The 288,358-nt window shown below is 37.9% G+C and overlaps 1 protein-coding gene across 9 annotated transcripts; it reads left to right on the top strand.

The window, feature by feature from the left end:
• The first annotated feature begins 109,493 nt into the window (after nucleotides 1-109,493).
• Nucleotides 109,494-247,293, top strand: LOC149219736 (SPX domain-containing membrane protein At4g22990-like). 9 transcript variants are annotated; one of them, XR_016249253.1, is made up of 13 exons: nucleotides 109,494-110,072; nucleotides 110,495-110,660; nucleotides 114,225-114,290; nucleotides 155,023-155,143; nucleotides 180,995-181,306; nucleotides 181,569-181,679; nucleotides 181,836-182,290; nucleotides 196,546-196,847; nucleotides 215,753-215,943; nucleotides 244,369-244,559; nucleotides 245,594-245,727; nucleotides 246,606-246,894; nucleotides 247,135-247,293. XR_016249253.1 is itself a non-coding variant. In XM_089384480.1 (13 exons), exons 4-13 carry the CDS (start codon nucleotides 114,238-114,240, stop codon nucleotides 246,842-246,844), a joined length of 2,109 nt encoding a protein of 702 aa, XP_089240606.1. In that variant the 5' UTR covers nucleotides 109,494-110,072; nucleotides 110,495-110,660; nucleotides 110,862-110,949; nucleotides 114,225-114,237; the 3' UTR covers nucleotides 246,845-247,293. The 9 variants fall into 9 exon arrangements, 8 of the variants coding, with proteins under 8 accessions (XP_089240606.1, XP_089240605.1, XP_089240601.1 ...); XM_089384480.1 differs by adding an exon at nucleotides 110,862-110,949 and having other exon boundaries at nucleotides 246,606-247,293; XM_089384478.1 differs by having other exon boundaries at nucleotides 109,497-109,659; nucleotides 109,776-110,072; nucleotides 246,606-247,293.
• The last annotated feature ends 41,065 nt before the right edge of the window (nucleotides 247,294-288,358 follow it).

The raw sequence follows: 288,358 nt of genomic DNA, 5'->3' as shown, positions 1-288,358 counted from the left end.
TCCTATGTCCTTCTTTGACTTCGTGGTGGTGTTTTTTCCTTGCATCTTCGAAGGGTTGTCTTGGATCACCCCGCCTTGGCTTTGTCCTTTGTTCTTCGGATTCGCAGATCCAAAGTCTCGCTTCTTTTGTTTAAATTTTTGCTCGATCTTAACAGAGTATCTGTACGTCATTCCAAGTGAGGAGATGTCCAGTAACTCCATCTCATCCTAGATGTGCCTGTGTAGGAAGTCATGGTTTTTGAGTACCAAATGTCGCTCATAATCCTTGATACCCAAATTTGTGTGAGGGGTATTAAAAATATTGGTAAACTCTGGTACCTCTTAGTCTCTTCCCTACCGCAGCGTGGTCCACTTTATTTGTTTATCCTCATAGCTTCTGACAGGGTATTACTTCTCCTTGAAGGCATACCAGAATGAATTCCAAGTGGGTATGGCTGAAAACAGTGAGGCTCTACTTTCATCCTTCTTCTCGTAGTAGGTTTCCTACTAGTCCTTGACATGGGGGGCGGCTTTAAGAAGTGAAAAAGTGATCTTTTCCCGGCTAGAAAATTCATGAACAGAAAATTATCCTTCTAGCAGATTTAACCATTTATCTATAGCATCCGCATCTATCTGACCCTCAAATATGGGAATGTCAAAGTTAACTTGTACCTTAAAGTGTGTGGTGCTTCTAGAGTAGTCGCTGGAAGTAGATGCGTTGCCCCTGGGTAGTCGTTGAAGGACCTGGGAAAAGTTGTCCATCATCACGTTCCTTTGTCGCTCAAGGGCTTCTTCAAGCAAGATTTTGATAGGATCTCTTACCACCTCGTCTTTCCTTCCATCCGCCATGGGACGCCATCAGGATTTATGAGGCTGGTCTTGCAAAGGTTTGAACAGTTCAAGCCCTAACACTTTATATCCCGACCTCGTTGGGGACATGCAAAGAAAAAAAGATAAAGAGCATACCGCTCTAATACCACTGATCTAGATTTAAGTAGGAACGCAACAACTTACAGATATAATCATAAACATAGAGATGCAGCAGAAAAACACTTCATTTCATTAATAGAAAAATATTGAACTATGCTTACAAATAGAATGGAAATAAGATAGCTCGGACGATGGTAGCTTATCTCTAAGAAGAGATGTGGCGGCTACATGCCTCTAAACTGCATTACAATGAGGCTCAAGGGATTTTTTATTATTAAACAATAAGATAAAACCCTAAACAACCAAAACCCTAACCCGAGGAGATGTAACACCAAGAGTTTATGGGCCCCATTGGAGTTAGTTGGGCAGCCAACTTCCCGGGGTCGTAACTTGGTCATATTACCTTTGTTTGACGCAAATGATACCTCGTTGGAAATATCTCTCTAAGGACTACAGCTGCTAACGCGATTGCCATAGAAATCGGCGATTTCTATGGCAATCGAATCAACAGTTGTAGTCATTGGATAGATCTTTCCAACAAGGTATCATACGCATCAAACGGAGATAATATGAACAAGTTACGACCTCGGGAAGTTGGTTGCCCAACCAACCCCAACAGGACCCATAAACTCTTGGTGTTGCATCTCCTCGGGTTAGGGTTTTGGTTGTTTAGGGTTTTTCTCTTATTGTTCAATAATAAAAATACCCTTGAGCCTCATTGTCACGTAGTTCAGAGGCATGTAGACGCCACATCTCTTTTCAGAGATAAGCTACCATCACCCGATCTATCTTATTTCCATTATGTTTGTAAGCATAGTCAAATATTTTTCTATTAATGAAATGAAGTTTTTTTCTGATGTATCTCTGTGTTTATGATTATATCTGTAAGTTGTTGCATTCCTGTTTAAATCCAGATCAATTATTCGTCTGGTTTCCCATCGGGAAAACCAGGAGCACAAAGAACTCTCTTATGTATCGCTTCTTCTAAGTAATTAATTGTTGAGTTTTAAATAAAATAATAATAATAATAATAATAAAAGTTAATATATATATTTTTAAAAGCCCTCAAGGGCAACTCAACTAGTGATGGTCGTGTAAATGAAGTATTATGTGTGAGGAAGTTTGGTATTCAAATCCCTTAACTTACTTTTGTGTGCATAAGGGGCATACATATGCAGCTAGATTTTATAGTGGTAGCAGTTGGAATCAACCCCATGTCACGATAGTACGAGACTAGCCCAATTCTCTCTCTCTCTCTCTCTCTCTCTCTCTCTCTCTCTCTCTATATATATATATATATATATATATATATATATATATATATATATATATATATATAATATTTTTTATTCATGTTTATAATTGTTTAAAAAAATTATTAATTTGGTTATTTTAATCATTTAATTTGTTAATTTGTTATTTATCTTTTGCCTAAAACTTCCGGAGAAAATTGTGTAGATGTTTACCTTGTCCGGCGTTTTAGGTGGACACTGCCCCCATCACCAAGTACTAGAAATAAAACAAATAGTAGGCATGAGAGTTGATTAGACCTATAAATAATGGGTCATCACGAAAGCTTTGGAAATTGAAAAGCACCCCAATAATCTTAATAGGGAAGATGGATATAAACTTAGCCACAAAGCCTTTAATCCATCTTTTTTCTTCTCAATACCCTCCCTGTTATTGTCCCCCTCCGTCGCCCCTTCCTTTTTCCTATATTTTGTTCCATCTCTCTTTCTATCATAGCTTTTAAATTTTATATATATATATTCATTCTTATTCTTATTCTTATTCTCATTGATATTTTATCCATTACATTTTAAAATATCATAACATTAACACCAAATAAGTTATTTTATTAACCACATCATATCCTTCTCCTAAATAAATAAATAATTAAATATAAAAAGAATATACCTTTTTATCTAAACCCATCCCCCTCTCTTTGATTCCCTATCTTTTGGTTTGTTAGTAATATTATTAATATGGATATAATAGATAAATTTTATGTTCAAGAACTTAGAGTTATTAATCAAATATTAATAAGAAATAATAATGTTCTTACATTTATAATTAACAATGAAATTTAAATTAATAATTAAATATAGTTAAATATCTTATTTCATCTTACTAGTCTTATCCTATTATTTTCATGAATAAATCAATAAATTTGTATATATTTATAAAATAAATATAAAAATAATATAATTTAAAATATAACCCCTTCCCTCCCTATGAACAATTTAATAGATGTACTAATAACTAAATATTATTTATATATTCTAAACTATTATCCAAATATTAAGAATTATTTTATATTTATAAATTAATTAAATTTAGCAACTAAGTTAACAATTTAATTATAGAGTAACAATTATATATAGATAGATAGATAGATAGATAAACAACATAGATTTTGATTAAAAATTATAAATGCTTGATCTATTATTTATTTATTTATATATATATATATATATATATATATATATTATATATATATATATATATATATTACATTCTCAATTGTAATTTTATCTTATCAAATCCTTTTACCAATTTCTTTTATTATAATTTTTTTTTCTTATCTTTGGATCGTTTATACTTTTCTTTTAATATATTTTTATCCTTATAACCATTATTCCAATGCCCATCCTCTCATTATTTATAGATCTAATCAGCCCTCATGCTTACTATTCGTTTATTTTTGGGTCCCTAATGATGGGTGGAGTGTCCACTTGAAACGTCGGACACGGTAAACATCTACACAATTTTTTCCAGAAACTTCAATCAATATGAATAACTGTGGAAATCTGCACTCTCAAATCATTATTTAATTATTTTTATTTTTTATTTTTTATTTTTATTTATTAAATCTTTAATATTTTAAAATTATATCTTTTTGTTTTTTTTAATAAAATATGTTCATTTCATAATCATATTTTAAATTTTGTTTTTTTATTTAGATAATTTTTTAGATTACATTTTCTCTGTTTTTATTTTTTATTGACAATTTGTTCTTTCTTTCTTTTTTTTTCTTTTTTTTTTTTTTTTTTTTGGCTCTTTTATGGTTTTTTTTGTTTTTCATTAAATTTTTATAATTGATTTTTTTGTTTTATATTTTATATTTTATATTTTATTCTTTATTTATCTATGTTTTAGATATTTTTTAATTTTATTGAATGTTTTGTTTTTTTCCCTGTTTTAATTTTTTTTTTTTTCCTTGTTTTAATTTTACTATTTTTTTTTTGCCTTTTTTTTTTTCATTTTCTCAATTTTTATTTTGTATTAATAATTTGTTTCTTGTTTTATTTTTTATTATTATTTTTTTTATGTTTATTTTTCTCTTTTATGGTTTTTTTTTGTTTTTCATTAACTTGTTATAGTTGAATTTTTTTTGGTTTTCTATTATATTTTATTCTTTATTTATCTATGTTTTTGGATATTTTTTAATTTTATTGAATTTTTGTTTTTTCCGGTATTTTAATTTTTTTTTTTTTTTAAACATTTTGTTTTTTTTCTTGTTTTAATTTTATTATTTTCGTTTTTGTTTTTTTTTCTTTGTTTTTTCATTTTTCTTTATTTGTTTATTTTTTTATTTTTTTATTTTTTTTTGTTGTTGTGGGGTTGTATTGATGCTCAATTAAAAACTAGACCCCACTATGTGTCTATTTGACAGTTGATTTTTAAGTTTTTATTACAATAGATCAAGTTTTCACTACAATGGGTCAAGTTCACTGCCACTGTGTCAAATTGATGGTTGATTCTTAAATTTTCAATGCAATGTCTCAAGTTTTCTTAGGCTAAGATTTTAAAAGATTTATAATTTTAGTATTTAAAAAATAATCTTGGTATAATCACTATTCAATTTAGGTATTCATATTTAAGGCTTTTTATACTCATGATATTTGGTTTTAATTCCATGGCTAAAATATGTTGGAATTTTAAGGTTTCTCAAATAGTGTGTGATTTTCTTGGACACCTCAACAAAATCACAAAGTATTCTAGAAACCTTAAAATTTCGACATTTTTCAACCATGGAATTAAAACCAGAGATCATGAGTATAAAAAACCTTAATTTTTCAACATATTTCAATCATAGCATTATAGTCAATAAAATCACACAGTATTCCAAAAGCTCTCAACATAATATTGTTAACAATAAAAAAATGTATGCTAAAACTTTAAGGTTTTTCAGAGTCGTGATATTTTATCTTTAACGCCATATTTGAAAAATATAAAAAATTTAAGGTTTTTCAGAGTTATGATATTTCTTTTTAATGCAAGAGTTGAAAATTGTTGGTATCTTTAGGTTTATTGGAGTTATGATATTTTATCTTTAACGTTATCATAAAAAACTATTGAAATTTTAAGGGTTTTTGGAGTCATTATATTTATTTTATTCATTGCTAAAAAATGTTGGAATTTTAACCAAAAAAACACAACGATGATGCAACAACAACACTTTTGGATTTCAAGATTTTTTCATGTTTTTGCATGAAAAAAATAGTTTTTAATGCCTTTGTTAAAAAATAACTGAAATTAACTTGGAAAAAAGAAAGGTGTTGATATAGCATCAACACTTTTTGTATTTGGGGTGCTTTTTCATGTTTATTGCACAAAAAAATTACTTTTAAATGTTGTTACTAAAAAAAATTGGAATTTTAATCCAAAAAAAGAATATTGATGTAGCCTCAACACTTTTCATTTTTGGGGTGTTTTTTCATGTTTTTTGCGCAAAAATAGGAGTTTTCTGGGCTAGAGTTCTCATATTGAAATCTTGTTAAGTTGGTAACTTTGTTTTTTGTGAACATATTAATCTTTAATCTTGACTTGATGGTATCCATACCTCAAACCTATTTTGGAAAACACTACAACCCCTCTCATCTAGTCAAATAAGTCATCAGTTATGGGCAGTAGGTACTTGTTCTTCATTGTACCCTTTTTTAGCTACCAATAGCCCATACATGGTTGTAGTGTACCATCCTTCTTTCTAAAAAACAACGTTGGGGCTCCCCAGTGTGATACACTGGGTTGAATCTATCCCTTATTCATCATCTCTTTTAACTGCAACTTTAATTCTATGAGTTTAGGCATACTCATATGATATGGTGCCTTTCTTACTAGCATTATTCTAGGAATTAATTCAATTGTAAAATCAATGTCTCTTCTAGGTGGTAGTCCCAAAAATTCTTCTGGGAATACGTCACTAAATTGTTTTAACATAGGGTGACTTTAAAATCAATCCATGCTTCCTGCTAATTCCTCAGTCATGTGTATTTTTTACAGTGCGCAACATTTTTTTCTACATCACTTCACTTGAACCGTAGTTACTTTCCTCAACATGATCGTTCTCTTTATCCCCTATAGAATTGTCTTCTCCTATATTTGTTGACGCATCCCAATGGTTTTTTGTCAAAGTCAACCTTGGTTTTATGGGCTGCCAACTAGTCCATGTCGATTAAAACATCATAAGATCCCAATGGTAATAAATTAAGAGCATTTTTGGTGATCATGCCACTAATCTCCACAGGCATGACTCCATTGTGTCTATCACTAACCATGATTATTCATTAGTTTTATTTGGCAATTTACATTACTTTGCGGTCTCCAGGATAATATAGCTAAAATTAGAACATGCGTCAATTAAAATTGAAATAGGTTGATTTTGACCATACCTTCCATTTGGATTATTGTTGCTTTCTAGTCAGCATGCTTATTGTCTAGTGTAGCATAAATTCAGGGTATGTTCTAAGCCACATCGTTCATTATTGTTGCTTCTTGTACATTATACAACTTTGTGCCAGTCCATTTTTCTTCAGGACCGTTCCTCTACATATGGTTTTCTCCACAAGTCCAACACTATATAGGCCCCTTCTTGGACCCTTTGGCCTCTTCTTTTGTTGATTTTGAGGGTCCGTTTATGTTGTTCATTGTGGGATTTTGTTGATATTCATTCTTGGCAGAAGCAGTGAACTTCCCATGCTTCCATCCTGTATTATATCCTAAATACTTGGCCCGTTTCCTTTGAAATTTTCCTTATCTTTATTCTCCCAATCTATTTGGAGTTTAGTCTTGTGTTTGGACTATTCATAGCAATACCTCCTCTTTCAAAGGGTATTCTCCAAGGTTTTTGGCTCATCAAACTCTATTATGTATCGGTAAAATTGTGGTAATCCACTGAGATACCTCTAGATCTTTATCCTCTCATCCTTGATGAGGCATATAACTTATCATCTCCAAGAATATGTTTGTATACTCATCAACTGTTAATTTCCCTAATTTGTGCTCATAGAATTTTTTGACTTTGTTTTCATATTACTTTTCAAATAAGTAATTTTCTTGGAAATATTTCTCAAATCCTCCAGGAAAACTCCTTTTCTCTAATTCTCTTGACATTCCTCAAGTCTTCCCACTAGATATCATCCTTTCCCTTCAAGCTAAAAAATATTATTATTGCCTTCATATTCTTGGAGTAATTATGCACCCTAAAATAATTCTTCATTCCCAATAACCATGCTTCTACTTTGTCGACCTTCTTCACTTCTCCATCAAATGTAGGAGGCTTTTCCTTCTTAAATTATTCTAGTATCCAATATTTCTCTTTCCTATTTTAATGATGATGGTATCTATTAACTACAGTATCTAATAATTAGGCACAAGTACAAACCTTGTATGTCATAGTTCCAAAGGAAAAGGTTTGATACCAATAAGGCAGGAGGAAGGTGTCATCTGGTCCCATGGTAAAGAAGAGTTGGAACTGTTTTTCCTCCATCTTAACAATCAATCTAGTTCTATAAATTTCACCATGGAATTTGAATGTAATGGTAGTCTTCCCTTCCTTGACATCCTCCTCTCAATGAATGATAATGGCTCTTTTTCTCATCAGGTATTTCATAAGAAAACTCATACGAAACAATATCTTCATGCTAATTCTCATCATTTAATAGCTCAAAATCTTGGTGTTCTCAACACCTTAGCGACTAGAGCTTTAAGATTTTATGATGACAACCATCTCAATGAAGAGAAAGCACATCTCCTAAGTGTTTTATTTAATAATGGGTATAGTAGACACCAATGTACGAAGGCTTTCCTCAGAGCTGAAAAAGGTCCTAGTGCTAAGAAAGATTCCAAGGATCAATTTTATGGTGTTCATCTTCCTTTTATCCAAGGGACCACTGACAAGATTTCGAGGATCGTAAGGAAGCATAAGGTGGCTTCAACCTTTAGGCCTTTAAATACCATCCAAAGCTCCCTTAGATCTGTAAATGACCCAGTGGACCCCAAGAATATGAAGGGTGTTTATCTTATCCCATGCTTTTGTGGGACTCCCTACATTGGTGAGACTGGTCACTCAATTAATCAAAGGATTCGTGAGCATGACACTGACATCAAACATGGCAGGACCCACTCCTATGCTTTGGTAGAGCATGCAGATAAATCTAAGCATCACATCTGCATTGAGGAGGCCCAGTTTGTTGCTAGGGTTAGTCATTTCCATCATCGTAAATTGAGGGAGGCCCTAGAAATTGAAAAAATACCCAATAATTTGAATAGAGATGATGATTGGAATATTAGTAGAAGTTGGGCCCCTATCCTGTCCTCCTAGTTTTTTAGTCTTCTTTTTGGGATTTATTTTGTTTGTTTGTTTATCTATGTATGTATTGGTGTACTTTCTATAGTATTTGTTGTTGATTTACTCTTCATTAGAGTTTATTTTCTTGATCCTTCGTGTTTTTTATGTATTTTATCATCCTATTTGTTCTTAACTCCTTTTAGTATTTTTGTTATTTGTTTAATGGGTCTCAGCGCCATATTTTATTGTTGACCCCGTTTTCTTTATTGATTACTTTTATTAAATGATCTTGTCTCAATCAGGGTCTTGACTCCTATTTATAATTTTTGACTTCCCTCCTTGTTTAGAGTTTGACTTCTTCTTCTTCTTCTTCTTTTTTAAATATTTTTTTCAATAACTAGTTGTTTAATATAACAGTTACTTATTAATATTTGGTTTTTAATAAATTAATAAACTAATATCTCAATTTAAATATTATTTTTCAAAATCTAGTAATATTTGGTTTTAACAAATTAATTTAAATATTATTTTTCAAAAACTAGTCGTTTAATATAGCCATTACCTATTAATATTTTTTAATAAATTAATAAACTAATATCATTATTTAAATATTATTTTTCAAAAACTAGTCGTTTAATATAGCCGTTACTTAATAATATATTTTTTAATATATTAATAGATTAATATCATAATTTAAATATTATTGTTCAAATATAGTCGTTACTTGAAATTATGTCTCTACATTGCTCTCTATTTAAGCCTTTTTTATCGTCTTCCTCTTCATCTGGTCCTGATGATGAACCACACTTGTTGACTTGAAACGCGTCAGCTAAAAATTTCTCTTTTGTGATTTCTACCAAAAGACTTTGCTTAAATCTCATAATCAGTCAGGGTTGCTTTACTCCCTTTTCGAAGTACTCAGTATAATTTTGCCTTCATCTCCATGCATATGTCTCTTATGTGATTTCTTCCTCCTGCCTTATTGGTATCAAACCTTTTCCTTTGAAACTATGGCATGCAAGGTTTGCACTTGTGCCTATCTAGGTAGCTAGCACTGATCTCTTGTTATTTATGCCTTTGTAAGTCTAATAGGCTCTAACATATCATAACATTTACCTTTTCTTGTTTTTCTCGTTATCTAACAATATCTTCATTATCTACTTTGTTGCTTCTTAATTCAGCTTTTAGGCTTCTAAGGTGTCAATCCAATCAGGAGACTCTTCTTATTTCCTATTCCCAATGGAATCTTATTCTTGATCATGTCAAGATCTATTTGTGCCTTATTGCTCCATCTTGCTGCTTATCCTTTTTCTCTCTTGTTGTTCCTTAGTGTTTTCTTATGTGTTGTTACACACACATAGGTATTACCCAACCAAAAATGAAAATAAACACAATTACCCATCATCTGGGCTTATTTGCAATAAGGATGTTCATCCGAAACCATATAAAACATCAAATATCAGTTAATATGTAGAATTAAAGATAAAATAGCCAAGTAGAAATTATGTCAAACCAAGCATCATATCAGTTGTAACTTAAAATCAGCATACATCTATAAATAGAAAGGAAACTAGTAGATTAAATATTCATCCTAGGTGTGTGCACGTGAGCCTCTTTAGGTTCAACATTGAAACTTCACTCTAATACCACTTTGTAACACACCCTCCCACCCCCTTGGTCTATTCTTGAGTTGTGGAAGGTGTTACTTTCAAATTAACCCAACCTCCAAGTTCTATTATGAAGATGGGATCACAAAAATATTCTTTTCCCAACCTATTTGAAACTAAAAACTAGTTCCACCATTGTGCTTAGCTCATTGAGAGATTTTTGGGGATATAATTTTTATCTCAATCCAACTTTTGGATGGAAATCTATGCCCATTTTAATTTTGGGCCCTTTAATCCCTGCCACATCAACATGCATCACCATGTGGTGTTTCAAGTGGCATATGTGGCTTCACCATGTCATTTATAGGCCAATGTGTCTCCCACCACACCATTTTTCCATCGCTAGAACTGATCAGTTTTCCAAACTAGAGCGGCAAGACGTAAAAAATTACGTTAATTGCTGAAGAGAATCACATCTAGCGCTTCCCATTAGTTTATGCAATGGTTAAACATCATGAAGATCAAAGCCTTGGTGCAACCATTTATATCATATCAATGACTTATATTCATTAGGGAGCCTCTATGACTTTTTTATAGTTAATGAAGGGGGATCCACAATTTGTCTCGTATGCGACTAAACTCTGTGCATATCCCCCTACTCTATTTTGTTTCATGTAGCCTCCTCAGTAGATGGATGACCTTTGTTAATTGTGGGGCCCCACTTCCTTCTCGATAATTACCAAAAGGGGAGGCCCATAATTTACCTGTTGTTTTATGACTGCGAACATAAAATTCTTCATCTAGCATTCTCTATTAACTGTGCCCACACCCTAGAGGTGTTATAGACAATCATAGTGCTAGATGTGAGGTGAAAATGGAAGCTTTCTATTTCCTTAATGCCAGAAACTGGCATCACACCTCCTCTCACCTCTAACATGGAATGATCCATGGTTACACCTTGTGGCCATGGCATCCAGTGCCATGTCACCTATCTCCACTTCTCCTTGTTGACATCATACTGACATCAGGGTGATCTCACCCTACCATGTGGAATCCTCTAATGGTGACACTTGTCATCTAAAACTTAACTCTTTGGCTATCCAACAAGGCTTTCTACCTGCAATGTATTACACCACATAGGCACCATGTCAGAAATATTCCACATCACCATCCACATGGTATCCACGTAGACTTTCTTGACCTATGTGACACCGAAAACCTCTATTTGGGTTGTGGGTCATACCAAGTCAAGTCCTTCGTGTGAAATTATGATTTCACATTATATCCAATCCATGGAGAAATCCAAGTTGTAACCACCCCAGACCCCGAAATTCCCAGATCACTCTCCATCTCTCTCTAGATCTAGACCCAGTCCCACATTCAATCCAACCAAGATACATTATATGGAATTTGACCTCACACAATGTTTTACCCTGTGAAACCCATCCTAGGCCTAAGCTTCACATTCATGATATCTGGCTCCATAGATATCTGGAATCTTTGTCTTCTCTCACCACACATAAATTCACAGATCTCCCAGATCCTAGATTCTCTCTCCAAAATTTAAAATCCAGCTCCATCTGAAGTGGGGCCCTCATTGAATATCACCGTATGTTTCCATCAACATCTATCCAATGTGAATATTCACATCAAGTAATGGGAATAATCTTTTCATACACCTTCTTTCAACAATTCCCATTCCATTACATACCACTTGCTGAGGCATAGTGTGACATAAATATTTGCAGCAAATAATAAGGAAATCTCCATTCGTGCTCTCTCCCTATAGTGCTTGTTCTAAAGTGATCCGAGATATACCACTTGAAGAGGGAGGCGTAATGCGACATGAACTTTCATATCGAATGACGAGAATATATGTGTCCCACGTCCACTAATCTTCGATAAAATCCAAAATATATATATATATATATATAAATATATTAATATCACAGGCCTATTCAACTAGAATACTAGCTTTTCACTTTCAATACACAGGCGTAGAGACTTTGAGGAGTCTTGTGACTCTGTTATGATCTCCTTGGTTTTGAATGTAGCCCGGAGTGTGCCACAATGAGAATGAAACATTAATCATTTATATACATTTGTGTGTGTGTGTGTGTGACTAATATCATACATAGCACACACAGTGCTTTATTGTAGTGTCAAGCAAAAAAAAGATCCTTATGATCCATAAGCATGCCAACCATCAAACTTTTGGTAATAGAAATTAATTGCATGTCTTCATGCAACCAGTGACATTTTCACATACATTATTGTAGTTTAAGAAACATTTATCACATTCTTATAATGATGGTATTCCAACTTAACTATAAAAACATATAGAATAACTTCTCCTCAAGGACATGCAACAATTACAGTAGTCATTAAAGAGTAATGTTAAGTCATACATCAACCAATGACATATCAAAGAATTCATTCACATTCAAATATATATACACAAGACATTAACTTATTTGAATATCTATACATGGTTGGAAACCGAAGGTGGGACTTCAACTCCCCACCCAACCACAAGTCAGTTGCACCATAATATTTCTTGCAGTTAACCACCCCCAAGCTAGATCCACAATCCAAAGGATTGCCTTCTTAGGGATTCCAGCTAGGTTCAGCTAGGGTCTTTCTTAGTTTTCCATTAGCATGGGCTTTAGAGAAATTTTGAGGTCTAAAATGGGCCTCCTAAGGAATACTATAAAATAATAGTTGAAATAATAAAATAAGATTAGATTACCTCATCAAGTTTTGGAGGCAAAAAAGAAAAAACTACTTTTTCAACTTATCTCCCTATGATTTTACTCAAATTTTGAGCGAGAGCACTCATTGGATGCAGAATTTAATTTTGCATCCAAGGAGTACCCATGTTGCATACTTTTGATGGACCCTACTACATGAAAAATGTGAAATACATGAAAAAATGTGTTGCAATCATGTTTTTCCATGTATTTCACATTTTTTGTGTAGTAGGGTTCATCGAAAGTATGCAACATGGGTACTCCTTGGATGAAAAATTAAATTCTACATCCAATGGGTGCTCCCGCTCAAAATTTGAGTAAAACCATAGGGAGATAAGTTGAATTTTTTTTTTTTTTTTTTTTTGTATCTTTTTACTCCAAAAATGGTGAATCACCCCCCCATGGTTGACATCATAATATTGAAGCCTAATGGTTCTTATAAAGTTGATTTTTGTTGTACATTTTTTTTAGGCCCATTTCTTACCTCAAAATTTCTCTAATGTTTTATTTATAGGTGGTTTATCAGTTGTGTTTTCAAGGTAAGCACTGTAAGAACCTATAGCACACTTTCTTGGTGATTTATCAACTTACTTAGGAAGCATTAAGTGGTTTATTATAACACCCCTATGTTAACCCCTAATTTTGTAATGGTAAATAATGATTGTGGCTGTAAATAAATTTTAATATTCTAATTGGCCAGAATATTAGGGTTGATGGATACACAATCTGAAAGAAGGGGCGCAAGTGGTGCTTGGATTTCATAACTAAATGCACCACCACCTATAGCTCGCAAGGAAATGCGCACATTTCTCACGGCCCATTACGTGGGAAAATGGAAGTGAACAACCATGTGGAAAGCAAGGATCCTGAAGAAAAAAGGGAAAATGGCAAGCAAAATAGGATATTCAAATAGTAGAATGCAAGACTGACCATGCAAGAGAATGTTAGAGAAGGAAAAAAACTTGCAGCGCAAGAGAAATAATGTTGTACATTGCACAAAGCCTACAGAAGCTAATGGGATGTGATTCCTTATGTTGAAACATCAAAGTTGTTGGATTGTGGTGTCCAAACTTAGAAATATTAGTGGAAGGCTTTGAGGAGAAATTGGGTAATGGGTGTTTATTGTATGGTTGATAAACCACTAGGCAGGGTATAAATTCATTGGGATCCTTACTGAAAGGGTTAATAAACCACCAAGTTCTTTCAAAGAAGGTTAATAAACCACTTAGTTCTTGTCAAGTAAGTTGATAAACCACCCAGACTGTGAGTTATAGGTTCCTGCAATGCTTGCGTTATGTACACATCTAATAAAGCACCTAAGATGTGATCTCATATGTCTCATACCCTTGGATCTGAGCATTATTCTAGTTGAGTCTAATTGAAAATCCTTCATATTATGGATCTAGCTCAGAGGTGGACAACTACAAGAAAGATTATGGTGTATCTAGCCTATGGTTGGGTGGAGAATTGAAGTCCCACCTTCAATTTCCAATCATTTGTAGCCTTTCAGATAAGTGCCATGGCTTGTGTATAATTTAATTACATTAATTACCATGACTGATATGATAATGAATAAAGTATAGCTTTGTGTTATTTCTCAATGGCCATCATAAATTGTTGCATGTCCCTAATAGGAAATATGCCTTAGATATTCTTTTGACTAATTTGGAATACTGCTTTATGTGGATATTATGAATATTCTTGAATATGAATATGTATATCCATTTGTGACTGATTGCATGAGGAAATGTAGATACATTTTGACAACATTTCTTTGATGGTTGGCATGCTTATAAATTGTAGAGGTGCGCTCTTTTTGCTTAATGATTTTATGCACTTTTTATGTATAGGTTGTACATGTATTGTATATAAGAATCTTGTAAGAGTTATAGAACTCTGTGAAAAATAGATGCAAATAGTTGTATCTTTAACTCTACAGACATTCATCATTATATTGCATGATCTCTCTTTATATTTGATGTCCCTACCTGGTGCTTACTCCTATGTTTGAGTATGGTGCTGCTACATGGAAGTTACAGAGCACGACTAGTTATGGTTTAGCCGAGTGTTGATACCTCATGGTAGGCATGCTATTGAATTTGTGTGATGCATTTATAGCTTGAATTAATGTTTTAAGTGTTGGAACTAGAATGAAGCTTTCATTCCTATGGAAACAATCCTTTGAGAAACACCGCGCACAGATGAAATTATGGGCTAAGTCCCTAAAACTAAAATTTTTCCAAGTTCTTATAACAATAATAAATATGATTGTATCTAGATCAAATAAAAAGTGAGCTTGGCAGATGTATCCGAGAGTGCATATATCCAAGTTGAATGCCCCTATGCAAATTCACAAAAGCACTAGATTTAAAGCTTATCCATATTTCAATGGAGGGTAGTGTATCCATGGTGGACCCAAACTGATAAAATCATTGGTGTGAGCCTGGATTGGAATGGATTTGATTTTGAATGAAATATGGGGGCGGCTCCATCTTGGGTGGAGGAATTTATTCATTTAGGTGAAATAAAATTATAGTCTAGACATCTAGGACAACATGCTTGTGCACTCTAGCAAAGGCCTCAGATGTGGGCCAAACCTAGATTTTTCCCCGGGATCGGATACAAACGAAATTGTGGTTTGTACAAAGGGGACTAGGCCTTGTGGGACCCATAAAATGAGTTGAGGTAGCAGATGCCACATATTCTAGGAAAGGCTACATGGATGCTCCATGGAAGTTGATGTGGAAATAATGTTGATGTTGTGCCTTCATGGTGTGATAAGTGGTAGGAAGAATCATCCTTATTAGATGACCAAAGAGCCCATTTTTTGGATGAAACATGGAACCATCAAAGGATGCCACTTGGTAGGGTGACATTACCCTAACATTGTCATGACATCAACAAGAGGGGTAGGAAAGATCAGTGATGTGGCTCTGGATGACATGGTTTCCAAGTGGTGCCAGAAGTCATGTCGTGTAAGAGTAACAGTAGGATAAACATCAAATCATTTTTGCGATATGGGAAAATTATTGTTAAGTGATATCTTTCATGCCTTTTGTCTAACACCCGATGTTCATCTCCTTGAATTCATTCTATGGCGTGTTCGCAATAGGAACTGTTGATGGAGAGCACCAGATGGAAAAATCCTCGAAAATTGATGGTAAAATCTATGTATCACCATGTCAAATTCGTAAGGGAGTCCACTCCTTGCCTTGGTGAAATGAAATTGGGAATGTTGGCATGGAGGAAACCACATGGTCTTGAGGGTAACATAGAATCGCCACATATGCCACTTGGCAACACCACGTGGGTTGCATGCTAATGTGGTGTGCAATTAATGAGAAAATTGTTAATTGAGATAAGATTTATATCACTGGAAATTTATCAACGAGATGAAGGCAATAATGGCATTTGTTTTGAGCTTCAAGCAAGTTAGAAAAGGAGGATTTTTGTGGCCTCATCTTCATAACAGACCTTGAAGGTTGGGTTAAATTTAGTGTAACATCTTTAACTACCTTTGAATAACCCAAGGGGGGTGGTAGGGTGTGTTATAAAGTGGTATCAAAGAATGTTTCAATACTAGACCTAAAGAGGCTCACATGCACATAACTAGGATGAGTATCTAATCTGTTAGTTTCCTTCCTATTCATAGATGTGTGTTGATTTTAAGTTACAATTGATAATGTTTGATTTGAAATAAGTTTTTATTAGTTGTCTTATCTTTAAATATACATACTAACTGATATTTTAAGTTTTGGATGGTCTCACATCAACAAGCTTATTCAAAATAAGCCAAGATGATAAGTAATTGTGTTTATTTGCATTTTGGGTTGGCTAACAATTGTGTGTGTGTAATAACGAATAAGAAGACATCAAGGAATGACAAGAGAGAAAAAGAATAAGTAGCAGGATGGGGAAGTATGGCACAAATAGATCTCAACATGATCAAGAAGACTATTAAGTAGGGAAAAGGAAAGAACAAGACTCTCCTGATTAGATGGACACTCGTGGAAGCCTAAGAGCTTAATTGAGAAGTTACAAAGTAGATAATGAAAATATTTACAGAGCACAAGAAAGGAAAGCAAAGATAAATTTTGTGATATTTCATATCCTATTATACCTACAAAGATATAAACAATAAAATTGCAGTGCCAATTATATGGACAGGCACAAATTCAACCCAACTTGTTAGAGGTCTAAAGGAAAAGGTCAAATACTAAGAGGGCAAGAGGAAGAAATTCAAGGAAGATATATAAGCATTTAGATGACCACATAGTTCTACTCATTACTCTAGAAAGAGAGTCAAGTAGCCCTGGCTAATCATCGAATATTGCATTTAAGAAAAACCATCATCAGAGAAGAAGCAAGAAGAGTTTGATGCCAAAGGAGTTCAAGAAAGTAAAGCCCCATATTTTTGATGGAGAGGTAAAGAAGGTTGAAGAGGCAGAATATTGGTTTTTGGGGATGAAGAATAACTTCAAGGTGCATGACTACTCTGACAACATGAAGACTAGAGTGGTTATTTTCAATTTGAAAGGAAAAGATGATATATGGTGGGAAGATTTGAATAACATTAAATACATCAGGGAGGAAGAATTGCCATGGAAAATTTTCGATAAATATTTCCGAGAGAAGTACCTATCTAAAAAGTACTATAAAAACAAGGCCAAATAATTTTATGACCACAAATTGGGGCCATTGACAAGTAGTGAGTACACACGTAAATTCTTGGAGTTGTTGATGTATGTGCCTTACATCAAGGATGAGAAGGCAAAGATCTAGGGTATCTCAAAGGATTACCACATGTTTGTAGGTACATAATAGAGTTTTATGAGACAAAGACCCTAAAGGATTCCATTTTAAAGATGAGGTGTTGTTATGAACAATCCAAACAAATTGGAAGAAGAAATATAGGGAAAATTTCAAAGGAAAAGTGTCGAAGTCTTAAGGATATAAGTAAGGAGGGAATAATTGGAAGTTCACTACTTCTAACATGAATGAATATCATAAAAATTCCTCAATGATTAGTAGAAAAAAACCCCCAAATTCAGTAAATGAAGAGGTTGATGGGTCTAGGAAAGGGCCTGTAAAATGTTGGAATTGTGGAGAAAATCATCCACATAGGAGTTTTCCTCAGTGAAAGTAGATTGAATGAAGTTATACAATGTAAATGAAGCAACAACATTGAATGAAGTGGATTAGAAAATACCACGAATTTATGCTACACTGTACAACAGGAGGGAAGATCAACAAGTTGTAGTAATCCAAAAGGAAGTTACAATCATCAACCAACATGTTTCAATTTTAGTTGACCCAGGTTCTAAATTCAACTATATCAACCTGAATATTGTAGAGAAATGTGAATTCCCAAAGAAAACTCATAAATAATCATGGTTGGTTCAATTGTCCATGGGAGCAAAAGGTGGGTGACAGACATAGGACATAGTGGAGTCATTCCCTGTGGAGATTGGTGGTATGACCACCTCGGTTGCTCCCAACTTATTACCATTAGGATCTTATGATGTCTTAATTGGCATGCACTTGTTGGAAACCCATAAAACTAAGATTGAGTGTTGAGATACTAGTGAGAAGGTAACACTTCAGGGGATAAAGAGACCAATTATGCTTAGGAAATAATTGTGTTTCAAGTGAAACGATGTTGTAGAAAGGTCTATTTATTGTACGCAATTCATGTGACTAGAGGATTAGAAGGAAGTGTGGATTGATTTGATGTGAAAGTCACTCGGTGTTAAAATAATTCACTAACATGTTCCCAGAAGAATTGTTTGGACTACCATCTAGATGAGGTATTGACTTTACTATTGAGTTAATTCTGGGAACTATGCGTACACCAAAGACTCCATATCACATGCATACACTTGAACTCATGGAATTTAAGATACAACTGAAGGAGATGCTGGAAAAATGATATATTCATCCCAATTTATTACCCTGGGGAGCTCCAGTGTTGTTAGTTAGAAACAAGGATATCATGTTGCGACTATGTATAGACTACCAACAGTTAAACAAGGCCTTTATGAATAACAAGTACCCACTGCCCAGAATTGATGATTTATTCGACCATATTAGCGAGGATATGATGTTTTCCAAAATATATTTGAAGTTTGGATACCATCAGGTCATGATTCAATATGAAGGCATTCACAAAATAGCCTTCATAACTAGATATGACCACTACAAATTTGTAGTGGTGTCGTTTGGGCTTACAAATTCCCTAGATACATTCGTGTGCTTGATGAATAATGTTGTCAGACCTTATTTGGATAATTTTTTATTGATATTTGTAGATGATATCCTAGTATAGTCAAAAACCAAAGAAGATCATGAAGACCACTTGAGAGTTGTATTACAATTATTGAGGGAGCATAAATTGTATGCAAAGCTCAACAAGTTTGAATTCTTCCAAACCCAAGTTCACTACCTGGGGCATGTTATTTCAAAAGATGTGGTTGTGGATCTGAAATAGATCAAGGCTATAATGGAGTGGCCCACTCCCCGAAATGTCACAGAGATCAAATATTTCATGGCATTAGCTCGATATTACCAAAGGTCCATTCGAAACTTCTCAAAAATTAGGCATCCAATCATTTCTTTACAAATGAAAGGAGTCAAATTTCAATGGACACCAAAATATGTAGCCAGTTTTGAGCAGCTTAAGAAGTTACTCACATGTGCACCTATCTTAAGAATAATAGATCTGGAGAAGGACTTTGTAGTATGCACATATGCTTCTAAATAAGGACTTATTGGAGTCATGATGCAAGAAGGATATGTGGTTTATATAAATCAAGAAAGTTAAATGAACATGAGGAAAAAAATGTTATCCATGATTTAGAGCTTGCAGTAATAGTGCATGCTTTAAAAATGTGAAGGAATTATTTATTGGGAAGAAAATTTGTGTTGATGATAGACCATGAGGGACTAAGATATTTATTTGACCAACCTAAGTTAAATTCTAGACAAGAAAGATGTTTGATTTTGATCATCAAAATTGATTTTGAGATAAAACAAATCAAGGGAAAAGAAAATAAGGTGGTATATGCACTTATTGGAGTATACAAGAGGCCCATTTGGCATCAATGAGTAATATTTCAATTGACATCACAAAAAGGATTAACGAGATGTTGTCTCATGATGAACTCTACCAACATGTAAAGAAATTTTGGCATAAGTAGCCAAAGGGATATGTGAGCAAGAGCTACCAACTCACTAATGATGGTATGTTAATGTTAAAAAATAGAAAGCATGTGCATGATGTAGCTAATTTGAGGAGGCCCATCATGGATGAGTTTGACAAAAGACCTTACTCAGGTCATCCTAGTTATAAGAAGATGATAACAACCATAAATAAAATATATTATTTGCTAGGATTGAAGAAGTATTTGTTTAGTAATTGTCAAGTGTTTGGAATGCCAACACGTAAAGGTAGAATATCGGCATCCAACAAGATTGTTGTGACCAATCCCAATGCTTGAGTGGAAATGAGAAGTCATATCTATGGACTTCATTAGGATATTGTTGAAATATCCAAATAACATGATGCCATTATTGTGGTGATGGATAAGTTGAGTAAGGTATCTCATTCATAGTTTTCAAGTCCACTCACAAAGCTATTGACATAGCCCAAATATTCATGAAGGAAATTTTCAGACTGCATGGTGTGCCTAAGAAGATTATATCATATCGAGATGCTAAGTTCACTTCTAATTTTTGGAAGTCTTTGTTTGTTGGTTTTGGAACCCATGTGGCTTTTAGCATTGCTTTTCATCTTTAGACAAATGGCCATATGGAAAGAGTGAATATAATTTTCGAGGACATATTGAGGATGTATGTCATGCATCAACCAAAGAAGTGAGAATATTTATTTCCATTTGTGGAGTTTACATACAACAATGGATATCAAGAGTCACTGGGGATGAGTCCTTTTGAGGCATTGTATGGCCAAAAATGTAACACTAATATCAACTAGGATCACCCATTAAACAGAGTAGTTCTTGGACCTAATATGCTTGTAATACCACATAATAATAATAATAATAAAATGAAATAATATTAATATATAAATAAATAAAATAACAAATAATGAAGAAAATATAATAATAAATAAAATAACCAATAATGGAGAAAAGATAATAATAAATAAAATAACAACTAACGAAGAAAATATAATAATAAACTAAAATTATAAATAGATGTAAAAAATAAACTATAAATAGTAAGAATAGGTAAAGTCATATATATATATATATATATATATATATAAGTTGGCATGATGACACATGGATTGTGCACATGCAAGTCCCTTTCCAATTCCCTCTCCAAGTCCCTTTCCAATTCCCTCTCCATTTTTAGAATATGTGGTTCTATTTAATGGATAAAAATGGAGATGAGAAGCATTCATTCTTTTAGGAAGGGAATGTTGGGAGACAAAGGAGTCACTAGTAATAATAGTTGATTGAGGGATCAGGGGTGGCCAGATGTAGAGATATTGTGTATAGCTAAGCCTATGGTTGAGCGATGAGTCATCCCGAAATTTTTTTTGCATTCAACAAGATTCAAATAGCACCATAGCTTCAGAATCACCAGTAATATCCATCTTCGCTCTACAAGTAAGTTTTCTCTGCTCGTGTTTTTTTTAATCCTATGTTAATCAGTTGAGTATTTTTGCTGATTATTAATAGCATGGCTTCATGTAATTAGTTGTATGTTTTAAATTCTAGGTCATTACATATGGTATTAGAGCAAGGTTTCAACCCTTGAGGCCTATGAGACTTAGTGTACATGTATTATTTCATTTATTATATAGATCGGATTGTTAAATTTTATTCTTAAATAAATTCATTTACATGTCTAATTCTGTAATAATACCATGTACTATTACTTAGTCTCTTTTGGGTAAAAAAAATTGTATTTGTGATTGGAAATAAATTCCCCAATGTAAGTTTATGGAAATTAGTATTTAACCATCATTTTTTTGAAAATCAAGACTTAAATTTTCCTATATTTTTTTTAAAGTTGGGCCATCTAATTACCCCTTTTGTGGAATTCCGAGTTTACAGACCTCTAAGAGAGTGTTGCATCTTATTGTATCATTTTTCAATCCTGTTAAGCAGGGAAGTGTTGTTACTTTAATTATGACAGTCGAGATTGAACTCTCAACCACCAGTTAACACTCCATTTCGACACTCATCCTAGATACGAGACAATGAGTTTAAAACCCAAGAAGATACCCACAATAGTGGACATAGATTTTGAGCAGTAGGGATTCCAACGACTTCTATTTCTTCCTCATCACTTATCCACGCAAATAAACCATGGTAGAGAAGTCATGAAGTACTTCTCCCGACATCCAATTCTTAATTTCCGAGCTAGGGATTTGAACTCAGACTTTTTCATTGTGACGTTGTGTATAAGTGAACTTATGTTTTTTTGGACATGTAATTATATTTATTTTCATCATACTAGGAAGTCATTTTCAATGATAGCCCCATGAATTTTTTGTTTCATGATCAACACACTTGGGTCGATACTCTTTGAACTCAAGCGGTGGCATATGTTATCAATGCAACGACTTTGGAATTCGATTTGAGTTGCGATGACTCAGAGTATGAGAGTATAGAGCATACGGGCCACATCTCTACCCATTGGCCATTTTATTAAAAAAAAATCCACGTGATTAGGATTTGTAGTAGATTTCGAAACAACTCTAGGTGAGCCATATTGTGTGGTTGTAATCCTTTAGCGAGAAGCCACAACTAATCACAACTCCTCCATGCCTCATTACAGTGCATACCTTAAATATCTCTAACTTATGTTGGAATCATGGTTATTTTGTACGATCCCTTGCATAAGCAATTTGGTGTAGGATTTAGTTCAAATCCCTTAACAAAATTTTAATTCCATGGCTTTGGATTTTTATGGAGAACTCCTCTTTCGCTTAGTTTTGGGCATAGCATTTCAAGTATCTCAGATTTGATTGGTTCTTCACTTCAGAATTTTTTTGGTTGTATCACTCAGTCGGATCTTGGATTTCATTGGATCTCGATTTTGGTTTTACGATGGGACAAGTTTATCTTGAATTTTTTTTCTTTAGAGGTAGGTTTAACTTAGCTAGGGTAGCATAGATGTTGAATGGAAAAGTAATTTGTAATAATTTTCTCAACATTGTTATTATACCACCACGAGGTACCTAGATATATGTTTTGGCTCTACCTGAGATTCAAACCTAGCTATATGATGTGGCTAGTTGCTATACCAACCTGGATCCATCTTAACCTTAGATCTATTAAGCGTCGAGAAGGATCAAATCTCTTGAGGTGAAAACCTCTTTTTTGAGTGCAAAACTTGAGGGAAGGTTTGCATCTCGAGAGATTTTATCCCTCTCAACGCTTGATAAATCTGGGGTTAAGATAGATTAGGTTGGTTTCAATCATGTGCGGTCATACAAAATTTGTTGAACATATAATTATTTTGATCATTTTAAATATGCTAAATATGTTTGAGATTAATTTGGTCAATTTAATTTTAAATTTGCTTAGTTACCTCAGTTTGTTGAGATGAGAGAGACCGATAGTAAATTGAATGATATAAAATGATGAAATAAAAATTTTGAGTGCAAAGTGACAATGTAACAATGTTGAATGATAGAAAATGTGAATAATAAGATTATATTCAATTACAAACAATATTCGTTGCAATCAATATGAAACTATTTTCTTCTACTGTTCTTATTGTCACAGCTATTAGTTTTTCCATTTTCTCATATCAATCACATGAAAAGGGCAGTTGAAATGATAAACCATTCAAATATTTAACTGGAGCTATTGTAGTAAACATCAAACCTTGTATCTATTGCTTTCCAATATTAATAGTATTTTTCTCCAAAGTCAATCATTGTGACTTATGGAGTGTTAAAGCCAAAAAAAATCCAATGGTGGTTATTTTATATTGTCGTGTTTGAATGCAAAGTGATTAACAATTTTGAATGATGGAAAATGGGAATAATAAGAATGTAGCCAATTAAAAATAGTTTATAGTTTCAGGAAGCAAACATTTCAGGTAAGTGAGCATCTTATTTAGGAGGAAAATTCAAGTATTGTATTTATGGTTGGATTACTGTAACACAGAAGTCAATGCAAGTCATGAATAATTTTTATGTGCTTACATTGAGAGAGAGTGTGTATGTTTTTGGGGTGAGAATGAGATACAAGGGGAGATAGAGATATAGATGGAGAGGGGGAGAGAGGGAAGAAGAGAGAGGCAAAGGCAGGAAGGGAGTAAGAGATATAGATATGGAGAGAGAAGTGTTAGAGACAAATATAAGAGGAAGAGAGAGGGAGGGAGGGGAAAATGGAGGGGGAGAGAGATAGATAGATAGATATGGAGAGAGAGTTTGTATGTTTGGCAGGTGAGATAGAGAGATAAAGAAGGAGAGACAATGGGAGATAGAGATATAGATGAAGGGGGCAGAGATGTGCTTACACTGAAATCAATGCACATTATTAATCTAATTACTTTGAAATTAAAGTACATCATACATCCAGTTGCTTCAAATCATAAATAAACATCTACACTGAAATCAATGCATCTAGTGCAAAAAATCAAATAGGATTAGAAATCAACATCTACACTGAAATCAATGCAACTAGTGCTTAGAAATCAATATCTACACTAATACCAATGCATCCAGTGCAAGAAATAAAATATAAGTATAAATCAACATCTACACTGAAATTAATGCATCTAGTGTAGGGTATTAAATAGGATTCAAAATCACATCTACACTAAAATCAATGCATATAGTATAAGGTATTAAATGGGATTAGAAATCGACATCTACACTAAAATCAATGCATATAGTATAAGGTATTAAATGGGATTAGAAATCGACATCTACACTAAAATCAATGCATCTAATGCAAGTGATCAAATAGGATTATAAATCAATATCTACACTGAAACTAATGCATCCAGTGCAAACAATCAAATAGGAGTAGAAATCAACATCTACATTGAAATCAATGCATCTATTGTAAGGTATTTGTAAAAATTCCTTGTACATTCAAACTGATAATTATAATTTACTAAAACAATAGACTTGAATCTACTCTACTCATCAGCAGAAATAATTAAATGATCGCAAAATCACGAAGCATACAAGAGAAAGAATTCAGTCAACACCTTACACAATGATTTCATGGGTCAATACATAGCTAAAAACCCCTTATATCCGTATATTCCATTAGACAGAAAATATGAGAAGACTACAATGATTTACTCAAGCTTGAGCAACCTCTGCACTATCTCTATCTATCTCACAGCTTCCTAGTCAAGCCGAGGCCAATACTTAACCAATTTTCTGCATTCCCAAGTCCCTATTTCCTTTCATTGTTTCCTTGGGAACTAGCCCCTATTAATTAGGGAAATTCCTCAATTGGAATTGTGCAATCCTCATAGGCCTTCCTCTGACTACGTGCATGAGCTGTACAATTTGGATGATTATACAACTGATACTACACTGTCCCTAAACTCCAATCTCAACTGGGTTACTCTTAGATCTGAAATGCATGATTTATTTATAGTGAATCATTAGTTAATGGTTGATCACTGCAGGTAGCATCACACTACTAGACCTCCCACTAGTTCCTCCAACAATTGGAACTAGTTTAACTAACTTTAACTCAATTAAACTGAATTAATCAATTACAACTCAAAATAAACTCAACTAGGGCTCCTATAAAGTAGGATACATTATACATGACTCAAGCTAGACCCTCAAATTGAATTAACTGAGCCAACTAAGTCAATTCAACTTAGTTAACTAATACAAGTTGTCATGTGATGTGGAATTTTTTGACGGTGTTAGAACCACCAACATTCAAGGGGATCTCCCCAGTAAGAAGTCCCAACTAGACCTCAGATCATTTGGAGAAGGAGTCCCAATAGTGGGTGGTAATGTAGTGCCTTGACCGTGGTAGCACAAGAGATAAGTATGATGACTTTGGTCAAAAGAAACTGTGTGACCTTGCAGTGAGTCAAGTGAGATGCATGGGGGTTCTAATACATGGATGGGAAAAGAAGTGTGTCCCTTAGAAGCATGTAATAGTACACATCCTTAAAGGAACACACAAGCAGAATGACATCACAAGCTGCAATGCGGAATAGTCCACAAAACAAAGTGACATGTTAATCCAACAACCATTAGGGGAATTTTGAGGTCTAAAATGGGCCTCCTAAGAAAAATGTACAACCAAACTAAACTTTATAAGAACCAATAGGATTCAAGATGATGATGTCAACCATGGCGGATGATTCACCATTTTTGGAGTAAAAAAGTAAAAGGATTAAAAAATAATAAAATATAGAACTACTTTTTCAACTCATATTTTCAACTTATCTCCCTAAGGTTTTACTCAAATTTTGAGTAGGATTACTTGTTGGATGCAAAATTTAATTCCTCATCCAAGGAATACCCATGTTGCATACTTTCGATGGACCCTGCTATTCGAAAAATGAGAAATACATGAAAAAACATGTTTGCATTCACGTTTTCATGTATTTCTCATTTTTCGTGTAGCAGGGTCCATCGAAAGTATGCAACATGGGTACTCCTTAGATGAGGAATCCAATTCTACATCCAATGAGTGTTTCCACTCGAAATTTGAGTAAACCCATAGGGAGATAAGTTGAAAATATGAATTGAAAAAATAGTTTTTTCTTTTTTCCCTCCAAAATTTGATGATGTAATCTAATCTTATTTTATTATTTCCACTATTATTTTATAATTTCCTTAAGAGGCCCATTTTAGACCTCAAAACTCCCCTAATGACACCTTCAACCAGATTCATACAATTTCATACAAAATAGTTCATAAGCAAATTTGTAATTTAAACAACATACATTGCTAAAGCAACCTAAATAGTCCAACTATAATAACAACATATGCATGAAATGTGTTGGCTCAATTATTATTATTATTATAACTGAGAGTTCCATCCCTGCGTACACCATTGACAGCCACTAGCCCCAATAATGGAACATTGCAGTCAAGAACACCTTCTCCTCCAAAGAAGTATACTCACTGTACGTTGTAGAGAAGCTCAGCCTCATCACAATACTCCCAAGCCTTCTCTAAGCCTAAGCCTAACCAAAAGCTGGGCTCCCTAAAAGTTTGTTCTATGAGTTATGAGGTTCTATATAAAACAAAGGGTGGGGTGACCCTTGACATTCCCCTTTGACTCTTTGACTACCCTCATGACTCTTCAACTTCTTTACATATAACTCATTACATTACATAGTGATTATTCATATTCCACTAATGACACTTGGAATTTCACTTACAACATATTTACAAATAATATACATTTTCCACATGTACCCATGTGAGACAAAATAGGTTAAAAATAGCCTAATAAGACAAAACACTATGACTCAGAAGTTTGGGGAAAGACCAACCGGGCAATGTCCACTTGATGACTCTCGATGATGTACTGATACCAAGCTTGGTATTGTGCTATGGTGTCCCCATACTGCTTGATAGTGTCTTTCTGATAGTGGACTCTTACATCCATAGCTTCTGGGTATATGGTCTTCAAACCCTTGTCCAACTCATCCTGAAGCATGTGCAACATGTTCTTAACTATAGCAAAACCACCAATGTACTTTTGCATGTTTTCCGCGCTCATCTCCAAGTCATCGGTTGTGGCCTCTCGCCTTAGTTGCTCCATGTATCTGTCAATCTCTAATCGTACTTGGTTCTTCTCCTTAGCTATGGTGAGGGAACTGATTGACATCATATTGTGCGTTCTCACCATGACATCCAAACTCTTAAACAACCGTGCATATGAAGCATGTATGCTACTGACGAACGGGGCGAGTTTCTCATAGTTATCGATCTGCATCTAGATCTTTGCTTTTTCTAGATTTGCCTGTGGCTTCATCATTTTGGGCAAGTGAAGTGGGGCTCCCTTATACCTCATTGTCCATTCTTGCACATGGACAATAGCAGTGTGTATGTCTCTAAGAGTTTGGACAATATTTTTGCTCCGTCATTGGAAAGCAAATATATGGACAACCGCCTTATGCACGGTGGCAAATCCATCATAGATTTTCCACATGGTGACCTCAAGAGTTGATATTTCAGCAAGTATTGCTTTCCTCATTTCTTCCATTGTGGATTTTTCTACCTTCTACCTAGCCGCTTGCAAGTTCTTGGTCATCTGTTCATTCTCTACTAACAAGAACTTGACATTTGAGCTCGTGGCTCGTGCAAAAGTCATAGTGGCATCGGACATGGCGAATGGATGCTTCCTAGCATGTGGAATTATCACCCTTTCCTTGGTAAATGCAGGTGACGCATGATCATCCGGGAAATTCTTTCTCCATGCCTATAAAATCTTCTACTACAACTCATCAAATGACATATTGTACACATCCATCATTGAATCATCATCAAGGAGAAGAACCTCTCCTTTCTCGCTCGGGACTGGTTTTGATACTTAAGGTGGTGAAGACTGTAGAGTGACCTCAGATGCTCTTTGCATGAGGTAAGTATCTTGGCCTTGTGGCTCCTGTCCCAACTCCATGTCCATTGCTTCAACCATTTGCTCAATCTATTGAGCAAATTCCCAATCTTGCATCTTCTCACCCTCTTCTTCATCTGCTAGTTGTTCTGATTCCTCAACCTGTATGGGCACAGTTTGCTATATCATCACACCTTGCCCTTCTTCTTGTTCATGTTTCCTCTTCTCTTCCCTCTCTGTCCTTCATAGCTCATGTTCTTCCTTCAACTTCTTCTTTGTTTCCTACAACTTCCTTTCTCCTTCCTCCAACCTTTGCTTCTCTCTCTTCCTATGCTTTTCTCTCTTTATGTGTTGTTGTCTATTTGCCTTCATTGCCAAAGTTGCTTTCTCAATGAGAGGATCTTCTTTGAACTTGTGGCTTTTGTCAGCCTTTGGGTTCTCAGTAATATTCCTCTTACCCTTATCCTACACCGGTTTACTTCGTATTGTTGTTGTCGTTGCTTCTTCATGTGGTGTTGCTACTTGTGAAGCATCTTTCCAAGCTATGGCTATACTGACTGGTTCATTGATTTTGGAGTAGTTGTAACAATATCTCCAAGGGTCCTCCTCTTCCTAATGACATGCCCCATGGATCCATGGATAATACACCCTCGCACAGTGGTTCTTGTAAATCTCGTGGGGATCATACGGATTGTAATATCTGGTGCCGAACTCAAATTGCGTTATCTCCTTAACTTCGACATCCACATTTTTCAAGCTCTTAATCTTGTACAATACAATCCACAAAGGAAGAGCAGGCCATGGTGCCTTCTTCCTCCTATGCAGCCCTGCTGATAACCCTGTGGAGATGTGATATGTGACCTCTTGCATGACCAACTTGTCTATGGCATACCTTGGTAGAACATGCGGAGGCTTCTCTCCACCAAACATCCTGATGAAGGTGCCATCGAGTGAGGCATACCAACCTACAATGTTAACTATTGTCTTCATCACTTCTTGGGACATGCAAGGTGGATCCTGCTCAAAGATCAACTTGAACACGGGGATGAATAAATGGTCAGCTAGCCTTGCCATAACTCCTCGGTAGTTGCACTCGGAAAGTAACTTGTAATAAATGTTGATGGCATTCTCCTGTGGTGTCCATGTCCAACCCATTCCAGGAAACTTATGATGAGCACAGATTGCATCAAGTAAATATACAAACATGTAGAATCTCACTTTCTCATCCTTAGGTGGATTTCAAGCGTTAGTCACATGGAATTTTAACTAATGAGCCAAGAGATCTAACCAGTTGAATGGTTTTCCATAATTCACCAACTTGTCCAACACAAGCACCCAATTCTGCGGAAAGGTCTTCATGCTCTCTTGACTATATAATCGGTATGCAAAGGTGATCAAGAATTGGTAGGCCTTTCTAAGTTGCTTTGTCTTGTAAACATGATTGGGTGTTGATTTGATCTTCGATGGCTCTTTCACTCAGCACTTTATAATATATCTGGTGTTTACAAATCTATGGGTGGCATAGAAAAGTGTGTCCATGTGGTTCACAACTAAGGTAAGTAATACATTCGATGATATTTCTTCATCCTAAAGGTAGCAAGTTGTATCCCACTAACACTTCTGAATGTCATAGTCTTGGGATCTGTGTGTGAGATAATCCAATGGATGATGTTCGCAAAAGGGAAGGTGAGGTACCTACATGCAACCTTATGTAATCCTGACCAGTGGATATTGACATACACCTGTCGATCCTCTAGATCTTCCTTGAAGTCCCCTGCAAAGATATCCTTGATTTCCTTCCATGTTAACTGCATGCCCTTCTCAATGAATAGTTGAGTGTCTACATAAACTAGAAAATTCACTGACACTTGCTCAACTTCTTCCCCGGTGCTACTTTCAATAGTCTCATTTGATGTAGCTCTCTTGGAAGCCATGTTACCTGTAACTATTAGAGGTTTTCTCAACAACTCAAAAAATTTGTGTGCCTGGAGACAGAGAGGACACTCATGGCATGTAAATATTAGCTTGAAACTAAAAGTACTTCAAGAATAGACCAAACACAAACTAGGCAATTGTTGGGAAGAATTGTGCAATAATGGCTCTCAGAGCTGACTTACTTTTAGATAGTTTTGTGCATTGCATAGTCCCAGCTGCTAGTGGGGAGGTCTTGCTGACTGGAACTACGCAATGTGCAGTTCATTTAGGCTTAGGCCAACTAGGACTACGTCTTACGCAATCCCAATGACCAAGCGCAATGCGCAGTTGGAGCCAGGCCTTGGTAGCCTCTGTGCAATTCCTGGAGCCAAGGTAGAGCCTTGAGATCTAGAAATGCGTAGTGCATGCCTGGGAGGAGCAAGATTCGACCCAAGGAAGCCCAGATCTGCCCAATCGGAACATGAAAATGAGAAAATTTATAAGGTGGAAGTGAAGGTGAGTGCATATATGAGTAAATGATGATGCATGCAAAAAAAATGAGTGCAGGAATCAATCAAATTGAAGAACAATGAAGCATGTGGAGAGAGTCACTGCAATGATGACCATTAGTGTGAAAACTGGGTCATGCATGCAACACTTGGGAAAGGTAGTGAAAAGCTTAAAAAAACACTTCTATAAGCTTAAACAAATCAAAATTCTAGTGGTTGTTTAATAAAATGGGTAAAACAACACTCTCACAAGCCAAGCAAACAAAAACGACAAAAAAAACAGTAAAAGACTAGAAAAGCAAGACTTACCCGGAAAAGTTGTGATGACTGTGCCGAAGGTTCCTAGATCTCCTCAGGGATACTAGAGCTCCAAGATTGAATGTGAAAATGAGTTATGGGAGCATCCATTAAATATATTTGGTAGATTTAGGGTTTATGATGCAAAGGCCAAAAATCTAGGAAGAAGAGACACTTGGCGGCAATTTCCAAAAATAATTCAAGTGCCACTCTGACTACTAAAAATAGATCCCTATTTTTTAGGGATGCTTTTTCATTTTTTTCTTTTTTTCTTTTTCGAGAAAAAACTGCCATGCATTCCTGGAGAGATTGTGCAGTTTTGGGGAGAACTGGGAAACTCCTTGGCTCATGCATCGGGCAGCTACAGAGGTAAAGCTTCTATGCAATTTCTGCATTGAGTGCCCCATGCTGCCTCTCATGCTCTGTATAGTTTCCTAGCTAAAGGTTGGCTATCAGCTACCTTTGCCCAATTTTGGAGCTGAAGACTCACTGCTGGCTTGGACTGCGCAATTCCCAAGGGAAACGCTGGTTGCCCTCAAGGATTGCGCATTTCACTAAGGCAATCCTAGAACCGATTTGAAACCAAGTCAAGAGATCGGCTTATGGGTTAGACAATAAACTAAGTAAGAAAACACAAGCCAAAAAGAAAACGATAAAGCTCAATTAAAACACAACTACCTAGATCAATCCAAAATATGTTGTTATGATTTTAAGAGGGAGGCTCCAAAATGAAGCATAAGAAAAATTTTGGAGGGTGGTTGTAGTTGCTAAAATATTGGCAACACTCTAGTAGAACTCCATCTCTTTGTATGGACCTTTTCTGGCGTAAAGGAATTCTAACTCTTCCGGAAGTATTTTTCGATTCTTCAATTGTCATGGCTTCTTCACTAGCTTGAGTTAAAGATGTAGTCCCTACCATTCTCTTTATCAGCAACACGCATACCAAGCCAATTCAACTAAGTTGTTTCGATTGGGGATGATTGGTATATTGATGCACAAGTAATATAGATTGTCAGAGTCTTAGTTTTATCTCTGGTGTTGCTCTACTGCCAACAGGCCTGGACAGTACCTCGATGGAGTCACTTCAGGAACACAAGCATTGCTCCGCTGCCAGCGAGCCTGGACAGTACCCCAACGGACTTACTTGCTTCACCTCTTTGCACAAAAATCCTTTCTCTTCTTTTGCCTTAATTTTTTTTTTCATTTTTCATTTTTCACAGAACTATGTATAGGCACTTATTTATTTCATGAGGTGAAAGGGGGATCCCAACTTATTGAGAGCAGAAGAGGTTGTCCCTTTAGATAAGGATGTTTATATATACCTATGACATACTTGTTAAGGTTTTCCCCCTCACCTTACTCTACTTGACTGAGTTGACAAGGGTTAACCGAATATAGAAAACCAATTAGAGTAGGCAGTACTAGTTAAAAGTGCAAGCATTGTGATTTCACCAAGACTCGCTTTGAAAGGAACATATTTTCCATTAGGGTATCATCGACTAGAAGAAACACAAGATCATCATAAGGAGAGGGAATAGACATATAACCAAATGTTGATAGTTGTACAAGTCCTCTTATATTTCACCCTGCTTGTCTTAAGAAGCCAAACACGGTTTCATGGGGAAACTAATCCTAAGGGTGCATAAAACAAACAAACAAGAAAATGAAATAAGCCAAAACAGAGTAAGAAAACAAAACAGAAAGAAATCACTACTCCTACTCCTAAGCTAATCAAAGCATGGGCCAACTCACATGAAGTGATATTTCCAATGCAACCACAGACACCATTGTTGACCCATGTAAGTGATGGTGTGACTCACAAGAAAGATATTCAAGCAAACCACTAAACAAGAAAGATAAAATAATGCAAACCAACATGTTCAAAGCCCTAATACGTCTACAGAAAAGAAAGATTCAAAGCACATGAAAGGCACCCTGCAAATGTATCATGGTGTTGTGTCACATTGCACGTGGACGACAAGGATGTACACTCTTTCACATGTGAGAAATGAGCAAATATGAAAAAGGAAGAAAATTTTCGTTTCGCCACAGTGGTTGCTACATATGACTCCTCCAATGCATGAGTGATAGGATCATGTGATTCTGGTGAAGGATGTGAGAACTGTGAACTAGATTGATTTTCAATCTAAACAAGAGAGTGATTAGGACCTTGGGGTGATTCAACATATTTCTGATCGGAAGTGGAACTGAACTCAAGGCTACGAGAACCTGACATAACCATCAGCGCGAGTTGAAATGCCTCGACAACTTGAGGGGTTTCGAATTCATCATAAGGTAGATCATCAAAGACCGGTGGCTTATAAATATCAACAGTAGGTGAATCAAAATCGTGATCAAATGAATGAGTGAAAAGATCACAACAGCCACGATCAGAAAATTCAAGATGGACATTGGCATCCTCATGATCTGATGAATCATAGAGGGGGGTTGATGAGAAACAAAAATTTTCACCCTTTGAATTTCCAGAAATGACAGATGAGAGATCAAGTGGATTCGCGAAGAAAGATTTGCCATCTCCCTAATTAAATGACAGACTGACATCCTGCGTGTTCTATGAATGATCGAAGTGGAAACATTCGAGGATAAATTTTCACAAGAAAAATCAGAAATGGCAGAATCACAAAAGATGTCAGGATAAAGTGGACGAGGTGTTGACAGAAGGAGGTTATCCTTCATGGCAGCTTCTTGTTCAGATTCCCACACATACTCATCAAAAATGATAGCGTAGGTTGGCTTCCCAACACCAACTCCATCCATAACTTGATCCTCGTGGACATCACATGTGGAATCTGGAATGTATGAACATAGCACAACAAAATCTAGTGGACCAAAGGAGCCAATGGGCGAAGGTCGAGGGGATAAGACCACGTGACAACCATTAGGCTTGCAGTCCAAATCTGCATAGAAATCTAGAGAAGGTGGGGTGGGAGGAAGTGATAGTTCAACAAGTAGGTTCGCAGCTTCTCCCACCTCGTTCTATGGAGCTAGAGTTGATTAATGAGAAGAGGATGGAGGGTCGCTTGGGACAACAACCTTGTTCATCTTAGTTTTAAAAGCTCTAACACTGAGGTATGTTGGGAGGGGCTCGAAAGATTCTAACTCGTGTGGATTTTTTGAGATGTGAAGAGAATGAAATCTTTTAGTGATAAATTTCTAGTCAACTTCATCTTCTAGAAACTCAAAATAGTAATGACAGAAGCGTTCATAAAAGTGTTATGGCAAAAAATTGATCATCTAGCCATAATTTACTAGATGGATCGAAGTACACCATGTAAGGCCAATTTTATCATAATAAAATTGATTTCAATGTGATAAATTACTTAATAAACCACATTTGTTAAGTTATTTATAATTAAACCCATGAAGATTAATTAAATAAATCACTATTTATTTAATTATCTTCTAGAAAACTTTAATTAAACCATTGTTTAATTAATATTCCATGTCACATTTGGCCTAATTATGAAAAATAAATAGATAAAGCATTAATTATCTTATTTTTCTCTAGGAATAATTGATCATCACTAATTAGTTATTATTCCTTGTCAAGCTTGACCAAATCCCTCGGGAATAATTAAATAAATCATTATTTATTTATTATTCCTTAGCCATATTTCTTGAGGTGATAAATAAATAATTTATTTATTTATTATTTCTAAGTAAAAGTTTAAATATTTTTGAATATTTTACTATATTTGGTGAGAGGGAAAAAAATATTTAAACTTTTACTTAGAAATAATAAATAAATAAATGATTTATTTATCACCTCAAGAAATATGGTTAAGGAATAATAAATAAATAATGATTTATTTAATTATTCTTGAGGTATTTTGTCAAACTTGACAAGGAATAATAACTAATTAGTGATTAATTAATTATTCCTAGAGAAAAATAAGATAATTCATGATTTATCCATTTATTTCTCATAATTGGGTCAAATGTGACAAGGAACCTTAATTAAATAATGGTTTAATTAATTATTCCAAGAAGATAATTAAATAAATAATGATTTATTTAATTATTCTTCATGGGTTTAATTATAAATGACTTAACAAATGTGGTTTATTAAGTAATCTCACAGTGAAAATAATTTTATTATGGTAAAATTGGCCTTACATGGTGTACTTCGATCCATTTAGTGAATTATGGCTAGATGATCAATTTTTTTTATAATAGAGACTATGCTCAAAGACACTTGTGAAGCTAAAACCGTGAAGAGGCCATTAAGCAAGAAGATGAAGGGATGCTAGTTTACAATAGAATACCAAAGATCAAGACCACATGAAGACTCCATAACATTTAGCCCCTTGGAGGGTGAAGATGAATAACAAAGCAGACCTTTCATGAAGATTGAAGATAACGCAGAAAGAGAAACAACTTGGCATTGCTACTTCATCATAGAGTCCATGTCATTATTGTCAAGTTGTGACTTATACTAGTTCCATCATTATGTCATGTGTGTCCATGTGTCTTGACACATCATTTATGGATGTAAGGATGTAATTATCAAAAGTAAAGGACAAAATCTAATGTGTGAAATTCCAAGGGTCATATGTGGAATATGGAAAGTCACATAGTCATATATGGAAAAAAAAGACTTTAGGAAAAATCCAAAAGTCATATAGAAGTCCAAAGGTCACATTAGAAGTCTAAGAGTCACGAGGGAAGCTCAACAGTCATGGGGATATGAAATTTCATCCCTATTGTTATAAATATACCCTCATAACTCAAGAAAATGGATTTTGGAGGCTTATCCTTTGGAGAGCTAGCCTTAGATTCTCTAAATTAGCATAGGAGAGAAGATCATTCTTTTGGAGAATCAAGAAGTGACTTAATGTTCCATTATTGGAGCTAGTGGCTCGCCATTGTAACTATGTACTTGGATCTTTCACCTAATAATCAGAAGTTCATTGTGCCATCACACTTTCATGTGTATGTCGTAAATGTTGTAAGACTATTCTTTGAATGTTTGCAATATACGTTGTTCTAATCTATGCTAAAGAAATTGAATTATTTCGGTGACTTTGGTGCTTATCTTATTGAATGTGTGTCATATTTGCTTTAATGTTTGTTGTGTCTATGTGAACTACTTCACTAGATAATTCTCGGGTGTCTCTTTTAGGTTAGTATTATTACTTCCTTCCAAAGACTCACTCCTCTCTCTCCCCTCGTGAAAGCCTCCTTTTACACGTTGCAATTGGTGTTTCACAGTGCCAATTTTCTTTCCGATTTCAAAATTTATGTTCATACTCTCTTATGTCATTCATTACACCTGAGGAAAACCTTTAAGTTATGGTGGTTGGGTCGATACTCCGGATGGGGCTCCTACTCCAAATGGTGTGAGGTCTAATTGGGACTTCACATCGAGGAGACCCCCTTGGTTGATGGATTTCCAACACCGTCAACATGTTGGAAATTCTATAATGAGTCTTTGCGGAGGATTACACATAAATCTACAAAAGAAGTAAGAATCAAATGGAATATATAACATTGTAAATATTAAAAAAAAAGGAGTTAAGGATACATCACCAGGGGTCAACAAGTGATCATGCAAGTGGATTAAGCATGATAGAAGAATTAACCAAGGATGACCTAGTGTAGGTGTGCCATTTGGATAAGAAAAATATGTATATTGATCATGGAATTTTAATTTATATTGATCATTTAAAGAATGATTTTATGAACAGTAATATTTTAATGATGATTTTCACTAAAATTTCCTTGGGGAAGGAAGAATACATGACAAGAGATTAAGGCTCGAGGTGATGGGGCTCATTTGAAATTTAATGATGTACTTAAATGACTATACCTATAGTGTAAATTGTCAACTTCCTACTTGAAAGAAGTGGAAATCATTATTGAAAAGTAGAAAACATGACACTAATAGTATTGGTGAGATAGCCTTGATCCTAGAGGGATATTGAATAATCTTATTTCACAGTTGGTATTCATTATTTATATGAGAAAATGAAATTGATTTATGATAAGAATGGTTATAGTGTATTATTGCTCTATATTTGATATTTATTAAGATGATTCTCATATTTATGATGTTATGGTATGAGGTTATGTTGACATGTTGCTCCATTTATTATATGATGTCATGATATATCTTTGATGCAAATGTGTTGAAGTTATAAATTTTGATGGTAGTTCACGATGTGAAGCATGTGGTAATTGCATGCAGATTTTATGACAAGCATGAGCATGTAGTTCATTACTATTTAGAATGTTTTGATAACAATGATGTTATGTTCTCCTGACGATATGCAAGAGTTGGCATGTGGATTATTTTCAATGATACTATGATGTTATAGCTAATGCATTGGTTGCATATTCATATGTGGTGATTGACAGGAAATCCAAAAAATGGGTCGAGAGGGTCGGTTTATTTGATGATCTCATGGGAGCCCATACATGCAAAGGAGAATATGTAACACCATATGGGTCAAGGATAAACTCAAGCAAAACTACATATTTCAGTGTTTCTTTGCCTTGTATAACTCTTGATGGATAGCTCTTAAGGACATATGGGACCATCTTAAGGAGGTCGAGTACCTGATATTGGATTTGGATGTCGAAGTCTAGAAGTGGTGTGAAGACTTTGATGCCTATGGTTGTGTACCTTAGTTGGTTGTGGATGGAGTTAGGCCAGCCTTGTAGGATGCCCGTAGTCATTGAGTATTGAGACCAGATACCTGCCCTGAGGTAGATGAGGTCTAAGCCTTGGGGTGAGAATTGGGGCTATGGTATAGAACGAGGAGGCTATATGCCTAGTTCTGAAAGTTGGGAAAGAGGCTTGGGATTCCTAGGGATTTCTCCAGTGTTGTGATCTAACTTTTGATGTCTGCTGGTATACTAATTCAACAAAGGGTGTTAGGAAAACATGAGGTATTAAATAAATGAATAAACTTAACTTCGGGGCAAATTTACCTAAAGAGGGGAAGTATGTAATGCCCCATATTAATAAATAATAATAATACTAATAAAAGCAAGAATTATAAATAATAATAATAAACCAATAAATAAAATAATAATAATTTAAAAAAAAAAAGAAATAATATTAATATATAAATAAATGAAATAACAAATAATGAAGAAAATATAATAATAAATAAAATAACAAATAACGAAGAGAAGATAATAATAGACTAAAATTCTAAATAAATATATAAAATAAACTATAAATAGTAAGAATAGGTAAATTGTGTGTGTGAGTGTGTGTGTGTGTATAAAGAAATAAAAGTTGGCATGATGACATATGGATCGTGCACATGCGGATTGCTTTCCAATCCTCTTTCCATTCTTAGAATACTGAGTTCTAGTTAATGGTTGAAAAGGGAGATGAGAAGCATTCATTCTTTCAAGAAGGGAATGTTGAGAGATAAAGGAATCAATAGCAGAAGTAGTTTATTGAGGGCTCGAGGGTGGCCATCTATAGAAATATTGTGTGCATCTGAGCCTACGGTTGGCTGGTAAGTAATCCTCAAAACTTTGTTGCAATCAACGAGATTGAAATAGTGCCATGGCTTCAAAATCACTAGTAAGATCTATCTTTTCTCTACAAGTAAGTTTTCTATACTCATGTTTTTTCTTAATCCTATGCTAATAGGTTGAGTATTTGTGTTGATTATTAATAGTGTGGCTTCATGTAATTATTTGTATGCTTTAAATTCCAGGTCGTTAAAATGCTAAAGGAAATGGAGCAGGAAGTGGTCCAGATCAACCAGAAATTAAAGGCAACCTAGGATAAGTAAAAGAGTTATCTAGATAGGCAGAGGATGCACAAGGAATTAGAAGTGGGTGAGCATGTGTATCTCCACATCAAAATGAGGAACAACTCACTAAAATTGGGGTCTTGTGCCAAGCTAGCACCCATATTTTATGGACCATTTCAGATCTTAAACAAAGTGGGTACAATAGCATATAGGTTGGTCTAGCCACCCACAATGATTGCACGCAATGTTTTTCATGTTTCCTTGCTTAAGAAGTATATACATGATGCTAACCATATGTTTGAGTAGTTTGTGATATAGGTGGAACCTGAGGGAGAGTTCCAACCATAACCATTATGTATCCTGGACCGAAGGTATAATGCACTCATAAATCATGTAATAGAGTAGGTCAAGGTGCAATGGAAGCACTTTCGTCCTGAAGAAGCAACTTGGAAGATGGAAGAATAAATTAGGGTGATATACCCATTTCATTTTTATGAGTAAGTAGATGTAAGATTTGTATATCAAGATTAGTTTTTGTTTTTTATTTATAGTTATAGAGAACACCAAGGAAGGTGTTCACTTTAAGGGGGTGCGATTTGTAACACCCTTGTGTTAACCCCTAATTTTGTATGTATAAATAATCATTTTGGATTTAAATAATATTTTGGTTGGCCTGAAGAGTGGGGGCGACGGATCCACAATATGAGCGGAGGGTCATGAGTGTTGCTTTGGTGGCATAACTGAATGGACCATCACCTACAACTGGAAAGGAAAGGAGAAAATTTCTCGCATTCTATTACATGGGAAAAAGGAAGTGAAAAACCATGTGGAAGGCAAGTATCCTAAAGCAAAAAGGAAAAAAAACAAGCAAAATAAGAGATTCACATAGTAGAATGCAAGACTAATTGCATGAGAGAAAATTGAATAGGGAAACAAGCTTTTAGCACAAGGGTAGGAATTTTTTGCACTAGAGAAATCCTGCAGAGGCCGATTGGATGTGATTCCCTATGTTGAAACACTGGAGAAGTTGAAATATGGTGTCCAAGCTTGGAAATATCAATGGAAGGTGTTAAGGAGAAATTAGGTAATGGGTGCTTTCTATATGACTAATAAACCACTAAGCAAGGGAGCAATTCATTGGGGTGTGATGCAGGAGCATCCAGCTCAGTGATTTCATTATATTCTAGTTAACTTAGGGGGTCTTGTGTTTTCAAGAAAGTTGGATTCCTATGTATCAAATTAATGTAATTATTAATGTTTTGAGTGATTTGGTATAGGAATTAATTAGATATTGTAAGGATATTTATAAATGATCTTGAATGTAGGAGAACATGAGTGATGATGAGTGATTAGCGAGGATTGAGAGATTTTGAAATATTGTAAATCTTAGATTAGGAATTGGTTTCATGATTTTGGGGATTAAAGAGAACCCTTAGGGATTAGTTGAGTCAAAAGTGGACTTAGAGGATATTCGGGATTTAGTTTAGCAGATTAAGGATCTTAACCAGAATTGGTTAACAGAACCTTTTGTATAAATGTAAGCCTAAAAGACATAGAGAGGTTTAGCTAGCTAGGAGTTAGAGAGTGAGTTAGATAGATAGGGTTGATTGGAAGCCTACAAGCAGGAAAGGAAAAGGCCACTGATTAGAATATCAGGCCAGAGAAAGAAGGACTCATTATGTAATCATTTGTTTATATATATACAGAGAAGTTAATTCTAAGTTGTGTGGTGTAGATTTAGTAATCGAGTGATAAATTGTGTGTGGATTATAGTAATTCTGCATAACATAGGGTTGCAGGTGTGCAGAACCAGAGAAGAAGTGCAGAGAAGTGTGTTACAAGATTACACACAGACAACATTGGATAAAATCCTTAATGTTTACAGCAAAGGTAAAACTGTAAGGTTTCCTAAAACCTAAGGATTTACGAAGGAAGCATAAAGGTGCAAAGGAGCTAAAGATCGGTATCAGAATAATTGAAGGTGAAAATAAATACATAGACAGAGAAGCCGAGAGGATTATGTCACGGTGAGATGCAGAAGAATGCAACAGCGAAGCACAGTCGTTGGATCAGTCAGATCAACGAACGAGAGTGATGGAGATAGACGGCTAGGATTAAGTCGCGCAAAATAAAGTCAAGAAGATGAATGGCGGAGATTAAACCCACGTGTTAATGGAACAGAGGAGTAGTATTCACAAGTGGGAAGTGGTATCTTGCACACCCTAAAAGTGGTAACCGGTATTTTGAAATTTCATGCGATTAGCCTAAGGGAGTGACACATAGCACGAGAAAACTACTTTTCTCGCGTGCTCTCGACCCCATATTAGTCATGCATGTAATCGAGCGAGATTGCGCGATCACTGTTGGATTAAGGGAGGAGAAATAAATGGTGGAGATTGGTCGGGCTAGTCGGTCCAAGTTAGTGCGCGATAGCCGTTCGATTGGATGGTTACATCCACGGTGGAGATTTGGGGCACACAAAAGTCAACGTTGAAATGAATACTCCAACCATGCGACACACGGTTGATGGCGATTGGTCAGGATTGTTGTGGATCGGACGATAAGGAAATCCACGGGCTTAATTTGATTAAGATATGATTAAATAGCTTCCGCTTAAGCATTTAAGTTAAAAGAGTTAAACCTTGGTCAAACGAAAGGTTTTATTAAACAAGAACAGTAAAATTCCTGGACGTGTGTGTGACATGCAATTTTATATGCATATTGTGGGTAATTGCGGCTTAGGCTGCATCATTTGGTATCAAAGCAGAACTAGGAAATTCTGCGAGTAAAAGAATTCTTTGAGAAAACTTAAAACAGAGTTATGTTTTGAAGGTATGTATACTGATGAAAGGAGAGCCAATTTTAAATCTGACAAACAGTAGGCACACAAAGATAAAGTGTAGCAGAATTTGCAGATGCAAAGAAACAGAGAACAATCCATTCAAAGTGTAGGTGAATGGAAGGACAAGATCATGCAGAGATCTTGAAGGTGAGATGATATGATGATATGTTTTTATTTTAATTTGGTTTGAAGATTGGAGATTTTCGGTCTTTATATTGTCACACAGGTAACGACAGAAGAAGGTTAGAAGATTGTAGCAACCTAGAGCAAGGAGTGCTCAATTGGTTCCAAAGGAGGGAACCAGAGAGAGGCCAAAAGGCTAAGCTCAGAGGAGAGAAGCTTAGTGATGTATAATGTAGCAAGGAAGACTTGTTACTATAGAGGTTTTGTTGCAGCTCATGGAAAGGTCATAATTCCACAGAGGATGTGGGTAGAATTGCTAAAGGATGAAGAAAGCTAGTAAGAATTTCTAAGTGAAAGAAGAGGTTCCAAAACCTAGTATTTCATTTGTGAATGAAATACAAGAGGACAGTTGTGTTCTTAAAAGGTGCAGATGAGTTGAAGCCTAGAAGAAGAAGAGAGAAGTGCTCAAAGAGGTTCTAGAGAATAGAGAACCAAGTGCTTACCAAAAGAAAAAGTACAGAGGAAAGCTTGGTGAGGTAAGTGGCAGCAGGGAGGACTTGCTGTTGCAGAGGCTTTAATACAACTCATAGTAAGTGAGTGAGGAACTCATGAAGATAGAGAAGAAGATGACTACTGATAGTCATAATACAGATAACAGAGGTTCTGAGGAAGACCACAGTAGAAGAAAAGTGAAGAAGGAGGATGCCAAGGCAAATGGCAATAGAATGAGTCAAGGGGAGCTTGACAAGGAGATTGCAGAGTTAAAAGAACAACTCGATGTATTAAGGATGCTACTGGAGGAAAACCAAAGAAAAGTTGAGTCTTGAGGAAAAAGGCAGTAAAGTGGTCTAAGTTACAGAGAAGGCTACAGCGGGAGCAAGTGAAGTGGCTGGTGGAAAAACTCAGAGAAGATAAGTTGGAAATGGAAGTTTCCATTTGTGAAGCAGAACAGAGTGAAGTTCTCGGTGAAGATGAAGACTGGAGATCTGTGGAAGATCTTATGAATTATTATGAGAATTCAAGACATCAAGGAGATATGATGACTGAATCATCAAGTGAGACCACAAGGTCTTATGTTTTTAAAACTGATAATTTGTGTATGATTGCAAGTATTGTAGGAGAAAAGCAACTTTGTGAAGATGTCTTCAGAATGGATGAAGATATTGAAGTAAACAGTGACAAAGCATATTTCTCAGAAGAGGAATAATTTGATTGTTTACAGCAGAAAGAGTCTATGGATACTTAATGAGAGAAGACAGTCATTTAAAACTGTCATAGAGATGGAAGATCAGGATCTTATTCTGATGAAGAACGAAAGAATATTGTCTTAGAGAGGTAATCCAATGAATTTGATTAATGTTATTGATGAAGAACAAATGCAAGAGAATATTAATGCAAATGATGGGGCAAGGATAGCTCTTGAAGAAGGTTTACAGAGAGACAACAAGGAAAAGTGTATTGAATAAGAAGGGGAGGCAGATTTGTCTCAAGACAAAGAAAAGACAATCACAGAATTGAAGAAAGAAGAAGACTATGCAAAAGATTTAGCAAAGGGAGAAAGGAGATATGATGATTGGTCAATAAAAAAGGAAGGTTTGGAAAATTGTGTAAAATTTCCAAATTCTACTCCAATTGAAATTATTGAGTTATATAGAAAATTAGACTTTCAAAGAAGAAAGTTGGAAAAATAGAGGATATATACTCAGGATAAATTGCTGAAAAAGGAAGACAAAGAAATTGTGATGAAAGACAATCATAAGGAAAAGAGAATGATAATAAAAGTTCAACAAATTGACATTACAGAAGGAGGAGTTCATTATTGTGAACTAAAGCAGAGAGACATCATTGGAGCAGATGATGTGGAGAAGGGACTAGTTGACAGTATCAAAAATTCTTTGAAGAATCAACATATTGATGTGCTGATAAAGGAGGAAAACTCAAAGAAGCATACTGAGATGTGCCAGAGAAGGAAAAGGTAACAAGGCCTTATAATTTTAATTTTGATAATTGTTTTATGATTACATGATTTGATGAAGAGTTAGTTTTAGAACTGAAGGAGACTAGAAGTTTCCAGGATAGACATACTGATGAGGAAAATGAAAAGCATGAAGATACAATGCTTGGAGAAGTTAACTTGACTGTAAGAATCAGTCAAGGAAGTGAAGGACAATTACTGAGGGTTGTCAAAGAAGAGGAAAGAGAATATTCTATAATTGATGAACAACATAGTGATGTATTTGAGAGGAATCGAGTACAAAGGGAATTGGAGGATATTTTTTTTTTGAAAGTAAATTTACAGATATTGAACAGAGATTGTTTGGAAATTCACGAGAGGGTAAGGATGAAAGGGCGGAAGTAAGAATCCAACAACTTCAAAGAGAAGATAATGAACAATAGTTTGAAGATGAGTGGACAGAGTACAACAACAAATGGCAGAGTATGTACCAAACCAAGGATGTGCTAGAAATAGAGATTGAAAAATTGTGGCAATTAATGATGAAGCAGTTAAGATGGAGGAGATTGACAACAACAGGAAGAATGATCAATCAGAATTTGAAATTGATTGACAAGGAGAGGAAGATGAAACAGAAGAGAAAGACAACAATAGACTGTGAAAGCATAGCTAGTGGGGCAAAGCAACATAAAGTGTGGAAACCTGGAGAACAACAACAAACAACAGTAGCAACCAAAGACAAATTACATAACAAAGTATGGGATCCAAGAGGACAAAGGTCGGAAGCACATGATCAGGAGATCATGATTATTTTAACCTTGGGAGTTTGATGCAGGAGCATCCAGCTCAGCAATTTCATTATATTCTAGTTAACTTAGGGGGTCTTGTGTTTTCAAGGAAGTTGGATTCCTATGTATCAAATTAATGTAATTATTAATGTTTTGAGTGATTTGGAATAAGAATTAATTAGATATTGTGAGGATATTTGTAAGTGCTCTCAAATGTAGGAGAACATGAGGGATGATGAGTGATTAGTGAGGATTGAGAGATTTTGAAATATTGTAAATCTTAGATTAGGAATTGGTTTCATGATTTTGGGGATTAAAGAGAACCCTTGGGGATTAGTTGAGTCAAAAGTGGACTTAGAGGATATTCAGGATTTATTTCAGCAGATTAAGGATCTGAACCAGAATTGGTTAACAGAACCTTTTGTATAAATGTAAGCCTAAAAGGCATAGAGAGGGTTAGCTAGCTAGGAGTTAGAAAGTGAGTTAGATAGATAGGGTTGATTGTAAGCCTATGGGGAAGAAAGGAAAAGGCCACTGATTAGAATATCGGGCCAAAGAAAAAAGGACTCATTATGTAATCATTTGTTTAAATATATACAGAGAAGTTAATTTTGAGTTGTGTGGTGTGGATTGAGTAATCAAGTGATAAATTGTGTGTGGATTATAGTAATTCTGCATAACCTAAGGTTGCAAGTGTGCAGAACCAGAGAAGAAGTACAGAGAAGTGTGTTACGGTATTACACACAGACAACATTGGAGAAAATCCTTAATGTTTATAGCAAAGGTAAAACTGTAAGGTTTCCTAAAACCTAAGGATTTACGAAGGAAGTGTAAAGGTGCGAAGGAGCTGAAGATCGGGATCAGAATAATTGAAGGCCGTAAGGAGAAAATAAATACACAAACAGAGAAGCTGAGAGGATTATGTCACGGTGAGATGCAGAAGAATGCAACAGTGAAGCACAGTCATTGGATCAGTTAGATCAAGGAACGAGAGTGATGCAGATAGACGGCTAGGATTAAGTCACGCAAAATAAAGTCAAGAAGATGAATGGAGGAGATTAAACCCACGTGTTAATGGAACAGAGGAGTAGTATTCACAAGTGGGAAGTGGTATCTCGTGCGCCCTAAAAGTGGTAACTGGTATTTTGAAATTTCATGCGATTAGCCTGAGGGAGTGACACGTAGGGTGAGAAAACTACTTTTCTCACATGCTCTCGATCCGATATCAGTCGTGCATGTAATCGTGTGAGATTGTGTGATCACTGTTGGATTAAGGGAGGAGAAATAAACGGTGGAGATTGGTCGGGCTAGTAGGTGCGAGTTAGTGCACAATAGCTGTTCGATTGGATGGTCACATCGACAGTGGAGATTTGGGGTGCACAAAAGTCAACGTTGAAATGAATATGCCAACCATGTGACATGCAGTTGATGGTGATTGGATCGGACGGTAAGGAAATTCACTGGCTTAATCTGATTAAGATATTATTAAATAACTTTCGCTTAAGCATTTAAGTTAAAAGAGTTAAACCTGGTCAAACGAAAGGTTTTATTAAACAGGAACAGTAAAATTCCTGGACGTGTATGTGACATGCAATTTTATATGCATACTGTGGGTAATTGCGGCTTAGGTTGCATCAGGGTGCTTTATGAAAGGGATGATAAACCACTAAGTGCTTCCCAATAACGCTTATGAACCACTTATTTCTTGTCAAGTAAGTTGATAAACAACCCAAAATATGAGCTACAAGTTCCTAAATTTATTACCTTAAGGATGCACCTAATAAACCACCTAAGAAGTGATCCCATACTCCTAGAGCTGAGCATTATTCTACCTCAGTCTAATTGAAAATACCTCTGATCATGGATCTAGCTCAGGGGTGGACAAATGAAAGAAATATTATGGTGTAATTGGCCTATGATTTGGTGGAGAGTTGAAGTCCCACCTTTAGTTTCCAACCATTTGTAGTCATTCAGATGAGTGTCATGGCTTGTGTGTAATTGAATTAGATTAATAACCATGACTAATATGATAATGAATAAAGCATGGCTTTGTGTTATTTCTAAATGGTCATTGGAAATTTCTACATGTTCTTGATAGGAAATATGCCTTGGATATTCTTTTGGATATGTTGGAATACTAGCTTTATGTGGATGTTATGAATGTTCTTGAATATAAGTATATATATGAAATTGTGAATGGTTGCATGAGGACATGCAGATAAATGTTAATAACAATTCTAAATCATAAAGGTGCACGTTTTTTTCTTAATGATATTATGCACTCCGTTTATGTATAGGTTGGATATGCATTTTATAATCTTGTACGATTTATAGAGCTCTGTGAAAAAAAGAGCCAAATAGTTGTATCCTTTACTCTATATGCTTCATCTTTATATTGCATGAACTCTCGTTAGAGGTGATATCCCTTCCTGGGACTCATTCCTATGTTTGAATATGGTGCTGCTACATCAAATTTACAAAGCACAACTTTTTATGGTTTAGTCGAGCGTTGATGCCTGATGGTAGGCATGTTATTGAATTTATTTTATGCATTTCGAGATTTAGTTAATGTTTGAAGTGATAGAACTAGAATGAAGGTTTCATTCCTATATATGGAAACAGTGCTCTGAGCAACACTATGCATAGATGAAAGTCTAGGCTAAGTCCCTAAAACTTAAAAGTTTTCCAAGTTCTTAGAACAATATTAAATGTGATTGTATCTTGATCGAATGTAATGTGGGCTCACTAGATGTATCTAGGAGTCCATACATTTGGTCCAAACGCCCTTGTGAAAATTCACAAAATCACTAGATTTAAATCTTATGCATATTTTGACGAAGAAGGGTAGTGTATCCATGGTGGGCCCGAACTGTTGAAATCATTGGCACGAGCCTAGATCATAACAGAGCTAGATATCAAATGAAATTTGAGGTGGGGACCATCGTGGGCAGAGCCATATATTCATTTGGGTGAAATAATATAGCAGTTTTGACATCCAATCCAACGTGTTGTTCACTCTAACAGAGGCCTCGGATGTGGGTCAGACCTGAATTTATCCTTGTGATTGAGTACAAAGGAAACTGTGGTTTTTATGGAGGGGAATAGGCCCTGTGGGACATGTAAAATGATTTGAGGTGGCAGGGTCCATGTAGGTCAGGAAATACTACATGGATGCCACAAGGAAGGTGATGCAAAAATAATGCTAATGTGGTGCCTCCACAGCGTGACACATGGAAGGAAGAATCAACCTTGTTGGATTACCGAAGATCCCATTTTTTCGATGACACGTGGCACCATTAGAGAATTCACATGGCATGGTAATATCACCCTAACATCGGCATGACATGGGAAAAATGGGTAGGAAAGACTAGTGATGTGGCTCTGGATGATGTGGCCGCCAAGTGATGCCATTGCTCATGCCACATCAGAGTAACAGTAGGTATGATGTCAAGTAGGAATTGTGGGATGGGAAAAATCCCGTTAAGTGACATCTTTCGCACCTTATGTTTAGCACCTTATGTTCACCTCCTTGACTTGGCGCATTTTCGTTGGGCGTGAATGATGGAGAGAACCTTACAATAAATTCATCGACAACCGATGGTAAAATATTTGTCTCTCCATGCATAATTCATAAGGGATTCCACTCCTTGCCCTGGCACGATGGAACTAGGCATGGTGGTGTACCAAGAGACACATGGAATTTTGGGTGACGTGGCAGAGCCATGTATGCCACTTCGTAGTGCCATGTGGGGTGCATGTTGATGTGGCAAGGGATTAATGTAAAAATAATTAAATGGCCATAATTTTCAATTTGAGAGGTGAATTGAGATGAGTATATCATTGAAAATATCTCAACGAGTCGAACACAATGATGGCATTGGTTTTGATTTCAAGGAAGTTGGAAAAAGAGGATTCATATGACCCTATGTTCATAACAAACCTGGAAGGTCATGTTAAATTTAATGTATCACTTTCCACTTCCTATAAATAACTCAAGGGGGTGGGAGGGTGAGTTAAATTTATCAACTTCCTCAACAAGCACTTAGTGTTTTATTAGCCCTTTTTAGCAAGAACTCATTACCCAACTCCTCCTCAGATCCTCCCATTGATCTTTCAAGCGTAGACACACATAATCCAACAGCTCCAATGCATAAATACTAGGAATCATCCCATATGTCTCAGTAGACTTTCTCTAATGCACATAACACCTTTTCTCTTGTGCTTCATGCTTTTTTTCTTTCTCTATAATTCTCTCACGTTTCCTGTCCTATTTTGTCGTTCATGTCCCCTGTTTTGCTTCCACTCTCTCTATGCCCTAACACAAGACTATTCATTTCCCCTTCCCTTCATGACATGGGAGTAATGAATAATGAAAGCATCTCCTTTGCCTTGTCATGCCTTTGCAAAATATTTGGTGGTGGGCATTCAGCTATGCCAACCAACACCACTCACGACTCTCCCTCAGATTGTGGATCCATCTGCCCCGCTCTGTAGGCCAGCCAAATATAAATTTATTATGTAATAATTGTAATCATTTACCATTATATAATCAGGGGCTAATAAAACGGGTGTTATAAAAACCTCCTACGTCTCTAAATTTTATGTGTGGGTTCTCCAAGGTGGACGTCCCATCCATCAAGAAAGAAAATGTGCATAATAAAGGCTCCCACAAGCAAGAGCTTCAATCATCATAATGTAAAGGTGTGCAAAAGGTCTTCATAATGTGAAGTGTTTCATCTCAACAAGGGGAAAATGGATTTTGGATAGTCCTACTAAGCTAAAATATCCAAGTCCTCAAAGGAATCCTCTCCAAAGAAATAACTAAGTTTCTTTTCAAGGTGTTAAACCCATCAAATCATGTGCTTATTGAATAGATCCATTAAGTAGGAAATCAATCCATAAATTTAACATAAACTAAAACATAAGTTATGTCTCATAAGTACCAAAGAGAAGTCCCCAATGATAGGTCACCTCCTCAACAACCTCCAAAACATGGTCTCTTATCTGTAACAATATTTGAAAGTTTCCAAGGAAGAAGCCATATGTTGAAAATGCAACAAGAAAATATCAGTTTGACTTTGCCTTGGTCAAACCAGAGAAAAATCGAATTTCTATTTCAGCAAAAATCTTGGAGGTAGTTAACTGAGGTGAGAAGGCACTTGTCACTTAGTTAACTCAGTTAATTCGAGTTGGGGAAGTTTGAGTTCAATTCAGTATGTTTGATTGCTAATTTGTAGCAATTTATTTCAATTCATTTGAGTTATTGTTCATTTAAATAGTTATAACTTTCAGAAGAACTAGTGGAGGTCAAGTTGTGGAAGTGGAACTTCAACCACACTCAGTGATCAACCAGTTAACTGATCAATCAACCCAAAATAATTGTTGCATGCAGAAGATTTGATTTATCGAGTTGAGATGGATATTCAAAGGCATTGTACTATCATTTGTAGCATATTCCAATGTGTACAGGTGGTGAATGCAGTCAGAGGAAGGACCCTAGGGAATTGCGCAATTCAATAGTAGGAAATTTGTAAATAATAGGTGTTATAGCTCCAAATATCACCCTTGGTATTTGTGATGCTTGGTTTATGGCGTAGAGCAACCCCTCCTTCCAGACTTGGTCCAAATATTTTAAAAATAGTGTTTTACTCCCTGTACGCTACTTTTCCCTGTGATAAAAGCGTGTACACGCGGGTTAGTCAACCCAACCCACGTATATATGTTAAAACACTTAAAAAAAAAAAAAATCCTTAACTATGGGCGGATTTCATGGATTTTATCTGTTGATTACCTCCTAGTGCCCATGGCCCAACTGTTCCCCACTGTTTCCCAACTAAAAAACTAATTTGGGAGAAGTATAAAAAGACTTCTATGGGAAGGCCTTAAGGAGGAGAGAAGAGATAGAATTATTATAATGAGATTATCCCCTGATCAAGTCTAAAGTATCCCTATGCTTCAATCATTTCCCCAAATTCAGGAAACCCTTGTTTCCGTGGATGTTGATATTCTCCCACTTGCTTGAGATATCATGGTATTGGCTATGGAAGGAGGTTGTTGAAGACTGGGACTGGATAGACCTGGAGGATGGTTCCGCTTTGAGCCAGAAGAGGAAGACTCAGGTGAACTCTTTCCATGTTTATTATAGTTTTCTACAATAAAAAGAAACGATGTCCTGTTCCTGAGATTGACTTTGTTTATGCATCAGATGTTTTTGTTTTAATTCATGTATGAAAGATTATTTTGATGTATAACTAACCATTTGCTTATATGCTATAAAGTTGATTTCATTAAAATTCTTTATCTAGATGATGCTATGTGTATTCGAATTGGTTGATTTGCAGATTCAAAGATCATCAGGAGTTGCATAGGGTCTGAACCCTTCCTGGAACTAGCCAAACGAAGGACATCCAGGTATGTTCATCCTTTCATAGTTTGATTATTTAAGTATGTTGCCTGAGTTGCGTGTTTCTTGCTATAGATTACTCTTGCTATGTTGGGGTTCTGACCCAAATCCCTAGGGGACTTATTCCCGTAACAGAATTGGTGACTCCACAAGGGATAAAAATCTTGTTATTCCTAGTTTGGGTTGTTCAGTGTCAATCAAGGCTCAGTTCTTGGTTTGTTTGTTGTGTTAGTATTGCCTGCTCCTGTAGGAACTCAGACCTCAAGTCTGATCTTTTTTATCAAGACTTGTTTTTTATTTTTCTTGTAAAACTTAGTATACGCATCTTTGTCTGTTTACAGAAGCGTACAAACGCTTGTTACTGTGAACTGAAACCGTGTATATGCAAGTTTCTTTCGTCAGAAGCGCATGTACATGCACTTATGCTGGGACACAGTCGCGTATACCATTTTTTGCATGCTTTTTTCAAATCTTTCTGCCTAGAAAGATTTGTTTCTTGGTCTGTTTGGTTTCTGAGTGGTCAGTTTCTGTCTTTAGATTTTAATTATTCAGTGAGCTTACTGTTTTGAATTCTCTCCTACTTTGAAAAGTTTTGGGCCTAGGTTTTCTTTTGAGTGAGTTTTATGATTTTTGTTTGAACACACAAGGCTTCTTATAGAGGTTCTTGATTGTTCTAGTCTTCTAGAACAACATATTGTTTTCAATCTTTGTGTCAAACTTGATTATTGGTCTACTCGCTTTGCTTTCCGTCATTTCGTGGCCTTACACCTTTTCTTGCTTTTCGAAAGTTTCTTTTTGGTGAATTTGAAAGTGTTTCTTTCCTGACTTCTTGGTCAGTTTCTCAAAGCTCTTTTGCTGCTTTTGGATCATTTAGTGCAAGTTGAAGCCCTTTTTTGTTCAAGTTTTCATTCATGTTGAATTGGTAACTTACAAAGTTTCCTTGTGCTTTGCTTTCGGTCTTTGAGTCTTTAGTGGCATTTTGAGTGCTTTTGAAAAGTTGTTTTCATTGTTTTTTGAAAAAGAAAAGTTCTTAAAAAACATTGTTTTTACTTTCTTTTGCCAAGATTAATTTTGGTTTCTTTTGGTTTTTGAGAGTGATTTGTGATCTTTTTGATTAGTCCTTCTTGTTTGGGGAAGATTTTGTATTCAAAATTCATATTCTTTTCAAACACTTAAGTTGGCTTATAAACAATTGCTTTCATTTCTTTTTAGAGTAATCTAGAATCTTGTATTATCATGTACACCTAGCATTAGGGCAGTTTTGCATCGTTAAAGCATCAATAGTCTTTTTAGTTTTTGTGAGTGTGAAGTCTGATATAAGAAAAGAAAATCAAAATTTTTTTGCTTTATAGAAGTTTCTTAGAACCCAAGTAGAAGTTGCTTTTCATCGAAGAACAAACAAATGCATTTCATATAAGTTAGTTTTTTATTAATTTCTTTTGCGTCATACAAACACCATCGGTTTCATTTCCATATTGTCCCTTTGACTTAAAAGAACATCCACTGAAAATCAAGCGCTTAATAAAATAAACTATAACTTTTTGTACTGTCATCAGAATACACCAACAAGTTTTAGGTTTATTTAGGGCCTTGGATTAGGCGAGAGGAGAGTAAACTCTCCAAGGCCACTCTAAATTTAAAAACATAGAAGTCTGATTAAAGAGTGAAATCCAATAGCGTTAGGGAGACTGGGAAAGCTTCGTGACTGGGAGTTAACCACGAGGGTTTGTGAAGATAAGGACGAGAGATACCCCCTCTCTTACTTGTCAGATATTACCTCACGACTGTTCCGCCCGCTTCTGATACGAGTTGGTTTCTTTAGTTGCCTATCCTAAGGATCTACACAAGTGGCTACGAAGGGGAATCCCGTGGAACCTAAGATTGACGTTGCATCATGTTCAGCAGTACTTCTGGAGGGCACCCTTGCGAAGCTTGGGGGCTTACACCAGCAAAGGCTGTTGTCTGGAGGTTAGCATAACTACCTCTGATACCTTCGCAAGTATACCTGGGGCATAATTACCCCAGTCTATTTTCGGAAGGCCCTTATTATTAACTTTCTTGTATTTTGGTGTCCGGTCCTAATCACTCTGAGTGGAAATACTTGGAAGTTTTTTGATTGCTTATCTCTTTAGGGACATTTTTAGTGTGTGTTTTGTGCTCCTAGTCGGCCTAGCTTTCAATTTTCTTGAGTCTTTAAGTAGATCTTACAAAATAATTCAAAGTGGCTGACCGACCACCTACAAGATCCCATAGACTTCGTGGGCTTTTACCTGTGAGTCCAGAGCCTTCTCCTAGAAGGCGTAGGAGCGATTCTGCCAGTGGTTTTCAACCAGTGGCAACTGGCACATCGGAGATTGATCCTTCGCTTGGGGGCATTAGTTCACAAGATAGACCTGGTACTACTACAGAGTTAGAGAGGAACACACCAGTTCTTTCTCGAGTACTCTTCTAGTCGGAAGATAGTATTGAAGTAGAAGACTTTGAGAGTCGTTTGCGGCTAAGAATTCTTCTCTCGCTCCTGATCATCCAAACGTATTGTTATATGTTGGAACTCCGACTCACAGGCCTTCGAGCCCAAGTCCACACACATCTATCCCTTCGATGACCACTGTTGGAAGCATGGCATCCACCACGAGTGTTGCGAGTATGCAGACTCCCATATCTGTGCAAGGGGGAGGAACTATTTCCATCCCTTCTAATACTCCCAGCACATCCTTATTTGGGTCTACTTCCATTCCGTCGACGAGTGGAAGTTCCCAAGCTAATGCATCCAGTTTTGGATTTTTCCCTTTTGGAATGCCCTCTCAAGGTATTCCTTCAGTTCCATTGAATGTACCATCAACCGCCTCCACATCCATGATGAGTGGATCGACTTCTTTTTAGGGTTTCCCATTTGGAAGTGGTCATATACCACATTCCAATCCAACAGTAGGGTCTATGCCTTTTCCTTTCACAAGTCAAGGCAATAATCCCTTTCAGAGTTGGACAAACCCTGTGGTTAGTGGGATAGGAGCTGGGAATCCATTTTTCGGCCAACAAGGGAATGTGTCGTACTCCTCAGTCAATTCATTTCAAAGTTTTCCACCCTTAGCTAATGCTTGGAACCCTTACCAGGGGCTGTCAACTCCTTACAATACTTCGTTAGGGGGAAACTTTACCGGTTACGGAGGATTTCCGGCTGGAGTTGGTCAAACTCTGAGTTTTACTGGACCACAAGGGTCACCTTTTGGTCCAGTAGGTTCTACCAGTTACTTCGGGCAACCTGATGCCTTCCAAAACCCAGTTCATTCTTTTAGACTTTTGGGAATCCCACCCCATCTAGGTGGAATCCCAAGGTCCTCCACGACTTCCTTTTCTAGCGACGCTTAATCTGCCAAACTTGACTAAGTTGACAAATGATCCAATTAGGTACAATCCGGCTTGGCCTCCAATCCCAACCAAACTTCCATCGGATATTCCGAAATTCGAAGGGAAGAATGGTGAAGATCTGGGCGACCATGTAACCACGTTCCATTTATGGTGCTCATCCAACTCCCTAATCGATGATTCGATCAGGTTGAGGTTATTTCAATGCACCTTAACAGGGAATGCGGCTAAGTGGTATATAGAGTTGCCAGGGGGCACCTTTACTTCTTTCGCCGATTTGGCTAACATTTTCTTAAAAAAATTTCAGTTGCTTGTCCGTTATGAAGCCGGAACTGAGCTTCTGGCCAATTTCCATCAGGACACGACTACTCACATTTTGGATCATATCCAGGAATGGAGACGAAGAAAAAGGCTCATCAAAGCTGAAATTCCACCAGAATTCTGTCTCGAATGGTTTTTAAAATCATTACAACCAGAGATCTCCAAGGATGTTTCTATTTCTGGCGTTTATTCCGAAGAGCAGGCTATCTTTCGCGCCTAGCAGTTAGAACTGATATATTCTCAGTCTGGGACTCTTCAGAAAATCTTACCTGATGCTCCTAGATCCACAGTTGATGTAGCCAAACCAAAGCCAAGCCCTCATGCTGATGGTATAGTTGGATCGGTTGATGCAAATACAGTGAACCTTTTGAACCAATTGCAGTAGTTGTCTCTACAAACTACTTCTTCCAATCAGGCTGCACCGTCTACTCCTTCACCTTCCCAACCTTCTTCCATAAATGTCATCCAGGCCTCTAACCCCAAAGGAAATCAACAATCCGATGGGAAGAAGAAGGGACGAGGTAAAAAGAAGAATCAGGAAGGGAAGGGTAATGCAAACAAGCCTGACAATGGTGCCGATGAGGGTAGAAAAGAGTCTAAGAAGAAAGTTAAATTTCCATGCAAGTTATGCAGTGGAGATCATTTGACTCATCTCTGCCCAAAAATTCAAGATGCTCAGCGCTTGTTAGTGTAGCAAGGGTCTTCTAGCTCCCAAGCTGTCTTAACTAACCCTTTCCCCCAAGGGCAACAGTTGCTTGCTGGCACAAACTCAAACCCTGGTACCTTTGTAGGGGGTAACCAGGAGGGGGACAATTCCTCAAATGTTTTCATGATGAATTCTCATGTCAATGTGGCTACACGGTCACGTGATTATGGTGAAGTAGAAACATCTAAGGATAAATTTATTCCTGGAACTATGGACCCACTTCATATTGAGTGACCCTCTGTCGAGTCTATACCTCGGATACCAAAAGGTTCCGCCAAGCGCGCGACTATTAACCCTAATGCTAGGGCAACCCAAAACTACTCGATTGTAGAAGATCTGGCTCAAAGTCCTTGCGCTATGTCTGCTTTAGAGGTACTCTAGTCGTGTCCTGCTCAAAGAAGTGCTTTGCTTTCAGCAATCGGGGCAGTAGATCCAAAAAACTCTTTAGCTCTCACTTTTGATATGTTCAATGTCAAAAAGAGACTTCCTCATCATATGGCTTTCCAAATAAATTCTAATTACCGGAAAACCGATATTTTTCGGATAGTTATAGATGAGGGAGCTTCCACGTGTGTAATGTCTATGTCCTGTTGGAAGGCAATTGGATCACCTGCAGTTGTTCCTTCACCCACTCTCTTGATAGCATTTGACGGACATTCTCATAGGCCACACGGGATTATCCTGGCCTTTCCTATATGTGTTGGAGGAAAGTTCGTTAATATCGAAGTAGAAATCATTGATGCCAACCTGGATTACAATCTCCTCTTAGGAAGGAATTGGATTTATGAAATGGATGTCGTAGTGTCATCTTTATTTCGCGTCCTTTGTTTTCCTCATGAGGGGAGAATTGTTAAAGTTGATCAATTGGATTATTCTCCAGGTGATCCTTGTGCAACTTTAGATTCTACCATCCCATTGGTGGATAATCCTCGTCAACCTATAGAGAATTTAGGAGTAGGGATGTATTCTTCCTTGATGGGTGTATTTGATCTTCCCCCTCCTATAGCTAGAATCGATACAATTTCATCCTCCAAGGAGCCTTTACGGAAAGAGTTTGTTCAAACTCATTATTTTTCAGATCCTGGGACCTTACCTTCATCCGCAACCACATCAGATGAAGGGCAGGTGGGTGGAATAGAATCTCCTATGTCTACAGAAGAACTTAGATATGAATCTATCGATAACTCTACAGACGACCATCCCACTCCTTCTTCAGAGGAGGAGTTGGATGGTGATGTGGCTCCTGCTTGGACCCTCGACTCCACTTCTGCTTTGGATTGCTTAGATACAGTTTTTCCATCTGACAAAGCAATTTTCGAAGCAATGATGATTGTAGATCAACCATTGGAAGATTTACATCATCATTCATATTTTCGTCCTCCTTTGCATGAAGTCGAGTCTAGGCCCTCCAATCTACTTACTAGTGATGTTTGTATGGTTTCATATCCTTTGGCTCCAACACAGTTATCTACTGAAGGTAATATATTAATTGGCTCAAGAACTGTACCTATAAACATCTCTAGGAACAAGCTGGCGAAGCCCCCGGATGGGCTCTACCTTAAGAGGCATTTTGCTTAGGTTTTGGCCGAGCAATTACTTCTTTGTATATATTATATTTTTGTGCATATTTTGTCGGGAATTTTTGTGATATCAATCATTCATCAAGTTAAAAACAAACATCAAAAATTTGGAACTGTATATATATATCATAAAGTTGCCCATGTGTACATAAAGTGTTCAAAAATAATATACAAAATCGGGACTAAATGCCCATAATCATGTCCAGTCTATCTATCGACCCAGCTCAGGATGAGTGGCCAAGAAGGTGACTACTGCATTGGCCACACGCCAAAGTATGTGAACCTAGTCTTGTGGTACTCCTACCACGCAGTGCTACATCTCCTCAGGTAGGTCTTCTACAGCCACCATCAATACCTGGTGAGTCAATCTCACCAAGTTTCTTTGGACTGCATATAAGACCCTCTTTGTCTCAGCGACCACCTCTTCGGCACCTCTTCCACGACGCCTGTGCCACAGAAATCCGTCTGGTCTTACCGGACCCACATCTGGAACATGATCATTATGTCAATATTTTAATCCCATCAAAAATATTTCTAAGTTCATTTTCATATTTAAAAAACATAAAAAAATCTTAAAATTTGATAAAAACTTTAAAAAATGGTTACCTATCTCTCCCCATGCTGCGTTTGGTGGCAGCACCAAGTCTAGATCTCCTCTGAAATCCATGCCAGCATAGGGATAGTCGTCCACAGTGATGATTTGTTGTTCCCACCAGGAGAAGAACTCATCATCAAAAGTAGTCCTCGGCACGTCCCCGCCTCCAAGGCGTTTCATCAAATCGGCCCACCTACCCATCCAAGGATCTCGGGGGCTGCTGATAGAGACTGATACTTTGGGACGTAGCCTAGGCACCTTCTCGAAGAAGAAGGAGCATAAAATGGTCCCATATCCAAAATTTTTGGTCTGCCCTTTCTGAATGGAGGACAATTGGCTCTTCATATTGGTAAGAAGAGGTGTACACCAATCAAAAATAGTGGTGAGGCACTCCACGACCAAGCTCATGGATACTCGTGAAGCTTGGTGCAATGAGGTTGATCTGTTTATCTTGGCTATGGTGAACAGTAGAATCCTCAGGGATAATCTCTCCACATGTTTTATTGGAATCTAACTTCCAATTTTTTCCAGATGCCCAGGACAGCAAATGTGAATGTACTCTTCCATTGAAAGACTACCTCGTGTCCAGCCAGTCAAATGTACAACTTCTCCTCTCCGGGAGAGACCAGTGATAAAGTAAATATCCTCCACCTCTATCCTCAAAGGCATTTGATCAATCATAAATGCATCATCTTCGACACTCCAATAGTGGATTAGCATTTCAAGCAAATGAGTGTTGGCTTTCATGTTAGGCATTTTGAAAAATTTCAACAAGCCACATCCCCTCAATGCATCTAATGCCTGTTGATCATTCATAACTTCATTATCAATGGTAGTATGCTCCCTCTCTCTCCATGTGATTGTCATCCTGAAAAAAATTGAGTTTCAACCGTTAGATTTTTGTGTTTAAATTTCAAACTACGTATACGCGGGTTCCTTTTACACATAGTCGTGTGTAGGGCCTTCGTATACATGGGTCGATAACATCCAACCCGTGTATACGCCGCGTTGAAATTTTTAACATATATTCCTATGGTCAAACCTTAATAAAAAAAATTAAAAACAATCATAAAGTAATGCAAGCTTGAATTGGGGGTTACCTGATGATTTTGATCCAATTTGAACGGTCCAATTCTTTGGGGGGAAAGTTTGCTCTTTTTTCTCCACAACTTTTGCTCTCAACACAAATGGCACAAATGGTGAGTCAAAAGGTCATTTTATAACTTTGAAAATGTCAAATTTTTTCAAAACTTGATTTTTTTTGTCTCATGAATCTTTTAACTTGTGAGCTTGGATTGTCGGGAATAGGTTGTTTTTTCAGGGTATTATGGACGCTTCTTTGAGATTTCATATCGGTTCCATGACCGCTGACCCGTCATGGCAGGTATCATTTACTCACTAGCATATAGGTTAGGGAAACCATTTTTTCCGTTGCATCTTGCATACTAGCCTCCATTTGTCGATACACAAGCCATAGGGTCGATCCCATCGTGTTATGGTTAGCAAACCATGTTCATTCACTGATTTCCCAAGGGAAAAGCAAGGAAATAGGAGCTTGGAGGGCTTGAAAATTGGATAAGTGTTGGCCAGAGTTAGTTAGTCAAGCATAGGGATAGACTATACACTTGTAGGGTGTGATCAAGCTTGAGCAAGCATATGTAATTCATCTCTATTATTTGATTAATGCAATATAGATAGTAAGGGGTTTTGAGCAGTTGCTTTCCCCTAGATAAATCTCTATGCATGTGTGATGTTTCCTTTTGCATGTATATGATTTGTGTTCTTTATGGTGAATTAACTTCCACAGATTAGTAGAGTAGCTTCAATTCTTGTGATTTAATAAATTTCATAAGAATTATTGAATCTACACATTAATTTCTACATGGTATCATAGTTGGAATCACTGTAGAGAAGAGATTTCGAAGTTGTCATTGCAGGAGGTTCGAATTTGCAGATCAATGTTTTGCGTTTTCTTCAATTCTAAGAAGATGGATTTCAATGGACTAAGGATAGAGTATGTCGTTGAGGGAAGCTTGAATTATCTTGCATGGAAGGACCGCATGGAGGCAATACCAGAAGATAATGGATTGAAGGAATTCATTGATAATGATATTTTGAAACCAGCAACATCTAATGCTAAGGATCTAGCAAAATGCAAGAAGTGTGTAGACAAGGTGAGAAGAATCATATTAGAGGGAGTACGTGACCATATTTTCTCTAATATCCATGGAAAAGAGACTTTGTATGTAATGTGGCAAGCATTGACAGATCTATTCAATAATAGTACTAACCACAGGAAACTGGAGCTCAAGGACAAACTTTAAAATATCAAGATGCAGAGGAACGCGACCATTCCACAGTACCTAAGTAGGTTCATACAATTTCATGATGAAACTGTTCAAGTTGGTGTCACTGTAGTAGAGGATGATTTGGTGAGCCTAGCCCTTCTAGACCTTCCCAAGAGCTAGCACAACTACCAAGATTCAGTGAATGGGAGGGATAAACTACCAAATTGGGAACACCTATGGTCCAGTTTGGTACAGGAGGAAATAAGGTGGAATACCAAAGACGAGACTTCATCCAAGGGTGAGGATGAGGAGAACTATGACTTGGCTAGAAATTCAAAGAAAGTGAAAGGGGATATATCCCAATCCAAAGCAGAATCTAGTCAAGGTGGACAAGAAGAAATACTTTTCCAGAATCAAGTGCTTTCACTGTCATGAATTTGGGCACTATGACATGAAGTGTCCACACAAGAAGACAAGCAAGAATACCTAAGGAGGAGAGGAAGGTGAAGCTTTTTCTTCACAGTTAAAGCTTGATTTTACTCTCATTACATACCATGGCTAGCACAATGATGGGAAGTGTGTGGTACCTAGACAACCGTTCCTCTTTCCATATAATAGGGAACAAAGATTTTTTCAGTGATTTGGAGGAGAAGGATCTCCATATTCACATCGAGATGGGAGATGATGGAAGGTATAGCATGACCAAGATTGGTATAGTCACATTTCAGAGGGAGTCGAGACCCCCTCTCAGGCTCAAGGATGTGATGTTTGTTTCGGGTCTAAAGAATAATCATGTCTCCATTGCAGTTTTGGAAGACCATGGTTATGATGTGATCTCCAGCAAGGGAAAGGCATTCCTAAGACACATATTCATGAGACAGGTGAAGTATATTGGGGTTCGTGTGAAGAACCTTTACAATCTAGATGTGGAGGATTATGCTTCATTGAGCACAAACACGAAGAAGGTGCTTTAAATATCATGGTGCTTTTAATATCATGTAGCAGATTACCACAGGCCTCCCCAAAGGAGCACTAGAGAAGTAGGATACATGAAAAGGGTGTACCTTGGGGAAGTACACAAAAGCCACTTTCCATGATCGGGATAACAGAGCACATGCAGTCCTTGAAAGGAGCCGATTTGGTGTCTGTGGACCTTTCTCGACATCCTCCACTACCAGGCACAAATTTTTTTTCATCTTTATTGATGACTTCTCACGGAAGTGTTGGATCTTCTTCATGTGGAAGAAGGATGATACTTTCTCTAATTTCTTAGAGTTCAAGGGACTAGTGGAGAAAGAAACAGGTAAGAAGAAGAAGGCTCTCAGGAATGATAATGGAGATAAGTGCATGTTGAATGAGCTTAAAATTTTATGTGAAAAGTAAATCATTCAACGAGAGTTGAAAACACCCCACAACCCATAGCAGAATGAGGTGGATGAGAGGAAGAATTGTAGCATTATGGGAGCAACATGGACGATGTTGCATGACCAAAGCCTACCTTTGCACTTGGGGCGTGAAGCATGCAACATAACAGTCTAGTTGTAGAATAGGAGTCCTCATCGGATTCTTGGCATGATCACACCAGAGGAGGATTTCTCGAGGAGGAAGTCGGATGTGTCACACTTCAGGATATTTGGAGCCTCTATTTATTTCCATATCTCCAAAGAGTCGAGGAAGAAGTTAGATTTGACGGCAGAGTTGGGGGTATTTTTGGGTTACACAGAAACTCCCCACAACTACCATGTGTATTTTCCATCCCTTAGAATGACAGTTGTGCAAAGTGATATCAAATTTCATGAAGACGAAGCCATGCGGTGCTCTCTTGAGAGGGAGCTTCAGATCCCATTATAGGAGGAGCTTTTAGCTCCAAAGGAGGAGCCTTTGGGTGTTGTGGAGCAGCCACAAGTTGAATAAAAGAGAGTGGAGACAGCCACTCAAGGAGAGTCATCCAGATAAGGCAGGAAGAGAACCAGGGAAGCTGAGAGACTTGGGGCCAAGATGAAAGGGAGAATGTGGGTGCTCCTTCAAATCAGCACAAGTGGAGAAGGTCACCAAATTGGTACACTAGTTACATGGCTCTAATGAATAAGCTAGTAGAGACTGAGCCATCCTCTTTTGAGGAAGAAATAGAGAAACCAATATGGGTTGAAGAAATGGTGGAGGAGTATGAATCCATTGTAAAGAAAATTGTTTGGGAAGTGGTCCCAAGACCAGCATACAAATCAGTTGTGGGTTTGAGATGAATCTTCAAGGTGAAGCATCTAGCAGACGAAAGCATAGAAAAGTACAAGTTCATATTTGTGGTCAAGGGGTACTCTCAAGTTTAGGGGATTGACTATGAGGATACCTTTGCTCCTATAGTAAGGTACTCATCCATCATATCAATCCTTGATTTGGCTACACAAAAGGGGTGGAAGATCCACCAGATGGATGTGAAAACAAAATTCTTCAATGTAGTTATTGTGGAGGAGGTGTATATCGAGCAACCAGAAGGCTTCGAGACTTTTGATCGAGAGTCTCATGTGTGCAAACTTAAATGAGCATTGTATGGTCTCAAACAAGCACCCCGTGCTTGGTACACTAGGATCGATAGTTATCTCACTAGTTTGGGCTTCACCAAAAGTGAAGTGGATGCAAACCTCTATCATATTTTGGTACAAGGTAAATTGTTGATTATTATTTTATATGTTGATGACTTGATCTTAACTAGCGATGAGAAGTTGATCAAATCTTGAAATAAGTACCTTGCAAGAGAGTTTGAGATGAAGGACATGGGTCTCATGCACTACTTCCTTGCATTGGAAGTATGGAAAGGTGATGGGGAATTGTTTGTCTCTTAGGGAAAGTATGCCAATGAGATACTTCAGAGGTTCTATATGGAGAGGTGCAAACCCATGGAAACTCCCCTAGAAACCAACTGGATGAAAGAGGATGCCACTTAAAGTGAGGAAGTGGATTTAATTATTTAATGGGAGTTTGTGGGTTTTCTCATGTATCTTATGAACACACAACCATACATGTGCTTTGTAGTAAACCAGCTGAGCCAAGCTATGGTTATGCCAACCAAATTGTTTTGGAGGGAAGTTAAGCATGTTCTACAGTACCATAAGAGGCACTAACCAGTTTGGACTATGGTATAGATGGACAGAGGGATTGAAGCTATGTGGCTTCACCGATGTAGATTGAGCAAGAAGTCCATCAGACCAGAAGAGTAAATCAGGTGGAATTTTCAATGTTGGGTCCGCAACAGTTTCTTGGTGCAGCAGGAAGCAGATATTTGTGGCACTCGGCTCGACATAAGAAAAGTACATGGCTGCAAGTCAAGTAGCATGTGAGGTGTTCTGGATGAGATAGATACTTGTTGGCTTGTTTAGTCAGATGATGGATCCTACTATGATTTACTATGATAATCAGAGTTGCATAAAAATCCAGTTTTTCACAATCGATCCAAGCATATTAATATACGGTATCACCATCTACGGGATTGTGTGCAGAGGCAGCTTATGTTGTTGCAATACATTCCAATAAAGGAACAAGAGGCTGATATTTTGATAAATGCCTTGTCAAGAGGGAAGCTCGAGTTCAAAAGGTGCAGGATAGGGGTGATTGATAATCCCTTTCTTTCTCAGAGGGAGTGTTGAAAATGCAGCAAGAAAATCTCAGTTTGACTTTGCCTTGGTCAAACTAAAGAAAATTTAAATTTCCATTTCAGGAGATATATTGTAGGTAGTTAACTGAGGTGACATGGCATTTGTCACTCAACTAAATCATTTAATTCGATTTAGGGAAGCTTGAGTTCAATTCAGTATGTTTGATTGCTAATTTTTACCAATCTATTTCAGTTAATTTGAGTTATTGTCAGTTTAACTAGTTCTAACTATCATAAGAATTAGTGGAGGTCAAGTTGTTGAAGTGGAACTTCAACCACACTCAGTGATCAACTAGTTAACTAATCAATCAACCCAAAATAATTGTTGCATGTAGATATTTCGAGTTATCCAGTTGAGATGGAGATTCCAAGGCAATGTACTATCAATTGTAGCATATTCCAATGTGTACAGGTGGTGCATGAAGCAGAGGAAGGACCCTAGGGAATTGCGCAATTCAATAGTGGGAAATTCCTAAAAAATAGGGGAAATTTTCCCAAGGGAACAACACAAGGAAATTAGGATCTAGGGGGCTTTAAACTGGCTAAGTGTTGGCCATAGTCAGTCAGTCAGGCAAAGGGATAGACTATACACTTGCAGGGTGTGCTCAATCTTGAGCAAGCATATGTAATTCCTCTCTATTCTCTAATTAATGCAATATAGATAGTAAGGGGTTTTGAGAAGTTGCTTCCCCCTAGATAAATCTCGATGCATGTGTGATTTTTCCTTTTTCATGTCTATGATTTTTGTTCTAGATAGTGAATTAACTTGCGCAAATTAGTAGAGTAGCTTCAAGTCTTGTGATTTAGTAAATTTCATGAGCAATATTGAATCTACAGATTAATTTCTACACCATCAAAAAATAATTTAATATTTATCCATTATGCTTAGGCATCACCATGCTCAACAAAATTCAAGAAAAGAGGATGGCCCCATCATCTCAAGTAATAAAATAAAAAACAAGTGTGAAGTTCCTCAACACATGTGCGAACAAGGTGAAGCATTCCACTAATAATAGGATCCCACATCATCATAAAGTGATCTATGGGTCAATATTCTCCAAACAATTTAGGACGATCTTAGCATGAGATCCACGCTAAACCAAACAAATCCATTATGAGGGACAAAGTTATGTAAAAGGGTGAATATGAAAAGCTCTCCCCAAAATTGTGATTCCACCATGTCAATATGTTGTCCACATGTGAAAAAACCCTTGAAGTGTTGGGGTTTCCATCTATTACAAAACAATGTAAACTCATGCCAAATTATAACTATTGAGAGGGCTAAACCATCATATACATGAGGAGCACCCTATCCAAAACAATGGCATCTACTATAATTATTCCATGCCATTATCAATTCATCAAAAATAATTAAGATGCTCACCCATAAGAACCATCTCTCATCATATAACACCAATACCAGAGCTAGCTCACCATAGAAAAATATTCAAAAATAGTGAGCAAGTATTCCAAAAGCAATATCATGATGTCACAATGAGTCATAGGAGGTAGAAAGCATCTCATAAAACCTATACCAAAGAGTGATCCATTAAGAAAAGGATGAAATGTGAAAGGAACACCCATAAGTAATCCACTAAGCATGACAATCTCCTAAAGAGAAGTGAGTCTCCTCCCACTAAAATACAAACTCACAAATGATAATACGATCTCTAAACATAATAGTGTAAGAAAAGAAAGAAACTCCATGGTTTATACCTCTAATCCACGAAAATCTCCATAGATACCCTACTACAAATCTATGATACATGGATGAAAATAACAAGGGTTTTCCTTCTTATAGTGCAAGAGGGGATTTTTAATGAAATCAAGAGATAAGAATAAAAAGGACAATTAGATAAATATAAAGGACTAAAATTTGAAAAAATAAATACCTAAATGAATATCAATAGTCTAGATTTAAAGGATATTAAATGAAAATCAAAGATCAACATTAAAGAATATCATCAACACTCCTAATTGAATGTGATATTTGTTGATATTTCTAGAGATTATGATTTTTAATAATTAACAAGAAGGGTTGCACCACAGCAAGTCCCTGCCTTGAGGGTAAGGTTAAAGAAAATGTTCAGCATTAGCAAACATGAACTATAGAATATCTTTGTTAATATCTTTGTTTATTGACTTTAGCATGAACCCTCCCAACCCCCTTGGGGGAGGGCTGTCAGACCAACCCATAAGTATCAGTCAAAGACATTCATAGTGTCGATCATTGACAGAAGGTAATTGCATGTTGTCATTGTTGATAGCCGCCGCTAGTAATTGCTTGAAGGTCATCGCTAGAAGCTCTAGCCATAGCTAGTCATACCCAGTCTCATAGCTACTACCTGTAGTGTCTGAGGATTTTCAACTTCTATTGGATTTGTAGCAACATCCTCAACAAGAGGATTAGCAACTTCTGTTGGATTTGTAGCAGCATCCTCATCATAACTCTTAGCATGTGAACAAAAGCAAGTAGTGTCCTCATCATAAAAAAATAAGCCTAGGTGGATCAACAGCTACCCTGTCAGCAAAATTCATAATGAAAATTGGAATCACTAATGAAGTAGAGGTGTCATGGGAGTGACTTAAGAATCCCTTTTTCAATCAAAAAATTCTTGCAATGATCAGTGCATTTGTGGTAGCATTGAGTGGACAATAACGCCTTTGCACCATTTGAAAAAAGGAAAGGTCGGATTTTTGGTTCCAAGGCCTTTCATTTTTCCATGGGAATGCCAGCGCATGTTGGTGAACCAAACACTATGAAGTGCTTAACTCCTAGTTTCCTACTACTCCAGCCTTCGAAAGGAGTGACTTCATTTAGGGCTTTCTGAAGACTTTGTTCTTAATGTAGTAGGCATAGTTGACAACTTCAACCCAGAGTTTTGGAGAAAGGGAAAGAGACTGCAACATGAAATTTTCCATATACATACATACACACACACACACACACACACACACACACATATATATTAAAGGACACCATTCTACTTAGTGATGTACAGAACAATATGGTACAATTCAATGCCTGTATTAGCAAAGAACTGCTTAAAAGTGTTGTTCATATACTTCCCCAAATATTTGTGTGTGGTTATGCAGCAAAAATGGGTTTGGCAAGAGAACACTAACTGCAGAAACATGAGAAAAAGCATACAAGTCATATAAGTAGGGCCCTAGTGGACACCCCTATATAATGAATCGATGCAGCAAAAATGGGTTTGGCAAGGGAACATTAACTGCAGAAACATGAGAAAAAAGTGTTAGCCATTGAAACACAGGTGGAGCAAAATCAGTGAAGCATTTCTGTAATAATATAGATGACCAGTGAATGCTATCATATGCTTTTTCAAAGTTAATCTTGAGAAAAAGGGATGTGTTGGTCCATTCCATGGTGTCTCAAACCGAAATGATAGTGTCTAGAATCTCCCCTGAACAATTCAAGTTCAGTCTTGTCTGACCACTCAGGCATAAATGATCCAAATGTGTAAAGCTACAACATTTGCTAGGATTTTGTGTGAGATATTCAACAAGTCTAATTAAACTTCGATAAATGATGTCCTAACCCATTGGTGTCATGAAGCCAGGAAAACTAAAGTAGGCAGGTATGGCATGATAGTAAATGAATTCAATGCATAAGGAACTTACAGAAAATATATTATTTCGAATGCCATAATAGATCTCATTGTATATAACATAAGCACACAAAATGATCCAATACCATTTGTCTTTTAAGGGACCAGTTCAATCTGATTCAAAATGAAACACAACAATTATGCATAAAAATGTAGACTAGTGACAGGATAGTAATAGTCTTGGAAGTTGGAAGTCAGGCTTTTGTCTGGTATATTAAAGCAACATGATTTACATATATAAAAAAAACAAATCTACACCATTAATACCACTTGCCTCTGCCACTTGCCTCAATAGGGCATTGACAATTGATAAGAACGTCTTGTTGCAAAGAGAGAAACAAGGTCCACTCAAAGCCCACTTTATAGCCATGGGGTATATACAACTCATTTACAACCAATGTAAATGAGGTAATATCGGGTGAATAAGGGTGTGTCACATTATCTGTCCGTCCATCCATGTGTAATGATTATCAACCAAGATAATAAAAAGAGGTTGATTGCAGGTGGACTCAAAGCCCAGGTCAGAGATATGTAAGGTGCCATCTACCGGCAAGATGAATGAGGTGTCACATTATCACAGTGTAAAAGAAAAATTAACCTGAATCTTTTAAGCACTTGAAAGTTTGGATCTTAGTTTCATTTTCATGCCTGTTGGTACCTAACATATCTAGCTTTAAAATAGAACTATGCTAGACTTACACAGTTAACAACAACAACAAAAAAATAACCATAAAGGTAATGTTTCACTAAAGACAGTATTCTAGACTTTGACAATTAACACCAAAAATAAAAACATAACCATAAAGGTAATGTTTCACTAAAGACATAAAAGTAATGTTTCACTAAAGAAACAACCAACGGTGATTTACATTCTGTTCATCGAAATGTAAGTTAGAAATGATTAGAAAAATATGAATAATATTTATTTATGCTTGTTTGCTCAGCAACAAAATTTAACCTAAAAGAAAAAGTCATAGGCAGCTGAGGTAGACCAGCAAAAAAATTTAACCCAGAAGCAAAGGCATAGGCAGCTGAGGTAGACCACCCAGTTACAAATTGACTAGATCCTGCACTATTGAAACCTCTTCCAACATATCTTGATCTGAACCAGGTTGAACATGGTACAAGAACTATTGTAGCATTTGATCCTTCAAACACTATCCTATGCAAGGACTCCATTTCAGTTGGAGACTTTACATTCTATATATCAAAAAAAAAAATGTTAAATACAGAAATAGAACATAACTTTTGACACTATTCATCAGACATCTATGTAAAAGCATCGTGACCTATGTAAAAGCATTGTGACTGAACTAAAATATTCAGGGACCTGTATATATCTAAAATAGTTTAGTTGTTTTGTTTTATTTAGAAATTAGTTGTTTTGTCTTTATTCAAAAACCAATTATAATGCACCCTAAACTCAATCACAACCTCAGATAACGAGACAACCCCACCTCTAATATGACTATCAACACCAGTAATAAGAGAGGATGGTTACACGTTACTGTGTCTCAACGAAAATAGCAAAAATAGACTTTGAGTATGAATGTATAGGGTAAACGAATTTTAATCTTCAATCCATAGAAAATTTCAATACAAAAACTTCAAAACTATCTTCAATGAAGTTACAACTACTGCATGTCCTTGGAATGAAATCACTATAGCATACAACTCAAATTCTGACCGTAATAAAACATTGTCAAAAGTATCACTAGCATCAACCTCATGCACGATACCGAATAGGAATAAAGATGATGTGTCTGAAAAGGAAACTATTACTGAAAAGAACTAAATACAAGAACTAACTACAAAATATGTTCTGCCTCATCTCAGAAAGGCTGATAAAACCAGGTTCCAATAAAAACGGGAGGAAAACCTATAATTCTCTCTGCAACCAAGACCAAGAAACCACAACCTAAGACACTAAAACTTTAAGGAGTCGTAAAAAATAGAAAAATAACAATACTAATATATTATGACTGTACTCATAACTATATAGACACATTCCAGATAAAGTTAAAGGGTGGCTTGGGCTTGACAAATGTATGTTGAACTTATCTGTTCAATGTTCATCCCATCTAAATCCTTGGGAACAAATTCTGCTAAGCTATATTTCATGCATTTTCCCTGACTTTACATGAGTAGGTTGGAACGCTATTTTGATATAACATGGCTAAGAATGTACTTTTTGAAGGGAAGACAACGACATCCCTTTTAACCATACAAATATCAAATTTTTCACCAAGAAATGGGATAAATATAACATCACCATGAGGCATCATCCAAATATGATAATAATTACTAACCTTTCCTCTTTGCACACCCTCCTTGGCAAGTGAAACAAGCTCCTGAAAGTAATGTTCATGGTTTCCACTCTCTTCAAATTCCTGAAAAGAAAGCGACTTACCACAATCAACCATTGTTTCAATTTCTCAAGTGTGTGCCAAAAAAGGCACCCATGAAAAGCTAAATTATCTAGGCAAATTGCAATAGAAGCACAAACTAGAAATAGCCATATACAGTTTGCTTATTCTATTGCAGCCAGCAAACTGGGAATAGCCATATACGGTTGCTTATTCTATTGAAGCCTATATATGCATTCTGCACATATACAATGGTTCCATGAAATGTCGACCTTGGAAAATGCCAACTCTTAGCAATTGGACCAAATCTACTTCAAGGATGAGGTTTTCACACATGGGTTCCATAAACAACAGAATTTAAAAGACACAGAAGAGCGAAAGAATGGAAAACTTACCTTGCATCTTGTAGGATGTACACCCACTGTACAGAACAGTCGACCTGTAAAAATGATTTATTAGTACTCGACCGAGTTAAAGATTAGCTGCTTTGTTCGGGTTGCTAGAGTTCAAAGCAAGGAGAAGAAGGAAGGATTTAGTCTGGTGTGTTTGTGTCCTACAAAGACACAAGGAACCAATGGTTACAAAAGTGCTGGAAACTTGAACCCAATCACAAAAAAGAGACAATATTCTTGGAAAGTATTTTCTCTTAGAAGTGTCACTTTCAATCTCCAATAATTTCATAGGCTCCACCTTGTCCGACTGTCTAGGGCTGGCGTTCCTTTCCTTCAGGATGTCTATCCTTTCCCTTGTTTGAAACATAAAGCAAGCAGTACTAGTTCTAAATACTCTAAAAAGGTGAGTAGATTTGTAAACCAAGTAACTGTGTTTGGGTATGTATGGTTGAACCTGGTTTGCTCTGAAGTTGTAGGTTATGCAATAAGACAAGCAACTTGGAAATCAACCAAATAATAGAGCGAGCATTCCCTGTTGAGGGTCTTTGAAATTATTGTCAATGGATGCCCTTCACAAAGAAAATTATTGTCTCTGGATGCCCTTCACAAAGAAAAATGACACTAGTTAATTGAGTCAGGCGACACTAGTTAATTGAGTCATGCAAGGATGGATTAAGTTCTGTTGGATATTGTTTAAACAAGGATGGATTGAGTTCTCTTGGATACAGTTTAAACTTTCATCTGAATCAAAAAAATAAGAAAGAAACTACCTAATCATTATTCCCGGGCATGTTTGCTAACCTAGAGAAGGTACAGAGCAGAAGGTACTGCTCTAGGCACGGATGGATCCATGTAGACATCATAACATTATAATACCCCCAACAAACCCTTGCAAAGTGATTTGTCAAATAATTTTGAATGAACTGAATATTTAAAGGATGACCTCTAAGCCATGTGGGCCCGATGGATCCACTTGCCTCACCGTTGTATTTTCCACAAGCCATGAGTCCACTTGCCTGGGCACTCTATTTTCCATAACATGCCATGAAATACGTGGATGAAGCCACGTGAAGTTATCTGTAAACAAAGCTCGCAGGGAAAATAAAAAAACGTATTCTGGGAGCTTTTTGGCTTCAACGGCTGCTCCATAAACTTCTGGATCAACTACTCCTGCTACCTTGGCTTCTACCCATGTAGCGTTTTCCGATTTTAATTCCAGAAGCATCGATAGAGCCAGCTTACCCTAGCCCAGTTCCAGGTAAAGATTGAAAGCCCGCAATGCCCCTTTCTATTAGAGAACCATACCCCTTTCCATATCCAATTGATTGAGACCAGTAAATGATCCAGTGAATGACACCAGTGAGCTTATTGATCCATAATCGATTGATGAATTTTATCAATGAAAAGATTCAGTAGACTCTGCAGCAGTGCCCCAGTGTCAAAGTATCCAGTTTACCCTGCAAAGCAGGAAAGACAGCAAAGTCAAAGCTAGCAGGATTTTATCCACCATTAGAGGATACACCCGCATAGTTAAGGCGAAGGTAGAGTCAAAAGCAGTAGTTATCTAGTTCTGTTATATACGTCTATTCTGTCTTGCAATTCGATACCCAAAATCTCCCCTCTGAAAGCGCTTGTTTTCTGTATCTCCGAAAGTTGCTTGATGAAATATTTGGGAGCCTTGTTACCACAAATCTAGTGACAATTGACACCTCAATTGAGACCTCTCTTTTGGGCTCTGTGGGACACTTCAAGAATCAGAAGAAATTCCTCTGCAGCATCTGAATCAAAGTGTCTTTCTCTTCGGCATCGACTACAATGACTGGTAAACTTCCAGCAAACTCTGCTAAGCTTCCAAAAACAGTGTATTGCCTATCAGTGTTAGATTCAACAACTTAGTCCATGATTATACATAGTTTATTGTGCTAGTAACTTAGTCCATGATTATACACAGTTTATTGTGCTGGTTAATAGCTCTCCTCGGCCCCGAACCTATTTTGTTGGTGGTTTGCTGGTTAACTGATTAAGAGCTCTCCTCTGCCCTGCCCTGGGTTAACCCAACTGACTGGTTGAAGTGAAATGAAACAATAGAAGCTCTGGGTGAGAAAGAAGCAGTGGTTGATAACAATGACAATGTGTTGGCAGTCTGAGCCATGTGTAAACCATGCATGAGGTTAGGCTGAGCCATGTGTAAATCATGCATGAGGTTAATGTAACGTGATCTACAGATAAATCCCAAGATCCCTCCTGGTTTACTCGAACTAATGCTAGCATTAGTTCAGAGATTGGAAATGCTACGGAAACAAATGAAAATGGCAACGAAATAAACGGATATAACATATGCTTTTGGCCTCCCTTCCTCGGGAAGAGGCCAAATAAGATGGCTAAATAGATTTCATTATAAAAAATATATGGGCAGCCTAAAACTTTCTGATAACCAGCTCAAACTAATATTAGTGGCAGCTTTTCGATTACTATAGTCCCATGCCATTGCCAGATAGCAGGGACTAATAAAGAGTCAAACTTGCACTTGCGAAAGGTTACTTGAACATTGTGTTATGAGTACTCATATTTTGAGAAGCAATGGATCGTAGATATGTTGTAGAGAGAGCTTGGAGCACCATTTGGTGGACAATTGAATGTATTCTTAGAGTATTGAATATTATTTAGTGGGATTTTTAGAATGAGTTTTATTTCCCTTAGAAGTGTAGCATTTAACATCTTGTGTTTACACGTGGTATGTTTAATGCGTATTTTTTTAATTAGTACGTTGTTCTATTCATAATTTTATATAAATGAATATGATATTATGGCACATAGTATAAAAGCACCACCATCTTTAATATTTGTGAAATAACTCGAGAATTTTAATCTATCTACAATGTGCTAATATGGTTAGTCAATTTTTTTTTAATTGAGGTAGTTAATTTATTTTAAGTCAAAAGGTGATGCAATATATATCCCAACGACAAATAGTATATATATCAATTAAATTTGTAGAGTTAACACGTTATTTTTTTTTTACTAAATAATTATATTTAATTATTATGTAACTAAAATTTATCGATATACTCTCTCATGTATCGGTATAGAAGCTCTTAGAAAAATTCATGAAATATATTTTTTTAGGAAACTTGTCTGGCGCTTCCTAAAGATGGCTCCCAACATTCCTCATTGGGGTGAGTGTCGAGGTGGATGATAGGATAAGGGGCATCACTCCCCACACACGCAGCAGCAGGAATGTCAAGGAAAGATTGTAAATGGGCCTTAGGAATGGGCCTGATGAACATTCTCGATGTAGACAATGGTATAAAGAACATGGGAAACAAAGGTGTGGTGAGGGTGGCGAGACCGCAGATGAAATATGGAGAGATAGGTTCTTCTGTGCAGGATAAGGGGTGTCTCATCGACTTCAGTTCTAGGCTATCTTTGGAAGGGGAGGCTCTAGTCATAATTCTAATTGCTTTGACTACTGCATGTTCGTTTAGAATTCGAAGTGTCACTGCCATTTGGGACCCTGTTGCACGAAAAGCAAGGCGTCAAGAGGAATGGAGATATTTGTGGGTTGCGAGCTTCTCTTTTGGGTCTAATGGTCGGAGGAGGAGTGGGTATTTTGAAGATCGTAAGAGTGCACTTGCAAAACCTTTGTTTTGGAAGCTAGTTCCTATCTCTTGTCTAAGTTTCCTTTGGGTCTCGTTGAAGAGAACCTATCTAACCAATGCATATCCTAGAAGTTCGTCTAGACACACTGCCCGTCTGCAATGTCGTTGGCCGTTAGTCGTTAATGTTTTTTTTTCTATCAACTTGTTGGAGGCAGAAGATACCTGCACTCCTGTCCTTCTCGATGTTGAATTAGTGGTATTGTTAGCATACCACAACTTTTGCTCGGTGAGGGGGGTGTTTGTTTCTAGAACCTATACGTCTTCCCTTATCTGCAGGTTGGGTGGAGGGATGTGGGGTTTCGGGGTGAGGGCTTGGAGACTGTGTAGCTGGTCTAGCCGGGAAGTGTCAACTAGATATTTGAAATGGGGCCCTGGTAGTATCATAATGTTGCGCTAGTGAGGCCGTCTGCGTCGAGGAGTTAGTCACCCGGACAGAGGAATTCATGAGGATGATGGGGAGTTGGTTGCCCCTCATAGAGACTCGCCTAGTCGAGTGGACCTGCCAACACCCTTCGACTCCATTGAGGCACAAATTTGGCTCCTTCAACACTTTGTTGATCACCTTCCCCAAATGCAGCATGAGGATCACACTAACTGGTTCAACTTTCTTGCAAATATTCTTCACAATCATAGGCAAATTCTGGATTGTTAGGCTTCCCTTCAGAGGGCTCAATGGAAACTTCAAGATCGCATGGATAGTGATGAGTCTCGTATGGCTCATGTGGAATCTCATATCCATGAAGCTTTCCACTGCCCAATGATAACGACAGAGCTCCAGAGGCAAATGCTCCCAACCCAACTTAGTAGTTTGGATAAACTTTGGTTTTGTGTATTTTTTGGATAAATTTTGTGCCTGATGGTTTGTGGATAGATCGAGCCCTTGTTTTACTCAATTTATTTTTGTTTATTCTTCTTGTACTTAAATGCCAAAATATCTGGTAGAAGTGAGACCATTTTTTATTTTCAGAAGGGCTTCCCACGATGTATCTTTCTCATAATTTAATAGAAAAATGTCAGCTTACAACAACAAAAAAGATGGTACCTAAAATAAATTGAATTCCATAGGGACTCAAGGCCTTGTCAATAAACTCATGATGTTATAATAATATCATCTCATAGAGAGTTACATGTCATAAAGCAAGATTTGAACCCAAGTGGGGATGATAACAATTTTCCTTTCAACCACTAAAGTTAAATGCCTTTGATAACATATAAGAAAAATACAATGATAGTACATAATTATTACATTTAGAAAAAAATTCACCACCCATCTTGGGTAATAGCTATCGAACTTGAATTGAAGAACCTGGGTGTTCTATTATAACTATTACAACTCCATCTAGTTAGTGAGGCAAATATATCAAGAAGTTAGTTGAGAAGTTGACAAGCATAAATAGGTGAGCTACCAATTCTAATAGTACATTCATGACAGCTTCCATTTCTTCTTCATTTTCCTTAAGCCTTTATAATCTAACATGTACTTCAAGTTCATAGTTCCTTAGATGTTTAAGATAGGCTTGTTGATTGGAGCTCTCTCAAAGGACCTTGTTATTCTAGCACTGAGTGGTAGAGAGAAGCTCTATTGTCCATCACTTTGTTTAGGAAATGTCATTAAGCTATATCTGCACCATACACTTAAAACACTATGAATCCATCATTGTTGATAGATTGGAGAGGCACAACACATAACATATTTTAGAGGGGGAAAAAGTATAAAATATTAAGGCCAGATGAGAGGTGAAGGAGTTAACCAACATAAGTGGGGATGAGAAGTTTTCTTAAATTCTAAAGGAAACATTACAAGTGGGATAATTCTTTCAGTAGCAAGCAGTTGAGTCATAGACTAGAGATGCAAATCTTATCGTACCAAATACTCTATATCTCCCTCTTACTTATGACCTAGGAATGCATATAGTGGTGTCCCTCTCTCATATCTAATAAAAGGAATTTAAAAGTGATCAACATAATGGGAAGATTAAAATAGTTACATATATTTTCATGTCTTAAAACGATAATGGAATAGAGTAACCCTAAATACCCCTCCCACTCCATCAAATTAATTTGACATGTAACACTAGGGGAGGGCTCATGGTGTTTACCATCACCCCCCTTCCCCACTACACAATCCTCATATTTAATTCCTTCCTAAGATATGTTCTTACCCAATTAAGGTCCCCTCCTTACTTTGCTCTGGCCTTTAACCATTGTAAATCTTTTATTTACCATTCCATTTACTTTAAAATGGTTCATTTAAATATATGGTGAAAATGGACCTAATCTAAAGTTTTTAAGATATTTTCCTCTGTATAGGAATCTAGCTAATGTTGGTAAGGCATTTATTCCCTCATTTCTCAAGATATTAAATATTAAAGATGAATCTCCTATCATCATTATAATTTCAGTGATAAAGGCATTATTTTGACAAAAAGCTTCACTTCACATGTCTAATCTCAAAGCTTTTATTAATTTTGAGATTGGTAAACCCTAGTGAATAATTGCCTCCATTACTTTCTGCAACATATGGGCTAGTAAAGGGAGAATGACATTAGAAGGGCCGTGGTTGCAAAGTTGAAGAGTTATATTAGAAGACAAAAAGCCTATATATGTACATCACGCAATAGTTATGGTTTTGTTTTTAACTATTTAGTGGTCCATGGTACGGTCCTGTATTTAATTAATATGTTTTCATTGGGGACAACGTTGTCTTCATGTAAATAAGGCATCTTGCAATGCAAACCTCATATATTCGATCATGTAATAGTCGGTGGTTTTGTTTTATTTAGGCCAACTTTTCCTACATAAGTGGAGTCAAACATCACATGATAAATGAAATTAATGGTGAATGTAAAAACTTAATATTATCGAGTTTGTATTGCAAATAATGAACATGCTATCGAACTTTTACTATTTATAATACAATAAAATCAATAGCGTGGAATTCTTTTAAAGTTATAAATGCTTATTATAAAAATCTAATGTTTTTATATTATATAAGAAATATATATTTTGGTCCTTGATCATGGTAGAAATTGAATCAAGTGAAAAAGATAATAACATTTTTCTAATAAATTTAATTAAGTATAAACAAAAATAAAATGATATTATTAATATAAAATGAAATAATTTTAAAATTTAAACAAAAATAATATTATAAATATAAAATGAAATAATTTATTTTTTAATTTTAAATTATTTTGTAAATATAATTTATGGTGAATATGAAAATTTATGATTATAGAGTTTGTAATAATAACTAATATTATAGAGTATGATTGTGGAATTTGTATGTTTATTATTTGAAAGGTTTATTCATTTAATAATAATAATTTAATATTTAGTTTTAAAATTTTAATGTTATTTTTTAATTTTTTGAAAAATATATTAATTTGAAAATAAATAAATATTTTATTATTATTAATATTTTAAAATTTAGTTTATGAGAAATAATTTGAATGATTGCGATTAAAGGTGTTAATGTTGTTTATTAAAGGTGTTAATGTTGTTTATCTTATTTTAGAATCTTGGTTAAATATACACAGTATAATTTGTAGGTTATAATATCATACCAGAAAATTGTGGTAATAGTACTATATTGTAAAATTACAGTAATGTAGATAATTGTATATTTTATTTATCAATTTTATTTTCAATATTTAAATTAGAAATAATAATAATAATAAATATATTTAAATTTTATGAATATTTAATATATATATATATATATATATATATTAGTTATTACTTTATGTTTATTTAAGAATATATATAAGTTAATGTCATTTTTTCTCGATAGAGGAGACCAGAGGGAAAGATGCTTGCTGCTGCTTTTATTACCATGGATGCAAATTATATGGAAAACTGTTGATACTTTTTGATGGTGCTGAGGAAGGGAGTTGTTTTCCTCTTTAGAGGAGGCTCTTGTTATGCTCAGTATGCTCCACCTCTCTTTGATGAAGGAAGGTAGAATAGTCTTCCTGCAGATCTTTATGATGATCCATCATACAGCCAAAGGAATGCTTCGGCATATGATATGTAACTTTTTATCATAATTATAAAAAGTTCGTTTTTTCTTTGGAAAAAAAAATATTAATGTCATTTTAATATTAAAAAATAAAAAAAATTCAAATAAAATAATAATAATAATAATAACTTTATATTTATTTAAGAATATGTATAAGTTTGATGTTATTTTAGTATTAAAATAAAATTAATAATAATAATAAATGAAAATGAAATTACATAAATATTTTTCGAATGAAAAAATAATTAGTTAATTAAAAATTATAATGAATTTAATGAAAAAATAATTAGTTAATTAAAAATTATAATGAATTAAATTTAATATTATATACAAAGTTTAAATAAACCATTTAATTAAAAATTATGATTAATTTAAGGTAATATAATATAAAATGTTTAAATGGTTTATTAGTTTGTGCCAGGGAGTATAGAACATTTTCAATAATTTTAGTTGAATTTAAAAAATTATTAGAATTTTAATAGTTTGTTGTAATGTTTTCCAAAAATAAATAAATGTGATAATATTGTAAATAAAATAAATATTTTTTTTCTTCGAAAAATGAAATTTCAAATTTTTGATTGGTCAAGAAGTATGAAAAGACTAATTAGTTGTGGTTGGATTTGATACTATGAAAAAATAAAAATAGAAATTAAAAAATATATATATATTTAATTAAAAAAAAACTAAAACTTGCCAAGGAGCTTTTCCAATCCTGCCAATAATAAATGTAAAGATATCATATCTTGTGAAAAAATAAATACAAGGATATAATAATATAACTTTAAAGTACAAAAGTATGGTTTTGTTGTACCAATGCAAAGTCACATAGTTCATATAAGTGCAGTTCATTAATTCTAGTGTCTCTCTGCCTTTGCTTTATACTCTCAGTGTTCATGAGTGGTTTTGGTGGGTATCATATACATTATTTGTCTCAGAGTTATTAGATTTAATGTTGCACTTGTAGAAAAACCTGTACATTCACAAGCTCATGCAATGTACTAAAGCATAGGACAATAATCTACTTCTACTTTCAACTAGCAGAAACCAATAGATCGATGAAAACAATATGAACAAGAAGAAGATAAATCAATGGGACATAACGCAAGATGTATCTGGGGAAAACCACTACTCAAAACCTCACTATCTGTATTGCATATATCATAAATATAAGTGAAGACACAAAGCTTGTTCTCACTAGAACGATTTCGCACAAGTATGCTCAACTCTCTCAGCTCACAAGCAAGCTCTTGGAAAACACTTAGCCAATTTTGTTGCCCTCCAAGCCCCTATTTCCTTGCACAATTCCTATGGTTGAATAGCCCATATTAATGGGAATCTAGTGCTTCCAAAACTGTGCAATCCAATCTAGGTTGACTTCCTGATTGCATGCATGATCTATACAACTCAGTAAATCATACAATTGATAGTACATTGTCCCTACACTCTAGTCTCAATTGGGTCTTTCTCAGAATTGACATGCATGAGTTTCTGATGAGGGAATCTTTAGTTAACTAGAGTGACACTTAAGGATGCACTAGTGCACCAACTAATTGTTAACTCTCTATTAGTTCCTCAAATAGTTTGGAACTAATTTAACAGAACATAACTCAGTAAACTGAGTTATCTAATTACAATTCACAATTAAACTCATCATGGACCCCTAAAACTTAGGGAGAACATATACATGACTTCATAAAGACTTCCAACTCGAAATTCCTACGCTAATTAAGTTAATTGAACTTAATTAAATATTTACAAGTTGCTACGATAATAGAATTCGATTTTAATTCATAGTTTAAATTCAAGGAAAAATTAAACTCGAATTTCTTGTTGCCATTTCTCAACACTCCCTCTCAACAATAAAGCGATTATCAGCTACCCCGATCCTATCTCTGTGAAACTCGAATTTACATCTTGACAATGCCTTTGTCAAAATGTCAGCATCTTTCTCCTCCGTGGGAATGTACTCTAACAACGTAATCTGCCTCAATCCATAATCTCTGAGATGATGATATCAAATATCAATATGCTTGGACCGATCATGAAAAACTGATTTTTCAGAGAGTTTGATACAACTTTAATTATTACAGTAAATCACAGTTGGATCCATCTGCTGACTAAACAAACAAACCAAGATCTTCCTCATCTAGATGGCCTCACATGCTGCCTGACTCGCATCCATGTACCCTGACTCTGCCAAACTGAGTGCAACTGATTTACGTTTCCTGTTGTACCAAGAAAATGTCGTTGACCCAATATTGATGATCCCTCCTGATGTGCTCTTCTAGTCGAATGGACTCCCTACCCAATCTGCATCGATGAAGCCTTGAAGCTTCACTCCCTCTGTCTGTCTGTACCATAATCCATATTGAGAAGTGCCCCTCAGGTATCTCAACGCATGCTTTACCGCCTTCCAATACAGCTTGGTAGGCATAACCATCGCTTGACTAAGTTGGTTAACTCCATAGCACATATCCGATCGTGTGTTCACCAAGTACATGAATGAACCCACAAGCTTCATGTAAACAATAGCTTCCACTACTTCCCCTAAAGTAACATCCTCCTTCCTCCAGTTACCTGCTAGAGGAGTCTCCATGGGTTTGTTGCTCTCCATGCGGAATCTCCTGAGTATCTTATTGGCATACTTGGCCTAAGATACAAACAATTCCCCATCTCCCTGCCATACCTCCATGCCAAGAAAGTAATGCATGAGCCTCATTTCCTTCATCTCAAACTCTCTTGCAAGACTTAATCAGGTGATCATCACATGTCAGTATGAGATTATCAACATAAAGTACAAAGATCAACAGTTTACCTTCCACCACTATGTGGTATAGGTTCGCATCTGCTTCACTCTTTGTCAAGCCCAACCCGATGAAGTAGCTATCTATCCTGGTGTACCAAGCACGAGGTTCTTGCTTCAACCCATACAACACTCTCTTGAGCCATCACACATGCGAATCATAGTTGAAGGTTTCAAAACCTTCAGGCTCCTCTACGTACACCTCTTCCTCAATCATGCCATTAAGGAAGGTTGTCTTTACATCCATCTGATGTATCTTCCAACCCATCTGCGCTGATAGTGAAAATATAGATTTGATTGACGAGTACCTTGCAACATGAGCAAAGGTCTCATCGTAGTCAATCCCCTCTACCTGTGAAAAGCCACGGGCCACAAACCTAGCCTTATGCTTCTCCACACTACCATGTGCAACTTTCTTTACCTTGTAAAGCCAACGAGAGCTCACCACTAACTTGTCCTCCAATCTCAGGACCACATCCCAAACACTGTTACGAACTATGGAGTCATACTCCTCTACCATGGCATCAACCCAAACTGGTTGTTTCACTGCTTCCTTAAAGGAAGATGGCTCTGTCACAACACATTCGCCCATAAGAGCCATGTATCTAGTGTACCTCTCAGGTGACCTCCTCTGCTTGCACTGAGAAGTGGGTTCTCCCACATTCTCCCGTGCATCATCCAACAATCTTTCAGCCTCTCTGGTGCGCTTTCTTCCCTCTCTAGAAGACTCTGCCTGAGTGGATGTCTCCACTCCTGGATCCTATGCATGTGGCTGCTCCACATCAATCTGAGGCTCCTCAACCTTAGGAGCTAAAAGCTCCTCATCCGCATGTAGCTCAAGATCCCTCTCAAGGGAAACTCGCATGGCCTTCTCCTCATCGAATCTGACATCCCTGCGAACCATTGTCATCCTATTAGTTGACAAGTACACCCGATAATTGTGAGGTGTACCAGTGTACCCCATAAATATCCCTAACTCTATTGTCAGCTCAAGCTTCTTCCATGCATCTTTGGTCACATGGAAATATACCAATGACCCAAAAATCCTGAAGTGATCAACATCTGGTCTCTTACAAAAACAAACCTCGTTTAGTGTCTTCATCTCAAGTATCCAATGTGGGTTATGGCTCTAAACATAAACCGTTGTGTTCCATACCTCAGCCCATAAGTGTAGTGGTAGGCCCTAATCATGCAACATCGCCCTCACTGCCCCTATTATCTAAAATGGAGTGGATTAGTAATGTTGTGCTAATTTCTCATTCAGAATAAAACCCAAGATGCTTATCATTTGTTTATCAGGTGCCTAAGGATTCACTATTTTTGCTTAATTAACTTATTCCCATGAGAGTTTCTTATGTAAATGTTATAAACAATTTATCATAAAACATATGCTGAACAACAACAAAATAACAGCAAAGAACATCAAAATACAACACACAACACAGAGATTTGATGAGGAGTTCACCCCTCCTAGGCTATGTCTCCTTGGTCCATCTTCCAATGCTTGGGCCTCTCTAGTATGCTCCAAATTACAACAAAAGTGTGTTTACAATGCCCAAATGCTTCTGAAACCTATCTCAATGAGTTCAGAATAGCCAAAGCTACTAGAATTGACTCTTTTTGCACCTAATTTGGATAAGAACTGAATAAGTTATGACCTCTCCCAGTTCTCCCACAATTTGCTCAACAAATTCCCCTTTTCCGACCACTAACCATTAGATTTGATTTGATTATTGTTTGATAAGGAGATTAAATTTTGGTGTGTATCTGCCTAATAAGGATTATCCCCAGCTCTATATGGACATTCAATTTTATCTCTCCCATTAAAGAAATCACAGAGCTCTATATGGATATAATGCAAAGGTTGGGATTAGGTTTCCTAAACATAGAATTTAAATATGGAAAAGATATTTTAACATGAATTCAATTTTTATATTTAAGAATTACATATTATTATGGAATTTTTTGAAATAATTGTATTTAAATGGAGACCTATAATTCTTGAAATAACAAGCATTGATTGAGATGTTTAAGAATAAAACGTTCGTAGAAATATGGTAATAGAATTGCAACTGCTCAATAAATTTATTCTAAAATTAAGAGACACAATTATACTCTACTGATCTATGGAATTTAATTCACAAATTAGAACAACATTCACAAACATGCAATAAGAAAAACCACACATGCACAGTATTTTTCTAGGGGAACCCCACAGGGAAAAACCCCTCAAGCCTCTTTGCATTAATAAAATGAATAGAGAATGTATTACAATTTCTTGTTCATTGTGAGCACAACCTACAAGTGAATAACCTATCTCTTTGCTCAATTATAAGCTCTGACCCAGACCTAGTCAATTTCTACCTCAGCTTGAGCCCCTATTTCTTTACGAAATCTTGAGGAATTAGCCCCTATGTTTTACGAATTCTTCCTCCAATTGATTGTGCAATTCCCAAGGTTGATCCTCTGACTACATGCGACACCTGTACACTCAAACTAGTTTATAATTGCTTGTTACACTGCCTTGGAATCTCCACCATGACTGAGGAACTCGAATTTCTTGCATGCACTAGCTATTTTGAGCTTATTGGTCAATTAACTGGATGAACAGTGAGTTAGACTATTGTCCCACTACGCAATTGACCTTCCACTAGTTATATCAATAGTCGGAACTAGTTTAACTAAATACAACTAGAAATAACTAAATTGGATTATTAAAATTTAGAAATCACACATGCTTAACTGAAATCCAAGCCCTATAACTCAAATTTACTGAGGTATCTAAGTGACAAGAGCCATGTCACCTCAATTAAATGCCTCCATGTTTTGTGGTGATGTGGAAATTTGAATTTTCTCAACTTGAACTAGGCAAAGTTGAATTGAGCCTTTCTTGCCACACTTCTCAACACTCCCTCTTAGCAAGAAAAGGATTTTCAACCACCCCTATCATGCACCTATGGAATTCAAACTTCCCTCTTGACAAAGCCTTTTTCAATATGTCAGCATCTTTTTCCTCTATTGGAATGTATTGTAGCAACATTATTTGTCTCTGCACATAGTCCCGTAAATGATGATACCAAATATTTATATGCTTGGATTGATCGTGAAATACCATATTCCCATAGAGATTAATGCGAGTTTGATTATCACAATATATCACAATTTGATCCATCTCATGACCAAACAGTCCCACAAGTATCTTTCTCATCCATATCGCCTCACATGTTGCTTGAATTGTAGCCATGTATTCTACTTCTATTGAGATGAGTTCCATAGGCATCTACTTCCTGTTGTACTAGGAAACAACTCCAGAATCAACATTGAAAATCCCACCTGATGTAATCTTTCAGTCGGATGCCCTGCCCAATCTACATCTATGAAGCCATGCAAATTCACTCCCTCTGACTGTTTGTACCCTAATCCATACTGGGTAGTGCCTTTGAGGTACCATAAGACATGCTTCATTGCCTTCCAATGCAATTTGGTCAACCTAACCATAGCTTGGCTTAGTTGGTTGACTACATAGCACATATTTGGTTGTGTGTTCACAAGGTACATTAGTGAACCCACTAGTTGTCAATAAATGGTAGCGTCAACCTCTTCACCTGAAGTGGCATCCTCCTTCCTCCAATTGGTCGCTAGAGGTGTCTCCATGGGTTTACAACTCTCCATGTGAGATCTCTATAGTATCTTGGTTGCATACTTTCCTTGAGACACAAACAATTCCCCACCACCTTGCCATACTTCCAACCCGAGGAAGTAGTGCATGAGACCCATGCCTTTCATCTCAAATTCCCTTGCAAGAGTTGATCAATTACTAATCACCTATAAATATTAAATCATCAACATATAAAACAATGATAAGAAATTTACCTTATACCAAAATAAGATATATGTTTGCGTCTGCTTCATTTCTGGTGAAGTCCAATATAGTGAGATAATTTCCAATCTGGTGTACAAAGCTCGGGGTACCTGTTTGAGACCGAATACTCGCTTGAGTCTGCACACATGAGACTCCCAATCAAATGTCTCAAAACCTTCTAGCTGCTCTATGTACACTTCCTCCTCAATAACACCAATGAGAAATGTTGTTTTTACATCCATTTGGTGGATCTTCCACCTCATCCGCGCAGTCAGTGCAAGAATTGATCTAATGGATGAATACCTTACTACAAGAGTGAAGGTTTCCTCATTTCCAATTCCCTCAACTTGAGATCCATCTCAAAACCACAACCTTAACCTTGAAGGTCCATCTCAAACCCACAATTGATTTATCTACCAGTCTTGGGATCACTTCCCAAGCACTTTTCTTCATGATGGATTCATATTCTTCCACCATTGCGTCAACCTAAACTAGTTTCTCAATTGCTTCCTCAAAAGAAGATGGCTCAGTCTCTACAACCTTAGTTATTGGAGCCATGTATCCAATGTACCTCTCAAGTGAACTCCTTTGTCTACGCAAATTTGAAGGAGCTCCCACATTCTCCCTCACATCATGCACTAATCTATCAACTTCCCTGTTTCTTTTTATCCCTTATTTGGATGGTTCTACTTGAGTGGATGTCTCCACTCTTCCTCGTCTCTTATCCTCCATTTGTGGATGATCCAAAACTTCCTCATACTCCTCCTTTGGATCTAAAATATCCTCTTCCATTGGGATTTGAAGCTCCCTCTCAAGATATAACCGCATCGCTTTCTCCTCATCAAACTTTACATCCCTTCATATAATTGTCATTCTGAGGGAAGGTAGTACACACAGTAGTTGTGTGGAGTTTCAGTGTAACCTACAAAAACTCCTAAATTTGTTGTCGGCTCAAGTTTCTTCCTCGAATAATTGGAGACATGGCAGTAAATAGAGGCTCCAAAAATTCTGAAGTGAGACACATCCAACTTTCTCCCTAAGAAAGCCTCCTCCTGTGTTATCCTACCAAGAATTTGATGAGGACTCTGATTCTGCAAATAGATTGTTGTGTTACATGCCTTTTACCACAAATTTAGTGGTATGAATTAGTCATGTAGCATAGATCTCTTATCCGTAAACTATTGTGGATATTCCATTGGATAGTTCATCACAATAGATCTGATAATAATATATTAAAATTCTAAATTTTTGCACTATTACAGTTTTATTAAACTTGTATATCTGTAAATTTAACTGTAATTAGTCCATGCATACGAATGGAAATTATGCATAAAAGTAGAGAATGTAAAAATAAGCTCTCTCACACACACATAATACAAAATAGATGCTCTAGGGAACCTTTTCGGGACAAACCCAATTGGAAGGTGAGGCGCTCCGCTCTCTTTCTCTATTTGGAAATATGGCTGCAAATATAAAGAAGTAATGTTTGTGGCTTGTGGGCTACTACAGTGAAAAGATCCTCTCTATGTACCCTACCTCCTATCTCTCCTGGCTATATTTTCTCGTCTATGGAAAAAAATGCTCTCGAAAGAATGGATTGCCTCTTCCTCCTAGTGACCTGGTTATAACACAGCCCGATAGCCTACTAGTGGTTAAGTTTGACTATATCAACTCTTAACTAGATTTACAATATAGAATATTCTGGAATATTTTACATTAAAAACACATGGATAGCCCCTTTTCCATGAATAATGGGGCCGACATGGTATCCTCCTAAATTATAAGTGTGAAAACAGGAAGGTCAACTTCTAGGTGGCATAAATTTTGCATACGAACTCCGATTGACGTGCTTATTCCGTCATTGGAAATATATTTTTTGTATAAAATAACATGAAAAGGTGATGCATTAAATTTTTACCCCCAAAAAATGTCGTTTGATGCCTCAAAACACTCCTAGAAGGTTTCAGACTCCGTTTCTCCAAACTGGGTTCCGCCGGTAAAAACGGTCCCATGAGTCGATTCCTCCACTTTTTCCACTCTGAATGCATTGATATGGATGAAAAATAATATAATGATCCAATATGGATCACACTTCCCATTTTGGGAGGCTTTTGGTCCCCAAAATATTCTACTAATTGAGGTGAGGAAATTTTTCCTTCACCTTCTCTTTGGTGTACCATTTAGCCTTTCCTAGAAGTTGTCCCTTGAACCCAATATACCAAAGGCAATGTTGCCCCTGTCTTGTAGTTCCGGAACTATTCTGTAAAACTATATCTTCTTTCAATTATGCCTGAGCGTATGGTGCCAAATCCTCCACAAAATGTAGGACTTATTCCTCTTCCTAATTTAGCATGGAAGGATCATAGGGTTTCAAATTCTCTACATTCACAATTGAGTAAATGCGCATATATTGTGGTAAACTGAATCGATAGGCATTATCACACACTATTTTTAATATCTCAAAGGGACTATACCTCGAAGCCTTGATTTTCTTACCAGACCCCTACAACCCCTCCTTATTCAACTATAGCCATATTGTCTCCCACCTTGAACGATTTCTTTGTTCTTTGTTGATCATGCCTAGCCTTATACTTCTCCTATGACTTCTGTAGTGTGTCTTGTACCTGTAGATGGATATGCTTGATCTTCTCTATAATTTTTTCATCCCTCAAAGAATCTCCTATAAGATCTTCCCTCACTCCTCCTTGTTGTCCATATGCAATATCTAAAGGTGAAGGTGGAAAATATCCAAAACAAGTCTCAAATGGGAACTTTCTTGTAGAAGTGTGGACTGCTTTGTTGTAAGAATGTTGTATATATACAATATTTTCATCCCAGGTCTTCGAATGCTTCTAGTTGTATCCTCTCAGAAGCTGCACCAAGGTCCTCTTGACTATTGTTGTTTGTTCATCTGTCTATGGATGGAATGATGTAGATCTCTTCAACTTTGTGTACATCTTCTCGCACAATGTAGTCCAGAATGCAATGAGAAATCTTGTATCCCTATTTGAAATGGTGCTCCTTGGTATCCCAAAGTGCACCCAGACATGTCTAAAGAACAAGTTTTCTTCTTCTTGTCTGTTGATGGTATTTATATAGGGCATCAGAAAAGACATATTGTTGAACCTACCAACTACCACGAACAAGTAGTCATGTCCTTTCCTGGTTGTCGGTAAATCTACCAATTTTGTTTGTAAGCATTGGTGGCTCAACGGACACTCTGAGAAGGGTAATTCTAATTCCCCTCATTTTCTCTATTAATATATATGGTATTAAGTTGACTACCCTTGGTCGTTTGATTATTACTATTCTTGTTTATCATGCTAACAAGTGGTTTTTGTCCCGATATGTTAGCCTATCCACATGCCTTGGTTCTTTTGCAAACACCTTCATAAGGGTATTTCTATAACCTCTCTTCTTTTGTTTCGTCAATTTTAATGGTAGGAAGTTGACTGGCCATGGCGATATGGTTATTAATAGTTTGGAGTGGCTTTGGTACCATGTGGGGTGGTTTACAATAAAAAGTTCGGCATTATCTCTAGTTTGTAGTGGGGTAACCATTCTTCCGGTTATCACTTATTTGTTTTTGGGTCTGTGTTCCTGGAATTTGTGTGCTACATTTCTTATGTTGGCATGACTTAGTTTATTTTTTCTTCTAAATACCTATTACTATTTTTCTCTATAAGGAACCTGGGAAAATGACCCCTATGTGTGATATGTTGAGACAACATATGTGCAATTATAGGGGTGGGGTATTCAAGGGACCTAGGGTAGGAACTGATCCCAACAACAAGCTCAGGAAGCAACTGACACATTCTATTATGTTGTTCTCCCTTAAACACGCAACGAGATTTGCAACCTAGAGTCTCTAATTGCTATGGACCACCAATCTTTTCCTGATATAGATATTTTGGAATAGATTTGTCATTGGTTTCCTGACCCTGGTCATACCAGGGGACGAAGGAAAAGTATCTCAATTCCATATATTTGCATTAGTAGATGAATACTCTACTTGGCAAGGTCTTAAAAGAAAAGCAAGAGGAAAGATACAACATCTTTGCTTCTCTGGAAGACATAAAATAGGCTCAAAGGAATCAACACTTTTACTTGGAAAGACTAGATGCAAGGCTTTCACATCTTAAAATTCATCTATAGTGTGAACCCGACCACTTGCTCCTCCAAGATCCAACCCAAGGACCCAACGCCTGTTACATCTTCTAACCCTTGAATGGCTACAACGTTTTGTGGCAATTTTTTGCTCTGTAGTTAAGTTTATTTTGTTGTATGTGTTTTGGACTTCTTTCTTTTCAAATAGGTGGTTAAAATTATATGGTTTCCCTCGAGGTAGATTGAAACCACCTAAGAAGGGTAATGGTTAAGCTTTGATTGGATGGATGATGTACTTTGTTTTGATGATATTATGAAGTAATAAAAAGTTTAACTATAAAAAATAACAAAAAATTATAATCTCACTAAAAACGATCTTTCTATATTTGAATGAAAAGAACAAAAAAATATTTAGACTCCGTTATTACCCACAATATATAATTGGTATACTCATGACCAACAAAGAGTATCATTTACTTTTAATATGATTATCATCTCAAATTTTGAAATAAAACCAAAAATACAATAATGTCAACCAATAGATCTTAAGTGAGCAATCCCTTGATCTTATAATTTTATGCATATGTAAAATGTGAGCCTTCTTTGTAAATTTGAAACCACATTAGTAGATGATTTAAAGGGATTAAAATGGGAAAAGTGAAAAATGATATATATATATATATATATATATATATATAAGGTTTAGTTTAAATGGCTTTGAGGTAAGAGTATTATTCTTTCCACTAAATTTAATTTTCACAAGTGATATGTTAAAAGTGACATGTTAACTTTTTAATAAGTATTGTTGTAATGATCATGAATGGTGTGTTCAAAAATCCTATTTACTATTTGTATCATCTTCAAAGAAAAGGGAAGTGCCTAAATTTGAATTATCTTACAATTCTCAAATATTAAGATGATGTTAATATTATTTAATTGTTGGAGGTTGATATCAATGTAAATTTCATCAACATAAAAGTTCATTGAAGGTAAAATTAGACAAAAAAAAGTTCAAAGGTTGATGGGGAAATATAAAGGTTGAGCAAACAAAGTGAAAAGACAAAATGGCAGTGAAAAGGAAGTGAAGGTCGTTGGAAATCTAGAAGTTATGATGAAAAAATATAAAAGAATATGACATGAAGTAGAGTGTTATTCTTTCCACCTAAACTTAATTCTCACAAGTGACATGTTAAACTTTTAATAAGTATATTGTTGTAATGGCCATAAACCTTTTGTTCAAAGAGTCTTGAACATTTACAAAATCCTATTTACTATGTATAGTATCTTCAAAGTAAAGGAAAGTGCCTAAATTTTAATTATCTTAAAGTTCTCTAAGATTAAGATGATGTTAATATTATTTAATTGCTGGAAATTGATATCAATGTAAAATGCATCAACATAAAATTTCATTAAAGGTAAAATTAGACAAATACAGTTCAAAGGTTGATGAAGTAATGAAAAGGTTAAGTAAACAAAGCAAAAAGACAAATTGTTGTGACAAGGATGTGAAGATCATTGGAAGTCTATGAGTTATGATAAAAAAAAAAAAAAAAATAGTATGGATCGAAGATGATTAAATTGGTCTTGATAAGGTTCTATTGAAGTTAGAAGAGGATGGTCACATCAAAGGTAAAATTGTTTGTAAGATAAACTACAATGTTTTCAAGAAAATAAGAAAATACTTTCCTATTAAAGATTAATGAATAGTTATCCAAAAAAATGAATAAAATTGGAGTGATCAGATGAAAGAGGAATACAAATGGAAATAGGGAATAATGTTTGTATAAATAATAGTGTCAATATTAAAAACAATACGAGAGAACTAATGATAACAATAACACATAACAACAACACTCATGAACCATACAGACCATGATATACTCTAAAAAATCCCAACCAGGGGAAAACCAACCTAATAATATATTTATAATATTTTGGCTTAAAGGCAACCAACTTGACCAACATAGTATCCCCACCCAAGTGAACCTTCTCACTTGCTCAACTCTAGCACTGAACAATAAAGAATTTCCAAGCCTTTTAAAAGCTTTAACTATATGTAATAACACGAGCCACCAATATCAGGTGCTTGAAGCCACCATTATTGACCTAATAACCTTGACTCTTTTACTGGGTCAAATTTACTTAAAAATCCCTACTTTAAACTTGAATGGGGAAATTCTTTGGATTCAATATGGAAAACACACATGCTCTACCCCTATCACCTAGGTATACATCTAGAATTTACCATTAGGGGTATGCATGCATAAGAAACTCTTACAGTCATATGGTCATTTACATGTAGTAGACAAATGTCCATCTCCAAAGTAATTTTTTTTTGTTTCCCCCACACTTATGCCTCCATTCTCTAGCTTTGCACACTTTGGGCCTTTCATCTTGAAGCTTTCCTCGTGCCACTTGATTAATTCCTTTTTCATTCTCCATGTAGACTTGCAAACCATCATAAATGCCTTTGGTTGTTTCCATAGACATCGATCCTCACCAACACAAGTGTCAACACTCCATCTAACAGCCTTGTGCACCAAGAATTTTGGTTTTGTTTCATGCATGGCCCACCTCACAAAATCAACACATATTGAAAACCTTATCACATCGTTTCACATAGATCCATGGCTTGAATCTTGGGAATCCATTTCTACCTCCACACAACCATTTATCAGCCAAATCATGAACCTCATGCACCTAGGGCCATCATGGTGGTGGATGTGAAAATCACCACCACTATTATTTTTTCCTATAGGGAATGTCTCATTCTCATCCACAATCGGTTACGTCCATTTTTTTCATAAACCTAACATAGCTTGCACGCAGTGCACTCCTTTATGTCATCTTTCAAATAGGAAAACAACAATCCATAACTCTCAAACAATGGAAAATTCTTTGCATTTGTGGCTCACCACATAGCTCGACCTCCACACGGTTTTTGTGATTATGCACTCTAGTCTTATCATTGCTCTCTACTCTAGCAATGTTATCTCATGCTCAAGTGGATAAAAAAGTACGTTCACATCTTCTAGGAGCCCAATTCCATGAGCACTTCACGAAATCATCACTGCAACACAATGCATTCATTTGAGCTCTTGCTACATAGTTGGGATGTTAACCATCCGGGAAATTCCTGCACTACAATATGGGTGCATCTTTGTTCTCGTCCTAGCTCTCCTTGATGTGATCTACCTTTATTTCATATCCCTCAAGCTAATTGTTAGGATCCAATCCACCATCAAATTTTAATACCAATTATTAGAGATAAAAATATGAAAGAAATAATTAATAAGAATCATACATAAAAACAACACACATAAACCATGCGCACCATTATTTTCTCTAGAAAACCCTAACTAGGGAAAAACCAACTTAATAATATGTATGTGTGTGTGTGTGTTATATTCTGGCTTAAATGCAGCTAACTTGCCCAACACCCTCGCCATGGCCAATTGAGCCTTCTACTTGCTCAACTCTAGCACTCTACAATGGAGAATCCATGGGCCTTTTAAAGGCTTTAACTGCATGTAATACCATGTGCCACCAATAGGACATGCTCAAAACCACCATTATTGACCTAAAAACCTTGGCTCTTTCACCAGGTCAAGTTTACCTAACAAATAGATCTCAAAACTGAAATAAATAGTATGAACATACATTAAACTATTGATCCACATTAGGATGTGAAGACAAACAAGAAAGGTATAGAGGACTATGCAAACTTGAGATGTCAATGATTGTGAATATATAGATTGTAATTCATATATTTCCTTAAGAATAGGAAAGGAGAAGTTTAAACATTATGCAATTTGGTATTTTTATAACAATCATCACTACAATCCAATTATATATAATTTTTAGTCAAATTGCAAATTTTCATTACTAAAATTACATTTTTGAATGCATAAATAGATTTTTTTCTTAATTGTGATGAGAATTTTCTATTAATAAAAAATTGCACCTGGCCCGTGGCCTATACACCAAGAGAATATATTATCATTCCTTTGAAGCCAATTATACTTGTTACCTCAAGTATTTCTTTATTTTCCTTATATATGTGCATACTTGCTAGCCTAAGAAGCAGAGGGTGTTTGGAGGTATAAAATCTGTAAAAGACCTGTAAAATCCAACAACATTTACATTGCATGGAAAAATAATAAAGAGGTATGTTCTACATTTCATTGTTCTTCCTCTAGTGGAGGATCATTCAAGTTTATCCCTATAGGGGTTTCATTGCACTGACCCTAAAAAGAAAAAATGTGTTGAAGTATAATTACCTTCAAATATTCCAAGCGTTGCCTTAGAGAATCCATATCCTCGATACGCTTGTGGTGTAAGAAGTCTTCCATTATAATTTCTTTTATAGTAATTAATCTTCCTAAATTTTGCTGCAACTTATCCCAAGTCATGGCCTAGTTGCCTTCGACCATAATTAGTATGTGATCAACAGAGTACCCCTACATATTAACACCATGGGTTCCTTTCCTCCTATTCTTCATCAAAGGGAGAGAGCAGAGGCTTCGAACATGTGACGATCCTTCACCCGAAAAATACAAACCTTGTTGAACCAAGATGTATAATAGTAAGAAGAAAGCTCGAATTAGGAACTTTCCTTGCAGAGATAAAAGAATAAAGTATATAGGAAGGTTGGATGGAAATGAACTTCCTCAAACCTATGATGATTTATTTCCTCATAAACAAGGGTACTAACATTGTTAAATGGGTCACATTATCCATGATAGATGACAGCGAAGGCTACACTTCCTTCCTATCTAAATTTGGAAGAATTATTGTTTGAATTAAATGTAATCTTGTTTCTTTGATATATTATTGATGATTAGAGAGGGCCTTGAGGTGGACCTGACCCTTTCCCAATATAAATAATTCATTGACCAATCCATATTGAAGGAATGAGGATAAAGGAAGGGGAATGATTTTACATAAGGACCCCTTCCTCCAATCTCACTGCTCTATTTGCAAGGTTATCTACCATGGAGTTGTGCATACACAACACATGATTTTTATTTTTATTTCTTATCTTAGAGAAGGAATTTTGTATATTTATGATCCAATTGATGATGCTCTAGAGTTTATATTCTTTAGGTAATGAAACAAGATCGAGATGTTGGATCACCAATTGAGAATCTCCTAGCATCACCAATTTCTCAATTTTTGCATCTTTGGCCAATAGTACCCCTTTCAGTAATCCAGAGGCCTCTGCTGAGTTGTTTGTTATTGTACTAAGCCCCCAGTTGCAATCTATTTCTATGTTTCTATTAGGATTTAAAATTACCCCTCATGCTCCTACCACCCCTAGGTTATTCTTCGAACTGCCATTAAAACTTAGAAAATAGGAGCCGTGATATTTCTTCCATTCCATCATTTCCTTTTTTTCCATTCACAGTTTCCACCTTTTCATTGGTCTTGAAATATTTTCCTTGTTGGAAATCTAGAAGGGAAAGAAAGAAAGGAGCCATTCCTTTTCAATGGAGTCCACTCCTATTATATTAGTTGGAAACCTAGAGCTCTGTTGGAAAATCAAGATCTTTGAGGATTAATGTTGATTTTCCTTACTTGATATTTAATTGTAATATTAGTTGGCTTTTATTATTTAGTTTTACTTCTCCATCAAGTAATTACCAAAACCTGAAGATCACAAAGAAACAAAGAACACAAGATATAGGTTCCATGCTAGGTCAAAATCCCATAATTGGCAAAACCCGAACAATACTCTTCTTACAGAATCATCTCAAAATTAGACCTCCATGATCCAAAGACCAAGACAACTTCCTCCATTAGATCCCCAACTTAACCCTCCTCCCAAGTCATAATCAAAGGCAAGCTTCTTCAATCTTCAATCAAACAACAAAATCGGATCAATGTCCTATTACCAACTTCAGAGAAATTTCAGCCTTGCTACAAATTGTAGACTTCTTCATATTTTCGGCCTTGTCACAAAGTTGCATACTTCATCATATTTTCGGTCCTATAACAAAGTCGCAGACTGCTTTAGATTTTCGGCCCTGTCACAAAGTTGCAGACTACTTCAAATTTTTGGCCCTGCCATTAAAACTTCAGAGAACTTTCTTATCCTTCCACAGAGACTTGCATATCCCTTCCACTGATACTTTCATGTCATTTCAGAACCTGAATGAATTGCCTTTGTTTTGGAGGAGGATTCATGCCTATAAATAGTTGTTCTCACATACGAATGGACACATCCCTTTGAGTGAGTCGACTTGACCATCTAGAGGGTTGACTAGGTCTTATGGAGGTCGATTTGACTCTTTTTTACTTGAACAAAAATTATTTTCCATTTTCTTACAAAGAGTCCAAATGGAATTTAACTCAAATTCAATTCTTTGACTCAATAAAAACCTAGAATCATGAAGAACATGCTTGGCCTAGACTTGAGCATGAAACCCATGTTTAAATAAATTTCTTTTTTTTCTTTTACGTAAAGTACAAATTGATACAAGTACAAAAATAATTATGAAGACCGAACCTATTTACTTTTCCAACACTCCCACTTAACTAGGGAGATATTCATAATGACTCAACAGGTCTATCTCAAGTTGAAATATTCTCATAAGAAGGGATCCAAATCGATAAGCATCAATGATTATCATAGCTAACATTGTCACATTACCAAGGCCTTGACAAGTACACTCTATCTCTCACAAGATCAGAGTACAATGTTGGGAGACATTCCAAGGGACACCACACTGCCTCACTGAGGTACATATTCCACTTAGGATGCTCAAAGTATATCTTTCACCAGACCATTTCCCTTAAGGAAATGTTTTTCCATCAAACCATTCTTATCTAAGTCCATGTACTTGAATTAGGATCTCCATCCTAATCCATCATCGTACATGAATCAAGGATATATGTCCAAGATACTTATCCATGTCCATGTACTTGACTTAGGATATCACTCCTACTCTATCACAGTACCTGACACAAGGAGAACCAAGCTTATTCAATCCATTCTCCCTATCTGTGATGCATGCACTAGACTTACGATGATTAGTTCTGGCCTAGTACATGACATAGAGAGAACCAGTGTCCAACCAAACTCCCTCTCAAACTGAGAGGAGAAATCCATGGTCACTCCCTCACAAACATGGAGAATTCACTAATAAGCCTCAACTTGTGTCAAAAGTACTCATAATTTCCTTACATCAACTATTTGTTGCTTCCTCAACCAACCTTCTTATCACTCATGTTGCAATATCTTAAACTAGGGCTCCAAAATTGTGTCCTAACATCCTATAATATTGTACATGAGGTCTTTACCTACTGCATCTTGAACTATGTCCAACACTACTTCCTTCACTTCACTTCTTCCTGCTTTGAAGATAGTTCATTACACAGTTACTTCAACAAGGTTAGCCAGTCTTTTATTCAATCAAATTTGAACATATCTAGGCTAACCTTTTAGAACAATCATTATCAATGAACGCAACTCCATAGACTCAAATAACTCTTCCCTCTAGCTACTGTTCTCATTTTTCCAAAATCGTCATCGCTTAGGGTCTTCACCAAAGCTTCCCTCTAGCATTAATATGGATTCCCCAATATCGTTGCTCTCATCCTTCTGGAATTTCTAGACCTGCCCTCCTATCAGTGATTTGTACTATTAAATCACTGAACTAGGGTTACAAGAATCTGCCCACTAGCCATCTCCTTATTTCTCTTAGGATTCTTGTCAACTTCCCACTTAATGATGAATGACCTATTGTATAAAATGTATTTAGTGCTTCGTCAATCATATGTCTTAACAGAATCAGGTTTGCACCTTGATCACTATACTAGGGCTTAATATCAACTAGCCCTCTTGACTGATTTTTTCTCCTCAAAATATTAGTCCTTAGGGCATATAACTAGCTTCCTCCTAACAATGAATTTATCCCTCAAACATCATTGTATTTGGGCAACAATAAATTGTTGTTTTTATCACCTTTAGTACTTTATGACGGCCATACAACCATAACCAATTCACCCTAACTCTCACCACACTTGAGAATATTTTTGCCTCCTTACTCGAATCTTATCTCCCATAAACATGTATGCTCAATTTGATGCATAGTGTCCCTCAAAACAAGGATGATCCAACTCATGTAGGGTCTTAGTCCTCTCCACTTGTACACAAAATCTTCACCAAGTTTCTAGGGCAGACTTTAGGGTTGAATTAGGTTGACTGTTTAGTACCAAAGCAATCCTAAACTAGGGCATATAAGGAAACCTACTAGCTACCCTTCTAACAGTCACAAGATGTCATATGACACTACATCCACTAACAAACCATCACCTCAGGAAGAATAACATACCTCAAAATAAGACACTTCCTTTTACGGCGAGTTTCTCTTTGGATGTTCCAACCAATGTACAAAACTTGGACCTCAATCTTGTACCCTTCTCCTTGAAGACTTCTTTCCAACCCTTCAAAACACTTATTTCCTGGACCTGCACTTCCAAAGGTATGCAACCCTATCTAGGGCATATTTTCCTTGCACAAAACCACGGAAATTCCATCCCACAAACCCTATACTACTACACTCTCGCCTTAGAGGGATGCAACCTAGTCCTGGAATCCTTCTAGGTTGTTCAGCCTCCCTAAATGGCATTCCCATCCACCTACAATTACCACAAAAAACTTCGGTCTATGCACAGATAAAATCCACATGTTTGATGCCCATAATATCCCTCACAGACTCGACCTATTCTCCTCCTTTCTGCGCAAAATGTACCTACCCAAAACCAGACCCAAATAAACACAAGAACGTCCTAGTCTCTCCTTCGCTTGGTTTTCTAGGGCTGCAGCTCTCTGAGGTGTACTTTGCCTCCTTGTTCAATCTTCACATGAGAAATAGACGCCTTTTAAGTAGCTTGGTTTATAATAATATTAATTCCCTTTCTTTAATTCTCATCTCAAAAGTATTTTTCTTCTTAAAACTTCATTCTTCTATTCATATAGAGAATATTTGCAAGTTGTAAAGAGACTACTAGTAGAGATTGTTAAGGATGTCTTTGAATGATGGTTTTTGTAGTTGATGAAGATCTTCTAACTATTGTTACTATAAAGGTATCTTCAAACACGCCTTCTAGTAACCTAGAATCACAAACGTGCATGCCAAGAATTTATGTCATTATTTGCCAACTTTAGTATCACTTGATTTAGGCTTCGAATAATTGATCCATAATTTCACATCTTATATCTTTGGGATTTGCATTGAATCAGAACTCCATACCAACAAAGAATTCATATTGTAGTCATCTAAAGTAACTCGTCCATCAGACTTGAATTTTCATAGGATTGTACCTTAGATAAACTTGCAATGGATAACTCAACTTCATTTCAGAGGTAACTTTGATTATTTGATATGCCAAGAAAAAAGATTTTATAGGACTTCACAGGAAACTTGAATCAACCCACAATTAGATTTATATCATACTTTAGATCCTTCTTGTAGTAAACTTTATTTCTTTTCCATTATGCCAATAACATGTGATCTTCTAGCCTCTTATCAACCTTAGCTCTAATTCCATGTTGGAAAATCAAGGTCTTTGAAGATTAATCTTGATTTTCCTTACTTGATAATTACTTGTGATATTTGTTGGCTTTTATTATTTATTTTTACTTCTTCATCAAGCAATTAACAAAACATGAAGATCACAAAGACACAAAGAACACAAGAAATATGCTCCACGTTAGGGACAAACCCAAACAATCCTCTTCTTATAGAATCAGATCAAAATGAGACCTACAAGAACCAAAGACCAAGACAACTTCCTTCATAAGATCCCCAAGTTATCCCTCCTCCCAAGTCATAGTAAAAGGCAAGCTTCTTCAATCTTTAATCGAACTGAAAAATCAGATCATTGTCATATTACCAACTTCATAGAAGTTTTGACCTTGCTACAAATTGCAGACTTCTTTAGATTTTTGGCCCTGTCATAAAGTTGCAATCTGCTTCAAATTTTTGACTGTGTCACAAAGTTGCAGACTGCTTCAAATTTTTGGCATTATCATTAAAAATTCAGAGAACTTGTTTATCCTTCAATAGAGACTCACATATCCCTTCCACTGAAACTCACATGTCATTTTAGAACCTAAACGAATTGCCTCTGTTTTGGAGTAGGATTCACACCTATAAATAGTTGTTCTCACATACGAGTGACATATGAACAGACATTTCCCTTTGAGTGAGCTGACTTGACCATCTAAAGGGCTGACTTGGCCTTATGGAGGTCAATTTGAATCTTTTTTAATTAAACAAAAATTCTTTTCCTTTTTGTTACAAAGAGTCCAAACGGACTTTAACTCAAATTCAATTCTTTGACTCAATCAAAACCTAGAAGCATGAAGAACATGCTTGACCTTGATTTGAGCATGAAACCCAGGCTTAAATATAAAAGAAAATTCTTTTACTTAAAATACAAATTGATACAAGTATAAAAATAATTATGAAGACTAGGCCTAGTTACGTTTCCAACAAGCTCTTCCAAAACTCTGCACAGAGAACATGAGCCCTCATCACAATTGAATTTGGATGTGATTTTTTCTCATTAAAAACATTGTCATTGTGAGCCAACCATACCTTTCAGCAGTGGTATTTAGGAAAATTCAACCAAATCTCTTTGAAGAGTCCTTTACCTTTGAGGGGCCCAGTATAACATCCTTTCGATGAAGAGAAAAAGGAAGAGGGAAGCTCAAGCCAATTTATTATCAAGATTAGAGGAGAGAAGGAATTCTACTAGACTTCTCGCACATAGGAACGATGTGTAAACAGATGAGAGATTGATTCCTCTTGTTCCAAACATAGGGAGCAACACGAAGGGCCAACAATTCCCGTTCAACGTACTTCTATGGTGTCAATAGTTTCCTATGCACCAAGAGCTAGAAAAAGGCATTAATTTTCAAGGGTCTATATAGTTTCCACACTTAAGACCACATTCTAGCCTTTGGTGGCAATGTAATTTGAAAATAATTGTAATGAATAGCTGGAACTAACCAAGAAATCTCCATTCTACCACACCCATTTATCTTTTGTAGCTTGTTTTCAAGGGGCACAACCTTCCAATAATGGTTGTAACTTACAAGCATGATCCAATAGATGTTGAGGAACTTTTTCCAAATTCTAGTGTTTCCATAAGCCATCCCTGTCCCAATTAGAGATATCAACAAGCATGTTTTTTTCCTTCTGAATCCATCCATTCTTTTAATGGTTGAAGATCCTTGTAGTTACCCATTGGCTTCCTATGCAGAATTTTATCTATCCAAATATTGATTTTTTGTCCATTACCAAGATACCTTGATAGGTGTTCTTTGATCAAATCCATGGATGAAAAAAAGAGTTTCCATATGGAAGAGCCACCCTTTGGAGCAGAAGGAGTTGAAAGATTATAGTCTTAGCACTGAGGGAAATACTTCTTTCCACCAGGCATTGTTTCTTGAAATATATCGCTATACCAGTTTTCCCCCAAGGCCACATTCATCAAGGTTGGGTCATGAATCTCCAGACCCCCATGACTCTTTGGAGATTTAACTATTGCCCATTTGACCAAGTGGTACTTTTTGTTACTTTGTTTTCCCCCTTCCCATAAGAACTTCCTAATAATTTTGGCCATTTCACATAAGATTCCTATAGGAGCAAGAAGGGTAGTAAAATGGTAAAGAAGAAGAGCAGATAATACCACCTTGATGAGAATCTAATACCCTAATAGGTTCAACCAAATCGCTCCCAATTGTTGTAACTTAGCTTTGATTTTTTTTTGTAACTCCAAACCATATAAGGGAAGTGTTGGATTTTAGAAAGATTGGAATCCCCAAATAGCGAAACTCTTTCCAAGAATCTACAAGATGGAATCTAGGAAGGACACCCATCTATCTTTGTAGATGAGGAGTAATTTCCCAAAATAAATCAGTGATTTTCGATGATTAACAAGCCTGCTAGAGGCCATAAGAAACTAGTTTAAGACGAATTTAAAATGCCCCCCCCCCCCCCCCCCCCCCAAAAAAAAAAAAAAGGGAGCAGATCATACGTAAATTGGGAGTGATTTATGCTCCTTATGCCTGAGATGTATCATATCCATGGTAAGCTTCCAAACCTTCTCTCATGTTCAAGACACCTACTTAAGGAGTCAACCATCATAATATAGAGGAAAGGCAATAAATGGAACCCTTGGCACATGCCTCTAATGGCTCTGAAAAAGCTAGAGGATCAGTCTTTCACCAAGGGGGATATCCAAGGGAAAGAGATGCAAGTATCCACCCATTTTATGAATTTTCCATTAAAATCAAATTAAGAGAGAACCTTCAGCGAAAATTTTTGATTGACTCAGTTAAGTTCATTTTCCATGAAAAGTTGTATTAACATTCCTTTGTCCTTTCTTGAATTGTTGGAATCGACAACTCCTTGAACCAAACATATATTATCAATTATATGTCTTTGGCCCACAAAGCCCCCCTATTTTTCAAATATGATCTTGGGAAGGAGGGGCTTTAAGTGTCAAGCTAAAACTTTTGAAATGATTTTATATGAAACATGGCAAAGGGAGATCATCCTATACAAGAGGACGGGTTGAATTTTTTGGGCACTAGAGCGACGAAGGATGAGTTGATCCCTCCACTAATGTTGTCATGCTTGAATATATAATATATTAGGTAGATCAGTCATACTTGATCACATCCCAATAAAGTTGGTAGAAATGCACTAAAAATCCATCAAGCCTAGGAGCTTTATCTGGATTGAATGAGAATACTATGTATCTCCTCTTATGAAATACCATGTAAAAGTGATTTATTGTCCTCATCAAGCCTAGGAGCTTTATCTGGATTGAATGAGAATACTATGTATCTCCTCTTATGAAATACCATGTCAAAGTGATTTACTATCCTCATCGACAACCAATTTGGGGATTTTATCCAACAGGTATTGGACAACTTCTAAAGAGGGTGCATTTGGGGAAACATAGAGCTCATTGAAGAAATCCAATGCTTGGTTTTGGATTTCTTTAAATTCTCAAATCTACATGCCTTCAACATTGATAAATTTTATGTTCTTCCTCTAGACCCTTGTCTTTGCTTGATTATGGAAGAATTTGGTATTGCAATCACCGAACTGTAGCCACAAATTGCGAGATTTAAAGTGTCATTCTTCCTCCTCAACTCGGAGAAGTTGATGAAAAGTCTGAAATTTTGTTTGTTCATATTGACGAAGCTTTTGGGTCACTTCTCCTTACTTTAATCTTCACTAGATTTCTTCAAGATTTGTCTTTTATATTTTTAATTTAGCACTCTTACCTTCATTGTTTTTCAATCCACAATTTAAGAGCAAGCTTGATATTTTTAATTTTTGTTTCCCATATCATGATGGGCGAGCCACTCACCCAACGAATCCAAACCTACTTGAAAATTCCCAAAAAATCATATTCATTGATACATAAAGGGGAAAATCGGAAGGGTAGTGGTCCATAATCCATTGTTTGGGACACTAAGCAAAATTGGGTGATGGTCTAAACTTGCCCATGGCAAAATCTGTGAAGAAACCTTGAAATATTGGGACAAAAAAGAGGAAGCAACCAAAAATCGATCTAAGAAAGTCACGATATGCCCTAGTCTTGATCTACGATTATTCCATGTAAATTTTTTGGTAGCAGGATTAATATCCATCATATATAGAGAAGATATGAAGTCTTCCAAACTCTCTCATAACTAGTCTCTCACATGAGAGCCTCCTTTTTTTCCCCAAGTAGGAAGGTTGTATTGAAATCGCCTATGATAATATAGGCTTGTTGCCAAGAAGTATCTTTAAGACTAAGAAGGGAAGCCCAACAACTAACCTTTTCTATGTAATGAATGAGCATATACACATTAAAAATGCTACATACCTTATTCGACGAAAGGTGAAGAAATATGACCACTAACCAGTGAGATGAAAAGATGGATTCCACTAGGTTGAAAATAGAATTAGTCCATATCCAACAAAGCCCCCTCGAAGCACCGCATGATCTAATCACCTTGAGATCCAAAATTTTCCATTCCTTTGGCAATTTTTGGAGGGACTCACATTCCCCCAATTTCATCTCCTGGAGTAGGATGATCGTCGACATTTATTTTTTTTATCAAAGATTAATTTCAGACACCCTTTTATTAGTGCTCAATCCCCTATAATTCTAGGAGAGAAATTTCATTACTTACTTTGGAATTTATTGCCCCTTGATTGAGGGCCAGGTCCATTCTTCTTTACATTTATGGTGACCATTTCAGAAGGATCAATTATCAATTGGGTCCCCATCTCTTTATCCTTCTTAGTCTTCTCATTTCAAATCTATAGATTTGTTTTCCTTCCTACTTTCCTTTGTGATCAATCTGTTTCTTTCTCCCTATCAACACCCAATTTATCATCCATCTAGCTTACCAAATTCTCTCTCCCGTGATCCTTAAGATCCCTAGGGGAATGAAATTATTTGTCTTCTAAGTTAGATATTTCTCTCGAATTTACCCCTAGTGCATCCCCAAGGGGGGGCATGTCATCTTTCACGATAGGGGAAAGGGGGATTTTCCTTTCCTATTTCGTTTTCTAGAATTCCTCCATCTTTTGACAGTTGATTTAGGACATCAAAACTATTATTTGGATTGAGGGAATGCTTATTGATGTTGGACAAGGCGCCCTCTCCAGTTGTTGTCCCATTCTTTTTTAGGGACATGGGGCCTTTCTCCTTTGCTCTTGCATTCCATAAGGGAGCTTGATTTTGTTCCTTGCCATTGCTCTCCTTCCTTAGTTTGCTTTTGTTGTTCTGCTGACTTCTTCTTACAGTTACATACAAAATGGCCATATTCATGGCATAATTTGCACTTAAATGGGAGTTGATCGTAGTCAGCCTCTTGAATGTGAGACTAGTTGTCAAGGTTAATATTTATCACTGCCAAGAGCCCTTTATCCAGATCCACCTCTACACAGATCCGAGCACAAGCTTGTAGTCTTTCTTGGGATTCTACGCTGCCAATGTATTTTCCAAGGGCATTCTTGATGTTGTGGAAAGTTTGCTCATTCTAGCAGTGCAAAGGGAAAAAGGGAAGCTTGACCCAAACTAAAACTACATATGGGACATCAATTTCTGGGTTAAAATTCAGACTTTAGCGATCCGGATATAACCCTCGGTCTCCCATGATATAGAGGCCACTTCTGAATATGAGGTCTCGATATGTTTTATGTTCAAACAAAAATGTGTAAAACCCTCGTCCATTGAAGGACACTAAGCCCTTTTTTTTATCATGGGCCTCCAGTTTTTGTCGATCCAAGCACATAGAGTCCTCGACAATGGTCAGAGACCCGTAGACTGTCATATTAATCAACAATTTGCAACTTCAAGGCCATAGGCTTGGATTGAACAACATTAACAACCTCCACCTTCGAAATATCATCAGTGTTCTTTGCAACTTTGGAGGTCTTGGCCTTTTGGAAGTGCGACCCTCCAACGTCCACGACATTGAAAGCAGTTATGTTTGTGGGGCAACATGGGGGTGCGCAAGGAAGAGGCCCCTCCCAAACCCGATTCCATCAATGGTAAGGGTGGCTAAGTGAAGTGCAGTGGGGCGCGTAAGGTTGTAAATTTTTCTTCTCTTATAAAATATTTTCTTATTTTATAAAATTTTTGAATGCATAAATATATTCAATGCCTTAAAAAAAACATCTTATTTTATCTAGACTCCACAATTCCTCTAAAATTTGAAAAATAATTAAAATTTTTAACCAAATTTTAGAAAAAAATAATTAAAAAAATATAAAAGAAATCCAAATCATTGCATATTAAAACTGCTTCTGCTTGGCTAAGAGCTCGTCTTCCTCGGACGTAAGGAAACAGGTTAACGGCCCAAGACCCAGAGGCATCTGGCAGGAGTGAAAGCCTGCTCCCTTACGGACCACCAGCGGGTTATTACAGGTGGTGTGGTTTTCCTTGATAACGGTGATGAGTCAAACCGACATTCGCGAATAGCAGCCAGAGATGGCTGTCCTCACTGTTGGTTTGACACCTGAGTTTGATAGGTTTTGCCACCTTCGAAAAAAAAAAAAAAAAAAAAAAAATCAAAAAAAAATCTACACTAGTGAGGCCACTTGTTTGCAACCCTGGCGATGTCCATGACTGTGCAAGCATAATTTGATATTCACATCTTTTTGGAATCTTCTGGTATATTCATATGATGACATCAGCTTCGGATAAAGCACCCATGATACTCTCGAGAGATGCAACTTGGTTGCCGATTTCGAGCACTCATCGATTCCGACAAGACAGGATCTGATCTCACACCGGCTTACGCGAAGTGCACTGGGATCCCATTGTCCCATCGCTTTAAATGGTAAAAGTACCTATGTTCACATAAAACCCACTGCTTTAAATCACGAAAGGTTACTTTGTTTAAGTCATAATAAATCCACTGCTTTAAATTAGGAAAAGTTAGAAAAAATATCAGATAGCGACTGTGGGAGAACTGAAGTTCAGAGAAATTAAATTCGCAAAGCATATTTTGGTGGTTAGCATATTAAAAATTGGTCTCTCGTGCCCCACACACGGTTGGTTATATATTTTTATATAGAAATTTGGATTTTTAGTGTTGGGAAAACAGATTAAGTGATATTTTGGAATATTTTGGTAGTTTTAACTTTTTGTTTTTGTTTTTTGGTGTGGATATGGTATTAAGTATTTAGTTTCCTTTTCATTATTTATTAGTTTGTTTTTATCGAAAAATTAGGTTGGTTATCTATAATTTAACATTAAGAATTTATTTTTTGTTATTATTATTATTATTTATATTTATAAGTTCAAGTAAATGATATTTGGAATATTTTGGTAGTTAGTTTTTTGTTTTTCTTTTTTTAATTGAACATTTTATTATATTTGCTATCGACATGGTATTAGGCATTTAATTTTTCTTTCATTATTTATTAGTTTGTTTTTGATCAAAAAATTATATTGGTTATCTATAGTTTATAGTTTAATATTGGGAATTCAGTTTCTGTTATTATTTATTTATTTATGTTATTATTATTTATATTTATGTATATGTAAAGTGATCAGTTGAGGTTTTATTATGGGCTCTTTAGTAACTTCTATTTTTCTTAGTTATTAATTTTTTGTTTTTAGTTTTATCTCCATTATATTTAACTTTCGGTAAACTTCTATTTTTGTTAGTTACTAATTTTTTGTTTTTAGTTTATTTCCATTATATTTAACTTGCTGTAAAAATCACATCATCAGAGTTTTTTCAACGCATTGGTTCATGGTCATGACAATATCAGTTAATCATATTTCTTAATTTTTTGGCGAAGACATTCAATAATACAACATTTTATTAGTTGTTTTATTTTTGTGGCTAAATCTTTGTCTTTATTATTTTTTAGTTTAGTTATGCTATATTTAAGCTAAGTGGCAAGTACTAACAACTATGTAGCCCTTGTTATATATGTGAAAGATTAAAGTTTTATTTATTTTGATTATATAATTTAAGTTTGATTATATAATTTAAGTTTGATTTATTTATTTTATATAATTGAAGTGTCCTAGAAATTTTTTAGAATGTTGAATTTACCTTTACATTAAAAAAAATACAATTTAAATAATGTATTACTGAAATTTTGATAAAAATCATGTTATTAGATTCTAATTAAAAAAACCCAAAAATAGCTTTCTTAGATTAAGCTAAAAAGTTTATAATTTTTAAGGACTTTCACTTGATTTTATTGATGTAATTTCAAGAACAAAATGCTCAACAATACCATTGTGTAAATAAATCACTCTTCCTCCTCCTTCCACAAAAAGGGAGAGGCCCCTCTTGCTCACAAGAAACAAAATAGAAGTAAGGTTGATAGAGGGAAGGGACCATTGAGAGAGTGCCTACTAAAGGCTAAAAGGATGCCCTTACCTCCTATGTGACATGCCATTAGAAGTAAAGTTGATAGAGGGAAGGGACCATTGAGAGAGTGCCTACTAAATAAAAGGATGCCCCTTCCTTTCCCAAATATAATACAGGAGACTTAAATATTTATTAGTGCTAAATACTTCTTGGTTTTCGGTTATTAATTTGTTTTTTTCTTCTATGTAACCAAGCACCTTACCCTTTAGTTTGTAGGCAAGGGTAAGATTTTCCTACCCATCCTCTAGCTTGTAGGCAAGGATACAATTTTCCCTAGAACTTCGTTCAACAATAAGGCTCAAGGCCATGTACTTGATATGAGCTAACATGTCACTTATATATATCATTCCTCCCAATCACCCCAAATAAATCCAATTGACATTAATTTGTTTCTTTGAAAAAAAGAAAGAAAAAAAAATGAACTCTTATATAATTAGTAGTTTCAAGTCACACTTAAAAAGAAAATGCATCCTAACCTAAATATAATATGATTTTGACCTTTTTACTATTTTTTAAGGATATTTTACCTCAAATTACAATTTTCATGAAATTGAGATTGCATAATCTAGTTACAAGTTTTTGAAAATAATAAATCTATTCTTTTAAAAAATACAATCCAATTACAAAAATTGCAATTCTAATAATTTTTTTATAACCAAATTTTGGTGATATTACTTAAAACAAAAATAAAAGAAAATAAAAATCATAAAATGCTTATACCCACCAAAAAAACTATTTCAACTCATAGCTAATGCATATTAAATAATAGGCCTTCAATATGTTCATCATTAAAACTATTAGAAAATAATAGTTTAATCTAAACACCTTATAATTTGGACTCTTTGTATTTATATTTTTGATAGTTTTTGCTTATTAAAATGGCTAAAAAAGATTACTTTAGACATATTATAATTTGATTTTTTTCAATTTAGACATATTATGATTTGATTTTTTTTCAATTTTTTTTCTATATTTACTTTATATTTGATTAGAAATTAAAAAATATTGGAATTGTAAATAATTATTAAAATTATAATGTTTACATATTTTTTTTTAAATCTTCAATTTATTTATATATTTAAAATATCAATAATATAGAGACAATAGACTTTCTAAGTTAATTTTAAATTCCAACCAAAACCTTCTAAGGCTCAAACGAGGTTGGTATAAAGACGCTAGGGCCTAGTTAAACCATTAGGAGATCGACGAGAATGTTGCATTGCAAAACATTAATAACCTTAAAAATATTGTTACTTCTAAGTTAAAAGAAAAAATATGGTGTGGGAAAGATTTAGCAGCTAAAAGAAAATTAAGATATTATAAGGAGGTCATCAACCCCACCCTAGAAAATCAAAAGTATCTCTCGGTTTTAACTAGCTCAAAGAACTGACCTTCCTTCCTAGCCTTTTAGGATGTCAAAATTAACCTTCCTTCCTAGCCTTTTACCATGTCAAAATTATAGTGAGCTTGGGAGGCTTCTCTCCAAGCTTTTGAGCATAGGAATAAAATCTTAAATCAAACTAAATAATTCGTTTTCTTTAAGTCAAATAGACCAAAGTTTGGTCTTAGTGGACATTAACCATCATCATCATCATAGTAAATAAAAAATACAATTCAAAAATTCAGATAATGAAAATAATGGTCAGAAAAAGGTCAAACATGAGAAAATAATAATTTAATCTAAACATATTATAATCTGGAAATTTTAATAATCTTTATTTAAATTCTTATTAAAAAATAAAAAAATATTGGAATTGTAAATTTTATTTTTTCTAAGGAAAAATCACAATTTTATTTATAAATGGACAAAATTACATACTGTAGATACTTAAAAAAACATATGCATAAAATAGTTCAACTTATCAAAGAATTAAAAAAACTATTCCCTTCTACCTTTCTTTTTTTCTACTCTCCAACCATTATTGTTGGTAGTGGAAGAAACAATAGACATGATTTTCTGTTATATTTGTAGGTAATTCTTTGTCAAAATCTGAACTCTTTTGATGCATGTATTCTTTTGGTACCGGAACCCCTTTTGATGCATGTATTCTTTTGGTACCGCTAACTTCTTTTTCAGATGGAGTTTTCTTTGCTTCGGTATGGAAGTCATGGAACTATTGAGGAGTTATGCTTAGTCATGAGGATTAGTCATGAGGATTATTGAGGAGTTATGTTTTTCATCATTTTCTTGCATAGATTCCCAGGGTTTCGGGACATTGTCGTTTGTAGTCTTTGCTATGTTTTTTACCTCCTTTGTTTCACCTTCCTCTGATTTAGAAAATTGTCCAGTTTGTAACCACATATCCCACATATCCCAGTGGAATACCGTATTCTCATAATCAGGTGGTTGAGTACACTTCAGATTGTTATGGAGCACAATAATTTTATTGGATATTCATTCACTGAGATCTACCTCCACTCATATTCTGGTAAACATTAAAATGCCTTTTGAGACTTCATTTGCATCCACTTTTAAGAATTTCCCCAAAAAATTCCCTATTCCCTGTAATGCTAATACTGAGTCATCCTAAAAATGAAGGAAAAGATTATAAAGCCAGACCAAAACTGACAGTTTGGAAATCTATTTGCGTCGAAATCCAAAATTATAAATTTTAATTACTAAAATTATAAAATTTAAATAATTTTTAAAAATAGATTCAATTTAATCATACATTTAAAAATATTATCATAATAATAAAAAATTACAATTCTAACCCAATATATATAAAAGTAAAAACCTCACCGTGTTTAAAATTTGAAAGAATTATGTAGAATTTAGAATCACCTAAACTTTCGGCACAAACATAGATCTTGGATCAGAACCTGGTATCTAATTATAAAAATAGAAATATATAATAAGAGCACGTTTTGGAATTTGCGTTCGTCAGATAAGCAAGCTGATCATGCCCAGCGGGCCGCCGCATATACAGAAAAATGAAGTCGCGGCCGTGGCAGTGGGCCCTCCGTACCTTTTGCGTATCTGTCACTCATATATCTCGGAATCTTTCGTGTACACAACCGGAATCTGCGGAATATTCGTCTGCGGAAGTGGGCCGACGGACCTGCAGTTTCCTTCCCCACCGCCTCTGCCACGCGGCGCACTCGGTTTGAGTGTCGTGAGAACGTTGACACGGTGACCGATCTGACGCGATAGATCGACAGGGTGTCGTCATTTCTACGCGTCGGAAGCGCAAGCGTTCAGACGCAGAAGGCGTGGCCGACCGACACGTGGCGACGGAACGGTAGAAATAAAAGGAAGGAAAACAAGAAATAAAGATCGCGATCGCAGTGAGAAGAAGAAACAAAGTGCGAACGCACAAGGGGAAGTGTTGTAGGGCTCGGGCAGCGGAGAGAGCAAAATAATTTCATGCGATTCCGTTTGATTCATTCGGGAGGCTCCGATTCCGCAGAAGCCCGTGGCAACGAGAGATAAATTCAAACTGTACAGGATCTTTTATTTTCCTGTTCCTTTGAATGATTTCTTTATATGTTTGAAAGTAACCGAGTTTTTTTAATTATCTTCAGAAAATGGCCTGAATTTTTGTGGCTAGCTCACAGATTCGAGACCCCCACGCTTTATCACTATCCCTGTCACAATCCTTTTGTCCTTGAATGGCTGGCAATGGTTTGGGTCCTACATACGTGTAGACATTCAAGAATAGAATGCGATATGCATGCATGCTTGGGAAAGTGGACGGGATCGATGCTGTTAAAAGCTCGGGGCCTTTAAATGCACCGCAGCTTTTAGAGAGAAGCTTGAATGGAAAATTGCGGCCGTCTGCACTGTAATCTTTTCGCATTCTTTGAAATATCGATTTTTCTTTGGCCTGGAGTGCAATAATTTTGATTACTTAGGTATTGCTTCGTTATTATGTATCTTTTGTGCGATATGCGTTTCGTGTTCGAATCACACTCTAAATTGAGATAAATGGGACTCAACCATGTTTTTTTGTTGTTGAGAAAATGAATTATTGAAACTGCCAGGAAAGGTTGTACTTAGCATGAAGCTGGTAAATTTTTTAAGGAATTGGCTAGAAGGCAGCAATTAATCGCCTGGAAGCCTTCCGAAATTTTCCATTTCTTTTGCTTTTGCTGAGATTTAGGCTTGGTTAAGTTTATTCGTTCATAAAAGCTCAGAAACGCTAAAAGATTCTAGACAGTGGTGATATTATCTGTTGTTGTTGTTATCATTATTTTTGGAAAGAAATTGAAATTTTTTGCCCTTTTAGTTGCTTGTGCAACTAGAATGACTGATCTGAAACTTTCTTTTGTGTTAGGTTGAAAAGCGATTGGATCGAAAGACATACATATTTTGGTCCAGTCTATCTCATAACAGATTCATAAATTTGCAAACCTGGACTAGCATCAACTGAAGAGGAAATTCAAATTGAAGAGGGCTTTAAAACAGCGGCGGCTGTTAAAATAGTTTCAAATCTGTTATAGGTATAATCTCTGTTAACTCCTCATCTGCATCCCATAAATGTAAACTTTTAAATGTTAATCTGCTGGCGTAATTTCTATAAACTCCTTTTATGCCTGAGAATGATAAATTTTCAAATATTGATTTGCTAGAACTTGTTGAAGTATCTGAGTACAGAGCATATGTTTGATCTTAAATTTAATATTATCTAGCATCGGTGGCAGTGTAAAGCATTGGAACATGCCTGTTGGGCGATGCATATGAAGCAGAAAGGCATTGATCGCAGTAGTAGCTTGACTAGATATTCCTACCGTAATAGCTCCCACTTGCCAATTCCTTCCTTGTATTTTTTCTGTGTGTCGTTGTGAATATGAGTTCTGAATTTTAGAAAGTCCTTCATATAGTGGCTGGAAGACAGGCTTAAAAGATATTACAGAAACAAGAAACGCCAAAAGAAACGAGAAACGTGTTCACAAAAAAGAACTGTTACATCCTCTAGAATGTTACATATTAGTCACGAAATGTCTGCCACTATGCAAATATCAAAATATTCACTATTCAATTCACAAATGATAAATCAGTTGAAGATTAGACTAATATTGAGATTCCATATCCTCAATGGTACTTTTTAAACGACCAGAGGCACTACTTTGACCAGGATCAGCAGTATTATGACTACGGCCTTGTAGCATCTATTCTGACGCAACACCTCCAAAGGCAGTTCATCATCACCATCATCTTGAGAACTGCAATAATTCCACATCCTAGTCGGTGAAACGAAGTAGGTTGCTTCTTATCACACCACAGCAAATCCTGAGCCTTTCCCAAGGTTAGGGTAGTCCTCTTCACAGAATGGATGAAGGAATGTTCACTCCAATTTAACTCATGATCTAGTCACGTGTGTAGAGAAATGGAGATGTTGGGATTTAAAATTTAATAATAGAAATTTGAACTGGGGCATTTATTTAATGTTTGGTTTTCTCATAGGCCAAAAACCTACAAGAAACGATCAGCAGAAACATTAACTGTTTCTTGCATTATAGGTTGCTGTCCCAAAATGAAAATAGGTGCCAGGAACGAGTTTCTTGTGTGGTTTAGTTCTGGGATGGGTTTCTGTAAGAGACAGTTTCCTTGGGTGTGGTTTCTGGATGACTAGTGTAAGTTGTAGAGTGCAGTGAAAAAAGCTTAATCATCCTCTTTTTTTTTTCTTTTCCCTGCTGAATGTACTCTGGCATTGGAGAAGCTATTACATCTTCATTTCCAATACGAAAGCCAAATTGATGAGTTCTATATTTTAAAATCCAAAGTGCCAATTGTGAATCCTATATTCCAAGACCTGATGCCAAATTTTAGTTTGAAGACTGCCTTTCGAGTGATATGTTGTTAAGTCGGATGAACGGTTTAATGAGTTCCTTGACAATACTTCTACATCTATAAAAGAAAAGTCCTGAAGCTCATCTGGAGTTATGATTTTTTTGATTTGGCTCGTTGGATATGGGTTGATTGTGAAGTCAGATGATCATTCCATGGGTTCCTGGAAAATGCTTTCACATCTATAAAAAGAAATTCTTTTAGCTTAATTGGAGTTATGATCATTCCATGGGTTCCTGGAAAATGCTTTCACATCCATAAAATAAAATTCTTTTAGCTTAATTGGAGTTATGATGCACTTTTTTGATTTAGTTTGCTGAATATGGGATGATTGATGGGTTTGGTAATCAATTATTAGTTTCTTCTCTTCGGCTTCAGATGTTAGGATTGGAAGCGTTGGGGGTGGTTGATTAGGCCCCTCAGGTGAGACATCATCCCTTCCTCCCTCTTATTGGAGGAGTTTGTAAGTCCCATTTTGGTCAAGAGAGGGATAGAACTGAAATTGTTGTATGCACACAAATGCTGATTGGCCGTGTGCTAACAGACGATGTATAATAAAAGACAAATTCCAACTAAACAGAAAAAAGAGAGCTTGATATTGTTGGCGCAGTTGCTATGTGTGTTTTTGCTGCTTGACCCAACGTTAAGAGTTACAAGGTATAACCTGTAAGTTTGAGCAGTTTCTGTCTTTTCTACCTCTTCCACAGGACATAGCAGTTCAAGTTTATTGTTTAGAAGGGCACCTGGTAGAATGCTAGCAGTAAAAGTTCATTATTGCTTTGGTCCTCCTGGGCCAGAGGAAATCAGAAGTCTAATAGCATAATTCTTTTACCCACCTGCTAGAATTTCTCTTTGGAGTTGAGAATTGGATAAGGCACTGACTAGCTTTCCATTCCTCTGTAGGTTCAATTTTGTGAAGGCGGCATCCTCAAAGTTGTGTTGCGTCCATACCTAAGATAATTGCCTTGAGGATCCGTTAAAATTTAAAAATATGTTCTTTGCATGGGAACTTATTAGTTTATTCGGTATATTGGGGATACCATCTGACTAAAAGAAGTAGCTTCAGATCATACAAACAGCCAATGAATCAAAGAATATGTCTTACAAGTTATAATGTAGTATGAACTGTGACTACAAACTTCAAAGTTTCTCAGCGCACACAATTCGTAATTTATTCTAGAGTAAGTTTCTTTGTACTCTTGGTGTTATGGATTCTTCAAATAGAAAAGATGGCACACAGATGTTAGTTATGAAGCCTTGGAAACTTAGCAGTCAGTACTTGAATCTGACAATGATGAAGCCTTGAAAGCATGTGTTGATTAAAGGGCTACTTTAGATTGAGTTTTGAAGACATTTCAGAAATATTTCTTGCATCTATTTCGTTGGAAAATTATTCGAGTCATGTATTAAATGACTATTTGGGATAGTTATTGAAGAGTCTAGAGTTTGTTCAATATATTGATCATATGAACTTTACCTGATCCTTCCACAGATGAATTTTACTCCTTGTGTTAGTGTTGTATGGATTTTGAATTCATATTAACAGGATTGTTATTTTGGGCTTCCTAGGAAGGTCAACAATCCCACCATTCACATTGGTCTGGAAGTCATTTTCAATCATTTATTAAGTGAGGATTGGAAGTTCCATGGAAATTATTGGTGGGGTTGCTTTGTTCCTATATACTGAAGTTTGAGGTTTATGGTATGTTTTGTTTGACAGTATATACTATATACTATTAGGTTTTTGAAATATCCCTCAAGGTTGAAATGTGCGTTAAACTTTTGATAGCATATTTTGATTACTTCACTGGCTATGACAGTATCTGAACATGTAGGATAAAAGAAACACATCAGCTAGAATAGATCTATTTCTTAGGGCACAAGACAACCTAATTCCGGTGCTCAGTTTATAAGTTCATTCTCGCAGGTTGCTATATAACACTCATTGAGGTTTTGATCTATAAGTCAGATTCTTGTTTCATTTATTTGTTTAACATTTGATTCATAAGTTGGATTAGTTTCTTTGATCCAATTACCTTTTAAGTTTTATGTTATATGTGTAGTTGCATAGTATTTAATGGTTGCAATAAAAAATACTGTGTTTTCTCTATGCTTTTATCTTCCTGCTGTTTTTCCAGCTATAAATTTTTGTTCAAAGAATAATAAATTTGATCACAATTTCATATTGTTGTTTTTCTCTTCGTAAAATTCTACAGTTAAAAGGACAAAATGGTTGAATTTGGGAAGAAATTGAAGGAACGACAATATCCAGAATGGCAGCGGTATGTTCTGTTGTAAATGATAATGGCAATTTTCCTACTTAGCTTTTCCCCTGCTGCTTTGTTCATTGCATTTCTAAAAATACTTTTGTCATTGTTAATAGTTTGTTGTTGATCACCTAAAGAGGAAATAGTTGCTTATTTCTTTGTTCCTTTTAAAGTTTGTTCTAATAGTAAGTTGGAGTACCATGTATTGTGTTTTCTTAAATGCTTGTATATTGCTTTTGCTTGAACTTTGGATGGCTTTGTTATATATGCTCTTATTATTTTATCAGAATTCCTCGTACACCTGAAAAACATGTTAATCACCATCCGTCTTATCTATTTGTATCCTGCAACAAAAGCAATTGACATGTGATCTTTCTTTTGGCTGGATTCTCTAGTGAGTTATTTAGGATGTAGATTGTTATTTTTTGTATTATATACTTGAAAAGGCGGTATCTTGGTAGTTCTTGTTGCAAAAAAAGATACATATTGCATAAGCTTTGATTTTGATTTTGTGCTGGCCAAAGTTTGGTTGGAAATGGAACTTCGTAATACTTTTAAAAATTAATGGTGCTGACGGATCCCCTGTCAAACTCAGCCCACTTGAAGTAGAGTGGAACTTACGTACCTTTTAGGTGTCCATGTTTCTTCACGGGATGGAAGATTTTTACTGGTCATGATGTGTATAAAGCTCCAATTTTGGTGACTTAGGGCATGCTTCTAATCACTTGCTTCAAAAGAAAGTGAATGATTGTTGTGTTCCCTGAAAAACAGGCAGATTCTACAGATACTGGTTGCCCTTTGACTGGAGATTATTTTACATGTTTGTCCCCTACTTTTTACTATGGGAGCAAAGTTGGATTATCTGTTCATTGTTGCTACTGGTTGGTTATGCAAAAATGATTAAACCTATGTTCAAATTTAGACTTCATGTGCAAAATTCAGGGTCATATAACAGTCTTTATTTACTTGTTTCAATAGCTGTTTTATTCTGCACATGAATTCTTTGTTTTCACTATCATGTGACAGAATCCTTAGTCGTATCAGTATACTTTAGTCTTTAGACTCTGATTTCAGATTTGAAGCATGAGTGTACCAATAACTTGGTGTTGGACATGACAATTTTATAAAGATGAGGATTCACAACTTGATTGTAAAATATTTAGTCAAAACTGTAACAACCCATCTATAAATAATTAACTAATATAAAGTTTTAAACTTTATATTAAAACAGATATGATAAACTTCATATTAAATTAAATATAAATTAAACTTTATAATAAATATAAATTAAACTTTATAATAAAAATAGAATTAAACTTTATAATAAAAATAAAAGTAAGACCTTATATAAAAGGGGACGCATAAACCAAACCTGGCTATATAACAAAATACATGTATAAACAAAAAGGATCAGATGGATAATGTCTGCGGGTCTGAAATGCATGCGAAAGCCTGGCGGGAGGAGGAAGAGCGGTGGCTGCAGGCGGGAGGGCGGCCACCGCCAAGCCCGCAATTATAAAACTGCAGATCTAAGCCGGGCACGGGGGGGGGGGGGGGGGGGGAGAACGGAGGAAAAAGGAGGAGGAGAAAATCAGGAGAGAACCAGGAGGGCAAACCAGAGAAAGAAAATTGACCATTGGAAGAGCTTTAGGCATTCTGAGGTTCTGGGCACGGGGAATAGTGAGCTCCTGTGAGAAGCTTACTGGATTGAGCAGCCAGGCTCTGCTCACTCTGGCTGGGTGGAATTGGTCTCCCGATAATTGAAGCAGAGCAGTGGCAGTATCATCAACTACACCAGATCAGATAGCAGTCCAGGTAGGTACCTACTTTTAATTTTTACTGTTTCCGCATTTTAGTTTTATTATGGTTATTACATATGGTATCAGAGGTCAAGGAGGGTGGTCTTGCGACCTCCTTGTCCTAATGCAGAGTATTCTATCCTAATATGAATAATGCAAAAGTGTATGGTCATTAGCTCCTACGGTAAAACATCTAAAGTTTATTTACTAAATAACATCCACAAAATGAAAATGTTAAATGTCTCGTTACGATGTACATTGGTAACATACCCGTCATACCTCAATCTAGCTATTACATTTAAAGAAGATCATTAAAGATGAGTTGTACTCATAGCACTAATCGCATATCCCAAATTTATAGTGAAACAAATCTCTATGGCACTAAGAAGTTCAAGCACCAGTCATACATTCATACTTGTAGCATGATCAATCACTCAAAAGGATTGATATTCATTGTCAATTGATATATTTTTTGTAAAGCAGTCAATTCAAGGATAAGTGCAACAAAAGGATCCCCATTATGAAGTTCTATTGCATAGAAGACCTGTAGCCATCAAGGTAACAAAAAGGAGCTGCAGGCATTCCATGTCTTAAAGAAACTCATGAAGAAGCAAGTCACATCAAGAGAGCAGTAAAAGAAAGTCTAAAAGATAGCAAAGAGGACCAGATAAATACCTTTGTGAAGAAAACATGGCATCATAGGTAGGTATCCATGAGGTATGTATGATATTTTTGTTATTGTTAAGGGTCCTGTTGTCGCTAAGATTGCATAGGCACTGCGAGCACTGGTCAAGGCTTGGGCTATCGCTCTGATCCCCGCCCACTTCGTTCTAGTTGTCTCCCAACAACAGGCTATGGGGGCTAGTCGCTATGGAAATGGGGTGAGAGACAAGTTGGGGACCAACTTATCTAAGAGACACAATTGATTGGCCTAGCTACTTGGTTAATTTAAGCAAGATAAGGTTGGATTCACTATTGAGACCAATGCCTTATGGAGTCAAACTCTCGCTTATTTACAAATTAGATGCCAAGTAACTGGATGGAACTGTTGCTTAGGTGCTTACACAAAGAATGTCGGTGACTCTTGGGTTGAGATTGCTTGTATTAAGTACTTTAGTTATGTTTGGTTTTCAGCTATGATGGTAAGTGCAGGCTCTGTGTCACACTAAAGCTGCCTATCACATATGTTTCTTGAATTGACTACTAATCTAGCCGTCTTGTCTGTTGTTGACTAGGAAAATGCTTCTCCGACACTTTGGGATCCCTTCTCGGCCTCTGGAACTGAAGATGTATTCCCTTTAGCAAAAATCGAGCTTCCCTTTGAGGGTTTGCGTAGCCTACCAGAGAAAATTTCGTCTTCTCTGTCAAGTACTCATTAGATCTGGAAAATCTTCTACTGGCTTCACTGTCCCTGACCCTCTCTGTATCTGCTTCCTTCTGAAGCTTGAACTCTTTTGGCTATTGCCTCTGGAAAATCAAACTCTCCAAGGAAATCGATCTCTGTTTGTCTCACAAGTGTGTTCTCCATCTACCCATTGACTTATTATAATCTTTTGTTGGACCTCCAACGATCAAGATTAAAACTAAATTAAGGGCCTAGATTATTTCCTAGTTGATCCGTGTGAGTTTCTAGATGATTCACACCTTATCTCAATTAATTCTGATTAATTAACCACTTTTGCTAAGTTTAGGCTACGAAAATATTAAAAAATAGGCTAATAATCTAATTGAGACACTTCTAGGTGGAATTTCCATAAACGATTTTTGGGTTATGGAGAACTCCTGTGTTTAGCCTCTCTGTAAAGTTTTGAGACTAAAACACCCCCGATGCTACAAAAACTAACACACCCTCTTAGCCAGGAAGGTGTTCTAGTGTTGCACTGCTACTACGACACCCTATCTTTGTATCATCGTCTGTCACGTTGCTGATGTTTGGCCACTGTAATTGCCTGCCACTACGCACCAACCACTGCGCAACTTTGATGCTGCATCTGTGTTGCTGTTGACATTACTATACTGTTACCAACTCTGCATTTGCACTGCATTCTTGCTGCAATTGCAACTACTGTAATTGAGAAGCATCCTAAATATTGAATCAACTGTGTTCAGTATGATGCATTTGTCTCCCGAGTCTTTGACTGCTACTAGCTACTGCACTATCACGTAAAGAATTTGCACTACTGCTGACTTTGCATTACTGCCTAAGTCACCTGACACGGGGATTCGGGATTCGTAGGATTCGGGGATTTGAGTGTCGGATTCGGACACGTTGACCCCCCGGAACGGGACACGTAGGATTTGTTATATATTATTTTATTTTATATATATATATATATATATATATATATATATATATATATATATATATATATATTAAAAATTAGATATTTCTTACAAAAATTCTAATTAATGATACAAATTCATTGATTTTCAAACATAGATCTTCATCTATAGCATGCATGGTACATGCAAAATTGAAAATTCAAATACATGTCATTGTCAGTGGTCACATAAATTATGATTCATAATTCATAAATGAAAGACAACTTACAACTACAGGATAGTAAGATAAAGACACTGACAGCTGTAGTTTTCTCATTAAGTCATCAAATCAAAATGTGTTACATAGGTAGTGCTGGTGCAATGCCAATGGCAAATAGAAATAGAAAATATAAAACAACTACAGGTATACAAGCCTCAAGGCAATAGGTAGTCATCAATCCTTAGAGTCATCATCAGAATCAACATCAATGTCCTCATCATCATGGTCACCACTGCTCTCCTCTGCATCCTCCTCCTCCCCTGTATCCATAGTCACCTTTGCATCTGCTGGTGTGGAGGATGACCCCTCTAAGTCATCAAATCTAACAGGCTCTAGCACTGGATCATTGAGATCCATGTTGGCCAATGCCAACTCAACACTGTTGTCCAGACCCATATCATCAGGAAAGACATCCCACATCTTTGTCTTTCCCCTCAACCACTCTTCCCTCTGCCTGTAAATAAGACGAAGGTTGGTGTGCACATACACCATTGTCTATGCCCTGGACAACTCAAGCCTGCTCTTCTTCACACTATACAAATTCCCATATGTGCTCCAATTCCTCTCGCAACAAGAGGATGAAGTCACCTGAGAGAGGAGCTTCATGGCTAATTGCTGAAGAGGAGGGCTTGTTGCCCCATGATTTGCCCACCAAGAATAGGGCTTCTTAGCCCCCCTGTCTCTAATCACATCATATCCTGCAAATCAACCAGTGCCAGTGGAAAACTCTGCAAAGGCATCCTCCACCTCATCAAGCAATGCACTATCCTGAAAAACCCGCCTGAATGCCTCTTTCCTCCCCTGTGAGATTTCACCATCCATGTGAGGAGGGAATCTGCGGGAAGGTCCACCATTCAGCCACTCATGGCTGTAGTATTTTGGGTTCAATGAGTGAGCCAAACAATGTAAAGGTGTACAATTCTTGTCCCATCTGCTGACAAGAATATCCTGTATAGTATCACAGAAGGCCTCTGGTGATGTCTCATACTCGGGGCACTCACTCTATAGAATAATGCTCCTCACAGACTCAATCATGGAATCCCATCCCTCATAAACCTCTTCTAAGATGGGTTTGTCTGTATCTGCAAATTGAAGTAAAGAAATTGATCTGAATAATTAGATCTACCCTCTCCCACCAAGCATCATCTAGCACCGTGTCCTTCACTCTTTTAGAGGCTACCTGATTCGTCTTTCTCCAAAAAGACCAAAACTTAGAAATAACCATGGACCCAAGAGCGGTCTTGACCTCCCTCAGCCTCTTCAACATCATGAATGAAGAGGTAAACCGTGTATCAACGATCTTCAACAATGATAGATTGGTGTACTCCTTGTGGATAGTGAGGGCATTTGTATGATTTTGCACAAAGTTACGGATATGTTGTGCATCCTCAATAATGTTACCAATCCAAAGCACATCAGAAGCAATGGATTTTAGTGCTACGTTCAATGAATGGATAATGCAAGGTGTCCAAAGCACTTGTGGATATTTAGCTTCCACAATCACGCCAGCAGCCTTGCAAACAGGTGCATTATCTGTAATGATTTGCACACAAGAATCAACACCTACATCTTCAATAACTTTAATAAATAACTCACCAATAAATTGTGCATCCTTGTATTCTCCAAGTGTATCCACTACTTTCAAGAAAACTGGACCATTCAAGGAAGACACCATGAAGTTGATGATTGGGTGTCGTGTTGGATCTGTCCATCCATCAGAAACAATGCTAACCCCAGATGTTGGCCATGATGCTACAATAGGCTCAAGCATTTTTTGCACCTCTTTTTCTGCCTTCGTCAACAATGTGGTTCTCAGCTTCTCTGACTCGGGTGGCACATACCCTGATGGAGCCCCTTGAGTTAGAGCTCGGCACATCTCAATAAATAGAGGTGAGCGTGCAACATTAAATGATATGAAGTTTTGATAGAAGAAGAAGGCAATGGTGAGATAAAGCTCTTCCCGTCTATCTTTTTGGAAAATCTTGTCCATTGGACCAAGTGCAATTGCTCTTCTTTTTGCTGCTTGTTCCCCAACAGAAGTAGAACTCTCAAATGGAAATTTGGTGGTGCCTTTCCTCAAAAATGGAAGGGGGTCTTCGTTCTTGGTTTTTCTTGATTTTGCAGCCATATTTTCCATATCAACATTGGACTCCTTGTCCATTTCTTTCCTCTTTTGTAAATGAACAACTTTACAAGCTCCAATTCCACAAACTGGTAAAGCCAACAAATGGCCTTTCACACGGAAATATGTGCTTTTGAAAGCAATGAGACAAAAGTTGCATCTCCATTGCACATTGCCTCCTCCCTTCCCCTTGGTGCTTGTCCCATCCTCTCTTGTGACATATTTCCAATGTTCCACCAAGGTTCCGGGACGAGGGGGCGAGGGAGCGAGGGGGCGCGGGAGCGGCCTATGCAAAAGCTCCCTACCATTTTTTAGGAAACGTGGGGGAGCGTCAGGGTCTTAAAAATTTATAAATATAAAATATAATTTATTAATTGAGTCCACTATGACAATTTGGTTTGAATTGAAAAGCTGCAAAGCATGATCATTGATATGAATATCATTTGACATTATCCAAATTTATAATATCATATAAAATAATAAATTTAAAATTCTAATTCAGCTTGGTCAAATTCTAATTTAGATTTCGGTCAGACAGAGGGAGAGCTTCAGCTTGATAAGGTAGCCACTGAATTCTGTGAAAAGGTAAATGAACAGATCAGGAACACTGCATTGGCAGTAGAAGGGGGAACTACAATGGGTTGTCCAACTGTATTGGATCCAACAGCTAGAAAGTTTGTTATATTATATATAATATAGACAGTACACCATATGCTGAAAGAAGAGTTTTAGTTCCAGGAGAGATGAGAAGATCACATGAAAGAGTTTCTGACAGTTTACTATCAAATGACATTGACTGCAGGATGACCATCTGCGAACCAACTTGGGTGACCAACGATGGCATGGATAATTTGTCTACCTTATTAGAGCAATGCCATGCAGTTCAAACTTCAAACTAGCAGTGTATTTCAGGGGTGAAAATAATTTTCAGACCTGAGAATTCAAGCTGAGCCACTGTGCTCTGTGTAAATTTTGTAACTGTATAAATTCATATATAACGACAGTTCCTGAGATTTCTTGTTGCCCATAGTATTTTGTCATGCTTGCAGTAAACGCATGTTAGTCTATAGTCCACCCAATTATTTGCCACATGACATAGGTGTTGCTTCCATAGTTTGTATGTCAAATGTCATGCAAATTAAAAACACAAACTAAATGTCTCATATTCTTTGCCTGTCACTCCAGTTATCTCCCCACTGTAATCCAGCCATCACTTGAGAAAAAAAGGAGAAGTTTTGAAAGGGAAAATTCATGTACGTGCTATATGGTCCAGCAAATTTCCATGATACTGACCCTCTAAAATAACGCTTGTTGAAACCAAAAGACAGCACAAGACGTTATCCCCATACAGAACATGAGTAGCTTTGTACCACTTTAGGTCTATTAAATCATAAACTATAAGCAAGGCCATTTTTTTGGGAGCGTGGGGAAACGTCCCCTCAAGGAAGGGAAACGTTTCCCTGGCACGTCCCCCCGAGTTTCCTCCATTTTGGGAGCGTGGGGAAACGTCCCCTACTCGTCCCCAAGTCCCTGGAGCGCGGGGGAGCGAGGAAACTAGACCCCTAGGGTGGGGGGCGAGTCCCCGTGGAACACTGCATATTTCCACAAGAGATATTTCTCAATGTTATCTTTAGGTCCTCCTCTTCCCTCAACATTACTTTCAGCAGACTCTGATGATATTGGGGAGGAGGGGCATCTCCAATGGAGACATTCTTCCCCTTCCTTTGCCCCCTAACTGCTGCCTTTGATTGAGCCATGAATACTGTAAAAAAAATGAACAAAACATGCACAAATTTGTAAACAAAAAATCATATACAAACTGCTGTAATAGAATAAGAAATGCAAAAAAATGGAGTTGAAATGCACTTACCTGGTGCTTGAATCTCCTTGCCGAACGCTCTACTCCCTTAGCTCCTTGCTCCAAACCCTTAGCTCCTTGCCCACAGCTCAAACTATGCAAAATGAAATGAGAAACAACGTGAATGAATAAAGGAACAATGTCCTTTTTAACCCGCGGAAGTCGTTTTTTTGGGATACGAATCCCAGAATCGGGATTCGATGTGCCCGTACGGGATTCGTACGAATCCTGTACGGACACGTCGAATCCTGTTCTGGGATTCGAATTCCCAGCGAATCGTATCCGATTCGCAGGATTCAGATTCGCCAGGGGGTTTCAACGAATCCGGTTACTTAGATTGCTGCCAACACTGGATTGCGCTCCTCAGTATCTGATTGCTACTAGTCTGCAACTGTCACTTTTGAATCTGACTGCATACACCGACACTGATCCATCCTGCTATTGAATACTGTGGGCCCCTGTAGCAAGGTAATGATCAAACACCTCAATGGACCTTGCCCAAACTCCGTGCTACTTTGGGACTAAAGCTCAAGATCACCCCACCTCTCTCTTGGAGGTATAGTTGTTGTAAAGACTGTATAGCCATTGTAAAAACAATAAAGGGTTTCAAATAAAATCATCATGAGCTTGTGATAAATTTCCTGAAATTTTATAAATTTAACTAACAGAATTGATGAGAGTACCTACCTGTATTCCTGTGGTTGATGATGCCTCAAGCTGCTCCTGCTTCGGTTACCAAAAGACCGAAACCACCCAACCAAACTGAGCAAAACCTCGCTACTTAGTCCAGTAAGCTTCTCAGTTGAAGCAGACTGTTCCCCCGTGCCCAGAAACCTCAGAACAACCAGCCCTCCTTCTGTTGGTAACTCAGGTTTATAAATTTCCGCCCCTCTTCAGTATCTCTTTCCTTCGTTCTTTCTTCTTCTTCCCGATGCCCTCCCAAAACTGTTCTCTCGTGCTTTATAAGCTGTTTCTTGGCGGTGGCCGCCCTTCCACCAGCAACCCACCGCTTCTCCTCCTCGTGACACCCTTCCCATGTCACGTAATATATATTTCTTTTTAAAAGGTATATTGACTGTATTATGAATTTTGGTTTAATATTCTTTTTGTTTGTTTGTTTTTAATATAAAGGTCCTAGGTTTATACTAGGTACCTTATCTTTAATTAATTTATTTATTTTAATCATTTTATTAATTTATTAATATAATTTATTAATATTCTAAGATATATAATTATATAACCATCTTTTAAGATTAGCTTAATTTTTAACATCTATCTTTTATAATTATTTTTACGTTATACATTTTAAATTTAGTATTTGCCCATTAATCATGATGCATTAAGCAATATGGGTGTTGATGGGTGAATATAACTTCTATTTGAAGAAGTATCATGATATTTAATACTTATAGTTAATTTAGTATATAAATAATAGTGCGGTGCATGTGACACATGCATATGTAGCTATCATATGCATGCTATTATTCTTGTGTTCTCTATATTATAGATAGGTCATTACATATACCCCCCCTTAAGAAAACTTCGTCTCGAAGTTTAGAGTTTTTATCTTATATGAATACTTATGATAACAATTATTACATTCTTCTTAGGATTGTGTATCGAGGTTAAATTATTACTTAATGTGAAGACACTATAAAATTGGTGTTTTGAATACTTCTAGGTTTATAACTTTAATGAACAAGCCTTACTTCAATCAGGTTCCCAAGCTATTACAAAATCATCCTATCCTTCCTAATCTCTTCCGCCCCCATCCTATCTATCCTCTACTGGAGTATGCCATGGCGTCAGTTATACTGACCTAACCATTCATAAACTCTAAGGATGGCAGCGTCGGCTATATCGACCTGATTCCCAGTAGGGATCTGGCAATCATCATCACACGTCTAGGGGAGCGTGATTGGCACAGTCCTCGCATGAGTCCAGGGTTCGGAGGATAAATGGTGGGCAACACCTCCACCCCTCCCAGTAGAATCAAGGTTAATACCCTATCATGGAATCTCTTTGAGCCTTAATTGTTCTGAGGTTTCTGTCATCACATGGTCATTTTGGTAATGGATATTATCTGCAATCATAAACACTTGTCCATGCATTTATAAAATGTGCATTAACATATTCAAAAACAAATAGCTTATGTATAATTCATACATGTCAACTACAGTATAACATACTTTGCCATATTCTATTCATGTCATTAACTTTCATATTAAAATGTAATCATTCTTTGATTTCTATCTCATCAATCATATTGATATGCATAAATGAAACAAAATTATAATATCTTAATTCCCATCAAAAGCAAAATTACTCAAATATTTAAACTTTACTTTGATAACTATAATTTAGTAAGATCAATAACATATTTTGTCTTGGTATCCATGTACTAGCGGAATTAAACAGATATTATGTCATAAAAATTCACGTTTATATATGATCATTTCAAAATGGTTCTGAGTCTCTGATTTAAAGTAAAGCAAATATATACAAAACATGGTTTAAAGTTCTTCAAAATTGACACAAGTCGGGGTATTCTTGACATATGATCTCCGTATCTTCCCAAGTAGCTGATCTAGGACTATACTTGTCCCATTGGATCTTGACTTGCTCTACCAGACGATTTCTGAGATGTTGAACCCTACGTTCCAGTAGACGTAATGGTTCGACCGATATGGTTCCTTCATCCGATACCTACAGTTCCTTCCGTTGAAAGTTATGAGATCGGTCAACTATGTAATGCCTTAATACAGATACATGAAATACATTATGAACTTAATGCAAGTGAGGTGGCAGTGCAAGACGATAGGCAACAGGTCCAACTCTTTCCATGACTTTAAATGGTCCAACAAATCGGGGTGATAACTTTGTCTTTTTTCCGAATCGAATAGTACTTTTATTCGGTTTGATGCGGATGAAAACCTGATCCCCTACCTCATACTTCCTATCAGTTCTGTGAGCATCACCATAACTTTTTTGTCTATCTTGTGTTTCCTTTAACCGCTGTCTAATTTGTTTTACCTGCTCTTCCATTTCTTGGATTAATTCTCGTCCTATTATCACTCGATCTTCTAACCTGTCCCAACTTAACGGTGTTCTGCGAGGTCTGCCGTATAATGCTTCAAATGGGGGCATTTCGATTGAACTGTGGTAATTGTTATTGTATGCAAATTCGACTAAGGATAAGTACTTTTCAACATACATCCTCAGCATATCTTCAAGTACTTGATTTACCCTTTCTATTTGCCCATCAGTTTCAAGATGATAAGCTGTGCTTAAATTTAATTGAGTTCCTAAGGCTGACTGCATGCAAGTCCAGAATCTTGAAGTAAATCGTGAATCTCTATCTGATATAATCTTCTTAAGTACTCCATGAAATTTGATAATTTCATTTATGAATAATCGAGCTACGTTGCAACTTCGTAAGTATCTCTTATGGGAATGAAATGGGCGCTTTTCGTTAATTTATCCACTACTACCAGAATGACATTGTGTCTTTGAGAAGTAAGAGGTAGTCCAGTGATAAAATCCATAGAAATGATCTCCCATTTGGTCATAGGAATGTCGTGAGGTTGTAAGAGACCCGTTGGATGACAATGATCTGCTTTTATTTGTTGACATTCCAAACATCTTGCAAAAAATTGAACGATATCACGTTTCATGCCTGACTAGAAGAAGAGTTTCTTGGTATCTGTATACATTTTCTTTACTCTAGGATGTGCACAATATACCGCTCTGTGGGCTTCCTTAAGGATGGTGTCTCGAAGATCCCTATTATATGGAATATACATCCTTCCATGAAATCGTAAGATTCCATCCTCTTCTAGTTCATATCCTTTAAACTTAGGTTCTTCGGCTTTTTACTATCAAGACTAGATCTTACCTTTAAATACCAGCTATGTTTTATGAGATGTTCTAGTACTCATTGCCTTAAGTCTACTTTGATAGGTATGAGGGAGAATATCCGGGGTTTTCTGCTTAAAGCATCTGCCACTACATTTTCTTTTCCTTATATATATGATATTCCAAAGTCATATTCACTTAGGAATTCACTCCATCGTCTTTGTCTAGCATTTAAGTCTCTTTGGGTGAACAAATATTGAAGACTTTGATGGTTGCTTTTAAGCGTAAAACTTCGCCCTACTAGATAATGTCTCCAAATCTTTAAAGCTAGTACTACAACGACTAACTCTAAATCGTGAGTAGCATAGAGTTCTTCATGAGGCTCTAACTTTCTGGAGTTTTTACGTTATTACTCCTCTATCCTGCATTAATACTGCACCTAACCCATGTTTGGATGCATTAGTACACATCGTAAAATCTTTATCCATATCAGGAACTCTTAAGATTGGTGCACTGGTCAGTGGTCTTTTGAGTTCAGAGAATGCTTTATTACATTCCGCAGTCCATTCATACTTAACACCTTTACACTGAAGGGTTGTAATTGGCTTTGCAATTTTGGAAAACCCTTCCACAAATCTTCATTAGTAACCGACTAAACCCATAAAGCTTCGTACTTCATGTGCGTTTTTCGGTATTGGCCATTCCATGATTGCTTTTACCTTCTCAGGGTCTACTGAGATCCCTTCACCTGATATGATATGACCTAAGTAATGAATCTTTTCCTAAAAGAACGAACACTTGGATAATTTTCCATACAACTGATGTTTTCTAAGGCAAGACAACACTATCCGTAAATGATCTTCATGCTCTTTCTCATTCTTGGAATAGATGAGTATATCATCTAAAAAGACTTGTACAAATTGATCAAGATATTTGCGGAAAACACTATTCATAAGATTCATGAATACTGCTGGTGCATTTGTTAACCCAAATGGTACCACAGTAAATTCATAATGTCCAAAGCGTGTCCGGAATGCAGTCTTAGAAATATCGCTTTCAAAAATCCTTAGCTGATGATAGCCTGATCGAAGATCAATTTTTGAAAAGACAACAACTCCTTTCATTTGATCGAAAAGATCATCCATTCGAGGCATAGGATATTGATTCTTTACTGTAGCTCAATTCAAGTCTCGATAATCTATGCATAATCTTAAGGATCCATCTTTCTTCTTGACAAAACTTCCAGGAGCACCCCAAGCTGATATATTGGGTCGAATATGTCCTATATCCAATAGTTCCTTCAATTGAATTTGTAATTCTTGAAATTCTGGAGCTGTCATTCTATAAGGTGTTTTAGAGATTGGTTGAGTACCAGGTTTCAATTCTATTGTGAGATCTAGCTCTCTTTCAGGGGATAACCCTAGTAGTTCCTTTGGAAATACATCCGGAAATTCGGCTAACACCGGATATTGTTCTATGGCCCTTTTCTTTACTTACTTCTTGAATTACATATGCCTGACAACCTTTTCTTAAGCAACGCTTCATTTTCGTTGCTGATATGTAGCGTGGAGATACTTTTCTCTTGATTCCTTGAATTTGGATCCCTTCTCCTTCATCATTTATACCTAGAATTCTTTTCCCATAACAGTCTACCCAAGCTTGATGAGCTTCAATCTATAGATTAGAGTTCTCCCGAGGCCATTTCTACCTGTCTGAAATCATTTTGTCTGCGAGCTGCCAACCCACCTTTTTTTAATGCATATGACGAAATGAAACAATCTGTGGCACCAGTATCATATAAGATTTTGAGTTTTATACCATTAATAATACCTGACGATTCCACTACAGTGGATTGATGTGCTGCTTGATCGTTGTTGACTAATGCATGAATTCTATGATTGCCTTGGTTATTTGATATTGGTTCCTTTCCAGTCCCTATGCAATATACTTGATGAAGCTTTTGGACAATCACATTGAAAATGCGGTCCTCCACATCCCCAACAATTAACCTGTGTTGGTCCTCTTGAATCAAGACGTGAATTTCTAGATAAAGAGCTTCGTCCTCTCATGCTGCTTTCTCTCGAGTTTCTTACTCTATTAGCAGTTCCACGGGATTTCCATGGACTTGTGTTTGATGATTTAGCGGTTATAGTATTAATTGCCATGGGATCTCTTGTTCCTACATTTCTTGGGATAAATCTATTACCATAAGGTGGTCTTGAGCTACCTCCCTTGAAGAAATTTTTGGGAGTTTTTCCTGAAAACCCTGATTGTAAAGGTTCTGCCGGCCCTACATCCTTTTTGATTCCTAGATGTTCTTCTGCATAACGGCCATATTCTATCGCCTCAGCTACTGATGATGGTTTCCACATCCTCACCAAGGCCTTGATGTGAGGATTTAACCCAAATATGAAGCGTTCAACCTGACGTTCATCAGAATCTAAGTAGTGAATGTATTTCACAAGCTCCATAAACCTTATCTCGTATTCCTCCACTGTTTTATTGCCTTGAACTAATGTATGAAAGGCTCCGGCTTGTTCTTGAAAATATGGAGGTAAATACTTCGTGTGGAATCTTTCCTCGAACAATTCCCAAGGGACATTATCCGTTGTGAGGTGTAGTTGTTTTTCCAGATTTCCCCACCAGATCAAGGCACTCTCCTTTAATTGAAATACAACAATTTTTGTTTTTGCAGAAGAAGAGTATTCTCTTAATTTAAAACATCTGTTCGTTCCTTCTAACCATGCCTCAGCACATTCTCCTGTTCGACCTCCTGAAAATTCTGGGAGTTTAATATTCTGAAGCTCCCTAGAAATATCTTCCTTTGATCTTTTATACTCAAAATTCATTGGTTCTGCTGAATTGGTTGCTAAGGGTTGAAGTTCTTCTTTGGTCTTAGCCATGGTTGACCCTTTTAATGTTTCCAATAAGGCTTCCAATGAGTTCATTATCACGGTCAACTCCGGTGGTGGAGTGATTGGTGTTGATGATGGTCTCGATGGAGATGATGATGATGGTGGTGGCAATGGAGATGGTGATGACGACGGTGGTGGCATTAATGATGGTGATGTTGCCTGATCACGTCGTCGTCGCTCATATGTCCTTACCATTGTAATGTTTCCTGTATACAAAAAAAATTGTAAAAAATTTGAGGTATACATTCGGATTTAACATATAGTTTTTTTTTGCAATTTCACATTTATACATTTATAAACAGGTATAGTTTTTTTTTTTGGCTATGTTTATCTGTTAGGCAGATCTTACTGGTACCGAGGTCAAGGAGGGTGGTCTCATGACCTCCTTGTCTTAATGCAGGGTTTTTTTGTTTTTTTTATGCACAATAATACATATTCTACTGCATGGGTCTTTTAAATAGACACTTCAATCTATATAATAAACTAAATTTCTTACAACTAGCATTTATTAATCAATTCAAAATTATGCTATGTCCTAATGATTATAATAATCTCATTTGATTATAATGCTCCTACATTACATTTGGATTTATATTTACATTATAATAACATTTCTATATAATACTATATTTTATGCTTCAACATGTTATTTGCAGATGTTAAGTATAAGTGATCTAGATGAGAAATATATTAATCATTTTTCTTAAGTCTTTAAGATAACTCATTTGACTATTTACTCTATTGAATAATTTGATAAAATTCTTATTAAAATTAAGGAAAAATAAAAATCCAATTAAAAATAATAATTTATCTGAACACCGTATTTATTTACATTTCTCGGTTTTGCTTTTTGACCAGAAATATTTGTATTATAAAAATCTTGATTTGTACTATTTTATTCATAAATATCTGCCAAAATCCTCGAGCTCAAGGTCATTTATCTTTGACAATAGGCAAGGCAAGAAACTTGAAAACCTCAGCTTGTGTCGAGTCTTCATAGTAAATCCTATCAAAACAAAATGTGAATTCTCCTTCCTTATTGTCCTATGGAAATTTTGGGATGAATTATCACTTTTCAAGCCAAGTCGTGGAAATTTTCTACTTGAGAGGACATGCACATCAAAATAAAAAAAATATGAAACGGCGTTGGGCAAAGAAAACTTTGAAATCAAAGGATTGATCTTCAGCGCACTGGATACAAGAAGCGTTGGCATTTTGCCATCTTTCCCGTGCATTAAATAGTCTAAAGCGAACGCAGACAGAGAGATTTGGCGGAGGCTTTAAGAATAAGTGGTGGCTTTTGCAGCAAAGATTTCTCGGTAAAAACTTACAAGAGTCAATGTTCTAGTCGGAATCTACTTTCTTATCTGAGAATCGTTCGGTGTTCGTCAAGCAGGGCAACGCTATGGGGCGTTGAGCATTGGGACTTGGCCTAGTCGATAGGCACTTAGATTAAAGGGCTATGTAAATATTATTTTCTTTACTCGCAGGACACTAAGAAAGTAGCCTAAATTTGCAGTACTTGGGGGCCAATTTTTACCGAAAGTTAGAGGCAATTTCCGCGGAATCTGCACTCGGACAGTTCTAGCTATGGTTAAGTGTATTTCTTACACTTGATTTGAAACCCATAATAGGTGGCACATATTTCCCTCCTGATGACAAATATGGCAGGTTAGGTTTCAAGACTGTGTTGAGACGAGTTAAAGTAGCTTGGGGTTCTAAAAAGGGCCCGCTTCGTGATAGTGGGAATAATGTTATTCAACAGCTTTTGGATGCATTGTCTACATCAGAAACTTCTCAAGAATTGACTGAAGGTTTAGCTCAATATGCTGTGCAGCTTTGCGCTAGCCAGCTCACAAAAGGTTTTGATTCAAAACATGGAGGGTTTGGATCAGCTCCAAGATTTCCTAGACCAGTAGAAATCCAATTGATGCTATGCCTATATAAACGATTAGACCAAGCTGGAAGCAGACTATGACTAGGGTTTTACTAAAAAAAAAAAGAATCTTCAATAGGAATTGTGCAAATTTACTAATTTGAGGTCGGAGGGTTAACCCCTCTGATACCAAATGTAAAGATTGTATAGCCATTGTAAAAACAGTAAAGGGTTTCAAATAAAATCATCATGAGCCTGTGATAAAATTTCTTGAAATTTTATAAATTTAACTAACAAAATTGATGAGAGTACCTACCTGTATTCCTGCGGTTGATGATGCCTCAAGCTGCTCCTGCTTCAGTTACCAAAAGATCGAAACCACCCAGCCAAATTGAGCAGAACCTCGCTACTTAGTCCGGTAAACTTCTCAGTTGAAGCAGACTATTCCCCCGTGCCCAGAAACCTCAAAACAATCAGCCCTCCTTCTATTGGTAACTCGGGTTTATAAATTTTTGCCCCTCTTTAGTATCTATTTCCTTCCTTCTTTCTTCTTCTTCCCGATGCCCTCCCAAAACTGTTCTCTCGTGCTTTATAAGCTGTTTCTTGGCGGTGGCCGCCCTTCCACCAGCAACCCACCGCTTCTCCTCCTCGTGACACCCTTCCCATGTCACGTAATATATATTTATTTTTAAAAGGTATATTGACTGTATTATGAATTTTGGTTTAATATTCTTTTTGTTTGTTTGTTTTTAATATAAAGGTCCTAGGTTTATACTAGGTACCTTATCTTTAATTTATTAATTTTTTAATCATTTTTTAAATTTATTAATATTCCAAGATATATAATTATATAACCATCTTTTAAGATTAGCTTAATTTTTAACATCTATCTTTTATAATTATTTTTACGTTATACATTTTAAATTTAGTATTTGCCCATTAATCATGATGCATTAAGAAATATGGGTGTTGATGGGTGAATATAACTTATATTTGAAGAAGTGTCATGATATTCAATACTTACAGTTAATTTAGTATATAAATACTAGTGCAGTGCATGCGATACATGCATATGTAGCTATCATATGCATGCTATTATTCTTGTGTTCTCTATATTATAGATAGGTCGTTACAGTTGCAAACATTGCGAAGTCTTCCTCTAGCATGGAGGACAAATTATTGATCTCGATGGATGTTGCTGCCTGGTCCTGCTTCTCCTACTTATCTTTCTTACTGAGAGGACACTGCGTAATGTAGTGGCTAAACTCATTACATGTGAAGCACTTGTTGAAAATACTGAGAGGGGGGGGGGTGAATCAATATCTCTTTTCAATTGTCACTTTACCAGTTAAGATCACTTAGATAAACACAAAATGAATAATAAGTATAAATACTTTTATTAATCAGAAATAATGACGATTCCAATCCTCTTCTTTACAATAAATCAAGTATAGTAATAATTAGGGCTCCAACCCTAGATGAAGACACCAATCTACAATCCACTAGGCTCCAACCCTAGATGAAGACACCAATCTTGCTAAGGCAACAACCTTGCCTTTATGAGACTCCAAACTCTAGGGCTCCAACCCTCTTACTGATATAGGCTCCAACTTGGTCGTCATGAGGACTCCTATCCTCCAGGGCTCCAACCCACTGCTTCAAATCTTCGAAATGGATTCGATGATTCTTCAAGGCTCCCAATGTCTTCTGCAACCAACACTGACAAAATCTTCACCTTCAACAATGCCTTCACTTAATCTCCAATGTGTTTAGCTCATCAATGACAACTTTGTCTTCTCAGAAGGTCTCAACACTACTCTTTCATGTCACACAAATACTTTGCCCAAGGTCACATCACGAGGGCTTTCAACAATGCATCATGATTTCCATAAAGTGTCTCTAGGATGCTTCCACAAGCCTTTTCAACAAATACTCAATACTGTTGCTCCAATGCTCCAGGTAATGATGCTCATCTGAAAGGCTCAAAATAGTCTCCAAAATGTTTCCAAAGAAACCTTCAAAGTCAACTCCAAGGGCAAGGATGTATGCTTTAAGGCTTCTCAGAAGAGTCTTCACAAACAAGTCTTCAAGATCAGGAAGATTGGAAGACGAAGAGGAGGATTTTGCTATGATTTCTCATTTCTCGCAAAGTACTATCAAAGAGGATGGATGGTATGTGGACAATTGTGCGACAGAGCATATGATAAGGTCATAGGATATTTTTGAGACTCTAACTGGATGGGACTCGAAGTTGCACATGGTGTTGGGCGACAAGAGTCAGTTGGAGATCCGAGGATCAGGTGTTGTGCCATTCAAAATGGAGACAAGACGTATGATGCGGGTCCAGGATGTATTGTTTGTACCAGGACTCAGATATAATGTGCTTTTCGTCTCGATGATGGAGAAGAAGGGGTTTGAGATCTTGTTCCAGGATGGGAAGGCAAGACTCAGGCTCAGAGGCTCTAAGTCCGATGGGATTGTACTCGGAGTTAGAGAGCATGGTCTCTACAAGTTGACTGCCAAGCCTGAGGATCATGGAAAGAAGTAGGGACAGGTGCAGGTTCCAGAGAAGCAAGAGCAAATGCAAGCTTTAGAGGAGAAGGAACAGGTTCCCAAGAAGAAGGTGCACTGATTTGAGAAGGTCTAGGTTCCAAAAACTCAGAAGGAGTGTAGTTCGAGAGGGAGCTTGCAAATTTAGAGGGAGACTCTGCAACCCAAGAAGAGCGCGTGGTTAGTAGTGAGCAAGGGTGCTCCTACAAATGCCAAGAAGGAATCATGGAAATAGTGGAAGCCATTACAGGATAAAAAGAAGCAAGTTGCTTCTGGTAGTAACATCAACACTTTCGAGAAGGGTGTAGTTCACCGTACAGGGATTGCTACGATTGTGAGCGCCAAGAGTTGGGCAAGTGTTGTGAGCAGTGATGATGATGAAGAAATACTTACTAGTCTTGGAAATACCTCCCTCGCTAAGAGGGAGGGTTGACTTGTGTAGCTTGGGAGGTACTCCAAGCCCTAGGGTTTAGGATTTGGAGGACAAAGCACCACAAGGGCAGTTTGTGGGCTTGGAACCCAAGTATGGGGTTTTGACACATTGTGTTTTGGGGTAAAACCATGATGGATTCACGACATGTGATGGATGAGGATGATAATGCTTGGAAAGACGATTCCAACGCATCAAAAATCGTCCGAATCTGAGTTGTCGTTAGAGAGATATGAATTTTTGAAGTTGACATAATAAATATTGGTTGTCAAGTAGGCCGATTTGATGTAAAAGAGAGCCAATGGACGTTTCACTTCAAGGTTATACGTTGAGCCTTCATATGTGTATAAATATGAAGTGATATGGAGTATTTAGGCATCCATTTTTTGAGCAATACACTCCAAGTGAGCTCTGAAATTTGCGTGGAGAAGAAGAGCCAAGGGACAGCATGGAGGAGGCCTGAACGATTAGCGTGGAAGCTATATGTTGCTGTAGGTACAACGTGGAGATTAAGGGTTGTTCTTTTGGCATGTTAAGGGTTGTTTTGGGCTTGTTGGAAGGCTGTTCTTTGGCTCGGTTTTCAGGACAGAAGTGGAGCCAAACCGCAGTGAGAAGGAGACTTGGATCAGTGTGGGAAAGTCTGCCCTAGACAGCGTGGGAATTGTTGTAGGTGACAACTGGTTGTTTGTGGGCTAAGACAAGGTTGTTTGGGTTGATCTAAGTGCGGATTAGGGCCAGATTGAAGGGTTGTCTAGGCTGAGGAGAATAGGAGAAGGACGTTATTGTTTAAGGGTTGTGTGGTGGAGTTTTGAGGGGGCTGTAAGCTACAATAGTTGCTGTTCTAGGCTGTAGGCCTTAGCTAGCAGCTAGGCTGCCTTTAAGAGCTGCGTTTGGGGTCAAATAAGGCTAGAAGGAGCAACGTAGGTGTGGAGGACTCTCTCTGAAGTAAACCACAGTCTTTTGGAGGGCTGGTTGTTGAGTTGTGTGGAGGAATAGTGTTGTAGGTGATGCCCTAACCAGAGAGCAGCGGTGCAGTGTGGTGATAACAACAATTTTGGAGGTGTATTGGGTCAAGGTATTTGACCAGAATTGGATCAAACTTGTTGTAGCATGTTGGAGCCATTTATATGACATTCTGAGGTGAGGAAAAGTCATATTAGGTGCAGTTTTGATAGTGACGAGCTTGGGTGTCATAGAGCTGATTGGAGGGCAGCAAGTTGGCTACCCAAAGTAGCCCTAGACGAGCTATCTTGAAGGACGAAGAGCCGTTGAAGGTTGGGTGAAGGACGATGTCGAAGTGCAACACTTTGATGGACTAAAGTAGTTGCTAGCCCGACGGATTGAAGCTCGGGAATTAGGCCTACCCAAGGAGTAGTTGATGAGCCCGTGTTCATTGTAGCAGACGTGACTTGCAACAGTGATAGGAGGCTGCCCTCTCGAAGTCTTGATGTGTAGTGGCCTTGATGGACTAAGGCACTACTATTGAGCAGTGCGGGTGCGACGGACCGACATGACAAGATACATCATAGAAGTGCTGCAGCCAAGTTTGTCATTGTATATTGTAACCATAGATTGTTGTATTTATCAGATTTTGGATTGGTGATTATACATTATTGTACAATTTTGTTTAAAAGTGTGTATATTGTGCATATGTGATTTACTGCTTTATATTTCCGATGTGCAAAGTAGTTTATGGTTGAGATTCTTGGTTTGGTAGCATCAATGATTTTAAGACTCTAACCTATGCCCAAGGTCGTGGAAATTCAACACGTGTGACTCATCAAGGGTTTCATAGGGCTCTTCACAGATAGCTTCTACAAGAATAGTCAAGAATCACAAGCTCCCCCTAACAATATGCATGGTCTCCTTTTTGGCAGAATTTTATCATCAAAACTTGGAATATCACATCTGCCAAAGATGTACTCATTAGATCAACAACATGAGTTGATGCCTTGAGTGTTCAAGAGGCTTTTTGATCCAATTTGCTTTCTTCTCCATACTTGTGTAACTTTCTTTTCTGGCTTGGTAGTCATGGTTTTAGCTTGTTTAGGGACCCAAGTCAAGTTACAATCACAAGCCATATGTCCAATGTTATGACATTTGAAGCACTCCATCTTGTTCATGAATGAGGAATCATGACTTCTTCTTGCAAAGTTGCTTCTAGGGAGCTGATAGGGACCATTATATTTGTTCTTGTGGTATGCCCTACAATCCTTTGCCATATGCCCAAAGTTTGTACAAGAATAGCAATAACCAAAAAATATACTTTGGTACCTGGAGGATGGAGATTTCCTTGATGTACTTCCAAAGTCATTCTGTCTTGGGATTCTTTGATCAAATTTATTGCCTCTTGCATTCTTGACACCATTTGCATATCTTCTTGGAGTAGGGTTTCTTCCAATGTCATCTTGACTCTTCTCCTTGCTTTTGCTGGAACTAGGGGCATCAATATTTCTTCCAAGCTTCTCCACATCCTTGTTGTTTGAAGCATTAGGGTTTGCATCATTTTTGTTTGAGGGTTCACCTGCATAACCAAGACCTGATTTATCAAGAGGAGATCTTTGATGACTTAGGATGTCATCTAGGGTTTGAGAGCTCTTAAGACTCTTGTTCAGATGATCAACTTCTTTCTTTAGGAGATCAATTTCTTCTTTCATCATCTTGCATTCTTCATCCTTCTTTGCTAGATGGTTCTCCATTTCTTCCTTCATCTTGGTTGCTTCACATGATTGGGCCTTAAGTGAGGTGATTTCTGATTTTAATTTGGTGATGTCTTCATCCTTTTCTTCTAGTTGGCATGTCATGGAATTTCTTTCTTTTTCTGCTTCATCGACTTGTCCTTCTAGGAGAGTCAAAACTTCCATCACCTTTTCAGCTCCTTGTGCTTGTTTCTTTGCTTCTTCCAACTGAGATTTAAGGGAGAAGACATCTTTCTTGTATTGACCAATTTGTCCTTCAAGTTTGTTCAAGTCTTCATGTCTTTGTTCAAGATGGCTTGACAAAGTTTCTTCCCTTTTCTTTGCTTTATCTAATTGATTTGTCATGGATATGACTTCTTCATGATGCCTTTTCTTGTTTTGTTGGAGTTCTTCCTTAAGCATGGTGAGCTCCTTGTCTTTTCAAGGTCACAGTCACCATCTTGTGCTTTCTTCTTGAGCTCCTCATTTTCCTTTTTCAAACTGCTTATCTCTTCTAGGGATGCTACAAATTTTTCCTCGAGATCTTCTTCATTTTCTTCATCTTCCAGGTCTTCCTTGCTCTTGATGTCTTCACTCTTGTTTTCAGCTTCCCTTAAGGGTTCAATATTTCCTTCTTGCTTTCCATCATCTTCTTGATTAGAAGTCATGGTCAATGCTCCTTTTGGGTGAAGATATTGAAGTTTGTCCCACATACCTTTTGCCGATGAACACTTTTCCACTTTGGCCTTTATATGATATGGTAGCCCACTCAAGATTGCCTTGATCACTCTTGCATTATATTCCTTGGATTCTTCTTCCATCATGCTTTTAGTAATTGATTCCTAGACTTCAAAACCCTTATCCATTAAAGAAAAATTCATTCTTGCCTTCCATATATCAAAGTTTCCATTGAACAATGGAGATTTCCCAATTTGACTATCTTTTGCTTTCATGGTTGAAGAAGAGACATCTTTAGAAGGATTGGAGGCTTTCTTCCTTGGCTTTTCTGTTAGTGCTCTAAGGATCTACCTTCATGCTGTTAGGCTTTGAGTGAAGGTACTGCCTCTGATACCAATTGTTGGAATTATCAGTATTTCTTTTCAATTGTTACTTTACCAGTTAAGATCACTTAGATAAATACAAAATGAATAATAAGTATAATTTTTTTTATTAATCAGAAATAACGAGGACTCCAACCTGTTTTTTACAATAAATCAAGTATAATAATAATTAGGGCTCCAACCCTAGATGAAGACACCAATCTCCAATCCACTAAGCTACAACCTATAGTTTGCCAATCATCGATTTGGATTTCACGAGGCTCCAACCTCTAGGGTTCCAACCCTATCTTCCCAAGGCACCAACCTTGTCTCTATGAGGCTCCAACCTCTAGGGCTTCAACCCTCTTACTGATACAAGCTCCAACCTTGTCTTCTTGAGGACTCCAACCCACTGCTTCAGATCTTCGATATGGATTCAACGATTCTTCAAGGCTCCTACTGTCTTATGCAACCAACCTTGACAAAAATATTCACCTTCAACAATGCCTTCACTTAATCTCCAATGCGCTTAGCTCATCAATGACAACTTTGTCTTCTTAGAAGGTGTCACCACTGCTCTTCATGTCACCCAAATACTTTCCCCAAAGTCACATCATGAGGGCTTTCAACAATGCATCATGATTTCCATAAAGTGTCTCAAGCATGCTTCCACAAGCCTTTTCAACAAATACTCAATACTGTTGCTCCGACGCTCCAGCTAATGATGCTTCATCTGAAAGGCTCAAGATAGTCGCCAAAATGTTTCCAAAGAAACCTTCAAAGTCAACTCCAAGGGAAAGGGATGTATGCTCTAAGATGCTCAGAAGAGTCTTCACAAAAAAGTCTTCAAGGTCACTTTCCATGTGATACAAGTGTCTTGAAAAGTTGCTTCTTCAAAAGTTGCTTCAAAGATCCACTTCAGGGCGAGCTAGGTATAGTCCTCTCCAAGCGTCTACTCTTTAAATAAGTGTACTTCTATGATGCTTCATCAACAACCTTTCTTCACATGTATAATCCAATGCTACTTCTTCTTCCAACTGTCCTCCAATTGATGCCTAATGGATTTCCTTTTAGGAGGTGCCCAAGCTGCCAACCAAATGTCACAATACCGATTTTCCAAGGTGATTGACTGTACTCAATATCAGCCTACAGGTCCGAAGTATATGTTTCCTCCACAGTCAACAGAAATAAGTCCAGTTGTTATACAAATTCGAGATTATGTTTGTAGCTCTGAGGTCATAAAGGATAGCCCACAGTCCAAGTTGTGATGAAATCTGTGTTTAGTTTACCATAGGGTCCAAGCTGCAGTGACCTTCCATTATTTTGGGTTGTTAATCTGAGCTTCAATCCTTTTTCACAGGTCCGAGATATGAGTATAGTCCGATCTCTCCAGAAGGACACACCCAAGCTTGTAGATTCAAGGAAAGTGCAACCATAGGTCAACAAACAGGTTGTTTCTTTCAGATTCGAGCTCTTACACAACTGTCTAGGGATTGTTAGCCTGATGCCTATGTAAATGATTGTTCATCAACCAATAGTCTGAGCCACCACAAGCTACCACAGGTTCAAGGATAAGAGCGACTGTACACCGAGTCACTTGTAGGTGTAGCTGCCCAAAGGACTATAACTAAGTGTCACACAGAACCGAGGTCTAGCACAGTCCTTCTTTGTAGCTGTAGAACCGAGGATCTGCAATTTCGACCTCCTTTGTAGCTGTAGAAACCCTACACTTTTGCATGTGTGAGAGAGAGATAGCCCAAAACCAAGTCTTCTTCTTCTAAACCTTCGCTCTTCTTGTCTTATTGCTTCCCTGTTATCGAACTTTTTCCTTAACTTTTTGCCAGGGCCAACTTGTACTTTTGGAGTTTCCAGGACTTTCTAGATTTAAAAAAATAATTCTTTTCCCAATTACATTTTGCCTGAAAGGGTCTTACAAACTTGATGTAGACTCTTTTGACTCATGACAATAAATGCTAAGACCTAACAAACCCTAGAAGCATGAATAACATGCTTTTACCTAGAAGACCATCAATAAGAAGCATGAAACCCACGCTTTAATAATAATAACTTTTTCTTTTCTTCTTTTGTTTGTTATCTAGGATACATATTGAATTGAGTACACAAATAATTATGAAGACCGAAACTAGTTACATTTTCAACAAGTACCCCCTGCCTAGGATGGATGATCTACTAGCTCAGTTACAACAAGCAAAATACTTCACCAAGATAGACTTAAAGTCTAGATATCACTAGGTTCGAGTCAGAGAAGAAGATATCTGGAAGACCACCTTCAAAACCAGGCAAGGTTTGTATGAGTGGTTAGTCATGCCATTTGGCCCATGCAATGCACCAACTATGTTTATGAGATTAATGAATGATGTACTATGCCCTTTTATAGATTCATTTGTTATTGTCTATTTGGATGATATACTGGCATACAATGCTACTTGGGTTGAGAACTTATCACATTTGACGCAAGTGCTGGAGACATTAATGAAGCACCAATTGCTAGCAAATCTCAAGAAGTGTGAGTTTTCACAACAATTTTTGGTGTATCTGGGGTATGTTATAGGTGGAGGAGAGTTGAAGATAGATCCTACCAAGATGGAGGCCATCATAAAATGTCTGGTGGGTACTAATGGTTATGAGGTTAGGAGTTTCATTGAGGCAACACAATACCTGCGGATATTCATAGCCTCATTTTCAGTGGTAGCAATGCCACTTCATGCCATAACAACAAGTGGCATGAGTTTCCAGTGGGGAAAGGGTTAGCAGAGGGCATTCAAGGAATTAAAGAAGAAACACCTCTCTAGATAGCTAGGTTCATAAGAGGATGCATGCTTTGTTGTACTAGCAAGCCTAGCAACAGGAAACAGGGTCTATATTGTCCCTTACCTGTACCCACTCGTCCTTTGTAGAGCATTTTCATGGACTTTGTGGGAAGGGACATGACTACTTGTTCATGGTAGTTGACAGGTTCAACGAGATGTGTGTTTTGGTTCCCTGTAAAAAGACCATCAGTGGGCAAGAAACAATAAACTTGTTTTTCAGACATGTTTGAGTGCACTTTGGGATACCAAGAAGCATTGTTTGAGAAAGGGATACAAAATTTCTCTGTGAGTTCTAGACTACATTGTGGGAGAAGATGGACAAAAAGTTGAAGATATCTACAACATTCCATCCACAGGCAGATGGGAAGACATAAGTAGTCAACAGGGCTTTGGTGCAGCTTCTGAGGGGATACAACCAGATGCATCCAAATACCTGGGATGAAAATATGGTATATATACAACATTCTTACAATAGAGCAGTCCACACTTCTAGGAAGTCCCAATTTGAAACTTGTTTTGAATATTTCCCACCCTCACCTTTGGACAATGCATATGGGCAACAAGGAGTGAGGGAGCATCTTACAGGGGATGCCTTGAGGGTTGAAAAATTTATAGAGAAGATCAGGTAGATCCATATGTAGGTACAAGAGGCACTACAAAAGTCACATGAAAATATAAGTCTAGACATTATCAACACATAATAGAAAATTCGTTCAAGGTGGAGACAAAGTATGGCTATCTATGAAATCAGATTCGTCCAAAACCCTTGACGAATCGCGAATCGCTCGAATCCGACACGATTCTCTGCGGATTCGTGTCAAGGTTTCAGGGCACGTCGTGTCCTCTTGTGGCACGTCGTGTCCAACAACGGGTCGCGATTTTCCAATCGTGTCTCGAATTTTATGACGAGTCCTGGTTTGCGGATTCGTTTCGAGGGCTCGGAACTGTGGCTAGGTTAAAAGGGGGCGTGTCTCTCTCAGTTGACGGCTCATTCAGTCATTCTGCAAGTCAGTTGGCAATTGCAAAGGATTGCTCTGTTGCAGCGAGGAGCGGACCGCCCAACGTCCACAGTCCACCCAACGTCCACAGTCTAGTTTAAACTTCAAGTTCTGACTCTCTGAGGTAAGTAGTCCACGGTCTTTGTATCAGGCTATCAGCGGTGCGGCGTGCCGGTTATAAAATTATAATTTATGAATCATGATGAAATTCGAGTGCGTTGAACGGTTGAAACTTGAACGGTTGAACCACATTTATGTTACAGTTAAAAAAATATCTCAAACCCCTCACAAATGCTAAACCGTAAACCTGTAGACTCAGCTGTCGTACTTGCTATAACTTCTGTTACGGGTTACCTGTATTTACTATTAATATGAATTCTCAGATTCTGGGTTAACCGTTAAATTGATTGTTGAGTCCAAATGATATGAAATTATGTGTATTTTGCATGCTGTTTACATGAATGAAATCTTTTAAATTTTAATCCATGTTGCTTCAATTCTGCTGCAACATGGTCAAATGATGGTAGTCGAGTAGATGCATAGAACTTCACACACAGGATTAAAAAATTAAACATACGATGATATTGTTTTTATATGGTAACACCGTAACATGGAGAAAAAAAATTGTATGATGACTGCAAGACAAAAAAGCTAGTTGTCAGCAACTTACTTATTATACCAGTATTATTTTAAGGATTGGGTAGGATAGAATTTGTAGGCTTCAATAGCCTAAAGCCCGTCCCATTTGTCATAGAAGCGTGTCAATCAACTTTCCTTTTAAATGAAATGCACGATCCATTATATGCTTGTTACAAGGACAGTATCTATATTTAATATTTATCAATTTTACAGCTTTAATAGAACATGTTCAACACTTTGTTAATGTACATGTAAAGCTCAAGAAATTAAAAACAAAATTTGAGGCATTATTTCTCTTCATAAATAACAGGATGTCAATAAAAAAAAGAGGTTCTGGTTATCAAACAACAAGCATGAATAGACTGGCATAGATCCGGCTTCAACCTTGGCTCTGTTACACTCCTAGAAGGATCAAAGAACAATGAGATCTACACCTCAAGTTTATATCCTTCTTTGCTTTTAAAATATTAGAGGTCAGGATGGATCCATGCTGGTTCTAGCAGTGAAGGGCAGGCTGCAACACTCCTGTCCTACAGATGTCCCCAATGTTGACATAGTCACAATTTCCGTGATATCAATCTCAGAGCTTATCTCACAGTATATCGATCTACCTCCTTGCTATATTAATAATTTAAAAATTAATATGTATATTAATATCAGTTGAAATTACAATTCGAATTAGTGTTGATTCTTGTTCATTTCTTTTGCATTTTTAAATTTTGACAACAGTTTGTTCATTTTTTTTTACAGGTTGAGGTAACATGGCTCAATCAAAGGCAGCAAGGAAGGGCAAGAATGTCATGGGTAGAGATGCCCTTCCTCCCCCAATATCATCAGAGTCTGCTGCAAGTAATGTTGAGGGAAGAGGACTTAAAGACAATGATAAATATCCATTGTGGAAATATGTCACAAGAGAGGATGGGCCAAACAACAAGGGAAAAGGAGGAGGCAATGTGCAATGGAAATGCAACTTTTCTAACATTTCTTTCAAAAACACATATTACCGTGTGAAATCACATTTGTTGGCTATACTTGGTTGTGGGATTGGATCTTGTAAAACTATTACTTCACAAAAGAGAAAAGAATTGGAAAAGGAGGCCAATGTTGGTATGGAACATGTGGCACTCAATGTTGGTATGGAACATGTGGCACTGGCTTCAAAATCAAAAGCACCCAAGGGCAAGAATGAAGACCCCCTTCCATTTTTGAGGAAAGCCACCACCAAATTTCCATTTGAGAGTTCTACTTCTACTGGGGGACAAGCATTAAAAAGAAGATCACTTGGTCCAATGGACAAGATTTTCCAAAAAGAGAGACGGGAAGAGCTTGATCTCACCATTGCCTTCTTCTTCTATCAAAACTTCATATCATTTAATGTTGCACGTTCACCTTTATTTGTTGAGATGTGCCGAGCTCTAACTCAAGGGGCTCCAGCAGGGTATGTGCCTCCTTGGTCAGAGAAGCTGAGAACCACATTGTTGACGAAGGCAAAAAAAGAGGTGAAAAAAATGCTTGAGCCTATTATGGCATCATGGCCAACATCTGGGGTTAGCATTGTTTCTGATGGATGGACAGATCCAGCACGACACCCAATCATCAACTTCATGGTGTCTTCCTTGAATGGTCCAGTTTTCCTGAAAGCAATGGATACACTTGGCGAATACATGGATGCACAATTTATGGGTGAGTTATTTATTAGAGTTGTTGAAGAGGTAGGTGTTGAATCTTGTGTGCAAATCATTACAGATAATGCACCTATTTGCAAGGCGGCTGGCATGATTGTGGAAGCTAAATATCCACAAGTGTTTTGGACACCTTGCATTGTCCATTCATTGAACTTAGCACTGAAATCCATTGCTTCTGATGTGCTTTGGATTGGAAGCATTATTGAGGATGCAAGACATATCCGTAACTTTGTGCAAAATCATACAAATGCCCTCACTATCTACAAGGAGTACAACAATCTATCATTGTTGAAGATTGCTGATACACGGTTTGCATCTTCATTCATGATGTTGAAGAGGTTGAGGGAGGTGAAGACTGCTCTTGGGTCCATGGTTATTTCTGAGTTTTGGTCTTTTTGGAGAAAGACAGATCAGGTAGCCTCTAAAAGAGTGAAGGACACGGTACTAGATGATGCTTGGTGGGAGAGGGTAGATCTAATTATTCGGATCATGGACCCTATCATCTCTTTGCTTCGAGTTGTAGATACAAACAAACCCATCCTAGGAGAGGTTTATGAGGGATGGGATTCCATGATTGAGTCTGTGAGGAGCATTATTCTACAGAGTGAGTGCCCCCAGTATGAGACATTACCAGAGGCCTTCTGCGATACCATACATGATATTCTTGTCCGCAGATGGGACAAGAATTGTACACCTTTACATTGTTTGGCTCACTCATTGAACCCCAAATACTACAGCCATGAGTGGCTGAATGGTGGACCTTCCCGCAGATTCCCTCCTCACATGGATGGTGAAATCTCACAGGGGAGGAAAGAGGCATTGAGGCGGATTTATCAGGATAGTGCATTGCTTGCTGAGGTGGAGGATGCCTTTGCAGAGTTTTCCACTGGCACTGGTCGATTTGGAGGTTATGATGTGATTAGAGACAGGGGGCTTAAGAAGCCCTATTCTTGGTGGGCAAATCATGGGGCAACAAGCCCTCCTCTTCAGCAGTTAGCCATGAGGCTCCTCTCTCAGGTGACTTCATCCTCTTGTTGCGAGAGGAATTGGAGCACATATGGGAATTTGCATACTGTGAAGAAGAGCAGGCTTGAGCAGTCCAGGGCAGAGACAATGGTGTATTCGCACACCAACCTTCGTCTTATTTACAGGCAGAGGGAAGAGTGGTTGAGGGGAAAGACAAAGATGTGGGATGTCTTTCCTGATGATATGGGTCTGGACACCACTGTTGAGTTGGCATTGGCCAACATGGATCTCAGTGATCCAGTGCTTGAGCCTGTTAGATTTGATGACTTAGAGGGGTCAACCTCCATACCAGCAGATGCAGAGGCGACTATGGATACAGGGGAGGAGGAGGATGCAGAGGAGAGCAGTGGGGACCATGATGATGGGGACAGTGATGCTGATTCTGATGCTGATTGATGCCTTGAGGCTTGTATACCTATAGTTGTTTTATATTTTCTATTTCTATTTGCCATTGGCATTGCACCAACACTACCTATGTAACAGATTTTGATTTGATGACTTAATGAGAAAACTACAGTTGTCAGTGTGTTTATCATTTATGTTTATGTGACCAGTACCACTGACATTTATTTGAATTTTGTATGTACTATGCATGCTAATAGTAATAGCTATAGATGAAGAATCAAATTCAAGATCTATGTTTGAAATCAATAAATTTGTATCATTAATTAAAATTTGTGTAAGAAATATGCTAATATCTAATTTTTAATATATATATATATATATATATATATATATATATATATATTTATTTTTTAAATATATATTATATATATATTTTTTTAATAAAATAATATATAACGTGTCCTAACGTGTCCTATTCTGGGGGTTAGCGTGTCCCAAATCCGACACCACGAATCCCGAATCCTACGTGTCCCGAATCCCCATGTCAGGTGACTTAGATGGCTATAGTTGAACAAAGAGAGGCTATAGGGTCCTTGTAAGAAAATCAACACTCTACGGTATGGTCCCTTCATGATACTGAAAAATGTGGGTGATAATGCTTATTGACTTAGTTCACTGCCATACATGTGATTTGGCACCAGATGCTTAGGCATAGTTGACAAAAGATACATTTTTGCAGAAGAAGTCCAAAACTATGAGACAAGGGCAACATGACGTTTGGCAGATTGGGTTGAAAGGAAAACTTCCAAACAAAGCTAAATGATACACTTGAGAGAAAGTGGAGGAAAAATTTCCTCACCTCATTCCATAGAAGCTTTTGGGGACCAAAAGCCTCCCAAAATGAGTAGGTGTGATCCAAATTGGATCATTATATTGTTTTTCATCCATCTTGATGCTTTCAAAGTGGAAAATTTGGAGGAATCAGCTCTCAGGACCATTTACTGGTGGGCCCAATTTGGCATATTGGGGTCTGAAACCTTCTGGGAGCTTTTTGAGGCATCAATTGACATTTTCTGTGGGTAAAACTTTGGTGCTTTAGCGCTGCACTTTTTATTGCTATTCTACACACAAAGACCTTTCCAATGATGCAAGTATCATGTCAATCAAAGTCCATATGTGAAAGTTATGCCACTCAGAAGTTGACCTTCTTGTTTTCACGACCATAATTCGAGAGGATGCCATGTCAGTTCCTATTATTCATGAAAAAGGGGCTAGCCACATGATATGATGAATAAGACTCTAGAAGAGTCTATATTGTAACTCTGGTTAGGAGTTGAGGTAGTCAAACCTAACCACTTGTAGGCTATCAGGCAGTGTTATAACCAAGTCATTAGGAGGAAAAGGGCTTCCATTCTTTCAAGTGCATTTTTTTCCATAGATGAGAAAAAATAGTCAAGAGGGATATGAGATAGAGTAAACAAAAAGGATATGTGCACTGTAGGAGCCCATGAGCCACAAACCATACTTCTTTGTACTCACAACCATTTTCTAATCAAAGAAAGAGAGCAGAGTGGCCTCACCTTCCAGCTGGGTTTTTCTCCCGAAAGGGTTTCCCAAGTCATATCTTGTGTCAAGACTCAAATGTGTTTGTGAGCTTTTGTTTCACTGCTCTCTATTTTCTACATAATTTTAATTCGCATGCATACACTATTAATAATAATCTATAGATCGAGAATTATAAAGGGAAATAAAACTATAATAGTGCAGAATTTCATATTTTAAATATAATGTTATTAGATCAGTTGTGACGAACTATCCAATGGAATATCCGTAGCAATTTATGGATCAATGTGGAAGTGACATAGGTGAGGTCAAGACATATAAATAATGATCACCCCTACAAACCAATGGCTCATTTAAACCATGTGTATAAGTAGGTTCATGCTAAGCCCCCACCAATCCTATACAAGATGAAAGGACCTAAGAATGGAGTCTACGCAGACTGAGCATGGGCAACCACAATAGGCCTATACAATAATACATAGCGTCCATGTGGCCTACAAGGCTTTGATTTGCATTCTTTGGGCTTACAATGGTGTTTCCAAAAGTGACGATATTTATATATTTACCTTGTTGAATCAGGGGTAACAATAGTTGAGAAGGACAAATGTGCTTTGGATCAGTTATCAAGTACAACAATAATGTTGAAACCTAATATTTGGGATTAGGAAATTCATGTAAATAATGTGAATAGAAAATAAGGAGATTAGGAATATGAAGAGACACTGGGAGGTGAGGCCCAAGAGTCTCTCCCTCCATGTATATATCCATGAGCACTCTTAATGCAAAAACACAATTCGCATTGTGGAGTTACCTCCTGGCTTGACATGGCATCAGGTCCAACTCCCAAATTAGTTTATGTATTGTAACTCTTGTTAGTTCTATACCATATTCTCTGTGCTTTTGTATTTGCGTTAGTTTTTTTTAATGCACATCTATGTGGCATTTCCGGTTCTCGTCCTCACACGACAGTGACACTCCCACATTCCCTCGACTGTGCTCTTTGGCATCCCTCGGCACCTTTGCAGTCGACTTACCTCCCACACATCAACTTCCCTTCTCCTTTTGACTGTGCTCAAAACTCTCTCAGTCGGCTACTGAACAGCCAACACTCTCGGTGCCCTCCATCGTTCGGTGCCCGTCCTCTTCTGCATAGTCCCGTTCGACAGTCACACGAGGTTCGACTCCCATGCCATTATTGGCTGCGGTCCTCATGGTGCGGTTGCCCATACTCTGCTACTGCCACTCCTCCCGCAGCAGAACCCACCTCACCTCCGTTGAACATTGTTTGGTGATACACTACCATACATTAATACCTCCCACTGCCACTATTTGGTGATACGCTGCCACCCATACCAATCCCACTCCCAGTTTGGTGATATGCTGCCATGGCTTGAATCCGCTCTTGATTTTCTTTAACTGTGATACCTCCCACACCTAGCGGTTTTGTTAATATATACGTTTTAATACAATTCCACAACCCACCATACCATATAACATATACCTCTGCTCCAAAATCACCACTCCAAAATAACATTACGCTCTCATATACGCTGTTTATGCCGCCATATCTCGTCCGGTTAATACCTTTCCCCATATACTCCCTACCCCAAATACTCCCTCTCCCAAATATATTCTCCCCCAAATATACCTCTGTTTTAATATATGAGAATTATAGTTTTTTTTTTTTACCACCAAAAGTGCAATTTCTTGCACTATATTGGTAACGAAGTACATTTTTTTTTACAGTACACAGATTTTAAAATGCATTTTGATATCTATTGTTGGAGTAGTTCTCTCGGAAAAAGAGAACTATCTTGAATGGTCAAGGAAGATAAAACACACTCTCAACTTCAATGAGTTGTGGAAAGGAGTTTGTGTAGGAGAAGGAGATAATGAACATGCAAAGCCCATCTCAGATAAGGAGATCACAATTTGGGAAAACAAGAACAACAAGGTCTATGCCTTGATTGCAACATCTGCAAATGAAGATGTGAGTCGCCATATTTCACCATTTTCAAATGCTTTTGAAGCCTTACAGAAGTTGAAGAAACTCTATGGTTCGCACTTTGAACTTGAAGTTGTCCAATTGATGATTAAATTGTTCAGTCTTGAATTGAAAATTGATGACCCTCTTGCTTTAACATCAAAAGTAAGATCTATTATGCATGATATCAAAACCACTATTGTTCAAATTGACATTCCTCTCATAGCTTATGTCAAGGCACTATATCCCACTTATTCAAATTATCTTGAGTCATTGCAAGCAAGTGGAAACCTCAAGGAGATTACTTTTGACTCCGTTGAGAAGAAGTTTGCTGAGAGAAGGATTTTGGGAAGAAGACAACTCCTTAGCCTTCTGAAGAATTTGTGTGCCTTGCACATAAAGAGAAGAATCATGCACAAGATTCTTCTAGAGGAAGAGGTGGCCGAAGAGGTAGAGGAAGAAGGAATTTTAGAGGTAGGGGGGGCAAACAGTTCCAAGGAGAAAAGTCTGATCTTCATTGCATACGTTGCAATAGAGATGGACATGATGCATCCACATGTAAGTTTCCTTGGGACAAAATTGAGCAGGAAAGAAATGAAGCCAAAGGTAAAACCAATGACAAAGGGAAAGGTAAAGCACCCGAATCCACTCACTATGTTGTGGCACATTGTAATATTGGAGTAACTGAAGACTTGTTTAATGCTTCACTTGCTTCTTGGAAAAATGATTGGTTGCTTGATTTAGGAGAAACTTGCCACATGACTTTTAGAAGAGGTTTTTTTTTAAGAATTCACTGACAATGTTGATGGAGCAATATACTTTGCAGACAAGTCAAAACTCAAGCCATTAGGGCTTGGCACCATCAGGCTCAAATTCCCTGGTCTTCCAGACTTTCTTCTACATGATGTTCTATACCTCCCGAAGTTGAGGAGAAACTTGTTGTCTTTGGTCCACATCCGCTAGCAAGGACACTCTATTCATATATTTGATGGCTAGGTCAAAAAAGCATTAGATTACTCACTTGTCATGATGGGGAAAGAAGAAGAAAGACTTCTGAATCTGCAAGGTACCTCTGCTCGTGCACAAAACTTCTCATACAGTTCTCATTATGATGAAGGTACATTTCCATCAAGTCTTTTATGGCATGCTAGATTTGGACACTTGAATTATGACAACCTTCATATGTTGAAGAAAAGTGGTGCTATTGGTTTGCCTACAATTCTTAGGAAACTTAAGCAATGTGATGCTTGTATTCTAGGAATGAATAACAAACAATCTTTTCATGATTCTTATTCCAGAGTACATAGGAGACTTGAACTTATTCATTCAGACTTATGTGGCCCAATGTCTATTCCTTCTGCAACTGGAAATAGATATATGATGGCATTCGCTAATGACTACACTAGAATGTGTGTTGGGTTTATTTATTGAAGAACAAATTTGATGCTTTTCAAACATTCAAAAATTTTCATGCATGGATTGAAAATGATGAACAATCTCATATTAGCTCTATTCGCACTGATAATGGAAAATAATACACTTCAAATGAATTTGAAAACTATCTTCGTCAACAAGGGATCGAACATCAAACAACTATGCCTTATAATCAACAATAGAATGGAGTAGATGAAAGAATGAATAGGACAATCTTAAATATGGTACATTCCATGATGTTTTTCAAGAATGTAAAATTGATGTTTTGGGCTGATGCAATTCTATGTGCTATGTACATAAAGAATAGGTGCCCATCTAATGCTATTAGAAACAAGACTCCTTATGAAATGTGGTATGGCTACATTCCTTTGGTAAAGCATTTCAGGGTCTTTGGTTCCACCTGTTATGCCTTGTTACCAAAGGAACAAAGAAACAAACTTGGTGCAAGGAGTCATAAGTGTATCTTCTTGGGGTATTCAAATACCTCCAAAGCATACAATCTCTATGGTGAAGTTAATAAGAAGCTTGTTGTATCTAGAGATGTGATCTTTCTTGAATATTCCAAGGTTGACAACGTTGTTGAGCACTAGCTTGATCACTTGGACAGATTCAGACATGCAAAGTCCTTTCAAGAATTTGATAATCAGGTTCCACATCTTGAAGGGGGGATTCCCATTCCGGATCAATCTGTGGAATCTTCTTCTGAAGCACTCTTCCCCCCACATGAAGCTCCAACCATTGATGACACTTTGAGTGAAGTGATTGATAGAATTGGGAGACTAAATCTTGATTCAGCCCCAACTCCGTCAACTGAGTAGCCTGGGCCATCTCAGAAATGTCCTCCAAAATCACTGACAAAGACACTTGAAAGTGTTCGTTTTGATGAGGTTGGAAAGACAGGGACAAGAAATTCAACCAGGCAAAATGGAAGTGATGTAGACAATGTTGATTCACCTGTTGATATGGATGTTTCTTATGATTGTGAACTGAATTTGTCTACAGATTTTGAGCCAACTTCCTTCAAAGAAGTCGCTTCTCATGATGAATGGAAAGAAGTGATACAGAAAGAATATGATGCCTTAATAAAGAATGGCACTTGGACGCTGGTTGATCCTCCATTGGGAACCAAACCAATTGGCTGCAAGTGGGTCTACAAGAACAAGTATAAATTTGATGGCTCCCTTGACAAGCACAAAGCTAGGCTTGTGGAAAAAGGTTTTTCACAGAAGGAAGGGGTCGATTATGAGGAGACTTTTGCCCCCATAGCAAAAATGGGCTACCATCCAGACACTCTTTGCCTTGGCAGCTCAAAATGGCTGGAAAGTCCATCAAATGGATGTAAAAACTGCTTCTTGAATGGAGATCTGAAAGAGAATGTTTTTATGTCCCAGCCAGAAGGATTTGTTGTGAAGGGTCAAGAACATAAAGTATGCAAGCTTGTAAAATCCTTGTATGGCCTCAAGCAAGCATCGTGAGCCTGGTACGAGAAGTTAATGGAGCATCTTCTGAAATTCAACTTCAAATGTTATGATCTTGATGATGCAACTTTCTTTGTCAAGAAAATTGGAAAAATAGTTGTATATCTTGTGGTGTATGTAGATGATCTTTTGATGACAGGGAACAATGAGAGCTATATTGCATCCATAAAGAAGGAATTGAGGAAAGGTTTTGAAATGACAGACTTGGGGTATGTTCACTACTATCTTGGTATTGAAGTAACTCAACATCTGAAGTTTATATTCCTCTCTCAGAAGAAGTACATTGGAGATCTGTTGAACAAGTTTGGCATGGTTGAGTGCAATCCTTTAACTACTCCAATGGAACAGAACTTAAAGCTCACATCCATTGAAGGAAAAGGCTTTGATGATGCAACAAAGTATAGACAACTTGTAGGAAGTCTCAACTACCTAACTAGTACCAGCACAAACATTTTATTTGTTGTTGGAATCCTCTCCAGGTCTATGCAAAAGCCTTGTGAGGGACATTGATGTGCTGCAAAAAGAGTTCTAAATTATTTGAAGGGAACTCAAGACTTTGGACTCAAGTATACACAGGTGGGTGACTTCAGCTTGATTGGATACTTTGATTCAGTCTTCGATGGAGACAAAGAAACTGGGGTATCTACTTCAAGTTATGTTACGAGTCTTGGATTAGGAGCTGTCTCTTGGAGATCACGCAAACAATTAGTTCCAACAGATTCCACAATTGAGGCAGAATATGTCGCAGCAACTGAAGCAACAAAGGAAATTGTGGCTCAAGAAAATTCAGGAAAATTTGCAGGAGATTTACAACACTTCTGTAATAAAGTTGGCCAAGAACCCAAAGTTCCATGATCGAACGAAACATATCAAATACAAAATATCATATGATTCAACATCATATTGAGGCCAAGACAATCCATCTACGCCATTGTTCATCAAATGAGCTTATTGCAGAGATCTTCACCAAAGTGCTTGGAAGAGAAAAGTTCGAAAGATTCAGAATGATGCTTGGACTCACCAACATTCCTTCAAATTAAGGGGGGGAATGTTGACACCTAATCGTTGGGATTAGGAAATTCATGTAAATAATGTAGTTAGAAAATAAGGAGATTAGGAATGTGAAGAGACACTGGGAGGTGAAGCCCAAGAGTCTCTCCCTCCATGTATATATCCATGAGCAATCTTAATGCAAAAACATAATTCGCATTGTGGAGTTACCTCTTGGCCTGACAATTAATTATGTTATTTTTGTCGAAGAACATCCCAATCATCTGTCAACAAAAAGTCACCTGAAAGAAACAAGCTAGAAAATGCTTCAGCATAGCAAGGCATAATATCTTGTTGAAATTTTGCTGCCACACAACATGATCAGCTAGAGTTTCTAATAAAAAATGATTTTGAAAATTTGTCCATTCTTTAAGGAACAAGCTCATTGGCCTTGCAAAGCCCAATTTCTTTCCAATTACTTGGTTTCCACAAGTGTCAAAGAAAGAAAAACTAGAGTTCATAATTCTCAAAAGTCAAGTTCAGATGTTCAAGAGATACAACTCTACAAAGAGAAGAAACTCTTTTACTTGTTCCCATGGTGAAAAACATTATGGATTTCCACATTCCTAGATGACGTTATCAAGAGCTCAAAGAATTATTAATGGAAATGGTGTCGGCTTTGGAAGGGAGAAACAAACTAAGTGGCAAAGGTGGTGGTTTGCACTGTCTAAAGATCTTTCTTAAGAAGATGTTACATGAGAAGGCCTAAAAATAATTGCTTAGCTGGAAATCAATTCACTATTATGATGTCTAAAGATAATGTGCATTGCAACTTTATTTTACTTATGTAGTCCGAGGTGGGAATCATTTAAATATACACACAAGTGGCAATATGAACCTTGGAGGTTGGAAAAAATTAAAATGCTGAAGACAATGCATGTGTGTATAGCCGTCTATCCTACATGCAAAGAAAAAAAAGGGTAACTAGGAGGGGGAATTATAAATAGGGCCTCAGGCCTCATGTGAAGCACGTTGCTGGAATTATCTGTTGTAGGCAGTCTTGAATGATTGGCTCATTGGCATAGGCCAACACCCATATTACTTTTTGATTTGGCCTAATTTGACCTCTATACCTTCTCAAGGAATTTTTCTTTGGTCTAATGTATTATTCAATATTATGTCAATAAAGTTATTTTTATATATTTCTGCAATCATGTCTGCTGCATTTGTTTTCCTAGTTTGTAGAATAGTTGTCACAATACTCTAAATTGCAGCTGCAGAACAATATATATGCTCTTTGCTAACTAATATAACACGTTAGTTGAATGCCGTTGCATGTCGCTAGTTGAGCCTTTGATCCCTCTCTAGCTCTTTTGGTTGCATAAAAATTGGCTATAAGCCCTCTCCAGCTCTTTCAGTTGCATAGAAATTGGCCATTTTGCCTACAATTGCATCTCTTATCAGATGCGATCAACTTAGGATCTGAACAAAAGAGAGACATTGAAGTGTGAAAGGAACTTTACCAACTAGGCCTAAGGTTACATAACTTCATGACTTGGTCACATTACTAATGTTAAGCTTATGACATGACTAATGAGCCTAACATTATTTTTTGCTAAATTTATCTTTGGGTAAAGCAGGAATTTTTCACAATTGAAAGTATTGGTGCTTCCTTCGATAGATGGAAGGTCAAGTTTAGAACTGAAGGCATTATCTCATGAGTTGTGATCATCTCTAGGAACAAGCAGTTAGACCTTTTTGGGTGCCATCTTTCCTTTCCTTTCTGGAATAGCGTTGTGTATGACCGTCAAGGGAAATTTCTCATATCATGCATTTTTGCCATGCAATCTAATGTCCGTTTGGATTCTCTAGGGGCTGCCTCTCCACCAAAATTGATGCTATTAGACTCGAAAATATCTTTATGACCATCTTTTTTATGTGCTAAATGTTAATTTGTAGAAATGAATTGAGTATTGTATGCGATGGAATGCCATAGAGATTAGTTGCAGTTTTTTAATTTGATTTCTAATTGACTTATGTGTTGTTTGCATAGTTTTCTTAGCATTATTTCTCAAATAATTGGAAGGGGTGTATTTGTTCATATGACAGATATTACATCAATTATAAATTAATGAAGAAGAAGGTGAGGCAATATGCGCAACAAGCTCAAGAAGGAACACAAGACCGTCGTCACCTGCTTAAAGAATTTTCAAAGATGCTAGATCACCAGGTTAGCTTAATGTATCCATTTTCAACTAGTTTAAAAATTACATATAATAATACATGTTATTCATATTAAGGAGGAATTATAATTTTAATTTATCGACCTCTATATTATTTTTGTAACTTATTATCTATGAAAATTTTGATTATATAATAAAAAAGGAGATGATAGTTCATACATAACACTTGAATACACAAAGAGAGGAAGAACACATGAATCTTGTGAACATATCAAGTTTTGTAGCCTCAATGAAAGGTTTGCGTAACTGATATTTCTTGAAAACATCAATGCTACCAACTTTTGTACAATGCATTTTCTTGGAAACCTTTCCTTCTTCATATAGCAAGCTCCTAATTCAGTTATGCCGTCAATTTTATCATATGATTGATTACTATTTCCATCTTCATAATTTATTTTAGTTCACACAGATATTTACTTCATCTTTGTTTCTGCAAATTTATATATGCATGTTCATCTTTGTTTGGACTTGAATGGCAAAGATAATTTACTCATTTTGTCTAGTTACTCAATTAGGAAAATATCTGTAATGTAGGAAGACTTAAACCAACATTTTATTGCCATTCTCAATTATGCATTGAACTAAGATGAGGATGGTTACAACTTACAACAACTTCCAACGAGGAGGGTCTGAAAACATATACTAGATACTTAAATTGAGAGAGAAATTAAACCCTTTTTGATATATATTGATTTATGTGCTTCATGTTCGGAGTTCACTGCCCCAAGCTGCAATTCTCCACGATGGCAGTGTTGGATAGTAATGATTTGCCAGTTGTAGCATTGCATTTTTTAATATTATTTTTTTAGCCTTCCGTTAGTTAGAATAATCTGGTCGACTTTGATTGGTGACCAAATCCACTTTATTTAGTGACAAATATTTCTTTTGGCGATGTGATAAAAAATGATCCTGGTCAGAAGCAGCTTTGATCATTCTTCTCTTCCAATAATATATATGCACATTGAACCTTAAGTGGTTGATGAGTAAGGTATTCTTTGGGAAAACAAATGAAGCCTTTTTGAGGGTATATTATACCAACATAAGTATGTAATGCATTCTTGCTAACTGCTTGATTTCTATTATTGTTTGTTGCGCCCTTTTATATCTTTATAGAAAACTAATACCTTTTCAGTTCTATCTGCATAGAAAACTAACATTGGGTAATGTAGCAGAGTTAATTTGGCATTTACTGTTGCTGTTCCTTTTTCTATCAATAGACAGAAATTTTCCAGATTTATGTTTTGCTGCCAGATAACTAATATTCTGAAATTTGGGTGGAATTGGCATCATTCCCTATCCATGATGTTTTAAATGGTTTGACAGAATAGCTTTCTGTGTGAAAAGCTTCAAAATGTGGGCAGACATCATCTATCATGTTTTTACCCTTTACAATTGTGGGTCTACATGATGACTAGAGACCCAAAACTTGCTGATACTGAGCCACAGATTGCAAAGGATGCATGTAAGGAAAACATGGATATTTCCCTTGGAATCATCAATCGTCTTGTCATCCCACCACATAGACAAATATTAAGAACTGCAAAACTCATAATGATGCTTGGGACACTTAGCCAGTATGTATGCAGGTTACAATAACACATGAATCATCCAATTATCTCGAATATAGTGGTACCTAATATCGATATGCTTGGAGCGATCATGAAATACGAGATTCTCTGATAAACGAACCCCGCTCTAGTTGTCACACAGAATCACGGTGGTAGCCAATGTAAATCCAAACAACTCACTGAAGAGCTTTCGCACCCAGACTGCCTCATAGGAGGCCATGCTAGCAGCAATGTACTCTGCCTCGGCGGTGCTCAAAGCCACCGACTTCTGCTTCCTGCTCATCCAGGATATCAAGGCAGATCCCAAAGAGAAACAACACTCGAAAGTGCTCTTTCGATCCATCACACTGCTTGTCCAATCAGCATTAGTATACCCAAGTAGTCTCACATCTCCGACAGTGTATCTCAACCCATGAGTGATTGTGCCACGAAGATATCTGAACAGATTCTTGGCACCAATCCAATGTGAGTGGTGAGGCTCAACCATATGTTGACTCAATGTGTTGACTGCAAAGCATATATCTGGACGAGAGTTCACCAAGAACATCAATGCTCTGACGAGTTGACGATACTCGGTAACATTTCGTAAAACAAGTCCGGTAGCACTACCTCTTAACTTCTTGAAGTTAAGCTCCATCGAGGTAGTTACGGGCTTGCAGTTCACCATGCCGAATCTCTCCAATATCTTCACCACATATTTTCCTTGAGATAGGAAAATCTCCTCTGGTTTCTGCCAGACATCCAGTCCTAGGAAATAGTGCATAAGTCCTAGGTCTTTCATCTCGAACTCAGAAGCCAGCTCCCTCTTACATTCGTGAATGAGAGGGTCTGCACTTGTTAGAAAGAGGTCATCATCATATAGCACCAGTATGAGAGGCTTATCATCTATAACCTTAAAGTAAAGGTTAGGGTCGGCTTCACTCCTAGTGAATCCCAGCTTCATCAAGTAGCTATCGATCCTCTCATACCATGCTTGGGGTGCTTGCTTTAGCCCATAGAGAGCCTTCTTCAACCTGCGCACATGAGATTCTCGATCATAAATCTCAAATCCTTTCGGTTGCTCCACATAGACCTCCTCTTTGATCGAACCATGTAAGAACGCAGTCTTGACATCCATCTGATGTAGGTTCCATCCTTGCGAAGCAGCAAGGGCTATGATCGAGCGGATGGTTGTATATCGGGCAATAGGTGCAATTATCTCGTCATAGTCTATACCTTCCTTCTAGGAGAAGCCATGAGCGACTAAACGAGCCTTATACTTTTCCGCACTTTCATCCACTGCATGCTTTATCTTGTAAAGCCATTTTGAAGTGACAACTGCTTTGTCCTGGGGTCTGGGGACCACATCCCAAACATCGTTTTTCATAATGGACTCATATTCCTCGGTCATAGCATCCTTCCATACTTGATGCTTGACGGCATCTGTGAATGATGAAGGCTCATTTTGGATGATCGTGCTCATGATGGTCAGGTATCCTTGATCCCTGTTTGGCTTCTTACTTTCACGGAAGGTTCCTTGGGGTGCAATGTGTCCTTCAGCATCATCAAGTGTCCACCCTAAGCCATGAAGGCCTCTTCCTAGTAGAGGAAGGCTCTTGTGGAGGAGGATCAATAGGATCCATAGGTTCTTCCACATTGGGCATCGTCTCATCTTCTTTTTCCTTCGGTTCCCCGGTGTCAGCTTCTTTAGATCCCCTTAAAGTAGGAAGATTGTCTACCTTGCTAAGAGCCATATCTTCGTCAAAGGTGACATCATGACTAATCTCGACTTCTTTTTGACCAACTACATAGATTCTATAGCCCTTAGTATTTTCTCTATAGCCCACAAAGATTCCTTGCTTTCCAGATGCACCCAATTTATTCCTTTTTTCTTTAGGCACATGAAAATATACAGGACTCCCAAAAATTATAAAATGAGATACGTCATGTTTCTTATCGGTGAACATTTCTTCGGGAGTCTTGGAACCCAATGCTTGACGAGGGCATCGGTTTTGTATATATACGACAGTATTTGCAGCTTCGACCCATAGAAACTTCGAAAGTCTTTGATCATGGAGCATAGCATGGACAACTTCCACAATTGTACGATTCTTCCTTTCCGCCACACCATTCTGTTTAGGAGTATATGGTGTAGTAATCTCCCTCTTAATGCCAGCCTCTTTGCAAAAGTCATGAAACTTATTGGATTCATATTCAGTCCCATTATCAGTCTTAAGATCTTGATCTTCTTTTCAGTTTGATTCTCGATCAAGGCTTTGAAGTGCCGAAACCAGGAAAACACTTCATCCTTATTTTTCAAGAAGTATATCCAAGTCTTGCGAGAATAATCATCTGTAAAAGTGAAGTAATATAAATATCTTCCCAAGGAGTTCACAGGCATCATACCGGATATGTTTGAGTGAACCAACTGCAATATATCAGAGGTCTTGCTTTGGCTTCCCTTTTGAGCTTCCCTTCGACACATCCTGGACATATACCTTCTTTCTCTAATCTGAACTCGTGCATCCCGGTCAACATTTTTTTTACATTGGGTAGAGCTTTATAATGAAGGTGAGCAAACCTCCGATGCCATAGTTCAGACTAAAGAAATGTGTCACAAGACTTGACATCTAGCGGACTTCCATCGACCTGATATAATGAATCAACTCAAAACCCAAGAGTAAAAGCATCTTTAAAGTTCTTTTTCCATACACGTACCTTGCCATCGCTGAAGGCCACCTTGTAGCCTTTGTCTTCCATTGCTGAAATGGACACCAAGTTCTTTTTGAGATCAGGTACATATAATACATCTTGTAAGTGGATGGTATTACCCTAATTCAGTTGAAGAGTGACATTTCCTACGCCTTTCACGGGATATTTTGAATTATCTCCAAGAACAATTTCCAGGTTGGTTTCCTTTTCTATCAGATTATAGAGATCTTCTTCGTAACCAGTGAAGTGCCATGAGGCACCACTATCAATAAACCAATTTCCCAGTGAGTCCGGGGGAACAATAGTAGATAGACTTGCTTGTAGATAATATTCATCTTGCTTATTGTTAACACTGTTAGATTCATACCTGGAATTTCTTGCCTTCTTGAATGGTTGTCCTCTTCCTTGATTTCCGACAATTCTTTTACCTCTGCCATTTGACCTGCCATTCCTTTGATTGCCTTGAGAGGGATTTTGATCATCGTCTTAGTCTGAGTCCCTTTTATCAGGGCACTCCCTTGCAAAGTGACCCGTTTTATTGCAATTGTAACATCGTCCTTTTCTTCCACCTTTTGGTCCATCCTTTCCTTTGAATTTAGCCCTGGAATTGTTTCTTCTTTTAATATGAGAAGAAAAAGGCAGAGGGATGACCTTTAAGTATGGGCATTTCTTGCTCTTCCATCCTTGTTTCTTCTTGAATGCATCTGGCCATTAATTCCTCAAATCCAGGAATTACGTTATTGTTGAGAAGAGTAGTCCTAAATATATACCATTCAGATGGCAGTCCTCCAAGAGTTGTGAGTGTCATTTCCCTATCAGGAATTACTTCCCCAATAGATAGGAGATCATTCTTGATCTTGGTGATCCTTAAGAAATATGCTTGCATACTCTCATCTTTGCCCTTCTTAATTTCCTTCAGCGTATTTCTAAGAAACAAGACTTGATTTGCATCATTAACTTTAAATAAACTCACCAGTCTATCGTAGATTTCCTTGGAGGTGTTCAGCTCGGAAACATAGGCCACCAAGTGCTTGTTGATAGAGTCCCGGATGATCTTCCTTGCTTTAACTTCTCCCTTGGTCCATTTGTTTCTAGCAGCAGCGTATGCATTTGATGGAGGCTCAACAATCCCGCCTCTCACATGGTCCAACACTCCTTGCTCTTCTAATGTTAGATCGAGAGACATCTTCCATCCGTGATAGTCAGACTTCTCACGAAGTTTGTCTTCAGCAGGGAAGTGTGTTGAGGACCCCATGATTTTTTTTAAGATAACCTTGCCAACCTTCTCTTCGGTGATTGCTCTTGCTCTTGCTCTTGCTTGGGCTTTTTCTTCACCTCAGCTCTGATACCATGTTAAATTATGGTATGTTCTATGCTTAGAGCAGTTTACTTATTTTTCTTCTTATTAGCCACAGATTAGCAATCACATATACATTAAGTAAAGTGCAGATAGAACATTAAATGATCAACAAAAAACAAGCCAAGACAAGAGACACAAGATGTGGCGGCTAGCCAGGGACAAACCCCAATGCGGGGAAACCCTTTGATCAAATCTTTTTTTATCTTCAATAGTTCAGCAGAGAGAAATAGTACAAAATCTGAATTTTGTAATTTTATATCAGCAGTAGCAAACCCTAGATTAACGAAGTCAAACTTGGTCAAACTAGCTGAAATTGACCTTTAAAATACTTGGTCAATTTCCGGTCAACTTGTCCTCAAACAGCCAGAAGAAACAACCCTTGAACAACCCCAAAAGTTCAGTCAATTTGCAGATTTCTAAAGTCATCTTGCAGCCCTAAACTAGGGCAGTCAACACCGGTCAAACCAGAGGTCAGATCACCTCGATTTTCATGCCAAAAATTGCAGCCTGCCTAGGAGAGGCAACCACACCCAATCCACACTTCTGGAAGGTCAATGCTTGGTCAACGTTGGTCAAAGAGATGACTTACTGCCTTAGCGTCCTTCTTTCTGCGTCTTCCTTGCTCTAGGACGTCTTCCTTTCAGCCACACGTGTGAGAGAGAGAGAGAGGTTGAATAGACATGATTGTTGGGCTTCTGAGCCTACATAAGTTCGCTGGCCGACCTTGACAATTTGTCCATAATCAAAATAAATTCTTATCTCCATAAATACTTATCGGAATCGAATGATCTTTAGATCAATCCTACACCTTTCAATGAGAGGAATCTAGGAAAAATATCAGAAACCATAAATAAGGTGATCCACATGGAGTTTGGCCCTAGTTGCCAATTTTAATAGATGGCCTTGCCCTACAAGGAAGAAGATCAACTAAATTTCATGACATCATGGAGAGAAGTTGATCAAGTAGCTAAAGAACCCACAAAGAGGAAGCTGCTGATGTATAAAAGAGTCCCTAGCTAAGATGGAGCTCTGAGAGGTCCCTGATCAAGTGGGAGTTTGAATTAGATCACCCCTGATTACAAAGGAGTGACAATTGTGTTTCTCCACTTCATGTGTCATGCATGAGACCATGACTAATAGCCGTAAGTCTAGATGAAGGCTATGAATGGAAATGTAGACACATGATAGACACAACATTCTAGTCTTCACTTGAGAAAGTGGAGAAAGGGAAGAGGCAGAGCATCAAGGTTAGTGATGAGGTTCTTGGGAGGATACTAGAGTCAAGGGTCTTTGTCATGGTCTTAGTATTCATCAATTGAAGATCTAGAAGAAGAATTTTGATCGGGTTTTCCTTTCAAGAGGTGAGAGGTTTTGGCCCTGGCTAACAAGCCTACATATTGTGTCAATTGTCTTTTATTGTGTATATTGGTAATTGTTTTGATGAAAAGAACACAATAATAACATAACAAAGAAAATACTATAAGCTAAGAAGTAAAAGTATATCACAAGCAATTATTAAGTAGAGAAATATTTTAACTATTCATGCCCTAGAATTCTCAACATGAGATCCAAATAAGAGAAGGGTCACTCCTATTTATACAATTTGTTGAGGGTAAGGAGACACATACATTGGGCTTCATGAGGCTACATTTGACTGAGGCCGACCTTGAAAATTTGACCATGAGAAAGAATAAATTCAAAATTCCATTTCTGCTTGTCAGAATGAGATGATCTTTATATCAAGATTGTACCTCTTGAAAAGAGGAATCCGATGCAATAATCATCTCCATCATATGAGTTGTCTTAAGGTGGAAGTTGGCCCTAGTTGCCAATTTTAACACTCCCTCTCAACTCGGGAGAATTTCACTTGCCAATCCATCTGACATCATCATGCCAACATGTCATCCTATACCATCCCTGTCACTATCCTGCTCTACTGAACCACGAAGTAATAATGAAGAAGTAGTGATCGAGAGTGAGTCATATGATCATACCACTCTCCACTGACAAAAGTCAATCCTTGATCTCAGATCAAGTTGTTGGACACCATGGATCCTAGTCATAGGGAGTACGTGTTGATTTAGGGTAGCGTTGGATGTGCTCTAGCCACGAAATTTGGTGGATAGGTTGGGGCACGTGAGATATCCAATACCCAAAAAGGGTTTGGGCAAATTCTAAACAGATTAGGAGATATTAAAATAGTTAATATTTTTAATGGAGTCCCTAAGTCTAAACTTAGGTAAAATAAAATATTAATGTGTATTAATATGAATTTGTGTTAGAATGGTCCAAAAGACATGGATCAAGCCATATCTAATCTTAGCCATTGATTAGGGACTTAATCTCGGCCACTGAGATGTCAACAGGAAAAGTATAAGAAGAGGCTTGAGGGTCACTTGGAGGATACACCAGATGATCAGTGATTCTATTCTCTAGAGTGGGGTTTTCTAAGAGAGATAGAATCAATGATCGGGAGAGTAGCTGAGGGGAATTGAGTACAGGGAAACAGAGAAGGAAAAGATTGTGCCAGGAGATCAGCGCAATAGCCAAGGAGGGTAACGCAGAGCCAACAAGGGCTCACGTAGGGCCACGCAGAGGCAGCCAAGTGCTGTGCAGAGCACCAGAGGGGCAAGAGGCGCTGACACAGAGGCTCCCAGAGCTGACGCAGGGCCTCCTAGGGCTGACGCAGGCCAAGAAAGGCTGACGCAAGGCCAGCGTGAGATAGAGAGGGGCTGACGCAGTCCAGGGTGGGCAGACGCTGGGGTTGCAGGAGTAGTTTTGTGCTGAGGAGCTGCCGGAAGGGTTTTCTGGGGTTTCAGCCAGGAGATCTCTCTCAAATTGTGAGGTATAGCTGCTAAGGAAATTCTCTGTTGGGTAGGCCAGTTACGGCATTCAGATTGTACTCTGATATTGCTTAATAAGAAAATCCTCAGAGAGCTGCACCGGTTTTCCTGCATTGGGTTTTTCCGGGGACATTGGTCCAAAAATAATGGTGTCATGTGGTGTGTTTGTTCTTGTTTCTTTTAGTTGCTGATCTGTAATATGTTGAGCATGCACTAGTGTTTATTTTCAGTATTTACTTTGTAATTAACTTATTAAAGAAAAATAACAAGTAGGTAGGAATAAATCAGAAAAAGTGTATGAAGGGTTTCTATATTAAGTAAACTTAGAAACTTCAACATGGTATTGGAGCGTGATTGTAGATCACAGGAGGACTAGAAGACATCAGCCAAGCAGAGCAATAGCAGCAGAAAACAGATGTCCCGAGGTGACAGAAGCTGTTTCTAGCAGTGCAAAAGCCAATAAGTGTGACACAGAGCCGGCCAGAGCCATGCAGAAGAAGTCGGAGCTGTGCAGAGCCTTAGAGAGGCTAGCGTTGTTGACGCAGGGCATCCCAGGGCTGACGCAGACCTATCTGGGGTGACGCAGAGCCAACATGGGGCAGAGAGGGGCTGACACAACTCACAAAGAGGCAGTTGTTGGAGTCTAGAAGGCTGCAGGAATATTGCAGAGTGGAGCTGGTGAGGTACTGTAGTCAGAACAATACCTAACAGAGCAAGTCCAGAGGAGTTGTTACGGAGGGTTTCTAGTTGAGGAACCTGGATAAGCAATGCAGTTGCACAAGACAATCATAGTAGGGGGCATCTCGACAAGCGACAGAAGGATTTCCAGGAGGGAAATTAGGACTTAGAGGGAGTCCAGAAGAGTAGGACTTAGAGGGAGTCCAGAAGAGAACTTCCAGACGAGAAGTAGAGACTCATAGGAGTCGAACAATGAATTTCGAGGAGGGAAGTAGCGGAGCATCATGGCACTACACGAGGTAAGAGACCAGGATAGACTGTACGGAGATCGAACTTCATAGTTTGGAAGGCCAAAATATTATCAGTTCTTGACAGGAATCATGTCAAGAACTTCGCCTTGAAGGTAATAGTTGTCCCAGTCGACCCGAATGAAAATGACAGGTACGAGGAGGCGATGGAGAGGGCCAAGTGCATTATCCTTGACGGGGTCAAGGAGCATGTGGTACCACATATAACTGAGAAGGAAACGGTAATTGATATGTGGGAGGCTCTCAAGAACCTGTACTAGCATACTTCTGTGCAGAGAAGAATGCTGCTCAAGAACCAGATGAGGTCGTATCAGAGGAAGAAGGGTCAATCGATTGACACCTTCCTCGGAGGATTGAATGAGATCCGAGACCAGTTGACTGCTATAGGAGTGACACTGGATCAGGAGCTTATGGTGAGGACAACCCTGAATGCTGTCTCAAAAGATTGGGAAGTGTTTGTCCATTGTATCCTAGGCAAAGGGACTCTCCCATCTTGGGACGAGATGTGGGCAGCTCTTCGCCAGGAAGAGATCAGACGGCAGTCGAAGATGGGTAGCAGCAGCAAGGGGATCAAGGTCAAGGAGGAGGATTTGGCCCTAACATCTGAGGGAAAGCATGAGAAGTGGAAGAAGAAAGATCTCTCCAAGATCAAGTGCTTCCACTATGGGGAGATGGGTCATTATGCGATCTAGTGCCCAAGTAAGAACAGTAAGGGAGAGTCTTTCGAGACTAAGGCAGCGCCAGAACGGACAGAGAAGGAAGTTTTGACAGACAATGACTGTGCCATGAGTGCACACGCACCACTTGAGAAGAAGTGGGGAGACATCAAGCTGTAGTCAAGCAGACTACAGGCAATGAGGGGCAGGATCCTTGAGGTATCCAGCCTCTTGGATTAGACCTTGCTACGGGAGCCCCGACGAGGAGTAGCAAGACTGGCTGAGTGGGTAGAGACAGATGGGGATGGAGCGGCAAAGAGAGCTAAAGTGCAGGATTCCCGAGACAACGCAGAGCTAGCAGGCTGCAGAAGTGCGAGAGGCACAAGAGTGTTGCACCAGGGCAGGAAGGCACAACGAGGTGTGCAACGGTGCGAGATGCAGGGAGTTGTTGCAGCAGTGCAAAGGTCAGAGAGAGGGAGCACTTGTTAGCGGTAGAGGGAGCTTCAACATCAGTGGGTGTTTCTAACCCAACAGGGAGGTCACTTGGGAGATTAGTTACTTACTTCTCAGTAACTGAGTTGCAGTGCAGCAGTGGGCAGCACGATGCAACATGATGAGAGGAGGTGTAGTGCAGATGCAGTGCTGGGAGAAAGGACCAATAGAGGCACGGATGTAGAGGGAGCTATCGTACAGATGCAGTAGTGGCAGTGGCAGAACCATGGGCAACAATACAAGAGGTAGCAGTGCAGAGGATGTTCTGCAAGAAGGCCTAGCATCAACACAGGTACCGATGCCAGATAATCAGAGCAATACTCAGTGAGGAGTATTGCTAGAGCACAATCCTCCCTAAGAAGGAGTGTTGATTTGGGGTAGCATCGGATGTGCTCTAGCCACAAAATTTGGTGGAGAGGTTGGGGCACGTGAGATCTCTAATACCCAGAAAGGGTTTGGGCAAATTCTAAACAGATCAGGGGATATTAAAATAATTAATATTTTTAATGGAGTCCCTAAGTCTAAATTTAGGGAAAATAAAATATTAATGTGTATTAATATGAATCTGTGTTAGAATGGTCCAAAAGACATGGATCAAGCCAGATCTAATCTTAGCCGTTGATTAGGGACTTAATCTCGGCCGTTGAGGTGTCAACAAGAAAAGTATAAGAAGAGGCTTGAGGGTCACTTGGAGGATACACCAGATGATCAGTCATTGTATTCTCTAGAGCGGGGTTTGCTAAGAGATATAGAATCAGTGATCGAGAGAGCAGCTGAGGGGCATTGAGTACAGAGAAACAGAGAAGGCAGAGATTGTGTCGGGAGCGCAGCAGCCAAGGAGGGTGACGTAGAGCTAGCAAGGGCTCACGCAGAGGCAGCCAAGTGTTGTGCAGAGCACCAGAGGGGCTAGAGGAGCTGACGCAGAGGCTCCCAGAGCTGATGTAGGGCCTCTTGGAGCTGATGCAGGCCACGAAAGGCTGACGCAAGGCCAGCGTGAGATAGAGAGGGGTTGACGCAGTCCAAAGTGGGTAGATGCTGGGGTTTCAGGAGCAGTTTTGTGCTTAGGAGCTGCGAGAAGGGTTTTCTGGGGTTTCGGCCAGGAGATCTCTCTCAAACTGTGAGGTATAGCTGCTTAGGAAATTCTTTGTTGGGTAGGCCGGTTACGACACCCAAATTGTACTCTGATATTGCTTAATAAGAAAACCCTCAGATAGCTGCACCGGTTTTGCCGCATTGGGTTTTTCCAGGGACATTGGTCCAAAAATAATGGTGTCATGTGGTGTGTTTGTTTCTTGTTTCTTTTAGTTGTTGATCTATAATATGTCGAGCATGCACTAGTGTTTATTTTCAGTATTTACTTTGTAAATAACTTGTTAAAGAAAAATAACAAGGAGGTAGGAATAAATAAGAAAAAGTGCATGAAGGGTTTCTAAATCAAGTAAACTTAGAAACTTCAATAGTCAGACAATACACGATGCGCCCATCGGTAGTGCTATGGTCCCTAACCATCTCTTCCCAACCCATTGGCCAAATGAGAGGTACTTCCCATGAGTCCCAGACTCTATGGGTAGGATGTGTGTCAGGGCATCAACAGGAGAAGGTGAACCACTCATCCTATGCATATGTCAATCGTAGGGGAAGGTGAACCACTCACGCTACGTGTATGTGTCTGGGTAGGGGAAGTTGAACCACTCACCCTACACACATGTCAACTATAATGGGGTATCACAGGGGAAGGTGAATCACTCACCCTATATCCAACGCACCACTAGGGGAAGGTGAACCACTCACGCTACATGTATGTGTTTGGGTAGGGGAAGGTGAACCACTCACCCTACACACATGTCAACTATAATGGGGTATCACAGGGGAAGGTGAACCACTCACCCTTTATCCAACACACCACTAAGGGAAGGTGAACCACTCACCCTATGGTTGCTCGTAGCTCCAAGAAGTACCCCACGCCCCCAAGAGCTCCCAGAGTTGTATGTCCAACTCATATGGGACCCTCATAGGAGGGTCGTTCCATGACTCCAAGTCTCTCTTGGAAGGTTAAGAATTTGACCTTTCCCAAAGGCTTCGTGAGAATGTCTGCAACCTGCTCATCTGTCCTGATGTGTTGGAGCCTAACTTCTCCTCGTTGTACCATATCTCGGATAAAGTGGTACTTGATATCAATGTGCTTGGAGTGGTCGTGGAACACGGGATTCTTTCATAGACGAACCCCACTCTGGTTGTCACAGAAGATCACGATGGTGTTCAGCACGTGCTCAAATAGTTCACTGGAGAGCTTCCTCAACCAGACCGCTTCACAACATGCCATACTCACAACAATGTACTCGACCTTGACGATGCTTAGTGCAATCAATTTCTGCTTCATGATCATCAAAGATATTGAGGCAGACCCTGAAGAGAAGCAACACCCAGACGCGCTCTTACGATTCACCACACTGCCAGCCCAATCAGCATCTGTATATCCATGTAGCCTCAAATTCCCGACAGTGTATTTCAGTCCATAATGGATTGTGCCCCAGAGATATCTCAAGATATTCTTTGCAGCAATCCAATGAATTTGATGAGGCTTGACCATATATTGACTCATTGTGTTCACAGCGAAGCATATGTCAGGACGAGAGTTGACCAAAAACATCAGGGCTTCCACAAGTTGACGATAATCAGTAGGGTTCACCAATCCGGGCCAACAACACTTCCACATAGCTTCTTAAAGTTGAGTTCCATCCAAGTATTCACGAACTTCCAGTCCATCATCCCACATATCTCAAGTAGCTTCACAATATATTTTACTTGAGAAAGGATAATCTCACTTGACTTTTGCCATGCCTCCAACACTAGGAAATAATGCAATAGTCCTAGGTCCTTCTCAAACTTGGAAGCCAACTCCCTCTTGCATTGATGAATGAGGGGGTCATCACCTGTCAGAAAGAGATCATCCACATAAAGGACCAGAATGAGAGGTTTTTCCTTTTCAACCTTGAAGTATAGGTTCGGGTCAACACCGCTTCTTGTAAGTCCCAACTTCATAAGATAACTATCGATCCTCTCATACCAAGCCCTAGGGGCTTGCTTCAACTCATAGAGGGATTTCTTCAACTTGCATACATGTGTCTCACGATCTTGAACCTCGTACCCCTCGAGTTGTTCCACATAAACTTCCTCCTTAAGCAAATCATGCAGGAAGGCAATTTTGACGTCGATTTGGTGTAGGTTCCATCCTTGCAAGGCAGCAAAGGGCTATAATCGAACAGATGGTGGTATATCGGACAACTGGTGCAAATATCTCATCATAGTCTACTCCTTCCTTTTGAGAGAAGCCTCGATTTACAAATCTGGCCTTGAATTTCTTATCCCTCCCATCAGTTCCATGCTTGATCTTGTAGAGCCATTTCGAAGTGACCACTGACTTGTCCTTGGGTCTAGGAACCGCATCCCAGACATCATTCTTCATGATCGACTCATATTCCTCGTTCATCGCATCCTTCCAAACCTGTTGCTTCACGGCTTCTTCGAATGTACAAGGCTCAAATTATACAATGGTACTCATGGCAGCTAAGACCCTTGGTACCTATTCGACTTCTTGCTTTCATGAAATCTCCTCCTCGGTGCAATATGTTTCTCAAAATCTTCAAGAGTATCTTTGATCCACAAAGATCTTTTTCTTGAAGTAGAGGGCTTGCTAGGAGGTGCATCTATGGGATCCATCAGACCTTCAACTTCAGGCACTGGTTCGTTGAACAGAGGTTCATCCTGCTTGTCTGCATTAGCATCATAATTGTCCTTCAGAGGAATAGGAAGATCTCAGATCTTTCTAAGAGCAGAATCTTCATCGAAATTGACATGATGACTTAATTCCACTTCCATTTGACCAGACACAGATTCTATATGCCTTAGAAGTTTCACTCTAGCCCACAAACGTTCCTTTCTTCTTAGATGCATTATGTTTGTTTCTTTTCTCTTTCGGCAAATGAAAATATATGGAACAACCAAAAATTCTAAAATGAGAAACATTAAGTTTCTTACCAGTGAAAACTTCTTTGGGTGCCTTGAAGTCCAAAGCTTGATGTGGGCATCGGTTTTGGACATACACAACGGTGTTGGCAATTTCTCCTCATAAGAACTTCGGAAGACCTTGATCATGTAGCATGGCACGAGTGGTTTCTATGATAGTATGATTCTTCCTTTCGACAACACCATTTTTTTTAGGAGTATATGTGGTAGTGGTCTCCCTCTTAATTACAACTTCTTTACAATAGTCTTTGAATTCATCTGACTCATTTTCGGTCCTCAATATTTTGATCTTCTTCCCTGTTTGATTCTCGACCAAGGCTTTGAAAGAGCGAAACCACTTGAATACTTCATCCTTGTTCTTTAAGAAATAGATCAATGTTTTGCGAGAGAAGACATCCACAAAAATAGCATAATACAAATATCCACACAAATATATCACGGGCAACATACCTGATAGATCAAAATGGACCGATTGAAGAATATCAGTGGTTTGAGTCTCACTTGAGGGGAATGGTCCCCTTGTATGTTTTCCAACTTCACATCCTTGAAAAACACCTTCATGATTTAAGTTGAACTTGGGCATCCCTGTGACCATCTTCTTTACATTGGGGTAAGGCTTTGAAATGAAGGTGGGCAAATCTTTGGTGCCATAATTCGGATTGAAGAGAAGTATCACAAGTCATTGCTCCCAACAGACTTCCTCCAACCCGATAGATACCTTCAACCCTAAATCCAAGAGTGAATGCATCTCTTGGGTTCCTTTGCCAAACACGAACCTTCCCATCAATGAATGTCACCTTAAAACCTTTGTCTTCCATCACAAAAATAGAAACTAAGTTCTTTTTTATATCAGGTAGATATAACACTTCTTGTAAGTGGAGGGTTGGACTTTGATTTAAATGAAGAGTGACAGTCCCAATTCCTTTCACGGGATAAGTGGCATTATCGCCAAGTATATCTCCATATTTGTCTTATTTTCAACCAAGTTTAAGAGAGCTTCTTTGTACCTAGTGAAGTGCCTTGAGACACCACTATCAATCAAGCAATGGTCCAATGTATTTGGAGGAGAGGCGGTGGAGAGAGAAGAAATAAGATAAAATTATTTTTGCTTTACAACATTAAATTCTTCATACCTGGAGTTTCTCAACTTGGGAGGACAACCATTTCCATTTCAAGCAATGGGAGCATTCCTCTTTCCTTAGATGTTGAACCTGTTGTTCCTTTGATTTCCATTGCCCTTGAAGTTGTTGTTATTGTTGTCATCATCTCTTGGAGTATCCTTCTTATGAGGACACTCTCTAGTGAAGTGGCCAATCCTGTTGCAATTGAAGCACCTTCCTTTCCTTCTTTGAATCCCGACTTGAACCCTTGTCTTTGATTCCTTGGACCAGCATTGTTCCTTCTCTTAGAAATAGCGGAGAAGGCGGTAGGATTGTTTCCATTTGAGGGTTTGTCTCTTTCCATTATCCTTATTTCTTCTTGAGTGCATCTGGCCAATAGTTCATCAAATCCCAGAATCTTGTCATTGTTGAGGATGGTAGTGTTGAACACATCCCAATCTCTTGTAAGGTCCCCAAGTGCAATAAGTGAGAGCTCTCTGTCACCAGTGCCTTCACTAATAGATAGGAGATCATTCTTGATATCGATAATCCTCATGAAGTAGGATTGGATGTATTCTCCTCTATCCATCTTGATATCTTTCAGCTTGTTCTCGAGAAAGAGAATTTGATTTGCATTGTTTACTTTGAAAATCCCAATCAACTTTTCTTACATCTTCTTAGATGTTTCCAAATCATAAATATAGGCAACAAAAGGCTTGCGAATGGAATCAACAATAATCTTCTTAGCTTTAACCTCACCTTTCTTGTACTTGGTTTGTGTAGCAGCGGATGCATTTGAAGGAGGGTCTGCTATTCTTCCTTTGACATAGTCCATGACATCATTTTCTTCTAATGTCAAATCAAAGTCATCTTTGTTGGAATTTCTAAGTCTAACCCGTTAGAAACCCTTTATGTACTTTTTGATTTATTCCTACCTACTTATTCTGTTAATTAACAAGTTATTTACCATGTAAATACTAGAAATACATACAAGTGCATGCTCAACACATTACAGATCATCAATTGAAGGAAACAGAAACAAGCACACAAGTGACACCGTTGTTTTTGGACTAATGTTTTTGGAAAAACCCAATGCAGGAAAACTAGTGCAGCTATCTGAGGATTTGATATATTAAGCAGTTTCAGAATACAATATGGGTGCCAAATCTGGCTCACCCAATAGAGAAAAATCTCGGCAGTAGTACCTCTCTACTCAAAAGCAGATATTACGGCTGAAACCCCGGATAAACACTCTAGCAGCTCCATAGCTCCAATCTGCCCCACGAAACCCCAACGTCAGCCTCTCTCTGGCCCAGTGTTAGCCCAACGTTACTCTGGCTTGGCCCGCGTCAGCCTTTGTGGGCACTCTGTCAGTCCTCTGGTCCTCTGCGTCACCCACGCTGGCCCTCTAAGGCACTGTGCAGCTCTTGGCTGCCTCTGTGTGAGCCCTGGTTGGCTTTGTGTGAACTCTTAGCTGCTTCTACGTCCCTCTCTCCGGTTACTGTGCTGATCCTCCTGGTGCTATCTCTGCCTCTCTGCTTCTGTATTCATTGCCCCTCAGTTGCAAATCTGATCACTCTCTCAACTTTCTCAGCAAACCCAACATCAGAAAGTCGAAATCTTGATCTCTTGGTGTGTTCTCCAAGCGACTCTCAAGCCTCCTCTTGTACTTTTCTCTTGACAAATCAACAGCTGAGATTATGTCCCTAATCAACAACTAAGATTAGATCTGGCTTGATCCATGACTTTTGGACCATTCTAACACAGTTTTATATTAATTCACATTAATATTTTATTTTCCCTAAGTTTAGACTTAGGGATTCCATTAAAAATATCAATTATTTTAATATCTCCCAAACTGTTTAGAATCTCCCCAAACCATTTCTAGCTATTGGAGATCTCATGTGCCTTAGTCTCTCCACCAATTTTCGTGGCTAGAGCACATCTGATGCTACCCCAAATCAACAATCTTCCATGCATGATAGTCGGATTTGTCGTTAAGCTTGTCCTTGGATTTGAAGAAAGATGTAGTCGTCATTGGGACTAGTTCCAAGTCCTTGTCCAACAACTTCCCTTAGTGATTTCTTTGCTTCACTCTTGCTTGGGCTTTGTCTTCACCTGAGCTCTGATACCATGTTAATTTTAGATAAAAAAGGTATGTTCTATGCTTAACACAAGTTACTTCAATGTTTCTTATCAACCCAGTGACAATTTCCAATTACCTTTAGTAGCAATCACATTAACTTATACACATTGATAGTAAATGCAGATAGAACATAAAAACATATGCAGAAGACAAGCCGATACAACATGACACAAGATGTGGCGGATGCTAGGGACAAACCCCAATGTGGGGAAACCCTTTGATCAAATCTTTCTATTATTTTTCAATAGTTCAACAGAGAGAGAGAGTATAAATATAAAAAATACATGCCCAAAACAAATCTGCCAAATCAACAGTCAAATCAATAGTAATGCAGCCCTAACCAGAATGTCAACGGTGGTCAAAGCTGCCCCAAAACGTCCTCCAATCAGCTCGGTCAACAAAAAAAGAATGCGGCCTACCAAGGGAGTCAAAGTCAACCCAAAATTAGCTTAGTCAAACCAGTCAAAGTCTACTGTAATTTTATGGTCAAACCATAAAGTCAATGCAATAGTCAACTCGGTCAAATAGTCCCCAATCACCTCAAAATCCGTGCCAAAGAATGCGGCCTACAGAAATCAAAATTTTGCCCCCAAAACAAAAGTCAATATGGTCAAATGCTCCAAGTCAACACTGGTCAACGAATGCCCTAATCCCTGAAATTTTCGGCCTCCAAAACCAGTTCAAAAATCTGCCTTCCTTCCACACATGCGAAGAAGAGAGCCTCCAAGTTGTACGAACCAATCCAATCAAGATTGGAGAGAGAAGATGATGTGATGAGATGAGTGATGTCCAAATGAGAGAAGGGTCACTGCTATTTATAGAATTCGTTGAGTGTGAGGAGACAGTAAGCGTTGTAAGGTACTGTGGGCTCCTTCTTAATTCCTGCTTGCCTGCAAAAGTCTAGGAACTCGTTGGAGGTGTAATCGCCATCATTATTTCATCTTAACACCTTAATCTTCCTTCCTCTCTGGTTCTCCACAAGAGCCTTGAACTCCTGAAACTGATTGAAGACCTCATTCTTGGTCTTCAAGAAGTAGATCGAAGTTTTCCTGGAATAATCATATACGAACGTCGCAAAAGATAAAGACCCTGTGATCGACGTCACAGACATAGGACCACAAATATCTAAATGCAACAAGTCTAACATGCCCTCAGACTTGGTCTCACTATGAGGATACACATTCTTGGCCTTCTTGCCAAGTGCACACCCTTTACATACTCCATCCAACTCCATCCGTATCTATGGAAAATCGATAACCATCCTTTGCACCACTGGAAGAGCTTTGTAGTGTAGGTGTCCCATCCTCCTATGCCAAATCTTATTTTGGTTTTTACTCTCATGGATGAGAGCCTTCATCGACTGTCCTCTCAACAGATAGAGATGTCTCCCCCTTTTACTGATCACATGCTTCTTGCTAAAATCGGTCCCCTTCGGCCCAACAACCACTTCACCTCCCATAAAGCTGACCTCCAGTCCTCTGTCTTCCATGGCTGAAATTGAAAGGAGATTCTTCTCCAAACCCAGTACATATAGCATTTTGTTCACCTCCATGATGCCACCTGAGTCCATTTGGAACTCAATACTCCTAGTGACCTCGATTGCATACTTGGCCTTGTCACCAAGCTCTGCATTTACATCTCTGGGCCCCCTCATCATGCTGGTGAAGAAGTCTCGCGATCCCGTCATGTGATGAGATGCCCCATTTTCCACGAACCAGACAACTCTTGTGACAGTCCCAGAAAAGCAAGATACTAGGGCGAAAATTTTATCAAACTTCTCTGCCATCTCCACCATCTGTGTGGTATCTACCATAAAATGCATAAACTTATGGCAAGCAAAGCATTTAACTTTGCTCATGTCCTTTTCCTTCTTGCTACGCAAAGATGCTTCTCCACCTTGGTTCTTCTTGGCCTTCGCTTTGCCCTTTTTTGCTTGTGCAACAAGATCAACTTCGTCCTTCTCCTCACCTCCCTTTCGTTGTCCTCTGGTTAATGAGTTTTCCCAAAGATCCTTCTGGGTGAAATTGTCCCATAGCCAGCTCTAATAAGGAATTCGTTGACAAGCAAGAATCTCGTCCACAAAAATGAACCATTGCTTAACGCATCCCTTTAGAGCAATTTTGATGAGCTCTAAATCATGCGCAATTCCCCCTCATGCACAGTTCCCCCACAACTACAAGCTCATCACAAGCTTGCTGGATCCATGTGAGATCGAAAGTCATGGTCTCAGATCTGGCCATTTTAATATTGTTTAAATTTTCTCGTAGCACCATTTTGCTGTTCTCGTTCATACTTTGATAAATACCAGCGAGACCTAGCCACATCTGTCTACTGGTATCTTTCCCTGATATGATCCTTTACACCATCCAGAATTATACAGCTCACTTTTATGTCCTTGGTTATATGTTTTGCTGCTTGTACCAGATCTGAAGGAACCTGCACATCTCTGCTTACTAAATCCCAAAGATCATTCATCTTCAGAATCCAGGTAATTCGCTCCTTCCAGGGGCTAAAATTTGATACCCCATCCAACCTGTCTTCATATCTCAAATTGTTTAATGATCCCATCTTTGCAGATCAACCATGGCCACAAAGTCTAATTGCAAAATGTTTAGAAAAAACTTGTTGTTGCAAAAAGGGAAAATCTTTGTTGCAAACCCTCGTGATCTCAGATCTCTCTTTCAGAGTACTCAAGATACCTCTGATACCATGTTAAATTTCTAATACCATCCAAATTTATTTTCTCATTGCAATTTAATTTACTCCCATTTTATTATTTATTTATCCAAATAATAATTGAATCACTGAAAAATAAAATCACTGGTATCTTTATTTTATAGAATTAAAAATATGCAATGGAAATAAACTAGAGAGATCAATCACATTATGCAAAAATAAATTAATTCACAAACAATTCTCCGTCATTTCATTATCTAGAAAATCTGGGTTTTTTGACCTACAAAGATATAAGAAAAAATACAATCTAGAACCTTCAACTCATCTCCCTCAGAATGAATTCAGCCTAGGTAAATCAGCCTCAAGGAAATCTGCCTCTAGATGATCTCTCTGAAGAAATCGGCCTCCAACAATTAGATCTGCGCCCTCCAACAACTGATTTGCGCCCTGCGACTAATGCGCACTGGAAAAACCCCAACACTCCAACAACTTGGCTTTCTCTAGACAAACACATTCTCCTTCCTGGAACTTAGGCTTGCAATCTCCTCCAACTCGGCTCTCTTGGATTCACTCAAACCCACTTACACTTCTTCCTTCTCTACACATTGGTCACTAAGCCATTTGCATTGTAGAGGTAATCACTCTCTCTTGTGATGACTCGCTCGCACACTTGTACTATTCGTTGTGTCTTCACCTCCATTGCTAGTCTCCATTTATAATCTTCATTGAGTCCAAATTTCTAACCTCAATCTCCCCTCTAGAAACATCTTGAATATTCCTTCTAGAAACATCTTGAAGATTCATTCTAGAAACATCTTGAATCTTCCTTCTAGAAACATCTTGAAGATTCCTTCTAGAAACATCTTGAAGATCAATGGTTGAGATTATTTCTAAGTCACTTAAATAATTAAATTATTTATCCTTAGAAAATAACCCAATAGTCCACAATAATTAATTGACTTTAATTATTGTACTTTTCCTAAGTTAAACTTTGGAAAGAAGACATAAATCACTAGAAAAGGCAAATATTGTCTTCCACATGCTAAGACACCAAGCAATTGTAGAAGACCTTCTAATGTTACTCACATCAACATGAAGGTACTCAAGAATAGGATCTTGGAGGATTATGTTCCATCATATTGTGGATTTGAATTGTCTTGTAATGTTGGGACACATGGCGTGCCCTAATTTGTTTGATTCCTTTAGTTGAAGCTAAGGTCCATTCACTTGAATGCTCAAGCTTTGTCAACTTGATGCCTAGTTACTCCAAAGGGGTGGGATTCATTGGTGTTTTGCTTAGTTGCGATCAATAATGGTTTTCCCTCTTTGTCTCCTACATCACAAAGTCCCAATTGATGTTAAAGCTAGGGTCCAAGGATGATTGGTTGACTAAACATCGAGAACAATGAAATTAAATTATTTAGCCCTAAGGCATTGAGATGTCAAAATTCCATGGGGTTGGGACTTGTGATTAGGCTTCGACTCATGAAGGTGAGGGAATGCAAATGAAGTTATAAATGGAGGCTACAATATTTAATAGGTTGATCAATTGTGGAACCATGCCTGAGCTAGCTTCAAAAAATGAAGTAAATACAATTTCCCCACTCTTACATGATCATGATAAAAAAAGATTGACAATGTGTGGAGGGCGAGAATATTTAAAATGTTTGCACTTTCCCTTGCTAATCAACCATAGGTTAATGCAATAGTGGTATTGTGCTTGTTGTTGTCATAAATTAAACAAATCCCCATTTTGTGACAAGAAGAACATGCCATAGAGAATTAGGACTATGAGACCTCATCATATCCCCAAACTTAAACAAATAGGCAAGCATGACTGATTAAGGGTATAGTGAGGTGTGCCCAGAGTGAATAATGGCCAAGTATGGATTGAAGTGTGGCATAAAGAATGGTAGAATGACAATAAAGTGGGTTACTCACACTCAAGTGAGAACCTTAAGACTTAGTAAAATTCAGGGATCTAGTTTTTGAATGTTTTGAAACATGAAAAACTATAGCTAGAGTTAAGAGCAAAAGTTTCAAATGGTACCTTAAAAATGAGCTAATAATGTTTATGTTTCTTCGATCTACAAGGTTCCTTATTTAGAAGGAAATGACACAATAGAGTCAACTCTTCAGTTTCACTCTGCTCTTCAAGGCAAATGAGTTGAGTAAGCTCCTTTGGGTTTGACTCAACCTTGGGTCATAATCATGATTTTGCTTTGCAAGTATGACGTAGACTCAAAAGTCATGTGAATCAGATTGACTCGATGAGTATGACTCATGAATCTAATGAGTTAGACTCAATTGTTAGTTTAGAGTAGGAGTGCTCCTTCTCAAAAGGATAAATATTTTGTACACCACACACACACAAACATATTATTGTGCATATCTATTTTAAAAAGGTGCAAAATACCAAATTGGTTGTAGAAAACATAGATTTGAGTGCTACTAGTAGGAAAATGCTACATTATTGAGAAGTTAGAAATGTGATTCACAGTTGGTTGTTACACTTCTAGGTGAAATCTTGATTTAAGGCCATGAGCCGACCTTATTGATTATAGGTCTACATGTGTAAATGAATTATTATATTGTATTTTTTTGGCTATTGTAGGCTAAGGCCAACCTAGTCAACCTCCTTGGGGCTAGTGCCCTAACCCTAAGATGGTTTATAAATACATCACCCTTCATATTTATTATTGAATCAAGTGACTCATTTAATAATCATAAGCCTTTGAGCACTTTTAATCTTTTGCGGTCTCTTTTGAAAGTTGTTTTACTATCGTTATTCTTAATGCGGTTATGGTTGTGGGCACATTCTTGTTTCTTCTTCACCTTCTTTAACTTCAGCATCCTTATTTTTCATTTTATGAATATGGTTGACGTCATGTCTATTAAAAAAAGGTGCAAAATACCAAATTAGTTGTAGAAAACTTAGATTTGATTGCTACTAGTAGGCAAATATTACATTACTAAGAAGTTAGAAATGTGTTTCACAGTTGGTTATGTTACACTTCTGGACGAAATCTTGATTTGAGGCTATGAGCCAACCTTATTGATTATAGGCCTACATGTGTAAATGACTTATTATATTGTATTTTTTGGCTATTGTAGGCTAAGGCCTACCTAGTCAACTTCCTTAGGGCTAGTGCCCTAACCCTAAGAGGGTGTATACATACATCACCCCTCATTTTTATTATTGAGTCAAGTGACTTATGTAATAATCATAAGCCTAAGGGCACTTTTAATCCCTTGCGGTCTATTTTTGAATGTTATTTTATTGTCTTTATTCTTAGTGCTCTTATGGTTGTTGCCCATGGGCATATTCTTGTTTCTTCTTCACCTTCATTAACTCAGCATCCTTATTTTTCATTTTACGAATATGGCTGACGTCTTCAAGTTTTTCATGAGATGGCAGTGATTTTTACCTTTTTTGACATGGTCAACCCCTTCATGGTTTTCAACAGATGAAGAGGGGTTACTATTTTCCTTTTTGCGTTTAACTATGTCTTGGAATCAATTTCATGTCTTTTGGTGTCCCACCATGTATTGAACTCTTCATTCTCTTACGTAGACTTTTAGTTCCTTTCTCTATCCATTCCTTCATGTACCGTTTTCAGAATTTTATACATAACATTCAGAATGATATGTTGATTAGCCCAGGAGTTTAGTTCACTTCCTCCGTCCCTCTAATAGCACTTGCTATGCAGAACTATGGACAATGATGAATCTGCAAATTTATCAATAATAAGGGAATGTTAACACATAAATACTAATTATGGGTTATGCCTGCCTTCGTTAGAACGTAAAAAAACACTTGCAAGCTTATGGATGACTAGGGGCACAATGATGAATCTGCAAATTTATCAATAATAAGGGAATGTTAACACATAAATACTAATTATGGGTTATGCATGCCTTCCTTAGACCGTAAAAAAACACTTGCAAGCTTATGGATGACTAGGGGCATGTGCACAGTGTATAGATTGGATAAACAGTAACACACTCTAAGTACTAAAAGGCAATTAGACCGATGCCCAATATAAAGGGATGGAGGTCTTTATTTATGCCTATAAGAGCCATTTTTTAGCCAAAATACATGGAAAAGCTATCCTTTCTCTCTAACATATGTCCAATTCCTAAACTAATGTGACTGTTATTTTACCATATATTAAGGCTTATTTACTGGAGTTTCCCATATTTAAGACTTAGTAGGTCTTATTTGAACTTTTATGGGTTATGCCTGCCTGCCTTAGAAAGTAAAAAAACACTTGCAAGCTTATGGATGACTAGGGGCACAATGATGAATCTGCAAATTTATCAATAATAAGGGAATGTTAACAAATAAATACTAATTATGGGTTATGCCTGCCTTCCTTAGAACGTAAAAAAAACACTTGCAAGCTTATGGATGACTAGGGGCATGTGCACAGTGTATAGATTGGATAAACAGTAACACACTCTAAGTACTAAAAGGCAATTAGATCGATGCCCAATATAAAGGGATGGAGGTCTTTATTTATGCCTATAAGAGCCATTTTTTAGCCAAAATACATGGAAAAGCTATCCTTTCTCTCTAACATATGTCCAATTCCTAAACTAATGTGACTATTATTTTACCATATATTAAGGCTTATTTACTGGAGTTTCCCATATTTAAGACTTAGTAGGTCTTATTTGAACTTCTTAAAAGAGCCTGTTTTTTTCCTAATTGGACAAATCACGAAACGTTTCTCCCAATATGGGGATATCACACAATCAAATTAGACGAACAGTCAGATAAGATACCATGTATGAGGGGCTTCCATGCCATCAAAATACTTTCAAGGTCTGCACTTGGATTCCTCTGCTTGCCTAATACAAACAGAGGACTATTTGAACAAAGAGTAGTAGGTCTATTGGGGTTTGATGTTTGAACCTGGGTCACTAGTATGACAAGTGCTTCCCAAGAGCATTGAATTTAGTTGCTTTTGCATATATTTATTATCATTTTCAAATTATTGGTTTCTAAATTGTATTTTTTTTACTTCTTCACATGGTAGCAACATTGGAAGAAGACATGTGATATTTCCTACCATACTAGTATCCTCTTCTTTCACATATCTCAGAATCTTATTGATCATATCAGTTTGAGGTTCAAAGGGATGCATTGACTTGTGTTTTTATCTGTGTGGATGTGAAATTAGGTAAATGGATTAAGTGGCCACATGCTCGCACATGCCTGTGTGCATTGTGTGTGTGTGAGAGAGAGAGAGAGAGAGGAATCTTTCTGATATGAATGTTCTGTTTATCAGGTTGAAAAAACTGTGCTATTCTTCCTAGAACAGCAAGGACATCTTGCTGGCAGACTGAGAGCTCTTGGAGAAAAGTGTGAAGCATTGACACAGCTGAATGATGTTGCTGAAGTGCATGCACTGAGAGAAGCATACAGGGCTTTGGGACAAGACCTTCTGAAGCTGCTAAACTTTGTGGAGATGAATGCCATTGGAGTGCGTAAAATATTGAAAAAGTTTGATAAGCGTTTCGGTTACAGTTTCACAGACTACTATGTAACAACCCGGTCAAATCACCCTTATTCACAGCTTCAGCAGGTCTTCAAGCATGTGGTAATGATATTAAAGATCCATATTGACAGTGCTGTTAAATCTCTGTGTTAGTCCTGGCTTTGATGAATGACTGACTTTAGAGCTTTGTTTAAAATCCTTCACTAGAAATTATGGTTTTGACAAAATTTGCTTGTATGCTTCTGTATATCTTCAAGAATTGCTAGTCAACATAAGGAATGGAAGGTACAGAATTAGGGTCTGTTTGCATACAGATAAGAAGCTTTCAATCAATTCTTATTAAAATTTAGGATGGAATTAACAGGGGATAGCAGCTGTTGTTGGTGCGTTGTCTCGCAATCTTACAGTGTTTCAAAATCGTGGGGGTAGCTACTTATCTATTTATGATCAGCCTATTCAAGCACTAACACTTCAGGTGAGACAGTGAAAATTCTATTAGATTACAAGCAATATAATATTTTCTGCTTTATGCATGCAGCTTTATTGTAAGTTTTCTATAGCTTAGATTCTAGTAAAAGGGAAATATTCATAAATTTCAACTGTAGGTTACACTGCACTGTTGTTTTGACAGGATCCAGTGATTGATGAAATAAAAGATGCAGTAGAGCGTCTTACAAACTCAACAAATTTTCTACGATTTCTTGGGCAACATGCACTTATTATTGAAGAGGAATTACCAAGGCCTTCCGAAGAGTATATTCAGGATCAGCGATATCATTTTGTTTCTCTTGTATTGAACTTAGTGAATACTTTCCTTTATATGGTCAACACGTACATAATTGTTCCAACAGCAGACAAATATTCAATGAGCCTAGGAGCTGCAGCAACACTCTGCGGAGTAATAATTGGGTCAATGGCTGTTGCACAACTGGTTTCTTCAGTTTATTTCAGTGCATGGTCAAACAAGTCATATTTCAGGCCACTTGTTTTTAGCAGCATTGTTCTCTTCCTTGGTAATATAATGTATGCAATGGCTTATGATCTGGATTCATTATCTATCCTGCTGATTGGTCGTATTCTTTGTGGGTAAGTGATTCGTCATTCTGCACCTATATAACAAATCTGTACTTAGTTCTCTTTGGCTTCTCTAGAACTCTTTATCTGTGATACTGTTTTATTTTTCCAAACCTCGGTCTTAAAAAACAGATTCTTTGCATTATTGCTCCTTCTATGTGCAGTACTTAGTTATAAAGCAAATTTATCCATATGGCAAGAATATGTTATATTTGGGTAATATATCTTAATATATTGTTGGAACCAATGTTGCAAACATTGCGATAAAATCGCAAAAACATCGCAATGTCATAACTTTTGAGCCCAGCCAAAAAAATTGGCTGGAAAAATCAGCCATTTTTTTACAGCCAATTTTTTCAATGCTAAAAAAATCATGATTTTATTCTGAATATCATGAAGAAATCGCACAACAAATCATTGGGCCATGGACAAGGGTGATTTATGTTGTTTTTTTCTAGTTTTTGTGTGTGTTAACTCTTTTCCAATAATTTTGCTGATATTTGCTGGATTTTACCAATATTTTCCTGTTTTTTACGATTTTTTACTTTTTCAAACACTTGCCGATTTTATCCCGATCAGAGTTGCGGGGGAGCGCTCCCCCCCTTTGAACCCACTCCCAATCCGTGCTCCAGGCGGGAGCGGCTCGGGAGTGGGTCGAGAGCGTGCTCCCAATAAAAAAATTTGCGCTCCCTCCCAAAATTGGGAGCGATATTGGGAGCATCACTCCCGTCGCTCTCGAAGCGAAAATTACAGCTTGGGAGCGATCGCTCCCATAGTTTTAAAACTCCGACTCCGACTCGGCCGAGGATCGACTCCGACTCCGACTCCGAAACAGTAATGATTCGGCCGGCTCGATTTCAATGACTTGGTCGTTGTAAAAAATACATTAAATATTTTTTTTTTTTTATAAAAAAACATAATTTTAAAGATTTTAAACATAATTTTAAAGATTTTCATTCATGTTTTCAAACACACAGCATTATAATATAGATGGAAGACAACATATGAGCAAAGTAGGCTCATGAACCAATCCATTATATCAAAATTGTACCGAATGGCAATACATAGTCAACTGTCATACATGATCAAAGACTCAAGACAAAAAACACATAACCAAGGAGGCTAGAAATGGCCTCTACAACAAAAGTAAACTGTGACCAGACTCCAGTACTAGTACTACAACTACTAGCTAGTAGCTACTGCCAGAGGAGCCAAGATCATGTCGATCAATCTCTGGATCATCATCAGAGTCAGACAGGGGGCCCCATGGCTCCTCCTCCTCATCATCATCTCCAACTGCAGCTGTAGAAGTGGTACCACTAGCAGGCTGTGTAACTACAGCAGATGCAAGCTGAGATAGAGTAGATATGCGGCTACGCTTCTGTCGTGGCTGAGCAGAGGAAGCACCTACAATTGGAGTCCTTGCTGGCTGTGAGACTGAGGCTAGTGGATTGGGATCTGCATTCAACTGAACATCATGTTCAAGTTCAACTGATGTCTCGATATCTAAATCTAAATCAAGATCCTCATCAGGATCAAACTCTACTGGACGACTCTCCACTACCCAATCTGATGTTGGATCAATGTCTTCCAACAAAATGGGATCTGAATCAGGTCTTTTGTTCAGCAAATGGTTTCGTCTGAGCCGGAGGTTGTATTGGACATAAACTAGATCATTTAACCATTTTTTATCCAAACGGTTTCTCTTCTTTGTGTTACTTGGGAGCAGGAGCGAAAACGGGAGCGGGAGCGACATTTTCAGAAGCTCCTGGTTTGGGAGCGAATCCCAGAGGAGTTCGACAACCAATGTCACTAACATCAAGGTACATAGAGGGATTGGTGCTCTTGATTAAATATGAATTCCATACCCTAATACATGACAAAATTCAATGGAAACATTGCAATCCTCCAATCTTGAAATCCTGAAGAACTGATAAGTCTGTTGGATTTTGAATGAAATCTAAAATTTTACTTTCTCCATATGAAATCCAATGAGGCCGAAACCACTCTCAAACATCCTGGGTCATTTCATGGTAATGTTAAAAATTTAAGTAAAAGGATGAAAATGAAGATTAAGGAGAATGTCACTTTTACTTTAAGAATTTAACATTACCATGAAATTTGAATAGCATATCAATAGTAGAGAGCATTTGAGTGTGTTAAATAGGATTTGGGAGGGGGAATGGACCCCAAATAACATTTAGCTAATTCATAAAACACCTTGAAGTCCAAACCAATCAGCAAACCCCTTAAAATTTCATTAAAATAATGTTAAATCGCTGTCTTAGTGGGTTACGGGCCGCTGTTTGTGACTCGGCCGAGTCAGTACAGGAAACGGCCGAGTTGGCCGAGTCAGCCATGACTCGGTCGAGTCATTCAATGACTCAGCCGATTCATGACTGACTCTGCCAACCGAGCCGTTTTTTGTACCGAGTCACTCCGGAGGGCAATGGAACGGACCAACTCGACCGTTTCCGTCGACCTACTCGAGCGATTCGACCTACGCCGGGAGCGATCCGGGCGGAAAAAAAATCGCCGACAGGAAAAAAAATCAATTTAAAAAAAATTATGTTTTAAAAACACAATGAGGCAAAAAAATTTCATTATCACTTGAATGAGTTGAGTAGAAGCTGGAGAGCAAGAGCAAAGGAGTGAGGAGAAGCGAGGAGCAAGGAGCAAGCCTGCAAAGAGGTTAGTAACTTAGTAATTTAGTTAGTTTAGTTAGTTTAATTTAGTTAGGTAGTAATTTAGTTTGTTTAGTTAGTTTATTAACTTTATTTAGTTAAAAATTCATGAATCTAAATTAAATTAATTAATCTAAATAAATTAAATTAATTTGCAGATTCAAAAGCCTACAAATATCAAACATCATGGACCTGGCTATATTTCTTGGCATTTTCCTCTTCTTGGTCCCTTTTATGGTTATTATGGTGCTGGAGAGTAGGAAACAGAGGGGCCAAAATGAAGAGGGGGTTGAAGAAGCTGGAGAAAGTGGATTTGATGAAAACCTCGATGAGGAGGAGTTGGAGGAGGGTGAACATGACTCTCAAAAAACTAAACAAGACCAAACCCCATTGTGGAAATATGTTAACAGGCCTGAAGTAGGGAGAGGGGGTGAAAACACTAAATTTCATTGCCCCCATTGCAACAATGATTACACAGGTTCATACACCCGTGCCAGAAAACACCTCTGCGGGAAAAGGCCATGGGATGGAGACAAACAAATAGGAATCAAAACTTGTCCAGCGGTGTCAGCAGCGGATAGAGCCAAATACATAAGGGAAGAGGAGGAAGCCCAATACAAATCAAAAAAATCAAGGGGTTTCTTTGAACCAAGCTCACAATCACAAGCACAAAGAACTCCTTTAGCATCCTCCCAAGGCAGTGGATATGGAGGCACAGGGTCATCAGCTTTAAGGCGTAGAACCATATCAGATTTCCTTGATGAAGGGTGTAGGAATGATGTGGATTCAAAGGTTTACAGGTTTCTCTATGCATGTGGGATACCATTCAATGTTCTTCGCTCACCTTATTGGCACGAAATGGTTTCTGCCATAAATGATGCCCCTAAAGGATACAAGAGCCCTGGGTATGACAAGGCAAGAACCGTTGGACTTGATCATGAAAAAGCAAAAATATCACATTCTTTGAATAGAATGACAAGTTCTTGGACTGACCATGGGGTGTCCATTGTATCTGATGGATGGACAAATGTAAAAGGCAAGCCTTGATAAGTGTTCTTGTTGTGTTTGTTAGTGGTGCCATCTTTCTAACTACACATGATTATTCAGACAAGTTCAGGACCACCATCAACATTGCAGAAGCATTACTTGAAACAATTGACCGTATTGGGTCATACAATGTCATCCAAGTCATCACTGATAATGCTCCTAATTGTAAGGCAGTGGGAGCAATTATTGAGGATAAATACCCCAACATATTTTGGTCTGGATGTTTGGTTCACACATTGAACCTCTGATGCATGATGTTGTCAAGAACAAAAATGCACAATACAAATGGATTGGTGATTTGTACAAGAAAGGCAAACAAATGATAAAATTTATTACAAATCATAGCAATACCCATGGCCTTTTCCGCAGTCACTCGAGATTGGAGTTGTTGAAGATTGCGAAGACCAGATTTGGTAGCTATTACCTCACCTTCAGGTGCCTTTTGAAGGTAAGAGAGTCATTGGCTAGCATGGTATCAAGTCCACATTGGCAGGCATTAAAGGAAAGGGCTACAAATGCAGCTGACAGGCGAGGTTTGAACTGGTGGACGAGGCCGCTCTTGATGGTCAGTTTTGGACAAGTGTGAGGCAAGTATTAGATTTCACCAAGCCCATTTATCACATGATTCGATCTGCAGATACAGACAAACCAGTGATTGGTGAGGTATATGAGCAGATGGATACCATGTTGGGGCAAATAAAAGATATTGTTCATAACAGAGATCCCGACTTGTACAAACTGATTCACAATTGTGTGTGTGAATGGTGGAATAGACTTAATCTTCCACTACATTTCTTGGCGTATATCCTTACGCCAAAATACTACTCTACATCTTGGTTGGGCCAACCTGCACCAGGGGGTGGGATTAGGACCAAACCCCATTTAGATGGAGAGGTAACTAGTGGATATTTGCAAGCATTAGAAAATTTGATACCTGACAGGGAGGAATGTGCAGTTGTGCGCCTTGAAATAGGCAAATACATCAGTGGCACTGGTTTGTTTGGTAACTTCCATGCAATGGAAAGCAGAGATAGATTTGATTCTCTCACATGGTGGGAAACATATGGCGGCCAGGGACTTTTTCCAAAATTGGCAAAAAAAGTTCTTTCACAGGTTGTAAATAATTCTTCTGCAGAGAGGTGTTGGAGCACTTACAGCTACATACATAATGTGAAAAGAAACAGACTCAATGAAAACCGAGCAGAAAGCTTGGTTTATGTGCACTACAACTTGAGGTTGTTGAGTCATTACTGTGATCGAGCTTATGAGGATCCCACATATAAAATTTGGGACAATCACCCAGAGGATGACAATTTGGAGTATGGCACTGTACATCTTGAAGAACTGGAAGAGGAGCTTATAAGGGATGAAGATGAAGTAGCTGCAGCAGCCATGCCACCTCCACCTCCACCATCCAGTAGCAGTGCTCGAGTTCCGAGTCTTGTTCCTTTGCTGTCGCCACCTCCATCTACACCCTCATGTGGAGGGCATGTGCCTTCTAGTTCTGGTCGTCAGTCTGTGCGGGAGACTCCTAGAAGACCACCACGACCTACTTATACTTGTGGAGACTCTCGTGGCAAGGGCCACATGTAGATTTACAGTTTACTTGTCTTTTCTAGTTTCTATAAGTTTTCATAACTGTTGAGTCTTGAGTCCTTGACTCTTGACTCTTAACTCTTTCATATCATAATGATATTTTTTGTAAACAATATATGACTGTGACAATGAAAATTTGAAGTTTGAAGTTGGCAATTATAACTCATTGGTAATGATTGTGAATTATGAATATGATGCTTCGTGAAAGACTAAAGTTGTTTCATTTCATTTCATTATTCATGTTTCATTTCATTATTCATGTTTCATTTTATAACATTTCATTTCATGTTAACAGTTAGAAGTTAGGACTTAGAAATATCTAAGATATTATTTCTTGTAATGGTTAAAGTTAGCTTACAAGTACAACTTTGGTGATCAATAATGATAAATGTTATAGATAGAATTTTCAATTTTGTAAGCTTGAAGTTGAAACTTTAATATTGAATTTGATGAATCATGATTCACGAGACTCAATATGTTGCAGTTGTAATATGTATTTTACTAACTTGTGGACATGGTTGATGAAGATTATAACTTCTAGATGATTGATGTGATATGGTTCAATGATCAATCTATGTTTTTTTATGTTTTTTATATCTAATTCATCATTCTACATGTTTTTGTTGACATATATGTATCAAAAATTAAAAAATATAAAAAATATATATATTTTTAAAAAATCGCTCCGGGATTCGCTCCCAAATCGGGAGCTTCTAAAAATGTCGCTCCCGCTCCCTGCTTTCGCTTCCTCTCCCAAGTAACATTGATCCTGATGTTGATGTCAGCAACATTGGTTAGAAGTAGAACCTAGTAATTTTCCTAATGGTTGCATATATAAGCATATAGCTGCATTTGAAGAAACCATTTACAAGGAAGGATGTTGGTCCACAAGCAAGCATTGACCTAAGAAAATTAGTTTTTTGTAGATATAGTAATATAAAAAATAATTTTATTAAAATTCATGAATGACAACAATAGGTCAATGAGACTAGAGACTACAGTCAATGTCCACTAAATATTGGGAGTATCTAGAACTTTCATAGTACTAAAATGTGTCTAACTACAAGAGATATAAATGACAACAAAGTGTGAAAAGAACAAGAGCTAGGAAAACACTAAGGGGCATGAGACCCTAGTTCAACATCAATGTCATAAGTGGAAATACAAGGGGCACGAGACCCTAGTTCAACATCAATGTCATAAGTGGAAATAAAAGTAGAGTAAGAGGAGGGAGAGGAGACATCCTTGGCTTATCAATAATTGTTAATGCATCAATGAAAAGCCTAATAATGTTGTTTAGAGAGTGCTTGATGCTAAGGGGGTCCACTGTACGATCTAGGCCGAGTTCTAGAGTGCAGTAGGGGGAAATTGACTATGGCTTGATTGATGATCAGTATTCATGAATACCTAGCTACAACAAACCAAATATATGATGGTTAAGTGAAGGCAATATGAGGCTAAAATAGTAGTCCTCATATGGTGAGGTTGAAGTGGCCCTTTCACTGCAAAATGTAGTAAGCCCAGTGCAAAGCCTCACCGAGTGAGGGACTTGACCTTATGGTAACAATGAAAAAATGTTGCCACTATCACCTCAACAACCTTCCTCTTGCTTTTTAGTCGGATTTAAACAAGGGAAGCTTCCTTAAATCACCAATAAGAGTATTCTAATACTAGGGCTCAAGTTGATAAGTTTTTGAAGGTCTAAAGAAGGATAGAGGTCTTGGCAGGGCTATAGATGACCTAGGTTTTCAATAGTATGGTCCAAGTACTCTAAAGTTATACCACTAAATGGGCTGCTATAAGTTTTGTTTTGAATGATCTTCCAATATATGGCATACAATGTCATATAGCAGCCTAAGAAAAGACCTTAAAATGATATTCAACAAGAATGGAGCAAGGCCTTTGAATAGAGACTAGGATTTAACTAGGGTAAATTGTTTTGAGGCTGTTAGAATTGCATAAACAACAAGAATAAAGGATGACACACTATGCTAAATTTTGCTTATATATGATTTATAGAGATTAACCCTACATAACGAGCCACCCACATGCAATAAAACAAGTTTCATACATAATTAGACCTATACCCTAGTGGCTGCCCAAGCCAACTAGAAGAGAGAAACTAAGAAGGATTTTTATTAGGCTTTAAGGTGATTAACACACTCTTGGACCAACACCTTATCCTACAAGGGTTAATGGAGTCTTTATGGCACAAATTTCCAAGGAAGGATCTTAAAGGAGTAAGGAGGCAACACATCCACTTCTAAAACCCTAGCTATTGTTGTTGTGAGGGGAGAAATTAAGTATAAGGTCTCCACATATAGAGTGTGGAAGTTTCTAAGTTTCCTTAGTTAGAAACCCTTCATGCACTTTTTCTGATTTATTCGTACCTACTTGTTATTTTTTTATTTAACAAGTTATTTACAAGGTAAATACTGAAAATAAACACTAGTGCATGCTCAACATATTACATATTAGCAACTAAAAGAAACAAGAACAAACACACCACATGACACCATTATTTTTGGACCAATGTCCCCGGAAAAATCCAATGCAGGAAAACCGGTGCAACTATCTGAGGGTTTTCTTATTAAGCGATATCAGAGTATAATCTGGGTGCCGAAACTGGCCTACCCAACAGAGAATTTCCTTAGCAGCTATACCTCATAGTTTGAGAGAAATCTCTTGGCTGAAACCCTGGAAAATCCTTCTGGCAGCTCCTTAGCACAAAACTGCTTTGCAACCCCAATGTCTGCCCAATCTGGACTGCGTCAACCCCTCTTTGTCTCACGCTGGCCCTGCGTCAGCCTTTCTTGGCTCACGTCAGCCCCAGGAGGCCCTGCATCAACTCTGGGAGCCTTTGCGTCAGCTACGCTGGCCCCTCCAGTGCTTTGCGCAGCACTTGGTTGCCTCTGCGTGGCCCTGCGTGAGCCCTTGCTGGCTCTGCGTCACCCTCCTTGGTTGTTGCGCTGCTCTGTCGGCACAATCTCTACCTTCTCTGTTCCTCTGTACTCAATGCCCCTCAGCTGCTCTCCCGATCACCGATTCTATCTCTCTTAGCAAACCTTGCTCTAGAGAATAAAATGACTGATCATCTGGTGTGATCTCCAAGTGACCCTCAAGCCTCTTATACTTTTCCTGTTGACATCTCAACGGCCGAGATTAAGTCCCTAATCAACGACTAAGATTAGATCTGGCTTGATCCATGTCTTTTGGACCATTCTAACACAGATTCATATTAATACACATTAATATTTTATTTTCCCTAAGTTTAGACTTAGGGACTCCATTAAAAATATTAATTATTTTAATATCTCTTGATCTGTTTAGAATCTGCTGAAACCCTTTCTGGGTATTGGAGATTTCATGTGCCCCAACCTTTCCACCAAATTTCGTGGCTAGAGCACATCCGATGCTACCCCAAATCAACATTCCCTCTTAGCGAGGACTGTGCTCTAACAATACTCCTCATTAAGTATCACCTTGATCATCCGACATCGGTACTTGTGCTGATGCTAGGCCTTCCTACCCACCATCCTCTACATTGTTGCCTCTTGTACTACTGCCCATGGTTCTGCCACTGCCACTGCTGCATATGTATGACACTCCCTTTGCATCCATGCTGTTGTTGGTCCTTTCTCCCAGCACTGCATCCGCACTGCACCTCTTGTCATCATGCCGCCCACTGCTGCACTGCAACTCAGTTACTGAGAAGTAAGTAACTAATCTCCCAACTGACCTCCCTGTTGGGCTAGAAACACCCACTGATGCTGAAGCTCTCTGTGCCGCTAACAAGTGCTCCCTCTGACCTTTGCGCTGCTGCAACAACTCCCTGCATCTCGCACAATTTCACACCTCTCTGTGCCTTCTTGCACTGGTGCAACACTCCTGTGCCTGTCGCACTGCTGTAGCCTGCTAGCTCTGCGCTATCTCGGGACTCCTGCACTGTAGCTCTCTCTGCCGCTCCATCCGCATCCGTCTCTACCCACATTAGCCAGTCTTGCTACTCCTCGTCGGGGTTCCCATAGCAAGGTCTAATCCAAGAGGCTGGGTACCTCGAGGATCCTGCCCCTCATTACCTGTAGTCCGCCTGACTACAGTTCGAAGTCTCCCCACTTCTTCTCAAGTGCTGCGTGTGCATTCATGGCACAGTCATCGTCTGTCAAAACTTCCTTCTCTACCCGTGCTGGTGCTGCCTTAGTCTCGGAAGACTCTCCCTTACTCTTCTTCCTTGGGCATTGGGTCGCATAATGACCCATCTCCCCACAGTGGAAGCACTTGATCTTGGAGAGATCTTTCTTCTTCTGCTTCTCTTGCTTTCCCTCAGATGCTAGGGTCACATCCTCCTCCTCCTGCTTGACCTTGATTCCTTTGCTGTTGCTACCTGTCTTTGATTGCTGTTTGATCTCTTCCTGGCGAAGAGCTGCCCACATCTCGGTCCAAGATAGGAGAGTCCCTCTGCCCAGGATGCTCTGGAAAAACACTTCCCACTCTTTTGAGACAACATTCAGGGTTGTCCTCACCATAAGCTCCTGATCTGGTGTCGCTCCTATAGCAGTTAACTGACCTCTGTTCTCATTTAGTCCTTTGAGGAAGGTGTCAATCGATTGACCCTTCTTCATCTGATATGGCCTCATTTGGTTCTCGAGCAACATTCTTCTCTGCACAGAAGTATGTTGGTACAGGTTCTTGAGAGCCTCCCACATCTCTACCATAGTTTCCTTCTCGGCTATATGTGGTACCACATGATCGTTGACCCCGTCAAGGATAATGCACTTGGCCCTCGCCATCGCCTCTTCGTACTTGTCGTTATCATTGGGGTCGACTAGGATAGCTATAACCTTCAAGGCGAAGTTCTTGAGACGATTCTTTTCAAGCACTGATAAGATTCTGGCCTTCTAGACTGCAAAGTTCGATGCTCCGTCCAGTATATCTTGGTCTCTTACCCCGTGAAGTGCCATGACGCTCCTCTACTTCCCTCTTGGAAGTTCTCTGTTCGACTCCTCCGAGTCTCTACTTCCTGTCTGGAAGTTCTCTTCTGGACTCCCTCTGAGTCCTGATTTCCCTCCCGAAAATCCTTCTGCTGCTTATCAAGATGCCCCCTACTCTGATTGTCTTGTGCAACTGCACTGCTGATCCAGGTTCCTCAGCTAGAAACCCTCGGTAACAACTCCTCTGGCCTTGCTTTGTCAGGTACTGTTTTGACTACAGTACCTCACCAGCTCCACTCTGCAATATTCCTGTAGCCTTCTAGACCCCAGCAACTGTCTCTCTGTGAACTGCGTCAGCCCCTCTCTACCTCACGCTCGCTCTGCGTCAGACCTGGGATGCCCTGTGTCAGTCCTATGGCTCTCTCGTCAGCAACGCTGGCCTCTCTGAGGCTCTGCGCAATTCCCGACTTCTTCTGCGTGGCTCTGTGTCACACTTCCTTGGCTTTTGCGCTGCTGGAAACAGCTTCTGTCACCTCGGGACAATTATTTCTTGCTACTATTGCTCCACTCAGCTGATGCCTTTTAGTCCTCCTATGATCTACAATCACACTCTGATACCATGTTGAAGTTTCTAAGTTTCCTTAGTTAGAAACCCGTCATGCACTTTTTCTGATTTATTTGTACCTACTTGTTATTTTTTTCTTTAACAAGTTATTTACAAAGTAAATACTAAAAATAAACACCAGTGCATGCTCAACATATTACAGATCAACAACTAAAAGAAACAAGAACAAACACACCACATGACACCATTATTTTTGGACCAATGTCCCTGGAAAAACCCAATGCGGGAAAACCAGTGTAGCTATCTGAGGGTTTTCTCATTAAGCAATATCAAAGTACAATCTAGGTGCTGAAACTGGCCTACCCAATAGAGAATTTCCTTAGCAGCTATACCTGACAGTTTGAGAGAAATCTCCTTCCGGCAGCTCCTCAGCACAAAACTGCCCTGCAAGCCCAACATCTGCCTAATCTGGGCTGCATTAGCCCCTCTTTGTCTCACGTTGGCCCTGCGTCAGCCTTTCTTGGCCTGCGTCAGCTCTGGGAGCCTTTGCGTTAGCTACGTTGGCCCCTCTGGTGCTCTGCACAACACTTGGCTGCCTCTGTGTGGCCTTGCGTGAGCCCTTGTTGGCTCTGCATCACCCTCCTTGGCTGCTGCGCTGCTCTCCCGGCACAATCTCTGCCTTCTCTGTTCCTCTGTACTCAATGCCCCTCAGCTGCTCTCCCAATAACTGATTCTATCTTTCTTAGCAAATCCCGCTCTAGATTAAGTCCCTAATCAACGACTAAGATTAGATCTGGCTTGATCCATGTCTTTTGGACCATTCTAACACAGATTCATATTAATACACATTAATATTTTATTTTCCCTATGTTTAGACTTAGGGACTCCACTAAAAATATTAATTATTTTAATATCTCCTGATCTATTTAGAATCTGCCGAAACCCTTTCTAGGTATTGGAGATCTCATGTGCCCCAACCTCTCCACCAAATTTCGTGACTAGAGCACATCCGATGCTACCCCAAATCAACATAGAGTTTCCTTATAGGTCTTAAAGAGGACAATTTCACATGCAATTACAAAGCAAAATTTCAGCAATGATAGAGCATTTAGTCATGGAACATTTGAAACCCTACTTTGAACATTAAAGCATGCAAAATCTCAATAATAGGCAAAAATCTTACAACAATCCTCCACAAAAGTTTTTTTTTCAATCCCATAACAATGTCTCCAAGCAAAACTCACATCCTTTAGTAAGTCGCATGCATAAATCTCACATTTTTCCTAATGTAGTGAAAAAGAGCTTAGAGAAGAGTCAAATTACATGTGTGATGATGAAGAAGAATTAGTGGAGGAGTCCATACTTATATGAGACTTAAATCCCTCATTATTACACAAACACAACTAAAAAAGCCCTATTGACATGTTTGCTTTAAGTGTTCCACAAGAAAGAGGTTACAAGCCAATCTCATAGCTCAAAAGCACAATAAAAGTGCCATAGAAGCCCATGCATGGGAAGAAATTCTCCTAAAGCATGACATCATTCTCCAAATGAGCTCAATAAGCCACCTAATGTTGTGATAAAGGCTAATGAGTTCTCCATACTCCAAGATGCATCTCGAGGATCATGTGCAAGCCTTCAAAGTCACTACATGCCAACACATCATGTCCATGGTGCTCTACGTCACCCTCAAAGGAATAAGAGGGGAGATCTGGCACTCCAAAATTTTGGTGTTGGAGCTCCAAGGTGATATACACACCCTCCCTTGTCATCTCAAGGATGACCATCATCATCTAGGCTTTGGAACAAGTGATGCCTATCAAACATTGTTAAGGACAACCTGGTGGCATCTTGGGTCCTCTGGGCACATCATTAGTATCTCGAACACCAAGCTCCATGGGCTTATCATTTCAGCATCTGGGGTCCCTTGGGGGTGTCAAGCATCATATTCGTTCATCAATTACCCCAACGCTCCGCTTTGGATAAGAGTGCTACATCATCAAGGTCAATCTCTCTCTCTCTTTTCAATGGATGTTACAACCTCTGTTACTTTGCTGAGAAGGTGAGGAAATCACCTCAAGAAGCCATCTTCTAGTGTGACGAGAACAACCTAACAAAACCTTCTCAAGTTCAAGTGAAAATCAAGAATCATTAGGTAACAAAAACCATGGATGCATCATAGTGGACCATACTTAATTTTAGGGGCACAATTAATTCTTCACACAAAGATCACATACAAATATCTAACTAGACCAAGTCTTGTGTAAGTTTTTCCTCCTTATGTTAGGGATTGCTACATGGAGTAACCCTATTAGGTGTTTCCAACTCCTAAGGGGAAGTGACAGGTCCCAAGTTAGCCCTGTTGCCTCAAAATATAGCAGGCCTTGTGAGAGGCCTCACAAGGAAAATGCTAGACCTTGTTGCAAGATATTTTGTCAAAACTGCCCAATTTAAATTCCATATTTGAACTTGTATGCATTCTGATTATCTGGATGGTATTATCTAGATCTAGAGGAACTGGTACTCTTTTCACATACCTTTTACCATGTTTCAGTTATTACAGTCCAGGATCTTTGTTTTTCACACTTGTGTTGCTTGGACTTTCGACGTGCCTTCTCGGAATTAGGTTATTGGTTCAATTCCCAAGGAGGAAATGGATACTTCATTTAATGTTATAAGATTGCATCTCTAGGGACTCGTTTATTCTTCATGGTTGCTCTCCCCATGCTAGGTGGGATGGGAGATCTTGTACCATAACAAGAATTGACTCATCATTTGTTATCCTTCTATTGGTGAAATACTTCTGCACAAACTATTCACACTGCCCATCATATTTCCTACATAACAATGAGCTAATCATTGTAGGGATAACATATTTTTTCTGATGGCTTTTCCCTGCAGTAGGACAGGTCTAAATCATCTGATTTTCTTTTTCCCCTCTTTTCAGTCAACTGATACCCAGTTTTGGAGTTTGTTTCACCATATTAAACTCTGATGATATGGCACTTTTCACTCAGATTTTCCAATAGTTGCACGGTATATGGATGAAGTATGATTACCTTGTAATTAAATTTAAGGTTTTGTACTAAATGTGTAGCAGCTAACCTTTTAATGGAAATTGCGAGGCCTTACCTCCATGTATATGGCATAGATGGGAATGAAATGGAAAATAATGAAAGGTATTTGAAAATCTACTGTTAACATAGAATGGTGAGATTCTAGACACACAGAATGGTTCCCACGAGATTAAGAAGCCCCAGGCTGTAGACCAGGAATGAAATTTTTACATTCATGTTGTTTTTAGTCAGATGAAAATGAGAAGTATTTCTTCCTATTTTGGATAATTATATTTTGTATACCATTTCAATATTATAATACTGTTGAAGTACATACAAGTTGCAAGCTTTGATTCCTTTTTGATGTACAGAAAATTTCCCATTGCAGTTTAGGTTCTGCAAGAGCCGTCAACAGACGCTACATCAGCGACTGTGTACCATTGAAAACACGCTTAAAGGCCTCTGCTGCATTTGTAAGTGCCAGTGCACTAGGAATGGCTGCTGGACCTGCTTTTGCTGGAATCCTCCAGATTAAGAAGTCATTTTTTGGAATTACTCTTAATGAAAATACACTGCCTGGCTGGGTAATGGCAGCAGCATGGTTTGTATATCTTTTGTGGCTTTGGATATCATTTAAAGAACCTTCCCACGAGGATGAAGAAGATCACACTGGCGAGGCTAGCAGTGGAGGTAACTGGATTCAAGTCTTTTCTCTTCCTCTATTTTTCCTAAAGTAACTTGTGCCTCAAGTGGTGTGCACTTAAAAGGCAATTTAATCCTATATTTTAATAGAATTGAGGCAGGCTTATTATTTCTGGTTTTGTCAGGTTTTGGTTGATGCATATTTTTGAATTTTGCTATAATGTAATAATACTTTTGGCAAGAAACATTTTGTGACAGTTGGATTGATATATAAAGTGAAGTGTCACTTACAATAGTAATGTCCAACAACATCAATATTCTTCGGTAATATAAAACATGTGAACTGTTTTTCTGTTCTGTCATATGTTGTGCACAAAGCTTTTCTAAATAGTTGAATTAGTAGAGAGATCTATCCTTCTTTCTGCAGATCATAAAATCATTCCATCCCTCTGATAGTAGGTTCTTTGAAACTCCATACTACATGGAAGTTGACTAGTTTGGAATTTTGAATAGCCATCAGTCTCTCAGGTGTCTTCAAAGCACAAGTGAGAATGCAGTTCTAACCAAGTCAACTGAGAATTTCCTTGTGATCAGTGATCACCTAACTTCAGTTCTATTTATTTCACAGAAGGTTGAAGCTTTTGTGTTGATCTTTTCTATCTGTAACTCATAAGATCTTGACATTCCTAATGATTATTATCCCTTTCTTAACAGACACAAAGATTTGTATTAACTGTTAATCAGATAGTAGGCTGGCTATTCCTATAGCCTATTTACATTTTGATGAGACCTGTTGCACGATAAAATTTCTCTCCTATTTGATCAATCTGCCAGCCAGCAGCCCTATGGATGACTTACAGATAGCTATGCCTCAGAGCTCTCCACATGTCTGGTCAGTGCTGTATTCCTCACCTAGCATACTTCGTGAAGGAAGGTGGGTCATCTATTACAAGGTACATTAACCATTTCTGTAATCATGTTCTTTCATTTAATGTTAAGGGGATTCTAATATGAATCACAGGTCTAGATGGATGATTGACCACTCCTGATTGTACCCTTGTTCCTGTGCTTCACCTGGGAGGCTATCCCCCTTGTCCCTAGTTGAGTGTGACCTTCCTTGAGGCCTTTTCCTTTTCTCTGTCCAATAGGGGCACAAATAGGGGAATTGATTTATATAATGTGCCCAAGCCAATCCATAATTATCAGTTTTCTTAGTCCGTTGTAAACATCTCCACTCTTTGGGTTGATTGTCATTTGTCACCAGTATTGACTCCCTCTTGTCCTCATCTTTGAGAGAGGGCTTCTAAACTTTTTCTCTTAAGAGGTTGACGCAACTAGATAAAAGTACAGACTTGAGATGGCGAAGGCCAAAAGGATGATCTTGGATGGAGTCAAGGATCACGCGGTGTGTCACGTTGCTAGCAGAGGGATTGCTAAGGAGATGTGGGATTCTTTGGCCACTTTGTATCAGGGATCTTTCAAGCAGAGGAAGTTGTATTTGGAAAGAAGTTGAGATCTGCGTAGATGCAGAAGGGAGAATGTGCGAATCCATTCCTCACGAAGCTGAAGGAGACCCGTGATGGGATGTCGGCTGTAGGGCATACACCTCAGGATTCAGAGTTAGTGAGGCTCTAAATTCTGTCTTGAATGAATGGAAAGTCTTTGTCGAGAGTATCCTGGGCAAAGCAGCATTGCCCAATTGGGATGAGATGTGGGTAGCTCTAAAACAAGAAGAGCTGAGGAGAGACTTGGTCAAGGTCAAACTTGACAGAAGCAGTAGCAATGGGTTGAAGCCCAAAGTAGATGAGGAGGATAATGCAGCCCTTGCATCAAAGGGGCAGCAGGGGCAATAGAGATGAAAGAAGGACGTCTCCAAGGTGAAGTGTTTCAGATGTGGCGAGATGGGCCACTATGCATCCCAGTGTCCTTTGAAAAAAAAGGACAAAGATGAGAAGCATGATCCTAGGGTTGCAACCACAAAGATTGAACAAGACGAGTTCGCCATGACAACCAAGATACCTCCAGGAGGGAGGTCGGCTGATTTAGAATTGTAATTCGATAGAGTTACAGATGGGGCAACATCCTTGAGAAGCCCACCTTTTGGATCATTACCTTGCTACGGGAGCCCATGATCAGTGGTAGTGGGATGGAGGAGTTTTCAGTTGGTGCCATGGAGTGTTGATTCGACAAATGCAGTAGTTAGTAGTTCCATAATGTGAGCAACGCAGAGCAGAGAGGCAATAGTGCATGGAGGCACAGTGCACAACTTCAGCAGCGCAATGGCTTCAGAAGACAGCGTGGGACTAACAAAAATTAGAATTTCAGCACCGAGGTGTATCCACTAGATACTTGTCTAGTTTTTGGGTGTTTTCAGTTGCTTCTCTCAGCAACTGAGTTGCAATACAGATGCAGTGTTAGCAGTGGCAGTGCTAGCAACATAACAGATGCAACATTTGAGAGGGAGCTGTAGTATAGATGTAGCATTGGTAGTGGCAGTGTCAAAGGCAGCGGTACAGTAGTAGCAGCAACGTAGTAGTTGGTGGACAACATGTCAGACATCAACAGCTTAGAGGATGACGCTTCAGAGTTAGAGTAGTATGCAGCAATATACTTGCTAGAGTACATTCCTCGCTAAGAGGAAGTGTTGATTTGGGGTAGCATCGGATGTGCTCTAGGCCTTAAATTTTGCAAGGAGGCTTGGGCACATGCATTTTGAAGAACCCATAAACCATTTTTGGAAATTCCACCCAGAGACGATTATATTAGAATAATTAATATTTTTAATTGGGGTTCCTAAGTCTAAACTTAGGAAAATTAAAATATTAATGGGTATTAATCTAATTGTGGGTGAATCTTCTAGATAAAGATGAAGATCAAGTCAAAGTGATCTGAGCCTTTGATTAGGAGTTAATCTATGTTGTTGGTTGTCCAATAGAAAAATATAAGAAGGGGATTGAGGGTCAGTTGGAAAATACACCAATAGAGATCAAGAAATCGATTTTCTGAAGTGAGAAGTTCTCAGAAGGAAAAATCGATTGAGGTGAATTCTTGCAGTAGAGGGGCAGTGAGAATCTAAAAGAAGGAATTCCAGGAGAGTACGAGGTAGAGGGAGGACAGAAAGACGTCCAAAGAACGATTGATGCTGGTCCACGCAGTGCTGATGCAGAGGCAGTGCAGTCCTTGAGGGGAAATCGAGTTTCTTGCTAAGGGAAGTCGAATTTCAATTGCCGGGAGCCGGGGGGTGAGTCTGGGAGGCAGAAGATCAATTTTCTTAGCCAACAAAAGATTTGGAAGAGGGGCAGTGTAATACCCAACAAGGGTGACACAGAAACTGTCGAGAGTGATGCAGTTTTGCTCAGTGACCACGCAGAGGGTGACGCAGAGCCTCAAATTCAGCAAGATCAGTGACTAATTCTCCCAGTGACAGGATGAGATCATTTCACCAATCTTTTGTCCAGTATTCTCTTTGTATTGGATTGCTTGTTGTGCATCCTAGAATTGTACTCTGATTTTCTCCTGCATAATAATAAAACCCTCAGAGTTGCTGCACCGGTTTTCCTGCATTGGGTTTTTTTGGGGACATTAGATCAAAAATAACGGTGTCCTATGTGTTTGTATTTCCTTGCTTAGTTTCTATGTTTCAGAATCATTTGTAATTTGGTGTAGGCTTCTTCAATTATCTGCTTCAATATTTCAAGAAGAAATCTGAAATAAGTTTGTAACATAATTTACAATCTAGGTGAAGTAGATTCCGCTGGTTGCAATAGGATTACAAAGATTGTTAGATCTAGGAATTTTCACATTGTAACCATGGGTGGGTTAGTTAGCATATTAGGCACATGTAGGGGCTTTGGCTTTTGTATTTCAACTTTTATGATTTGTATAAACAGGTGAGACCTATTCTCACCTCAAACCATCATCACTTGGATTTCGGCCTAAAAGAAGAATTCAGACTTTTGCAATTTGTGGAGTGTTGTGGGAATTTTTGGATGAATTTTGATGTTTGGATAATTTTGCTATCTTTTTGGAGCTTCTAAATGGCATCTGTTGAAATTTGGTACCGGATGACAGGTGGTTCCCTAAGGCTTTGATCTTTGGCCTAGGGAAAAGTGTCCAAAAGAATTTAATTTTTCTCCTAAAGTGACTTTATAATTTTTATAAATTCAAATCTAATTTAAAAGTGACTTTAAGTGATAAAGTTACTAAAGTCTAATTTTAAAGTGACTTTAATAAAGTCAATGTAAAATTAGAAAGGAAAAGTGACTTTGGAAATAAATGACTAAGTGGGTCTTTATTAAAGTGGGGTGAATTAAAAAATAGAAAGTGAGATTTAAATGAGCATTTAATCTCAGCCCTAGATCTCAATCTATTTCAGCCATTGGATTTAGGGATTACCCAAAAGTCACTTAGGGTTAGATTAAGGGAGGAAAAGGTCATTCATTCTTTCATGAGCAGATTGAGAGAAGGAGAGCAAGAGAGTAAGGGAGATTTCTGGACAGCGAGGAGTCGGAGTTTCAGCAAGGTTGAGTTTTAGCAAGTCGTACAACAAAGTTTCAGCAGGGCGGAGTTTCAGCAAGGTTGAGTTTCAGCAAGTCTGTACAACGGAGTTTCAGCAGGGCGGAGTTTCAGCAAGGCTGAGTTTCAGCAAGTCTGTACAGCGGAGTTTCAGCAGGGCGGAGTTTCAGCAAGGCTGAGTTTCAGCAAGTCTGTACAGCGGAGTTTCAGCAAGGCAGAGTTTCAACAAGACTGAGATAAGTTGTAAATGTCTGCTTGCTGATTTTTGTTGAATATTTATCTTACTGTAAAAAGCATTTTCCAGAAATAAAACAAGGTTTCGAACTGGTTTTCCCCAAGAGTTGTAGGGGGTTTTTCCAGAGTCACCTTGACCAAAAATCACTGTGTTAAAATGTGTTGAATCGCTGTTTGTATGTGCTGATATTTATTTATGCATTTTCCAGCATTCTGTAAAATTTCCAGAATTTGTGTTTTTAGCAAAATTTATTTTCCAGTTGTTGAATGTATGGATATGGGAAAGAGCATTTAATTATTTCAGAGAAATAAGGTGAAACTAAAAACCGGGGTGGGAAATGAGAAATTTTTTACATGGTGTCAGAGCTTGAGTGCTGAAGTGCAGTTTGGGACAGCAAGGAAGAAAATTACAGCTTGTTGATTTTTCACTCAGAAAATTCCAGCAAGCTGATTTTTCACAAACAACAGTGCTATTTTTTAGTTTTAGGACAACAGAATGTCATTGGGATTGAGGGTGGAGGATAGGCTGGATGGGCATACAAATTACAACGTTTGGAAGGAGAGAATGCAGAGTATCTTTGAGGAGGCAGAAGTCTGGGACATCATGGTGCATACCACACATAACCCTGTTGTTGTGCCTACTGATGCCACTCAGTTGACTGAGTATAATAAAAAGAACAACAAGGGTAAGAGACTAATTCTAGACCGAGTCAAAGACCATTGCATTCCTCATGTGAGAGGAAAGAGAAATGCCCATGAGATGTGGACAACATTGTCCAATCTCTACCAGAGTACCAATGAGAACCGAAAATGGTCCTGAAGGAAAAGCTGAAGACTATTAAGATGGGTAATGATAGTGCAGCTGGATATCTCACAAAGATTACTGATGTGAGAGATGAGTTGGCAGCAGTTGGAGAAGACATTCCACCCATTGAGTTGGTTCGGATTGCAGTGAATAGCCTCCCCCGTTCATGGATGAACTTTGCTGATGGGGTTTGTGCACGTGAGACTCTTCCCACATGGGAGAGGTTTTGGGATGATTGCATTCAGATAGAGATTAGGAAAGGTCAACTTGGGACAGCCAAGCCAGTTGAGCAGGATGAGGATGTAGCACTGTCGGCAGGAGGCAAGAAAGACAAAGGGAAGAAACAGGGTTCCACAAGCAATGGTGGGGGCAAAGGCAAAGGTAAACAGGGTAACACACAGAAGGACTAGTCCAAGGTGAAGTGTTGGAATTGTCAAAAGATGGGACACTATGCAGTTGTGTGTTCGGAGAAGAAGAAGAAGAAGGGGAAGAACCAGAGCGTGGCAGCTTCAACAGAGGTTGAGGACTTTGCAGTTTGTTTTGACCGGGAGTTTGGGTTCACTGCATGTGAGTCCTCTGGTGCAGGATTACCTGCCACATAGGTTCAGAGGGAGCATGCTTTTCCCTCGTTTAGTGGAGCATCTTCGGGTATCTGGTATGTGGACAGTGGGGCTTCACGTCACATGACAGGAGTCCGTGAGTACTTCTCAGAGCTTTCATAGAGTGGCACTGATATAGAGGTAGTACTCGGTGATGACAGAGTTGTTAGAGCAGTCGTTGTGGGGACACTGACATTTTAGAGGGAGTCCAAACCTCCCTTGAAGGTGTCAGATGTTCTTTATGTGCCAGGGATGAGGAAGAACCTCATATCTGTCTCAACTTTGGAGGACAGAGGATATGAGGTACTATTCTGGGGAGGACAGGTGTTGATGTATCCCAGGGGCACTCTAGCTGAGTCAGCTAGAGTGATAGGTATACGCCATGCAAAGGCGTACAAGTTTGCATTCCAGTCCTTTTTGGCATTGAGTAGTAGTACCGACAGCAGAGCTAGCAGTTCTGAGCTGTGTGAGATTTGGCACCGCAGGATGGGGCATATGTATCATGGAGCCTTGAGGACATCGTGGGAGATCACTACAGGTGTGCCAGATTTCAGTACTGATCACTTTGATACTTGCAGAGAATGTGTGATGGGCAAGTTTGCCAAATCCCCTTTTCCCTGGGATACTTGATTTGATTCATACTGATGTGAGCGGTCGGATGTCTCATGTTTCCTTGAGTGGATATGAGTACTATGTTCTATTCATTGATGATCACTCCAGGAGGACCTGGATTTATTTCTTGAAGACCAAGAGTGAGGTCTTCAAGCGATTTCAGGAGTTTAGAGCTCTTGTGGAGACACAGACAGGTCGGAAGATCAAGTCCCTGAGGTTGAACAATGGGGGAGAATATACCCTTGGAGAGTTTGTTGACTATTGTGCGGAGGCATGCATTAGGAGGGAGTTCACTGTTCCTTACAACCCCCAGCAGAACGGGGTTGCGGAGAGGAAGAACAAATCCATCGTAGGGGCTGCCAAAGCCATGTTACATGATCAGGGGTTTCCATTGTTCTTGTGGGCAGAGGCCTGCAACACAGTTGTTTATTTGCAGAACAGGAGTCCGCATCGTGCCTTGGGGCACACGACTCTGAAGGAGGCTTTTTCTGGGAAGAAGCCTGATATTGGTCATCTTCATATCTTTGGATGCATTACATACTCCTACATGCCCAAGGAGAAGAGGACCAAACTAGAGCCCACCGCAGAGAATGGTATCTTTGTGGGCTACAGTGAGACCTCAAAGGCCTTTTGGATCTACATTCCTGCATAGAGGAAAGTTGTTGTTAGGCGGGATGTGAAGTTCGAGGATGACAGGGCCTTTAGGAGGTCATGGGAGTTAGAGTATCTGGATCAGCCAGACCCTCAGCAGCAGTTGAGTCAGTCGCAGGGATCCAGTGGGCAGGGATCAGGAGGATCTGGAGGTACATCTATGAGGATGTCAAGTCCATCAATGAGCAGTGGCTCACCGAGCCAAAGGGGTGGTGCTCCGGGCAGCATGCAGAGCAGTTCACAGAGCAATTCACTAGGGAGTCCACTGATGGACAGTTCACACGGTACCTCAGCTTCTACAAGTTCAGGTGCAGGCAGGAGGATAACATACAGACAGTCAGGAGTTCAGGCTCCTGATGATGATGATGATGAGGAGTTTCATTCTCCTATGGGAGAAGTGCGCTTAGGGAAGAGGAAGCCCAAGTGGCTTTAGAACACCTTGAGAGATGCCACATCTGTTGCTGAGCCTAAGACGCCGGACAAAGAGAGTAGACCACCTGAGAGGTTTTGTAGCTATATGGCAATGGTTACCAGCATCCTTGACTTTGAGCCTTCTAGCTATGAGGAGGCAGCTAGCCAGGAGGTCTGGAGAGAGGCCATGCAGGAGGAGTATTCTTCTATCATGAAGAATGATGTTTGAAAGGTGGTGCCAAGGCCTGAGGGCAAATCCGTGGTTACTTCCAGATGGCTTTACAAGGTAAAGCATGCTACAGATGGCAGCATTGAGAAATTTAAAGCGAGATTTGTGGCTAGAGGGTTCTCCCAGGTAGAGGGAGTTGATTATGAGGAGACCTTCGCTCCCATGGCTTGATATACTTCAATCCGCTCCATCATATCCATAGCAGCAGAGATGGGTTGGAAGATCCACCAGATGGATGTGAAGACTGCATTTCTCAATGGCTTCATACAGGAGGAGGTGTACATTGAGCAACCATAGGGCTTTGAGGTGCATGGGAAGGAGTCCCATGTGTGCAGACTGAAGAAGGCCCTTTATGGCCTGAAGCAAGCTCCCAGAGCTTGGTACTCCAGGATAGATACATACTTGCAGGGGATGGGTTTCACAAAGAGTGAGGCAGATTCGAACCTTTACTTTATTGTGATAGGTGAGGAGCCTCTCATTCTGGTGCTGTATGTGGATGACTTAGTCATTACAGGTTCAGAAAGACTCATAGAGCACTGCAAGAGAGATCTTGCGGCAGAGTTTGAGATGAAGGACATCGGCTTGATGCATTACTTTTTGGGTTTGGAGGTGTGGCAGGAGGAGGGGCATTTCCTCCTGGGGCAGGGGAAGTATATTGTGGACATCCTTGGCAGATTCCACATGGAGGATTGTAAACCCATGTCGACACCGATGATTACCAATTGGAAGAAGCTTCATGGTTCGAATTCCAAGTTGGTGGATCCCACATTGTACAGGCAACTGATTGGTTCCTTGATGTATTTGGTCAACACTAGACCAAATATTTGTTTTGCAGTCAACACGATGAGTCAGTTTATGTGTGAGCCTAGGAAGGTTCACTGGGTGGTTGCAAAACACATTTTGCGGTACTTGCAGGGGACAGTGGATTATGGTCTGGACTACAGGCAGGGGGATGGAGTGAGATTGGCAGGTTATACTGATTTTGATTGGGCAGGTTGTGCTTCTGATAGGAAGAGCACTTCAGGGTGCTGTTTTGGGTTGGGTTCGGCAGTAGTGTCATGGTTCAGCCGGAAGCAGCAGTCAGTAGCATTGAGTTTAGCGGAAGCAGAGTATATGGCAGCCAGTCTAGCTAGTTGTGAGGCCATCTGGCTTCGCAAGATGTTGTTCCCACTGATGATCAGGTTGCAGATATTCTTACCAAAGCCTTACCACGGGGCAAGCATGACTACTTCAGAGACAAGATGGGTGTGGTGAGGAACACCTTCCTCGGTAAGAGGGAGTGTTGAAATTTGGTACCAAAGGACAGGTGGTTCCCTAAGGCTTTGATCTTTGGCCTAGGGAAAATTGTCCAAAAGAATTTAAATTTTCTCCTAAAGTGACTTTATAATTTTTATAAAGTCAAATCTAATTTAAAAGTGACTTTAAGTGATAAAGTTACTAAAGTCTAATTTTAAAGTGACTTTAATAAAGTCAATGTAAAATTAGAAAGGAAAAGTGACTTTGGAAATAAATGACTAAGTGGGTATTTATTAAAGTGGGGTGAATTAAAAAATAGAAAGTGAGATTTAAATGAACATTTAATCTCAGCCCTAGATCTCAATCTATTTCAGCCATTGGATTTAGGGATTACCCAAAATTCACTTAGGGTTAGATTAAGGGAGGAAAATGAGAAAATGGTTATTCATTCTTTCATGAGCAGATTGAGAGAAGGAGAGCAAGAGAGCAAAGGAGATTTCTGGACAGTGAGGAGTTAGAGTTTCAGCAAGGCTGAGTTTTAGCAAGTTTGTACAACGAGTTTCAGCAAGGCGGAGTTTCAGCAAGGCTGAGTTTCAGCAAGTCTGTACAGCGGAGTTTCAGCAGGGCGGAGTTTTAGCAAGGCTGAGTTTCAGCAAGTCTGTACAGCGAAGTTTCAGCAAGGCAAAGTTTCAGCAAGGCTGAGTTTCAGCAAGGCTGAGATAAGTTGTAAAAGTTTGCTTGCTGATTTTTGCTGAATATTTCTCTTACTGTAAAAAGCATTTTCTAGAAATAAAAGAAGCTTTCGAACTGGTTTTCCTCAAGAGTTGTAGGGGTTTTTCTAGGGTCACCTTGACCAAAAATCACTGTGTTTAAATGTGTTGAATGGCTGTTTGTATGTGCTGATATTTATTTCTGCATTTTCCAGCATTCTATAAAATTTCCAGAATTTGTGTTTTCAACAAAATTTATTTTCCAGTTGTTGAATGTATGGATATGGGAAAGAGCATTTAACTATTTTGGAGAAATAAGGTGAAACTGAAAACCGGGGTGGGAAATGAGAAATTTTTTACGACATCGTTATGGATAGATATGTTCTTCACTATCTTGTGAGTTGTAAGTGTTATTTGATGATAAATTTCTGAATTTTGTAATGTCTAATGCATGGAATATTTTCTCATGGTTATTAATGTGCCCTAATTAATGAAATATTGTCTAAAAATTGTAACTATTGGGAAATTTTGCATGTATTACTCATAGATAGTGAATGAATGAATGTTCCTAGGGGATTTATTGCATTTGCATCCTTGAAACTCCATTAACAAGTGTCATTGAAGTATAAATATCTTAATATAAATATCTAAAGGTGTAGTGAATTTACTTCCATTTAGGGTAGCGAATCTACTTCCTTTAGGTCTCCTTGAAGAGTGAGGTGTCTATATTGAAATCTTTCATGACTCCTAACCTCCCAATGGCCAGGCACTAGTCTTGAATCCTTGGTGATCACTTGTAACTTGAAAATATATTTCTTTTCACCTCTATTTTTCGTCCCTTTAAGGATAGGGAGGCCCCCCTAGGGCTTGGTGTGAAATCCTTTCTAGGGAGGCACTTTGAATTTCACTTGGATAAGGTTCTTCCTTAGGTCTCCTCTAGGGATCCTCAAGTTTTTGGTGGAATTCTCAACCCTAGGCCACCGGGTAGCCATCCTTCAAAGGGGTTTTTCGTGGAAGGTCTTCCTAGCTTCTCCCAAAGCTTATACTTTTGTTGAACTCTTCCATTGAATGAGCCACCTTCCCTCACTTCAAACTTGCCATAGATATACATCTGTCATAAGTACCACTGAGACTCCTCCCGTTGGTGAAATTTTGAGAAGAGTAGGGGACTTAGGTTGTGGTGACAGTGGGCGTCTGTCCCAAGTATTGTTGTGTCCTCTAGCTTTTGCCTCTTTACAAGGCCTACTAGCTTGTGCAACAACATGTCCATGTCCATGCCTATGATTACTAATTGGAAGAAGCTTCACGCTTCTGAGTTTGAGTTGTTTGATCCCACGATGTAATGTTAGTTGATAGGCTCATTGATGTATCTTGTCAACACTAAACCAAATATCTTTTTCACAATCAACCCTCTCAGTCAATTTATGGTGGCACCTAGGAAAGTGCATTAGGTGGCTGCAAAACATGGGCTTCGGTATTTGCAAGGGACAATGCATTATGTTCTAGACTATGTTTAGGGGGATCGGGTCAGACTGATTGGCTACACAAACTCAAATTGGGTAGGATGTGTTGGTGACAGGAAAAGCACTTTCGGGTATTGTTTCAAGTTGGGTTCGACAATTGTGTCATGGTTTAGCCAAAAACAAAAGTCGGTTTAGCCAAAAACAAAAGTCAATAGCACTAGTTTTTGCTGAGGCAGAGTATATGGCAACTAGTCAGGCTAGTTGTGAGGCCATTTGGCTTTGCAAGATGTTGGCGGGCTTATTTGGTAAACAGTTGAGGCCTACAATGATTTACTGCAATCCGTGAATGTGTTCAGAGAGGGCCAGTGTAGCTTGAGTATTTATTTACTGATGAGCAGGTGGCCGATATTCTCATGAAGTCCTTGCCAAGAGGCAAACATGTTTATTCTAGAGACAAGATGGGAGTGGTGAGAAACACTTTCCTTGATATGAGGGAGCGTTAGAAAAAGAGTACTAAGGTCGAGTGTTCCTAAGGCTTGGTGTCTAGCCTAGGAAAAATTTTCCTAATATGGTACCCTTAACTTTATGAGACAAAGTCATAAAGTGACTTTATAAGACAAAGTGACTTTAGGAGACAAAGACATAAAATGACATTTTGATCATGTTGTAGCAGCTACAACCACCCTCCAAAATTTTGGCTCGCATGCAAATTTTGGAGCCTACCTCGGATCCTGCGATCGATTATCCTTGGTCGCTTGTTGGTAAGTTGATGATTTCAAGCTCCCCTCCTTGATCTTAAGAGTTGTTTGCATTCTCATCTTCATGCAGCATGTGTCATATTTGGGCATAGGGGTTGTTGTTTGTCATGCAAAGGGAATGTTGTCTTGCTTCAAGGGAATTGTGTGCGTATGAGTGGTTGTCATCACATAGACATGTTTCACACTCACCTCACGCACTCACGTCACGAAGGTTGTTGCATCAAGCAAAGTATGTATTATGTATTCTGGATGGTCTACGTTGTGTCACTAAGTGTCCGTGTGCAATCACAGTCGAGTCCTATCAATGTTTACATATGTTTCACTGATCTCACACTTAGCCATTTTCCCAAGCAACCTAGCCTCATCCAGCTTCTTGGAACTGTGCACTTTGCTTCTGCAACCATCAAGCTTCCTCCCTTGCCTGCTGAAACCCCGCAGCCTGCAGAGGCCCTAGCCAGCACTGCTCTCCAAAAATGCGCAGAGCAGTCCAGTTGCACTGCACTCAGAAATTGCGTAGAGGTGTCCACCTGGGACCCCTGTCCCGCAATAGTGCTTTAAGCCTCAAACTGTGCAGTGGTGTCCAAGTTGTCTTGTCGGTCTTGCATGCAGCAACTGCGTAGACAGGCCTCCCGGAGCCTCATTCTGGCAGTAGTCACTGTCTGCTGAAATTGCGCAGATCTACCTCTCAGTGACTACAGGAAAAGGTGACATGCTGAAATCGCTTCCAAGGAGTTGAGGAGAAGGACCAAGGAACCGAGTAATGGAAAAGATCAGGACCGCATGCAAACTTCATTAGATGCATGATCATCTTGAGGGTAAGTATGGTAAGTAAAGAACATCTTTTGAAGTACACCTCTTAGTTGAGTTTGCAGGACTGCTTGTCATTGTCATATCATCCTGTCCTCAGTAACATGCATGTGCGCAAACACGAAAAGTCATCTCATGTGTTTCTTCTACATGTCTTTCTTCTTTTTCACTTGTTCGACCAACTATCGTCTTCCACATGTTGATTGCTATGTCATGCTTGCAACCTCGTTCTGGTGATGTTGAAGGTTGTGTTTGAGTTGTGTTCGCCATGTACACATCTATCACACTCACACACAATGTTGTATGCATTGTCGTGCAAGCGTTGTTGCGGTCGTTCAATGATCCATCACAAGTGTCGCGCTTGTCACTCGCACCGTCGGTCAGTCATGTTGAGTATATGTTGTCTTGATGGTGTGAGGCGTCTTGTCGCCAAGTCATGTTGAGTGTGTGTTCATAAGGTCACATAGGCACAAATTCACTCGCTCACACACTTAGTCCTTTTGTTGAAGTTTTGACAACCGGATCACCCTCTAACAGTTGGACCTCCACCCCAGAATTGACTCGACCGAATGTCACCCAGAACAACGCAAAAGTGTCCAACAAGCCATCTCACTCTGTGTTGCCCGCAAGAAAATCAACAAACCCTCCTGCTGGTCAACTGGAGAGTTTGACCTGGCAGTCACCCTGAGATTCACTCCCCTAAAAAATTGCGCAGAAGCTGTAGACCTTGCCCGCTCCGCTGACTGAGAAAATTGTGCAGACAGGCTGGATAGACATCCAATTCCTGTCTCTGTCTCCCTCCCGAAATTGCGCAATTTTTCCAGCCAGCCACCTAGACAGTCGGTCAGCTGCTCACCCAGAAATTTGCGCAGATTTCATGAGAAAGCCTCTCAGCTGCCCAATATCTTGCTCAGCTCAGAAATTGCGCAGAGGTGTTCAGCTGGCCAGCCTTCCAACAATTGCATAGTTTTTGTCCCCAGCAATCCCGCAGCCCGCTACCAGCTCCCTCCAGAAATTGTGCAGTTTTTGTTGCCAAGCCATCCCGCAGCCCCACTACCAGCTCCCTCTAAGAAATGCACAGTTTCTGCTACCAAGAATCCTGCAACCTGCAGCCATCTCCCTCCAGAAATTGCGCAGTTTTTGCTGCCAAGGCCCTCTGCTGCCCAAACTGCTTTCCTCCAGAAATTGCGCAATTTTCATTAGTAGTGCCCAAAGCTCGCATCCTAGCTTGAAACGTGCCTCGCATAGTTTCACAGCCTTGCTCTCTCTCCCAGTCACCTGCATCCAAAAGCGAACGACCAGGCATCATGGTAGACTAGGAGGTTTATTGATTTGATGTCGTCTCGTCATGAGTGACTACAGATACAGGTACGTGAATAAACATGGCGCGACGACAGATGGGATGAACAAGGAGAGTACATGCAAAAGGACGTGTTCACAAATGGACGAACAAACGATGCATGCAAGAAGATGTGTTCACGGACAAACGAACAAACGAACATGCAAGGAGATGTGTTCGTGGACGAATGGACGAACAAACGTGCGAGGAGATATTTTCGCTAATGGACAGACATGTCAAGCATGCCAAAGTAGAAGCAAGGAGCAACGTGCACATGCAACATCAAGCGAACCCAAAGACCATCGAGGATTCCACACACCTTGCCATGCAGAGGTGAAGCTGTGACACACCAAGAAGACATCCATCACTCAGCAACGCTGCAGCTTGACATGCACACCACCACCAGCGTGAACATACCAACGCTGTCATGTCGAGTCGTGTCATGAGTCATGTCAATCACATCACTACTGTGGGCCATACTGTTATCAATCAATGTGATGTAACGTGGAAGTCCAAGAGTCCCACTTCTAATATGAAGAGTCATGTAATCTGAAAACTCATGAAAGTCAAATAGTCATGAAGGAAGTCGAATAGTCACAAGGGCCAGTTTCACCCTTGGTTATAAATACCCCCTCATTTGTACATGCAAAGGATTTTTCACCTTGGCTCCACCCACATAGTAGTCTTGAGAGTGTGTAATCTTTTTTTTGAGGAGCGAGTAGTGGCTCCAACGCCCTGCCCATGGGCTTAGTGATGTATGGTGTATCGATGTGTCTTGGAAATTTCGCTTAATTCAGAAGCCTGCTCACAGGCCAGCAAGTTATCACACATGTGTTGTAACTGTTTGTAAGAATTAATCTTGAATACTTGTAATACATGTTGCTTTAACCTATGTTAAACAATTGAACTCATTCAACTGTTTTAATACATATCTTTATGAAAATGTGTTGTATAAGTGGTTAACTTTGTCCTGCTCGTGTTGGTTACCTCCCCTGACATTAGACATAACCTTTCATGTAAACTTGTTATAACGACCGTCGCACTCGCACTGACTGTCCTGCTGGGTGTTGTATGTGCTATGTTCTTTTGTGTGTTGTGATTGCTGCATCTGTGTGGATTTCTCTTCCGGAAGCTGTGCATGTCCTGTTGTGTTGTGTGTCTCTAACGGAGTTGGGACTTCCTCCCTGCCGATTCACTCCCACCCTCTCTCTTTGCTGTGAAAGAACCTTGATACAAGTAACACTAGCACTCACCAGGGACACGAACCTCTCTGTCCGAAGACAACGTAGGCCACTCTCTCGTGCTGACAAGCAAGAGTTAAGGCAAACATTTAAGATAATGGCAATCGGACCATCATACTGAATGGGACTCCTACACCAAATGGTGTGAGGTCTAGTTGGGACTTCATATTGGGGAGATCCCTTGATGTTGGAAGGTCCAACACTATCAACAGTTCAATTAATGAAAAGGGGACTTGGGGGATAAAGTGACTTTATGGGTCCATGAGGAATTAAATTTCCACCTTTGATATCAATGGCTAAGATCTAATATCACCCATTGGATCTTAGGGTTAGGTCTCTCCTCATTATTAGAGAACAAAAAGGGAAAGCAAAAGGGAAAAAGGCACCATTTACACACTTGCTTCATGAGATTTGGGGAAAAGGAGGAGGCTGAGAGGGAAAAGTACAACAGAGGAAGGAGATTACAGCAGCTACAACAGCAAGGCTGCAAACACAAAATTCAAGGAAGAGGTTGAGCAGGCTGGCATGGATTTTTTAGGAGAAAATTCAGTGCATTTATTGTTGCAGACAGTGCAGGATTCAAGGTAGTCTGGACCACATTTATTGCAATCTAATGGGCTCAGAAATGAAGGGGACTGACAGGCATTTATTGCTATCAGTATTGGCACAAATTCCAAGGGTCTGGGCTACATTAAGTGCAGGCTGTCAAAGCACATTTTCTTAGCAGATATGGCAGGCATGATTTTTGAGGCTGTCAGAGAGCGTTTACTGCACTGTCAGGGCACACAAAACGAGGTGTCTGAGGACTGAAATACAGGGCTGATTTCAGGACTGTTAGTGTGCAAAGTTCGAGACTGGCACAAACTTTGAGGGGACTGACAGAGAATTAATTGCTGTCAAATTGTACAGCAAAGGCATGATTTTCTGAGTGAGCTAGGCACGAAAATGTAGGAGCTGTCAAGCACAAAATTTGAGCAGCTACAGCACCCTTTCCAAGGAATTCTGGGCATGAATTCAGGGAGATAAGTTAACTATGCTGTTATTTATTGCTGTAATAATTTCCCTGATAAGAAGTAAAATCTCTCTCTTACTGGTTTTCCCTTCACGGTTTTTCCAGGGTCATTAGGGTCTAGACCAAAAATCTCGTGTTGCTATTTGTGGGTTGCTTGTATTTTTCTCAGCAAAAGCAAAAGTGAAAAAGTAGAGTAGGCTCGTGTTTCTAAGTTTGAAAAATATTCATGTTTATGACAGTAGCATAAAACCTGTGGCTTAGGCATTAAACTTGATGAGATTTCAAAAAACTTGAAAGCTGGTTGGGCTTACACCAAATTTTCTACACTTTTGACGTATCTCATGCTTCATTTGACCAAGGATTGACCTCAATATGCCTCACCTTTGATTGAGCATATCTGTGGAATGCCTTCATATTTTGACAAAGTTTTCACATGGTTTAGCAAGTATGAATTATGTTGAGCAATCTGAACCATTGTTGACTTTTGACCCTCAGAATTTTGTTCATTGGGATCCATGAAATGCCTTGGGAAACATGAAAATGTGAGACTTTCATGTTGAGAACTGTAACATGATAATCATATACCAAGGCCAAAGAATGCATACAGACTGATGTGTGAATGACATAGTTGCACTCAAGACATACACTGGTCTGACCCTACAAACAATGATCACTCCTACAAAACCAATGGCTCATCTAAACCATGTGTCCACGTATCCATCCTAAACTCTCCAATCCTGTACAGGATGATAAGACCTAAGAGTTGATTCTAAGAGGACTGGGCATGGGCGACTCTAACATGTGTAAACTCTGTTACGGTACATGTACACCTTTAACCAGGGCAAAATATATCATGATATATTGGAAACATATCACCAAGAAATTAGAAAATATCGGCCAGGTTAGCATAATTTTGGAGTTTTTTGCTAAATTTTGAAGAGGGAAAGCAGGGGATTGAGAACAAAAGAGTTATTCACGGTTACATTTGCCCATAAAGGGATGGAGGGAGGGGGTTCCTTTAGGTGTTTAAATTTTTTTTAAAAAGTTGAATTATTTGTATAATTTTTCAAGTCTGCTGACATTTTCCAATATTTTATGGTATTTTCCCCAATGTTGCTGATAAATTTCTTTCTGGACCCTTGAGGATATATTTGCAGATACAATGTTTGCAATATTGGTCTAATCAACAGTCTCAAATATTGGAATTTGGGTGTATAAAAATTTACTAATGGACAGTGACTAAATTAAGAAGCATTTACAAGAGCTCTTGGGAACCAGGTGCTATAAGTTAGCTGATCACCAAGTGGATCGACCTTGGCATTAGCACTGAAAAATATGGAACCTGATAAGGTGTTGAGGCTTCTATAATTTGAGCAAGATTAACTTGGAATTTGTACATGTGAAACTGGAAATTCTGATTCACTCCCTGCTATCTGAATGTTCCTTTGCAAAAATTTTAGACGGGAAATTGAGGTCTGTACTTGTAAATCATTATATCAATATGTCAACACTGAACAGTTTTCAATTTATTTGTTGCATATAAGTCTGTCAGACTCTATTGGCTGATATGTGTAAACTCTCTTAAAATACATGCATACCCTGAACTAAGGCAGAGTTTCATCTCGAAGGTTTGATCATTCCACGAGATTCTTACTACTTGTTACTTTCTCTATTGGACAACAATGCATGTTGTGAAGAGTTGCTCCTGGCAATTGTGCAGTGCATGCATTGATGTTGTTCAATATTAAAATTTAAAATATGTTTCCTACTAGCCATATCAAAAATACTTTTATATTTTTAGGTATCTACATGTAGAGTGGGGGAATATGGATGAGCCCATGTCAATGGAAAAGTCAATATCACTAAAAATTTGGTGTATCCTACATTTAAAATTTTTCTTGATTACATAAATTTTCTTCATGGAATATGCAGATAGTGATAATGGTATTCATTTTGAGTCTTTCTCTTGCAGCTGAAATTGATATCTGCACAATTAACAAGGATTCTGATTCACAAGATGATTAAAGGGAGATAGAATCAGATAATGCATAATGAACAAGCACCAAGTTGTTTAGTTTATTCACCTAAAATATGTTTTATATCATCATATTTATCTAAAGTAATATTATGAATGATTTTAAAAGGTGGAGACATTTGTGTTGTCCTTTAGTATGTATTCCTCTATTCTTCACTTGAAAACTTAGAATGTATTTTCTGTATTTCATAGTTGAACAAATTCATTTAGCAAAGAACAACATTTTTCATTATCTCACATTCAAAAAACTATTTTTCATATTTGATTCAATGAGAGATCTATTTTCCTTTGTACAGGACAAGCAGAGGAAGATGCTGTTAAGGATGGGTTGACCCAACCTCTTCTTTTAAGCTCACGGACTTCGGAAAAATTTATAGATGAGGAGGCTGAGCTAGAAATTGATGACAGTGTAGAGTCTTCAGAAGACAGTCGAAAACCTGCAAGTTCAATTGTTGAGGCATATAAATTAGTCACGCCACCTGTAAAGGTCAGAGCAGATATTGTATACAACTAGTGTTGTGAAATTTTTGGTGTTATTTGAATTGTTAAAAAAAAAGAATGCATGTTGTTCAGTTATTTTGTGATTTATGCTATCATACTTTCCTCCCAAAAGAGTGTAAAATACTTTCCTTGGAAAAGAGCTTAAAAAATACTACTAAATGCTTTGTGCTATTTTTGGAGATAAACTGTCTGCAATAATGTGAAAAAATAGTGTGAAACACCCAATGTTTCGAGTGTCTCTTGCACATAGTTTATGTCCATATATAGCACGACACATTCTGAATAACTGTGGAAACTTGCATTCTCAAAGACTAATTAATGCACATGTTGCCAACATTTGGATACAAATACAGATATTGACACAATTATGCTAGGTTTATTACATATATTAAATGACATGAAATTGTGTTAATGTCCATGAATGAGCAAAGTAGATCAGTTGCAGTCTGAAGTACAAAAAGTTGCAATAGAAATAAAGAAGTGCTTAAAGCATCTATGAAGACCAAAAACAATGAAAGATCATATCAAAAATAAAAGGAAAAAGGAAAAAGGAAAAAGAAAAGGCAAGAGTGGGTGAACCCTAGGCCATGTAGTGGAGACAAAAATCCTATCAAGTAGAATCATCCTTGTATCAAGAAAAGTAATAAGGATTCCATATTCATGTTGTTGTTAGATGTACCAAATCTAATATATTCTCTAGTATTATTCGAGTTTCTATTCTCTAGTTGACACTCCCATAGTACGTTGTTGACTCGCTGTATTCTCTTCTTTGATTGACCTATTTGTTTTCATTTATCGACATTAATAAGAGGTAATGTCCCCAATTGCTTGGGAGATATAAGATGGATTCAGCTAGCCTAAACAAGTTTGCGTATGTTAAGGCGAATTTTTTTTTAATAAGGGAACATGATTCGCCTAGGAAGACATTATAAATGCCTAAGGGTTGAAAAGGGGGACATATCCTAGGCTAATGAAAAATTACTTTTATTTTATAAAATGAAAAAGTTCCTAAAGTGATGTAATAAAATTGAAAGGGTAAAATGAGAGCAAAAGTGGCCGCTCAATTATAGAAAGAGAAAAGTGAGGAGTCTCTCCTCATTCTATTACTTGCATATGAGAAAATGAGCTCTTCAAGAGTTTTTGAAAGAAACTTAGGGTTTGAGAAACCCTAGCTGCCATTGCTAGCTTTGGTGTTGAAAGTAGACACCCTAGTTGCTCTAAGTGAAATCACTCAGATTTCACCATTGCATTATCATATCACTTGACAGAATGGAGGAACCCATTAAGATTCTCAGCTTCAAGATCATTCCAGTTGGTCGATTTAGTGAATGAAAGAGGATTCTTGGGACCAAATCACATACTGCTGAGGGGTACAAGTTTAGCTTGAATAGGAACACAAATTCACTAGTTTAAAAAGGGGTCGTGTTATTAGAAGGAAAGAGGGATAGGTATCCTCGTGATTGGATGAGATACATTGTTGCAGAGGGTTGAATCTCACTCTAGTAAAAGTTGAGTTATTTGGACTCTTTTTGGGTCGAAATCGCCTTCATCTCTGGGCCGAGTTTGATAGCCCACGAGTTGGGTATTCCTTTGGGCAAGAACTGCGTGTTATATTCCTAAAAAACGGTCGATTTCCAAAAGATTGCATCGCCATTCCCATGAGCCACCACCTCCACATCTTTGAAGCTTCGTCACATGCCTCCAAAGAGGATAATATTCAGCCCTTGGGTTGGCCCTAGGGATTGAACTTGCAGTTGCACTTTGGCTGGAAGCCATTGCTGCAAAAATAAATTAAAAAAACAAATCTGTAAATAATAAAAACGTTTTTCATATTTTTGGCTGTATAAACCCTAGGAAAATTAAAGAAATAGTAAGAAAAAAACTAAGAAATGAATGTGGCTTACCCAAATTAATTTTCTGTGGCTGAATCTACCCTAAAATGCCAGAAAAGAGGAGAAATATGGTTGTAGCTGAGCCAAATATGCTGCAAAAATAAATTTAAAAAACAAATCTATCAATAAAAAACGCTTTTCATATTTTTGGCTGCCTAAACCCTAGAAAAATTGAAGAAATAGTAAGAAAAAACTAAAAAAATGAATGTGGCTTACCCAAATTAATTATTTGTGGCTGAGACTACCCTGAAATGCCAGAAAAGAGAAGAGAAATATGGTTGTAGCTGAGCCAAATCTACTGCTACTGAAATCTCCTGTTGAAATCTCTTTCTCCTGCTGCTGAAATCTACTTTGCTCACTGCTCAAAATACCCTAGCTGAAACAACTGCCAGTCTCCAAGAGAAACGACTTGCTGAATAGTGTGATGAGAGAATGAGACAAACTGCTCTTTTATAACTTTAGAATAGGTTTCTAGAACATCCCGGAAACCTAAAACAAATTAAAAAAAATTAAAAAACAACACATAAATTTGGGGAAACGTGGCTCGTACGGCCTGGAAACGCGTTTCCGGCGTTTCCAGGCCGTACGAGCCACGTTTCCGTTTCGGGAAACATGGCAGTACGGCCGGAAACGCGTTTCCAGGCCGTACGGTACGCGTTTCCGGGTTTCGTTTCGTTTCCCGGGAGGAAACGACCCCTAGGGCCACGTTTCCTGCAACTTAGTCCCAGATCAATATCAGTCATCCTAGCATAAGGAGTACGGTAGTACACGATGCGTCCATCGGTAGTAGGATGGTCCGTATCCTCATTTCCCCACTCATTGGCCAGAGGAGAGGTACTTCCCATGAGTCTCAAACTACATGAGTAGGATGTCTCAGCAGGACAAGGATGAACCACTCATCCTACCTACATGTCGCCACGAGGTATCATAGGGGAAGGCTGAACCACTCACCCTATACATAGCAAACCACTAGGGGAAGGTTGAACCACGCACCCTATGGTTGCTCATCGCTCCAAGAAGTACCCCAAGTCCCCCAAAGCTCCCAGAGCTCAATGTCCATATCATACAGGACCCTCATAGAAGGTCTCTCCACGACACCAAGTCGTTCTCAAAAGGCCAAGAACTTGAACTTCCCCAAGGGCTTTGTTAGAATATCAGCAACCTGCTCATCAATACCAATGTGATGGAGCCTTATTTCTCCTCGTTGTACCATATCCCGAATGAAACATGGGATTCTCTAATAATCGAATCCCACTCTAGTTGTCGTAGAGGATCACGGTGATATCCAGTGCATGTCTAAACAACTCACTGAAGAGCTTCCTCAACTAAACAGCTTCACAAGAGGCCATACTAGCAGCTATGTATTTAGCCTCGGCAGTGCTCAAGGCAACCGATTTCTACTTCCTACTCATCCAGGATATCAAAGCAAAACCCAATGTAAAACAGCATCCAGAAGTGCTCTTGCGATACACCACACTGCTAGCCCAATCAACATCAAAATAACCATGCAGCCTCTCATCTCCAATAGTGTATCTCAGTCCATGAGTGATTGTGCCCAGAAGATATCTCAGAAGATTCTTTGCACCAATCCAATGTATATGATGGGGCTCAACCATATATTGGATCAACGTATTAACTGCAAAACATATGTTTGAACGGGAGTTCACCAAGAACATCAGTGCTCCTATGAGTTGAAGATACTCAGAAGCATTTCCCAATTCAGGTCCGGCAGCACTACCACATAACTTCTTAAAGTTAAGTTCCATCAGGGTAGTCACAAGCTTGCAATCTACCATCCCAAATCTTTCCAATATCTTCACAACATATTTCCTTGAGAGAGGAAAAATTCTCCTAGCTTTTGCCAGATCTCCAACCCTAGGAAGTAGTGTATCAGTCCTAAGTCCTTCATTTCAAATTCAGAAGCCAACTCCCTCTTACATTTGAGAATGAGAGGGTCTGCGCCTGTCAGAAAGTGGTCGTCCACATAAAGTACCAAAATGAGAGTTTTATCATTTTCAACCTTGAAGTAAAGGTTCGGATCGACTTCACTTCTAGTGAATGTCAGCTTCATTAGATAGCTATCAATCTTCTCATACCAAGCCCGGGGTGCTTGCTTCAAACCATAGAGAGCTTTCTTCAACCTGCATATATGAGATTCCTGATCATGAACCTCAAATCTCTCGGGTTGTTCCACATAGACTTCCTCTTTGAATGAACCATGCAAGAAGGCGGTCTTGACATCCATCTGATGTAGGTTCCATCCTTGCGAGGCAATAAGGGCTACGATCGAGCGGATGGTGGTGTATCGGGCAACAGGTGCAAATATCTCATCATAATCTACACCTTCCTTTTGAGAGAAGCCCTGAGCAACAAAGCAAGCCTTGAACTTTGTTGCACTTCCATTAGCTCCATGCTTGATTTTGTAGAGCCACTTAGAGGTGACAACCGATTTTTCCTGGGGTCTAGGGACCACATCCCAAACATCATTCTTCATAATTGACTTGTATTCTTCATTCATAGCATCCTTCCATACTTGTTGCTTCACGGCTTCTTCAAATGATGAAGGCTCATTTTGAATGATAGTGCTCATGACGGTCAAGTATCCTTGATACCTGTTCGGATTCTTGCTTTCACGGAACGTCCCCCTTGGTACAATATGTCTCTCGAATCTCGGCATCTTCGAGAGTCACCCTAAGCCAAGAGGGTCTCCTCTTGGAGGAGGGCTCTTGAGGAGGAGGATCAATAGGATCCATAGGTTCATGAACATCCAAGATTGTTTCATCTTCTTTTGTACCTTGTTTTCCGGTGTTAGCTTCTTTGTCTTTCCTTGGGATAGGAAGGTTGTTGATCTTGCTAAGGGCTATATCATCGTCGAAGGTGACATCATGACTTATCTCAACTTCCCTTTCACCAGCCACATAAATTCTATATCCCTTAGAATTTTCAATATAGCCCACAAAGATTCCTTTCTTCCCAAATGCACCCAATTTTCTTCTTTTCTCTTTCGACACATGAAAATATATGGGGCTTCCAAAAACTCTAAAATGAGAGACATCAAGTTTCTTACCAGTGAACATTTCTTCGGGAGTCTTGGAGTCCAATGCTTGATGAGGGCATCGACTTTGAACATACACAACGGTATTTGCAACTTCAGCCCATAGGAACTTCGGAAGCCCTTGATCATGAAGCATAGCACAAACACTTCTGCAATAGTACAATTCTTCCTTTCAGCCACACCATTCTGCTCGGGAGTGTATGGTGTTGTAGTCTCCCTCTTAATGCCAGCTTCTCTACAATAATCATGGAATTCATTGGATTCGTACTCAGTCCCATTATCAATCCTCAGTATCTTGATTTTCTTCTTGGATTGGTTTTCGATCAAGGCTTTGAAGTGTCAGAACCAGGTGAACACTTCATCCTTCTTTTTCAAGAAGTAGATATAGGTCTTGCGAGAATAATCATCTATAAAGGTGAGATAATATAAGTATCCTCCCAAAGAGTTTACGGGCATCATATCAGATATGTCAGAGTGGATCAATTGCAATATATATGTGGTCTTGCTATTACTTGAGGGGAATGGTCCCCTTGTAAGTTTTCCTTCGGCACATCCTGAACATACAACTTCATGGTCTACTTTGAACTAGGATCTACCTGTCACCAACTGTCTCACATTGGGTAGGGCCTTATAATGAAGATGGGAAAGCCTCTAGTGCCATAATTCAGATTGTAGAGATGTGTCGCAAGACATGACTCCCAATGGACTTCCTCCAACTTGATACAAAGTGTCAACCTTGAACCCGAGAGTAAAAGCATCTTTAAAATTTCTTTTCCAAACACGTACCCATGATGAATGCCACCTTGAATCATTTGTCTTCCATTGCCAAAATGGACACCAGGTTCTTCTTGAGATCAGGTACATATAGTACTTCTTGCAAATGAATAGTGTTACCTTGATTCAATTGAAGGGTAACATTCCCTACTCCCTTCATGGGATAGGTGGCATCGTCTCCAAGGATGATCTCCAAGTTTGTCTCCTTGTCTATCAGATTAGAGAGAGCTTCCTTGTATCGGGTGAAGTGCCTTGCGGCACCACTACTAATTAGCCAATTCCCCAAAGTGTCCGGTGGAGAGGTAGTGGAGAGGGTTGATATAAGATAGTACTCCTTTTGCTTATTGTTAACAACATTTGATTCTTCATACTTGGACTTCCTTTATTTCTTTGGGGTCGACCATTTCCCTGATATCCCGCATTCCTTTTTCCCTTGCCATTGGACCTGCCTTTCCTTTGATCGTTGTTGTTGAAGTTGCCCCTGGAATGATTGTGATCGTCATCATACGATGTGTGTCCCTTCGATTTGGACACTCCCTTGCATAGTGGCCAAACTTATTGCAAACAAAGCAGCTGCCCTTCCTTCCTCCCTTAGATCCAGGCTTTCCATTGAAATGACCTTTAGAACCTGCATTATTTTGTAGGAATTTACAGGGTAAGTTCCTCAGAAAGAATACCAAAAGGACACCGCTCACAACCAGATCTCAAATCAATACACTAGTATTTTTGACGTGGTTAAAACCCTCAAAGTGCAAGGAGAGAAACAGTCCACGGCCTGTCCAAACGTGGGTACTACAGGCAATTTATTAATCAAAGAATGAAAATTTACATAAGCTTCTCTCATGCACGGATTACCCGAACAATGACCCTCCATGCGCTTTAAATAGAACTCATGGACCAATCGGGTGTCAAGCCACGGATCAAGTGTCGGTAATACCGAGGTGAGAGTGAACCGTCGGATCACTACATATCGTGACCGTCGGATTGTAAGTTACAAAATGTACAACGGTAAAGAAACACACTTTACCTAACTCTAACCTAACTCTATACTAGACCAAGTTGAACTTAACTATATCCTATGTGTCGGAATATCCTAACATCCCCCCTTAAGAACAACTTGGGATAGGATTGAAGGATTTACAAATATGACACAATAGGAGAAGGAAGGAGGCACTAGAGCCTATCCCCCCTTAGTGACAACTTCCTGAACTCCAAGCATATATCGAAGTTTAGTGAACTTCGCCTCTGTGAGAGCCTTTGTGAAGATGTCTGCAACCTGATCATCTGTTGGACAATATTGCACTTCAAGAACATGGTCATGAATGAGCTTTCTGATGAAGTGCATGTGTAGTTCAATGTGTTTGCTGCGCTGATGCTGAACTGGATCTTTGCATAGCTGAATGGCACTTTGATTATCACACCAAAGTGTGGTTGGATGCTGCTGCTCAAAGCCAAACTCTGATAGGATCTGACGAAGCCACAAGGCTTCCTTACTAGCTTCCACGGCACCACGATACTCTGCTTCTGCTGATGAAAGAGAAATGGCAGCCTGTTTCTTACAAGCCCATGTAATAGGTCCTGAACCAAGAGTGAAGACATAACCGGCAGTAGACTTCCGATCATCAGGGTCACCAGCCCAATCAGAATCAGTGAAACCAACTAACAGAGGAGCTGCTTTGGCACTGTAATGAATCCCAAACTGTACTGTACCTCGAACATAACGAAGTATTCTTTTAGCTGCTTTCCAATGACTTTCACGGGGGTTTTGCATAAAACGAGCAACAAGGCCAACAGCAAAGGAAAGATCAGGACGAGTATGGGTTAAATACAAGAGTTTTCCGACAAGTTGACGGTATAAGGTAGCATCAACTTCAGGAGAAGTACAAGAGACTGAAAGTTTGACTCCAGACTGAAAGGGAGAAGGGGCTGGCTTACAGTCTTCCATGTGAAAATGACGAAGAATATCACAAGCATACTTGGACTGGGAAAGGAAAATACCCTCCTGGGATTGCAAGACTTGAAGACCGAGAAAATAGTGTAAGTGTCCTAAGTCTGTCATTTCAAATTTCTTTTTAAGGCTGGACTTCACATGGTTTATAAGGTTGGGATCACTACCAGTAAGAATAAGATCATCAACATAAAGAACAAGGATGATAAGAGAGTTGCCCACTTTCTTGGTGTAGACAGTATTGTCAGAATGACACCTAGAAAAGCCAGATTCTAAAAGAAAGCTATCCATTTTGGCATACCAAGCTCGAGGAGCTTGCTTGAGGCCATAAAGGGATTTCTTAAGTCGACAAACAAGGCTGGAGTCTGTTTGTATGAAGCCAATGGGTTGTTCCATATAGATTTCTTCCTGCAAGTCCCCATGCAAGAAGGCAGATTTAACATCCATCTGATGGACTTCCCATTTTAAAGAGGCAGCAAGGGAAAGAACAAGGCGGATAGAGTTCATTTTGGCAACAGGGGAGAAGGTTTCAGTGTAATCAATGCCTTCAACCTGTGAAAAGCCCTTAGCAACGAGACGAGCTTTATGTTTATCAACTTTCCCATCTGGTCCATACTTGGTTCTGTAAACCCATTTACATCTAACAAGTTTGCGTCCCTTTGGTAGAGGAACAAGATCCCATGTATCATTTGTCATCAATGAGTGATATTCTTCATTCATAGCTGCTTCCCAATGTGGATGGCCTGAAGCTTCTGCAAAAGTGTCAGGATCATGATTTACTGGAGCTTGAGCCAGTAAAGAAGAGGCTCTTTCAAACTGAGAACGTGTACGTCGCTGATCTGTAGGATCACCGGCAAGATCACCTGCTGCATCCCGAGTAGCACGGACCCATCTTGGAAGTTGAGGATCCTGAGAAGGTGGGGGAGGATTATCATCCTCGCTTTCATCATCTGAAGAAGAAATGTTTTCAAAGGTAGAAGAGATAGGAAGAGGTGGCACATCCGCCGGACTAGGCTCGCAGGCCGATTTATTTTCATCAAATTTTACATCTCTTCTAATGATAACATTTTTGGACTTAAATGGAATAAGTCGATAACCTTTTACATCTTCAGAATATCCAACAAAAGTACATTTCTCACTCTTAGGTTCTAAAGCTTTATGCTTTTCATCTGGAATATGGGCCCATGCTTCACTTCCAAACACACGAAAGTGACTTACATCTGGTTTAATGGAACTCCAAGCTTCTTCTGGAGTGATGTTCTCTAGAACCTTAGTAGGAGTGCGATTGATTATATAATTTGCACAATTAATTGCTTCAGCCCAAAAACTAAGACTGAGTCCTTTAGATTGCAGCATACAATTAGCCATTTCCTTTAAGGTGCGATTTTTTCTTTCAGCGACACCATTTTGTTGTGGAGTGTATGGAACAGTATGTTGCATTTGAATTCCATTTTCGGTGCAAAAGTTGATGAATGTGTTTTTAACATATTCTCCACCATTATCAGTTCTTAGCTTAAGAATTGGATGTCCAGATTGTTTTTCAACAAAGGCTTTGAAGGCCAAAAAAGTGTTAAATACTTCGCTCTTGAGTTTTAAGAAGTATACCCAAGTGCGTCTGGAGAAATCATCAATGAAAGTTAAGAAGTACTTGCAGCCAGAGAATGAAGCAACAGGAAGAGGACCACATAAATCACTGCGCACAAGCTGTAAAGGGGCTGAGGCGTGCCAAGAGGCACGTTTGTCAAAACTGTCCCGATGATGTTTTCCGAGTACACATCCGGAACAAACACCATCTCTGCAAGATACCATAGGAAGACCTGTCACCATATTTTCTTTACATAGATGCTGAAGGGAGCGATAGTTTAAGTGACCAAATCGTTCATGCCAAAGTTTGCTCACTTCATCATTATGAGCAACAAATACTGAGGGAAGATTTGATGACCCAAAGTTGTGAAACTTATACAACCTTTTGGAATCATCAGCAAGACCAGTAGCTAGAATCTGTTTAGGATCTTTTAGATCCTTGATTACAACATCATGAGGTGAAAATTCAACAATTTTACCTTCACCTGAATGAGTTATCTGATAGACAGATAGAAGGTTGCAGGATAAGGTTGGAACACATAATACATCATTAAACTGACCATTGTCTAGATGAACAGTTCCAGTCCCTACAACATTAAGAGATCTATCATCACCAATATATATATTTTTGGTGTTACAATCATTTAAAGAAGAAAACATGGCTTGGTTTTTGGCCATGTGACAAGAGGCTCCAGAATCAATGAGCCACTCATGAAAATGAGAAGAAGAAGAAGATACATTTAATGCATAACCAGACTGAGATGATTGATAATGACATGCAGAAAGTGCCATTCCGGAAGTTGAAGTTGAAGTAGGCTCCACATGGATGTTATGTTTCTTCATTGCGGCTTCCAAGGCTTCCATCTTCTTAAAGCATTTAGATTCTAAGTGGCCATCTCGATTACAAAAGTTACAATGTCTATCAGACTTCTTCCATTTGTTTTTATTGGTCTTATCATTTTGCTGAAATGATCTTTCATTTTGAGGCTGAGATGGTTTAGGACCATTCTTTTGAGGATATGACTTCTTAGGATTCTTTGAATTTGGTTGCTGCTGGGCGGCTAACGCTTTCGTGGAAGAGTTTCCAAGATTAAGAAGACCAAGGTGTAAGAGTTTTTCTTGTTCTCTTATTAAGGAATCACAAAAGGAGTCAAAGGAAGGGGCCTTGTAGTCTTGTCCTTGACAAATGAAAGCTTCTCTTGTAGAATGGAAAGTGGAAACAAATACAGAGTAGGCTGGTCCCAACTTAGTAAGGATGGAATAAATAAGGTTACCATCGTCTTTCTTAACTTTAACACCTTCCAGGAGATATCTAAGGTTCTTGAATTTGGACAAGAAATCTTCAATGCAAGAAAAATTATTAGGATCCAAAGTAAGCAGCTCATTTTCAAGTTGATGGGCTCTAATTTCATTTTTAATCCCAAAAACTTTAGCAAGTTTTTCTAATGCTTCATGAGGAGTCTCAAGTTCTGCAATGTGGAATCTAAGATCAGGAGAAATAGACATCCCTATCAAACCACGTGCTTGATCTTGTCTATTTTCCCATTTTGCCGCCTTGTCTTCATCTTTTGGTTTCTTCTCTTGGTCTGTGGCTATTCTGAAGAGACCTTTACTTCTAAGTAAATCTTCGATGTAGGCTACCCATTGGAAGTAGTTAGTGCTGTCAAGAATGACTTGGCATGGACTTTCCATTTTTTTAAAAAAACTGAAGCTGAAGATGCTGAAAGTAGGTGTTCCAATAGATAGATCTCGAAAAAATAGGCGGTTTTAAAAAAAACGGCTCTGAAAAAGGCTTCCGGATGAAGAAGTTATGGCTTTTTGAAAAATAATTGTTGAAGTTGCCGGCAAAGTGCGCGAATGTGCGGGAATGAAAAAATCCGCCCCCACAAAATGGAGACTTGAACCCAAGACCTCTACTCTCTTAAAATAGCTTTGAACCAATTGATCTATACAAAAAATTTGAGAGAGAGAGAGAGAGAGAGAGAGGGGGGGGGCCTTGGTTTGCGTGCTTGCCTTGAGAAACCTCTTTTTCCCTACAAAACACAAAACACAAAACCCAACACGAATATGCAAAAAAAAGCGAACCTTGCGGCTCGAAGTTAGCTTTAGCCAAAAAAACTAGAAATTTTATAAAAAAATCTCAAAGTTAGCTTTAGCCGAAAAACTAAATATTTTTCTCAATGTTTCTGATTTTCCGAGATCACACTAAGGTGCAGGGAAAAGAGCATACGCATGAGAAAAATCCTTCCTTTCTGTTTCTGATTTGCTCAGATCGCACAGAGTCGCAGGGCAAAGAGCATACGCAGAAATGAAAGGTATAGATCCGGTTAAAAAAAAAGGCTAAATAAACCGAAACCGAAATAAGCAGAGAGAAAATAACAGTAAACTGCAAAAAAACACTGTATACCTCCCGATCTGAAAAATGACGCAGCTAGGGCTACCGGAAACCTTTTCGCGTGAAACGAAAGGGGTTCCTCACTGGAACAGATGCTCCGAACGCAACAGAGCAGTCCTCTCGGCCCGAAAGCAGTCAGAAACAGCAGATCTAGGAAACGACAGCCGCATGCAGTTCTACCGGCTTCAGATTTGGATCACCAACGGACGCGGCCCTCAAATAGCTCCGATACCATGTAGGAATTTACAGGGTAAGTTCCTCAGAAAGAATACCAAAAGGACACCGCTCACAACCAGATCTCAAATCAATACACCAGTATTTTTGACGTGGTTAAAACCCTCAAAGTGCAAGGAGGGAAACAGTCCACGGCCTGTCCCAACGTGGGTACTACAGGCAATTTATTAATCAAAGAATGAAAATTTACATAAGCTTCTCTCATGCACGGATTACCCGAACAATGACCCTCCATGCGCTTTAAATAGAACTCATGGACCAATCGGGTGTCAAGCCACGGATCAAGTGTCGGTAATACCGAGGTGAGAGTGAACCGTCGGATCACTACATATCGTGACCGTCGGATTGTAAGTTACAAAATGTACAACGGTAAAGAAACACACTTTACCTAACTCTAACCTAACTCTATACTAGACCAAGTTGAACTTAACTATATCCTATGTGTCGGAATATCCTAACATATTTCTCCTTTTGGCATGAGCGGAGAATGTAGTGGGGTTGCTTCTATTAGAAGGCATTTCTTGCTCCACCATTCTTGTTTCTTCTTGAATGCATCTCGACATCAATTCTTCAAACATTGGAATTTGATGATTGTTGAGTATAGTGGTTCTAAATATATACCACTCGGGTGGGAGTCCTCCAAGGGTAGTGATAGTAAGTTCCCTGTCAGGAATGACCTCTCCAATCAAAAGTAGATCATTATTGATCTCAGTGATCTTTAAGAAGTAGGATTGAATATCCTCTTCCTTGCCCTTCTTAATATCCTTCAACTTGTTTTTGAGAAATAAAATTTGATTAGCATTACTAACCTTGAACATGTTGATCAACCTGTCGTAGATCTCCTTGGAGGTCTTCAATTTGGAGATGTAGGCTACAAAGTGCTTGTCAATGGAATCTCTAATAATCTTCTTTGCTTTGACTTCAACCCTATTTTACTTGGTCTTCGTAGCAGCCAGTGCATTTGAAGGAGGCTCAGGGATTTTACCCTTCACATAATCCAACACTTCTTCTTCTTCCAAGGTCAAATCAAGAGACATCTTCCATCCATGATAGTCATATTTTTCACGGAGCTTGTCTTCAGCCAGGAAGAGGGATGAGGAACCCATTGAGCCTTTTGTCCTTGTCCAACTTTCTTTAGTGATTGCTCTTTCACTCTTACTTGGGCTTTGTCTTCACCTCAGCTCCGATACCATGTTAATTTTAGGTAGCAATGGTATGTTCTATGCTTTAGAGCAATTTTACTTCAATTTCTTTATTAGCCCAATATCAATATCCAGTTTAGCAATCACATCAACATGATAGTAAAATGCAAATAGAACATAAACATAAACAATAGAAGACAAGCCAAGACAAGAGGACACAAGATGTGGCACCAGCCAAGGACAAACCCCAATGTGGGGAAATCCTTGATCAATTCTTCTTATATTCTTCAATAGTTCAACAGAGAGAGAGATAGTACAGTTTACAAATCTGATAATTTATGACAGCAGCAAAAGATCCCTGACTAGAAAAGTCAACGTTGGTCAACAGGGCAGAATTCTTCCTCAATTCAGCTCGATCAAACCCAGTCAACTTCAACCTCCAACAACAAGTTTAATCAGCCCAAAACAATGTGTAAAATTCCAGTCACAACTAGTCAACGAAAGTGTGAAAAAGTCCAGTCACAACTAGTCAACGAAAGTCAATCCTTGCAGCCAACCCTGGTACCATCAATGTTGGTCAAAGGAGAGGTCAGATTGCCTCATTTTTTGTGCCCATATCTGCAGTCTACTAGGACAGAGATACCTCACCCAAACCAAAGTCAAAACAAGTCAACACATCAAGTCAACGCAGTGAAATAGCCTCCCTGCACCTCGATCAACGTTGGTCAATGCATTCAACGAGAATTTGCCCTCCTTTCCTTCACACATGTGAGAGAGAAGATTGCCCAAAAATGCGTACCCAATCACAAGAGGAGAGAGAGATGTGAGATGAGATGATGGTAAAATGACTTGAGGTCTCCTTTTTATATGCAATGTTAAGGATGAATTTGGGGTTTGAGTGCCTGTTTTGCTTGCTGGCCAACCATGACAATTTGTCCATAATATAAATAAATTCATATCTTCATTTGTACATGTCAGAATCAGATGATCTTTAGTTTAATCCTACACCTCTCGGAGAGAGGAATCCAAGAAAAATATCAGTTGTCGTAAATAAGATGACCCATGTGTAGTTTGTCCCTAGTTGCCAATTTTAACAATAGCAAACCCTAAATTACCAAAAGCTTCAAAGGTTTGGGATTTCACATTTCACATTTCAACCCTAACAAGTTAGGGTTTTCATAACCATACCATAACCCTAAATTACAAAATCATCAGTAACCCTAAGTAAGCTAGGGTTCCACACATAATCATCAGCATACCCTTAAGTTAGGGTTATCACAAATAACCTTTTTAGGGTTCCACAAGAATAATCGAAGATGTGAGGAGGGTAGATTTATGTAGTGATGAATCACCCAATCAAGAATCCTTATGATTCAAGAGTGCTAGACACAACAGTGTTAGTAATGTAGAATAAATTACCAAAAGGAATGAATATACCTTTATCATGAAGAGAACAAAGCTTATGGTCTAAGGCATACCTTTGTTTCTTAACAAACCTTGTAATCCCAATGCTTTGTCTTGTGAGGCCTTCTTTCATAATCCTTGAGTATTCAGTAAGCCTTTCCTAAACAAGGAAAATATGAATAGAAATGTGATTAGTATTTAATATAAACAAACTTAGATAAGTAAGGGAAACCAAATATAAAAGATAATACAAGGAGTAAGATACTTATCTTTGGAAAGTGGTGAGGGCTCCCTCTTAATCCAAACTTGAGGGATATGTAAGGGATAAAGTCCCTAACAAATAGGTCTTTGACTTCAGATCCTTCCATCTTGTTCTTCTTTGGTGAAACTTCTTCGGCAAAGTTTGCTTGATCCTTGTTCCTCCTTTTACTCTGGATTCTCAAGATAATCCCGTTTATAGTGACCCATGTTGTGACAACTATAGCATTGGCCCTTTGGACTTCTTGAAGGTTCCTTTTCTCTTGTGATGAGCAGAACAGTCATTCGATATTTTCTCTTCTTCACTCTCTTTGTTGATTACTAAAGATATTATGATTCCTTCTTGATTGCATGCATTCCATACACAATTAGGCTCATGGCCAAAATATTTGTTTCTCTAAACTTTGCTTTCTTTGCTTCACTTGAATCATCTATAGGCTTCTTTACTTTTCCTTTGACTAGATCCAAAACTTAATTCTTTTCGAGGATTAAATCTATTCTAATTTGTTCTCTCCCTTTAAGGAGTTAGACATTTTCCTTGAGGATAGTAAACTTCTTTCCTTGTAAGGTCTCCTTATATGATCCCTTTCTCAACTTCTTGAGATTCCTTAGTCTTCTTCCAATAGATCTTCAACCTGCCTTTTTCTTTCTTCTTCACCTTTGCTCTGATACCATGTTAGAAAATTAGAAAGGCAGAAAGATTTTCTTATATAGATAAGAACTTCTGATTCTTTTATCTTTATGTTCTTCTTTTATCTTTCATTTCATCAAGCAATTACCAAAACAATAACACGAGGACAACAGGTGTAGCCGGACAGCCAGCGAAAAACCCCTATCTAGGGGAAAACCCAGTCAACAATTCTTCCTTCAGCGGTTTTTCGAGATAATCCAAGACATTTTGACCTACACAAAGACTTCCTCCACACCAAGTCATCCCTCAATCCTTCTAGCAGATGATAACCCTCAAAAGCAATTTCGACCTAGCAGCATCTGCGATCAACATGTAGTAGCAGCTTAGACCCAGTAGCAGCAACAGCAACAACTTCGACTAAACTAGGAAAACTTTGATCTTTCTTGATACACCTCAGAAGTGAGAGAGAGTTGGCCCAAAATTTCGATCTTGGTGTCTTCTATTTTCCTCCAAAAACTCGCACTCCTTTCCAACTCTCCTTCTAGCCCTTTTCCGAATTCGCACTTCCCATCTTCCAGCTTTGGATATCGAACTATGTGTGAGAGAGTGGATTGGCTCCAAATGAATTTGAACTGCCTTGTATATATAGCCTTCCAGTGAGGTCGAATTACCCTTCTTGAAGCCGACCGGATCTTCTTAAAGCTGACTTGTGGAGAAGACTAAATTCATTTTTGACTCAAAAATAGTTCTTTTTACAAGATTTGAAAGCCCAAGAAGGGTCTCTTTTAATGGACAATGACTCTAATGACTCAGAATAAAGCCTAGAATACCTCAATGGGGACTTTGACCTAAAACAAGATGATCCAAGCATGAAACTCATGCTTTAATAAGTCATAATAATAAGAATAGTAGAAATATTTTCTTCATTCTTTTGATAAGTACATTTCATTATGACTCAAATACATTTATGAAGACCAAACCTAGTTACATATTTCAACACTAGTTGTAGCTGCTCCTTTCATGCATTTAATTAAAAGTAAAGCATACAATGGTTCATAAATGACTCAAAAAGCTTCACAACAGTGATAGGAAAACAATCTCTTATACAAAAGTTCATAGCTCATTAATACATACACCAATAATAATAGTAGCTCAAAGAGGCATTATCATTTCTTCATTATATAGCAATAAATACAGTGTTCAAAATAGTGGAGCCTGGTGTACAAATTCAGTGAGGTAATCTTCAACACAGTGTTCAGAATTTGGTGTGGTTTTAGCATTCTAATCTATAGGAGAATGACCTAGTATTCGCATGTCTTCATGCTCTGCGCCAACCACATAATATACTTCAAAAACATGCTTTAGCAAACTAATATCCTCCAAAATGATATGTCCAGCCTCTTTATACTTTCCACTTGAATCAATTTTGTCCCTAGAAACCAGAGGTACTCTCTTATAGTGGTCACAGTCAACAAGTGAGTGTACTCTGCCACATTAAGGACTGATATTGTTCCCCTTTTTTGAAATGACACCTCCAGCGCTTAGTAGTTGTTAGACTTGACTTCTGCTAATGCAATAATACGTACAAGGGCTCCTACCCAAGAGTGAAGGTGCATCTATTGCATGGAGGAGGACAGGGGATTTCAGGGTGCACAAAAACATCAGATTTGTTGGCAAGGAGGGCATATCAAAGAGAGCAAGATGAGGCAGATGGTACTAAGAGAAGGCATGATGAGATTACTCAAGCTCCATCTAACATTGAGCCAAGGATTGTAGTTGAAGCAAGAAAGAGGAGAGTTGGTCACACTCAACAACATGAACAACCAGCACCCAAAAATACCAGAGGCCCAGGGGCATCCCCTTCAGTTCAGGATAGCAGAATTGCTAGATTGGTGAATGTGCAAGCAAGAGAAGAAACTGATTCCAGAGTGGCTAGGTGCATTTATGCATGTGGTATCCCATTCAATGTTGTTCGCTCTCCTTACTGGCAAGATATGATAAGGGCAGTTAACAAAGCTTCTCAAGGGTACAAGGGGCCCAACTATGAGAAAGTCAGAACCCAGCTTCTCAAAAATGAGAAGGACCTTGTGGAGGACATTTTAGCTCCAATTCGTTCTTCCTGGAGTAGCTCTGGGGTTACCATAGTCTCAGATGGTTGGACAGATATGAGGCGCAGACCATTGATAAATATCATTGCCACTTCCCCCAAAGGAGCAATGTTTATCAAGGCAGAAGACTGCTCAGGAGAGGTGAAAGATGCACAATACATTGCTGATGTTATTATAAAAGCTATTGAACAAATAGGGCCTAATAAGGTGGTGCAAGTTATCATGGATAATGCACCGGTTTGCAAAGCTGCAGGTTTAATTATTGAGGGGAGGTATGACCACATCTTTTGGACACCATGCATTGTCCATAATCTGAATCTGATCTTAGAGGAGATCGACAACAAAGTTTCTTGGATAAAGGAACTCACAGGGGAAGCAAGGGAGATTATCAAATTCATCACCAACCACCACCAGTCTCAGGCCATATTTCGAGAGTACTCCAAATTGGAGTTGTTAAAAGTTGCTGAGACAAGATATGCCTCAAACTTCGTGATGTTGCGCCGCCTTGTTGAGGTTAAGCATGCATTAGTTTCTATGGTGGTGAGTCAACTTTGGATTGAGTGGAGACAAGCAGATTCAGAGCGGGGATCTATGGTGCGTAGATTGTGCCTTGATGATGATTGGTGGAGCAAGGTAGATTTCTTGCTAAAGTTCACAACCCCTGCATTTGAGCTTCTCCGGAGTGCTGACACTGACCAACCTTTCTTGGGAGAGGTATATGATGGCATGGATTCCATGGTTGAGAAAACTATGGAAATCATTTCGCAGGAGTCTCCACAACTTTTGTTTGTTGATGATCATTTTGTTGGTTTGATCAAGAAAATCATTGTTGATAGGTGGAACAATTTCAATACACCATTGCACACTTTAGCACATTCTTTGAACCCCAAATTTTATGATGAGGAGCTTATTGCTAAAAGCAATGGGAAGAGGAAGGCACCCCATAAGGATAGAGAGGTGGCTACTGGGGTGAAAAAAGCCCTTATGAGAATGTTTCCTTCTCATCTACATAGGGGGTAAAGGAGGAATTTGCTAGTTTTGCTACAGGAATAGATGATTATGCAGATATATCAGCTTTGGAGGAGAGAAGCACCATGAATCCAGTTAGGTGGTGGATTTGTCATGGAGCAAATGGTGTACATTTGCAAAACCTTGCCATTCGTATTCTTTCACAAGTGGCAAGCTCTTCATCAGCAGAAAGGAATTGGAGCACTTATGGTTTTATTCATTCTGTGAAGCGCAATAGGTTGGGCTCACAGAAAGTAGAGGATCTTGTTTATGTGCACTCCAACCTTTGCCTTGCATCTCGTAGGGGTCCAGAATACAACAGTGGTCCTTCTAAAGAATGGGATGTGGATGCAGAAAATCCTGATTTTGTAAAAATTCTGTTTTCCCACCCCGGTTTTCAGTTTCACCTTATTTCTCCCATGTAGTTAAATGCCCATTCCCATAGCCATACATTTAACAGACTGAAAAATAAATATTGCTGAAAACACAAATTCTGGAAATTTTTCAGAGTGCTGGAAATTGCAGAAATAAAAATCAGCAATTAAAAACAGCCATTAAAACACATTTAAACTCAGTGATTTTTGGTCAACTTGACCCTGGAAAAACCCCCTACAACTCTTGGGGAAAACCAGTTTGAGAGCTCTTCTTTATTTCTGGAAAATGCCTTTTACAGAGAGAAAATTTTTCAGCAAAAAATCAGCAAAACAGAAATTTTTCCAGCAAGCAAACTTATCTGTTTTTCAGCTAACAGACAATCTGAAAATGGCTGTACGAGCTGTACGGACCGTACAGATGTACAGACTGTACGGACGTACAAACCGTACGGACTGTACGGACGACCGTACGGACTTGTACGAACAAACCTCGAAATTCATGCAGAAAATCGCCTCCTCGATATTCGTGCTGAAATTCAAATTTTTTCACTGTTTTGCTCACTAAATCTGTCTTTTTCTGCTTGTTCTTTGAGCTGTACGGATTTGCTGAAGTGCTGCCTTGGTATGTGTGCCAAACTGCTGCCTCTTTCTCCTCCTTGTCCAGAAATCTCCTTTGCTCTCTTGCTCTCCTTCTCCCAATCTGCTCATGAAAGAATGAATGATCTTTTCCTCCTTTTCCTCCCTTAACCCAACCCTAAATGACTTTTGGGTGATCCCTAAATCCAATGGCTGAAATAGATTTAGATCAATGGCTGAGATTAAATGCTCATTTAAATCTCACTTTCTATTTTTTAATTCACCCCACTTTAATAAAGACCCACTTAGTCATTTATTTCCAAAGTCACTTTTCCTTTCTAATTTTTCATTGACTTTATAAAAGTCACTTTAAAATTAGACTTAGTAACTTTATCACTTAAAGTCACTTTCAAATTAGATTTAACTTTATAAAAAATTATAAAGTTACTTTAGGAGAAAAATTAAATTCTTTTGGACACTTTTCCCTAGGCCAAAGATCAAAGCCTTAGGGAACCACCTGTCCTCCGGTACCAAATTTTAACAGATTTGGATCTCTCTCTTGTTGCCCTGAATATTGAGGCCGAGTCTGATAGTGGAATTGGTGCATCATCTTCTTCAGCACTACCATCCACTGTTGAGCATTGTGCTGCTTCTATTTATGATGAGGATTAGTCTTTTGTGACTTGTCTTTATAGTTCTTGCAGCCTTATAGTCTTTATTGTACTTGCAACCTTATAGTCTTTATTGTACTTGCAGCCTCATATACTAATATAAATAAAGGCTGATTTTGGATTTTCCTATATTTTTATTTTCATTATGTGATCACTCATGACTCATGAGTAAATGTGATGTAAATTTAATCTTAATGTTTAAATGTAATAAATTATAATCATATAATGTAAATGTATCATTCATGCTTTATGATTGCACATATATATAATAATAATTTTTAAATATTTTTAATATATATATATATATATATATATATATATATATCGCGTTTCCCCGTTTCCAAAATTTGGGGAGGTCGCGTTTCGTTTCGCTTCCCGTTTCGGAAACTCGTTTCCGTTTCCCCGTTTCGTGCAACTTAGATCTGGGATCAATTGGAATTGATTGCAGGTCAGTAAGAGTGGTATGAGACACTCTCTTTTGATTGGAACTGACTTCGGGTCAGTAAGAGTGGTATGAGGCACTCTCTTTTATTTGGAACTGACTTCGGGTCAGTAGAGAATGGTATGATACATTCTCAATCACTTCTTCTTCTTCATAGTTCAGCAGAGAAGAGTAGTGCAGAGTAGTGCATTGATGGCAGAGATAGTACTGATTGGCAGATGGATTAGCAGATGGAGTTCTCCCTAGTTGAGAGGGAGTGTTAAAATTGGCAACTAGGGCCAAACTCCACATAGGTCATCTTATTTATGACAACTGATATTTTTCTTGGATTCCTCTCTCTGAGAGGTGTAGGATTGATCTAAAGATCATCCGATTCCAACATCTACAAATGAAGATATGAATCTATTTATATTATGGACAAATTGTCAAGGTCAACCGGCAAGCAAAATAGGCACACAAACCCCCAATTCATCCTCAATGTTGCATATAAAAAGGAGACCTCAAGTCACTTTACCATCATTTTATCTCACATCTCTCTCTCTCCTCTTGTGATTGGGTATGCATTTTTGGGCAATCTTCTCTCTCACACGTGCGAAGGAAAGGAGGACAAATTTATGTTGACTGTGTTGACCAACGTTGACCAAGTTGCATGGAGGCTTCTAGCAAGAAAAACAGGCACTCAAACCCCCAATTCATCCTCAATGTTGCATATAAAAAGGAGACCTCAAGTCATTTGACCATCATCTCATCTCACATCTCTCTCTCTCTCCTCTTGTGATTGGGTATGCATTTCTAGGCAATCTTCTCTCTCACACAAGCAAAGGAAAGGAGGACAGATTTAGGTTGATTTCATTGACCTGTTTTGACTTTGGTTTGGGTGAGGTATCTCTGTCCTAGCAAGCTGCAGATATGGGCATAAAAACTGAGGCAATCTGACCTCTCCTTTGACCAACATTGACTATACTATGGCTGGCCGCAAGATTGACTTTCGTTGACTAGTTTTGACTGGACTTTTTCAGACTGTTTTGGGTTGATTAGACCTTTTGTGGAGGCCGCAGTTGACTGGGTTTGATCGAGCTGAATTGAGGAAGAATTCTGCCCTGTTGACTAGTGTTGACTTTTCTGGTTAGGGCTCTTTTGCTACTGTCATAAATTATTAGATTTGTAAATTGTACTATCTCTCTCCGCTAAACTATTGAAGAATATAAGAGGAATTGATTAAGGGTTTCCCCACATTAGGGTTTGTCCCTAGCTAGTGCAACATCTTGTGTCCTCTTGTCTTAGCTTGTCTTCTACTGTTTATGTTTATGTTCTATCTGCATTTTACTATCATGTTGATGTGATTGCTAAACTGGATATTGATATTGGGTTAATAAAGAAATTGAAGTAAAATTGCTCTAAAGCATAGAACATACCATTGTTACCTAAAATTAATAGCTATGTTATGTGTTGAAACCTTGGATCTTTAGGGTTTATGAGCAAGACCCTTATGACCGAGGAATGAATCCCGAGGTATATGTTTGTTCATCTGATCAAGTTTGTTATATGTCTGACTTTAATGTGTTTGTGTCATTGGGTTTCCTAACATATGTTGTTATGATATGCTTATGCATGATAATGAAATCCTAGATATGCATATGTGTTGACCTAATTATTGATGGTCATAAGTGTTAATTTTTGGTATGTTCTATGCTTAGAGCAATTTATTTCAATTTTTTCATTTAGTTCAATATCAATTCCAGATTAGCAATCACATCAGCATGATATTAAATTGCAGATATAACATAAACATAAACATAAAAAAACAAGCCAAGCCAAGAGGACACAAGATGTGGCACCAGCCAGGGACAAACCCCAATGTGGGGAAACCCTTGATCAATTCTTCTTATGTTCTTCAATAGTTCAACAAAGTGAGAGATAGTACATATACATCAGAAGTCAACATTTTGACTTATCAAAATATGAGCAGAGATCTTCACTAGGAAGATGACACATGAGGTAGCTAATCTGAATTCAGGTGAAGGCATACTACTTCAACTCATCCTCCAAGGTGACTCCATCACCATGCTGCACCCATCACTGTGTTGCACCTCGTCATCATGTTGTGCCCATCATACCATGTCCATCATCACTGTGTTGCACCATCACACCATGTCCTTTATCACTGTGCTGCACCATGTTGCACCATCACACCATGTCCATTATCACTATTCTGCACCATGCTGCACCATCACACCATGTCCATTATCACTGTGCTGCACCATGAAACACTCAATGCATACTGCAATACATCATCATCATGCTGCTGCAATACATCATGTTGCACCTCATTACATCATACTGCACCTCATTATGCCATGTTGCACCTTATCACATCATGCTGCACCTCATTATGTTGCAACATTGATCATCATGTTGTCTTCAAGCTAAGACAACAGCCCCAAGGTAGTCCCAGCTATGGTGCTATGGCCTGCGACCTAGCACATAGTAATGCTGAAGAGAATGTCTTCGAAACATATAAAGACTGTGACTTTACTTTCATCAAACCATGAAAGAGTACAGACACACATATATATATACCAAGGCTATTTATTGAGCTGTTGTGATATCACTGATATACATTGCAAGGAGGCAGATCCATATACTGTAATACAATGTCCTCGTCCGAAGTCATTCCTCCAAGAGATCACAGGGATACTGCTCCTTGTCATGCGAGGATAACATGGATAATAAGAAGACAAATCCATTCCAAGATTGTATTTGTCTAGACTTTTACTCCTTGTTGCGGCTAGGTGTATTTTGTATTGCATATAGGTTTGCTGTAGATAACACCCTTAGGATAGTGTATAGGCTTGCTTTTGATAGCGTCTTAAGGTCTCTTATTAGACCTGCTTTTAGGGCACTTGGATAATGTTAGATATGCTGTATATATGTCTCCTCTTTTCTGCTAATAGATCTTCTCACAAGCCTGTGGCTAGGGCACATTGTGACGTCAGATTTAGGGCCTCGTAGATCAGCGTCATAGGGTCTCCTAGACCTGCGTTATAGATGCCTTCTCTACTGTGTTAAAGCCTTCTTCACCATGACCATGTTAGAGTCTAGGGCATCCTTACATGACAGCGTATTAGATTTCTTCATTAGGCCAATAGTTAGGGCTTCTCCATACCAGCGTTAAGGTTCTCTATGGCAGCGTAGAGCTAGGGCATCTTCTTCTTAGGGCAGCGTATACTCTTAGGATCTCTCCTCCCACCAAAACCCAAAGAAAAGTGGAGAGGAGGAGATCACAAGAAGAGTGTGTCCAAATGACTAGCAAGCCACCTCTTTTTATACTAAAATGTTGAGCACAAGTGGGGGCAATTTGGTTGCTGGCCGACCTTGACGAATAAATTCATATCTCCATGAATACATGTTGGAATTGGATGATCTTTAGATTAATCCTACACCTCTCGACGAGAGGAATCCAAGAAAAATATCAGCTGCAATGAATAAGTAGTCCCAATGGAGTTTGGCCCTAGTTTCCAATTTTAGCACTCCCTCTCAACTAGGGAGAACTCCATCTACCAGACTGTACTGTCTCTGCCATCAGTGCCCTGTACTGCTCTGATCCGCTTTGCTCTGATCCACTTTGCTCTGCTGAACTATGAAGAAGAAGAAGTGATCGATAATGTATCATACCATCCCTATTGACCCGAAGTCAATCCCATATGAAGAGAGTGTCTCATACCACTCTTACTGACTTGAAGTCAGTTCCAATAAAGAGAGTGTGTCATACCACTCTTACTAATATGAAATAAGTTCCAAATAAAGAGAGTGTATCATACCAATCTTACTGGTTCGAAATCAATTCCAAAATCAAACGGGTGTGGGTGAAGTCTTGGGCTGAACTAATTCGGGGTCCCCGGTTGGGTTGTGCAGACAAAGGCAACAGTATGTTGCATGATTGTGGCATGGTGGTGAGTTTGATATTTGTGTAAGTGTGCAGGCCAGTTGTTGGTTGCACGACTTAGCAACAAAACTATATATTACTGTACACTTGTAAATTATTGAAGTTGTATTATTATTGACACAGGAAGACTTTACGGGAGTTGCCCCTCCCAAGTATAAAAGTGTTATACTTGTATGGCTGTTGATTTCCGCTGCATAATAATGATGATGGAATATAATTGAAGAAGTTAACTTGATGTTTATTCTGTTGCATGATTGAGAACACTTGATTGGAAAATTGACTAAGTGTTGAAGTTAGGCATAGTCCATACACTCTAGTATTGGTGAAAAGAAAAAGTGTAGTGGTGCCACACTCGCTATACATTGGCTGAAAGACTACCACAGGTATAGGGTTGTGACTAATGGTAAGATTAAATATGTTGCAGAAGACAGTGTAGAGAAGTACAAGGCTAGGTTCGTGGCCAAGGAGTATGCATAGAAGGGAGACAAATTACGAGACCTTTGCAACAGTGACAAGATATACCTCTATTTGAACAATGATATCTCTAACATTGCAGATGGAATGGCAGATTCACCAGATGGACGTCAAGACAACATTCTTGAATGGGGTGATAGAGGAGGAGGTATATATCAAAGAGTCAGATGGATTTGAGATGCGTGAGAGAGCCACACACATGTGCAGATTGAAGAAAGCACTATATGGGCTCAAACAGGCTCTCAGGGCATGGTATGGTCGGATAACCAGCTACTTGCAGCAGATGGACTTCGTGAAGAGTGAAGTGCACTCCAATCTCTACTATTTGATGGTTTGAGGTGAGCCACTCATACTAGTTTTGTATGTGGATGATCTCTTCTTAACAAGGTCATTAGTACTCATAGAGGACCACAAGAGGGACTTGGCACCTAAATTTGAAATGAAGGACTTGGGATTGATGCACTACTTTCTAGGCTTAGAGGTATGGAAAACAAACGGGGAGATATTCCTTGGGAAACAGTGAAATGCTATGGAGATCCTCAAAAGTTTCATGATGCAAGACTGTAGACCCATGCCCATGCCTATGATTACTAACTGGAGGAAGATAGACTCTTCAGAGGATGCAAATTTGGACCCAACCTTGTATAGGAAGCTTATCAGATCTCTTATGTATCTAGTCAACACAAGGGCAAACATCTATTTCCTTTCCTGGTCAACACTCTTAATCAGTTAATGGTTGAACCAAAGAGGTTGTATTGTACAATAGTGAGGCATGTTTTGAGGTACTTGAGCGACACAATCGAGTATGGTTTGAGGTATGCTCGAGGTGATGATATTAGTTTGTGTGGATATACAAATGCAAACTGGGCAGGCAGTTCAATGGATCAAAAAAGCACCTCAGGGTGCTCCTTTAGTATTGGATCAAGGGTTTCCTCTTGGTGCAGCAGGAAGCAGAAGTTCATGGCATTGAGTTCTACAAAATACATGGCAGCTAACATGGCCACATGCAAAGCTATTTGGCTTTGGAAGCTACTAGTGGGTTTGTTTGGTCAATGATTGGATTCGACCAGTGTCTACTGTGATAATCAAAGATGAATTAGGCTCTTTGAGAATCATGTGTTTCATGATAGTTTGAAGTATATTGACATAAAGTACCACTTCATTAGAGATTGTGTGCAACATGGGTCGGTTCGGTTACATGTTCTCACATATTAGCAGGTTGCAGATATACTCACGAAGGCCTTAGGCAAGGCAAAGTTTGTCTTCTTCAAGGACAAGATGGGAGTAGTGGAGAACACCTTCCTCACTAAGAGGGAGTGTTAATTTTGGTAGCAACAAACAGATGTTCTAGTCACTGTGGTGTCTACGAGGCTAGGGAAACACATTTTCTCCAATACTCAGAAAAGGTTTCACGAGAAAACACCTCAATTAGATTAATTGACCAATTATTAAAATTTCCCTAACTTAGGAAAATTGGTTAATTAAACTAGATTGATTGAGGAAAATCTATTTTGCTCTAGAGACTTCCAGAAAAGTCACTTGATGGGGTCAAGATGATGTTAGCCATTGATTGTGATTAGATCAGTCATTGGTTGTTCAATGAGAGCTTATAAGAGCAAGTTGATGGGGTTTGGAGAGACATTTGAGCAGTTTGACTTCCTAGTTGCAGTGATTCAGTAAGGGAGCAGTTGAAGCAGAGGGAGACACCGACAACAAGGGTTTCAATAGAGATTTGGGAGAAGAATTCCAGAGAGGATTTCTACAGATTTTCCAGTGTTTCAATGACAGGAAAAGAGGTCGTTTTTATCTGCAGGAAGAGGCCAAAATTAGTAGTGTGAGTGGCCAAGAAGCTCGTTTCAGTGAGCTAGTGTTGAATCTATCACCCAGAGGCAAAGCGAGTGGGCCAAGAGTAGTGCTAGAGGCAGTATGACTTGTAGGAAGTGATTTCTAGATGTAAAAATTTCCTGGAGCAGGTAGTGCGAATTTCTGGCATGCAATGCAAATAGCCAAGAGTGTGAGTTGCTAGGAAGAGGGAAAATTGATTTGCAGAGGAGATTTTGTATCTCTAGACTATTTTTCCAGTAGAGATTATTATTTGTCGGAGCTTTGCCATCGTCAAGCAAGCAAATCATTGTACTCTTAAATTGCTGAAGATTAATAATAAAACTCTCATCTGCTACACTGGTTTTCCCCACATCGGGGTTTTTCTAGGGACTATTGTCCTAAAATATTGGTGTCCAAATTTTTGTGTGTGCATTATTTTCTCAGTTCCTGAATTTTATTTGTGATGATTGCAATAGCAAATTAATCGTTATTTGCTGAATTAAAATTCTGAAGACAAATAATCTGCAGTAAATAGATGATTAAATTCCAGTTATTGCAATCATGGAATATTCACACAAAATCCCATACTGCTGAAGAGGACGAGTTTAGCTTGAAAAGGGATACAAATTCACTGGTTTAAAAAGGGGCTGTGTTATCAGTAAGAAAGAGGGACAAGTATGCTTGTGATTGGATGAGACACATTGTTGCAAAGAGTTGAATCTCAGTCTAGTAAAGGTCGAGTTACCTGGACTCTTTCTGGGCCGAAATTGTCTTCATCTCTGGGCCAAGTTTGATAACCCATGAGCTGGGTATTCCTTTGGGCAAGAACTGTGTGTTATATTCCCAAAGAAGGGCCGATTTCCATTAGCAGAAGTCAAGTCTAACAGCTTCTAAGTGCTGAAGGTGTCATTTCAGAGAAGGGGAACAATATCAATCCTTAATGTGGCAGAGTACCCTCACTTGTTGACCATGAGCACTGTAAGAGAGTACCTCTGGTTTCTGGGGCTGAAATCGACTCAAGTGGCATGTATAAAGAGCCTGGACATATCACTTTGGAGGATATCAGTGTGTTGAAGCTTGTTTCTAAGTATATTATGTGGCTGGAGCAGAGCATGAAGAGTATATCATGTGAATGCTGGTCATTCTTCTGTAGATTACAGCACTGAAACCACGCCAAAGTCTGAACACTGTGCTGAAGATTACCGCACTGAATTTCTACACCAGGTTTCACTGTTCTGAACACTGTATTTATTGCTATATAATGAGGAAATGATATGTCTCTTTGAGCTACTATTATGATTGGTGTATGTATTAATGAGCTGTGAACTTTTGTTATAAGAGATTGTTTTCCTGTCACTGTTGTGAAGTTTTTTGAGTCATATATGAGCCACTGCATGCTTTAATTTTAATTAAATTCATTATAGGAGCACCTACAGCTAGAAGCATATGAACTTTTTGATGAAACTATACACTGAAAACCAAAACGAAACTCAGACATTTCGGTGAAAGTTTGAGATATTTCGAGAAGATATTTTACATAACATTATCTTGTCTTATCCTTATCAGAGCCTGAATCTAGTACTTAAGCAAGAAATTATGTTTTTCTTATTTTGATTTTGTTTGTCCAATTGTGACGTCATCATAATGGTTTTTTCCTGGTGTGTTTTGCAGGTGCAACTTTTGATATATTTTATGCTCAAGTATGCAATGGAGATATTGCTTTCTGAGTCGAGTGTTGTCACAGCATACTACTTCAATTGGACTACCAGCTCAGTTGCAATATTCCTTGCATTGCTTGGATTAACACTTTTACCAGTCAATGTTGTTGTTGGCAACTATATCAGCAACATGTTTGAGGACAGGTCTGTACCTTTCTATGGATTCCAGAGGTTAATTGTTGTCTCATACATTGGAATTGCATATGCGGGAAATTCAGGATCACAATAGTGCAAAATAGTTGTAAACAGCAGAAGCAATATCATACAGTCACTGGTATTTTTAAAGAGGGCTCATGTTAAGGCATTGTCAGAGCCAATAAGCGATCTGAAATTGTTGCAATTCTCGTACAGTGCATAAATATTTTTGCATTTTAAAATATTCTGAACCTATCAAAGGTTTCATAAGTCCAATCTAGTATCCAGATTGCAGATTGAGCTTGGTTTCTTCAATTCTCATACAGTGCATAAAGATTTTTGCATTTTAAAATATTCTGAACCTATCAAAGGTTTCATAAGTCCAATCTAGTATCCAGATTGCAGATTGAGCTTGGTTTCTTCTATACAGCCTGATGGAATTTCATGTCAATAGTACCCACGGAGGATTTGAACCTTGAATTTCATGCTTCACACAACACTTTAGCATGGCCATCACCAATTGAGCTGCCCCCCATGGGCTAATTTCATGGCAATAGTTGCTCTATATAATAGAGTCATTTGTATCCATGCATTAAAAAATAATGTGTTTCTATGTTTCAAACTCATTTTGGCAGAGCAAGAATTTGTGGATTCTCAATTATAGGCCATTGTCTTGAGAATCGAACGGAAATATCTGAAATTTGTTCAAACTATTTTTAAAATCGATTTAGCAAAGTCGGTTGTTATATTGTGATGATCTATAGAGAATTTTTCATTCTCATTTCTTCTCTGTACTTTTTTCTGCTGATAACCTTTCTGAATGTTGTTTCTACATTTATGATTGTCCAATTGTATAGGTTTGAATCGTTCTTAGATATATATTTTTTGAATAACGATACTTAGATTTTTGAAAGTTATAGTGCGGGCTTAATAGTTATCTTAGCTAACTGCTCTGCAATGAAATATTTTGAACGCAATTTTAATATAGTGCGTTGGTTCAGTTGTTTTCCATTCTCTGACACTGACACTTTTCATCTTTTCAGGCAAATTTTATTTGCTGCTGAAGTGTTTACATGCGTTGGTATCCTGCTAAGCTTCAATATAATATTCCCCTACTCAGTTGCACAGTATGTGAGTGGAGCATTTATCACATTTGTATCTGCAGAAGTTCTTGAAGGTAATTCCATCAAGCAACAGTTATGGTCTAATTCCTTGCATGTCTATATTTGTATAAGCCTGGTCCTTTATGGGCAGGAGTTAGTGATAGATGTTTCAAGGAGTCAGAAACTAGTGTTCATTCTGGTTTAAAAATTCAGAATCAAAATCCAGTAGGGTGTAAGCAAATATGTCCGAAGTATTAGGAGATACAACAGTGGGAATATTCTAATTTCTAACTTCAGACGAGCTAGAGTCACTTGCATTAAAAATATTTTACAAATCGAGAATGTCCTCGTGTTTACCCTTTGTCTTCTCCCAAGCATCTTTAGATTCCCAAAGACGCGAGAGCATAAGATTAAGCATTGAAGAAACACTTTCCATTAAATAGAAGAAAATATCAAAATTGAGCCGTGACACTTATCTTTTGATTCCTGAAAGTTTGAGAGAAAAGGTTAACATTGGGGAAACATTTTTATATAAAACAAGTGGAAATATTACTTTTCCAGTTTCCACATAAAACACCAAAACCTAGTATAAAATTGATTTTACATTCACTCTAGTGTTGCTCCACATCAAATCGCAGGGATTTCCTGCCCCAGCCCCATTTTTGGCCCAGAATTTTTTCGCTGAAAAGGTAACAGAGACAAAATGGCCCCAAAACTCTCAGGGAAAGATTTCCCAGAACGGAAATATTTCCGGGACAATTTAAGTTCTTTCTCTTAACATTGTTTTCATATTATAATTATTTAGGCATGAGATTTTTCCTTTAGGGTGATTCTGCTGTAGGAGTCATGGCATGGTTTCTTTCTTGAAGTTCTCTTTAGATATGCAGCCTGATCTCTTTCCATTTGCATTCTCAGAGAACTCTAATGTCCTATTCTGGTTGTACATTGCCAGGTGTGAACCTTTCCTTATTATCAAAGGTCATGTCCTCAAGGTTAGCACGAGGGACCTACAACGGTGGTTTGCTGTCCACAGAAGCTGGAACATTGGCTCGAGTGCTTGCAGATGGTACAATAACACTAGCAGGTTACCTGGGGCAGGGTTTACTTCTGAATGTAACACTGCTGCCTACATTGATCATTGGAGTTATTTCACTCATCGCAACTGGCTACACTTACAATTTTCTCTACTAGTAATTTATACTCTCATTCTTTCTGAAATCAAGTTGGCCGAGGCTCTGGAGGTTTGTACAATAAAAATTGTTGGCCTGTTTTCAGTTATGTAACTATAGATGACATGCCAGAATATTTCAAATTTGCTGGCGGGAGAGAAAGCTATAGCCGTTTTGCAGGCTTTTCCTTTTTTGTGGAGAAAACTGACGTTTCCACATAAATGTGGATTTCTTTTTGTGGATTATAAGCAAAGTACTGACGCTCCATTTCTCATATGCTTATTAAATCTACATGCCTGCGTTTATTTCCAGGAATCGTTCAAAATGGACGGAACAACAGCCAGAATTTAACAAGTTGGTCAATTATATGAATTTTTCTATACTCGTGATCATCAAGTAGTCGAGAGCTTGTATCTAGTGTCATCATTCTTAATACACAGCCTTTATTTTGGGGTAACATTTAGAATTTTATTTTTCCTTTTTCCATCTCAAGCTTTGAAGTACTTATCCAGACTCCAAATGATTGATCCGGAGAACACATATGTTTCTGTGTTACACCCAAACACCCTTGTGCATGTGGAAATACCTGAGTCTCCATTCTCTCGGAATATTGCTCAAGCTTTGAGGTACTTGTCCAAATGATTGATCGCAAGAACACATATATTTCTATTTCTGTGTGTACACCCAAACACCTTTGTTTTTGAGTTTCCATTCTCTCGAGAATTGGAGAATTGGTGGTTGGGCGGAGTGTTATCTTTAATTATTCTACACCAGCATAGGGATCCAATTTCCTCATACGAATCTAACATGCGCTGAGAGGGATCCAATTTCTTCATGTGCTAATTTTTTTTATGAGCAAACATTATTTAAATGTTTTGTATAGCTATTTAAATTTTTTTACTTTTAGATTTTTTTAAACTTTTATTTTAACGCATATGAGCAAAATTTTAATTTTGATGACTGATGGACATCGTTACACATCATATTGGGGTGTAGAATGATTTTCTTATTACACTGGGTTGTAGAATGAGCCTCTCGACTCAAAAAGCATGTGAGACATATCAGATATTGCTTATTTCGACTTTTTTCTGGATATATAGAATTGACAGATGCATCAGTCAACGTCAACAACGAACTGACTTGGCTATTGTCGGTGGTCAATTGCGTGGTGGGAAGATCATAAAGAGGCAACATGATGACATAGCCATATAAAAACCTCATGATGCCATATAAAAACTAATGAGTATTTCTTGTTAATTGATATCTTAGTTTATTTTAGTAATTAAAAAGATCATAAAAAAATATAAAAAAATAATAAAGAGAACATAATTCCAAAAAATTCAAGAAAGTGTTTTGGTCTTGAACCCAGTATGGAAGGGATAAAATAAAAATAAAAATAATTTAACAGTTAAGACTCTTGATTTTTTTATGTTCAAAGTATATAAAAATAAATAAATTAAATAAAATAAATTAAAATTAATAGATAAATAATAAATAAAATAAAATAAATTAAAATTAATAGATAAATTAATTTTATTTGGAATAGCCTTGTGTAAGCCCTCGAAACAGTCCTCGGTATCTTCCTGCATGTCTGCAAAACTTACAAAAACTTGAGTTGAATCGAAGAAACAATCTCGAGAGGTAGCTAAATGAATACTCTGTGTTCTGTGTACGGTTTCTAGCTAGGAAGATCCAGTTAATTTTATTATATCTATGCGAATGGACTGCAAATTTAAATTTATATGTTACGAGTTAAATTATATTTTTAAGCTTTTCCTCGCAAAAAAATCTAAATTCATCAGTAAACATTGTTTTGGAAATTCACGTCAAGATCTGGAAATTAAATTTATTGGCAGATTTTCTCGTGAGATCACCCTGTTGCAGAGGGTATTTGATTGTGGTATGCATTTCTCATTTATACTTTTCTGAATACCTTTAACAATTTGATCATTTCTGGTATGTGATGAGTTTGTTATTATTTTTTTAATAAATAATATACTAGATTTAGATTTATTTTAATTTTAGATTTATGCCTAATTTAAATTTAATAAGATAATTTAGAGTCATTATAATAAAATTTATCATGTTATTTTAGGAATTAATTTGAATATAAAAGATAATAATTAAATTTTTTATTATTATAGATAAATCTAATTGACATATTTTTAATAAATAAATCCATAGTTTATTTATTAAATTTTATTTAAAAAATAATAATAAATTTAATCTTTAAATAATATAAAAATAAAATAATTATATAATAAAATAAAAATTTATTTTCTATGAGCATTTTACACAATGAATGTAATATTAATTCATATTGGATAAAGAAAATATCAAATTAATACAATAGGGAAGATAATAAATTGATTTAAAAAATATGAAATTAAAGATAATTATTTATTAAATTTTATTGTATATTTTTTTAATTAACTTTTTCTTAGTGAGAAATTGTATATAAAGAATATATATGTTTTAGTTCTACAAAATCACGTAAATTTAAGTGCAAAGTTTAAAGTCACTATAACAAAGTTTCTTATCTCATTTAAGGGAATTATTACATAAAAATAAAAATAAATAAATAAATTTATAATTATAATTATAATTGGTTATAATTAATAATTAAACCAACTTAGATCCATGTTAACTCTGAATCTACCAAGCTTTGAGAGGGATCAAATCTCTTGAGGTGCAAACATCTTTTAGAGTGAAAAAAATTGATCCCTGTCGATGCTTGGTAGATCCGGAGTTAAGATGGATCTAGGCTGGTTATAGACCACAAGAGAGAGTGACATAACTTTTCTTCAAAATTATTCGGTAACATAAATTTCATAATCATACTTGAATAGGTGGATAGGGAAAAAGAAATGGGAACACAACACATTATAGAGGGTTTCTATAACAAAAGAACCGTAAGTATGAAGAACCAAAGTGGTACCATCACCCCAATAGGGGGAACCTGCAAAGCAAAGAGTGAATGATGAAGACCATCTCTTGGAACTACAAAGGTTTGGATAGTGAAGGAAAATGGAACATCAATAAGGCATCTAGTCATAATGGAGAAACATCAAATCATGTTGTTCCAGGGGACTAAGAAGATGTTATCTTCCAAAAAGGTAGAACAATATGGAAAGGAAGCTTAGCAAAAGTGGTTAGTTCAAGAGGGGCTTTGGGGGGCATATGCACAATTCGGTCCTTGACTCCCTTTAAACACATCCAAGATCTCTCCTCCTCTAATTGGTTAGAAATAAGCCTTCGCCACATCTCCTTTGGTAAAATATACAACTTCATCAATGTGTACATGGCCAACTCATAGTTAGAAAAAATGGTATGTTGAGACTCACTTCTAAATTTGATACAACAAGAGACCAACAATATTTTCACAAGAGATTTCAATGCCATTTTTTGAGCTTGTGAAAAAAAGGGGGATCCAAGGTTAGAGATGCATTATGAGAAAAAATGGAAGACATTTCTTCAACCTTCGACTTAATTGATTCTAAGCCAATCAAAGGAAAATAAACATGGTCTAATTAATGTATAGGGCCAGGGCATATTATGGCACATTTGGATCAATTTTTAATCCACCTCTATACTTGATGACAATGTCATCTCCCTGTCTTGAATCCTTTCTTGGGGAAACTTTGAGCATCACCCAATTGCTTTATCCATTTCCCCCTTAAAAAAATATGGTCCCTTATCCTTTCATTTCAATCCTAGCTAGCCTTAGGATCCTGAATTTCTTGGTGTAGTCTTGAAGGAGTGGAATTAGTGGATTGAAGGTTCCCTAGTCTTTGTCAAGGAATAAAAAATAAAAAAATGTCAAAGAAACATTAAAAGAATGGGTCAAATAAAAAATATAATGAAAGAAATCCTCCGTGCTTTCCCACAAACATCAACTAGAGGAACTTCAAGGGATAATGGAACAAGAATAATTCATGCATAGTTCTCTCATATAAGAAAACAATCCTTCCAAAATATAAGAGTGGATCTAAAGAACGAAGACCAAATGTAACGTCTCAAGTTGAGGAATTTTGGTTTAAAGTAGGAGATAAAAACACTTGTTTCTTTCATAAACATGTCAACTGGTGTATATGGAGGAACAATGTGAAATCAATAACCATAGTATGGAGGACAATGGAAATTTAATCCATCATATAAGTGTAAGAATCATGGGAGGCCCTAATGTCCTTTGACTTGGAAAGACTTTGGGACTTGATGGGTTTTCTACATACTTTTATAAGGCCTATTGGAACATCATCAAATTGGACTTGATTAGAGTGATCTCATACAAACATAAGTCCTCCAAGATAGGGGGAGGAGTCAATTCTTCCTTTATGGCCATTGTCCCGAAAGAAACAAACCCCTCCACCTTCAATAGATTTCACCCCATTTCTCTTGGTCATATTTCATACAATATTATTTCTAAGATTATATAGAATAGAATAAAGTCCCTTCTCCCAAAACTAATCACAAAATATCACAGAGAGTTTTTCCAAGATAGAAAAATCCTAGACAACATCATTCTTATCCAAGAGGTAATCCACTCAAGTAGAGCTCGAGGAGAAAATGCATGATAATTAAATTGGATATGGAAAATGCATTTGATAGTGTTGGAAATCTTTCAGCACTACTGAGGGGGGTGAATCAGTAGTGTGATCTTCTTTACAATTTTTACCAAATATTTATTTTTACTGACTCACACACATATGCACTAGTAACAAAAACTTAGATTGTCCATGCATGTAAAGCATATAAGCAGCTAAAAAAAGATAACCATGAGAGAAATAATAATCGACACATCAAAAGCACATCCACACAAGAGACACAAGTTTTTTGGTGGAAACCCTTTCGGGAGAAAAACCAACCTTGTTGTTGTTGCTCTACTCTAAATTTCTATTAGCCAAGCAATTGGTCTTTTACATAGCTTGTTGACTCCCATTAGCATGGAGACTCGACTTCATATACAAAATTCCAACACCGTTCGACAAGGAGACTCGATACTACTGGTCAGCTCAGAAGACTGTTCTCTACAGATCTACGGACCACCATTCGTTGAAAGCCACCACGATCAATCGATCCTCACCCAACTCCAATTGGACTATCCAACAACCATTGGATGAGAAATTGTTCCTTAAGCTGAAGCTTTGATATCGCTACTCCTCTCTCATGAATTCACTGCTCCTACAGTGGAAAAAAAGAATTCACTGCTCCTCTCACAATGCGGACCTCCTTTCATCTATTTTTAAACTAGATCCCAAGACATTATGCTCAACAAGAAATCAACTCTGCATACATGCTCCCAACAACAAGATCTCATCATCAAATAGGATATAAACAAGTAAAATTGTGGCCAAAATATAACTAATACCAACATGTATCAAACCCTCACATCGAAATGTAACTACTGCATACTACAATTCACAACATTCAACACTAAGGCTATGCACCAAATGTAATAGCGGCTCTTGCAAAACAAATGTGAGAGGATCACCAACATATACTCCAACAACAAATAAAAACTTCTCCAAACGATCTCTACTCCAGCAACAAATAAAAACTTCTCCAAACGATCTCTACTCCAACAAGTTCAATTCTGATCTATACTGAACCATGCTTCAGATCTCCTCATTATGCGGCAAATAACATTGGTAGAGTGGAGCATCTACACTCTGCAATAGGTATGAAGCATACACTACTTATTTGAAGTTTTCTCATTCACTTTCACATTCCTTCAACTCACAATCTACAATCACATAGCTCCAATATCAATTATATAAAACATGTAGGGAAAAATTGAGCTTGGGGCTAGGATCAAAGGTGCACAAATTGGACCAAATCAATCCACTAAGGTCACTACTAGTGCACTAAATGTATTCACATCATGAGAGGACCTTTTCAAACATTTTTGACTTTTTCAAACAATTCTGGAAGCCTCTAGGAATTACTAAGTTAATTTCCTTCCGAACAACGCGAGGAATGCAGAGAAAATGTCGTGAAATCCCTTAGACACTTGCATAACACTCACTCCATGTGACTAAGACCTATAATCACTCCCATGGGTTGCTCTGCCAGTGACTGGAGCCTTCCAGCCACTCCCATAGGCTTGGCTCCATGTGACTGTGGCTAAAGATGAGGGAAAACACCATGCCTTCAACTCAAAACCTCTACCACCTATTGGATCACCTTCTCCAACATTTGTACTAGCCTCTAGACCTTTGACATGGCCTCTAACACATCTACAAGTGGATCAAACATTCCCCCCAAGTGTCACTTCCATGTTGACATACAAGGGCCAACAAACAAGGTTGGAAAGTGTGCCAACAAGTCCTCCACTCTCCATCAGTCCTCTAAACAAACTGCAACACCTCGGATAGATCTGCAAACACCTCTGTAACACTAGCATCAAGCCATCACATCACTACACCAAGTCATCTTCATAAGCATAGACATGAAGATCTAGTTGACAACTCAACTAGCGTGCCATGAACCATCTCTATCACATGTAGATCTGTATGATCAACATGTAGCACCATCCTCTACTGTAGCAACACCATCCAACTATCTTGTAGCATTTTCAAACCATCATGACATGATTATCAATGCACATTCCAACTCCTCCAATACCATCATGCTACCATCAAACTCCATCAATGCCATCATTTGATCAACATCAATGCCAACACAAACCAACATGAGTGACATCATACTGTTGACATCAATGCCAACACAATCAACCCAATGTCAACTTAACTAGCAGCATCATGACCATGTTGACATCAATCCCACTATTACAATGCTAAAAAACTCCCCCTTTGGCATTTATGTCAACCTCAACAACATGTGAGGATGATCTCCACTGAAATTGCAACTTTGAAGCTGATGTCTATCCATCCAAATTCTCTCCCCCTTTGACATCAATGGCAAAGGGTCAACTCCATATGAATATGCAGAAAGAATTGAAGCACAAAGACTTGGAGTAGTATATCTCTACATGGCTGAAATATAATGCATCAAATATCATCCATGCTTCCATATGAGAAATAAGCATCATATATATCAAGCATCATACTCTATCTCTCCACATGTCAGTAGCAGCAAGCAACAAATATACCAATCATCATCTAGAGCAACATATCAACCAACAACTACTAGTAGTAAGTAGAAATATGCCAACATAAGGAAACCATAAGCAACATATGCAACATCATCATAATAGCAACTATGAGCAACATCAAGTACATGCATCAATATGCACATAAGCATCAAACCATCACTCCTCATAGAAACATCATAAAATGCATCATCATATGAGGAAACCACACACAATCCCCCCCATAACTATATAACAACAACCACCATAATGTCTCATCACATGAGGCCAATAACCCCAATGTCATAGAATATTATGAGGCATAACATGAACACCTCCGAGTAGGTCATAATGCCAACAATGTATGGCTAAGGCAAATAGGAACAAATGATGCCCCCCTGAACACATGCCATATCCAAGTTGTAGAGATACCAATTGTTGGACTAAAATAACCTCTTCTGCTGCAAACAATACTTCCTTTGACAAATAGAAGGACCATATGGACTGAGACTCCACATGATCTAAAATGATCATAAGTTAAAATTGATTTAGAATTGATTATGCCATTAATGAATTAATTGTTAACTGAAAGTGCAGAAACCGAGAGAATTGCTTGAGAAGAAATACTTTACGATAACTGATAAAACATCAGTAAGATGCAAAATAGTAATGAAAACAACAAATACATAGTGATACCAGACATCAAAATTGATTATGGAGTTCGTCCCTGATGGACTACGTCTCTAGGTCCGCTTTCAAGATGGGCGACCACTTTATTAGGATTGAAACCAAGGAGGTCGATTACACAGAGAATTGACCAGACTGAATGTGCATGCAGACACTTTTGATCACTGTCATAAGGAAGCTCTCTGAACCAGCTTTCCAACGCCTGTCACGGTTCCCAATTCTGACTCCCGATGCTCCTATTACACTAAAAACAAAACAACCTCTAACCTCTAGAATCTGCATACCAAAACTTCAAAACCACTCTCCCTTCTCAATGAGAACAAAACTTCCTTTTAAAACCCATCAGATGCACTCTAACTCCTTCATGTTGATTTTAGGAGTGAATCAACTCAAAATAGGGTTTGTTGGTTTCAGTCTTGTTAGGTTTTATCGCCTTAGGTTTCATATGCATGGTCATCACATTAGTTTAGAAAAAACTGCAACAATAAAACCCACAAATAAATTTATATTATACCATAGCCATTGGTGGCTTAGTGACCAGGTGGAGGAGGTTGACCATCCATGTGAATAGGCTACGGTCTAACCACCAATTGCCACCTTCGCATTCTTCCCCCGGCGGTTTGGGTTATGATTTGTTCACATGTTACGGTTGATGCTAACGGTTTCGCTACGGTAAGACTCCTGGCGCCAACCCTTATGGCTTATACACTAGTCACATAACCATAGTCTCCATCGCGATTACGGTTACAGTATCTGATTCCCGACAGTTAATCCAGCTACGAACAATGCTAACCTCCTATGGCCACTCACATGGCAACTGCCCTACGGTCTTCTCCTGCACAGTTAAGGCCCATGGTTTATGACTATGGGTGGTTTAATGTAATGTTCTGTATTATTTTTAATATATATGCAAAGGCCGAGAGAGGGTTTAAAACATAGGCATATGTTTTAATGTTTTATTTATTACATAGTTTGTATTGCAATGAGGGCCGATAGGTATAGGATGAGGGTTAGGCCCTTTAATGTATTGAAATATAGTTTTAATACATATTTTAATGTATAGAGGTAATACATTAGGTTAGGGTTATATGTTTTAGGGTTTGAAGCTTAGGTTTTTACATTAGGTTTTTAAAATAACCCTTTTACCACCTAATGTCACAAAGTGACATTAGCAACATCGCATGACGACAACCCGTCGACAACCCAAATCCTGCGAGGCAGATGACAACACATGTCGATGACCAAATCCTGGCGGAACTGATGACAAGCTTATGTCAACAACCTATAGATATTAAACCATAGATATTACCTGAACGACTTGAACCATAAACAACACTGTCGACACTGAACGACACTGGACTAATTTGCTAACGATGATACTGAACCTGTGTAACTGATTTGACGAGATCCTCCTGGATCACCACATGATCATGACTCAAGGCTATATGACCCAATGATACTACAATACAAGTACATGGCTCCATGAGCATATTACATGAATACATCAATGAAATACATGGCTGCTATAATCATCTCCTATGGAGCAATGACTAAAATACATGGTACATCATGATTATTACATCATCATTAGCCCATACATATGGCTGCAAAATGACTCCATAAGACTCCTCCAAAACAAACCTATCACCATGATGACTTAACATACTATTGACTAGACTCTAAATCATCATAAAATGATGAAACAATAGCAAGTACATGGATGTAGTAATCATCATACAACAACTCATACATGGTTGGTCCATGTCACATGTCATCACACTACATCTTGGAGTCATGATCAAAATCTATGCATGGCTGCACATATTTTCAACCAATTGTTAGATGAAACCAAAAACATATACATGGCTCAAAAATGTGTTCCTTTTCACTCATGAAAATACATATAAATATACCACAAATGACTGAGTGAAAAACAATGAAGAAAATGTTGAATATCACATGTAAATCCATACCATACATAGCTCCCCCGTGAGCTCAATATACCTCCAAAGGACAGGCTGATCCTGTGGACTTGAAAGTGCATGAGGTTGAAAAGAACTCTTCATATGCTGCTGCAAACTCCATCATATGCTCCCCCTAAGGTTATGCACCTCTCATGAATTTTGTAGTCCTCTATAAGTATGTAGGAATAACCATGGACTGCAAGAGGGAATGCTCTTCACTACTTGAAGAGTTGATGCTCCTTCTTCCTCCACAAAACTTTGTGTTGCTTCTTCTCTTCTTTGATTTGCTTCTTTTCTTGCTTCACTAGTTTTGTGTTAGATCCTCTTGGTTTTTGTTGCTTTTGATGGTTTTTCCTTGAGTAATGACGCAACAAATAATATCTTGCCATATGAACAGATCTATGGCATATACAACACTCCACATGGCCAAGAGGATCAAATCTTCTTATGCCAGGTCGAAACCTTGCATGAAATGTGTCTCTCCTCCATTGGTTAGATCTGCAATCACATATTGCCTTATGGCCAAACAAGTGACATGAGTAGCAATAAACATAAAAATCACAAGTATACCTATTTACCATTCTCCTTGGCTACTAATATTAGTGGAATCTCTGCTGATATGGACCATACATTCTTCTCCAACAATTTGTTGCAATATGTCCAAACTTGTGACAACTATAACATTGTATCTCATGCATCAAAAGAATAAAAGGAATTCGCTTCCTTTCGAATCTAATGGAGCTACCATGATCATCTATGGGAGAAAAAGGTCTTCTAAATGTAGGTGCTCCTTGAGATTTTCTTCTCTGTTGCTGGTTTTGCTGCTTGATTGGCTGTTGGTTCTGCTTGTTTTTTTGTTGCTAGTTCTTTTGTTTGCTAATTGGCTATTGGATCTGCTTCTTGTTTCCTTAGATCTCACTTTTGTTGCTGGTATTGTTTTCTACAGGTTTCTTAGGCTCTTCTTTGTTGTTTTTACATGTATGCAAACTAGACTCACCCTTTTGAAATCCAAGAACAAATTTATCCAATGGTGATCTTTGGATCTCAAGCAAATTATCCAAGGCTACAGTACTTTTCTCCATCTTCCGCTGCTTTCTCAAGGAAACACCATTAACTTCTAATCTCTCAAACTATTCTACCTTCACTTGGTATTTGTTTCTCATATCTTCCTCAACCTTTTCTGATTCTGCCAACTAAATCTTTAAGCTGAAAATCTCTTTCTTGAGCTTGGCCTCCTTATCATCACATATCTGCAATAGCTTTTATTGATCCTTGCATGCAATTGTTAGTATATAAATCTCAACTCTAAGACCCTTAATGGCATTCTCATCTTCATTATGTGCTTCAACATGATCTAAATCTGAATCATCAAAATTATAACTCAAAAGAAAATAATTAATGTTTATACCTTTGGATTCAATATTTTCTGATCTCTTCTCATCATCTGTTGAATCATGTGCAATAGAAGAATGAGACTCTTGTGGTTGGGCTTATTGTTTTTGAAGGCCCTTATTCTTGTTCTTGTTCTTCTCATTTTCCTTATTGCTGTTGGTACCATCACCAAATGTGGATTCTAGCTTGTCCCACATTTCTTTGGCATGTTTCACACCCACTAGTCTCTTCATATCATCATCTGAATATTCTTGTAGATTATGCACCGTGCTTGTGCATCTTTTTGCAAACCTTGATATGCAATTGGATCTTTACCACAGCCTTCACATACTAATCTCTAAATGTTAGATCCATAAGATAATAATTTATATTTTACATTTTTGTGCCATACCTTGTAATTTGCAGCAGTGAGGACAACCATTCCGAAAATTAAAAAAAAATAAAAATTCGCCAACAGCCCCCATATCTACTCTCTAGTGATCCCCGCTCTGATACCAATTGTTGGAAACCTTTGAGCACTATCGGGGGGGTGAATCAGTAGTGTGATCTTCTTTATAATTTTTACCAATTATTTATTTTTACTTAGTCACACATATATGCACCAACAACACATTAGATTATCCTTGCATGTAAAACATATAAGCAACTAAAACAATATAACCATGAGAGCAACAATAATCAACACATCAAAATCACATTCACAAAAGAGACACAAGATTTCTAGTGAAAACACTTCCGGGAGAAAAAGCACCTTTGCTGCTACTGCTTTTCTTTGAATTTCTATTAGTTAAGAAATTGGTCTTTTACATAGCTTGCTGACTCCCATTAGCATGGAGACTCGACCTCATATACAAAATTCCAACACCGATCGACTAGGAGACACGATACTACTAATCAACTCGAAAGACTCTATTCTCTATGGATCTACAAACCACCATCCACTGAAATCCACCATGATCAATCGATCTTTTCCCAACACTGATTGGATTATCCAACAACCATTGGATAAGAAACTGTTCCTTTCGCTGAAGCTTCGATATCACTTCTCCTCTCTCATGAATTCATTGCTCCTCTCCACTATGTAGACCTCCTTTCATTTATTTTCAATCTGGATCCCAAGACATTATGGTCAATAAGAAATCAACTCTGCATACATGCTCTCAACAACAAGATCTCATCATCAAATAGAATATAAACAAGTAAAATCGTGGTCACAATAAAACTGATACCAACATGTATCAAACCCTCATATCGGAATATAGCTGTTGAATACTATAATTAGCAACATATAACACTAAGTCTATCCACCAAATATAATAGCGGCTCCTTCAAAACAAATGTGAGAGGATCACCAACATATACTCCAACAACAAATAAAAACTTCTCCAAATGATCTATACTCCAACAACTTCAATTATGTTCTATAGTGAATCATGCTTTAATAACACTCATAGAATGAAGCATCTACACTCTCCAATAGGTTTTAATCATACAGTACTTCTCTGCATCCTTCTCATTCACTTTAACATTCCTTCAACTCACAATCTACAATCACATAGCTCCAAGATCAAGTATATAAAACATGTAGGGAGAAATTGAGCTTGGGGCTAAGATCAAAGGTGCACAAATTAGGCCCAATAAATCCACTAAGGTCCTACTAGTGCACTAAATTTATTCACATCATGAGAGGAAATTTTCAAACCATTTTTGACTTTTTTCAAACAATTATGGAAGCCTCTAGGAATTACCAAGTTAATTTCCTTCCGAATAGCACGAGGAATGCAGAGAAAATGTTTTGAAATACCTTATTCGCATGCATAACACTAGCTTCATGTGACTGATACCTATAACCACTCCCATGGGCTACTCTACCAGTGACTGGAGACTTCCAGTCACTCCCATAGGCTTGATTCCATGCAATTGTGGCTAAAGATGAGGGAAAACACCATGCCTTCAGCTCAAAACTTTTGCCACCTATTGGAACACCTTCTCCAACATCTATACTGGCATCCAGACCTTTTACATGGCCTATGACACATTTGCAAGTGGATCAAACATGCCTCCCAAGTGTCACTGCCAATTTGAACTACAACAACCAACAAACAAAGTTGGAAAGTGTGCTAGCAAGTCCTCCACTCTCCATCAAACCCATGAACAAACTGCAACACCTCTGACAGATCTGCAAACACCTATGTAGCACCATCATCAAGCCATCACATCACTACAACAAGTCATCTTCATAAGCATATACATGAAGACCGAATGAAGACCTAGTTGAAAACTCAACTAGTGTGCCATGAGCCATCTCTATCACATGTAAATTTGTATGATCAACATGTAGCATCATCCTATACTGTAGAAACACCATCCAACTATCTTGTAGTATCAATAAAGTATCATGACATGTCTATCAATGCACATGCAAACTCCCCAAGACCATCATGCTACCATCAAACTCCATCAATGTCATCATCTGATCAACATCAATGCCAACAAAATTCAACATGAGTGACATCATACTGTTGACATCAATGAAAACACAATCAACCCAATTTCAACTCAACTAGAAACATCATGACCATGTTGACATCAATGCCAATACTACAATGCCAACAGATAAGGTCCTTCACAATTTTCTTTTTACAAACTTTCATAGGTATGGTTTCATCCCCAAATTTATAAATTGGATATTAGCATGCATTGGATCACCTTAGATATCCCTATTATTCAATGGAAAATAAACTTGATACTTTTGGGCCTTGCGAGGAATTTGGAAGGGACGTCCTCTCTCCCCAATATTATACACCTTTATGGCATATTCTCTAAGTAGGATATTGGAGTTTGAAAGAAGGTTTGGATCCCTCCCAGGATGTTATATAGCTAGAGGAGTTAGAAATTGTTAGAAAATTATATATTACGGAGCAATGGAAAACATAAAATATTGCCGAAATATAAACACAGAAAATGCATAAAACAAGAGAGACACAGATATAAGTGGTTCACTCAGTTTGGGCTACGTCCACGAAGAAACATCCAGTCCTTCTTTTATTATATTATCCAGCAAACTGAAGAGATACAACCTACAACAGATCCGTTGTAACACCATCTTCACTCTCAATCTCCTCTCTCTTCCTCACTCAAAATACAGATCTACATAGACGCAATATAATTCCCTCATATATAGTGAGGGGTTGCCTTCTAGGGCAAAAAACCCTAAATTAAACATAACTTCTACCATCAGATCATCCGCCTAATGAACGACCCAGATTGACTAGAAATTACTAGACTTTTACAAGGCAATTTTACATCTATTTTTGGCTTCGGGGGTGCTGCCCCCGAATTCCTGCCGAGGGACCACTGGCCCTTGGACCCCCCCAGCTAGGGGCGATTTACCCCCTCGGACCCCCATGGGGGGGAAAAGTCCCCCCCGCACCCCCCCGTGTGGAGGGGTGTACTGTCTTCCTAGGGTATACATCCGGTTGAAACCTTTGAATACAGAAGATAATCAGGCTCCACACCCAACAATCTCCCACTTGGAGACTGATTATAGCAACTCCACCGCTGCTTCATTTGCTAGACAATGACTCCACTTTGGACCTGGTTGTTTCTCATCTTCTTCATCATACTTGAAGACCAATTGAAACTGAGCAGATTCTCAGTTTCTCCCTGGTTACAACTTTTGTTAACATATCTGCAGGATTCTGGCTAGTGTGTATCTTTTCTAGCTTCAACTGTCCATCTTCCAATGTTGACCGTATGAAATGGTACTTGAGCTGTATATGTTTAGTCTTGGAATGAAATGCAGAGTTCTTTGCAAGATGTATGGCACTCTGGCTGTCACTATATAACCTGCCCAACTCCTGCTTCTTGCCCAATTCATCTAGAAACCTTTGTAACCAAATCATTTCTTTACTAGCCTCTGTAGCAGCAACATACTCTGCTTCTGTTGTTGAAAGTGCAACAACACTTTGGATTTTTGAAACCCAACTGATAGCTGTTCCACCTACAGTAAATACATATCCTGTAGTGCTCCTCCTGTTATCTCTGTCACCCGCCATATCTGCATCAACATATCCCTGTAGAGCAATGTTTGAACCACCAAAGCATAATGTTTGATTTGTGGTACCTCTCAAATTATACCTGAGAATCCACTTCACTGCCATCCAATGTTCTTTTCCTGGATTGTTCATGTACTTTCTTACAACTCCCACTGCATGTGCAATATCAGGCCTTGTGCAGACCATTGCATACATTAAGCTTCCAACTGTTGATGCATATGGAACTTTAGACATGAGCCATTTCTTCCTGAGTCTTGGGACACACCTCCTTACTTAATTTGAAATGGCTAGCCAAAGGTTTACTAATTGGTTTTGCATTCTTCATATTAAACCTTTTCAACACCTTTTCTATGTACTCAGTTTGAGACAATGTTAATTTGCGATTCTTCCTATCTCTAGTTATTCTCATACCAAAGATTTGTTTTGCAGCACCCAAATCCTTCATTGCAAATGAGTTTTCCAATTTCTTTTTGAGCACGTTTATTTCTTGCATGTTAGAACCTACAACAAGCATATCATCTACATACAATAACAATATAATATAGTTGCCATCATTTTGCCTTTTGAGATAAACACAATGATTAGAGTGACATCTAGTATAACCTTGTTCAGACATAAACTTGTCAAATTTTAGATACCACTGCCTTGGAGCCTGTTTTAAGCCATAAAAGCTCTTCTTCAACCTGCACACTAGTTTCTCCTTCCCTTTTACCTCATATCCTTGTGGCTGCTACATATATATCTCTTCCTCCAAATCCCCATGGAGAAAGGCTATCTTTACATCTAACTGCTCAAGATGCAAACCTTCAGCTGCTACTAGGCTTAAAATAGTTGTGATTGAAGTCATTTTAACAACAGGAGAAAATATTTCATCAAAATCAATACCTTTCTTCTGTGCAAACCCCTTCACTACAAGTCTAGCTTTGTACCTCTGTTTTCCTCCATCTTCTTCCTTCACCCTGTAAACCCATTTATTCTGCAATGTTGTTTTACCTGCAAGCAACCTAACTAAGTCCCAAGTTTGCTTATGTGCTAAGGAGTCCATCTCTTCTTTCATGGCTTGCTCCCACTTCTTCCTGGTTTCTACCTGCACTGTTTCTTCATAACATTCTAGTTCACCAGAATCAGTCAACAATACATAATACAATGAAGGAGAGTATCATTCAGGGGGTCTACTTATCCTGGTAGATCTTCTAACACCACTTTCAGGTGTTTGAAGTGCTTGTTGCATTTGTGGTTGTTGTTCTGGCTGTTGATCATTATGATTTTCAGGGACCATCACTTTTCCTGTGATATCGTGAAGCATTGTGTATTCTCTGTTTTCTTTTTCTTGTTTCTTTTCCTGCAACTCATTCTTATACAAGACCTTTTCATTGAATATTACATCTCTGCTCCTAATGATTTTGTGATTTTCATAATCATATAAGCGATAACCAAAATCATTAACACCATATCCAATAAAGGTACATTTCTTTGATTTTGCCTCAAGCTTTGTTCTATTTTCTTTATTAATGTGGACAAAGGCTTCACAACCAAAAGTCTTTAAAAATGAGTAGTTTACCTTTTTACCTATCCATGCCTCCTCTGGAATACCACCATCTAAGGAACTTGAAGGCCCTCTGTTTATTAGATAAACATCAGTATCTATAGCATCTGCCCAAAATTGTAAAGGCAATCCTGCATGCAATCTCATGCACCTTGCACGCTCCATGATTGCCCTGTTCATCCTTTCTGACACACCATTTTCTTGTGGTGTTCTTGGAATTGTCTTCTCTCTGCGAATTCCATTCTTTGAACAGTACCTATCAAACTCTTTACTGCAATATTCACCTTCGTTATCTGATCTGAGACACTTCAACCTTTTCCCTGTCTCATTTTCAACCAAAGCTTTCCATTTCTTGAAAGTAACAAATACATCAGATTTATTTTGAATACAGTAAATCCAGGTTTTTCTGGTTGCATCATCACTAAAAGTAACATAATAACGAGAGCCACTAAGAGATGATACCTGAGCAGGTCCCCATACATCTGTATGCACAAGCTCTATTTTTTTCGCTCTTCTTTTCTTTCCCAACTCTAAGGAATCTAACTCTCTTTTGTTTTCCATAAACACAATTCTCACAAAAATTTAAATCAACATGATTCAAACCTGGAAACAAATTTCTTGAGTGAAGAATCTGCATCCCTTTCTCACTCATGTGCCCGAGCCTATGATGCCACAATGTCGTATCTTCTCCTGTAGAGGTTAAAGCATTAACAAAATTAGAAATACCATTGCATAAATACAATGTACCAACCTTTTCTCCTTTTGCTATTACCAGGGATCCTTTAATGAACTTCTAGGTTTTATCTGTGAAAGTAGTTACACAACCTTCACCTCCCAACTGTCCTGTTGAAATCAATTTTTTTGTTTTTGTTTTTGTTTTTTGTTTTTTGTTTTTGTTTTTGTTTTTGTTTTGTTTTGTTTTTTTTGTTTTTGTTTGCTTGTTTGTTTGTTTGTTTTTTTTTTTGTTTTTGTTTTTGCTTTTGTTTTTTTTTGTTTTGTTTTGTTTTGTTTTGTTTTTTTGTTTGTTTGTTTTTGTTTGTTTGTTTGTTTTTGTTTGTTTGATTTGTTTTGTTTTGTTTTGCTTTTTTGTTTTGTTTTGTTTTGTTGTTTTGTTTTGTTTTGTTTTTGTTGTTTTGTTTTGTTTTGTTGTTTTGTTTTTGTTGTTTTGTTTTTGTTTTGTTTTTTTGTTTTGTTTTTTGTTTTGTTTTGTTTTGTTTGTTTATTTGTTTGTTTTTGTTTTTGTTTTTTTTTTTTATCAGATCTGGAACATGCCTTACCTCCTTTAGTAGCCATTGGTTTCCATTCTTCTGTTTTACAAGAACCTTACCCATTTCAACAATTTTACAAGGTTTATCATCACCCAAACGAACTTGTCCAAAATCTCCTTGAACATAATCATGAAAATGTTTCTTATGAGGTGTGGCATGGAATGAGGCCCCTGAATCTACCACCCAGGCATCAATAATATTTTCTAATGAAAGAATCAAAGCATCTTGCAACACATCACCTGTTACATTCACTTCATGATTAGTTTCTTGCTGTGCATCTCCTTCTTTTCCCTTCCAAGACTTGCAGTCTTTCTTCAGGTGTCCTTTCTTCCCGCATTTCCAGTACACTATCCCTGATCTGGACTTGGATCTACCTTTTCTTGACTTACTGCGATATCCTGGGCTCTTTCCTCTTTCCATTTTTCTTCCCCTAGTCTCTGCAGTCAAAACATTACCTGATGTCTCATCAGAGCTTTTCCGTCGCATTTTCTTGCTAAGGATTGCACCGACAACATCATCAAACTTTAAAGTACTAGATCCAGAGACAAAGTTACTAACGATCATAACTAAGCCATTCCAACTTTCTGGCAATGAGCACAGAAATAATAGAGCACTAACTTCATCATCAAAATTTACCCCTACAGAACTTAACTGACTTGTAATAGTATTAAAATCATTTAAACGATTTGCAATAGATCCACCTTCTGACATCTTCATATTAAATAAATGCTTCATAAGAAATACCTTATTTGAGGCAGAGGGTTTTTCATATAGTTTGGCCAATGCCGACATTAAACCCTGTGTTGTCGTTTCCTTTGAAATATTAAACGCTACTAATGCCTCTAGGCACAACCGTATTGTTCCAAGTGCCTTTCTATCCAGAATATCCCATTATGTGTCTGTCATATTCGTCGGCTTCTTTATCTTTCCGCTCAATGGTAGGTATAGATCTCTCTGATACAGATAATCTTCCATCTGAATCTTCCACAGCTGGTAGTTTTGGCCGTTGAATTTTTCGACCCTAAACCTACCATCTTCCACCATTGCTCCCACTCAAACCAGGAACCCTTCTCTCCTACGAGTTTATCAGCCAAATAGACCTTCGGCTCTGATACCAGTTGTTAGAAAATTATATATTACGGAGCAATGGAAAACATAAAATATTGCAGAAATATAAACACAACAAACGCATAAAACAAGAGAGACATAGATATACGTGGTTCACTTAGTTTGGGCTATGTCCATGGAGAAACAACCAATCCTTCTTTTATTATATTATCTAGCAAATTGAAGAGATACAACCTACGACAGATCCACTGTAACACCCTCTTCGCTCTCAATCTCCTCTCTCTTCCTCACTCAGAATACAAATCTACATAGACGCAATAAAATTCCCTCATATATAGTGAGGGGTTGCCTTCTAGCGCAAAAAAACCTAAATTAAACATAACTTCTACTGTGAGATCATCCGCTTAATGAACGACCCAGATTGACTAGAAATTACTAGACTTTTACAAGGCAATTTTACATCTATTTTTAGCTTCAGGGGCGTTGCCCCCGAACCCCCGCCGAGGGACCGTTGGCCCCTGGATCCCCTAGTCTTCCTAGGGTATACATCCACTTGAAACCTTTGAATATGGAAGATAATCAGGCTCCACACCCAACAAAAATATCAACCATGCACAATTCACAGATGATACTCCTTTGTTGGGAGGGGCATATCAATTATAGGCACTAGATTCAATGAGATATTAGAATAATTTCTTCAGAATTCCAGGGGATTGATAAAATGGGAAATCATATTGATCATGTAGAATTCCAATAGAATTTGGAAAGCATCCAAATATAAGAGGAATGGTCTTCATTTCATTATCTGGGAATTTCCATAAGCCTTAAATCCTTTCCCTATCCCTCTTGGCAACCAATGTTGGACAAGTTCAAAGAAATTTTTATTTTATTTTATTTTATTTATTTATTTATTATTATTATTATTATTATTATTATTATTATTTATTTATTTATTTATTTATTTAATTTATTTATTTTTAATTTTTAATTTATTTTATTTTTAATTTTTATTTTTTTATTTTTTTTTTTTTTTTATTTTTTATTTATTTTTTATTTTTTTATTTTATTTTTTTGTTTTTTTTTCTGAATGGGGATCTCAATAACTAAACCCAATAGGTCATCTAATCTACCTTAAAGAATTTATATTTATCTTCCCACTATTTCACTTTTCCGTAACCTTGGCTCAAATGAGAGTTGTAGGACCATCACTTAAGAACTTAGAAATTTCTTATGGAAAGGAGGAATTCCAACACAAAAAAGTATTAGTTAAACTAGGATGTTGTTAAGCCCCTTGTCACCCATGGTGGCCTAGGTGTGAAAGATTCAACAATGATGAATCTTAAATTCAGAGGAAAATTAATATAGTATTTAATAAATGATAACAATGAGTAGTGGAAGTAGAGTTTGATTTGAAAATACTTGTGAGGGAATAGGAGTCAATTCCTAGATCATACTCCGTCTATCAAAGGTGGATCACCAATATGAAGACTAATATCAATGTCCATTCCTCTCATCTAGGCCCACCTCATACGAGTCCCTGGAAATGGGGAACAGGTAAATATTTGGAAGGAAAACATCTTGGGAAACACTCCATTGAAAATAACCCAATTCTTCTCTCCCTCAAGTCTTGGATTTCAAGAGGGAAATCACATGCTATTTGACCTTTCTATAATTATTCCTTGAATGGATCATGGGATAGCTAGAATGTGTCGTACATCCATTAGCATCTCAGGAATCGTATCCTTGCATTTCTCTCCTCCTTTAAAGGATGTGCCCCTAACTAAATGAATGAAGAAGACTTTAGAGGTATGGGACATCATTATACTTATTCAAGTTGGTACATGAGTAATAGATCATCTTGGAGGGTCCTCCATGTTTGAAGTTGTGGTCTCAAATATGGCACTTGGGTGGGATTCCTAAAATAAAAATATTTTGCTAGACATTAGCTCACAAAGAGATTCTCACAGTAGAAAATTTGGATAAAAGAGGAATATAGGGACCTTCATGATGTGAAATATTCCAAAAGAATAATGGAAATATTCAACACCTCTTTATATAATGTGAATTTGCAAGGGAAGTTTGGGCACAAGCAATGAAAGAAATGTTGCATTGGGTTCAACAGAAAGAATCCTCCACTCAATGGTTTGAAACCTGGAATCAACACTATATAGGTTTATTCAGAGAAAAATCTCTATTAAAAAGGCTATGGATGACACTTCCAAAATATGTTTGTTGGAAAATATGGTTAACACAAAATAGGGTAGTATTTCAAAATAGATAGGCTAACTCAACAGTGGTAGCAAAAAGAGATAAGACCTTTCTAGAATACTATATATGAAACAATGGTTCTAAGTTACATAGGCCTTAATTAATGGATCGATTTGAAGCAAGATGGCTAGCTCAATTTAACAATGAACTCCAAAGTACTTCATTGCCATGAGGGAGATATTGACAACTATCCTTACCGATGAAAGAATTTAACTTTTTGTTTTTTTGTAAGTCCAACAATGGTGAGGCCACAACATGGTCATGTCCAAGAATAATACCTGAATAGGGCGGGGAATTGAACCAATGACTTAACATATAGGAGCGCCTTAACATCACACCAGATCGCCATCTATACAAGACCTTGTGGAAAAAATTTAGTGTTTGTTAGAAGTGAAGGACTCATACATTATTTCTGTGATGGTATATAAAAAACAAATCCTAGGGTTGGTAGGTGTAGGGGGAGTTTGGGGGGAGTGTGGGCAGAGTAGGGTTGATCTTAAGCTTCAAAGGACAAATTGAAACAACATTTCCTAGGATGTGGGCATAGCCTCAAACAACAAAGTAGAGTGGTATGCCTTGTTGTAGAGTATTAAATTATCTATGTATCTCCCAGTTCATAGATTAATCATAATAGGTATAAAATAATTTCATCCGTCATTTAAATCTTGGTAGAACATCATTGAATTTGAAGCGACAACTACTATATAAGAGAATTAAAGTAAGTCTAAACTCAAATCTGGAGGACAAGGAAATTCATGTTCTTCAAGAATTGAATAGAGTAGTTGACACATTGGAAAGTCAAGCCATTTGGATGCCCCTTCGAACCTTGTAGGCAAGTGGAACTACACAATCCCACTTGATCCCTTGACACATGATGGGGAGGCATGTGGATTTCATCTGAAAAGTAAAATTTCAAAACTAAAGATGAATTGGATCGAAAATTTGGTACGTGGAAGCATCAATATCCTTCATTTATGAAGCATTAATTCAGTTATATTGTTGCCTCCCATCAACTATCTTGAATGTAAGGGGAAGTAAGCTTAAAATCTTGAAACATGTGGAATGCTTTCTTAAGCATGAGAGTATAGGAATGAGATTAGTGAATATGAATTACCTCACCTCAAACACATGTGGATTGTTGTGCCATTGTGGTACACTCATACGGACATGTTGTCAATTCACAATGATGGGGAGAGGACGATAGTGACATTATTATGGCTTTGGCTCCATGAATTTATACAAGAGACACTCCTTGTTTTAATCTTCATGATGTTTCACTGTAATGTCAGTTGGAAAGAAAGGAAGACTCAATGGTTGCAAAGGAAACATCTAAGTTAGAATCCATAGTGGAAAGCAATTAGGGGTCAATGGTTACAACCAACATGGTGGCTCAGGACAAGAACAAGAGGAGGCATAGTGTAGTGCAAAAAGAGGAAGTGTTGGAGTTGTAACAATAATACATGGCCCTGCACCTACCTATAAAGTAGTTGGAAGTGGAGCTCACATCTACTATGGAAATCATGATTGAGATTTGAACTCCAAGGGCCAAAGCTAGGTGGATGATATTGATAGTTTACTAAGACAGTTAGAAGAGTTGTCGGTAAAATAATTGGATCTCCGTTATTAGTAGCATGTATAGTTCCCTTATCCAACTTGGTATGCTCTTCTCCCTCAGCTCCTTTTGATTTGAACGTTCCAACTCCCTTCAAAATACTTGATATTGAAGAAGTTCCATCTGGTATAAATATAATATAATAGTTTAATATGAAAACATAATGTTGTAAGCATGGGGAAGTGTTTTATAGAGCATTCACGTAAATACCTCCATGTAATTTTGTTTTTGTAAGAATCTTGCATTAGAGATTGGTCCACAATGTGCATTTTTAATTGTCAACTTTTTGAGTCATGACCAAGACTCATGTTTAAGGACAAATTGTTAAGAGAAAAGATAATAATTCAAGACCAAATAAATAATAGATAAGAGAAGAGAAGGGAAATTAGGAGAAAACGAGAAATTCAACCAAGAAGATCAAAAGTCTAAAAATGAGAAGTCAGAAATTAATAACTAAAATCAATATTAATAAAGAAAGACCCTAACATTACAATATAAAATTAAATAAGCATAAATGTAATAATATCATAAATGTAATAATAGAACACTAGGGCTAATTCTTCTGAAGTATTGGCTACAAAAACAAGGACATTACCAAAGCCATTAACGGATCTGAAAAAATAAAAATGCCCTCCTCTCTCAACTCCCTGTCCGCCAATGAAAAACCATTTCTTCCCTACGTCCATGGTGTTATTGACATGATTTTTAAGGTTCTAATAAAGAAAGGTATTTCATCATCATTCAAAGCCCTTGAAACTATTCAACATGAGATGAGATCTGTAAAAGATAATATGGCCCACCTCTAGCTCAAAGGAGTGTACATGGTTACATGTTCTTGCAAAAAAATGTTACATTCGAGAGATAAGAGGGTCCTTTAAAGTGAGAATAAGGAACATGGAGTTGACATAAAGAATGATAGGATACACTCCTCGGCCCTTTGCAGAACATTATTCCAATACTATGGATCACTTACACATGGAAGATGCTAAAATTATTTCTAAGGAGGCCATTACTTTAAGTAAAGTTTTTGAGAAGCCTTAGAAATCATAAACCTTCCAAATAATATCAATAGGGATGGAGGGATGAATTCTAGTAGAAGTTGGATCTCCATGGTCACTCAACACAGTTCTCCTAATAATCAAGCCTAGGTCTTATCTCTTTGTTCTCTTTCTTCCATATTTCTTGGATTCATTCTTTTCCCTCCCACCCCCTCCTTTTCCTTGATATTTCCTTGATATTCCTTTGATTTTTCTTCCTTTGTTTCTCATCCCCTTGTTGGGTTGAAGAACTAGCATCCTTTTTTACAGCTTGTTACTTAGTTTTTCACTCATCTGCCACAAAAGCCCTTATAACTCACTCATCTTTGCATTATCCTACTATTGGTCCATGAATATTTAGCCATCAGAGCTACATAAGATACAATAAGGAAAAAATACAATATTTTCTTAGTTCTATGTGTTTCACTTTATTAAATTGGCTCAATTTGCATAGGTTATGGAAATTAACACATTTTGTAGCCTTGAAAAGATTCTATAATTGAATCCAAGGTTCAGGTAGACTCCATGGAGGACATATCATATCGAACATATGGATAGATGGAAAATAAATCCTACATGGTATTCCACGTACCGGGCACAAGAAAAAGTTCATTGGTTGATTACAATAACAAAGTCAAACATTCGGTCAACTATTAGATGGCGCATGAACCAAACCTCCAGACTACTTGGCAACCAATCAAATTTTTGGGAAGAATATTGGGGGTTGGGGGTGAATTAGTATTGTAAAATCAATAAACTTTTCAATTTCATATCCAAATTTCTGTACGCGACTTTACTAAAGGAAACCCATGCATGTATGCGACTGTTCTTTAGAAAACTAGCGTATATCCAGTAAACTTACTTTTCAGTTAATTCATCATCTGTTTATCTTGAGCCAGTGCATTAGCACTTCATTAGAAATTAAATAAACAGTAACCATGTGCAGCAAGAACAACATAAACCATCACACTTAAGAAACACATGAACACACATGAACACCAGGATTTTTAGGTGGAAACCCAATGTGCGAAAAAACCATTGTTGTTGTCATCTTTGTCTTCCTTTTATTATAAAGAAAAATTCTTACAATCTTGTACTGGCGCGTACTCATACTAGTATGTAGGTACCCACATGTAGAAGGCTGCAATCTTCAATCGTTCTCCAGCACCCACTGGAAGGGATCTCCAACCCCCTGATCTCATTTACCAACACCCACCAGATGGGAGCTCCGGCCCCCTGATTAGGTTTACTAGCTATCACTGGAAGGAAGATTCGAATAACTCATTGAAGGCTCCAACCCTCAACACCTCTGTGAACCACGTTTCATAAATTTTCATATTGGATCCATCTGCTACAAAGCATCACAACTTGTAGGCCACATTTCATCAAATTTTCAGATTAGACCCATCACCATCATTTAAGCCCAAAATCAAACATCAACACTGAAACTGATCACTGCAACAAATCACTCAATCATCAACTGAAAAAACCAATCTATGAATCAACTGAATCAACCAATCACAGAATCAAATGAAACCCAAATCAATCAACTTATTCTAAAACAATCAGAACAGTTAGATCAATGTAACTAGAGTATTAATACTGAACCCAAACATTGCATCATATTATTGACTCAACTAAAGGCATTGATCAATAAACTATCAGAATATATACGCTACTTTTATGTATCAAACTTGCGTGTATACACGACTTCCCCACGTATAGATCTCAAAACATTGAATCCCTGAAACTAAACCACTGTCACTCTGAAGTAAACATTGAATCATACACGGATCCACCACCTCATTCTAAAATAATCACAGAACCATCCCTGATCTTCAATCACAAACAACTAGTAGCTTCATCATTCCTCAATCAATCAAACCTCAATCAAAACATTATTGTTAAGCCAAGATCATTAAGTAAGACTTCATTAACATACAATATAAACACAAAAAGACTGATTAAACTGACCAGACATCTTTTTCAACAAAACCCTAGTTTATATACACGCTTTCCTCAAAGCAGAACCGCGTGTATACGCGCTCCTAAAGGATCAAACCCACACATAGATCTGAATATATACAGAACTTACCAGTATTAAACCCACATGTGCACACACATTTGAGGTTATCAAACCCACGTACAGATCTACAATTACTGGCACAAACATTCGTTGCATCACAAAACTTCAGACATACCCAGATCTCATCATATACAGAAAAATCACACATCAAGACACTATCATTACTAATCAAATCAACCCATAACCAACATTGTCATTTCAAATCTATTGGATCTGATTCATCATCAAATTTCTGGGTTCATACTTAGTTTTAGATTAAACAAATCAATAATAGCCCATTACATGCACACTTGCTTCAGATCTAACTATTCATGAAAATATTATCACTTTCACACATCCACCACTTTGATCTTCATATCCTTATATAGCTTAGCCCTTATCCAATACCACACATCAAAACCACACTAATTCCGATGGTATTCTTAGACAGGATCAAATATCCATTGTTGGGCTCAATACCATAGGTCAATACCATGGTAAAGACCCTTGGTATTTAGAATACCATGGTGTGGAAACTGTACGCACCTTTCCTTCTTCATACCCACGTGTGTACTCGACTTTGCTTTATAGAACCTAAGTATACTTCTTGAAATTTAAACTTTATCAATCCTTTGTCTCTGAACTGTTATGCCTTTGACTAGACATATTCATCAAGTAGGTTTCCATCAAAAGACAACTCATTAAGTAGGTTACAATCAAGCACAACACATCAGTCATAATGCCAACAATCTCCCCTTTGGACTTGATGGCAACCGCATTGGTTTTTGGTTACCACAACCTGTAGATACCTATAAGAAACATCAAGCTAATCATTAATATTTTCAAACACCAAGTTACTCTCCCCCTTTGACATTAAGGGAAAAGGGCTGACTAATGCTGAATAAAGGCTACTTTCTTGAGCATTGTAGAGTTGAACTACTGAGTATGAACACTGAATATTGACCATGCTCCCCCCTGAGCACATGCTGAAATGACTTTATGACTCAACCATACATAACCTTTCCTATCAAAAAGGACTCAAACTTACATCAATCACCCATCATAATGGGTTTACATATTTGACTTCAACCACCCAATCACACTGGGGTTACAAATTACATCATATGCCCAAAAGGACTTGACCACAATAGTCCATACAAGACTGAATTTGACAATGATTACATCATAGGTCTTTACATGAACTTTACATCAAATGACAGATATGAAATTTATAACCAAGACCAAAGATCTCTATAATGAGGTAACAAGACCAAGATAGTCTACAACAACCATATACTATGTAGGATCTGCACCATAAGAATATGTTAGCAACAACTCATCTTCAATATGAAAGATAGGACAATGCAACCTCAATATCATCAACCAAGGAATTCTAAAACAAACATAATGCCAACAATGCATTATTAGAAGCATAACAAATTCTCCCCCTGAACTTGTGCCATATCTGTAGACTGTACTCAACTAATTTAGAACCAGCAAGAAAAATTTGGAGCTTGTTTCTTCATCATACCAAGATATACGCGATTGTTCAATTTAGAACTTGCATATATACATGACTTGTCTTTATAGGATCCGAATACAGAAAGTGAAATACTGAAACTTCACAACTTTAGCTCCCCCTGAGCCTGTAATGTATGTACCTGTTCACTGTTACAACATCTGATGCACTGTCAATAATGTAAGAAATCATGAACATAAAAAACAACCATGGGAATCATCATCAAGACACATATGTATTACTCCCCCTGAACTTGAAGAATCAACAGAGTGATGAAGAAGGGACAATTCCTAATTTATGTATGAGATATTCAAATGCATCACGTGGAAGAGGTTTTTTAAATATATCAACAACTTGTTCTTTTGAGTGAATATATTCCAATTTGACCTTTTGTTCAAGCACATGCTCTCTTTGAAAATGATATTGTTGACGATGTTGGACCTGCCAACATTCAAGGGATCTCCCCGGTATGAAGTCCCAACTAGATCTCACACCGTTTGGTGTAGGCATCTCATCTACTACGATGGCTCAATGAGAGTGTTATGCTTGTATCTTCAAAAAGCGAGGTGAGTATGCCTGGTGAGTGCGTAATGTAACTTGTGTCTGGGTTCTCTTACTGTAAAGGGAGGGAGTAAAGTGTCCTCTAGATGAGAGGTAATAGTACCATCCAAGAAGAGACACACGCAAACCAATAAGGGTCTATCTAGCATCCAACAGAGTAGTCCATAGTGGATGTAGTGGATGCGACAGTCATTAAAACCAAAGTGCAAGGGAAAACATGTACACCATCCAACATAGTATTCCACACGGAGGTGACAGTCGTTATAACTAGTAAACAAGAATGGTTTGTCTGATGTCCTGCAAATTAGTCCACAAGGACGAGACAACAATGATAAACAATACAACACATCTTCAACAATGTAAGTACTAAAATAACCAAAGTAGTTCAACTATCTTAGTACATGTTAAGCAAACATGCATTACAAATGTTTAAAGAGTAGTCTTACAAACATCTACAAAACATGCATGAAAATGTGCTAGCCTTAATAGGCTTTTGAATTAAGAAAAAGTCCCAAGACACATCCGTACACCATACATCACTAGTCCCAGTAGTGGGACATTGGAGCCACTCCTCGCTTCTAAAAGAACAGACTACAAACTCTTAAGGCTATGTGGGAGGAGCCAAGGTGAGAAGTCATTTCTCATACAATGGGAGGGGTATATATAGCCAAGGGTGATACTTGACCCTTGTGGCTCTTGGACTACCCTCATGACTATTCAACTTCCCATGAATTTTCAACTGACATGGCTCTTCGACTTCTTGTGTGCGTCCATTGGAATTCACTTTAAATTACATTTAGTTACAATGGATATGGCCCATAATGGCGATGTGGACAAGGAAACTCATGACACAACTCGACATGACACTGCTAACATGTACTGGCTAACTATGGTGTCCATGCCAAGATGTTGCGCTGCTGAGTGATGGATGTACTCTTGGTGTGATTTTTCTTCTCATTCGCATGGGATAGTACTACGAGGTCTTTGATGGTCTTGGTCTTACTTGATTGTTTCATGAATGTGTTCCTCTCACTTGTTTCTTGATGCGCTTGGCACGTTTGTCCAGCTGCAAGCAAGTCTTCTAGCGTGTGCACTCCTTCTTCATCCCGTTCATCATCTCACCATGATCTATTAGTGTACTTGTTCCTGCAATTCACTCATGACGAGATGCCATCAAATCTAAAAAATCCTAGCCTAGCATGATGCATTGTTCTTGTGTTTTGGGTGACATGGAGGGAGGAAAACACACTAAGATAGTGCAGAGCGCAGCTCAAGCTGGAATGAGGAACTCCGGGAGGATATCCTGCATTGTAAGGAAAAACCATGCAGTGACCAATAGGAGACATAATTTCACAATGAAGGGAACCAGTGGCAGCTACAAGATGGACCTTGAGGGGCACACTTCTGTGTAGCTCCTAGAGGGAAGACAAGATAGGGTTGCAGGGGACTTGCTGGGAAGTTATGCACAATTTTTGAGAGGAGTTTAAGATAGGAAACAGAGGGCTTGTTGAGCATGACTTCACATTTTTGGAGAAAAGTGCAGGACATGCAGCAGAGAGCTTGCTAGACATGGTTGCGCAGTTTCTAAAGGCAGTGCAGAGCAAGGTAGCAGAGGGCCTGCTAGACATGTCTGCGCAGTTTCTGAAGGCAGTGTAGAGCAAGGCAATAGAGGGCCAACTGGGAATGTCTACGCAATTTTGGAGGATGGTGAAAAACCATGTCTCAGAGCAGTGTAGGCTTCCGACAGACAAGAAGGAGGCTTGATGACTGTGCTTGAGAAACACACAGTTTAGTTTGGACATGGAGGCAGTTTTCTGCGCATTTCTAGGAGGCAGACAGGCTGCTCATCTCTGGGATTGGGTAGTGCAATTGACCTGGGGGAAAAAATCAAGCACTACACAGTTTAAGGTAGTAGAGTAGGGTCACTGAGAGCTGAGACTACGTAGTGCATCTCAGTAGAGGTCCAATGGAAGAAGGTTTTCCAGTCGAACAGATTTTCATGAAAATGGCTAAGTGTTGAAAGTAAGTGAACACATATAGACTTGACATTATGATTATACACTTAGCATACTTTGATGCCAAGACAACATAGACCGCTAGGATAACAAAACATGCTCTCGGTGAGACTATCTTAGCGCTGAGAGTGAAAAGTGCGACACTTGAGACAGACCTTTGGACGACCATGATGACACTTGCGCGACAGTGCATACAAATTTTTGTGTGAGTATGACAGGTGTTTACATAGCGAAGAAAACCCAAACACACAAAGAAAAACCTTTAAACTTACCATAACAAGATCGAAAGCATGACAAAGAAATCAATGTGCCAAAATACGACCACTAGTCAAACAAGCAAAAGAGTGAAAAGACTTCACAAGAGCTCATGGGGTTAGATTCAGTGTTTGCAACCATCAAAGGAAAAACCAAGGAAGGCTCTGAAATTTGGATGTAAGCCAAAATTTTGGAGGGTGTTGTAGCCGCTTCAACATATATTTAATTGGAATATGCTCTGCCTTGGAGTGCATAACAAGATTTTTTGAAATACTAATGGATCTTGTATTATCACATAGAATGGAAATGGGTGGAGAATAATTGATTTGAATATCCTGCAATGTTTGCATCATCCAGAGAAGTTGTGTGCAACAAGATGCAACAACAACATATTCTACTTCTATAGTAGATAAAGCAATTGAGCTTTATTTTTTGTTGAACCATGATACCAAGTGAGGCCCCATATAGAATGCTCCTTCACTGGTGCTTTTTATATCATCAACATTTCTTGCCCAATTTGCATCTGTATAAGCATGAAGAGTAATATCTGCATCCAAAGTCTTGAGTGCCTTGTATATATTTGAAGATTCTTTTGACTTCCTGAAGATGTGTCTCCTTTGGATTAACTTGAAATTTTCCAACAATCCTAATTGCATGCATGATATCTGGTCTCGTTCCTATAAGATAAAGCATACTTCTGATCATGGATCTGTATTCTGGTTGGTTAACTATGAGAGAATCATCATGTGAATTGAGACTACATCCTGTCACCATGGGTGTGCATACTGGTTTGCAATCTTCCATTCCATATTTCTTTAGAATTTTCTTGAGGTACTTTGTTTGTGAGAGAAAGATGCCATTCTTTGCTTGTTGTACTTGTAAACCAAGAAAGTATGTTAGTTCACCAAGTAAATACATTTCAAATTCTTGTTGCATGATAGAAGCAAACCCTTGACTCATGGATTCTTCATTGCTACCAAAGATGATGTCATCCACATAAACAATAACAATTAAAAGTTTACCATCATCCACTTTTATATATAGATTTCTATCTGTAGACCCCTTAGTGAATCCTTGTTGTTGAAGATACCTATCAAGGAAATAATACCATGCACGAGGGGCTTGTTTTAGCCCATATAATGCCTTCTTGATTTTTCAAACAAGATTTTCATCATTTCCTAGAATAAACCTTTCAGGTTGTTCAATATAGACTTCTTCTTCTAGGTTTCCATTTAAAAATGCAGATTTAACGCCCATTTGATAAACTTTGAAATGATGAAAGCTTGAAAATTCAAGAAACATTCTTATGGATTCAATTATGATTACAGGTGCAAATTTTTCTTCAAAGTCTATTCCTTCTTGTTGAGCATAACCTTTGCAAACGAGTCTTGATTTATTTCTAGTTACTTCTCCATTCTCATTCAATTTATTTTTGAATACCCATTTTGTCCCGATAAAATTCTTATCATGAGGTCTAGGAACTAATTCCAAGTGTGATTCTTTTCTATTTGGTCAATTTCTTGATACATAGCCTTAACCTAAAATTCATCTTTGCTAGCTTGATTTACATTTTGTGGTTCAATTGTGGATAGTAAGGCTAGATGACTAGCAGTTCCAACAAGAGTTCTTCTAGTTTGTACTCCAGTTTCCTTACCACCTAGAATTTGAGATTCTAGATGATTTTTCTGAACATACCTTGATGGAGTCTTTTTTGGTGCTTCTATATTGTCACTTCCTTCATCTAATGCTTCATTGATTCTTTCTTCCACATTATTTTGGCTTGTTGTAGGAGTATCTTCATCATCTACTGGTGCTTCCTTTTTGATACCTGTGGATGCTTCATCAATCAAAACATCAATGCATTCAACTATCTTTTGAAATATTTTGTTCTAACATTTATATCCTTTGCTTCTAGAGGAGTATCTAAGGAGAATTCCTTCATCAGATCTAGCTTCAAACTTTCCAAGTTTGTCATTATTATTCTTTATGTAACACTTACTTCCAAAAACTCTAAAATGCTTAACTGTTTGGGGTTTACCATACCAAAGTTCATAAGGCATTTTATCACTGTTTACATGGATATGAGATTTGTTAAGAATATTTACCGGTGTATGTGTTGCTTCACCCCAGAAGGTACCAGGTGTCTTGGACTCATAAAGCATGGCCCGTGCCATTTGTTGAATTATTCTATTCATTCTCTCTGCTACCCCTTTTTTTTAGGAGTCTTAGCTATAAATAACTACCTTTTGATCTCATGTTGTTCAAAAAAGTAAAAAAATCCGTCTGATATGAATCCTCCTCCCCTGTTAGATCTGAGACGTTTGATTTTCAAGTATAACTAATTCTCTACTAAAGCTTTGAATACTTTAAATTTATCAAATGCTTCATCTTTATACTTTAATAAACCAACCCAACACATTCTAGTAAAGTCATCAATAAATAAGATGAAATATTGTTCACCTCTAGGTGACCTTTTATTTACTAGCCCACACAAATCAATATGAATAAGTTAAAGGGGCTTACATGCATAACCTTCTTTGGAATTGAACTGTACCCTAGTTTTCTTACTGAATTGGAATGATTTGCATATAGTATTTTCTGATATAGAGATGTTGGGAAAATCACAAACTGCTCCTAGCTTACTTGAATTATGTATTTGAGTGAAGCTTAGATGTCCCAATCTCTTGTGCCATAACCAACCTTCTTTTGTTTTTATTAAGTAACATTGTTTTAGACCACCTTCCAAGACATGGACATTACCTAGAGTTCTTGTTCCTTTTATTACGATTTTTACTGTATCGAGGTTTCGAACCATACAATTATTTGATCTGAAAACAACTTCATTCCCTTGGTCACAAACCTGGCTAACACTTAACAAGTTATGCTTCAACCCATCAAGAAATAAAACATTTCTAGCTTTAACCTTTTCTTTTAGAAAAACAGTTCCTCCTTTGATAACAATAGGTGAATTTTTTCTAAAGGTTACATTCTTTTCTTTCTTTATTTCATTAAAATACATAAACTTATATTTATCACCTGTCATGTGTTTTGAGCATCCACTATCAATGTACCACATGTTTTCTTGATCCCTTGCATATAAAGCTAGACCACAATTCTCAGATTCAATGGTCTTCTTCTTCCATACCTTAGATGTTGTTTCTATTTGCTTATCCTAAGGTATAGATCGGCCTTTGCTCATGCATTCAGATTATTTATGCCCAAAGTTATTGTAAAAGGAGCATTCAGTTTCATATTGAAGAGGAGAGAAGGCATTGTAAGAGTATTTATTTACTCCAACCTCATTCTTTTGTTTTCTTGCTTCTCTAGTCATGATAGTTTTGTAAGCAACACATTGAGTAGCCTTATGACCAAATTGTGACAAGTGAAACATTTTTGATTAAAGTAGAAGTGTCTGGGAGTATAGTACCTTCTAGTGTTATTTTCCTTTTGATTGAACCAAGCAGAGTTTACCTGGGAAGTATTTGGTCCTTTATTCTTTTGTTGTAGGATGGAGTGATGTTGACTACTTCTCTTTACTGCATTGAGATAGCTTCCTGTTTTTGTAGAAGACTTCATGATCTTTGATGTTTCTTCACAGTATCCAAGACATGTGTTTATAAGAGGAGAGTGTTTAACTTTGATGATTTCATCTAAGGGTTCAGAGTTCAGATCCTTTGGCAAATCTAAGATTAAGACTTTTTGCTTTCTCAAGTTCTTTCCTTAGACTTACTATTTCACATTCTAGCTTCTCATTATGCTCTTCCTTTTCTATGATTTGTTTCTTCAAAGTTTCTTCTGCTAATTTAGCTTCTTCTAAATAAATATTAAGCTGAGATATTTCTTCAATAAGAATATCCTTTTCTTCTAGGGCATCCATGAAATTATCATCAGACACATTACTACTTCTATCTTCAAGTGCCATAAGTAATTGGCATTCTTGATCAGACTCACTTTCTTCAACATTTGAAAGACCATCACTACCATTATTGCATAGAAAAGGAAATGGATCATAGTTAGAACAAAAGTCCATACCTAATAATGCTTTATTACCATCTTCTTCATTCTTGATCAATAGAAAGCAGGGTGCTTCTGAATGTGAATATTTGCTTCCATCTATTAGTGCATATGATATAAAATCTTCACTGTCACAGTTTCCTTGACTTGTCTTCTTCCTTTGAGTTGTTTGTTTCTTTCCCATCATCTTGATGGATCTCCTTGAAGCGATGAAGCTTATTTTGATGAACCTAGCTTTGATACCAATTGTTGGGAAAAATACTGAGAGGGGCGGGGGGTGGGGGGGCCGCCAGCGAATTAGTATTTTCAAATAATTAAACTTTTCAATTTCATATCCAAATTTCTGTACATGACTTTACTAAAGAGAACCTACATATGTACGCAACTGTTCTTTAGAAAACTAACGTATATCCACTAAACCTACTTTTTAGTTAATTCATCATCTGTTTATCTTGAGCTAGTGCATCAATAGTTCATTAGACATTAAATAAACAGTAACCATGTGCAGTAAGAAAAAAATAAACCATCACACATAAGAAACACATCAACACACATGAACACTAAGATTTTTAGGTGGAAACCCAATGTGGGAAAAAACCACCATTGCTATTTTCTCTGTCTTCCTTTTATTATAAAGAAAACTTCTTACAATATTGTATTGGCATAGACTCATACCAGTACGCAGGAACCCACCTGCAGAAGGATACAACCTTCACTCATTCTCGAGCACCCACTGGAAGGGAGCTCCAAACCCCTGATCTCATTTACCGACACCCACTGAAAAGGAGCTCCAACCCCCTGATCAGGTTTACTAGCTACCACTGGAAGAAAGATTCGACTTCCTCATTGAAGGTTCCAACCCTCATGTTTCATAATTTTTCATACTGGATCCACCTGCTACAAAACATCACAACTTGTAGGCCACGTTTCATCAAATTTTCAGACTAGACCCACTACCATCATTTAAGCCCAAATCAAACATCAAAGTTGAAACTGATCACTGCAACAAATCACTCAATCATCTACTGAAATGACCAATCTATGAATCAACTGAATCAACCAATCACCAAATCAAATGAAACCCAACTCAATCAACTTATTTTAAAAGAAACAGAATAGTTAGATCATTGTAACTAGAGTACTGATACTGAACCCAAATACTGCATCATATTACTGAATCAAATGAAGACACTCATCAATAAACTATCAAAATATATATGCTACTTTTCTGTAGCAAGCCCGTGTGTATACACGATTTCCTTGAAGCATACCCGCGTACATATCTCAAAACATTGAATCCTTGAAACTGAACCACTGTCACTCTGAAATAAACTCTGACTCATACACAGATCCACTACATCATTTTGAAATAATCACAGAACCATCCCTGATCTTCAATCACAAACAACTAGTAGCTTCATCATTCCTCAATCAATCAAACCTTAATCAAAGCATAACTTTTAAGCCCAGATCATCAAGTAAGACTTCATTGACAGAAAACAGAAACACAATAAGACTGATTAAACTAATCATACATATTTTTCAGCAAAACCCTAGTTTATATATAGACTTCCTTCAAAGAAAACCTGCGTGTATACACGCTTCTACAAAATAAAACCTGTGTATATATCTGAATATATACGATACTTACCAATATTAAACCTACGTGTGCACGCGCCTTTCAAGTTATCAAACCTATGTGCAGTTCTGTAATTGTTGGCACAAACCTTCACTGCATCACAAAACTTCAGACATGCCCAGATCTCGGCATACACAAAAAAATCACACGTCAAGACACTATCATCACTGATCAAATCAACCCATAATCAACATTGTCATTTCAGGTCTATTGGATCTAATCCATTATCGAATTCTCGGGTGCATACTTAGCTTTAGATAAAACAAATCAATAATATCCCATTACATGCACACTTGCTTCAGATCTAACTATTCATGAAAATATTCATTAGTTGCACATATCTACCACTTTGATCTTCATCTCCTTATATAGCTTAGCCCTTATCCAAGACCAGAGGTCAAAACCATACTAATGTCGATGGTATTCTTAGACAGGATCAAATATTCGTTGCTAGGCTCAATACCACAGGTCAATACCATAGTAAAGACCGTTGGTATTTAGAATACCATGGTTTGGAAACTGTACACACTTTTCCTTCTTCATACCAGCGTGTGTACGTGACTTTGTTTACAGAACCCATGTATACTTCTTGAAATTTCAACTTTATCAATGCTTTGTCTCTGAACTGTTATGCCTTTGACCAAACATCTTTATCAAGTAGGTTTCCATCAAAATAAAACTCATCATGTCGGTTTCCATCAAGCACAACACATCAACCATAATGCCAACACAAATCTTAAGCGAGCGTGACAAAACTTCAAAGAACAAAAAATCAACAACCAAATGATGATTTGTATAATTATATGATTCACTTAGGCTTGATAACAAATCATAGAAATTATAATTTCAGTAGAAATAGAAGACTTAATTTTCATTCTCCGCTTAGGTTTCTAACAATCAATTTCTCAAGTTGTTATTTGAAAAGACACTCTATATATCATATGCTGAGAAGCGAAGAGACATATATTATCATCATCATTTCCTTTGTTAATGTGAACATTTTTATGATCATTTACGCATTGTTCTAATTTAATAAAATTATGCCTAGTGTTACTATTGCATCTTGATGAGAAGAGTGCATATTTGGTAATCAAGTTTTCTGAGTAGTTTTAAATTTTATGCTCTAGTAGGAGGGCCCGCTATTGCATGCAATAAGTATAATTTAGTAATTCCTTTTCATTTATATTCCTATATTTTTAAATACCCTTCTTTCCACCATTTCATTATGTAGATTTTCACTCATTTTTTAGTTGTTTTTGTAGATATCAAGTGCTTTATTAAAATTCAAAAAAACCACAAAACATTTACTAGTCATCTTTACCATCCATTCTTTACTTTTGCATTCATTTTTAGTTTCATATTTATAGATATGATAGTATTTCTTGCACAACATTATAGGAATATCAATGAATGAATTATAAGTTTTGCATACACACAAGTATTTAATTCTCAATGATCAATTTGAGTTGCTTTCCTAGTTAATTGTTCAAATAATTTGTTTCATTAGATAGTTTCCATTTATGGTTTTCCTTTACGTTCCATAGAACATAATTTAATTGTTTTCATAGAATACATTGCCTTTACTTTCTTTAGATTATAATTTTAAGAAGCTTTCATAGAATAAACAATTTTTACTTTCCATAGATCAGAATTTGAAAGTTTTCATAACATAAACTACCTTTACATTTCATAGATAAGATCTCATAGTGTAATTTGTCTTTATCTTTCATAGCTTAGAATTTGATCTCTTTCTAGTTTGAAACAGTTAGAATATATTTATTACTTCTTTAGATTAGAAACTTTTTGCTTTCTTATAATATACCATTTTTTCTTTCAATTGATAGTTAATCTTTACTTCCTTTACTTTCACTAAACATGCATGTTCTCTATTTAGATTTCATCTCATAAACAGAATTTCGTTTCAATTCTTAGGATACATTTTTCATCCCTTGACCATTTATTTATTAGAATATAATTATTCTTTAGAATTGAAAAGTCAATCTCCTATCATAGATATTGTAGTGCACTTAATAAGTGTACGAACCTAGATTGATATTTTAATGTAAGTAATTTAACACTCAATTAAATTACCCGACATTTTTGGTACAGTTTATAGGGAAGTATACATAGAAATTAGCTTTCAATTTAGAATGTATTTTTATTTACACAACTTTGTTTAGAAAGAGTTGTAAGATGCGAGGTAAGAACCTGCGTATTAGGATCGTGGGGTTCTTCCTAAATAGAGTTGTTGAATTGCTTTCATTTTTAGTTGTACTCATTCCTAGATGCATAAAAATTAGAATTCATTTTAAAATGCACGTCTATGGAAAGAGACTCTAGGGGTACATTTGTTAGAGGAAAAACTTCAATTTCATCATCACCAATACTCCCCATTAGACCATGTGGTGTAGTAAGAGCCACATCACCATCCATCTCACGAATTCCAAATTTTATAGGTAGAATCAGACTTCCTGAGGTACAAATAACAGAGATTACAACTAGAGAAGAGCCAACTTCTTCCATTGAAGCAGTAGTAGAGGAACCTGTATCTCCATCTGAGGCAACCATGTTTGTTTCTTCAACAGGGAACAACTGTTTGGACAAGAATTAGAAGTACCTACTGAAGAAGAAGAAGAAGAATATTTTTATTTATTTATCTGGAGAATCATTAATAGAAGAACCAAATGAGGAAAATCTAGTCGAGGGACATTATTATCTCAATTCAGAAGTTTCAATGGAGGAAGGTGAAGGGTAAATATTTCCTCCTCCAAATGGACATGAAATAGTAATAGGTGGAGGAGGAGGAGGAGGAGAATGACCACCACTTGGAGGTGGAAGAGGAGGAAGAATTCCTCCACCTAGTGGTGGAAGAGGTGGTAGAGGAGGAGGTCGAGGAAGAGGAAATGATGGAGATGATGATCACGAAGAATATCCATATGGATTCCCCATTCAAGATGCTAACAATAATGTTAGTATGAAAAATGTCTCTCCATTGATACTTCCTAACGTCCACGGTATGAGAACAAAAGAACCAAAAACTTTTCTCTTTGAATTTGGAGTATGATGTAGATATTATGATTATTTACTTGATGCTCAAAAGTTAAAATTGTTTCCAACCACACTAAAAGATGGAGTTCTTAAATGGTTTATGGGTCTATGTATTAACTCTATAAGATCATAGGATGATATGAGAATATTGTTTTTAGAAAAAATATAAATACTACTGTATACATCATGTTCTTAAAGAAGAAATATTTAAAATGACAAAAAGAAGATGAGATCCTTGAGGATTCGGTAGAAATATTTGTATATAATGTTAAGAGGTAAAAATTGCATATCTAGGATTTGAGTGGATTGACCTCCTTAACCTAATGGGTAAAGGAGACATGTATCAATTATCATTTAAAGAAATTTATGAATTGTGCAAGCATATATCAAGAAGAAAGACAAAGTATGGTAGAAATCCTAGAGATCCAACCATTGCAAGAGTAAGTAAGTCTGCATCAGGATCAGTAAGTTGAGTTGAACTTTGAAATTGCTTGATAATTTTAAAACAAACATTCTTGGTAATCTTAGTGAATTTTTTTTTATGTTGAGAATGCAAAACAAGCAAAACTATGATAATGTTGCTTTGTCTATATTTTTCCCTAGATGTATAAAGAAGCATGCATATGTCCACTTAATAATATTGAGGTTTGTGTAATGTTTGCAGAATCACATGCTACAAAATATTTCCCATGACTACCTAGGTTCAAAGAGTTTTACCAAGAAGACAGTGGAGCGTGTCAAACCCTAGAACAAATTTTCTTTGTTGCTCCTAAAATTCCTTGACAACCTCACCAACCAGGTATGATGCAATATCCCAATTCATAGTTTCAATATTATTCAAAACAACCTCGAAATAGTTGGAACACACCCCTACCTTGGCAAACTTGGCCACCTCAACCTCAAAAACCATCTTGGTCACAAGGTTGGCAAGGATCCTATGGTAGAAACCCACAATATCCTCAATCTTTCCCACAATATCCTCCATACCAATCTCCATACTATTCTCCACCACCACAATTTCCACAACTCAATTTCACCCACATTTGCCTACAAGTCAACCTCATCCATTACCACCCACTCAATTACCTCAAAGACTAATTCAACTACCTCCAAACCACTCCGAAAACCCAACAATAAACTACCTCTGCAATCCACTTATAGTTCTAAAGTACAAAATTTTGAAAATTACATGATAGCTCCCTTATATTTGAATGATATCCATCTTAGATTTGGGATATTTCTACAAAATAAAAAGTATCCTGTTGTCATTAAAGAACATAAAGAGGGTGAAACTTCTGAAAAGGAGGAGACTCCTCAAGAGGAGCAAATACATGACAAGATAAATGGAAATGAAATAAGACAAAATCCTAATACTCCTTTAGCAAATCAACCCTCTATATATTTACAAAACCTTTCTTTCCTGGAGAGATTACAAATAGATAAAGGTGTAGAAAAAAAATTATTTTTCCAAACTATGACATACTAGACGAGTTAAAGAATGTTTGCATTAAAATTCCTTAAAACAGTGAAGGATATTCTAATTCTTGCAAAAATAATAAAGTAGTTGTGTATTAAAAAACCTGGTAGAAAAAAAAAAAAATACAAAAATTTCAACTCATTGGAAAAATTGCAGAATTTATGATGGGAAAAATCACAATTGAAAAACACTTAGATCCAGGAAGTCCCATTGTAAAAATCCACGTCAATAATGTTGAAATTCCAAACACATTTATTGATTTAGGCGCAACGCTAAATGTTATGACAAAAAGTATATGGATGAATTAAATCTGGTTAATCTTCAATATACTCCTACTATATTACAGTTAGCCGAGAGGTCTACTATCAAACTAGAGGGTATATTAGAAGATGCACTTGTATCCCTATATTCATGGGAATATCTAGTTGATTCCATGATATTAACACCAAAAAAAATCTAGGAGGTCATCGATTGATACTAGGTAGGCCTTGGCTAACCACCACTGATGCATTTATTAGTTGTAGATATGGTGACATGATTATTTCTATGGAAATTCAACAATTTTTTTACATTATATCCTCCATAAAGAAAAATAAATAAATTAGAAAATGGAGACTGGATTGATGATGATGATGAATATTACAAATATATTCAACCAACTTTAACTATCTCACAAGAAATGACAATAATACAAAATGACGAGGAAAATCAATTAATGGATCTTATGAATAATTGTGATTTTTCTCAATATTTTCACAAAATTATTGTGTGCATATGTTAGAACAAAATTTTCAAGAAAATTGTAATATTGAAGATTTTTCATCACGACAATCTAAGCTATCATTAAATTCAATGGAAAATTTTGGCAATACTCTTGTATAAATTAGTCCAGGGAAAACATTAAATATCAATAATAATCTGAAAGAATTTAAAAAAGAAAAATTGATTAAAAT

This window comes from Pinus tabuliformis, chromosome Q, assembly GCF_031772625.1.
Source record: "Pinus tabuliformis cultivar Carrire ecotype Pingquan chromosome Q, CPIR1, whole genome shotgun sequence".
Classification (NCBI taxonomy): domain Eukaryota; kingdom Viridiplantae; phylum Streptophyta; class Pinopsida; order Pinales; family Pinaceae; genus Pinus; species Pinus tabuliformis.
The sequence above is the reverse complement of the archived record's forward strand: the minus strand, read 5'-3'. Positions and strand labels throughout refer to the sequence as shown.

Bases quoted from the DNA above. Each gene is read 5' to 3' on its own strand.
- LOC149219736 (XM_089384479.1), top strand. From the start codon at position 114,238: ATGGTTGAATTTGGGAAGAAATTGAAGGAACGACAATATCCAGAATGG. The intron at 155,144-180,994 runs GTTAGCTTAATG...TCTGTTTATCAG, and splicing joins CAAAGATGCTAGATCACCAG to GTTGAAAAAACTGTGCTATT. The intron at 196,848-215,752 runs GTAACTGGATTC...TCCTTTGTACAG, and splicing joins TGGCGAGGCTAGCAGTGGAG to GACAAGCAGAGGAAGATGCT.